General features: G+C 43.5%; 2 protein-coding genes across 10 annotated transcripts; both read left to right on the top strand.

Moving 5' to 3' along the window:
• The first annotated feature begins 20,193 nt into the window (after window positions 1–20,193).
• On the top strand, window positions 20,194–138,584 carry RFX4 (regulatory factor X4). 2 transcript variants are annotated; one of them, XM_036458231.2, is made up of 18 exons: window positions 20,194–20,650; window positions 45,944–46,030; window positions 61,095–61,155; window positions 68,955–69,078; window positions 81,864–81,925; window positions 85,878–86,091; window positions 87,453–87,530; window positions 91,322–91,485; window positions 99,646–99,746; window positions 101,701–101,759; window positions 105,205–105,349; window positions 107,201–107,295; window positions 107,637–107,754; window positions 115,718–115,837; window positions 116,149–116,310; window positions 126,372–126,534; window positions 128,412–128,550; window positions 137,038–138,584. In XM_036458231.2, exons 1-18 carry the CDS (start codon window positions 20,608–20,610, stop codon window positions 137,308–137,310), a joined length of 2,208 nt encoding a protein of 735 aa, XP_036314124.1. In that variant the 5' UTR covers window positions 20,194–20,607; the 3' UTR covers window positions 137,311–138,584. The 2 variants fall into 2 exon arrangements, with proteins under 2 accessions (XP_036314124.1, XP_036314125.1); XM_036458232.2 differs by having other exon boundaries at window positions 20,199–20,650; window positions 116,152–116,310.
• A 10,611-nt stretch (window positions 138,585–149,195) lies between these two features.
• On the top strand, window positions 149,196–247,803 carry RIC8B (RIC8 guanine nucleotide exchange factor B). Of its 8 annotated transcripts, XR_004991346.2 has the most exons (13): window positions 149,254–149,722; window positions 158,698–158,745; window positions 178,286–178,894; window positions 188,943–189,037; window positions 199,070–199,298; window positions 200,291–200,386; window positions 206,366–206,510; window positions 222,399–222,543; window positions 232,050–232,169; window positions 235,185–235,268; window positions 239,445–239,583; window positions 240,221–240,397; window positions 245,996–247,803. XR_004991346.2 is itself a non-coding variant. In XM_045587555.1 (10 exons), exons 3-10 carry the CDS (start codon window positions 178,418–178,420, stop codon window positions 246,105–246,107), a joined length of 1,419 nt encoding a protein of 472 aa, XP_045443511.1. In that variant the 5' UTR covers window positions 149,196–149,247; window positions 158,698–158,745; window positions 178,286–178,417; the 3' UTR covers window positions 246,108–247,803. The 8 variants fall into 8 exon arrangements, 3 of the variants coding, with proteins under 3 accessions (XP_045443511.1, XP_036313624.1, XP_036313626.1); XR_004991348.2 differs by lacking the exon at window positions 235,185–235,268; XR_006742754.1 differs by lacking the exon at window positions 240,221–240,397 and having other exon boundaries at window positions 245,996–246,122.
• The last annotated feature ends 7,335 nt before the right edge of the window (window positions 247,804–255,138 follow it).

Raw genomic sequence — 255,138 nt, 5'->3', positions numbered from 1 at the left:
CAGCAACAGAGCTGGGTCCCAGAGCAGAAATCTCAGCAGCCTCAACTGTCTTTCTGAGTGACGGGAAATTGTCCTTCCTCGTTAGTCTTGGCCCTGCATATCCCAAGTAGGCCTACAATCTGTCAGGAGCTGAAATACATAAAACTCGGTCCAGAAACTGAAACAAGGAGGTTGTTAATGATTTGTTACCTGCTTTGCCAGCAAGGAGTTATCCTAATTACCTTACTCAGTGTCAGATGTTACAAAAATCTAGGAGTAAATAATTGTAGAGATTGAGGCAGTAATAATTCTGATGGTACAGATGTTGTAAGGACCTTTGAAATAAAGTCAGGGATGCAAATGCGCATACATATGCTCCCATTCTGTGTCTGGATCCTCTTGGTAGCCCCCTATCAATCATAGCAGCCTCGCCTGCTAAACCTGAATTTGGCCTCAGACCTTTGAACGCCAAGCTCAGAAGCCACAACCCTTCAGCTGAGAGGCAGGAGCTGCTCTGATTGAGAGCAAGGCTGCCTGCCTTCACATCCCAGCTCCACCGCCAACTGGCTTATGGGACCTTGGGCACATTATTTGCCTCAGTTTCCTCATCTTTAAAAATGAGCCGAAGCCAGTTTGGCTCAGTGGATAGAGCATCAGCCTGTGGACTGAAGGGTCCTGGGTTCGATTCCGGTCGAGGGCATGTAACTTGGTTGCGGGCACATCCCCAGTGGGGTGTGTGCAAGAGGCAGCTGGTTCTCTCTCATTGATGCTTCCAACTCTCTCTCTTCCTCTCTGTAAAAAAATCAATAAAATTTTTTTTAATGAGATAATAATAACACCTACTCATAGAGCTAATTGAATCGATTCATGTGACCCACGGAGGTGCTCAGTAAATATCAGCTATCGCAGTGGTTAACTGAAGGTGGCTTTCATATGGATCCTATCTGCCATCCTGGTAGCATACAGTCGTTTCTCTCAATTAAGTCTATTTCATCTGCGTTACTCATTACCCGAGTGGGTGGCCTGTGGTGCCAATAATGCTCGGGTTTGGTCCTTGTTGGAGTAGTAAGTTTCAATGTGCCCCTCACTTTTATTCATACGCTCCTCCATGCATGCCCTTGGGTACAGTGGCAGCTGGGTCAGAGGGCGTGTTGGAAGTGAAGCCATTTCCACTCTGAGAAAACAAACAGCTTAAAGTACTTACCTAAGAGCGGGTTAGGAGTGCAGTCCTCATGTGGGAAAGAAATTCGAGACATGCATATGGCATTCTGGGCCTTCCCATCTAGGATCCCCCACTCCATCGAGTTACCAGATTTGTATGTAGATATTCATATTCAGCTGTGCGCATTGATGTCCCCCACGTAAGAATCTGATGACCTGCCTGCGAAAAGAATTTGTGTATGAAGGAATCTTTGGCTGATGTGCAAAGGAAAAAGTCTCCCCTGGAAAAATGCAGGCCTTACACATTTAGCAGACCCTTGTGTCCACAGAAACAGTCATCGGCAATTAAGCAACCGGGGGAAGATCAGAGGCAGGAGCCCGCACATGAAACGGAGGCGGCACATGAGGATCACCGCCTTCTATCTCTGAGTTATGGGCGGCCGAGGTTGCTTCCCCCTGGGCCCAATCTGCTCTGAGCTTTTCCTGCTGCGGACAGAGGCCCCCGGGACGTTTATGCACCCCAGTTTTCAAGCCGCTTACTGATCCCTTTTTCACATGAATGAAAAACGCCTTTGATTTGGAATTCTCACGTCTGGTTTGTGTAACACTTAACTGATGTGCCAGAATCATTCTGTACCTTAAAGGGGTCTCGCACTGGGTTATTAAAATCAGTCCTTCTGTGAAGAGTCACTTTGCTCACTTTAAGGATAACGGCCCTGCCTTGCTTAATGACGCTCATCTCGTTAAACCTGGATGAGCCGTTGGAACCCTGCCAGAACCCATTGATGAGTTCGTTGGTCCAGCCACACCAGCGGCTTCAGACAAATAGGATCTGCCTGTCAGCCGAGCTGGAGTCCTCTGAGCCTTTCAGCCCTAAATGCTGCGTCAGAGCATTACTTCCTGTTAGAGTCCTGATAGAGACCTTGATCCGGTGGGCCCGCTTCATTTGATCAGAGGACAGAATGGGCCGTTTTATTCCTGTGAAAGTCACCATCGCCGGAGAGGTCCACACTGAATCCATTCACCCCACGTTGGATTTCTTCCAGGCGGAAGGGCCTTCTACTGCGTCCTGGGAATGTCGTCATGACTTACATGCTCCCAATTAATTGGGAGGGAAGACAGGCTACCATTCACATGTGTAACTTGCACGGATTTAAGACACGCTCGGCATTGGAAAAGAGAAGGAAGAATAGTCTTTAAACAAGGCAGACACCTGCTTTCACCTCACCATTGTCAAGTCGAGGTGAAGTGAAATGGAATCTGCTGCCTCCTCGTGGAGGTAAAAGGGTGTGTGTGTGTGGGGGGGGGGCGGGGGGTTCGTTTTTATTTGTGCATTACGGACCCTACATTGCAGACCCTGTCCCGTTAGGTGCTAAACCAAAGACATAGCCAGCTGTTCCAGTGCTCAGTGGTTAAAGTTGCCTTCAAGGGTGATTCTGACTTTCTGGCGTTTTCCCTTTAAATATTGACTAGACGCTAATGCCCCAATGAGACTGGGTTCTTCTATCACACGGCAGGAGGGAGGAGCTCCTGTGACACCAGGAGTGGGAGCTCCTGAGCAGTCAGGGCAAGTTTCTCAGAGGAGGCAACAGCCACAGCTGACTTTTGAAGAACGAATGGACATGAATCAATGCAAGCATAGTCTGGGGTGCATTGAAGGTCAGGAGGAGAGAGAGAGAGGAGGACGATGATTAGCTAATCTGTCTACTCAGGCCCCTCAAGAAATACACAAAGGATCAGGAGGAGAGGGTGAAGGCAGCGAGGGGCAAAGGGAACAGACAGCGAGGGGTCTTCATGACTTTTTCCCTTCACTTAACAGTTTTCAAAATAATGCCATCCTTCAACAAGGACCAATGAGCTTTGGTGAGGTATCATTATGAACTCGTGGATTAACTGTATTTCATGTGTCCCAGTCCGTAGCAGCTTCATCATTCTGAGGCTCAAATTGTCTTCGGCCAGGAGAGGCTGTTCAAGTTTGCTCGTGAGTCCTTTGGACACACCCTCAGCAGTCCTTGAAACTTGCTAGCTTTCAGGTCTGCCATGATGTCCCAGTCTCCTATTGTACATGTGCTGTCCCAGGACAGGACTCAACCATTTCTCCTAAAAGGCCAGTTTCTTTTTTGTGGGAAACATTTTCAAGACCATAATCCAGGTGTTAGGAATGCTCATAACTACTGAATGGGTAGTTTTTTTTAATTAAAGCTAAGATAGAAGATAGAAGAAAGGAAATGAGGGAGGGAGAGAGGAAGAAAAGAAGAAAGGAGGGAAGGAAGGAATCATGAGTCCATACTAATCATTCCAATTCCAATTCAGGGCTACATGGTTTTCTTAATTGCATCAATCTTACATCTGTTTTCATACCTAAGTTCCAAGTTCTCAACATCAACATAATCACTATCCCAGAATATAAGCACAACATTCTCAGAACAGCACTACCAACATTACCACGAACAGCGCAATTATTGAAGAAAGTTTTTGTGGCTTTAGGGCTCTTTCTGTTTATTCAGAATATCCCACTAGGGATATACACTGAGTGGCCAGATTATTATGGTCTCTGAATGCATAACAATCTGGCCGCTCAGTGTATATCCTGTATAATAAAAGGCTAATATGCAAATTATCTCCTTGACCAGGAGTTTGACCAGCAGATAAGGCCAGCCAACCACCCATGTCCCCTCCCCCTAGCCAGGCTGGCTGGACCCCACCCATGCACAAATTCATGCATCAGGTCTCGGTAATTGTGTGTGTATGATACATATATCATACACACACATACACACACACACACACACACACACACACACACACACACTGAGTGGCCAGATCATTATGCTTTCAGAGATCATAACAATCTGACCACTCAGAATTGTTCTCTGTGTGATTTCCACTGACAATATACAAAGTTAGGTTCATTTATTTCACTTGATTTTGGTTTTTAGGAATTTGTTTCTTATTTAATTTTTTTAAATATATATATTTTATTGATTTTTTTACAGAGAGGAAAAGAGAGGGATAGAGAGTTAGAAACATCGATGAGAGAGAATCATCGATCAGCTGCCTCTTGCACACCCCCTACTGGGGATTTGCCCACAACCAAGGTACATGCCCTTGACCAGAATTGAACCTGGGACCTTTCAGTCCGCAGGCTGACGCTCTATCCACTGAGCCAAACCGGTTTTGGCTTATTTACTTTTTTAAAATATTAAATCTACTATTCCTGTCTTCTTCATTCTATTCGCTTTCTTCTAGAGTTGTCCATTTACCTTTTTTATGTGTTATTGTTTTGTAAATATATGCACATATCCTCTTCTTCTTAGTGGTAGAGTGTTGACCTATAAGCCAGGAGGTCACGGTTCAATTCCCAGGTCAGGGCACATGCCCAGTTGTGGGCTCAATCCCCAGTGTGGTCACAAGCAGGAGGCAACAGATCAATGATTGTCTCATCATTGATGTTCCCATCTCTTTCTCCTTCTCCCTTCCTCTCTGAAATCAATAAATGTATTTTTTAAAGAACAACAACAAAAAACTGACACATCTACATATACTTTACTTTGTGTGTTTTTCACCCAATGTTACATTCATGAGAGCCCAGCAGTGTAGTATGAAAAGGAAATAGATCTCTCTATCAATGGGCTCAGATAGGACATTCTACTCTGGAGCCTGCCTTTTACCACTTCACACCCAGATGCTCCTTTCCCTCCTCCCCTAACACTTAGGAAATGCCATCAAATTCACACCCTTTGTGGCAGGGCCTCAGTGACAGCTCAGGTTTGGGTTCCATCCATCAGTTAAAAACGACACACACAAATAGTCTACCAGTTTGAGGTCAAAGAATATGTAGATTTGAGCACATTTTGTAAACAATAAAACAACATTTTAAAATTACTGCCACTTGTTTAAATCTGTGACAGGAATGATATTCACCATCTTTCACGCAGTATTCCCATGCAGCTTGATGACACATGACTGGAGAACCCTAGGTAGGGTTCCCATCAGTCTTCTCTTGTTTCTTTTCCTCAATTATTAATGTTTACTCATTAGAAATTCCCAACTCACATGTTCTCAGTGGTACTAATAGACAGTTGTGAATGTTCATTGTGGAAAATGTTTCTATGACTGCCTCAGACCACCTCAGTACTTAGCAGCTTCAGACAGCAGTTTACTTCTGATTCTGAGGGTGGGGGTCACGTGCAGGGCTTAGCTCGGCAGCTCTTCAGCTCCTGGAAGAGCGGGGTCAGCAGGGCTGTCTCCGGTGTGTTCAGCTGGTGGCTGCAAGGCCTCACTCTAGTCTGGCGCCTCAGCTGGATTGTCTGGTAAGACTGATGGCCTCGCTCACTCCCTCTTCCTGTGGCTCTCCAGCAGGGGTCCAGATGCTTTACAAAAAGCTGCTCTGCTCCAGGGGTGATTATTTCTAAAGGACAACCTAAGGCACTTATGAAGGACAACCTAATTATCATTTGTGGATGTCCCATTGGTCAAAACAAGTCCAGAGTCAGTGTGGGCGGGGACCACACAGGTGTGTGAACACCAGGGGGCATGACTGGGAGCCACCAATGTCACAGTCCACCCAGGAGACTTTCTCTTTTGGTTAAGCGTCCCTTCAGCTCTGTGTTAGACTCTAAGCTCCCGCGTGGGTCATGCTCAACAGCTCGGGGAGTACATGATTGTTGGGATGCAGTGGTAAATGCACCCCTTGACGCAGTCTTAGGATTTCACGCTGGAAAATATTTCATTCCCATTGCAGCATTTGACCTACTCTTGCCAGGAACAGTCGTGGCATGATAGGTTCTGGCCACACAGAACACTTGCTATTTCACTGAGCTGATTCCTTTGAGCAAGGTGCTTGGCATCATTGAAATGGTCCTAACTGGCATCATCAGCATCATGAAAAATGTTTGATCTCATCCCTTATTTAAAAAAACACACCACATGCCAAAACCGGTTTGGCTCAATGGGTAGAGTGTCGGCCTGTGGACTGAAAGGTCCTGGGTTCGATTCTGGTCAAGGGCATGTACCTTGGTTGCGGGCACATCCTCTAGCACACGCAAGAGGCAACTGGTCGATGTTTCTCTCTCATCGACGTTTCTAGCTCTCTATCTCTCTCCCTTCCTCTCTGTAAAAAATAAATAAAACATATTTAAAAATAAATAAAAAATAAATAAAAATAAATAAAATAAAAAAACACACCACACGTGATAGTTACCTCTTGGGCAGGAAGTAGGATCAGTGATGGTGGTCAAGGCTCTTTAACTTTATCTGTCCTGTTTGGTTTTTTTATAACCAGAGTATTCTTGTGTACTACTTGTATAATTAAGGATAAAATTTACAGAGAAGAGACAGTTTACATGAGTGAGCATTTTCACCTCCCAGCATGCTTTCTTCAGCATGGAAAAGCCTGGTCCCTTGCTTCGTGTAGGTGTCTGAGGTTGGGGGATAGCCATGATTTTCACTATTTCAAAGCTGAGTCCAGATCCAGAGGCTGGTTATTACCGCTGATTGGTGTGTGTGTGTGTGTGTGTGTGTGTGTGTGTGTGTGTGTGTGTGTGTTGGCCTTTAGGGGCAACTTCTTGGTAGGGGATATTTTTCTTGCTTTTTTTGTCACTACTGGTCCCAGCACACCTCATTCTGTCCACATTATCTCAAACAAGAACTAACCACTAATCAAGTGGGGAAAACGTCTTGTCTCCCATGTCAGGGTTTTCACGAATAAACCTGATTTCAATATGCAATACACTTTTGCCTCACGTGTGTGCTACAATACACGGAGAACAAAGTACTCTCTGTATGTCAGAGGTTTTGTCCAACTTGAGCAGATGCGTGTCTTAGAGCATGTTCATCCAAGAGCAGTGGCTGGTCCGTATTGTGCACCCCTGTTAACATGGGCTGTCCAACAGGTCATTCGAGAAAGAGAAGCTGCCAGGTGCTCACTCCACTCTTGTTTTGGAGCATCATCTTAATGAAGCGGTTGGTTTTAGCTTTTTCTCAGGAGTGTGACTCATGCACTGAGGGCAGCTATAGGGGAAGTGAAGAGCTTCAGGAGGCAGATGTTCAAAACCCAGCTCTGCCACTTACTAGCTACGTGCATGGGCTATTGGACAGGTGACCAGGGCCAACCAGCCAGTAGGTCACATTTTTGAGGACTTCCTGCACCATGCCATGGTGGAAATAAATGACAGCAATGCCATAAGGTGATGAGTGAGAGGGTACTCTGTTACAATGAGTTGCTATGCATATGAAGTGGTATAGTGTTATTTGAAGATGGACTTACATTAGTTAAAAATGTATTTTGGAAACTATAAGGCAACCCATACAAATATTTTAAAGTAAATGATCGTTGATATCTTAAAAGAGAAAATAAAGTGGAACCATACACAATGCTCAATTAAATCCAGAGAAGGCAGAAGAGAGACAAAGAAACAAAGAACAAATACAAGGAATGAAACACATTACAAACATGGTAGATATTTTTTAAAAATATATTTTTGTTGATTTCAGAGAGGAAGAAAGAGGGAGAGAAAGATAGAAACATCAATGATGAGGGAGAATCATTGACCGGCTGCCTCCTGCAAGACCCCCACTGGGCATGTGCCCTTGACTGTAATCGAATCCAGGACCCTTCAGTTTACAGGCTGACTGGCTAGGGCAAACATGGTAGATATTAATCCACCTAAACCTGTAATTGATTTTGATGTGAATTGTCTAAATAGATGAAAGAAAAGACAAATTGCCAGAGAAATGCTAGAACTAAAAATCAAAATTAACTAAAGTTGTATGTACAATTGACTGAAAGTTGGTGATAGAGGGGAAGAACTGATAGGAGGTGGCGGGAAGTGGAAGCATAGAAATGTTTTTATTTTGCATAATCAAGAGTCAATAATTGCTACTTGAAGAAAAAGAGTACTAATCACATAAATTTAAACCACTAAAATAACTGAAAACAAACTAAAAACCTTCCAAATTATCAGGAAATGCATGCACAAAATAAAATATAAAAATATAAATCACATAATAAAAAGATTTTTAAAGAATATATTGGAACAGAAAAGACTATTGAAAAACACCAAATGTATTTGTTGTTAATTTACAATAAGGGGAAAACTGCACAATGAAGACCTTACATTTATATTGATTATGCACAAATTATAATTTCATCCAAATTCATAAAGCAAAAATATAAGGAAATAAGAGGTAGATGTAAAAGTCTGAGATTTCATCTCTCTTACCCTATTTCAGGTAAAGTTCACAAAATAATAAATAAGCTGAAAGAAAACCTACAAATATTATGACAAATTTAATGCATTGAACCCTATACAACCAAAGAAGATAGTCAATATCTGCTCAAAATCATGCAGCATATCATTCTCTAGCCACAATTGCAATAAAACTAAAAACCAATGACAACACTTGAAAACAAAGAGAAACAATAACTTTAAAATCAAAGAGGAACTCAAACAAAAATTATAGGATATTAAAAAATAATATAAACTTCATATTCAAATTCAGGTGATATGACTAAAATAGTATAGAGAAAAATTCATAGCCAAAGACATTAATATTTATACATAGCAAACATTAAAATTAATAATATAACAAGACATTAGAAAAATAACAATAGAATAAGCATAAAAAGAGCAGGAGGAAAAACTAATATAAAGATAGAATTTAATATATTAGAAATTAAAAGTGACATTAATAAGTAAAAGGGATTATTTAGAATAAAAACAAGAATGTAATAAAGAAAATAAAAGGACAGAGCACAAAAGGAGAAAGATGAAAATACCTTAGACTTAGTGTGAACTAAAATAATTATATGTCAAAATTTTAAAGGTGTAGTCAGCCGTCTTCCACCATGCCATGGCAGCTGGAGGTTTATCTTCTACTGGGTTAACTGAGCCTAAACATGTTCCTATGCAGCCAGGATCATCACAAGAAACCAGAGATTGTTCCAGGGCTCCTTTAACTGTGAAAAGAGGCTGAAAATTCATTTCAAGCTGCTGCCTACCGCAAGGCTTCCATGAAGCTGCTATCCTAGGGAGGCAAAAAACACAGCACAGTTTATGACCAGGATTTAAATCAAACTGTTCCCTGATGACTTGGCAGCATAGTTGCCATTACTTCGATATCATCATGGTGCAGGAACCCTACATTGCCAAGCAAGACCTGGTTCAGGACCGAGAGAACTGGGAAGAACTGGTAGAAAATGGGGGCAGGGAGTGATGACAAAATAGAAGCTTTCCAGCATACAAAGACTAAGATTTTATTACCCATTAAATGTATTCTTTAACAAGAAGAAAAGAGGAAAGCTGTGAGATTCAAGGCACAATGGTGAACACAAATTAATAAATGTGGGATAAATTTAAATAATTGTAGGTTATGCAAATCATTAACTTTTGTGTATAGAATAGTGAAATAAATTATAGGAATCAATATTAGGTAAGGGTTATGTTCAATGTGCAATTAAAGCCTGTTAAGATTCTTGTTTTGTTTGGGACTTCAGGCTTCTTGTAGGAAGATTAATTAAGTATATATGCTAAAATTCAAGAGCAACCATTAGAAAAACAGAAATACAGCGAGCACAGAGGGAGGTGAATGAATATAGGCGGCCTTATCAATTCAGCAGAAACAAGGAAAGATGATAAAGCAGATGGTAAATAAAAAGAGATGGTAAATAAAACACAAAAATATATGTGTAAGATACATTTAAATGTGCTAATTATCAGGTTAAATAGGTTGTAGTAATTTTCTAAAACTTCCATAACAAATTACCACCAACTTGGTAGCTTAATACAACTAAATTTTTATTCTCTCAGTGTTCCGGGGGCCAGAAGTCCAAAACCCAAGTTGTCAGCAGAGCCATGCCCCTTCCTTGCATCTTCCACCTTCTGGTGGCTCCTGGCATTCCTTGGACTGTGGCTACATAATTCCAATCTCTGCTTCCTTCACAAGGCCTTCTCTTCTCTGTCCCTGCCCTGTGTGTCTCTGAGAAGGACACTTGTTATTGGATAATCCAGGATGATCTCATCTCAAGATCCTCTATATCTGCAATGACCTTTTGTCCAAATGAAGTCACATTCACAGGCTCTGAGGGTCAGGAAATGGACCTTTTTTTATTTTTAATATATTTTATTGATATTTTACAGAGAGGAAGGGAGAGGGATAGAGAGTTAGAAGCATCAATGAGAGAGAAACATTGATCAACTGCCTCCTGCACACCCTCCATTGGGGATATACCTGCAATCAAGGTACATGCCCTTGACCGGAATCGAACCTGGGACCCTTCAGTCCCCAGGCTAATGCTCTATCCACTGAACCAAACTGGTTTCAGTGGATCTGTCTTTTTAGAGGTCACCCTTTAACTCACTACACAGGTTAACATACCTATTACAAAAAAAAAAAAAAAAAAAAAAAAAAAAAAGAAAGAAAAGAAAAAAAGAAAGAAGAGAAACTAGAAATTGGATTTTTAAAGTTCAGCTATATGCCAATTATGAATGATATATCTAAAAGTAAATCATCCTATCAAAAGAGTAATATGCAAATTGACTATCACTCCAACACACAAGATGGCCACCCCCATGTGGTCAAAGATGGCCGCCATAAGTTGGCAGTTGTGGGCGATCAAGCCAGCAGGGGAGATCAGTTGGGAGGGAACATGCCTGCAGGGGAGGGCAGTTGGGAGGGACCAGGCCTGCAAAGTCAGTTGAGGGGGACTAGGCCTGCAGGGGAGGACAGTTGTGGGGGGACAAGGCCTGTAGGGGAGGGTAGTTGGAGGGAATCAGGCCTGCAGAGGAGGGCAGTTGTGGGGGATTAAGCCTGCAGTGGAGGCAGTTGGGGGAGACCAGGCTGGCAGGGGAGGGCAGTTAGGAGTGACCAGGCTGGCAGGGGAGTATTTACGGGATGATCAGGCTGGCAGGCAGAAGCAGTTAGGGGCAATCAGGCAGGCAGGCAGGCAGGCAGGCAGGCAGGCAGGCAGGCGAGGGGTTGGGAGCCAGCAGTCCTGGATTGTGAGCAGGATATCCAACTGCCCGTTTAGGCCCGATCCCAGTGGGCAGTCTGACATCCTTCGAGTGCTCTCAGATTGGAGTGGGTGCAGGCTGAGCTGAGGGACATACACACACACACACACACACACATACACACACACACACACAAATTTCGTGCACTGGGCCCAATATATAATGATTGAAAATCAAGGAAAGGGAAATATATACCAAGGAAATGCTAAAAATAAAAAATAAAATAAAAATGCTATAGTAATATTAAGACAGACACCTTATAATTTTCATTTTCATTTTGTCAGTGTCTTTTGATGAATAGTTTTTAATGTTATAGAGGCAAAACTTTATCAATATTTTCTTTCATAGTTAACACTTTTTGTATCTTGTTAAAAATATTTGTATCTACCCTCAGATTAGAATAATATTCACTTACAGTTTTTGTCAAATCTTATAAAGCTTTGCTTTTGACATGTAAGTTTGGTATCCAAGTTAAAATTATTTGTATGGTGTGAGGTAGGCATCTATTTCATTTTTTCAATATGAACAGTTTTTTAAGGTCCACTTATGGAATAGTACCTCTTCTCACCATTAATCTGTCATATAAGATAAGTAAGTCTGTTTCTGGGATCTCTATTCTATGTTTAAATTGTTTATCTCTGCTACTATATCATGTTATCTTGATGACTATAATTTCATTATAATTCTAATAGTTGGTAAGACAAGTCTCTCCTTACTTTTTTTTTCTGTAGAAGATATTGACTTCTATATATATATATTTTTAAAAAAGACAATAAAGACCTAAATAAAGAAATCTATTATGTTCTTGAATAGGAACATAATAACATAAACATGCCAGTTTTTATATTAATAGATTCAATGAAATTCCAGTCACAAATTCTAACAAGATGTTCATGAAACTCGATAAGCCAATTTTAAAATGCATGATCTCTTTGACCTCTCAATTTTTTATCTGGTTATATAACCCACATATGCTTGCACATGTGAGCAAAATAAATATACAAAAAAATTCACTGTAGCATTGTTTGTACTAGAAAGAAAACATTAGAAACAATCTAATACCAACAAATATGGAACTATTAAACTGCAGAACATCCATATGAAGAAATATTATTTGAAAAATGTTAAAAGACCAAGGCAGCTCCATATACATAAAATGTCTCATGAGCCCCAACATACATGAGATGAAAAAGAAAGAATAATAATAAATAGGCTTTTAAATTATTAATTTTAATTATCATTAGTATTACACATATTCGTTGAACATTTATTATGAGACAGACAGAGTGGGACTGAGATGGTTGTACTCTAGTGGAGTGTTCAGAGGCGGCATCACCAGTCATCTACCATTGCCAAAGAGCAGAGCGGTGCAATGGAGGCGACACACACCGATATGTAACTCGGAGAATTCAACCCTGTATTCAGGGAAAGGGGGGCAAGCAGGAAGACACATGTAAATAGTGTGGGCCCTCCTATTCACCATTCCACTCTATGAGTACAGACAGGATCATGGGAGAGAGACCCATGAGGAAGATCAACATTGAAATTGTACTAATTGGAAGACATTGACCAACTATCCCAAAGGAAAAGAACAGGAAATGATGAAAGTCGACGACATAAGAAATTATTTATGTGGAGCCTTTTGGTTGCAAGTAGCAGAAACTCAAACTGCCTTAATCAAAAAAGTGAATTTTTTTTATTGGCTCTCATAACTGAAAAGTTCGAGAGGATATTGAACTTCAGGCATGGTCACACCTACTCAGAAGGCATCATTTGGACTTTCTCCCTTCGTTTCTTGGCTGTGCTTCATCTGTGCAGGACCCAGGCAGGCAGGCTCTCTTCAATGACCACCACATACCCAGCATTTCACCCTTCCTGTTTAAACTCTCATTCACAAGAATTCTAGCAAAAGCCCAGACTATGTGTGGGCCACATGCCCACCTCCTGGAATGAGAAGGGGGTCAATTCCATAGACTCCATCCACGTAGGCTGAAGTAGATGGTATCAAAGAAAAATGGTGCTGTTTCTAATAGAATGAATGTGATAGATGGATGCTGAACAGGCAAAACCTACAGATGTCTACAATTGGGGCTTGACTTAGTTAAAAAAAAAAAAAAAATCCTGGAATGGCTATTTTTGGAATGTGGAATTTAAGATGTGGATTTAGAAAAACGCTATCAAATATAAAAATATTTGCCACTCTTCTGAATAAAGGTTCTTGTCGTTAGCATAGTTAAGCTGCCTTTTATTGCTTCTAACCTTATGTAACAGTAGGGAAGGGTCCCCTAAAATTAGAAAATGGTAAAGGAGGAGGCATAGCCTTGTGCATTATTTTGCCTTTACTTTGCATATATCAATGTCTTATTCTTGTTATATTTTAGCACTTGGTCTAATTCCTGGTCTATAGTGGGGAATAGATGAGTATCTGACAGCCAATGGACAAACTGATGAATAAAATACAATGTGTAAAAGTATATTTTATCACCAGATCTGCTAAACTACATTATTGAAATAAACTGTTTTGTCTTCACTACCCTTGCCATTCGTTTTCCTGGACTCCCTGGCCTTCTACCCCTTGATCTTGCATTCTGGTTCCTAATAACCACTTCAGGCCATTCATGTTGTGGTGACTCATTTCAGCTCTGATTCCTCATTCTTCCATTGAGATTGGATCCTCAGTTTTTATCCAGGTATATGGATGCTCAGTTTACAAACTTTATTTTCCAGGCTTTCCTGTAGCTGTCATCTGTCTTAGTTTTGGATAATGGGAAGTACACAGAGGTATCCTATGACAATTTCCAGGAAATTTCTGTGGTTGCTAGCCCTCAAAGTCTTCTGCCAACAATAACCCCTCCCCTCGATGTGCATGCATCGAGAAGTGGACTGTGTCCACCTCCACTCTTGTCCTTTGACCAATAGAATGCAGCAGGAAGGACATTCAGGGACTTTCAAGCTCAGGTCTTAAGAGGACCGGAGCTTTTATTTTACTCTTGGGAAACTCAAGCCCGGAATGGGCCTTTTTGAACACAGTTTCCATGCTGTTGCAGGCCCCCAGCCCTGGTGGTGGTGGTGGTGGTGGAGGGCATGCAGGAGGCAACCAATGGTTGTGTCTCTCTTATATTGGAGTTTCTCTCTGTCTCTCCCATCTACTCTCTCTAAAAATCAATGGGGGAAAAATCCTTAAGTGAGCATTAAAAAAAAAAAAAAATCTCTGGTATAACAGGAGGTGTATAGGTCCTGGCGTGAGGGGGACAAGTGGAAGCCCAGAGCAGAACATGGCTGAACCCCATGGATGAAGACGGGGCAGTTGAATGGCAGAGACTTTGAGATATTCCTTTTGCTCTTTAACATTGTCCTGGACAGACTTTGCCACAGTGAAGCAGGAAAAAAATGCAGCCAGCCCTGTACTGTCAGGACTGCTGACGTAACAGAGTGGACACTCTAGCCAAGTCTGGTGGTTAAGAACTATTTACCAATGGGTGCGAGAGGACCAACCAGCCCCTTGGCCTTTCTTGTGTGCCTCATCCTGCTTTGTGGTGACTCCTGTTCAAGACAACTCTTGAAAAAGAGCAGGCCCAGGAGGGAAGTCTAAACTAACATCCCAAGGTGTGTTCTCTCTGCAACCCTATGTCAAACTTATCAGGAAAGACCAGCTAGGGCTACGGCTTTTGTCCCTGTCATCAGCCCCAGCATCTAGTACTTCTAGGATAGGTAGCCCCAATCCTGGTTCTGTTGGCATTTTGAATGATAAATTACTGTTGTGAGAGAATGTCCTGTACAATGTGGGGTTTTTAGGAGCATCTTTGGCCTCTACCCACTAGAAGCCGGTAACAATACTCTGTGTTACCCCACACCCATACCACCCAGATTGTGGCAACCTGAAATGTCTGCAGAACTTTCTAAATGTCTCCTGTTTGGGGCAAAAATCACCTACTTTGTGCCTTTTGCTGTTAATTGATTTAGGAATGCACAGATAAATCAGTTATCCAATAGGACAGGAGGAATTCGTCCAAGACGCTTAGACCCACATATGATGTAAGTCTAAAATAGAAATGTGCACATGTTTTAGATATATTTAAAGAGGATTTATTGACCTTTTGATTTTGTTTTTAGAATCAGTTGAATAGGGCTCTACCTGATTTTTACTTAGGGTAACCAAGAACCCTTCAGTACTATGCTATGTGTAAAAGTCATGTCCACTGACTTCAGTGCACAAGGAAATCCATCTTCCTGTGGGTTTTGTGAGCCTGTCGCCTGCTACCAGTCAGGCCCAGGAAGGGGCCGTTCATAGCAGTCAGTAAATGCAGTGCAGAGACAGCAGTGAGCAGGGAGGACCAGTACCAGCCCTCCTGAGGTTGGAGAGCATACAGTGAACAAGGAAACAAAGAAAGACAATTTTAGATGGCGATAAGTTCCATAGAGAAAAAAAGACATCAGACAAGTAAATAATTACAATGCAGTTGAGTGTTAGGATTGGGAAATACAGGGCACTGTGGAGACTACAGTAGTGGAGGCCGCCCATGCCAGGTGATCTGAGAGGATCCATCCTGCCCCTGCCCCTTCCGTGCTGCTCATTCATCCATCCCAGGCCTCCAGAAGCCAGCTAGGTCTACATATCCCCCTCCATGCTTTAGTGGGCCTATCTGCCATTCATCACTCCTGGGTTCCCGGGAAGCCTTAAGCACTTCCAATCACCTCTTCCTTGCTGCCACATCTTCCCTCCTCCTGCCACCCCACCCCATTTGGATCATCTCTGTGAATGGATCAACAGCCCAAGTCAGAAACCTGGGCATCACCCCTCATTGAGCTCATCCAATCAACACCAAGGCTGGTGGATGCAGCCTCCTCAGCATCTCCTGACACCCCCCCACTGCCATGTCTGTATTCAGACCATCATTCTTTCTTCTTCTCTCTCTCTCTCTCTCTCTCTCTCCTCTCTCTCTCTCTCTCTCTCTCTCTCTCTCTCTCTCTCTCTCTCTCTCTCTCTCTCTCCCTCTCCCTCTCCCTCTCCCTCTCCTCTCTCTTTCTCTCCCTCTCTCCCAATGACCTTCGCCTTTAGTAACCAGCCCCCATCCCGAGATTGCATTATGACCACACTGTTATCTCCAAAACCCCAAATCCAGTCCTATGCGGTCAAAACCCTTCCGGGATAAATGTCCTAGCATGACCCTCCTGATCTGATCCTTTGTGTGTTGGCTGATTGTGCTTCCACTGTGATAGGCATTTCCATGTATTATCTCATTTAGGTAGCCTACCTCCCAAAGAAATCACCCCTCGATTCCCCCCCCCTTCCATATGCAGCCACCCCAAGCTCCAGCACCCAAACACGCCACATATGCTCTCCTCTTTGCCCTGGCCTCTGTCTGTAACACCCTCCACCCCCTCGCCTGGCTTAGTCATCACTTTCTCCAGGAGGCCTATCTTTTTTTTTTTAAAATATATTTTATTGATTTTTTTTTACAAAGAGGAAGAGAGAGGGATAGAGAGTTAGAAACATCGATGAGAGAGAATCATCGATCAGCTGCCTCTTGCACACCCCCTACTGGAGATGTGCCCGCAACCAAGGTACATGCCCTTAACTGGAATCGAACCCAGGACCTTTTAGTCCGCAGACCGAGGCTCTACCACTGAGCCAAACCGGTTTCGGCAGGAGGCCTATCTTGACATCAGCCTCCTGGACTCAGTTTCCTGCCTCCCTCCCCTTGCTTCCCACAACACACACACACACACACACACACACTCATTTTATTTTTTTATTTTATTTTATATTTTTAAAAAATATATATTTTATTGATTTTTTACAGAGAGGAAGGGAGAGAGATAGAGAGCTAGAAATGTCGATGAGAGAGAAACATCGACCAGCTGCCTCTTGCACACCCCCTACCGGGGATGTGCCCGCAACCAACGTACATGCCCTTGACCGGAATCGAACCCGGGACCTTTCAGTCTGCAGACCGACGCTCTACCACTGAGCCAAACCGGTTTTGGCAGACACACACTCATTTTAGACTTCGAGCTTCTGGGGGTAAGAACTGTATTGTTCATTGTTTTGTCCACTCTGAAAACCAGTTACCCTCTTCTCTGAAATTGGGGCTAACAATAATAGGAACATGTTAGCTGTATTGTTTGGACTAAATGAGATAATACATGGAAATGCCTATCACGGTGGAAGCACAATCAGCCAACACACAAAGGGTAAATGGTAGCTATTACTATTGCAAAATCAGCAAGAAATTGAAACATATTATTGAAGTTTAGAATACATTCAGAAAAATGCATAAAATCATAGTGCGCACAGCCAGTGGATTTTCACACCCTGACGCCAGCCCCTACATAGCACTACTATAAAGCTCAAATGTTTCCTTCTTAGAGAAGCCCTCTCTTGTCCCACCCGCTACATAACACTCATCACTGGACAAACTATATAATTTAATTATGTATTTTATATATTGGCTACCTCCCTTCACCCCAATTTAAGCTCCAGAAGGGCCAAAAGTATTTTTTTTTTTTAGTCCATTTTGTTCATGGCTGCATCCCCAGCTCCTAGAATAGAGCGGGGCGTATAGTAGATGTGCAAGAAAAAACTACTAAGGAATGAATGAATGGGTGCTTGTTTTCATCTTTAAGCTCCCAGGGGCTGAGGCTCAGTGGTGGCTGAGAACTGCTGCCCTCCGGGGTCAGATAGCTCTGAGCAGGGGCCGGATGCACCCAGCCCAGCCGTGCAGGGTAGCACCCATCCTGCGCGGCCCACTTTATCCTCATTCCTTCCCCACGGAAGCCCACTCCACCCCACCTCCCTTTAACGCGAATAATAATCAAAATAATAATAACAAACAGCTGTAATCATAGTGTCGCCCGTCCTCTGAGTCTAGCCCCCCCCCCCTTCTCCCCTGCATTCTTCAAGGATTCTTCCCCCGGGACCCATCACTCAGGATGGTCTCAAGGCTGAGGACCTGCTCCCTCTAACTCTGAACTGCACCTGATCAAGATCCGCCCCCGCATCCGGTGAAGGAGACAGGATCATTCGCCCTATTTCTCCGAAAGAGCAATTGAGGCTGCGAGCCACTCAATCCGACTCACAACCCCGCGGTCCTAGCCGGCACGCACACCAACACCAGGACCGCACGCGGCTGTGGGCACCGGCGCCTTCGGCGGCCAAAGGTCTTCATGGACCCCGTTCCCTTCACCAACCATCGCAGCCGGAGACAAGGCGCCGGCCCCGGCAGAAACACGGGCGATACCCCGGCAGCGGCCCGGGCCGGAGCAGGAGACCCGCCCGGAGCGGCGGGCGCAGACCCTCCGAGGAGGAGGCGACGCCGAGCTGGGCCCGGCGGCGGGAAGGCGCCGGCCGCGGGGGCCGTGCCGGGAGGGGCAGGTGGCGGAGAGAGTTGCAAGCAGAGGGAGCAGCCAACACTCCGCTCCTTTTACACCCTCCGCCCCGTCTGATCTCCCCCCACACTTTGGGAGGGGACCTCTTAGCCAGATCTGCCCGTTTACACACCATGACGCTGAGGCCCGGGAAGATGAAGGCATTCGTGGGGTCTGCCCGGATTCGAACCCAGCGCTCTGAAACGCGCCACCCCAGGCTCTGTCCAGCCCGCATCCCGCCCCGCCGCCTCCCTCCCTCCCTCCCTCCCTCCCTCCGGTACCCTGACCTTAACTTGGCACGTGCTGGCCCCTGGCTCCCCCCTCCCGCCTGTCCCACTTAGCCCTGCGGGGGAAGGCAGACTGGGGGGCTTCGCAGGGCCCGCGGGGAGCCGCGCCCAGCGAGGGGCCCGGGTTAGAGACCCGCCTCGTCCGGCCTTCGGGACCCGCCGGCCGCCCGCCCCGCCCCTTCCGCGCCGCCCGCGCTGCCTCTGTCCATGGTCAAAGCACCCGGGTAATCCGCCTTTCTCTTCCGCCCGCCGAGCCCCATTCATATTCTAATCACAGCGCGGCCGGCCCGCGAGCGGCCACTCCATCGGCCCCGGAGGCAGCCGCCCCCCCACTTCCACTTCCAGCCCCGGCCCCCGGCCCCCCTTTCCCGCTTTAACTCCGCCGAGGAGGGGTCCCTGGGAAACGGCGTCCCCACTTGGCCGCCCCGGCTTCCCACAAACTTCGCTGCTGGCGGGAGGTTGGGGGGGGGGGGGGGCCGAGAGGGCGGGAGGCCGGAGGGAGGGGCTGAGACGCAGACAGACGGACGGACAGAGTTACGGGAAGAGGCGGGGAGGGGGTGTCAGAGTGACCAAGGGGGGAGAGAGACAGAGAGGGACAGAGTCCTAGGGAGAGACAAAGAGGCGTGGGGGCAGGGGCTGGACAGAAAGGCAGCCAAAACCGGCGAAATAGAGGGACACAGAGGACGAGGGAAGGAGGAGAGAGAGAGGAGAGAGAAAGAGAGAGAGAGAGAGAGAGAGAGAGAGAGAGAGAGAGAGAGAGAGAGAAGAGAGAAGAGTGAAGACAGACCTAGAGGAGGACAAAGTTCTGCAGGAGAGGCGTCAGCCCCTCGCACCCTCTCTGCTAAGCGGTCTCCTCGCCGCCCAGGTTGGGGGATGGGGCCTTAGGGCTGTGGTTCTCCCCCACGGAGACTCCTCTGTACCCCACGCGTGTCCGCGAACCCGCGTGGAAGAGTCAAGACATACCTCCGCCCGCATCCTCAGGTCCCCCACTGAAATCCAACCCGGGATCAAACTGGGGCGGGGGGGGGCACAAGAGGACACGGAGAGGAGCGGGGCCCACTCGTGGCCACGTAGGCGGCTCCCCGGAGTCCCCTGCCGCCGCCACCCCCACGCCTGCGCCCGGTCGGGCCGGGCCGGGGAGGGTGGGAAGGGGAGAGGGGCCACATCTAAGCCAATTTTGCTTTCGCCCATAATGAGTGCGGGCGGAGGCTGGAGAAGGCCGCTGGAACTTTAAATAAGAAAAACGTTGCTAATGCTATAATAGAAGGGGGAAGTCGGAGCGCTGGGATTGCGTCGCTCCGAGCCCCCCTTTTCGGAGGCGGCTTTTCTTATTCAAAACAGGCCCACAATGGGCTTCACAGTGCGCCTCGCCACGGCCCCATCTGACGAGCGGCCATTCATCAGGCCGGCTGGCCTATCAATGACATTGCTCCCATCGGGGCTCCTATAAAATGATGCTTTTTCCCATGAAACATCCGCAAACATTTTGACGGGTTTGGCTTTGCCCGGCTGGATTTCTGCGTGTCTCCTCGCTCGCTGGCTTTCTCTCTCCCCCTTCTCTGAGCTCTCTTCTCTCTCTCTCTCTCTCTCTCTCTCTCTCTCTCTCTCTCTCTCTCTCTCCTCTTCTTTCTCCTTTCTCTTTCTTTTCCTTCTCCCCTTTATTCCTTTGCCCTTGCACTCTCTGCGTTCCCTCGCTCCTTCTCCTCTTCTCACTCCCTTCCTCCCTGGGCGGCTCTAGCACAGGGGATCCCCAAACACCAGGACTTTTGGGGGGCGCCTGTGCTGTCCATGGGAAGAGCATGCATTGTGGGTTACTGGAGGAACCCGACATGGATTCCACAGGTTAGTCCTACTGGCGGGGGTTGGGGGGAGACATTGGGAGGGAAAGAGAGGGAGAGGGGAAACTTCAGAAAGAGTTGCAAAAAGTTCAGAAAGGTCAACCTGACAGCGGAACCCTGGGAGATAACGGAAAGCGTGTGCAAGTTTTCGACCCGGCACGAGGCGTGCAAGCCAGTGCGTGGACGTGGGTGTGCAAATGTGTGAGTGTGTGTGCACGCGCGCACGCGCCGAGGAGCGCGCTTTCGCTTGCTCGGGACACAAAGTTACGTAAAGATTCGCTGGCTCGTGGCGAGCTCGAGGTGCCACTTGCAGAAACTTTGCGAGCGAGCGGACTGCCCCTTCCGGCGCGGTTCCTCCCCGAGCTGGGGGCTCCGGATAGCGGTGCGCTCTGGGGCCCGCGGCCGGCGAGGGCCGGGAGGCCGAGCGGAACGCCCGGAGGCGGAGGGGGGCTGCGGCCTCGCACAGCGCCCGGGGGTGGGGGGTGGGGGGCCGAGGCTCCGGCTGGTGGAGACCGGCCGCTGGAGGGAGTGGCGACGGCGAACCCGGTGGTCCTGGGAGGTGGGAGCCCCAGGCCGGTCCGAGGCGGCTGCAGCCTCCCTGCGGGGAAGGGGCACCCAGCGATGCGCAGGGGTTGTGACTCTGCGGGAGGGAGGGCAGGTCCCAGCGCAGCCCAGAGGCCTACTGGTGGGGGGTGGGGGTCTGCCTGCTGCCGGGCTCTTCGGCGGCTGTGGGCTGCTGGTTTTGGGGTCGCGGCGGTCTGTAAAAAAAAAACAACAACGGAGGAAGCCAAAGAATCTCTTCCAACGAAAAAGCCGGGCGCTTGCGTTCTTTCTCCAGCAGAGCCATCGCCTCCTCCCATTTCTAGCATCTTTAAAGAGCCCCGAACTTCCAAATCTGAATTATGCTCCCCGAGTCCCTTCCAGGTGGAAGAAGTTCACCTCTTTCCCTGGCCGCAGGCTACTCCTCTCCGGACTCGGGGGGTAGCCGTGGGATGTCCTGGGGAGCTGGGATTGGGAAGGAGCGGGAACCGGGCGGTGAGGGCAGCCTGGGCGGAGGTGGCAGCTTGGGAGGGTGCGCGGCGCAACAAGTGCCTTCCAGCGCCTGCCGCCCCCTAACACGTGCGCGACCCTTCCCCAGCAAATAAACCCCACACGGATGCTTTCCCCCCTCCAGCCCAGTGCATGTGGGGAGGTGTAGGGGTCATCCGGGCATCACCCCAAGATGTCTTTCTTTGGTTGGTCCCTGGAGACTTTTTCCAGCGCCCCACCTCTACCCCCAGGCTCCTGCCGAGGCCCCGCTGGCCAGGACACCCACTCGCCTTGGCCACGCCAGGGCGACCTTCGGTTTCCCAGAGTGGCTGTCTATCTCTGATTCCCAAGAGCCACGTTCCTCTTCCATAGCGCTCCCCCGAGTGGGTGTGGACCCCCTGGGAGTGGGGACAGGCTGAGCTCCGCAGTCCTGCTCACTAGATGCTATGACAAACGAAGGCAAGGAGACAGGGTGCACCGGCTGCAGGCAGAGGTGGCCCTGCCGGGTTCTCTCCGCAGGCGGCAAAGAAGGTGCCCAGAGAGAGAAAGAGGCCCTCCCTCCATTGTCATGCCCAGTACTTTCTCCTCTGCGCGCCTTCTGAGCACCCCCCACCTTTAGAGGTGAAGATCCTTGTATTAAATTAAACTCATGTCTGCACTGTTTTCGGCCCCAAGGACTGTATTTGCAAGGGGCCCACGGAGGGACTTGGCCAAGTCTCCCGGCCCGGACACCCGCCCTGGCCCAGCGGGAGTGTGAGTCGCCCCTTCCACATGCCTGGAGCGGTTCCCTGCGTCCTTGGGGCGATGGAAACGTAATGATTTCTGACTTCCCCGCAGCGGATGGCCATGGGACACCCGGTCACTTTACTCCAACTGCAAACAGCCCAAATGGGGAAACAGCTCTTTCCCCCATCCGCTCTCCTCTCCCTTTCCAACAACGGAGATGTGCAGCCAGCCTTCTTAAACTCGAAGCCAAGAGGCCTGGTACACAGGAGCGGGAAGAAATGGCACGAAGGGCCCCAGGTGACATTGTCGCTCGGGCTTGCACGACGGACGCCCAGGGAAGGGCGGCAGCGTGGCCGGGTGCATCCAGGAGCCTTCCCTTCACCTCCCTTCCAGAGAACTTAATCCAATTAGCTCTCCTTGTGCGTCCCCCCTTGTTATGCAAAGGTCCCCGCTGCCCGGCCCGCCGGTCGAGCGGGGCGCTCCCCGGAGCAGTTCGGTTCTGCTCCTTTCCCAGCAGATCGCGCGCGACCAAAACCACGAGTGTCATCATCATCGTTTCATTCCGAAAGGGCGCCAACCACCGTTTCGCAGAAAGTGCCGGGGCCAAGTCGGGAGCGTCCAGGATTAGAGAGGCCGGCGAGCCGGGCCTCCGACCTCCTTTCTTAAAAGGAAAATCCCCGCCAAGTGCCTCGGGCCGGGCCGGGGAGGACAACTTTGCAGGGGCCGGGCTCTCGTGGTGGCCACGGGGCCACTTCAGCGTGACCTCAGGAAACGCGCCCCTTTGTTCCGCGCACCGAGCCGGTAATATATTCCTCAAGGTTTTTTTTTTTTTTTTCTTTTTCTTTTTCCAAAATACTCCACAAGTGGGGGGTTAAGACAATGGCCCCGTCGTCGGGGGGAGGCCCGACGGCCGGCGCGCGCCTCCGGGGCCTGCAGCGCGCTCGCTCACAGAGCGCGGCGAGCAGAGACCCTCTCCCGGGACGCCGGCCTCGCGGCCCAAACGGACCGACGGCGCAGGCCTCGGGCGCGTGCGTGCGTGCGTGCGTGGTGCGTGGGGCCGTCGGCGCGCCGCGCGGCCCGTGCGCCCTTTGCAGCGGGGGCGGCACAAGCCTCCCCCGGCCGCGCCGCAGCCCCCGCGGCACTGACGCCGGCGCGCGGCCCCGCGTGGCCCCGCGTGGCCCCCCTGCCCACGCGGGCCGTCGTGTTTCTGGCCTGGGTAGGGGTCCAATCCAGGCTGCCCTGCCCAGGCGAGCGTCGCTCAGTTCCTGAAGGTCCCCGAAAGTTCGAGAACGAAGCGGGAAAGTAGGTAGAATGGTAGGTCACGCAGAACTTGTGCGCACAGGGCCCCGGGCCGGGTCGGACGCCTACGCAGCTGAAGGGTTGTTCCTCCTTAAACGGGATGGCGCCGTGGAGAGGGGCCCTGCGGAGCCGGCCCCGGAACCTTGTGCCTCTGCCCACCCCTGACCCCCATCCCCAGAGTCCGGAGCTGAGGCGGCTGTTGGAGCCCCGCGGGCCGCACCGGCGGGAAGGAGCGCTGCTTCCCAGGTGCCTGCTCCGCACCAGGCCCGACCTGGCCCCGCGGGCCCTCAGGTGGCTGTGCGCGAGGCCCACGGGGCAGCCAGAACCCCGTAAGGACGGGTTTCTTGCCTCTGCCATTCTCTCCCAGCTCGGCCCTAGACGGGAAGCCGCCTTCTCCGCCCTGAAGACCAGGCCTGTGGGCCGGTGGAGGCGGGGATGGGGGTGGGGGTTAACGGGCCGGAGTCTCGGCTTTGCTCCCGCGCCCAAATCAGTCCGTCTCTCCCTTCACGTGTGTGTGTGTGGCCGGCGATGGGGGGAATGCGCGCCCCCACCCTCGCCACCTGCCAAGCGCTTGTGCCTGGGTTTTGGCATCAGGGTCCAAAGGGAGCCGCTTGGTCCGGGGTCCCCAGGCCCCGTGGCTGCAGCCTTCACCGGCGCGACACGGCGCGCAGGCCGGGCCCGGGAGCCCCGCACGCGACGCGCCTCTGACTCCACGCGGCCGCGCGCTCCTACCCGCCCGCGGGCCCGGAGACCCGGAAAAGTTTGCCGGGCCGCTCGGCCCGGGATCTCCATAGCCGAGCCCTCCCCCTCCCCAGCGCGTTGCCATGGAGACCATTGGAAGTTGGTGGCAGAAAACAGACCCGGCAGCAAAGCAAAATATTATGAGTGCAGTTGGGGTGACTTCAGCGGGGCGGGGGGGCCGGAGGGCATGAGCGGGAGCCAAAGGCAGAGGCGGACAACAAAGGGCCGAGCGCCGGAGAGAGGAGCTTGCAGGGGCCTCCCCGCCGCTCCGTGAGAGCAGACCGTCCTGCTTCCCAGAGGCGGGGAGGTCTCTTAATTTCTCTCCTGCAGCTACACCTTTTCTCACCCCCCTGCGCGCCCGCCTCCACCCTCCTCTCTGGGTTCCTTTCCAGATGATCGCCCTATCTGAGGTTAGGGGCCAGCCGGCCAGTGGGGCCGCCGCCCCCAGGAGCCACAGGCTCGCCACCGTGAAAAGTCCTGGCTTTTCTTCCCCACGACCTGTAGGATCACCCCGGGTGAATTTCTCACCCCCTGCTCCAACCGGATCTGAAAGCGTGAAGGGATAGGATAAGGCAGGACAATCTTGGAGGGTCTGACTTTTTCTCTCTTTTGTGCAGTGGGAAAAGCTGAGTTATAGTCCCCCTCAACCACTTGTAGTGTTCCTTCCAATCTAGCCTTCCCAAGATCAATTTCCCAAGCTTGTCAGAGGAAGGGGGAGACAGCTCACAGGCTGGGATTCTCCACAAGTGAAACACATCCCCTCTTTACTGCAGAACCCGGGACTTATGTGTGAGCTGGTGGCCACTGTCTGACCTGTGACCCACTACATAATCCGTGAATCTCTCCCCAAACTAATAATAAGATGTTTTTAAACGTTCTTTAGGATTTTACGAATCAAGAACCTTGGATACCCATTGTCAAAGGTGCATTGTTTCCTTTCTCAGGGACACCTGAGGTACATCCCTTAAGTCTTCAGTCACCTCTTTGCATCCCACAGGAGCTTACTCGTAAGACACTAGATTTTATGGGGCTGTATCCAATGTCCATTCAGGAAATACTGAAATGCCTGTGGATGATGGTCAGCATCACAGACACGCACAGATGTTGGAGAGAATAAACACTGGCCAGCGTGACAGAATGTTGCCTTCAAAGGAACACTAGACTCTACCCTCCCTTCCCCTTGCTCAAGCTTTTAGGAAGAGACGAGGCTGTTGTCACACAGAGCCATCCTTCCTGGTGATCATTTGAGCAAGTGACCCCTTCCTTTCTGCCCTCTGCTGTAAATGAATGGATTGGACTTAGTGACCATGGTGGCTGTGGTCTCTTTAAACATCTACCGCTTAGTTACATGCATGCCTGTGTCCGTGCATGGCTTCTAGCACATACATGCATTCTGCCCGGTACTTTGTAAAGTAGTTTTGTGGTCATTGATCCTCACAAGGGCTACACGAGAGAGGCATTACTGCGACCTGGGTCCAGAACAGGGTTTGTCTTCCACTTCCAACATTGTAAGGTGGCGATTCTAAGTCAGGTTCTGTTTTGGTTTGCCCTGGTGTCATTGCCAAAAGGGCTGAGACGGTATAAAACGGTGCATCCCAAGTTGGGATACCAGGCCTCTGCTTTCACCAGAGCCTTGAGAGTCTACCTACCCCACATCCTACAGGTCCCTGGGGACATTGTTCCTCTGTCCCTGCTGAGTGCCAGGGAGCAGTGGATGGAAAACGTGGGGGAAGTCCCTGATGTTGTTCTCACTTATTTCCGTGCAATTTTTTGAAGGTCTGAGGGACCTAGAATGAACCCAAGACAGATTAGCTGGAAGTGCTAGGTAAACGTTAAAAATTCCTTTGGGCGAATTTAACAGGTTTTATTTAGTCTTACTCACTGAGCGCCTGTTGGTGGCAGATGAACAAGGCCCCGGCCCCTGCCTTGTTTGATGAGAGAAGATGAGGACACTCTGAGGGTGAAGAGCACTCCCAGGGACATAAAAACAGTCCCGTTGGAGCCTAGAAGAGAGGTGCTCTCACTTGTCCGGTACCCGCCAGGTATCAGCCAGGGAACAGGCACTTTTTCACACGTGGGCCCTTTAAGCCTTACCTTCCCACAGTACTGTGCCGACCCTCTCTATAGTGAAAGAGTGTCTGGGCCTTGCCTGAGGTCACAGCTTATACGTGGCAGAGTTGGATGGGAGACCAGACTCTGGAGACCACCCAACATACTTCATCTGGGCACTGCTGGAGTGCCAGCCGGGCAGGGCCGCACCATGGCTCTGACCTCGAGGTGGATTTGAGTCCCACTGGGTGAGAAGGGGAACGTGTGGATGAGAGTGGAGGGGCATGGAATGTTGTCATTTTTGGGCTCCTGAGAAAACCGCTCTGAGGGAGTCACGTGATTCTGCATCTGAAGAGGATTTTTAATGATGGCCTTAATCGGAGGCACTGCATCAAAGTGGTTGAATATAGATTTTGGACAAATTTAGCTTGCCTTATCCATTAATTCATTAATTCAAGGGAACTATGTGTCTCCTATGTGCCCAGCACTCTGATAGATGCTGGGCTTAGCAAAAATGCCATCTCTCCCTCTGGAGCATAAATTCTAGACAGACAAACAAGACAGTAAGACAAATAGATTATTTCAGAGCACGTGAAGAACATAAACACTACCTGGAGTGATGGAGAGAGAACCCGGAGATGGGAGGTGGCTGCCTTTCGTAGGGTGCCCTTCTGCCGTGTAAAGCCGTGTGCACTTGGTCTGGAAGCTTAATAACTGCCGAGCCCCAACTTTCTTATGAAACTGACACACCCATCTAGTAGGGCTGGTGAGCATGACGTGTGAAAGTGGTAATAGATACCATATATTCAACACTTACTCTATGTCTATACTTTGCTAATAAGCATTTTAATTTAAATTCCTTATTTATATAATGCTCACCTCAATCCTATAAAGAAGGAACTGTTGTTCATCACAGTTTAAATGGGCTAAAGGCAGGAATGCAAGCCAGTGAGGTGTTCAGTGAGTTTTGGGCTCCTGCATTCAGGCTGGCAAAAACATATCTTTTTTTTTATTATTAAATTATTATCTGTGTACATATCTTACCACTCCCCCCCCCCAAAAAAAAAAAACATATCTTGATGGTATGGGAAAGAAGATCAACCTCAACAGCATGTGCCTAATTTTCTTGAGGTAGCATGCAAGTAATCTAGCTTTTCTTAAAATCAATGTTTATTAAATGCTTTTCATGGATTAGGCAAGTACTCAGTGTTTTCAATGCATTATCAGTTATATTTTTGCTGCGAAGGAACCGCTGAGCTAAAGCCAGCCCATCAGTTATATTTTAATACATATGTATGGTGCTATTATTATCTACTTCTTTTGTGTGTGTTAATCCTCATCTGAGGATATTTTCCCATTGATTTTTAGAGAGCGTGGAAGGGAGGGAGGGTGAGAGAGAGATAAAAAGAGAGAGAGAGAGAGAGAGGTATCAATGTGAGAGAGACACATTGATTGGTTGCCTCCCACACAGGGATCAAGCCCGCAATTCGTGAGGTACTTGCCCTTGACTAGAATAGAACCTGGGACCCTTTTGCTCAGTGGCTGATGCTCTATCCACTGAGCAAAACCAACTGGGCTATCTATTCCATTTTATGCAATGGGAAACAGGAATATAAAAGCTATCCTATCCCTGAAGCGGGTAAGTGGCCTAACCCAGTGGTCAGCAAACCGTGGCTCATGAGACACATGCGGCTCTTTGGCCCCTTGAGTGTGGCTCTTCCACAAAATGCCACGGCCTGGCGAGTCTGTTTTGAAGAAGTGGCGTTAGAAGAAGTTTAAGTTTAAAAAAATTTGGCTCTCCAAAGAAATTTCAATCACTGTACTGTTGATATTTGGCTCTATTGACTAATGAGTTTGCCGACCACTGGCCTAACCCATGGGAAATCTATACTCTTAGACTAAGACTATAGATCTCCTATGGGTTAGGCCAGTGGTCAGCAAACTCATATACTGGTTCAGCCAGTGGTCGGCAAACTCATGTACTGGTTCCCCTTTTCTGGTTTAGTAAGGGAGAAGATGGGAAAAGGGATAGCCAATAAAGCATACAGCATTCTAGCAAAAGCAAAAGACTTGTTGTCTTCTCCCTACATAAAAGTGTTAGGGTAGTTCTTTAAACTGTGGAGATGAAATTTTAAATTATTGTTGGCAAAGATGGGAATACAGAGCATTTGTATCTTTACTATAGACGTGAATGTGCTGTCGTCATCTTTGAAGTTCAGTTAACATTTGATTCATTTGAACTGTAGTTCACATTTGCTTAGTCTCTGAGGATGTCTCACATAGAGATACTTAAGTAAGCACAAACAAGTGAAGCAAAAGCATGATGTGATATGATGTGATAACATATGTAGCTGTTAGGCAATTTAGCAAATAATATGTTGCAGCTAGAAGCCATTCACAGATATGTGTTAACATGACTTCAGATGAATGTGGCGGGACTTAATGAAAATAAATGAGCTTTGACATGAAACAGACCAAAGTTTCAATCCCAAATTGATCACTTTCTAGCTGTGTGGCCCAGAGCAAATGACCTAAATTCTCTAAGAATCAGCTTCCTTCTTTGTGAAAACATCCACTCCTTACTTCCTTAGGTTGGTTTAGAGATTATCATGAGATTGTGTACATTCAGTTAAGCGCAGCTCACTCTGAAATTGCTCAGTAAATGGCAGATTTTATTCTAATAATTATTATCTGGTGTTTCTAGGCCCAACCCTATGTGTCTAGGAGAAAAATAGGGATAAGAATCCTGAAAAAATATTACACTGTTTCCACACATCTAGGTGTTTTCTGTACTGTGAAGCCATAGACCCTGTTCTAATGTCAAGAGAAATTATTCTTTTCTAAAGCGTTTAGACTGAGGGATTGATTTCCTATCTTAGCCTTTCACGTGAAGAAGGCATTTGATGTGCTCCCGTTGGCCGTGGAGCCATCTTTGTGCTCTCCAGTGTGGTTAAGGAAGTGGTAAAGGCGTTCTTGTAGAGGCAGCACCTACTGACTGGAATTTGAATCCTGGAGGGGAGTTCTTAGGTCACTCAGAGGACATACGTTGCACATTTCTGATGGGGGCCTTCCCAGTTCCAGAATGTGGTTGATCCCTTGGCCCCCCCTCACCTCCCTCTCCCCCTTTATTTGTAAGCATCACTGGGTTAAAGATTGAAGCATTCATTTTGCACTTGATGTTCAGAAAATGGAAAACTCAGTTTCGTGTAAACCGTTATCTGAAACTCCTTTTAGTAGGATGCAGAAAAAGTGTCTAGTTCCTTAGTATTTCTTGCATATTTTAATGTAACAAATGTCAGTTTGTTCTGTTTCTGTCTTTCTAATTTGATTTTTACTTACATGTAGTTTTTGAGTTTTTGAAATGTTAACAGCTTCCTTTGAGAGAGAGAGAGTTCATAAAAAGCAGAAAAGAATTAAATTTAGTCATTATGTTTTCCATTGCATTCGGTCCAAATTTAGGCAACGAGGGCTGGATTGACCTGTGTCAGGAGATCATGTGGTTTCTGGGTGTCAGATCCGATCCACGGAGCAAAATTACTTTTAAAAAAAATTTATATATATATATATATACAGTTTCCGTTTTTGTGGTTGCTTAATCTTCAATAAAACTTAAAAGCTTAATCTGTTGCTGAGCAGTCAGTAATTATTGGTTGACAGGTGAACTTGGAACTGTTGTGTTCATGTTGTTGCGGTTGTCTTGTTGGAAGTTAGAGGGATAATAAGAAAGCCTTTGGAAAGCCTGCAGCCCGGTGAAGGTTGGTTAGTGCTGTGTGTCCTGAGTGTTTTCTGACTACCCAACTCTGCTGAAGGTCCGTGTTATCAATATTTAGGCTTAACCTAAGTGAGATTGCTATGTTTAGCAGATTTGTATTTACTCGGAACAGAGAATTAGCACTTCATAAGCACCAATGCCGTGAATCCATCCTGTGGAGAGAATGCACCATCAGTCAACTCAGTGAACTGCTCTGGAACTAGATTTTGAACTGTTATTTGAATAATCTAAAAAGTTACTAGTGCCCTGGGTGGTGTTCCTCAGTGGTTAGCACATCTGGTTCAATTTTTGGTCCCGGTTACCCTGTACGATGTTTTTCTCTCTTCCACTCCCTCTCTCCCTCCCTTCTGCTCTATCTAAAAATCAATGGAAAAAATATCCTTGGGTGAGGATTAACAACACCAAAAATAAAATAAAATTAGTGATTAGCAATTGGTAATTATACCTCCAGCATCTTATTTCTTGAGGCACAAATACATTTCATGTTTGTTTTGACTCTTGTGAGTGCCTTGAAATCATCTCAAGCCAATATTAGACTTTTGAAGAAGGAAGTATGTCTTTGAAGGTTGCAATTCCAGAATTCATAATTTAAAAAAATGAGCATGAGTGGGTTTTTTGGAGTTCCATTTCATATTTTCTGAATGACTAGTCTAAGTTTGGGATGTTGATACCCACACCATATAACGTATTTATACTTTGGGTACCAACTCTAAATACTCATGGGTAGGTCAAGTTCCTGTTGAAACCATTAAGATTTTATAATGTTTCAGAACTGGGACCATGACACAAACGCAGACCTACAGTATTCCTGGTGGAATTGTGATGACTTTCAACATTTGCTATGTTTTCTAGGTGGTGTCGGTTCTACTGCTGATAACACAGCTTGAGTGGGGGAAGGCTATGGGAGCCCCTGTAAGTTCTTTGAGCCACCAAAGCCAAATCAACTAATGTTGTATCACCCTAATTTTAGTATGACTACTAAATAGCTAAAATTTCTGTGTCTAGGAGTTCTATTTCTATTATTTGACGACTTCTTTAAAAAGCAAAACCATTTCCCCCTAAGCATTATTTGACGTCATAGAAAATAAATAACACGGGCTGAGAAAGCCCTGGGAGTTTACAAGGAAGAACGGCTCCAGAGGCTTGAGGCCCTCTGTTAAAACATTACAACTCCGCTTTGGAGAGAAGATTTCTAAAGCGGTTGTTGTGAGAGGGCCTTTGGTCTGCACGCACTTTTATTTTCAATTCAGTGGGCAGAGGTTTCGAGGTCGCTGTGGTTGGGTAGGGGAGCTTTTCAGAAATGCCAAGCTTTTAGAAAAAAACGCTCCGCTTTTCTTCTCATCAAGGCTCTGTTTTAAAGTTTGAAAACTTTGCTGTGATTAGAAGAATGAATTATTTCTCAGCTTCGTTGGGGTTTCCTCTGTCTGCCCAGGCTGCAGGGCATTCTCTGTCTCGGCCACTGCACAGGGCACAGCTGAGGGAGCGTGGGGAGCGGCAGAGCTGCCTGCCCAGGCCTGGACCTCCACACACCAGGCATGGGACCCACACAAGGCTGGGTGAGCCAGAGCAAAGCCCAGAAAGCATGAAGAGCAGAGGGGCCAGAGGGATCCAAGAAATGAGGAACCTATGAGCAGGATTCCCTGTGGATCCTATGTTTTATTCAAAGCTTTTCTTTGTATTGAGAGATATTTTCAAAAAGAAAGAAACTTCAAAACGATATGATAGTAGATAATTTCTGTTTCACTTTTCAATTATAGTTGGCATTCAATATTTTTTATATTAGTTTCAGGTGTACAGCATTGTAGTTAGACAATCATAAACTTTACACATTGAGCCCCCTGATATTTCCACCTGAAATCATACACAGTTTTTACAATATTATTGATTATATTTCCTATACTGTACTTTACATCCTCATGACAATTTTTTAACTACCAATTTGTATTTCTTAATTCCTTCACCTTTTTTACCCAATCCCTCAATCTCCCTTCCATTTGATCACCATCAGTCTGTTCTGGGTAGATAAATAGGTCATTTTTGAGAAGGAAGGAAGGGAAAATAGCAAGGAAGAAAGAGACCCAGGGAGGATGGGACAAAAGGAGAAAACAACATTGAAATAATTTTTGATAATTACCGGCAAGCTGACTTAGTAAGTTATTTTTGAAAGTATTACTTAAAAAAAAAAATAAAGTGACTCCCTTTTTTTAATTGGGTAGTGGAGTCATGAATTTTACAATCTTTTTCAGGCACTGTGCTAAAAGCTAAAGCATGTCTTACCCCATTTCATTCTCATTCTGAGTTTATGGCATCATTGCCCCCATTTTACAGATGAGGTAACTGAGATTCAGAGAGCCTAATTAACATGTCCAGGCCAGATGGCTGGTGTCAAACCAGGGTTTGAACACATGACTCTTATTTCAAAGCCAGGCTTCCTCCTTGCCTCCTTGCCAAGAATGGAACTGGAAGGAAGACCTTGGAGATGTCCTTCCTTGCTCACCTGCTCTGCTGATAAAGGCGTTCAGGAGATCCAGTGATCCCTGATCCTGTGGGAGACAGCAGTTCACCCCGCAGATCTTTGGAGACATTGCCCCGATGTGACCTTGGCAGCAGGCTGCTGACCGAGGACGCCCACGGGTGCTCCTTCCTGCCGGGGAGCCTTCATGCAGTGTGTGCCTTTCATCTCAAACCATTCTCAGAGCTTCCAAGTTCAGCCTGGCACCACTGCTGGGTCGTGCTTCTCCAACCCCCACCAGTTATTGGCAGATTCGACATCTTACATCATCAAGGGCTTCATATCTGTTGACTTACAGATATGATTCTCCTCCTATTAGGCTCAACCTAAAAACCTCAGTGTTAAAATAGCAGTGTCTTCCATTTGCACAGCATGCTAGTTTGCAATCACTAATTCAATGATTAATAACAGGGAGTTTGCCCATCATTGAATCATTAACAGATTCGGCATCCCATAGGTTTGGTGAGAATTGGCTTTGCCATGGGCTAGAGGTATGAATGAACTCAGCAAATTAGGTAACCTCTCCGAGCCTAAGTTTGTCAATAAAATAGAACCACATATAGTGCCCACCTTATAGGGCAGTGGTTCTCAACCTTTCTAATGTTGTAGTGACTCCCAACCATAAAATTATTTTCGTTGCTACATCATAACTGTAATTTTGCTACTGTTAATGAATCATAATGTAAATATCTGTGTTTTCCGATGGTCTTAGGCTCTACAGCAGTGACCCACAGGTTGAGAACTTCTAGCAGGGTAGAGTCTAAGAACAACAACATGAGGAACTGTATTAAAGGGTCGTGGCATTAGAAAGGTTGAGAACCACTGTTTAGGGTATTGTGAGAATTAAGTGAAGTGATTCATGTAAAGGGGTCAGCCCAGGCCATGGCACGTTGTCCAAGCTCAGTAAACAGAAAATGCTGCGAGTGTTGCTAGCTTCTCCTTGTGTTGCCCAAGTCGCTTCCAAGACCTAACGTCTCCCTGCGCCCATGGACGCAGAGAAGAGGAAAACAAAATGCATACAACACTTCTGCTGTGCTCAGTCTTTTTTAAATTTTATTTTTTAGTTAGAGTTTACGTACAATATTCTTTTGTATTAGTTTCAGGTGTGCATCATAGTGTTAAACAATTATATATTTCACACAGAAATGTTTCTTTTTTTTTTCTCTTCCTTTTTTGGTTAATTCTCACCAGAGGATATTTTCCCAATGATCTTTTAGAGAGAGTGGAAGACAGAGACAAACATCGATGTGAGAAAAACACATGGATTGGTTGCCTCCTGCATGCACCTGATCAGGGCCTGGGCTGGGGAGGAGCCTGCCAGCAGCCACAGTACATGGTGGGTAGGCCAATGCTCTATCCACTGAGCCAAACTGGCTAGGGCGCCCCAATATTCATGTGGTTTGCAACCGCATGAATGGTTTATGCTAAGTAAGTCAGAGAAAGACAGTTATATGATTTCACTTATATGTGGAATTAGAGGGCAAAATAAATGAACAAAATAGAAACAGACTCAGAGATACAGTGAATGGTCAGGTGGTTGCCAGAGGGAGGGTGGGAAGGGTGGGTGAAAAGGTAAAGGGATTAAGAAGTACAGTTTGGTGGTTACAAAATAGTCACAAGGATGTCAAGTACAGCACAGGGAACATCGTCGATAATATTGTCCTCAGTGTCTTCAGTACATGACCTCATAAATCTATCTGCTAGGTGGGATCAGTCCCACTTTACACTCAGTGACAATGCCCTGCAGTGGGCTCGAGTCACATGCACTGTTTCATATAACGAGAGAGCATCTAAACTGAGGTTTGTTATGGCCACAACGCTGATCGAGCTTCCTTTTACCCAGGCCATCTCCATGCCAACTGCAAGGGCGGGGCTGGTGGTATGCATCCTTCACAGGGTCTGATTGTTCTGAGCTGCCACCCAGGGCACCTATGCACGTGGACCTGAAGGGCGTGTACTGTCCATCCTCATTTTGCATGTTTACTTAGCGTGTCTTCCTTTGTTTTTCCAGATTCCCACACATGTCTTTACTATCTGGGCTCAGTGCAGAACACCCACTAGAGTGTTTATTTTTTTTTTTAATTAAGGTGTTATATATGAACATATTTTACCATTGCCCCCCCCAACCCAACCCCACTCCCATACATGCCCTCACCCCCCAGAGTTTTGCATCCATTGGTTATGTTTATATGTGTGTAAATAAATCTTTCAGTTGATCTCTTATCTTCCCCACCTCTCCCTAACCTTCCCACTGTAATTTGACATTCTGTTTGATGCTTTACTGTCTCTGTCTCCACTAGAGTGTCCTGCACAAGTCAGTGCTCCATGAATAGTATCTTGATACAAATCACTCTATCCTCATATCACGAAGGATGTTGCAACTGGGCTTGCTTTTGAGGAAGTCTGGCTCAAGATTCCATGAAACAAGTACTTCATAATTAGCTGCAGGTGAACTGACACTCTTTTGAGACTACTGAGTGCTAGGTGTGGCGTTGGTGCTTCATTCATTCTTTCCTTTCCCTCCCTTTTATCCATCCTTTCCTTGTCTCATCAGTCTGCTCTTTTGTGCCCAGCACCATCCACAGGCAGGCAATAGTGGGTGAATAAGGTACAGTCAGCTGTCAAAGAGCTTAAATTATTTCTCCTAATCCTCACACAACCCATGGGGTAGATTTTTTAAAATACTATATAGCAAGGAAATTGAGGCCCATGAGGTTAAGTAATTTTGCCCAGGGTTGCAGAGCCAACTAGTCACTTGTAAGGAGAGAATTAAGAGTGTCCCCTTGGCTTCCAGGGCCACGTTCTTTTCACTCCACCAAGAGACCCAAGAGTCAAACTGAAAGACTGATGACAGGGAAGGGGCTAACGTGGGATGCTTTGGGTGGGCATGATATAAAAATTATAAAAGCTAGAAATGACAGTGCTTATCATGGAAGCACTCTCTCTGCCTTAGTCTGAATTCTCATACAAATCCCATGAGGAGTTGGATTATATTACTCCCCCCATTTTGCAGATGAAAAAAGCCAAGGCTCATGGAGGTGGAGTCACTCGCCCAAGGTCAGACAGTGAGGAGGTCAGACTTGAACCTGGCAGCTGAGCTCCAGAGGGCATGCTGCTGACTGCTGCACTGTGATGGGAACAAAGTGCCTCTGTCATAAGCGGGTCCCTGGGAGTCATCTTGGCACCACGTATCTAGACCTTGCTCAGTGCCGGGCACTGCGCAAAGTGCTTTCCACTCCTCTGTTCTCTGAAGCCTTGCGCCACTAAGATGAGACAGGCAGATTATTAGGATCCACCTTCTACCTGAGGGGCCCCTGAGGTTCAGAGACTTTGCCTGAAGTTATTCAACCAGGAAGTGCTAGGGCAGGAATTCAGACCATTCACGCTCAGCTAGTTACTAGACACGCATGCTTCTGTTCATTCCCTAGATCAGTGGTCGGCAAATTGCGGCTCTTGAGCCACATGCGGCTCACGAGCCGTGGTTTGCCACCCTGTTGACTAATGAGCTTGCCGACCCCTGACCTAGACTCTCGATTCCAATAATTACAGGCTGTTGTTGAACCTTGTGATTAAGCCCCTACCCCAGTGGTCGGCAAACTCATTAGTCAACAGAGAAGCAAACTGCCCTATATCTTCTCAGGAAATGGTTCAAGAGAGAAAAAGTGATATGCACCCAATGTTCATTGGAACATTATAAAAAATAGGAGCATTAGTTTAGTGGGTCATCGGGCAACTTTTAAACAATAGGAAGTGTGAAAGACATGCCACATAAGGACAAATGTGCACCACAGGATGTTAAAAGGAATGGAAATTGCATGTTCGCTGGAGTTACAGTTCACATGTGCATAGGTAGTTCACATTTTCTAAGGGTGGGCTTGTGGGTGAATGTGTTTTCTTTTTAACATTTAAATTTCAATGATAGCTTAGCATAAGAAAGAAAAAAGGAGAAGGCCATTTTGGGATTTATCTAAAAATTTCAGGCTAGTTTGAAGTCTGTTTGGGAAAGAGGTTTTAAAAAAACACACAACCACCACCTAGGAAAGAAGTGATGTCAAGAATCAAATATCAGATGCTGTGCACAGTGGGTAACCTTGGCTCCAGAAGCCATTTCAGACGTTTATGTTTTAATATAATAATGTAATGATAGAGAAACAAAAAGTCCACTGACATTAGAAAGTAGTGGGTATGCTCCCCCCTCAAGCCAAGGGAAATGAAATGTTTACAGCCTGGTTATGCAACTCTGTACATTAATCTGATGCTCCCGGGGAGATTTTCAGAGCAAAGATCTGCTTTTGCTTTGAATTTATCTTCGACAGGAGATGGCACTGAATACCTTAGCATTGACTTCCTCTCGTCTGCAGGGACTGTGGTGAGCTCATGAGCTGTGAACGGATGGCTTTGGTGTACCCTCAAGGTTCACTCCCTAATTCTTGTATATTGCAAATAATGATGCCACAACAAATCTCTCTGCCTATTTTAGAGTTTTATATATTGAGTTTCCCCGAAGTGAGAACGGGCAGTAACATTACTGAGCACCTGTTGTGTGTTTGGGATAATGTTAGACACAGCTTCGTACTCACAGTGAGACTTTCAGGCATATATAATGATGGGTGTTACAGTATATACATAAGGGTTAGGTTAGAGTCAGAGTGAAATCCTGTCTCAGCTGCTTCCCGCTGTGTGATCTTGGGCGGGTCATTGCTGTGCTGATGCTGTTGATGAAGATGACGGTGCTGGCATTGGGAGGCCACATTCTAGGATATAATCATTATTGTCACCCTGGACTCACCTGCATTGTGCGTGATTGCGACTCCAGCTGATGAGGAAGAGACACAGGGCCACTGGCCACTGGCTGGGGCAGTGAGGATAGTTACTAGCCAGAAAGAGGGCAGGGTTTTCATCTTTTCTCAGTCAGGCTTTCCTTTCTCCGTCTGTAATAGGGGTAAGGGAACATGTGGCCAGTGGTCTGGCCCTCCAAGGCATTAGGGGTGAGTTAATGAAATGTTTAACCAAATATAGCAGGCTCATTTTTAGTTGATAATTTTGTATGGCCCGCAAGTGATGTTATAAATATCCAAGTGGCCCTTGGCAGAAGAAAGGTCCCCCACTCCTGCTCCAAGCCTTAATTAGAATTTTGCAGTGGCCTCTTGTTGCATAGGACCAGTATTAAGTCCTGGGTCAGTCCTGGTTTACACACATGGACCTGGCAAAATTACTAATACTGTCAGTCTCGGAAGTGTCCAGTTTGGATGGTGAGTGACATTGTCTCCTGCTTCCCTTTCTCTTCCCTCCAAGGTTGCATTTAGCAGCAGCAGATGGAGCTGCCCACACAGCTCTTGTGCTTATGCCACCCTCTAGTAAAAGACATTGAGAGATTTCCAACCCCCCACTGCATAAACCCCAGACTCCTTGACCCAGTTCCGAACACAGAGGCAGGGCTCTGATGTGCGCGTGCCCCATAGCATCTCACAGAGTGCTTGTCCAACAGAATGGTCTCGATGAACATATGTGACTTACAACCTGAATGAATGTGTGCATTCTCACTCAGGATGCTTGTCAGTTTCTGGACTGCATCATTCTTCCATCTGCTGCAGGGCCTTTGCACCAGTTGGTCCTTCTGCCAGGAACACCCCTCCCTCCCTCTCCTTCCTTCCCTTCCCCTCCCTCTCTTCTTCTCCCTCCCCCTCCCTCTCTGGATGGTAGCATCATGCCTTCTTATTCTTACTGCTACCTCCTTTGAGAAGCTTCCCTGGCTCTCACAGATTAGGACAGACCTCCGTTTTCCCTCACCCGTGGCTCTCTGGGTAATGACACCTCTGTGTGTGTGATTATGTAATAGCTGGCTCCCACCCTTAAGTCTAACCTTCCATGAAGACAGAAACTGTGTCCTCTTATTCACAGCTATGCCCCCTCCGTGTAATTAGCCCAGTGCCTGGCACATGGTACTCAATAGTGGTTGATAAATAAATAGTGGGATGAATGAATGTAAACACCTCAGAGGCAACAACTCTGCCTCCAGGCTCCTCCTCCCACCCCTAGGCCCACACCTACCTCAGGTCTTTGTACTTGTTCTGACATCATCTCACCAGAGAGGCTTTCAGTATCCCCATCACCAACACACGGCCCCATCTCTGTCTGTCCCGTGCCACGGCTTTGTTTGTCTGCACAACATAATCTAAGCTCCCTGAGAGCAGGGCCCTAGCCTGCCATGTTCTTCACTAAGTCCCCAGAGCCCACAGACAGTTGGCGCCCAGTCCACATTTGGTGGGCAAAGGAAGGTATGAAAGCAGGGACAGGGTGGGAGGGGGGCAGGGGCTGCCCCTTGGAGGCAGGGCAGGGGCCCCTTCCTGGAACCCAGTGGCCTCTGGGACAGGGCCTCTGGTGTCGCCATGACAACCCACTGACCTGAGTTCTCCCTAGGAGAGGCCACAGCTGCCCACCTCCTGGGCCCAGACTTTCCATCCGATCCTGCCTGTCCTGAGTGTCACCACCGTGGGGAGAGAGGAAAAGGGGCTGGGAGAGAATGATCAAGAGGAAAGGACACCCTGGTGCCGTGGGAGACGGAAGCAGGCCACGCTGGGGTGGCTCCACTGGTAATGACCAGGGCCCGAGGTGGGTGGGGGAGGAGTCATGGGGCCTGGTCCTCCCTCGGTAGCTGTGAGTGTGGCACGTCAACTCTTTTATGTGGCATTTCTCAAGCTGTGAGTTCCTAAAATAGGCCCAGCACAGCCCCAAAAGACTGTTGATAGAAGGAATCTGAATAATGCCTTCTATTAAAACCGGGTGACACTTTCTAAGTCAGGCAGCGTTTCTGCAGGTATTGCATAAGTCAAGAACTCCCCGTTCTCACTCAGTTGCTCAGAAACAAAGCTAGTCGTGCTACTCCCCCGTGGCTGGAAACTCATGCCTCCTCCCAGCCGCCTGCAGGCTCCAAGCCCGGCCAGTGAGGCCTTGGTGATCCGCTCCCAACCAACAGTCCTACCTGTCGCCCACCACTCCGTGGGTCCCCCGTCAGTGAACTCCTCACCTTTCCCAGAACCCACTTTGTGCCTTTGCCCCTGACAGCAGCCCCCTTGTCCAAAATGCCCTTCTTGCCTCCTTGGTCTGGCAGATGCTGAGTCCTGTGAGGACCCATTGTGAAGCAGCCGGGCCAAGTGGGCGCTCCCTCCTGTGCCCACAGCACCTCATTGTAATAACTGACTGCTCCTGGTCCCTGCCAGCCTCTGGAGCAGTGTGCCAGGGGAGTGTGAACCTGCTTTGGAGGCAGGCAGACCTGACCCAGCTTGACCACCAACTAGCGGGGAGAGAGGGGGCTTCACCAGGCTTCTCAGAGTCTTTTTCCACCTCACAGACGGAGTTGTTGAAGGCACTATTGCTGGGAGGAGTAGAGATGAGGCATGTGAAGTGGGTGAGTGACTGGTGTGGGGAGGATGCCCAATAAACGCTTGGCAGCACCGCTGCTGTTTGTCCCTGTTGCTCAGCTGGGGGCCCCAGTGGACAGAGACCAAGCTTTCCTTGTCTTTCCATGGCCCCCAGAGCCAAGCTAAGTGCTTGCCCTGTGTTATTTTAATCTTTGGAAATCCCGGGAGTAGGCTTTAGGAAGGTTCAAGAACCATCCCAACGTTACATAGCTGGTAGCTGGCAGGGCTGGGATTTGAAATCAAACTGTTCTAACTCCAGTTGTTCTAACTCGAAAGCCCATGTTTTTCCCTGCCTGCTTCTGTCATCTCTGTCATCTGTGCTGTCTCCCACCCCCCCATCACTCCACATCAGCCCCGGGCCTTCTTGCCATTCCTTAAACGGTCACACAGGATCCCTTCTAGGGTCTGTGTGGTCCCCAGTCTCTGAACCTTTGAAAGCCTGGCCCCTCACTGCACTGTCTCCAGAGCTGGGTTTTTTTCCGAGGCATCATGGGGGGAAAGAGTGGGTAGGGAAATCTTCTGTCCACCCTTCTCTGTTCCTTCATTTACTTCATTCAGTCATGACCCCAGCTCTGTGCCTATCACCATTCCTGGCTCTTGGGGAAGAAAGCACTGATCAGGATAACAAGGTTGTTAGTGCTTACATTTTTAAGGTGGGGACAATATATACTAAAAAGGAATACAGAACCATACAAGATAGTTTCAGGTCCTGAGAGCCTGGTCCTCCAGGGGTATCTTGCTATTATATATTGGCTTCCAGTAAAATAGCATTTGTCCATCTCTTCTGTTGGAACTTTACACTGAAGGTACTTGATGATTATTTGCAAGATGGTTGGATGGATGGATCTGAGAGAACAGTTGGTCTGTGCCCAAGGAGAGGCATCAAGAAATAGTGGCATAGGCTGTGGAGATGGAAGGTCTGGATTTGAATTCTGAGCCTAATCCTCCTGCCTGACCTTGGCCAAGCCACTGCCAGTTCTAACCCCCAGCTTCCTTATCTGTAAAGTGAGATGAAGTCCTACCTCATGAGGTGGCTGTGAGGCTCCGATCAGGTTCTGTATGTCACTGGACTCTGTGAACATCAAGGACGACCTGCCTCTGGAGAACCATCTCTGACGACTCCTCTTGCCAGACCAATGCCTGTGGGTGAAGCCCTGCTTCCTGGTGGTGGTCTGTTCAACCTCATTGTGTGAACTTAAGAAAGTCACTTCAAGTTGGGGTTTCCAAATCTTCGATCCATAGTGGGAAATAGGAAGCACTGCCTCCGAGGAGCATAGTGAGACTCTTTGCAAAGTGAATACCCACAAGGCATCATCCGCGTCCTGCTTCCTGCCCGTGATCTCTGAGGAGTCGGGAAGGGAGGGGAGGAGACGGGTGCTTGGCAGCCCGGAGCCTATACTCACAGCCGTCAGTAAATCCTGTTGGCACTCAGAGCAGACTTGGTCCTGGTGTAAAGGTCCAATGATTTTTAGGGATCTAGAATGAGGCAACTGGGAGCAGGGAGCTATCCGCGTGTGAACTGAGCTCTCCTCCTGCATTTCCAAACACAGAGCCTCTGTTCCAGCATCGATCACAGTCCGCCTTGTGTTACAACTTTTGCTTCAAGCCTCAGTTTTCACCTCTATAAACAGAGATATTAAAACCATATAACATTGTTCTGAAATTTACCGTATTTTCCGGTGTATAAGACGACGTTTGAACCAAAAAAAGTCAACGGGGGGGAGGGGGGAGAATTGGGGGTTGTCTTAGAGTTTTAGCAAAAGTTCTGATGCAAGGCAGACTGTGAACAATGCTGCCATGTTGGCACCGTGTTCTGGAGACAGAATGGGACATGGGTGAAGAAGGGCCCGGTTCACACAGGGAGAGAGCTCTGTGATTAGGACCCGAGGGTGAATGCTGATCCTGCCTCTGACTAGCTGGGTGACTGTGGACAAGCCACCTGGTCTTTCTGAGACTTAGTTTCCTCTCCTCTAAAACGTGCATATTACTAACACCTACCCCAAAGGGTTGTTACGAGGATTACATATGATGGTGATGTAATGCATTTGCTTGGCCCACAGGGCCTCAATATATGGTGACCTTTATTATTAAATCATATAATTAAAAAATAAATAAGACAGATGAACACTGTGTTTATTAGAAGTTTAATATGAGTGTCATCCCGGTTGAGTAATTCTTGATCTTTGCAAGACCAAAATCCATTGTTAATAGTTTTAAAGTTTACTTCTGGTGGTGACCTAAATAGGGACCTTCCAGTCATATGGAGCAACCTGACCAATGGGACACGAGTTGCAGATGCCACTGTAGGTCCTATGAGGGAAGAAGACAGAGGTCAAAGAGCAGCTCCAAGGCCGTGGCCTGTTGGGATATTTCGGACTGTCGCCCCATGCACTCTGGAATGCAGGGCCTTTAAATGCTCTGAGAACTCCAGGCAGGTCTCCAGAATAGCAGAGTGATGGTTCTGCCATTCTGGGCACTGCTCAGACCACCGTCTGGACCCTCCAGGAGTCCATCCTGGGTGCTGCTTGTCCAAGAGGACATTGATTAACTAGATGACAGCCAGAAGCAGGTGAATTGGGTGGCAAAGAAGCAAGAACAATTTCTTCCACGAAAGAGCTGAAACAGGCAGGGTACTTTGACCGGAAAAAAGGAGACGGGATGTCTCTTCCTATATCATCCGTATGCAGGGCGACCAGGTGGTTCTGTGTTGCTCTCAGGAGCAGAGCAGGGTAGCAGAGTACCTGCGGGCACAGGTCATGGGGTCAGAGAGACATAGTGCGTGCAATGGGGAGGGGAAAGGCTTCCTTGGTGATAATTCTTTCTTTTTCTTTAATGGCCCTTCAAATCCTCTCCCCCTTCTTGTAACTTGCCTTCACCTCTCCAGTGTTGGGGGTGAGCAGTGTGGAGGACAGGCACAGACATCAGGGAAGTTTATACTTGACTCTGGTGGGCTGCCCTCTCTTGCCCACCTGAGGTTTAGTCCAGCTGCTCTCCAGAATGTCTCCACGAGTTCATCACTGGGAGTCTCCCTGCAGCAAGAGGCCCTTTGAAGGGCTCCAATTGTAACAGGCCTAATCCTGGCACAGGCAAAGTGGGCGAGAGAGAGCCAGCACTTCTCTTAGTTCCCTGTTTCTGTGTGTGGGGGTGGGGGTGGGGTGGGTTTGTTAACATGTGATGATGTGTGCCCATGCATATGAGAGCAAGTAGGTAGGAATACCTAGGTAGCAGGACCGGGGACTGGCCCAGACAACAGAAACGGCTGTTGGTGGGAGGGTTTGGCAGAGGAAGAAGCTGCACATTTCAGTTAGACGCCGTTTAAAATCAGCCGTGGCTGCTGCCAGGGGAAAGTGCGCCAGGATGGAAGAGATTGGAAGGTCTGAGCGGAGACATTCTGGGGAGTCCTGAGAAGAATTGGGAGATTTGTTTTCAGATGCGGTTTTCAGTATGATGTGATGACAGACGCCCACCTCATGCCATCGCCGCTCTGAAAACATGGCAAGCCATGTGTTTCTAGATTGTGCATTTCCTATCTGGAAAGGGTAGCGCTGTAACATTTTGAGTTTCTCTGCTGCTCGTTGCTTCCTCAGAAATAACAGATTTTCATGTCCTCTTAACAAGCTGGCTCCTGCTTGGATATTCCCATTACTTATTTACAGTTGTAGAAGCAGCTTTTAAAAGAGCAGTTTGTCGGGACATAAAATACAAAACAAACACCCAACATGTCTCCTTGCTGTGTGCGTTTGCTCTCCCCCCCCCCCCCCCCCCCCCCCCCCCCCCCCCCCCCAGTTTACTCACTAGCGTGGCTGCTTTTTACAATATGTTACAAAGGTATTAACTAACAATCTTTTCCTTGGCTCTCTGAATCATGAGGAGTCACATTGCTTAATCTCTGTAAGCTTCAGTTGCTTTCTAGGAAACACAGAGATTAAAATCTTCACTTTTGGAGCTGTCAGAATTCAATGAGATAACATATGCAAAGGGTCTGGCCTATTCAAGTAGATGTCCAATAAATGCTAGTTCCCATATTGCAGAGATGGCAACTGGAGACTGCCCCATGCAAAAGCACACAGCTACAGCTCTGGTCAATCCTGTCATAAAACCACATATGCATTCCTAAAAATCATCACCGCACTGCAAAATCTCACAATAAAAGCCACAGAGTTTAGGGGCACAACACTCAGAAACTTTGTCAGTGACACATTGAAAACAAACTGATAAAATGGAAGCGCAGTTTGCACATGTTAACTGGTTAAGAGAGGTAAATACAATAAATAGAACACTTCATGTTGGAAAAAACCTGATGTGGAAGTGGACATGTGAAGTGCCAGCACATGGGTTAGTTATCTGGGCAGGTAACACACATGTGACTTTACAGTGGGTAGTAGAACTTAAAGTGGCTTGAGGTGTGAGTGTGTGAATTTTGCATATTCCTTTGGGCTATATACAGTTTGCTGTATTTACCTCTTTCTTACAGAAGAAATCGAGCGTAAGCAAGCACAAAGTTTGCTATGTGCTTAAATTGTTACCTAATATATTACTTGCATCGGACTCCATTTTTATTTTCAAAACAAGCATTATAGCAGAACTGACTGTACTTTACTAATGTTGTTGAATGAATGAATGAATGAGTGAGTGAGTGAATAATGGGTGGGGAATGTCTGGCCCACAGGCCATATAAAGTCCATGAAATCATTTGGTCTGGCCCTGTCAAGGCATTAGAGGTGAGTTAATTGTTTGACCAAATATAGCAGGCTAATTTTGTAGTTGATAATTTGGAATGGTCCTCAAATGATGTTATAAATATCCAAATGGCCCTTGGACTCCTCACCCCTGGTCTAGAGGATGGAATAGAATTATGCTACATCATAGAAAGTATCAATAGCCTTTGGAATGGATTTTAAAAACTATAGTCTTTGGGATTTTAAAAGTATTACAAAGCTGCCCTGGCCAGGTAGCTCAGTTGGTTAGTGTCATCCCAGTATGCCAAGGTTGAGGGTTTGATCTCCAAACTGGAAACGGACAAAATAAGCAACCAATACATGCATAAATAAGTGGAACAACAAATCTCCCTCCCTCCCTCCCTCCCTCTCTCTCTCTTTCTCTCTCTCCCTCCCTCCCTCCCTCCCTCCCTCCCTCCCTCCCTCCCTCCTCCTCCTCCTCCTCCTCCTCCCCTTTTTTTCTTTCCCAAATCAATAAGTATTTTCTAAAATAAAAATAAAAGTACTACACAGCTGTCAGAGATCTTATTATCTCCTTATGCAGTGACTTTTGGCCTGTGCTTGGAAGAGCCCCTTCAGGGCTCACTGCAGATCCCTGCCCTCCCTCTCCACTCCCACCAGACCCCGGGGTTGATCTGCTCTCCTTTTTGTTTGTGTTTAAAGGAAGGATTCTGCTGCTCATTTACAAATCTGCAAACCTCCATCAAGGAATCATTCGAATTTGGTTTTACATACTACTACTCGAAAAACGTATCTTCCTTTAGAAGAAAGATAATACTCAGTAAATACTATTGGGAAACGAATACTCCAGAATTAGAATTTGACCAAGAATTATTCAAGTGGGGCTTCAAATTACCACTTTGCCTTCACACTACCCGGCAAATGGTGCACGTGAATGGATCTACTTGTGAAACTCAGTTCAAGTCGTGGCACTTCTCAGATGAAAATTGATGGGCATTCACTAAGTCTAAAGCGTCAGTGGTGTTACTGTCAGCAGCAATTCTACAATTTTGTGATTTTCTTTTTTCAGAGAGCTGGATTGAAAGATGTCTCAACGAAAGTGAAAACAAACGTTATTCCAGCCACACATCTCTGGGGAATGTTTCTAATGATGAAAGTAAGTATTTGAAACTCAGCTTTCCAGGTTGTCCTAGACTTGGCTACCGTCCTAACAGGAGGAATAGCACTTCTATAGTGCTGGGCTGGTCAGTCCCCAGAACCAGAGGCTCTGGAGGCAGTGAGGAAGTGCCCCAGGCTCTCCCCATAATGTTCTGAAATAGGGAGTGCCACTTAGGTGGGTGTGGAAATTGAGGCCACTGCAGAAAGTGGCAGTGGGCACATTTGTATTTTCTGAGACCCCAAAGACCCCAGTTGTTTTGGCTATCCAGGGTCCCTTGAGATTCCATATGAATTTTAGGATGTATCAATATTTAACATTGTACAAAAAATGTTTATTGGTATTTTGATAGGAGTTGCATTGAATCTGTAGTTTACTTTGTGTAGCATTGACATCTTTACAGTAGATGTCAAACACTTTCTCTGCATCCATGAACATAGTATGTCTTTCCATTCATTAGTGTCTTCTTAAATTTATTTTAGAAACATTTTATAGTTTTTCAAGTACAAGTCTTTTGTTTTCTTAGTTAAGGTTATTCCTAAGTAGTTTATTCTTTTTGATGCTATTGTAAATAGCATTCTTAATTTCCTTTTTGGATTGTTCATTGTTAGTATAGAGAAATGCAGCTGCTTTTTTGTAGCCTTCAACTTTGTTGAATTTGTTTATCAGGTCTGACAGGGTTTTTGTGTGCATATGAGTAATCTTCTTATCTAATTGCTCTGACTGGGCCTTCTAGTATTATGTAGAATAGAAATGATAAAAAGTGAGCATCCTTGTCTTATTCCTGATCTTAGAGGAAAAGTTTTCAGTCTTTCATCATTGAATATGATGTTTGCTGTGGGTTGTTCATAAAGGTTTTCACTATGTTAAAGTAGTTTTCTTATTTTCCTATTTTGTTGAGTGTTTTTAATCACAAAAGAACTTTGTCAAACACTTTCTCTGCATCAGTTGAAAAGATCATGTGGATACTTTGTTACATGATGTGTTACATTCATTGATCTTTGTATGTTTAACTATTCTTTCACTCCGCAAATAAAAGAAATCCACCTTGTGATGATGCTTAATTCTTTTTACAAACTGTAGAATTTTGTTTTCTGGTATTTGAGAATTTTTTTGCATCAATATTCATAAGGAATATTGATCTAGAATCTTCTTTCTTGTAGTGTCTTTGTCTATCTTTGCTATCAGGGTAGTGCTGGTCTCATAGAATGAGTTTGGAAGTGTCCCTCCTCTTCCATTTTTTGCAAGAGTTTAAAAGGGTTGGTGCTCTGGACGTTCTTGTGCACATCCTCTTTTGTTAACTGCCTGTTCAAGTCTTTTGCCTGTCAGTTTTTAAAAAAATTATTTATTATGTTTATTGAGTTGACATTGGTGAGTAACATTATATCGATTTTAAGTGTACAATTCTATAATACCACATAATCTATATATTGCATTGCAAAACCTAGTCTTCCTTTATTTTTAAGGTTGTGCTGTTTGTCTTTTCATAATTTGTAAGAGTTGTTTTTATGTTCTGAATAGAAGATGTTTCTCAGATAAGAGTATTGCAAACACCTCTCAGTTTGTGGTCTGCCTTTTCATTTTCTTAGTGGTATCTTCAGATGAGCAGAAATTTCTCTTCTCCCCACCCCAGAAATAGTTTTAATATTTGAAGTAGAATATATTATCAAACAGAAATATAATGTAAAATGATTTACAAATATAGGTAAGTATATATATTTTATATATGGTTAGCATATTTGAAAGGATATATTTAAAATATGTATAATTAATTCCAATTTAGTCTGAGGATGATCACTTATTTCAAACCTGCTGCCCAGTTCTTCTGATTTGTCAGGGCTCTTTCTGTTATGTGCCTTTTAGCAGCCCAGAAGAGAGTGCTCTGGTTGGTTAAGGTGAGCACGAGGAAATGGGACATTTTGATGGAATACAGTTGGAAAGGAAATCTTGGACCAGGGAGGTCAAAGTCTAAATGCCTGCCGTAAGTCAGGCTCATCAATTCTCCTTTTCAACCTGAGCAAACTGCATTTTGCCCTGGCAGATGTCAATAGGTTTTTATGTTTCTGATGAAGTACTCTCTACAAAGAGGAAGACTGTGATGAGCTCTAAAGTGTCATCAGGTCCATGACTGGATGGAACATCCTATCCTGAAAGGCAAGCTCTACTTGAGTAGATTGTAGAGCAGATATTCTGGCCAAAGTTGGGCCCAGAAGGTTCCAACTTACTACATACAAGACTATGGAAAGCCCAGTTACCCAAGGAAGGAAAGAGCAGGGAAGCCAAAACTGAAATATTTTCAGCATCAGGCTAGTATGCAAGGCATCATCACAGCCACTGTTTCCATTAATCCTCTGAGAGGGATGTAATTTTTATTCCCATTTTACAGATAAGGAAACAGATTCAGAGGTCCTGGGATTTAGTCACTATCATAGCAGTCAGTGGTAGAGTGAAATGGAAACTTAGAGTTGTCTGATTTTACCACTGGCTCTCTTTCTACTACATAAACACCTCCTCTGTTGGTCGCTGCTCTAAAGGCATTTTCAGTCTAGAAGGGAAGTTAAGGTCCAGACTTTAGTATTAACAATACGAGGTCATATGTGATCAGTTCCACTTGAATGATGCAAGGTGTTCTCCTTGCCCCACTGTGTGCTCCTGGGCTGCAGCACGGCCTCACTGGAAGTGTGTTGGAAATGCTGGTTCTCAGGCCCACTTCAGACCCACTGAAACAAACCCCCCAGGTGGTTAGAATGCATGCTGAAGTTTGGGTGTGGTCACAAGGTCGGAAGGTGACTGGAGAAGGCATTGTGAAGGAGGTGGCATTGACGCTGGACCTAAGGGATCTGTGTAGTTCCTTTCAGGGGGGTGGGGCAGGGTGGTGCTAAAGGGCTGGGAGGCAGAAAGCCACCAGGCAGGCTTTGAGGTTTCAGAGTTTTCCATTGGCTTGAACCAAGGTTGAAGAATCATGGGAGACAGGGCTAGCAAGGGATGTTTGAGCCTAATTGTTGAGAGACTTAAATTCCAAAGAGGGGTTTGGGATTTCATAGTTCAGGTGCCACTGAAGGAGCTGGGTGGAAGGGTGACATATCCAAGAGGCATTTTCAGAAGGTTAGTGTTCAGGTTCTCTGCAGGCAGACCCGAGCCAGGAGGACACATGGGGCCCCACCACGTCTGGTGAGGTGATGGGGCTGCAATCTGTAAGCTGGGAAGGAGACAACTGGAAAGACTGTGCTGATGGGATGGGTCCAAAGAGCAGGAACCCAGTGGGATTCCTTGGGATTCCTATTGTCCTTCTTGGGAAACAGAACAAGTTCATTATAACCCCAATGTGCCCAAGTCCTCTACCCTTCAGGTCACGTTTCCTTGATGTATACATCAAATTCTTCAGTTCATGTGGTATATATCCTGTATTCTGTATCCTAGGCGGGAGCCAGGGTCTTCCCTTTGTCTCTGAGGGTTATCAGCTTCTGTTTGTGGGGCGGATGTGTGGGAGGGGGGTTCTGTTTCTCCTGAAACACTCTTACTCTGACACTTCCCAAGGACTGCCATTGTCCTCTTGTCCTGCCATTGTCCTCTTGTCCTGCCTGCCTCATTCAGAGTGCTGCTGCTTCCTTTGCCCTCCCCAAGTCTCCCCCAGCTCCTCATGGCTGTGACTGACTGTGGTGATGGAAGATATTTATAGCACAAGGAAGGGAAAGGTTGGAATTCAATGGCAAGGTGGCATAGACTTGGGATCACAGTGGGCTGCCATGTAATGTGACTCATTATCATATTAAAATCTCATGCTATGAGCTATGTTAGTGATATTTCAGGGCTGTGTTTGTGAATAGTCACTCCACGCAGTTCTCCCAGCATGTTAGTTTATTATATAATTTGGGATTCCAGAGAAGAGGAGATGTAGATAAACTGTTTCATACTCCCATTACACTCTGGACAACCCTCCTGATCCCCTGCCAATGTGGTAGGGCCTGGTACATAGTAGGTGCTCAGCGCGTGCTTGTTGAGTAAATATTAGGTCTAGTAATAATTAATGTCGTTTTCTAATACTTTTTAAAATCGAATTTATTTAAACAATACAACAAAATTTAATCAACAATATAGTTGCCGTTGTTTTCTACTACTTGTGCCCAATGCTCAGGAAGCATTTTAATCCCTCTGTTGTAAAATTCTTGTGATTTTTATGCAAAAAATTCGGTCAATGCATTTTTGAGGCATTCTTCATTATTAAATTTTTTTCCAAGAAGAAAGTTTTGCAAAGAACGAAACAAATGGTAATCAGAAGGGGCAATATCAGGAGAATATGCAGGTTGAGGGAGAACTTCCCATTCCAACTGGCGCAGTTTTTCAGCAGTGATTCTTGCAGTATGCGGTCGTGCGTTATCGTGGTGAAGAATTACACCCTTCCGATTAATCAGCGCGGGTTCTTTTTCTCTTAAAGCTTGGGCTAACCTTTCCAATTGGGCACTATACACTGCACTTGTAATGGTTTGGTTAGATGGTAAAAGTTCATAATGAAGAATTCCTTTAAAATTCCACCAAACACACAACATCACTTTTTTCGCATGCAAGTCAGGTTTTGGCGTGGGCTGACGAGCCTCATTTTTGTCCAACCATTGAGGCCGCCTTTTCAAATTAACATACAGCACCCATTGTTCATCTCCGGTAACAATTTGCTCTAAAAATGGCAAACAGTTTTGACGAGAGAGGAGCGAACTGCAAATTGTGACTCTTTGATTACGGTGGTTGTCGGTCAACTCATGAGGAACCCATTTTCCAAACTTTTGGACTTTGCCAAGTGCACGCAATTGATTGGAAATTGTTTTCTGTGAACAATTTAAAGTTGTCGCAAGCTCTTGTTGGGTAATTTGAGGATTTTGCACCAAAAGAGCTTGAAGTGCTTCTTGATCAAAATTGGACACACGGCCTCACCACTCTTGTCATCTAACAAAAAATTTCCCTCGCGAAATTTCTCAAACCAACGCTGGCATTTTCTGGCGCTAACTGCATCTTGACCAAGAGCACTACAGATGTTTTTTGCAGCCTCACTTGCTTTTCTTCCTAATTGGAACTCGTAAAGCATGCAGTGCCGAATATTCTCTTCATCTGCCATCTTCTTAGCCCTAGTTTTGCAACAAAAACCAAACCAAGCACAAACTTTTTCAAGCAAAACTTGTTAATTGCACTTCACACGTTCTATAGATACCACGTGTTTGAAGGTTATGTCAATACAAGTCAACGCCAAGCAAGATTTTAAACGAATGTTTAAAAACGACATTAATTATTACTAGACCCGATAGATAACAGGAAAGCAAGCTAGGCAGTGCCATGGCAGGTCATACATATTTGTAACCAGCTTTCGGTTTGGACACTCCAGGACCACTTAACTGTTCAAACACATTCTTCCTTCGGATGTTCCCTCCCCAGGTAGGTCTTTCAATTCGTTCAAATTTAATTAGAGTACTTGTGAGTAACTAATACATTTATAGGCGTCAGAAATCAAAATGCGCTATAGATACCCATTGCAAAGTCTGGGTCCCGCCCCATGTCCCCCCTCTACTGCTAGTGGTGAGCACTTCTATTCATTTATTGTATATTTCTCCAGTATTTCCAGAGTTTATTCTTCTGGTATTTTATCCCTTCACACAAATACAAAATACAAATACACATAGTTTCCTTATACAAAATAGTAGCACCCTATATGCATTGTAACTTGCTCTTTTCTCTTAATAACGAACCCCAGAATGTCCATATGTCGTGAGAACATGGTGAGGATCCTTGCACTTTGCTTGATTTTAGTCATTTTTCCCCAGCCGTGCAGTCTTCCACTGTGAGTGCGAATTATAATTCAGTTAACCGAGTGGACAATGACTGGACCTGATGCTTTATGTAGGTGCTTATGTAGTAGAAAGAGAGCCAGTGGTAAAATCAGACAACTCTTAAGTTTCCAGACGTTTACTGGTACCGACCACTGCCCCCGGGAACCTTGTGTCAAGCCATTTCCTCTGCGTCTAGACGCAGCTGTAGGATGTGGGACTGCTGGGTACGGCTGGTGGGGTCTCAGTAGACTCTGCCAAGTGACCTTCTGTCCCGGGAGGTGTCATTTTGTCCTCTGCCTGCGAGGTAGGAGGGCGGGCTTGTTTCCCACAGCTTTACACAGAGTTGTGTGGCCCTGGTCTGGACTGTTGCCAATCTGATAAGTGAGAAATAATATTTTAGTGTAATTTCTAATCTCCCCAATTGAGAGTAATTGTCTTTCCCCATTTCAGGAAAATTGGTACTTTTTTTCCTCATCAACTGTGTATCCTGTTATTTTTTTCCTCTTGGTTTTGGTCTTTTCCTCTTTGTTTTCTGTGGTGTGGAGATGAGATGGATGAACATGCTGTGACTGGTTTTTCCAAGTGTATCATTACCTTTGTACTTAGGGCTCATTTTCCTTCCATGAGGAAGCCTTGGGTTTTATGCAGGGAAATTTATCAGTATTTTCTTTGCTGCCTTTGGGTTTTATATCAAAGTTAGGAAGGCCCTTTCCTACTCGGGGTCATGAAGGAATTCACCCAGAGGAGGAGAGAGGAAGCAGGTGTGCAGTCGCCAGAGCAAAGCTGCCAACACTGCAGTTTCGTTTGAGACACAGCCCCGTTCCCACGGGGAGCAGTTTGCTGCCAGGGGCTGATGCCCACGCCAGAGGCCTGGGTCCAGGCATCCTGATTGATCTTCAGCTGGTACCTTTTGCAGGGGCTGGGAAGGAGGTGGGTAAGGGGATGAAGTGTTTGGCAATCCTGTGTTCACAACAGGTGAGGTCTGTCCAGGTGCAGCCAGGTTAGTATAATGAAAGGAAATAGAATTAAAACTTCCAAGTGAAACTCGAGACTTGCATAAACTTGAACCTTTTCTGAGATTTGAAAAGAAGTAATTAATTTAGAAACTTTCTTCCCCAATATTAACCTCTGCCACTGAGTCCAGGCAGAAAGTAGTCTAGAATAGATTTCCAAAAATGGTGAGTCCAATTGAGGCAGAAAAGACATAGTTAGGCAGAGAATATGTTTCTTAAAATCTTCAGTCCGGTGCTCCAGGTTGGAAGGCAGAGTGAGGCTTATAAATGTTTTGGGTTAAGGGAGGTTTGGATGCCAACTAGCCTGGGTTCCTCTCCTGATGCCTCCACTACTGGCGTGATCTCTGACACACCACTGCACTTCTCTGAGCCTCAGTTTCTTCCTCTGTAAAAGGGAATAAAGCTGGTTATTAGGGCTGATATTGATTAAGCACTAAGTATGCACCAAGCACGATATTTGATGTTTCATATGCATTTGACCTCTCACAGTCTCAGGTAGCTGTGAAAATTAAATGCAATGATGTGGAGACCTTTGCACAGTGCCTGGCACGTGACCAGTCCTCAATAAACGTTTTCTCTTTTCCATGCTTACTGAAATCAGATGGGTGGGCTCCGCATTTAATTGTGGTATTATCTTGGCCATCCAGTCATTCTACACATGCTTCATGAGCTCCTGCCACGCATGGTTGCTGGAGACACAAGTGTGAGCGTGGGCTGGGCCCTACAGAGCTTACAAACAGGCAGAACACGGTGGTCAGGAAGCAGCCACCACACCCTGTGACAGGGACCTTGTTAGGGACCAGCCAGGGTGCTGAGGGAGCACAGGGGAGGAGTGAGCAACCCTGCCCCAGACCCTGGGCTTGCCACATGCTACCCTGTCTACGATGGGAACCCAGATCCAGTCTCCCAGGGGTGTGACAACTATTCCAGTTGTAGGGAACACTTAGAAAGCACAATTCTTGTGCCAGGAGGGGTTCCATTAATCCTCACAGTGTGTGCTTGCTACTGTTATTACCCCTACTTTACAGATGAGGAAACTAAGGTACCAAAAGGATGTTGGAGGTCACACAGCCAGCAAGGGGTGGAGCCAGGATTTGCGCCTGGTAATTTGATCCCAGAATTTATATTAGGAGGTGGATCCAGAAAGGGGAGCAGAGTGGCCCACTCCTGGGAGTTGGAGCAAGTTTGGAACCTTAACTGCAATGTGGGAGCAGAACGGAGCGGCCAGGGGAAAACCCGGCACCAGGTGGCATCTCGGTGGGAGGTTTTTAACGGACTGCTGCTTCCTGGCTTCGGTAGGATGAGCAGGGTGGGCGCTGATGGTAGCTGGTCCAGAATGTACTAAAGGAATCTGGCCTGAAATTCTGCCTTCAGGGTGACTCTTGTTTGGCTTGAGGCATTTATGTCTGTTAACCTGTTAACCGAGCGGGACCTATAAATACGTCAAACGTAAACACTATCGGGAACCAGTAGGACATATGAATACGTCCTTGAAATATATGTTGCGCCCTGAAAGGGACGGTATATATTTTTTGTAATCTTTATAATTGTTTGTAAAATTTATAATTTTTTAATTCAATGTTTCCATTTTTTTGTTGGTATTCTTTTCTATTTGTAATTTTGTATTTTCCTCTGTGCTTTATATATAAATAAACGAAAAAATATATATTTCATTTATTTTAATTAAGTATAAATAAAAAAATAATATAAAATTACATCCACTGGGCGTGACGTACTGATACGTCCTAGTGAAAGATTATGCGCCCGTTGTACGTTTCGTAATTAAAAACGGAACTCCCCGGTTAACAGGTTTTAAAGTGGAAAGGCGTTTGGCAGGACCAGTTTCTGAAGTCCTTACCAGCCAATGGCTGTTTCCATCTGTCTGAGAGGTGTTCTGTCCTGGTCACCTGGATGCTCCTGCTCTCCAGCTTCCAAGGCAGGGCTCACGTTCCACCTGGACCCGCCCTCCCAGCTCTAGCCCAGAGCTTACATTTTGTTTGCTGACATTTGAGTTAAAGAGAGCAGAGACCATGTCTATGTTATCTCACCCTTTAGCCCCTGGCACATGGCTGGGATGTAGTAGACACTCAATAAGTATTTGATGAAGGAGTGATTGAGTACCCAACACTGCGGGTGAATTAGGATGGAGAGCCATCAGATCGGAGGGCATTCGGACCCTGGCCATGAAGTCACTTGCGGTCTAGAAAGGGGCCTGCTTAAGTAGAAGGCACATGTGTGATGACTGAGTGGAGGGTCCATGTTGGCACTGGGGTGTACTGGTTCTTGTCTAAGTCCTGTCAGTGGCTGCCATGTGCTCAGCACCAGGTGAGCCCTGTCTCCACTCCCAGGCTGTGTGGCCTCCTGCAAGTTATTCAGACTTGCCAGCGCTCTGCTTCCTTATTTGTAAAATAGGGGTAGAAAACATCTTCAGAGAACTGCTGGGAGGAATCGAATGGGATGGCATATGGGAAGAAATGCCCAGTGCCTGCCTTAAGTACTTGGTCAATATAATATTCTTTTTAAAGCCCTGACCGGTTTGGCTCAGTGGATACAGCAGTCAACCTGGGGACTGAAAGGTCTCAGGTTTGATTCCAGTCAAGGGCATGTACCTTGGTTGCAGGCACATCCCCAGTGGGGGGTGTGCAGAAGGCAGCTGATTGATGTTTCTCTCTCATTGATGTTTCTAATTTTCTATCCCTCTCTCTTCCTCTCTGTAAAAAATTAATAAAATATATTTTTTAAAAATGAATAAATAAAGTGTATGTGGCTTTATTTGCGTGGCCATGTGGCTCAGTGGTTGAGCGTTGACATATTCTCAACCAGGAGGTCACGGTTGTATTCCTGATCAGGCCACATGCCCAGGTTACAAGCTTGATCCCAGGTAGGATGCAGGAGGTAGCCAATCAGTGATTCTTTCTCATCATTGATGTTTCTATCTCTTGTTCCCTCTCCCTTCCTCTCTGAAATTGAAATATATTTATAAATAAATAAATAAATAAATAAATAAAATGTATTTTTAACATATATTTAATCCTCAAACCATCCTTGTAATATAAGTTATTCTTTTAGAAAAGGACCCTCAGGCTTGGATGAGTCAGGCTCCCACATGGAGTTAGGGGCAATGCTGGGGTTCAAACCCAGGACTGCCTGCTCCCAAGAGCCAGTTCATTTTCCATTCCTGGAATCAGAAATGGTTCTTAACAAAGTTTAGTTGGGAAGTTGTCTGACACGGTAGAGATAGGTGAGTTGAAGGCACTGCCATGGAATCCTAGAATGAGAGTTCTTTCTGTCCTCCGTGGCCCCAGAGTGCCTCCTCCCCGTTTTCTCCCCTGGAGCCTCTTCTCCCTCAGTGTCCTCCTCCCAGAGTGTCACCTGTGCCTGTAAAGGTGAGACAGGTGACAATCCAGGATGTGCTGCATGGCCCTATGTGTGTGCCTGGGTGTGAGAGAGAACAGTGAAAAAGGATAGGTAAATAGGACAAAAAGTTAGTCGTTCTCTCTGTTGAAATGGGCTTGGATACATAGAGCTTTCTATTTCCTCTATATTTTCCAAATTTTAAAAAATAGGTTTCACTTTTGTGAACAGAAAACAAAGTTGCTTTAAAAACCCTGACCGTCTCTTCAAGGCCAGCTTAAGTGCCACCCCGCTTTGGAGCTGTGGTGTCCCCTGGTGTGTGTGGCTGTCTTTGCTCCTGGGAGTCCTGAGTAGAGAGTACCTGGCCGACCTGCTTCCTCTGGACAGAATTGCTCCAGGGCTCCCCACCTTGAGCAGCCCAGGGCAGCCTTCTAAAAGCAGAGGAGGTTTCTGAGCTCTTAGCTTCTATTAACTTCATTTGACTTAATCTTCCCAACCACCTTTCAAGGTAGCCATCTTTATTACCCTCAGTTTAGAGACGAGAAACTGTCTTGAAGACTCAACAGGATTGCTGAGTTGTCAAACAGCCCCTCCAGCGCTCCTGTGCTCCACTCACCACACCCCAACAAAGATACCTGCGGCAGCCACCCTGCTTCTGGGAAGGTGGCATGATCTTTCGGGCCCCAAGGCTGTGTCTGTCGCTTGCCTCTCCTCCTCACACCCTGACTTGACCCCCACCTTCCTTGCCATCCGGTTCTCCTCTCTGGCCTGCTAGTGACTCAGCCTACTTACTGCTTCTTTCAGGAAGCCCTCTCTCACAGGCCCTGCGTTCTCATGCCGCTTGGGTTGGCGGGCTCCTCTTTGCCCACCTGGACCTCAGCCTTTACCACTTCTTATTGAACTTGGCCTCTCTCCCTCCACTGATGGTCTTTCTCTTCCCCAACCAGAATCAGGGACAAGTATTTAATTTCTTTATTCCTGATGTCTAGCTGGCACAAATTAGGAACTCAATGAATATTTATTGAATTAATTAATATGATCCCTACAATAGCCCTGCAAAATGACCATTTTACAAATGAAGAGAAATGGAGCCAAGAATTAAGTGATTTGCCCAGTCAGGGCCAGTAAGTTTTTTAATTGATTCTAGAACATGGGTCTTTGAAATGTAATCCAGGTTGGCAGAAGAGCTGAAATTTAAAGAAGCAGGGTGAAAAAAGCAAACCAACCCAGCCAGTTCCAGGGGGAACATAAATGTTAATCATGTTCCAGCATAGCGAGGCAGAGGTATATTTAAGTTGTTTATATACTTTTTTAATTGGTCATGTTTTTTAATATAGACTTTGTATCAGTTAATACTACTTTAAGAGAAATATGAGACTGACAATTTTACCATTTACACACCAGCATTGGGGTTATCATTGTTTAATTTTTTTTTACTTCCAGAGATGTAAAGTTGTGCCTCATTATTTTCTTTCTAATTCTTTGTGAACAACTGAGATTGAGTATGGCTCTTTGTGTCTACTTACCTACATTCTTATAAGACTCATGTGTTCATATTCTTTTATTGTACTATTTTTTTTTTTAAAGATTGTTGAAGACATTTCTGGAAGAAAGACTTAGCTATTTAATTAAGTACAAATTGGAAGGCACTGGTAGGAGGGTAAACAAAGGTGACTAAGATACCTTCCCTACCTTTGTTGTTGTTAATCCTCACCCAAGGATATTTTTTTCATTAGTTTTTTCTCAGAATGGGAGGGACAGGGAGGGACAGAGAGAGAGAAACATTGATGTGAGAGAGATACATCGATTGGTTGCCTCCTACACATGTCCTGACCAGGACTAGGGATCAAGCCTGCAACCCTTGACCACAATTGAACCCATGACCATTTAGTCCACAGGTCAACACTCTATCCATTGAGCCAATCCAGCTAGAGCCATTCCTGCCTTCTTAAGTAGGAGCTTGTTAAGTAGGACACAAAAGTCAGCAAGGTGGATGTGTAGAGGAATAATGATCTAGGTCAGTGGTCGCCAAACTCATTAGTCAACAGAGACAAATATCAACAGTACAATGATTGAAATTTCTTTTAAGAGCCAAATTTTTCAAACTTCTTATAATACCACTTCTTCAAAATAGACTCGCCCAGGCCGTGGTATTTTGTGGAAGAGCCACACTCAAGGTGCCAAAGAGTCGCATGTGGTTCGCAAGCCGCAGTTTGCCGGCCACAGATCTAGGTGGATAAACTGTTCAATTAAGAAACAAGTAGCCGAAACCGATTTGGCTCAGTGGTAGAGCGTTGGTCTGCGGACTGAAAGGTCCCGGGTTCGATTCTGGTCAAGGGCATGTATGTTGGTTGCGGGCACATCCCCGGTGAGGGGTGTGCAGGAGGGGGCTGGTCGATGTTTCTCTCTCATCGACGTTTCTGGCTCTCTATCTCTCTCCCTTCCTCTCTGTAAAAAAAAAATCAATAAAATATATTTTTTAAAAAGAAAGAAACAAGTAATAGGTTGTAGGAGAACAGAGTTAGGATCAATTATTCCTGACTTGGATTGTATCAGGGAAGGCTTCAGAGAGGTGGTGTCATTTATTCTAGGCTGGAAAGGAGGAGACGTATTTAGAATGGACTCCAGGCTGACAAAGCAGCATAACGGGTATTGAGGCCATGCTGTATTGGGACATTTTGTCTCTGAGAGCATTTAGTGTGTTTGTATCAGAATGGCTTTGGTGATAGTAGAGAATACCCAATTAACTAAGAACAGGAAATAAAGAGGCAGCTCTTTTTAGGGTTGATAGTTAGACACAACATGGCATTCAGGACCCACAGTTTTCCCCCCTTTTCCTTTCACCTGCCTTGGCGTTGACTTTGTCCTCAGCTGCTCTTTTCTCAGTTGAAAGTTTGCTCCCTCACTCCAGTTATCATTTTCAAAGGCAGGTCAGGCCAGAATCTATCCAGCCCTCCCTCCATCCCTCCTTTCCTTTCTCTCCCTCTTTTCCTCCATCTCTTCATTCCCCTCCTGTCTCCTTCTCTTCTTTCTTTCCTTTGTAAAACACGAGACATTTGTTTTTGTTTTGTTTTTTAAATTTTGGAGCCAGAAGTTTAAAATCATGGCCCCATTTCTATTTATTAGGGGGAAATATCTTTCCCAGAAGCCCCAGAGAGTTTTCCTTAAGTCTGATAGGCCAACACCATGCCATATGCCCCCCTGGTCCATGAGGGGCTAGATAGCAGAAATACCATGATGGATTTCATCAATATTCGCCTGTTAGAGAATTACGAAGGGATTGCTCTCCCTGAACACATGGTCCCCTTTACATCAGCCCTCATTAATGTGGAAACAGGTGAGTGCGTACAGTTATTGAATAAGCAACAACAAAATCTGCCACAGTGTTTAAGAGCAGACATTTTCATCTGAATTACACCAATATTGATAAATTTTCATTGAGAAAAATATCTTCTGAACTCAACTTTGTTAAGCTAATTAATTTTTTATAATTTTGACACAGCTTATATCATTTACTTTCATTTTCATTTTACTTATCTTCTTTTCATGGGTACATATTCTTTTCCATATAATTTTTATACCACAGCTTTATTTCATTAGCCATCTTACAAGTTTTTTTTTTAATTTTGTTGACTATACTTGCAGGACATTGATAATTTTCTTTTGAGAATGTTATGTGTACCAGTCTTCTTGGGTCAAATTTTCTGGATCAAGAAATTTTAATTTATATTGACTTTTTCTATCAGAATCTTCATTAGGAGTTGGATGAGACTATATGTATTTCTCTGTTTCATCCTGATAAAATGGGAGCAATTTCTCTTAGGTATGCAAAAGTTGATTTGTTCAGATTGTTGGATTTGTAGAGGTCAGATCTTGTCTGATGCCTGTTTTCCCAGGACGTTTCTCTCATAGGTGAATATTTGTAATCTGTTTGATGAGAGGGATTATGAACTTTGAACCCTAATTAAGAAAAATGTTACCCACTTCCCCCCAAATAATTTTATTCTTCTCATTAATAGGCCTGTATTACAAAAGTTGTACTCAATTACTATTATTTTGAATTTTGTCAATAAAAGTTTTGTGGAATTTGTTTTCTCTTGTTATATACTACTAAATATCACATAGTATTCTTTTTAAATTTTTATTATTTTCTAAATTTTTATTATTTTTATTGATTTCACTGAGGAAAGGAGAGGGAGAGAGATAGAAACATCAATAATGAGAGAGAGCCATTGATCGGCTGCCTCCTGCACGCCCCACATTGGGGATGGAGCCTGTAACCTGGCCATGTGCCCTGACCAGAAATCAAACCCTGACCTCCTGGTTCATAGGTTGATGCTCAACCACTGAGCCACGCCAGATGGGCATTACATACTACTCTTGATTTTTGCTTCTTGGCCTCAAAATCCTAAAATATTTACTGTCTAGCCTTTTACAGGAAAGATTTGTTGACCCTTGCTCTTCTGTTTGCTAACCTGATTCTTCTGCACACTCCCACTCTCCCTACCTTTTTCCTCATTTTCTGAAGCTAAAAGGAGAAAATGGTGAGTGAGGTCAGTATGTTCTTAGGGTCAAAACTGTTGAGAAAAATGTCCAGCTTTAGTTGGGAAAAAAAGCAATTTGGATGAGCGCAGTCCTTCCTATTCAACTCTTCAAATCGTTACATATTGCGTCAAATAAAAATACAATTCAGTGTGAGAGTTTCCTGTAAAAATCAGTCCCCCCTCCCCTTTTTAAATTAAGGTATAATAAGTCTGAATTGTTGAAAAAGCCAACATATCATTGCTTTCAGAGCATCAACACTTGAGGGAAACAGTGTTTGAGAGCTGAGTGGCCTTTTACTTTTTCCTACTGAAGTTAGCTCCTTTTTCTTTCCTTTGACAGATGAGGAAAAAGAAAATAATAGAGCATCTAAGCCCCACTCCACGCCTGCTACTCTGCAATGGTAAGTTCCTTTTTTAGCAAGTTCTCTCTTGATGGGATGCTCATGTAACTATATCTTCACACTGCTGCTTGGAGAGCACATGGCTTGGCTGTTTTGACATTGTCATGATACTGTGACATCTATTAGCCCATCTGCAAACTTTTGAATTTGCAGGGATGTGTGAAATACTCAAGCTGGATCTAGCCTGGAGATTTGAATTTTGATATTTTATTTTGGGGTATATTCCATTCCTTCTCCCCCCATCATCAAAACACTGGCAAGGACCAAATTCCACATGGATGCTATTCTTTGATTTTAATGGAATCCATACTTCAGTTAGTAATGTTGCAGCAGATTATATAGAAACATAGGTCTAGTCACCCCATCAATCAGTCTCAATGAATTAACAATTACTTGCAACTACAAAGCAATTGTGTTAGCATTAATAAGAATTATCTACTAGAGTGGCTTTCTCTTTAGTATTTGAAATTTCTGGGCTTGATGTAATATTTAGTGATGGTGTTTAAGCAGTTGCACTCATGTTTGGAAGGAAGGCAGAGAAAAATCAGGAAGATGGAGGAGAGAACCAGAAAGCAGATGGGCATTAATGAGCAAATCTTATTAGATTCTCTATCTAATCCAGCCACAGGCGAGGGGCAAACAGCACTGGAAGAGAGCATTCAGGAACATAACTCAATCTCCTCTAACGAGAGTCTCAACCGTCAATTTGCTTTGCTCTAAGGATAGCCAAGGTTGTTTTCCAGCTTTCTGTCTGGTTCCCATCGGTGTATCCCTATATTCTTTTTCTCATTGCGTTTGCTGCTGTTTTTTTTTTTTTGTTTTGTTTTTGTTTTTTGCTTTATTTAAAACTCTTTTCTTCCTTTTTGGTCAAATCATTCCTTTCCCCTTCCCCATGAATGATGGCCACACAGATTCCCATAATGTCAGGACAGAAAATGAGGCATCAACATGAAGGACTTTGGGAGTGAGAGTTTTATAAATGCAACAAGTCAACAGATATTCTTGCTTTAATAACTGGAACATGCTGCACATTTTAGAATAAAATATTTGAAAGGGACTATAAGGAAATCACCTTGTTTGTGTCTGTTGCCTTTGATTCTCTGACATCTGCCTAGTGACAGCGAGGCTCTGGAAAGTGCAGTCTCTTAAGTCAGACTGCTCTGCTTCTTTCCAGCTGTGGAACTTTGGGCAAGTTCCTTAACCCCTCTGTGCCTCAGTCTACTCCCTGAGAAATGGGGACAGCAGTGGCAGAGGGAGGCAAGGGGAGGATCTGTGAGCATCAGGGAAGAAAAAGTAAGCCATTTCTTTAAACTTAAATAGGAGAATCATGCTTAAAAGTGGTGGAGTACATGTGACCTCCTATATAAAATTCCATACGAGTAACTATTTTTAAGAAACAGTTTCAGTATAAAAACTGTCTCAAAGGGAACTGGATGCAGCCTCCACTTTATAAGGAAATGTGACATAATTTATAATTTGTCTCCTTCCTGCTCTGGCTGCCAGGGAGTTCAGAGTGAAATTTGAAGCTTGTGTACTTTTTAATCTCTTTCTTTTGTCTGATTTTCTTCTTCTTTTAAAATATGTTATAGCTTTTTATTAAAAAGGCAAGATACAAATACATTGAGTATGTATTTTTATTTTACGTACACAGTAATACATTTCCCTATTTAAAAACAAAAGCATTACAGATAAGGCTAAATTCTTTTCTTCATGTAATTCCTTGCTTCCTCCTTCAGGGCAACTCCATTACCTGTGAGAAATTCCCACATGTGTACATACAGATGTATATATGTGGTCTTTGCCTGTGCATTTACATGCACGTGTACTGATCAAAGTTTATGAACTGTGATTTTTTTTAATTTAGTATTTTCTCCTTTTTAAGACATGTAACACTAAAACAACAAAAGAAGAAAAACAAAATAAAAAACAAACGAAAAATAAGACACATAACACTAAAAATACTGTCACAGGACTTGGCACACTCTAATGACCCACACTCTTCTCCTCAGGGCAAGGTCCTGGAGCGCTGCCCACATTAGTCCCCAAGGAACCACCTCCCTGTGATCGCTGTGACCCCCTCCCCCCAAAGGCAGCCCAGCATTTATGTCCCCCTTTCCCTCTTTTTTTTTTTTTTTTTTTTAATATATTTTATTGATTTTTACAGAGAGGAAGGGAGAGAGACACATGATTGGTTGCCTTCCACACACACCCAGACCAGGGCAACTCAGATATGTGCCCTTGACCAGTATCAAACCTGGGTCCCTTCAGTCCAAGGACCAATGCTCTACCCACTGAGCAAAACCGGATAGGGCTTTGTTGGTTGATTCTTGTATGTTCCCTGACTCTGTGTATATCAGGATGATGCTCTAACCAGATGTCATTAGGGCCCTGTTTGTAATGTACAGACAGTGATGGAAAGGGATGGTTTATGAGAGTGAATGGTGTCTCTGACAACCTCAATTATAAGCTATGACCTTTAGCAATTTTTTTTTAAATCCTGTTGTCATTTTTTTTGGTTAAATACAGGAAAAAAAAATTCTGTTTTAGACATGTATGCAAGGACGGGAGAAGTGGAGCCTTTGAGCTGAAAGCCCATGTGCACATGTAAGGAAACAGGTTTAAAATGAGAACCGAGGGGACAAGAATGCCAGGTGCTCTTTGCTCTTTATTATCAACTACTAATGCAAAGCTTCCTCCAGTGGCCTCAGACGCCACATGCTGAAACCTTGCGAGGAGGTCTTTTAAAAATGTACACCGCGGTTAATGACTCATGCTGACTAGTAGACGGAGTTCATTATCTCCATAATAGGATCGACTCAATTCAAATATGACCAAGTCGTTGAATAGAAGATCGGAAAATGGAAGATGTGGGAAATTATTTTGTGATCATTAAAAATACCCAGGTATAATGGAGTATTGTTCACCAGGTCAGACTAATGATGTCCTCTAGAAGTGATGGGGAAAGGGGGAAATTTCATCATATAAGAAAAGAAATAATGAACTGCCTTTCTTTCTGCTATGCCTTGGCCGGGAAGCAGGCATTCCAGTTAGCGATGTCAGCATCCTCCCAGGCCCTTTGCACTCTGTGAGGAAGTTTGGGGTAAGGTGTCATGATGCTATTCCTGGTAGCAGCAACTCATCAGATATCAACGTTGCCCTTAATGCCAATTACATCTGTGTCTTCATAGAGCTTATTAAAATGCTTCACCCTGATACCTGGAGGCGGAGAAGCTCTGTGAGAGGAATGAAACAGGTAGAAATGTGGTTATTTAGAAGGTGCTGGCCTTGGGCAGGTAACTGCTTAATTAACTCAGCCTGTGATCTCTGACTTACATCTGACTCAAATAGTTGGTTGCTGCTATGGGTTCATTTAATGAGATGTATTTTAATCTCGATCTTATATTTTACCCCTGATCTCTTGGCCAGATTTAATGAGCAAACAGGCGACAAGAACAACTAGAAACTGAGCACAGGGGCCTTAAGCAATGAATGGGGGACCGGGAATGTACCGGGAGCCTGTGCTCACACCGCATTTGAGAGCATCTTTCCCCCTACCGGAGCACTCCTGCTTTTTTTAATCTTGGGGAGTGAAGCCCCCATTCATCCATTCAGCCCAGTTAGGAGCTTAAGATCCTGCCCTGGTTGCTCCTACCCTTCACACATCTGAAGACGGGAGACGCACACCCTAAATATTCTCTCTGCCCCCGAGGCCACTCATTTACCGTATTTTTTTGGACCATAAGACGCTCCGGACCATAAGACGCACCAGTTTTTAGAGAAGGGAAATGAAGAAAAAAAGATTCTGAAACAAATAGTGTCCTAAAATATTGTATGTGCATTAAAACCCAACGTCACAGTCATAAACACATGTAATCAACCCTGTAAAGTAAACAACAGCATTTAGAACCATTTTAGAGCCGGGCAAGCACACAGAGACCACACAGAGCCGGGCAAGTAAAAAAACTTTTTTTTAAAAGTATATGTGTAGGCTATATTTGGACCATAAGACGCAGGGACTTTCCCCCCCCCCACTTCTGGGGGGGAAAAAGTGCGTCTTATGGTCCGAAAAATACGGTAGTTCATGCCCCATTGTTTCTTACCTGAACTGTCGTAATAGCTCCCAGTTGGTCTCAGTTGTTCATCTGTTCATTCACTCAACAAATACTAAGTAGTCAGCCACTCTGTGGACTAGGCCTCACTAGTCCACCTTGTTTACCCACCAGAGGTGCCAGAGTGAACTTTCCAAAACAAATTTGATTGTGCTACTCCCATGCTTAAAAATCTTAACTGCTCTCCCCCTCCATCATCATTTTAAAGGCTCAGATGCCTTTTATAATACGAATTCTGAATAGTTTGAAATGCATGTTGTTGAATATGCCTATGGATTTTTCTGGCCAAAATTAATTTTAGAAACTCATTAGCACAAACAAGCAAAAAGGGGATACTTCTCCCCTCTCTGCAGCTGCTTGTGAACGAAGTTCCGGATGCCCAGTTGTTCGTGTGTGTGCCTTCAACCTCTGTCTAAAGAGCTGAAGTCAATGCTTCTCAAAGAGAAGAAACCTATGACATGGACTTTGCTAACATTTTTCTATATTCAAGACATTGCTGGCAAAAAGAACATACTGAGCTTTAAATTAATGTTAGTTACTGCTGTTATTGATGACATCATTATTATTCCTACAGTGTCTTGGAAACACTCAGGTCTTCCTGCCTCTGAGTCTTTATTGTTTTGATTCTCTGAGTACCTCTTCATTAACTTCTGAAAATAACACTTTCGTAGCAGCTGTTCAACTCCAGGATTGCTAACTCTTTAATTCAGGCCATATTCTCTTGTGGGCATTGAAAGTTTGTCCACACCCCCCTGCCATGGTTCTCTCCCTTCAGATACTCCTTCACGAGCCGCCTTCTCCACTCGGACCAGTAGCTCCGTCACCCAAAGCACATGCCACGTTTGTCTGGCATCCTTGCTGGTTCTCTTGCCTGCGACCCCCTCCCTCTACTTTGGCAAATACCACAGTGGTTTGGAGTGAGACAAACTCTCCCATTTACTAGCTAGCTGCATGGTCCTGGGCAAATGAGTTCCACTCTTACAACCTCAGTTTCCTCATCTAAAACATGGGTATCATAATACCTACTGGACAGGGTTATTGTGAGGATCAAATGATCCTGATACCCAGAGCCCCCACCTAATAAGATGTACCAGATGCTGGCTGCTGCTGCTGCCGTTACAAAGTTGCAATCCCAATTCATCCATGAAACCTTTATCAGCTGCTCTCATCTAACACTAATCTCTCTGCTTTCCCACCTTCCACTGCACCTGTGGTCAGCAGGTTGTAGCACTTAAAATATTCTTAGTTCTGTGCGTTATTCTCCCCAGTTAAACTGCACCGTGATCTAGGGCATAGGTCGTGTCTTACGTCCACACAGGAGCCAACAGAAGTCGGGCCAGGCACAGAAAGTAGATTGGGTGGAAGAAAACAGGAGTGAGGCCTCTGCCAGTCTGGGGGCACATGTAACTTGGGCCCAGTGTTGCCAGACCTCAGCCTTTTCAAGAGAAGCCAGAAATCCAGATTCCAGTGTGAAACGTCCTGAGTTTTCCAAGTTGGGCCAACACAGTTCAGGCCAAACAAAGCGTGTCTGTGAGACCCCGGCTTGCTCAGATGGCCCCTGCGCGTTGGTGTGTATGCTTGTTATTTAGACATCTGAACTCCCTTTTACAGAGAAGCAGCTCTGTGAGTGGCATTTGGGGTCCAAACTAAGCTAGAGGGCTGACTCCCTTCCCTAGCAGACCTGGAGCTCAGGTAGTCCTACGGAACCTAATCTCTACCTGAAACCACTTTTCCACACACACACACAAAAACACATTAAGGGTTTCGAGTTATGGTGCTGGGGACAAATATATGAGAATGGGACCCTCTCAGGACAGGGCCTTTGTTTTATTCACTGCCATTTCCTTAATGTTTAGGATACTACTCGCATTCAATAAATATTGTTAAAGGTTACCTGTTCCTCTGTCCATCAACCTGTTCTCTGTGTGCAAACAAGGACCATGTTGCTCACCGTGGTGTCCCCAGCTCCTGCCTGGTGATAGGAGACCGACCGGTATTCGTTGATTGACTATATGAATGACACCATCTATTCATCAGATACTTACTAAGCACCTGCATGGTGCCAAGGAATATGCTGGGCTTCAAGGATGCAGAAGTGACTCAGACTCAAGGAACTGGGTTGCCCAGAAAGGATTGCATAAAATATTTCCTGAAACATTCTTAAAAACTGTTAGGAGTCAATGTTGGGCTTCCCAGAAAAGGAGGCTGGATGGATGAGGTGACCAGGGACCCTTCAGCACCGGCTTCCTCATTTATCTGAGCATCCTAGGGCTGTGTGCGTCCATGGGGTTTGACTACGAAAGACTGGTCTTCTTTCAACACGTCAGAGTGAGCCACTGAGGCTGCCTTTCAAGTGGGCACCTCGGGAGGCCGTGCCCTCATTCCACTCCGGTTACGACAGCGCTGGACCACTTCCTGGGCAAGTGCCTCAGGGAAAGTTAGGAGCCAGTTGAGGACGTTTGTGTCATTGCTTTAGAATTATGCCGTATTTTCGACCCCCCGCCCTTCAAAAAGTCTTTCGTTCCTCAAACTTGATTCCAAATGACTTTGGGTTGTTTCCTAAAGTCCAGCTCATGATCAAAGGAGGACTGTTTCTGTTGGTGAGTTTGTTGAGCCTGTGTGCCCGGCTCTGAAGGTGGCAGGGCCTGGGAGAGAAGCACAGGGCCGTGTTCCCCGGCGGCTCTGCTGGGAGAAGTGGGTAACCTGCCCATGTGTCCGTGGAAAAGGAGGTGGGAGTCGTTTTGATGCCTGCATTCTGGTGTGTGGACTAAAGAGGAAAGAGTCTAGTTTGCTTTCGTGTTCCCAATATCTAGCACATGTCCTTGACCTAGAGGAGCCCACAGAGGTTTTACGAAGAGAAAAGTGGATGGTGGTGATGAGGTTCAACATCTAAGTACTTACCGGGTGCCAGACAGCATGCCAGCACATGACACAAACTATACGATCTTCACAACAACCTGGTGAGGTGGTTATCACATCACCTCCCGAAGAAACTGAGGCCTGAGGCTGAGTAACTTGCCCAAGGTCACCAAGCCCACAGGTGACAAGGCTGGGATTTGACCCAAGTTGAAAGTCCCTGCTGTGAACCCCTGACCGGTGCTCATGAGGAAGGTAACGGGACAGAATCATAGACTAGTGATCCTAGTACAGCCCAGAAGGCGATCTTAGCAGAGCAGGCAGTACAGCTCCCTGCCATGGCTGGAAAGCCGCCTGCTGTGGCAGTCAGTGACTGTCCAGCTGCCCGGTCTCTCCTGGGCACTTGTTTCCCAGGCCGTCCTCACCCACTGCTACGTGTCAGCCAAGCACACTCTGTGATTAGAAATGCTGTACAGTGAGTGTACGGTTTGAAGCTGGCTGAATGGGGCACCAGCAAGACCCTATGTCACTTTTGGAATTTTGGGGAACTCAGTCCACCCAGAATGTAGCCATGCCAAAGATAGTACCGAGGAGAAGGACTGGGAATTTGGTTTGAAAATATGACCAGCGGGCATTCCCACAGGGACCAGGAGTCTGCTAACCTCCTCACTCCATCGTGACCTTGGGCAGGTTGCTTTGTCCTCCTGGGCCTCGGTTTCCCCATCTGTAGGAAGTTAGCCATTTCTGAGGTCTGCCCAGCCCTGGAGGAGGACTAGAAAGACCATCCCTGTCTGGCTTGGGGTTTGCTCACGGGGCGTATGTTCCTCTCCCCAGGCTGGAGGAGAACTATGAGATTGCAGAAGGGGTCTGCATTCCTCGCAGCGCCCTCTACATGCACTACCTGGACTTCTGCGAGAAGAATGACACCCAGCCGGTCAATGCTGCCAGCTTTGGAAAGGTGAGTCCTGCTGCTGGGCTCATTCTCCCACCCTTTTCAGTAATTTATACACAGTTCTTCATCCTGTGACTTGGATCTTCGTAAGTTACCAAACTTTGGTAACTTCACTGTAATACCTCACTGCAAAAAGTTTAAACACTTGTTAAAGGAATACAAAACCACATACCAAAACCAAGTAATTCCAAAGTATTAAAAACTTCAAATAATCCAGGCAGGTCATAAAGGAAAAAGCTGACATCTAACTTGAATGTCTTCGGTCTTTAATTGGCAGAAAGTAGCTTCTTTCCTCTGCAAGGCTAATCCTGAACTCCCAAGCATGTTGTACGTAGGTCAGTGAGCCTGGGATGGGCAAACTGCTTGTCTTCGTAATGGGAATGCCCTGGAGACCCTGGGAAATATTGTCTCATTAGCTGGGATGTCTGGGAGGCGTCAGCTGGTGGGGAGGAGGGTGGTGTTTGCAGTGTCACTGCAGGTCTGACTGTTCTCTATCCATCTTATGATAAAAATATATTCCACACTTAGTCTTTGTCTACCAAAAAAAAGTTATCCCTGGTCATTCATAATTACCAAGGAAAGCTGTTAGAGCAATCGATGACTGATTGTGTGATAGATCTACATTTTTACCCTTCCAAAATACCCAATATAGCTTGAGTCAATACATCCAAATTCTTTCTCCTTTTATTATCATCTTTTCTCTAGGTCTAATTTTTACTGCACCCTTACCAGTTTTCTGAGCGCAGGCATAGCCAGGACTGGAATGGAGAAAGAGATCAGTGTGCAAGTGTCAGGAGTTCCCTTCACAGCTCCCAAACAGATAAATCCAACAGGAGAGGAAAAAAAGAGAGATGTCCGACCTCAGCCAGCCTCCCTGGAGAGTCCACACGGAGTGGCTGAGAACTGGCTCCCCTCGGTAAATGGAAAGGTGCTCTGGTGCCTGAAGGAAGGGAAATATTTTGTGATGCTCTGATGCTAGTTCTCCAAAGTGAAAAGAATTTTTTTTGAAAGTCAGTAGAGAAACCACCTTTGCCATTTCATTCATTCATTTCTCCAGTCCCTCAGTATTAGCAGAGATGGGCGGTGTGGCAGGCACTGTTAGGCCGCAGAGGCCCAGCCTCGAACCGGTGTGGGGCCTCACATGGAGGGGTTCACAGACAGAGGAAGACCTCGGCAGGTGGGAGAAGGAAAAGCATGCCAGGAATGAGTGGGACCCTGGAGCTTGGTCACGTGTCTGTGATCTTGAAAACGTTTGCATCTGTATAATTTCATGCAGGGGCCACAATAGAAAGACCAGTTCAGGCCTCTTAGTTGGAGGGGCAGGTTGGGTGAAATGAAAGACCAAGAATCGTGCTTCTCCTGGACTTACCTGAACCTCTCTGAGCCTTAGCCCTCTCACTGTGAGTGGGGATGTTGTTAGATTTGGATGAGAGGGTGTCAGTGGATGATGCAAGGCACTGCCAGCCATCGAGGGGCTCAGATATTTGCTAACACCTACCGTGTACCATTGCAGCTGTTGTTTTTGTGTGTGAATTCTCCAGATGTTTGTGTGGGGGGAAAAAATCTATTCATTAGCTTAGATTCTGGAGAGAGAAAAAACCCCTATTCATTTCTATAAACTCTAATTTGCCTGTGTGAGGACCTTCTATTGCTTTTTCTCAAATAATTTTGTAACTCTGTTGTCAGCTTAGGGTTTCTTTGACCTCATGCATGGTCCAGATAAAATTGATTTAACTTTGTCCCTCCTCCCGGAACCCCAGTCCCTTTTCTATTTTAAGTCTCAAGCCTGCCACCAAGATTTCAGCAAATCCCGGAGCACTTGAGCTGTCTCCTCCTTCCTCCTCTGCCTTCTCCTGCTCTCCTCTCTCCTCCCTCCACCAGCTTCCCTCTGTTCCCTGATCTTGGTTTTTGCTGATATCCATGCCCACAAGTCTCATTTACCAAAAACGGCTACTCAAAACATTTTCCCAAATATTGTTTCCCCCCCAAGAAGAAGTGCAGTGCCAGCCACTTCCAAAATAGTAATTAAAATAAATACCCAACCATCCAGATAAACATCTGCCTTCCTTTCAGTCCAAAAGCAAGGACCTGCTCTAATGGATCAGCAGCGCCAATGCCAAGGCTTTGCAGCTGCCTTGCCATCGATTGCAAAGGCCCTGAGGCTTCCTTGCAGGTGGACACAGCAGGTGCCTGCTGAGGGCTGGCTCCACATGAGCTTCTTGAATTGAAATCCCAGACAATTGCCCTTCCTGTGGCTCCCAGCTCGCCGCAGCTGCCACCTCCTTGTGACCTTGGAGTGTCATTTTGAGCAGGTCCCTCTGAACTTAGGATTCATCTATGAACTTTTAACTCAGAGCAAGTGGGGTTCAAACTTTTAAATTAGTTTAGAGGGAAAGGTTAGATTGGTGGTGGTCTCACCACTCAGCTAGCACTGGGGCTGAAGTGAAACAGACATCAGGGCTGAACCCCCCCCCCCCCCCTACCCGTGTCCTCCTGCTGGGGTGCTGCCTTGACAGAGTGGGCGGCAGCAGTTGTTCTGCTGTAAGTAAGAACTGATGCATAGTTCCCCTTCCCAGCCCTGGCCAAGCCCCGTCAGCACCAGCTTCCAGCAGTGGTTATTGACTTTAGGTCACGGAATTAACATGGGGTCCACAGAGAATGCTGAGGCTCCTTGCCCAACGGGCTTTCCCCACTCCTGCTGCCGGCTCAGGTCAGAGAAGGCCCCCGACTGGACTCACTTACCTTTTCTGAACTCCCGTCTCCTTATCTTTAGACCAGAATAATCCCTCACCAAAATACTCTAGGGAAAAAATGGGATAGAGGTTAGGAGAGCATTTTTAAAAATGCAAAGTGCTCTACCAATGGAAGAAATTACTATTTTCTAGAATTGGCTCCACTCCATCCTAGCTCCTCTATTTCCTCGCCTCCTCTACTTCTCTTTACAGCACTTACCACTGTCTGAAGATATATATATATATATATATATATATATATATATATATATGAATATATACTATGTATTAGTATATATAGAATATATATTAGTGAATATATATACTATATATTAGTATGTGTGTATAGAATATATATACTATATATAATTATATCATATATTGAAGTGATATATATGATAAGATTGATATATAGTATATATAGTTACCTATATTATATAATACTAGAGTCCCGGTGCACAAATTTGTGCATGGGTGGGGTCCCTTGGCCTGGCCAGTGATCGGAACCATCTTGCCCAGTACTGATCAGGGCTGATCATGCTGGCTGGCTGGAGGGAGGGACCATGGGAGGTTGTTGGCCAGCCACAGGAGGTTGGCTGTGGGAGCGCACTGACCACCAGGAGGCAGTTCCTACATTGAGCATCTGTCCCCTGGTGGTTAATATGCATCATAGTGCCCCGGAGCAGACACAGGCAGGGGATCAGGGGGACGCTGCGAGTCAGGCATGGGTACTGGCCCCCTGCGCCACCGGTCTGGCCTCCCGTGGCACCGGTCTGTCCTGACTCCTGCGGCAGCCACTGCTGCGTGAGTCAGGCGAAGGTCCCAGCCCCCCGCAGGGTGACTCCTCACACGGTGAGAGGCAAGATGCCTCCTCGCGAGATTTCAGTCACTCGCTGGGCCTCTAGTATATTATAATGTATTTTACTATATTATATATATATGTATATTATATATTATTATATATTGCATATATTATAATTATCTGTAACTAACATATATATGACTACTATATACTATATACTATACATATATACATATATATATATATATATATATATATATCAGTTAATGTGTTTTATCTGCCTCTTTCTCTAGAACGGGAGCTGCGTGAGGATTGTTTTATTCACAATGAGTACCTCGCTCCCAGAATAGTGCCTGGCACATAACAGACCCTCAGATATTTGTTAAAAGTTGAGTGACTTTTATTAGTAGTATTTGCCAGGGGCCACATGAATCATTTGAACGTGTGAATTTGTTTACCTCATACGGTAACTGTATGAAGTTGGCATTATGCCCATTTTCCATGAGCCCGTTGCTGAGTAGGATTGAACTTATTAATGTACCAGTGGCAACTGGCTGCATTTTTACTTACTTTGAAGAGCCCACCTTGAAAGTCCCGTTCCGACCTTTCTGCCCTGACTTCTGACGACAACGCAGGGAAATCTGACAGCATCCAACCATGCTCAGTCATCACACCAGTCTCAGTTAGGTAATTTAGAGTCACTTTCAGCTATGAAAAAGTCCGGTTTGGTCTAAATTAAAACTTACATCTCACATCAGAGTCAAAGCCCTGTGGCTCAGAATTTGCTTTGTAAAAGGTGGGGCTGACTCTGTCTCTCTTCTCTTCTGGCTCCTCCCTGACCGAGAGTCACATGCACACCATGAAGGCCACAGCAGAGGACAAAGGAGCATCCTTAGGCTCCTTCAGGGATGGTCTTTTTCCAATTTTCAAGGAAAAAAAAAAAGTACATGGAATGTACTTATCGCATTCTTGTATATATTATTTAAACATTTTTAATTGATTTTTAGAGAGAAAGAGAGGGAGTGAAAGAGAGAAACATCAATCAACTGCCTCCTGCATGCTCCCTATCAGGGATTGAGCCCCAAAACCAGGCATGTGCACTGACCAGAAATAGAATTGGCAGCCTTTCGGTGCACGGGACGATGCCCAACCGACTGAGCCACACTGACCAGGCCTTGCGTATGGCTTGCATATGTTATCCTTAACCTTCAGTATCTGCTGTAGAGTGTCCTTGTCAGGATGTCTGATTTCACGGTAGACTCCACATTTTGTTATTTCAGGTACCCTTTGCCATGGAATAATTATAAAAACTAAAACTCTGTTATCAAATTGTCCGGGTTTGACTCGCCTCTTCACTACTTGCCAGCCATGTGAGTTTAGGAGATATAATAGCTCTGGGCCTCAGTTTCCTCATCTGTAAAATGGGAAAATGATAGCAAGCACCTGAAGAATTGTTGAGATACGAACTGTTAAAAGGATGTCCTTAGCACAGTACCTGGTAAATATGAACACTCGGTGTACATTAGCTGTAATTATGCCTTCGGTTTATCATAGCAACATTTCCTGACTTCAAAACCTGATGCTTTTAATATATCATCACTAACATCAATTTTCAACTCTTCTAGCTGCTCTTCCTTCTGAACAATTGTGAGAGCAATTGTTCTAAAAATGTCCTACATCACACACACGTTGCCATCACCACCCTCACCCTCTCTTATTACCGTTTTCAGAATTATTCCATTTTTAACTTAACCTGTATCTTATGTAACTCACCTCATTCTAGTTAAACCGGTGAGTGATAACTGTCTTTTCTCAGACTCGTACATGTGACCATCATCCATCCGTGTCACCTTAAGGACAATCCTGGGCTCACATACAGGCTTTAGGACTTCGTGGAATTGTCATCCTGCAAAGGACAGCAGATTAACTGTTACCTTCCTAGCCAGTGGATTTCCATCCTTCACCAATCCATGTACATGATTTGAAATCCATTTCTGTCTCATTGCACTGGATACGGTTTCTTGTAAATTTTAGAAATTTCTCAGGAAATTTCCTATGGAACCTGTAGCATTTTACCCTATGGACCACGAGTGCCTGGCACGCAGTGGGTGCTATCGAGAAAAGAGATTATCGATTGGCCCTGGCCAGGTGACTCGGTTGGAATATCATCCTGTACACAAAAGATTTGCAGGTTTGATCCCCAGTGAGGGAGTATATGTGAGGCAACCAATTGATGTTTTTCTCTCAAATCAAAAATCAATAAATATATTGAGTGAGGGTACAAAAACATTATCCAATGGATAGAGTTACATCAGCATACTAAGATTATTTTTGCAAATACCTATTTTAGGATGGTACCAGTGAGGTGTTTTTAAAATCCTTATTCATACCACAGGCTTCATTATTTTTTCTTCTCTGAAAAAGGGGCTAAAGGTCTGTTGTCAACAAAGAAAGCGAGAATGCCACATTCAGACTCTAAGTTGTGACTGTTAGAATCCCTTTAACCAACCTCTTTCCCTAATAATTTCTCTCTCTTGTTCAGAAAATTAGATATATGTTTTTTAAGAGCAGGTGCAAGACTTCTGCAATCATTGTTGCAAAACAGTAACTTGCCATTGTACAAATTCCTTGCTGTTTGAAAAGCCCATCTTCTTTCCCACCACCTGAATGGCCTCGGAAATAATAGCCACAGCTCTTCTGTTTAAACTGGGCTAAGCAGAGCTGGCTTCTTATCTATCGCGGAGTTTGTCTCCTTCGTAGTATGGGGAGCTGCACTTATTCTGTTTCTGTGGAATGTCTCTGGGATCAGTTCTTGTTGGTGACAAATCTTTGCCTGCTGAGGTGGGTTGAATTTCTGGAAGTAGCCAAAAGCCTTTGTTCAGAGCCGTTCTGATGACTACGTTTACAGACCAAGCTGGACCAAGATCATACGATTTGGGTCCAAATTAAAACAAGGCCTGTCTTGTAGAGTCATGAGACTGAGTGGCTTTCCTGTGTGGCTCTGAAGGTGTCACTTGAGGTGACACCTGGATAGGACACCCAGGGTTTCATGCACAGGTAGTGGGCACGTCACTGGCTCCCCTGGGTGTGGGCTACGGTGAAGAGCAGGAGAGACAGGGGAACAGAGTCGTTTCTCCCGCCGGCTGGAGGCTGTGACTGTGAGCAGCCTTGAATCAGTCACTGGATCCCATCCTGTTCTCTCTCCTCCCGGCTTGTTAGGATAAAGCACCTGGTTAGTGCCCAGTGGTGCCCAGTAGGCATCCGTTCCTCCTCTCCCTCTTTCCCTTTCTTATCTTAAAAGAAGATGGTGGTTCGAATATGCCGTTTCAGGAATGTTTATCTAAAACCCACTCATGTTTTTTGAAAACTGAATCCCCCAAATTATGTCGGGAAAGCCGGCCTGCTGAGTCTCCTTCAGCCTGGAGCAGTGGACTGGGGAGATGGCTACATGACCACCTCCACCTGGAAGAGAATCCCCGCAGCTCCAGAGAGCAGTTCTCCTGGGATTCCCCACGTCCCACCGGCCTGGAGCCCCCAGCCCCACTGCCCTGCCACTGAAAGGGAGAAGGGTGGAATTCCCAGTAATTAAGGGGAATTTGGAAGGCTGGGTGTTTCGGAATGTTAGATCACTAGCGAGAACAGCATGTGGCGTTCTTTAGGCAGGCTTCATTGAATCCACACAAAAAGAGAAAGAGGGGCTGCCTGCCGTCTGCTCATTTATCAAACAGTGGAGCTCGGCTCTCACCGCTCCACAAAAGTGTCGGGCTGTTTGCTGAGTCTTGCTCCAGAAATTAAAAGCCGAACAGCCTTCTCGGGACTGGACCGACCCTGCATTTTGCGACTGAAACGAAATGGTGCTGGGCTTTCAGATTCGGGACCAGTTGATTATTTGGTGAAAGGAGAGGAGGAGAATTTGTGATGTGCCGCCCATCAGAAACAATTAAAAAGGAGAAGAAAAAAAAAAAAAGCCATCTCCCTTCCCACTGGGTTTTGTTGGGGCGGGAAGGAGGAGGCCTGGTGCAGCGGCCTTTCTTTGCTCGAGTGGGAAAAGTCCTGACCTCCATTTGGGCAGAATGGGATATGGTTCAGCAGAGCCTCCCTTCCCCCACCCCTAGCCCTTCCCACAATTCCTCTCCTCTGAGTGCTTCATGCGAAATCACCTTTTCTCTCTTTGCGGGGAGGAGGGGAGGAGTTGGCCATCCAATATGTTCAGATCAAAAGCATTTTCACAAGCACAACTGAGTATTCCAGCCACACACACATATTGCTCGGGACACCAGACTCAAAGGCCTGAGAACTGGCTACATGAGGATCCTCTGAAAGTCCATCAAAGGACTGAAGTACCGAGCGCTGGGTCTGTCCGTGGGAGGCTGGGCTGGAAAAGGATGGTGACTAATGGAAGGCTTAGGGAGGGAGCAGAGAGGTGTTAACAGGCGTGGACCCCTTGCTCCAGACCAGACCCTCCCTGGCAGCTGGCCGCCCTCCTCACCCCCACATCCAGGGACAAGCCAAGGAAAGCCCCACTGAGGCAGAACTTCTCCCCGCCACCCTTCTAGTTCCAGCTAACAAAGCCCAGGAGACAAACCCTACTCCCTTGATCCTGCTACAAGCCTATAAGCTGAGAGAGTGTTATCCCTGTTTTATACAGCAAGAAACCTGATGTTCAAATGGAAGAGAAAAGGATCTTTTTGGTGTGTGTGTGGGGGGGGGGCACTTTCAGTTTAGCACACTTTCAGAAGTGATAATGCCCGTCTACACGGCATAGGAAGTAATTGGCAGTACGTTTTAGGAACCTTGACAGGTTTCTTTCCTTTAATTAAGCTCCTACCACAGGCCTTTGCACTGCTGTTGCCCCTGCTTGCAGTTTTCTTCCCCAAGATATCCACAAGTTTTATTCCCTCACTGCCTTCAGCTCACCTCTCAAATGCCACCTTTGATCACTAAGTCCTTATCACCCTAAATAAAAACACTCCCACCTCCACATCCCCTATTCCCCCCACCGTGCTCTTCGTTCTTTTCTGCAGCACCTGTCTGATAGAAGACATGTTGACTTTTTGTTTATTTTTGTTTTTTCCCCACTAGAATGTCAGCTTCCTAAACAAAAGCTGTGTCTGTTTTGTTCAGTGTTTGATTCCTCAATGCCTGGCAAAATGTCTGGCATATAGTAGAGTTCAATAAGTATTTGCTGTTGATGAATCCAGGCCGTGTCCCATTAGGCAGCCCATGTGGTTACTTGAAGCTGCTGCTTCTCAAACATGGGGAAGAGCAATAGGAAATGAGGCTGGAGATCCATTTCCTGTAGAGCAAGGGTGCCCACCCCTGGTGTAGAGTCTCATAGACCTATGCAAGGATTTTCTAGGGCTGAGTAGACGACTTTATGGTTATAAGGGTAGCACGGACTACATTACTATCTATGGACATGTGAACAAGTGGCCCAGGAAAGATTTTTGGAAAGAAAATAAGGTACGAGCTAATATTTGAAGGATGAATAGACGTTATGCAGACAAAGGGCATGGAGCAAGGGTTGCAGAAAATGAGAACAGCCTGTGGGAAAGGCCAGAAGGAGTGAGAACACAATTTGTGTTCACAAACTTGAAAGACGTTCCATGTGGCTGTAGCATGGAGACTGGAAAAGGACTGGGAGAAGTGAGCTGGAATGAAGCAGGACCGATCCGGCAGCTCCAGATGGGTTTGAACTTGGTCTAGAGGCTTCTTGGAGAACTGATTGTGTTGGGGCGTGACTGGACCAGAGGTAATGAGGAGACCCTTGTAGCAACCCCGGTGCGAGAGCATGACCCTGGGACTGGCGGAGATGGGAGGGTGGGTAGAGTTAGGATACATCCAACATAGAGGGAGGGTGGAACGTGGTCACAGATGGGATGTAGCAGGTGCCATCGTGGTTTAGAGCAGGAAGAACTCTTACCTGGTCAGGGAATCAGGAAGGCTATTCGCGGAGAAGTGGTACATGCTGGGTGGCTGAGGTGATGTCACAGTCCAGCTTGAAGGAACAAGTGATGAGGAGGTGGAGATGGTAGTAGGAGGCAGAGAGAGTGGTGGGTTCAAGATGCACAGCATGGAGCCCAACTGGGATCGAACCCACCATTGACGTATGTGTCCTTGACTGGGAGTCAAACCTGAGATCCTTCAGTCTGAGGGCTGATGCTCTAACCAGTGAATCAAACCAGCCAGGCTTATGGCATATTTTTGGTGCTGCTTTCAAAATTAGCTTGAACAGCTTTTATCAATTAGGAATATTTGTAGTAAGAAAATTCTTTCTGTTTGCTAAAAAGTTGATTTCTTGCACAAATGTTATACAAAAACCTTTTGTAATATCTTAAACATCTAGTTTTATTTTTCCATATTCCCTTTCCATTCCTATATTTGTACAAACATAAATAGATATAACGACAGCATAAATGTAGTTTGAATTCTGCCCTTTCATTTAACATGATATCATAAACATTTTTTGTGTTGTGACATTTGTTACCATCATTTTTAATGATTTTATATTTTATTGAGTACATATCTAATCATTTATTTAGCCAGTTATCTATCACTGGACATTTTTTTTGTTTGCCGTTTTTCAGCTTTTCACTCACACTGTGCATAGCTTTTTCTTATTTTAGGTTATTTTCTTGGAATTCATAAGTCAAAAGTATGAATTTTTTTATTGTAAAAATGCTTTGGGGTAGGGACGTACTAATAACGTTATTAGCCACATAAGCATTTCAGATCTCCTATGCCTAGACAGCACTCAATATTATCATTTTCACTCTGTCAGCTAGTGTCAGAGCATTGAACATGGTGCCTGTTGTTGTTCACATTTGCATAGAAGAAATTTCCCAGACTGAACTATCGGAAAGTCTCTGCTTTTCCTCAGCAGCTGGTATGTGTCTGTCTTATAGATACATGGGCTCTTGTAACTTCATTGTATTCTCTTCTTTGCTTGGATTAAGATGAGACTCAGAACTCAAATCATAACCACTTTTAACCAACGAGAAGAATGCCCTGGCCCCTGTTTATATGCTTCCAGTATTTACTCTCTGTCTCTGTTGGCATTTCTTTATCTGTCCATCATTGTAGCCTTGTGAACAGCTGCAGATCTCAGCTCTGGAATCAGTCATGTGATGCGAGTCTAGAGGGCATATTTGGCCAGGGGTTCATAGTGGCCCTCGGTGCTATGGCCACGAGATCCTGTGGCAGACTGCCTAACGCAGCATGTCAAACTCAAAGGCTCACATGGGTTTATGTTTATGTTGGCCGCAAAAAAACAAAAGCTTCAATTTTCATAGAATTGTAGGTTTATTTTGATAGAGACATGCTGGATACAAAGGGCTGAAATAAATGAGTCATCGTTAGCAAAAAATAATAGAACATTTTTATAAAAATTAATCTTTTTTCTTGAACATTAACTTACCAGACACCAAATAGCTGCACAAATTAATAAGGTAACGCAAATAAACCTATTTTTCTTGTTCTTTGAAAGTGAAATATTTCCTGATGCGCACACCAAACAAGTCAGTCCAAGACTAATGATGTGGCAATTGGCTGCTAAAATATTCGCTGCTATTATTAGTGGAGAGAAATGGTGTGCCTGCATGTAAGGTGTGTAAGGGAAATGAATGCAACACTATCATAATAATCAGTCACTAGCAAACATTGTAGTTTGTTATTAATTACGTATAACAGGATATTGTAAAAATAAAGTTACAAAATTTTTATTAAAACATTTCTTACATACCATTATATTGGCTGGGCCGCAGTAATATTTATTGTGGGTTGCAGGTGGCCCGAGCGTGAGTTTGACATGGTTGGCCTAATGAGACGTGAGTGCTGGAGAGGCCTGCCACTGGCTCGGGTCAGACCCCATTCTCAGTACACTGCATTTTCCTCGGGTCCTGACAAATGGGAGGGGCATAGACAACGTGAGAAGCCCAGGTCCTTAGCTTACAGAGGTTAGGGTTGAAACCAGGGGTATGTTGCCTACAAAAGTGACACCATTAAAAAATTCAGAGAATCATTGCATAATTTCTTAGTATCCTCACTGTGAGATAACGTTTTTGAACCCCTGTTTACCTTCAAAAATGGTCTCCAATGTGATCTTATTAGACTCACTAACCTTTCCTATGGGGAAAGCAGATATTTTTCATCCATTATTGACACATCCTTAAGTTCCAGGCACTGTTGCAAATTATTTACATACATTTATTTATTTAATTTTCACAAAAATTCTCTGAGGCTGGGGTTATTATTCCCATTTGAGTGTTAAATAACTTGCCCAGGGGCATCCTCCTAACAAAAGGTTGAGCTGGGATCTGATCCAGGTGGCACCATTCCGCCTGCCCACAGACAATGGTGCTGGGAACCCAGGGAAGAAGCTGAGGCTCTTATGGGTGTTTTCACCTTGCCCGACGGCCCCTCCTCCCAGGCTTCCAGCAGATCTATGTGGTTATCCTGGGCAGCAGCACGTCCCTTCCTCCACTCTGCAGATGACTACTGGTGTCCTCCAGCAGCAAATAATGATCGAGTTCTTTGCACGTGCTATGCCCTGCACCAGGTCCCTGCTCTCATGGAGCTTTTGGTCTACTGAGGGTAGGATGGGGTGGGAAGACATAAAGCAGGGCTGCGTGATGGCCAGGGGCTGCTGGGCTACTCTGCATGGCTGATGGGAGAAGGCCACTGGGCCGAGGGCGCTCACCCCTGGTGTAACATAGGAGAAGGAGCCCATCTGGGATGGACAATTGCTCGGATTGCAATGTGGGCATGGGGAACTGTGGTGCCAAGGCCCCCAGTGGGGGGCCTGGTTGTACAATATTTTGGTAATAGGGGGCAAAAAAGCCAGAGTGGCTGGGCCCTGGTGACTGAGGGTGAGAGGGGGCAGAACAAGGGCCAGGAGGTGAGCAGGGACCAGGTTTCAGAGGCTGGGGTGGGCTTTAGTTCAGGTGGATGGAAGCCATTGGGGTGCTTTAAGCAGGGGAGTGACAAGTTCTGGGTCCACGGTTCTCTCCTTACATTGTAACTAGAGGGGTGAAGCACGGAGTGCCAAATGAGACCCTCCAGAGCCAGAGCCCCACCATCATTCAAGGGCTCCCCCTCCCCGACCCTGGTCTCCTTCTCGGGACCCAGGGAGATCCTCGTAAGTCACTGCAGCCAGCGGTACCTGCGATGCCCTTCCTTCCCGAGATTGCTGATCGTGAAACTCAGTCCCTGTGCTCCCAGCTCTTCCCGCGGTAACTGATTCTTGTGTTGACTTACAGATCATAAGGCAGCAGTTTCCCCAGTTAACCACCAGAAGACTCGGGACCCGCGGACAGTCCAAGTAAGCACCGGGCCCCCACCCCAGGCTGAGCGAGCTCTGTCTGCAGGCCTGGCGGGAAGCCTATGTCTAGCCATGGCACAGGGCAGGGGCGGGGACAGGGTGGGAAGGGTGTTTAAGACAGCAGGGCCCCCTCTCCCAGCAGCCCTGAGAGAGGCTGTCCAAAGCCCAGGACCACCTGGGCCTCCTAAGGAATCCAACTTTTTGCCACCCTGCCTGAAAGGCCTTTGTGTAAAATCTTCTTGGGCATTATTTACAGGAGCACCTTGTAGCTTCTTGGTCAACCTCCAGGTTTACCTAGATTGTTTCACTGAGCGAACTCTCTGCTCTCATAGCATCCATCCAGCCAGCCGGCCAAAGGAGCAACCTGTCCTAATAAACCTGAGGGGGAGAAGGGGGACAGGTGCCCCTACACTAGTGCACAGGGCATACATACGGCTTCCCTTTCAGCAGTCTGTCAGCCAACCAACCTGTTCGGTTCTCATTTCCTGTGTCAGATAGAGGGCACTGCACGCTGGGAACACATGAGCAGACAGGCACTGCCTTCATGGAGCACACTTCCCATAGGGGAGACAGACAGGAAAAAGACAATTTGGTTGCAAAAAGGGGTTCTCATAGTGAATAACCACGGGGGAGTGGTCCTGAGGAGTGTGAGGGATGGGTGGACACCTGCTGACTGCTGAGAGCCAATGGGAAGGAAATCTCTACCTCTGCTGTGCAGCAGGCTTCACGAAAATCTGCATTTGTAAAACTTGCCTCAAAGGGTGTTCAAAAATTGCTGCACTTCGGGAACTGGTCCTCAAAAAGGGTGTGATGGCCATGTAAGTTTGGTAAGCGCTGAGTTTTGAACAGATTCCTAGAGGCAGGACTTCTCAGAACCTTGATTATGCTAATACGCATTGGGACTCCACTAGAGGGTGCTTATTATGGAACATTTCTCAACATTTTGACATGTAACAGGTCAGCACATAGTGACTTACAAAACACTGAAAATTTTTTCAATAAAAACCACCACGGAAGACTCACAAGACTTGTGACCAAGGGTGATCCAAAAGCAGCGTGTCCAGTACTGCTCCCTCCCCCACTCCTACCAGTCCCGGCAGCTGGTACCCACCCGCCCTCCCAGTGTGGACTTAGCATGGGGGCCAAGTTAAAGAGAGTGGATGACCAAACTGGGAAAACTCACTTTTTGCTAAAGTCCTGAAAATACTGAGACCGATTTATTTGTGGGGCTAAGCCCTGGCGGTGATGTCCAAGGAGATGAACAGTTTTTAGCCAGGGACATTTTGGAATAAATTGCACATGATCTTCCACGGTGACTACTCTGGAGAACAAAACTTGTTTGTGGTGAGAAATTCCAGGGTCTGTTTTAGAATAAGGCTTCAGCCTTGGTAAGGGTATAGAGTACAAGAGCCACATTCTCCCTTTCTTGTTTGTCGGGCGGCACCCAAAGGGCAGTGCCCAGCGTTGGTTGAACAGATAGACAGTGGATGGATGGAAGGCAGCCGAGTGCGTGGAAATGATTTTTTTTCTTCTGCTCCTGGTCTGTAGAGAGTCACTGGCTCCCATACATTGTTGTCCATTTCTAAGAGGAGAAACAGAGAAGCTAGAACAGAAAGGTTTCCCGTCTATATACACTCGGAGGAAGTGTTCCTCTGTCTTCATGTGAGCGCCTGGGTGGTTTTTATTTGTTTGTTTGTTTTTCTTTAACCTCAAAGTTGGCAAATTGGGCAACACTTCTTTTAAAATTCCACGTGATTTAGTTCATGGCTTCTCCTCCATAAGGATCCTCCGGGAGTGGTCACAACCATTTGAAAAGTAATAAGAAGTTCTAGTCTCCAACCTGCTGCTTGGTCTTATTAAGGCAAGCAACCAAGCAAGCAAGCAAACAAAATCCCTCAGCAAATGTACCTGGGCAGAATAAAGGGGCTAGGGCTGCAGGTGGGGATGGCCAGTGGAGGGTTTTAGACCTGCCCTACAAAACTGAAATATATAGGAAAATTCAGAGGTGATCAGAGCAATGACTTCCGTAGTTGTGGCTTTTAGCAGTACACACTCTGAAAAATCAAGAAATGGCCTGATCCAAATGGTTGCCCCTCTCTCAGTCTTAAGACGTCATGGAGAGGAGCGTTGTAACCGTGGGGAGGCTGGTCCTAACTGCCTTCCTCCTGAAGGGTGTGTGTGGGCACTCGGAATGGAACGCCCCTCCCCCTCCCGCTGGGGGGGTGGGGAGCAGGAAGGGCAGTTATGACAGTTGGAAAGTAGAAGGCACAGGAGGCAGATCGGCTCCACACAGAGAGAGCTTTCTGGGAACTATCCGGACCTAAAATGAACTGGGCTCCCTTAGGAGGGCCTGGGTACCTCATCCCAGGAGGCATTCAGATAGAGACAAGATGCCCGCTAAGCAGAAATATGACAGAATGGTACCTAGAGGAACGGGATTGGGAGGAGGGGGGAGTTTGGGGGTTGCGTTACCTGTGCTTGTCTCCTCCCTGTGATTCCTGGGCCATACCTCAGAATGCTTTCTGGTTTGTGTTGTGTTGTGTTGTGACTGCCACCAACCAGACTTCTGTGGGAGGGAAAGAATCGTTACTGTGTGGCGTGTTTCTGAAAGCTTGATGGACATTGATGTGTGATTGTGAAAATCTCCTCTCAACCTACTCAGAGTCTTTGGGCTGGGGCCCAGGAGTCAGTACTGTAATATGTTGTGTAGGGGATTCTTGCTGTCGGTGAAGTTTGAGGGTGAAGCCCTTTGGAGGTTCAAATCCTGTCTCTCATGCTTTTGGGGTGATCTTGGTGCGTTATTTAAATTCTCTGGGCCTTTCGGTCCCTCGTCTGTGCAGTGGGATGGTCATTAGTTCCAGCCTCACGAGGTTTTGTGGGATGAAACAAGGAATATGTGTGTCAAGCATTTAGCAGCCTGGGAACTGCTGTGATGGAGTAGCAGAGAGCAATAGTCCCTCCAGCAGTTGGGGAGCACAGAGTCGGAGCAGGCTGGCCTGCTCTAACTAACGGCTGTCAGGGTTACCTGTGATGCTTGTGTCAGTGCTGGCCCTGGGCCCCATCCCACGCTTCGAATCCTGGGAAGGGGCCCAGGACGCTGTGCTTTGATTGTGCTCCATGAATGGCTCTGACAAACACCCAGGTTTATAATACCTCGCATAGTGGTCCTAGCGAGGGCTTCGTGGTGGCACAGACCTGTGTGTAAGACCCGGTTCTTTCCCAAAACAGCCCAGTAACCCTGAGCAGATTAAGCTTTCTTGCCTCCATTTTCCCATCTGTAGAAAGACTGTAATAATCCCCACTTTGTAGTATTGTTTTACAAATTAAGTACAGAGAGCACTTACCAAAGTGCCTAGCACAGAGCAAGTGTTCAACAGGTTGTAGCTAAAATCTTAAAAGCCTCCCTCCATTAGGCTTAATGGGAAATATTGCTGTCAGTAAGCCCATTCTTAGTTAATACAAAGTTCTGGTCTTTGCTTTACATTCAGTGTCAACAGAAGCACTGAATTTATCTGCTTAAAGTTCTTTATGATCACCATCTATTAAGGAAAATGGGCCCAATGACTTTTGGTTGGTAGTTTGCAGCCATAAACCTACCTTCTTCATGGGTCTTCATAGCGGGGGAGACCCAAATGCCCTGTCCCTGGGTAACACTTGGCTCGATAGAAGAGGTTAAGTACAAATGGAAATATTTTTCATTCCCTCACTCTGCAAATTATTTGACTTAACATTTTCTGTGGGAGGCAATTTTGGTTATTTTTACCTGCGTGATTGATGGCTGGCAACATGCAACTCTGGTTTAATTCCAGACTTCAGAGATGTCAAGCCTCCACCAGAGAGTTAGTGCTTCTCGCCCAGAGAGGACAGGCCCAGTCACCCATGGCCTTGGGCAGCCCTGCTCAGGAAAAGCCACCCCATAATGTGCCTGGGCTTTCTCTCTCCCTGGGCCCAGGTACCATTACTACGGCATTGCTGTGAAGGAGAGCTCCCAGTATTATGATGTGATGTATTCCAAGAAAGGAGCCGCCTGGGTGAGCGAGACGGGCAAGAAAGAAGCGAGCAAGCAGACGGTGGCATACTCACCCCGATCCAAACTTGGGACGTTGCTGCCGGAGTTTCCTAATGTCAAAGATCTCAATCTGCCAGCCAGTCTGCCCGAGGAGAAGGTGACTGTGTCCGAAGGGTTGGAGGGAGGGTGGTTTATCTCTTTCACACACCTCTCTCTCTCTCTCTCTCTCTCTCTCTCTCTCTCTCTCTCTCACTCTCTCACTCACTCATTCACTGCAAAATGGTGAGTTTAAAAATACAAAGTTAGAAATCTGAATCAAGCATGGACTTTCATTAATAGTAATGTATCAGTTCATTAGTTATGACAAATGCCCCATACTAATGTGAGATATTAACAATACAGATAACTGGGTGTGGGGTTATATGGGACCTCCCTGCACTATCTTCAAAACTTTATTACGGATCTATTATTATTCTAAAATAAAAAGTTTAATTACCTACAACCAACCTACCCACCCATCTATGAGTTTTACTGCCTCCTGTCACAAAGGAAGGGCCCCTCTCCTCTGATGGCTTTGTTATAAAACTTATTTTCCTGTGTGCTGCCCAGGATAAGGTGAAATCATAGTCCTGTAGATAAGATTTTTCTTGGTATAGCAATTCAGTTTGGGCCATAGGGTACCTGGAGGAAATTATTGGAAACACAAATCTGGGGACTTTCCCCTGGGTCGTCACATGTCTCACGCACCTATCCTGGTGCAACCAGTGTGCCAATAGGTACAGAGCTCCTACTGTCCCCACGTGACGCTGGGAGCTGGGGTGGTGGTGGATGAGGCAGGAGGCCTGCTCAGAGTCGAGCAGGGAGCCAGATGGTTGCAAAGCAAACTATCTTTGTATTAAGCACATGTCTGCAACAAAAAGAATGCAAAGAGTACTTTCAACCTAAGAACTAGATAAATCCTTATTGTTTCTCAAATGTGCTTCTTATACCATAGCTTTGAAAATTTTGGATAAGAGGAGATGGGAGAGAAAAATTTTTTGCTAAGCAGATCCAGAGGATTGCCAGTGTCTCTCTGATTGTGGCTAAAACACCTCTTACACCCACTGTGTTTTAACTTTTCACTACATCAACCGAAGAGGAGAGTTTAATTCATAAGCCCTGCTGACTCTACTATGTGCCAGGCGCTGTGCTAAATGCTGGATAAAAAAAGCACAAGTAATGTGCCATTTCATTCTCCCAAAGCCCACAGTTTCATGGGATGGAATGGGGACAGAGAGTGCAACCTGTGTTTCCACACCACAAGTCAGTATTCTGGTAGAGAAACACTCTCAGGGGTTGCATGAAGGTGAGTGAGCATCACCTAAGGAAAGAGGGTCTCAGAGGGGTCTTGCAGGATGAGGAAGAGTTAGGTGAATGTCATCCCCTCAACAGGGAATAAGTGAGTTGAAAATTGATATTCCAAGGGCAGCAGTAACATGTACTAATACATCCCTCCCTGTTGGTCCCTCACCTCCACAGGTTTCTACCTTTATTATGATGTACAGAACACACTGTCAGAGAATACTGGACACTGTAATAAGAGCCAACTTTGATGAGGTAGGTCAACAAGCGTCTGTGTTAAAATATAATAAAGTGACTCCTGTTCCATGAGCTGCTGCTCAGTGCCTAACCTGGAAGCCCCAAGGCATATTGTTAGCTTACTTAATCTTCACAGTGATCCTAGGAGCCGGGCACTTTAAAAAAAATTTTTTTTATTGATTTTTTACAGAGAGGAAGAGAGAGGGATAGAGAGGAGAAACATCAATGAGAGAATCATTGATCAGCTGCCTCTTGCACCCCCCCTCCCCCACTGGGGATGTGCCCACAACCAAGGTATATGCCCTTGACTGGAATCGAACCTGGGACCTTTCAGTCCGCAGACCAAAGCTTTATCCACTGAGCCAAACCGGTTTCGGCAGAACTGGGCACTTTTGCCGTCTTGACTTCATAGACCTCCTGTATAGCCTTTCCCCAGTCTAACCAGTGAGCCGCATCCTGCCTGATTGGCCTGCGAGGAAGACAGTTTTGCCAGGGTAGCATTACATCCAGAATTACAGACTCAGGAAAGCATTTCTGTATTTTGGATTTAATTTCTCCTGAGGCTCATCCACTGTGGTGCATTTGGAGCTGGATATTGGTCCCCTCCATTCTCAATATGGTCCATATATATATCAAAGCCCACTGAAAGAGTTAATTCAAGAAACTAATAGATTTAAAAAAATAATATAGCTTTTATTGATTTCAGAGAGGATGGGAGAGGGAGAAAGAAAGAGAAATATCAATGATGAGAGAGAACCATCGATCAGCTACCTCCTGAATCCCACTGGGGATTGAGCCGGCAACCTGGGCATGTGCCCTTGACTGGAATCAAACCTGGGACCCCTCAGTCTGCAGGCTGATGCTCTATCCACTGAGCCAAACCAGATAGGGCAGGAAACTAAACTCTTTCAATTATTTGCCTCTGATTACTTCACCTCTTATGCTTGCAAAGAGTCAGAACTTCTTTCTTCTGTCTATTAATAAGTTTTCACTTGTTAAATGCCTACGTGATCCAGGCATTTTATAGAAGGGATGTGATTTCATCTTAACAATAGGTAGACACTATTATCTCCATTTTATAAACGCTGGTAACTCATCTCATATACTCAGTCCTGAGGTCCAGATTCAATTGACATCTAAGTTAACGGGCCAAACCAGAGTACTAATTTTCTGCCCCAAATCTGCTTTCCAAGTCTTAGCTTACCACCACCATCCACCCAGTCATTCAGGCCACAGAACTCGATTCTTCTCTTTTCCTCTTCATGTCCAGTCTGTTGAGAAGTCCTGTCAGCTCTACCTCCAGATATAAGCACTGTCTGTCCATTTCACATCCAACTTCCAAGTATCAGCTCCTAAGCTTTGCACTGTTCCCACTCCTTCCTTTTTCCTCTCACTCCGAGGAACAGTACCTTTGGACATTAAATGGTCTAACATGCACGTAGTAGGAAGGGAGGTCTGGGTAAAACACCCCCTCAAAGGCGGCTCCAGAGGAGGAATGCTGCTCAGGGCTCCTATGCCTCTCCCACATATGCTGGTACGAACGTTGGTTTAAACACTCAGCCCCTGGTCTTTCCAGGGTTTCTGCTGGAAATTGACTAAAAGAGTAGGGTTGCATGCAAGGAACTCATGGAAAGGCAAATGAATTCAGAATGTACCAGATCGTAGGAATCAGCTGGGCAGAGCTATCTCCTTGGAGTTGGAAGGGCAGGCAGAGGATTAGGACTCAGCCTGAGGCTAGTCCCCAGGGGGTCAGAGAACAGCAAGGGAGTACTCTGGAGGGCAGGCACCTTGTACATGCAATGTGGCCATCTCTCAGGCCCAGCCAGGCCAACTGCCAGCCACCAGATGTCCCAGTGGCAGGTGAGCAGAGCCACAGGGAGGATTCTGGCTGGCTGACATTCAAATTTAGGTAAGGGTGTGCCAGATGCTTAGGAGGGAATCCTGATTTCTTGGGCCTATTAGTGCCTCCATGATATAATAGTAATAGCTAACGTTTATTAAACATCTACTACATGCCAAGCACTATAATAAGTACTTTTAAGGAATCATTACCAAAACCTATGCAGTAAATACTACTTCTGTTCCCATTTTCCACGAGAGGAAACTGAGGTGTAGAGATATCACACCCCTGGTTGATAGTGGCGCTAGGATTGAAACCCTGACATGCAAATCTTCCCTCATCTGGATTATAGCTTTAATGTTCATACTGGATGAAAACTTGGCCGTATTTTCACTTTCATGGAATTAACAGAACTGTGACTTGAGTTTCACAATTTACAAAGCTGACTGCATCCACCACTTGAATCATGTTTTTGGCAACTACCATTTTCCCTTCAGGAAGTCAGGGACCTGCTTTTCTTCCCATTCCTCGCCTCCGAGGCCTCCCACACAGTGTCAACGCTGGGAAACCCAGGCAGGCCATAGAGTTAGAAGAAGTGAGAGCAGGTCGCCAGGCTGGGGTCAGGGGAGCCTGGTGCAGGGAAAGCAAGACCTACTCCTCGGAGGGGCCTGAAGGACACTGCAGGTGCCGGGGCAGGAAGCGGGGAGGCGGGCAGTTTCAGGAATGGGGTAGAAACCCAGTTACCATGTGAAGAACAAGGCAGCCACAGGGGACAGGCAGACAGGAACTCTATGTCACCATTGCCTGGCTTGCTATCTGGCTTTGGACAAGTAGGTGAATGTCTCTGCAAAATGGGAGTGATGAGTCTCGCTGGAATAGTATTCTGAGTGTTAAATGAGAACCTGTGCAGAGTATCTGGCATGTCATAGGCACTCAGTAAACAAAGCTAATGCCAGTAAGAGTACCACCTCCAAAGTATGGGGCTGAGGCACTGGCTTTCCCCTTGCATTGGCTCGGGATGCATAGGGGAGCCAGGGATGTGGACAATGCCGTGGGTGAGAGAGCGCCACCTGTGGAGGAAGGAAGGATACAATAGTCCAGGAGCCAAGTGGAACCCATGAGATCACAAAAGTTCAGGTATTCTCCAGCTTCAGGATGAGCCATTCCCCAATGTTGGCTAAAAATGTATACATTTTTACATGTTGTTATATGTACAGGTTAACCATCTTCTATCATTTCCCTTCACTTACTTTGTTCCACCCCTCTCCCCCTACTCTGCTCTCTCCCTGACCTTCAAGTCACACACTAAAAGACAGGTGTCAGGGCCTTTGGGGGTTCTCTGCTTTGGAAGTTCATTCGACCATTTGCTATCAGCAATCCAGTTTGTGTTCCTGCTGTCATATTAATAATACCCCACATTTGAGTGCTTACTATATTCCTGATCTATGCCATGCAGCTTACTGCCCAGATATCAGCATCTAGGATCCTATAGTGACACTATCTGTCAGGGCTCTTTGGGAAAAGGGAGGCATTTGGATATGAAGAGAGCCTTGCACTTCACCTAGTTTGGGGCACCCAGGTTTGAATCAGGAGATTTTTGTTTGCACCTTTTCTCTTCCCTTCCAGACTTATACCTCTTACTCGTGGCCCTGGGGTACAAATAAGTCCCTAGAATAGTAAATTCTAATAATCTGAGCTTTTTAAAAGCAATACCCACCCTCCCTTCCTTAAATTCTCCCCAGACCACAGTAAGCATTAGGGGTTAAGGTGCTAATCCTCTCCCTGGGCAGAACAGACCCAGGCTGCCAGGCCACATGGTTCTCCAGCAGTGGGCATGGCACACCCGAGGCAGGGAGGACCTGCCACCGCCTGAGCCACACCAGGCTGGGTTGGCCTTGGCTGAGTCCCAGGCCTCTGATGGGAGGGCCCTGTGTGACCTCATGGTTCTTCTCTCTGTGGGTCGATACAGGTTCAAAGTTTCCTTCTGCACTTTTGGCAAGGAATGCCGCCCCACATGCTGCCTGTGCTGGGCTCCTCCACGGTGGTGAACATCGTCGGCGTGTGTGACTCCATCCTCTACAAAGCGATTTCGGGAGTGCTGATGCCCACCGTGCTGCAGGCATTACCTGACAGGTGAGCACACTTCTCATCTCCCCTCAGGGCTGGTCCCCAGCATTGACTGCTCCTGCTTCTCTCTATGGTTCTAACCGTGCACTGTCTGGGGCCTCCCTTGTTTAGAAGTCTCTAACAAAGCACTAAAAGGAAAAACCCAGTGGTAGTATAAGCACCGTTAACATTGTTTTTTCTTAATTAAAATTTAAAAATGGTTAAAAATTCAAAATGTATAATAATGGCGTACAGTGAAGACCCCCCACCCCCACCCCATTCTTCTTTTTCTCCAGACACCAGGTCCCCTGCCCAGAGCATCATTATTTTAATGTGTTGCAGGATTTTATTTGTTAATGTTTTATTTAGATTTTCTGCATCAAAAGTCATAAATAAGATTGGTCTGCATTTTCTTTTTATGTTTAATCTTTTGTCATTTATTGGTATTATTGCTTGTTAGGTTGTTTTGATTTTTAAAAAATATATTTTATTGATTTTTTTACAGAGAGAAAGGGAGAGGGATAGAGAGCTAGAAACATCGACCAACTGCATGTATTACACATGCCCTTGACCGGAATCGCACCCGGGACCATTCTGTCCACAGACTGACGCTCTATCCACTGAGCCAAACTGGATTCGGCTTGGTTTTTGTTTTTGTTCCATAAAAGGAGTCTGGAAGCTCCCTGCCCTTTTTCCCCTAAGGTCTAAACCAGTTTAAATTGTATTGAAATGACTTGCTCTTAAAGATTGCATAGAATTAGTTCCCTTTTGAAGCCATCCGGGCCTTGTGTTTTATGGGAGTAAATCTTCAAAAACTTTTTTCTTTTTTTTTCATATAATAAGTGCTCAGGTTAGATTTTCTATTTTCTCTGAGGCAAGTTTTGGTAAATTATATTGTCCTGGAAAATGATCCATTTCTTCCAGATTTTTAAATGAATTTGCTTAGGGTTGAGCAAAGTGGGTTTGTGCACTCACTGAATTTCCTCCGAGTCTGGTTATTTCTGCTTTACTATATTTTAGTTTGTGTGGTTGTGCTTTCTGCCATTTCTTTGTAGTTAGCTTGCCCAATTTTATTTTTTCAAGAAAAAAACCTTTTGGACATACTTACTGGTGCTATTATTTTTTCTAATATATTAATATCTGCTTTTATTTTACTAACTTGTTCCTTTTCCTTTCTTAAGCTTACTATTATTCATTTACTCAACAAATACTTATTGAATGCTTCCTATGTGCCTGTTCCAATTCTAGGAGCTTCAGTTATATCAGTCACGCACACCCCCAAAATTAACCAAAAAATAGATGCCTGATTTATTTACACTTTTTACCCTTGTTATATAGCACAAGTATTTCAGGTTTAGGTTTTTCTTTGAGCACTGTTTTGACTATGCCATAGGTTTTACATTTGTTATGTAATATTTTAATAATTGTTATTTTTCTAAATATATTGGTTTGGAGTTCTTCTGTGTCCTAAGAATTTAAAAAGAGATTTAAAATGTCCCAATTGTCAGGAGCTAGCGTTTTCTGGTTATGTTTCCCCCCACCCACCCCCACCCCTTTTATTGCTTTGTGATTGGAGACTTTCTAAACTACAGTATTTCTTTGAGATTTAATTTAGGTTTTCCCTGTCGTCTAACATACGTCTTACACTTGGAAAGAAGGAGCACTGTGTCTTCAAAGTGCCACTTCCACATTTAAGAATTGGGACCAAGTTTGTTGTTGTTTAGTTCTGAGACGTCTTCTCACTTAGAAGCTGAATAAAGTAGCAACAGTAGGCACCCTTGCCTTCTATCTGATCTTAGAGGAAAAGCTTCCAGCTCTTAACCACTGAGTGTGATGTTTGCGATGGATTTGTTATAAATGTCCTTTATTATGGTGAGGTATGTTCCTTCTATATCCACTTTGTTGAGAGTTCTTATCATGGATATTGAGTTTTTCAAATGCTTTTTCTTCATCTACTCAAGTCATCATGTGATTTTTATCCCTCGTTTTGTTGATGTGGCATATCATGTTGATTTATATGGAGGTATTGAGCCCCATCCTTGCATCCCTGGCACTTGCATCCATGGGATATGATTCTTTTAGTGTACTCTTGAATTTAGTGGGCTAATTGGCTGTGAGAAATTTTGCATCATGCTCATCAGGAATATTGGCCTATAATTTTCCTTTTTTGTAGTGTCTTTGTCTATTTTAGGTATCAGAGTAATGTTGGCCTTGTAGAATGAGTTTGGAAGCATTCCTTTGTTTTCAGTTTTTTGGAATAGTTAGAAAGGGATAGGTATTAATTTTGCTTTAAATGTTTGGTAGGATTCGCCTGTGAAGCCATCTGGTTCTGGGGCTTTTGTTTTATTTAGTTCCTTCCTTCTAACTTTGGGCTTTATTTGTTCTTTTTCATATTTCTTTAGGCACAATCATGGTTATTTTAAATTCCCTGTTTGATAGTCTGGTCCCATAGATTGCTTTATCTCATGGAAGTGCATTCTTCTTAATTTCTTGTGTATCTTACAATTTTATATTGACTGCCAAACAGTTTGTGGAGCAGTAAAAACGGAGGTAAGTAGTATTTATGCCTGGAAATGAGCATGCCTTTTCTTCTCCTAGCTCTTAATGTGAGGAAGTGAGCCAGGTTATTCAGGAGTTCATTGGGGTTGGGTTTTACTGTTGCTATGGTTACCTTTCGTATCCCAGCAGATTTAAATTCTTTTGGAGTGCCTGTGTTTGGGTTGGAAGTTTGCTTGTTGAGTTTTTTCAATGTTACTGCTACATCCTCAGCATTAGGTCTCCTACAAGTGTACCACTACTACACTTGTTAGCCTGTTTGGGGATGGGATGAGGGTGGGGCTCTCTGTTATCCTGACTCAGTCGTAAGTAAGCCTGAGGTTTTGGCAGTCAATGTTGGGCATTTTCAGTGATTATATCCCACTCCAGAGATAAATCTCTAGTAGTTTGAGCCCTTGATGGTTTCTGCCAAGGTTAGAAAGCTTTTTCTTTTCATCCTCCCCTCCCCTGGCCACCTGCAGTGAGTCTCTCCCCGTGCCCAGGCCAACAGTATTCCCCACCCTCCCCTAGCCACTCTAGAGGCTTTTGTTATAGAGAGGATAGTCTGAGTGGGACCGCATGCTTCTCTACAGCACTGACTGCTCCCCTCTTCCAAGCTGCTCCTCAGAGGTGGGCTCTCCTCTCCTGCCCCAGTCAGGAGCATATGGCTGGGCCCATGGAGAAGACCTTGTGAATAAATGCGAATGCCTTCTGCCTCTGTGGCTCCCAGAGTTCCATGTACTCATACTACTTCACACACTCGGCCTTTGCCAATTTAAGCTGAGTTCTCCCTTGGCTGTGGATGTCCTGCTTGCCTCCCTCTAACATAGATGAGCCAGCTCCCAAGTCCTGTCTTTCCACAAATTCCAGGCTAGGTGGTTGTAGCCTCAGCTCTCTCTATCCGTTTTACTAAGAAGGGACCTCCTGCGGGATTACTACAAGTATTCACATCTTTATAAGAGAGCTTTATATGCTGCTAATACTGCTTACTAGGTGCTACACACAAGGCATTATAGTTTATTGTAAAGCAGTGCATGGGGTACAAACAAAATACCCCTGCTGCCGCCACTTCTAATTGTCTTATTTTTAAAAAATATATTTTATTGATTTTTTTTTACAGAGAGGAATAGAGAATTAGAAACATCGATGAGAGAGAATCATCGATCAGCTGCCTCTTGCACACCCCCTACTGAGGATGTGCCTGCAACCAAGGTACATGCCCTTGACCGGAATTGAACCTGGGACTTTTCAGTCTGCAGGCCAATGCTCTATCCACTGAGCCAAACTGGTTTCGGCTAATTGTCTTATTTTTATAGATGTGAAAGTTAAAGCTTAAGAGCTGAAATCACTTGTCCATCTTCATCTGCAAATAAATGAAACAGCCAGAACTCAATGTTCACTCATTCATTAAACAAATGTGTATGATTACTCTACTGTGCTAGGTCCTGGATGCAGCATTAAAGAAGATAAATGTGCACCCTGCCCTCACAGAGCTTACAGTCTGCCAGAGGAGACACTTCTTTAAAATTACATAGTTAATTACCAAAGTGACCTTTGGCTTATAAATCCAGTGCCTTTCCATTAAATCAAGAAGACAAAGTTTTTGAAAAGACCAGTGACTTTTCAGTTGTTTATATTCATTTGTCCCTCACTTCTCTGCATGCCTTCTGTGTGCCCGGCCCTGTGCCAGGCCAGGGGTGGACTGAGAATCTGGTCTAGCAGTTCTCACAGCCCTCCTGGCTCAGGCTGGGGCGCGGCTGCCAGACCACCCGCCCCTTCTTTAACTGCTCTGCAAAGCATATTGAAATATGCTTTCTGGTGAAGTAAGTGACAACATAATAGAGAGAACCATGAATCATGCACTCTTACGTGCAAGATAAATCATTCTCAAACTTGGGCCGTTCACCTCTGTGACCGCTCAAGGAGTGCTGGCACAGTGGCTGTTAAATAACCATTGGTCTAGCATAGGGGTGTCGAACTCAATCAGAGAAGGGGCCAAAATCTAAAATCCAGCCTAAATCGTGGGCCGAATGGTTTACTGAACAGTCATAAACTGTCATTGTGATGGAAACACAGCGGAGTGCAGTGATGACAGCGCGGTGCGGGCCACATTGCAAGGCCTGGCGGGACGGATTTGGCCCTCGGGCCTTGTGTTTGACACATGTGGTCTAGCAGATATAAGGAAACTTATTTGGGTGTAGGGGGTTGGGGATGGATGGTCAAGAGGGATAAGGTATCAGTGAAGCAAAGAAAAGACAATTTCTAAGCAATAGTCAGCCCTGTGGCCAAAAAGCAGCAGGAGGCCCTGGTCTGTGTGTGGGGGCGGGGGAGAGAACACGTGCGCACAAAGTGGGGATCCAGCATCTCAGGTGCGTGCACAATGTGGGTATTTCCATCACCTAGCCTGCAGCCAGGCCACACTGGGCTTAAATCTTGGCTCTTGCACTTATTGCTGCATCTCCTTGGCAAATAATGTAACTTCTCTGAGCCTCAAGTTTCTCACCTCCCTGCTGAGAATAACAATAGCACCTACTTGTTGGTGAAGGGTAAGTAAGAAAATACGTGTGAAGTGTTTAGTGCTTGTCACCTTGCACTCATTAAAAAGTGGCTGCTATTATCACCACTTTGCTGTTGTACCAGCATCACTGCTGGAGATCATTCTGGCAGTTTCAAGTGGGAGCTCAGATGCAGGGGAAGGGCAGAAGGTGTGGGAGCATCTGCAGGAAAGGGAGGGGAAGGAAAGGGATTATGCACCCCTGTGCTTGTGCCTGTGCCTAGCAGAGTGCCTGGCACACAGGACGTACTGAAAAAATGTTGAAGACTCAGTGAACCCACAGACCCGGGAAAACCAGCCTGGGGAGGGAGAGCCCAGGAGGGAGGCAGGATAAGTCAGCAGAGGAAAAAGTCAGGCTGCAGCCAGTGTACTGTGGGAGGAGATATGTTGAGAAGGGGTGTGGTCCCCATCCCCTGATGCTACCTACGGGAAGGAGGAGTGGGCAGGGAGGCATCTCTCAGACCAAGTGATGAGGGGAGGCTAGCTCCTTCTCTGGACCCCTGAGCAGGGCAGCCTGAAGACTGAAGTTACTCAAAGTCCCGCAGCCCCATGTCTGAGTCCCAAAGTAGAATCTTTTCCAGGCAGAACCCCCCTTGCCTTTCTTCAGCTTAAGCCAACCAATTGCACCAAGTGAAAGGCCCATCAGCAATCCTGCTGCTTACTTGCTCCTCCCAGACAAAGGCCACTCCCCACCCCAGCCGTGAGCAATCCTCCTGGGTAAGTGTCATGGACAGAGAATGGCAAGGCCCCGTCCCTGTCGGTCCAGTAGCTGCAGGAGGGTCACACTGGACACGTCTCTAGATTCTGACCTCTGTTAAGAGCAGCAAGTGTTTTTGAGATTTAACCTCAGAAGTCAGACCCAATGTGCTACCAACTGATACTGGTTTAGAAGCTTTGCTTTGTTGCAGGTGCAGGGCTTCGGGTCCACTCAGTCTTCAACATTGAGTCAGCACTTCCTCTGAGCCAGGCACGCTGCTAGGCACAGGCACAGGGGCGCATGGTCCCTTTCCTTTCAGGAAGACACACTTGACTTCCTTTTTTCCCTCACACACCCAGACCCACTCACCGGAAATCCTGTTGGCTCTGCCTTCAAAATGTTTTAATCTGATCATAGCGCATTATTTCCAGTGGTACCACCCTCGTCCTCCCTCTTGCCCGGACTCTTGCAGTAACTCCGCACAGATCTCCCTGTTCTGTCCTCACCCTCCTACACTTGATTTTCATCACAGAAGCCAAAAGGGTCTTTAAAACATATGGCAGAATTGAGAGTGTTGAGATAGTGGGAGATCTGGGAATCTGGGAAGGAAGGGAGCCAGACTGCTCTCTGGGGCAGCGGCTTTCCAGGCAGAGGGAGAGCGAGCAGCAAGTACAAAGGGCCTGGCAGGGGCCTGGAGACACAGAAAGGGGGCTAGTGCCCGTGGGAATCAGGTGAGCTGCGGGGAGGGGCTGAAATCAGAGGGAGAAAGGGGAGCATTTGGGTAGGGCCTCATGGGGAATACATCTGAACTCGGTGCACCGGGGGTTGGGAGCCATTAATCCATTTGTTTCACTGAACAAACATTTCTTACGTGTCTACTAAGTGCCTGGCACTCTGCCAGGTGCTGAGGCTACCATGGTGCACAGTCTAGTGGGAAAAAGTGGACGTTAATCAGACAGTCGCACAAGTTCGTGCATGATGACTAACTGTCACAGCAGCAGGACCGGTCCAGAGGAATCCTTGGCGGCTCTGGCCCAGAGAAGGGGCTTTCCTGTGGAAGTAACGCCTGGTCTGAGTTCGGATGGAGGAGAGGGATGAAAGGTTGCCAAGGGCACAGGCCCTGAGGTGGCAAAGACTGGGCAGAGGCCCGTGGGGCTGAAATGTGGATGAGGGGAGGAACCGCACAGTGAGGCTCTTTGGTCCCTTGAGTGTGGCTTTTCCACAAAATACCACACATGGGCTTGCACGTACAGTGCGATTGAAACTTCGAGGCCCATGCGCAGAAGTTGGTTTTCGGCCCGGGCGAGTCTATTTTGAAAAAGTTGTTCTAACACTGAGCCACACTCAAGGGGCCAAAGAGCAGCATGTGGTTCGCGAGCCATGGCTTGCTGACCACTGAGATAGGAGATTGGCTCTTTGATCCTGTCCAGAAATAGGAGGGGATGAGACCTGCTGGTAGAGAGAGGGAAGTGGGTAGGTGCATTGGAGGTGTGAGAGTCTTGAGAGAAGGTAGGACTTGATCATTGAAAAGGAAAGAACATATGAGCAGAAAGACACATTAGGACTGCCCGGTGAAGAGGAGGTTGGTGATCATGGTAGGATAGGAGAGTCTGTGGGAGACTGAACAGGGTAGTATTGATGGAAGGCAGGGATGGTTGGATGTCAGTGTGGGAAGAGGTCCCTGTGGCCCGAATGACTAAGGAGCACTACATGGAGGACACTGGAGTTGGGGCTATGAGTAGGTGGGATCCCGAAAATGGTGCTCCATGTCTTTTTCAACTCCAAATTCCCATCTTACATTATAATCGACTGCTGCCCCCTCCCCACTGACCTTTCACTCCTCCAGCCCCCTCACACCTCCTGCTCCAAAACAATCCTTGACTTTACAATTCTGATATGAGTTCAAGGTCCATGTCAGAATTGTTTGCAAGTTAAAAATACGCTGTTGCTTCCCAGTCCTTTTCAAGCAGCAAGCAGTTCGGTAAGCCTGGGCCCATATGGGTGGGTAGGCGTGGCCATTTGCTTCCAGGGTTCCTGTCCAACTGGGGGTGCTGGGACAAGTTGGGCAGCATGAGGAGGAGGGGCCAATTGCAAATCGGTGCTTAGAGGCCCACTGTCTTCACCCCTTACACCAGGCTCTACAGAAACACGGAGGATGTTTTGCTCACAGAAAGTTCTATGGGCTGCCCAGCCTTGCACTGTGCCTGCCAGGTCTCCCCACCCACCAGCACTGGCACAGAGCACATTCTGCTCATGCCCTTCTCAGACTCACCAGTTTGCAGAGCTGGGGCTGACAGCCTCGCCTCTCGGGTTACTGCTATGAGTGGCACCTATTGGTTGCACTCTTGTGGAAGGTCTGGGCACACATGAGGCACTTAAAGTGTATCCTTTCTCTTCCTAGCTTAACTCAGGTGATCCGGAAGTTTGCCAAGCAGCTGGATGAGTGGCTAAAAGTGGCTCTTCATGACCTTCCAGAGAACCTGCGAAACATCAAGTTTGAATGTAAGTGCCAAGTTTGGGAGTGGAGGGGTAGGGGGAAACAGTTTTGTGCCAAACATCTTACATAAAGTAATAACAACAATAGCTACCATTTACTGTGTGTTACTACAAAGCACCAAGTAGTATGCTTAGCACTTTCTCCATTAACTTGTTTAATCCTCACAAAATGTGAATTACTGGAGGTACACCTGCTTTCATGGAAAAGGGAACAGGCTTAGGGAGGTAGTAAGTAGCAGAGGCAGGATTGAAACGCCAGAGTTTCTGCTCATCATCTCCATGCTCCTTCTCTCACCTATCCTTATGCCACCACTATGGTGTAGGACACAGTGTTGCTGTTCACAGATGGGGCTTCAAGACGCAGTGAAAGGTCTCCAAAGCCACATAGCCATTCACTAGGGGCCCTGAGTCCAACTCTCGTCTGTCCAACTCTCGTCTGTCCAACCCCCAGGCCCAGAGATTCCACTGAGCTCCTGCCCACAAATGGAACTGGTCGCAGGAGACAGAAAACAGCGTGAGTCTCACATATTTAATGTCCTGCCTAATGAGCAAGCCAAATTAATATTTCTCATAAGGGGCTAGGACTGCGAATCTTCTCTCTGCTGAGCGGCACCCTCACTCTCCAGAGTTGTTTTTGCCTGAGGAAACTGGTCCAATTTCTGTCTCGATGTGTGTGTACTAGTGGAAAGACTCACTATTAAACAAAGACGAACCGATTTCAAGCAAATCAAAGTTCTAAGATATATGTTTCTTAAAACCCCATTTGAATACAGCCGCCTTTCTTGCCCTAAATCGGTGCCCCCAGTAAAATGAAGGAGATCAAATTACCTCTCTCCGCAGGCGGAGGGGCCCTTTCAGCGGCTCTGAGGCCGCCTGCGGTGCCCATCACCTACTGATAAAGCCCACTTTATTTCACGGCTCTCAGTTCTTTTCTTTCCTCCAGCACTAAATTCCACATCACAAAGTTAAAGAAAAAGTAATTAAGGAGAAGGATTAACGATTGATCAGCCTGGAAAATTAGAAGTTCTTCTGTCCCCCTTCTCCCCGCCCCCATGCCTTATTTTTCAAACCAAGCTGGCTCCAAGTCCAAATTACAATAATCCCAGACCTCTTCTGATTGCTTCTTGACCAGTTCAGAAATTAATGAGAAGAATGCCCGTGCCGTTTTAATTTTGCTGACAAAACAAACCTGTTGAACGTTGGGACCTTCTACCTGTGGGTGCCTGAGGACACCCACTCTTCTCAGGGAGACTTGGGGTGCACCTTGAAAATGGGCAAGGAGTGGAAACACACACCACTCCAAATGATTGTAAGAATGAAGACCCGGGGCAGGCACAAGGCTTGTCTGCTTCAGAATTCACAGAACAGGACCAGACTACTTCACATCGTCAGCCCACTGTGTCACCATAGGAAACAGAGCCATCAGAACACGCAATGCATCATGGAGCTCATTCTCTAAAAGGGACAGATGACGAATGCAAAGCCATGTTCAAGGAGCAGCTTGGGGTTCCATCACCAGAGCCCCCCTAGCAGCTCACACCCCGAGGCTCATTCAGGGCTTCCTATTAGACAGACTGCATTGTAAAGGACCTTCTTCAAAGCTCCCACTTGATTCTTGCAATTATTTATGGGGAGTAGGGATTGAGCCTGCAATTAGCTAAATGAAAGACAAGTAAATAATTGCTTTTACTCACGGTTGATTGACACCACGATTTCTCACACCTGCTAGTGTGACTTTGAAACATATGTCCCAAATATCGCCATTTTAGGAAATAGTTGTCCAAATGGGAAAACAAAATCTCAAACCCTGGGTTTTGCCAATGGGCTTCTAAAATGAGTTGGACAGTGAGACAACTTTAGGTAAATAATGAAATTACTTTTTGAAATCTGCCCCTGGAAAGTTTGAAGCAGGACCATAAAGCCTGCAAATATTTCAAACTACCTGTTATTCTTCTTTCAGTGTCCAGAAGGTTTTCCCAAATTCTGAGACGGCAGACATCACTAAATCATCTCTGCCAGGTATGTGTCCTGTGCTGTGTTCTAACTTCTGCTAAGTCATTACAAATAAGGGCAAATCCATAGACCAGCCGCCAATGGGATGTCGGGTGTAGCTGTTACCTTTAATTTCTACAGAAAAGGAATAAAAACATTAGCCAATCACTAAATAGCTTCAACTAACAAAATAATTTCTGACAGTAGTTGTCCCTTAACCTGTTCTAGGCTCTCAGGTTTGTTTCCCTTCTGTAAATTGGGGTTTCTCTGACACTGTTGACATTTTCAGCTGGATAATTCTTTGCTGTGAGAAGTTGTTTTGTGCATTGTAGGTATTTAGTAGCACTCCTGCCTTCTACCCACCTGATGCCAGCCAGTAGCACCCCCTCCCCAGCCCCAAGTCCTGGATGTGACAATCAGGAATGTCCCACGACCCTGGTGGTGAGCCACTGAAATGAGTGATTCAAACAGATATGGAGGATGACTTATTTGTTTTTGTGTCACCCAAAAGAGTTCAAAGCCATGAGGCGTGTTAAATATTTAGCCAATTTTATTTATTCTTCTGGATTTCTGTTCTTTGGAGCATAAAAGTGACATATGCTTACCATTTACAAAGTTTAAAACTAGCAAAAGTGTAGCACAGTAAAAAATGGAAGATTCTACTGTAACTCCATCCTTATAACTGAATGGCAAATAGCTTTTGCATTTCTATTAATCCTGCACCTTAAGGAAGGGACTGTAAGTTGGCCTGTTATCATTCATTAACACATCAATTATTAATTATTAGTTATTAGTTAATTATTGATTAACACGTAAAATAATTAACATAAAAGCAGAGGGAACAAGCTGGTAGCTGCAGGTCAAATCAGCTCTCAGATGTGTGGGGTTATTTTTGTTCGATTTGCATGTATTCAAAGGCATTTTATTACTCAGCCACCAATTATTGAAACTTGTAGATGACAGCTGAACATCCAAATTTTCTGTAGAAAAAAATGTTAAAACCCTCACACTACACCTCCCCAGGGCAGTGGTCAGCTGGGTGGGCTGAGGGCCTCTCCAGCGGCACTGTCCTCATCTCCCCACTTCTCATGACACTCATGTGTCGCCTGCCTACCTGCTTTCTGTGTTTGGGTTTGCAGTCCCTCCCTTATAGGGCTGGTTCTGGGTTGAAGGTCAAGGTGGGAGGGAGACTTTCTAGTTAGAGTGCCTGAGGCAGGCTCCAGGCTGGGAACCAGAATGTGTAAAACTGCACCCACACACCTCACTTTTCCTGCTCCGCCCCTGGCATAAACAGCACAGGGAGGGATTTGGAGACCAGAAGGAAACCCTTCCATGTTCCTGTAGGCAGGTACAGAGGCCATACTGGGCATTGTTCTGGGACATGGCAGAGCCTGACAGATGAATGAAAATAATATTGGCAAATGAAAGAGACACTGCCATGTTTCCCAGGAATCATGCCTCGGGTAATGTCAGGGAACTAGACATGGTCTTGGTGCATACCTCGGGGTTCAAAAAGTTTAGGAAAGCCTTTGGCCCTTTCTACAGCACAGGTAGGTAAAAGCATGTACACATATATGTAAGGGTGCGTGTGCACATGCACACACACACACATACACACTTCCTCTCTACTTTCCACACTGACATATGTAATTTAATCAGCAAATGTTACCTTTCCACCTCACTGGACAGCTATCAAGGACTGGGGTTGCTGCTAAGAACATTTCATGGAACGTCTTAGATCCCAACGGGCTTTCCTAAACACACACAGCAAGTCAGACTACACAGCACCCAACCAAAATCATCACCCTCCTCGAGTTCTTACACCTGAAGTTCTAAATATCTAGACCCTTTTGGATACACTAAGCAAGCAAATTGGCATTCATATCTCAACTGTTCACTCCACAGAATCTTTCTGAGTGCCTGTTATGTGCCAGGCATTATGTATGCTCAGAGATATTTGCCCTCAGCAGAAAAAAAAAAGTAAATGAAAGAATAATGAAAGTGGTTAAGTGTATGAAGGAAACATCATAGAAAGAGAGAATGATGGGGCATTGAGGTTCTCCTTAGATATAGTGATGAGAGAAAGCCTCTCCATGAGTGACATCTAAGTTGGAGTGTACGCAATGGAAGGGTTGCTGGGACGGGCAGGGTGAGAGAAGAAAGTTCCAGAAATAACAGACCCTGTGCAAAGGCCCTGAGGTGTCATGGCAATCGAGAACCTGAATAACAGTCGCCTCTTCCATTGAGCTCTTACTCCTTAAGCTATGTCCTCTTCAAACATAACCTTAATAAATCCTGACAGCACTCCTCCATGAGAGGCAGGCCCTGTGACACATCCATTTTATAGACCAGGAAACTGAGGTTGTTCCACGTGCCTGCCCCAAGTCCCTCAGCTGGTCAGCAGAGTGGCCAGGATTTGAACTAAGTATACTGTATTTGAATTCGGAATTCCAGACCTTCACATTTGGTTGTTTTCATTACCGTTAGAGCCTGACCCAGGTCACATACTCATATATTCAGGCCTCTGTGACCTTCAGAGTTCTACAATGATCTAAGCGAGGTTATACTTGAGTTCAGACAGTCTGGGTGTAAAGATTATTGTCGGTCTTTACCCCTGTCTGGAAATTCACAAGCATTAGGAAACATAATGTCCATGTGTATTTGAAAATTTCCCGCCCCCCCCATTTTACCAAAGACTCCTTTGAAAACACGCAAGTAAAGGAAATGATTCTGGAAATGTTTTTCTTTGCTTTTATCAATATTGTTCCCACTTGGTGGTTCCAAGTATTAGAGATCCAAGTGTTGTTTCAACTTGCAGATTTAAGTTCTACCAATGAGGGTTTGCTGAGATAGCTACACACACACACACACACACACACACACACACACACACACAAATTACCGAGTCTTAAGGTCTAATTTCCCTTTTACTCCATCTTAATTATATTTGTTTTAATCATTACAGTTACATGAAAAACAGAAAGCTAGACTGCAAACTGTGTCAGAATGCACTCACATGTAAACTACACACTGAAAGGTTCCTGGGTCAAGGCTGTGGTGGGCCCAGGCAGCAGGACCATTCCTGGTCCGGGACTGGCACTTCTTGGGCTCAGGAGACATAGAGGTCATTCAGCACAGAACTCCTGTCCCGCAGGCTTGCATCAGAGAGCTGGCAGGTCTTTGGACCCCGTCAGGGGTCAGGACCAAGGGGCTGGGAACAGCATGGTTGGGTCTGGCCTAGGCCACCATAAAGTTGTCATTTAGAGAAAGGGAGATCGAGAGCCTCAGAGAAAAAGGATATGGATCTTGAGTTATGGACTCACCTACGTATTTGTTAAAACTATTTTCCTGAATTTCAAAGTAGTTTGCAAAATACCCGTGGCAGATTCATTTAAAAGGCTTAAAGGCAATAAAGTGAAGGGGTTCTCCCGTGACAACCCTGAGCTAAGGAGCTGGCTGGATTGGATTACAGGCCTCTCGAACGGTGATCCACAGCACGGACATCACATTCCAGATGCTGGAAGACTGGAGGAACGTGGACCTCAACAGCATCACCAAGCAAACCCTGTACACCATGGAGGACTCCCATGAGGAGCACCGCAAACTCATCATCCAGCGTAAGATGGGCTACAGGCTTATGTCATTTTGTGCGTTTCTTTTTAAAAAGAGAAAGTATCTTGGGAGATAGTCGTGCCTGGGAATGCTGTGTTTATTTTAAATTAAAAAGTGCACACTGGGACTTGAGTGTGCTAGTGGGAATTAGTAAGTGCTGCTCTGGTAAGAGCATGGGTTTGGGGTACCCAACAGACTTTGATTCAACCCCGGCTCTTGTGCACGATGACTTGGCTTCTGAATCTGTAAATTGGGGTAATGCAAAGGGATTAAAGGGGACAATGTGTGTCCTGTGCCTGGTGCACAGTGTAGTGCTGATAGATGAGGTGGTTAGAGGGCAAAAACTAGAGCCAGGCCGTGTTTTAAACTTGCCTCTGCCATTCACTATCTCTGAAACCTTGGGAAAGTTACGTATTCTATAGTGCCCTCATCTCCTCATTGTAATCAGTACCTAACTCCTTGGGTTGCTCATTCATTCATATTCAGCAAACACTTGAGCGCAAAAGGCACTTGAGCAATTGCTACATACCACTTACTGTTCTAGGCTCTGATATTCACTTTCTAGGGATGGTCTAATGTTAAACGTGTCCACATACAGCACTTAGAGGAGTGCCTGGCACGTGGCAAGCACTGGATAATCGTTAGCAGTTAGCACTCACTTCCACCACCAGTCGCTCAGATGCACAGAGAGGGATGAAGGGAAAAAAAACAACCAACAAGGAGCTCAAAGACCTGGTTCCAGTCCCTGCTCTGTCCCTAACTTGCCCTCTAACTTCAAGTAAATCATGTCACCTCATTAAGACCTAGCTTCCTCGTCTGTAAAAAGAGATGGGTCAACCAATCGGACTTTTAAAGCCCCTTCTCATTCTGTAATGCTAGGACCTTCTGGTAGTCCTGGAAGCTGACCTCATTGGTGGCTATCAACTAAGTAAAGTGGGACAACCAGCCATTCCAGAGAAATGGGGAACTAAAGCCACTCAGACAAGTGAAAACTACAGATGTCTGTGGATCTTGAATTGTGGTTTGATTTACACACACACACACACACACACAAGTCATAAAAAGATGTTTCAGCTCAGAGACCACCGCAGAGATGGTTCTATTTTCTCAGTGCTCCACTGCTTGCAAAGTACTTCCCAATCCATGATCTGACTTGTAGCTGAAGCCAAGGGGAAATGGTACGATTATCCACCTTTTCCTAATGCAGAATTGAGGGGACAGCAATTGCTTCCTTCAATCCAAAAATATTTATCAAGCATCTACTATTTAGGTAGCAGAAGCTGGTCAGGCTACTGCCCATTATAGTTGTGGTTTAAAAACATTTGAATGATCAAATGTGCCCTATCACGGGGCAGAGAGCAAGAAAGCAACAGCGCTGCTGTCCACTTGGGCCAGCCAGCACCCAGGGGTAACAGCTGCATCACAGGTCATGCACCAGCTAACAAAAACAGTGGACAAAAATGCACACATGCACACACACACCACATCACAGGATTATGAGTGATATACTGAAGGCAAAATACAGAAAAATGCTGTGGATGTATAGAGGGACATGGTCAGTGCTGGTAAAGGGCACAGAGTGGGTAGAAAGGATTTCAAGGAGGGGCATGTCCAAGTATAGGGAAGTGCCTGAGAAAAGTAGGACTGGGGGAATGGCAAGGATGATGGGGTGGCCGGGTAAATCGCTCACAGGCCTGGGGATGAGCCGGGAAGGATAAGTTGGGGCATATTTTCCAAAGCCTTGAATGCCCTGTTAAGACTGGGATTTTCATTTCTTCAGTTTTATGCCTTTGTTGTTCTTAAGATGCATCTCTGCTTAAACCCAGTGTGGTGATGTGGGGCTCTCTGTTTGATAGTGTACCAAGAGTTCGACCACCTGCTGGAGGAGCAGTCCCCCATTGAGTCCTACATCGAATGGCTGGACACCATGGTGGACCGATGTGTTGTGAAGGTTGGTAGACAGGAGAGTGAGGTGCAGCCCATCACTCGCCTTTGTGACACGTGGGTAGTTCAGAGCCCTGCAGCGAGCCACCTGGAGGTTCCTCAGCAGCCACAGGGCCCCCGGTCTCCCTCCTCTGCTTCAGCCAGGCCAGCACCTGTTATGCACATTGGGCCTTGGTGAGAGAGCTCATTCTTTTACAAGTATCTTTGCTGATAGAAACAAAAAGTTGAAAACCATTGCTCCATACTTTGAACTTGGAGACCTTACATGAGCCTTCCCTGTCAGTTTCTAAAGACAGTGCTAAATAGAGGGTCAAGTCCATCATGTAAAAGTCACTCACTCTCTCGTAGGTGGCCGCCAAGAGACAAGGGTCCCTGAGGAAAGTGGCCCAGCAGTTCCTCCTGATGTGGTCCTGCTTCGGCACCAGGGTGATCCGGGACATGACCTTGCACAGTGCCCCCAGCTTTGGTAAGGCCCCAGCACTCTCCGCCGCCAAACACTGGTTTCTCTGGGCTCTGGTCACCTCTTGGAGTCAGCCACAGTGTGACTGGCTGTCTCTGAGGCCACAAGGACATTGCCCTGGAATGTACCTGTTCTGGGGGACACCTTTTTCTTAGAGCTTTTAGGGAGAAAGGCGAATTGTGAGTAGTCAAGGTGAAGAGAGCAAATCTGAAAGTGGGAGGCTGGCACAGACAGTATCTGAGTTTAGAGAGGAATGGAGGGCAGTGGCTGGGCTCCCTGTTTGCCAGATGTGCCTACATTGTGCTTCCACAGGGCGACATTGCAGGGTTCCACCGTGTGCGCTTCCCAAGCCAGCCCGTGAGGAAACCCGGAGTTTAAGCATTTTCAGGGGCTTGATTGGCACTCCAGCGATGGGTAGACTGTCTAATTCCTAGACGAGGACTTCCCATTCATTTCCTTTTATCTTACCCTTCGGGTACTCCTCACTTCAGGAAACATCCCTACTCCCAGTCCTCAGCTACTTTTTTCTGGGGGGGGTGTGTGTGTGTGTGTGTTTGAAATCTGCCCTGGAGTGTTTATAACAGCCTCTTCAGGCAGAAGCCCAACCACCACTGGGGGGTGGGTGCTGTGCTTCTTTGTGGGACCCCATTTTCTCTTTTCCCTCGGAAAGAGTGGAATATACATTGAGTCCAGGTCATCATTAGCAAAGTGAGGTGGGGCGTTAGGGCATTATCAGACATTGGAAATCTCAAAACTTTGGCCTCAATTTTCTAGGCATTTCAGCAAAGGGCTGTTGGTAAATTTTTTGGGTAATTGCTTCAGCTCTCTATTTTACTTTGCAAGTAGCAATGTGGTTTCATTTCTCATAATCTCCAATTAAGCCAATCAGCTCTGGGGTTTGCTCAGGGTTTAATTTGACAAGTTTGCATCCAGCTTTTTATGGTCTTGTCACTGTTTTCCAGTTGCGCTATACAACCAAGTGGCTATGTGGTGAAACAAAGAAGGCGCTCTTTTTTCTAAACAGCTCCGTCCATGAAAGACTGTGTTTACCCAATTGGAGAGGCGTTTGTGGTGGGTTTCTTTCATCTCCTCCTCGGGAGGGTCTCCGGCCCTCCTGCACCCATTCGCTCTGGGCTGTGTGTGCAGGGGCGCCGGTGGCTGTGACCTGGGCAGGGCCATCAGGCATGGCGTTTGATGGCTTCCAGTTCAGCGCAGTTAGTGTTAGCACATGTTACCTCTGGCTCTGGGAAAATCACCCGTGCAGAACTGCTTTCAGTTAAGCAGGTGGTTGGAAAATACTTGAGATTTTTTTCATTGTTTCAGAATCAAAGAATCAACAATATCACACACATATACACATCCACATAGCATGCCTCTTTTCCTTGCTTTATCTTTTATTCTTCAATTTGCTGCTGCTTAAACTGACTATGTATGTTATCAAGTACCCTTCTTTATTATTTATTTATTTATTAAATATATTTTATTGATTTTTTACAGAGAGGAAGGGAGAGAGATAGAGAGCCAGAAACGTCGATGAGAGAGAAACATCGACCAGCCGCCTCCTGCACACCCCCCACGGGGGATGTGCCCGCAACCAACATACATGCCCTTGACCGGAATTGAACTCGGCCGGGACCTTTGAGTCTGCAGACCGACGCTCTACCACTGAGCCAAACCGGTTTCAGCTCAAGTACCCTTCTTTAGACAGGGAAAGTAATTCACTTTACACTATCCGTTGAAATTCATTTGTTTTTACTAAGTTCACAGTCAATGTGATAAAGGCAGTTTGGACAGTAGAACAATTAGGTTTTTATGAATGAGTTGAATTCATGGCTAAAAAATATTGTTCCTTAAAATGTGTTTATTTCTTTTTGAAGAACACACAATTTTAGGATATATTGGCAACTCAGGCAAATGGCAAAAACGGTCACAAATCTTTTAGAAAATGAAAGAAAGAGATAGTAACTCAATATCACTTTTGCAATATCTTTTGACCCTAAACAAGATTGAAATACCTGCTTCCAAGGCCATTTCGCAAACTATCTGAAACGGTCCCGCTCCTCGGACTCATTGTGGAGTTTTGCGCTTGGGGTGACATGCAAGTTGAAAGAATTTGTGGCCAACAAAAGCCCAGCTCCCCCTTTCTCCCGTGTATGTCAAAGACACAGTTGGTGGTTGTATTTGGGTCATGTGTCCCCTGTATAAAAATAGCTAATTAGGAAAAAGAGCCCTCTGTTCCCTGGCCCCACCCCCAGCCCCGGGGCCAGCTCCATCTATCTGATAGCCCCACGCGCTCCTGTTGCGGTGAGTGTGCGAGGTTGTGTGCCAGGTAGCAGGCTGCCCAGCACAGGGATCATGTGGAATCTGACAGTCAATCCACGGGCCCCTCACCTCTTCCCAGAACAGTCTCTTTCAAAGGTGGTTGACTCCTTTCTTCTCCTTAATTCCTTCTCACTCTTTTCTCCCCAATTCCTTTTCATTGAGAAAGCCTATGAACTAAAGTAGCTGTGAACTAAAGTGGCCAGACTTTCTTTCTTGCAGCCAGCAGCAGTTTCTAGCCAAGTTAGTTGCACAGGTAGGCTAGCAGGCAATGAGCTCTGAGTCGTTGCAGAGCTGAGGAAGTGAGATTTAAAAAAACAAAACAGCCAACCATATCTTCAGGTGCCTGCTCTGACTTCAGTTTTTAGGATACATGGGTCTCAGTCGGCACAGGTTCACTCTGGGCTTTCACCAGCTGTCCCTGATCTCACGGAGACATTGGGAAGGCCACTTGAGTTCCAGAAGTACTCGGCACAACACGGCTTGAAATCAGCCTGGGTTTGATGGCTAAGAAGCAGCATCACACATCATCCCCCAGGTTTTCTGCTCGCTTCAAAGTTCACTCACTTGGCGGGCAGGGCCGGGAGGCCACATGAGAATGGTTCTGTAAGGGATGGGCTGCCAGACCAGTGGTCACGCCGAGCCTTCCAATGGCTGCGCTGTGTGTGGAAGTCCTGGCCTACCTCTTTTCCCCAGAACCTGCTAAATTACAGAATCTTGATGTTGGGGGTGTCACTCAGGCCTCCACTGAGCACTAGGAGGCAGGAATCCCTTCCCCCATATGCAGGAGAAGGAAACGGGATCCAGAGACGAGGGAACTTGCCCACGGGCACACAGCAAGTTGAGTGGCGCTCCCCTGGCATCTCTTGCTATGATGGATCTTGTGTTCTCTCTGCTAAGCAACACTGCCACTTGCCTCTTTTAACTTTCTCTAGTGATATGCTACTATAGGGGTGTCGAACTCAATCAGAGAAGGGGCCAAAATCTAAAATCCAGCCTAAATCGCGTGCCGAATGGTTTACTGAACAGTCATAAACTGTCATTGTGATGGAAACGCAGCGGAGTGCAGTGATGACAGTGGGGTGCGGGCCACATTGCAAGGCCTGGCGGGACGGATTTGGCCTGCGGGCCTTGTGTTTGACACGTGTTAAAAACAAAGTAACATTTGTTGAGGGCCTCATATACATGACCCCTGATATTGGGCGTTTTCTGACTTAATTCTCATAACACCTGTGAGGTCCCTTATTCCTGCCCTCGATGTGACAGATGAGGAACCTGAACTAGAACATGCAGCAAAGGCAGGACAATGATGATCATGGTAACAAGTGCTTTAGGAAGCACATACTACCCTTGATGCTCATGTTAACTGTACCTTTTTACAGAGGGGAAAGAGAGCTTGCAGACTTTCTTGCCCAAGATGAATGTGGTGGGGCTCTGTTACACAATCAAATCTGCCCGACCACAAAACCTACACTTTTCAAATGACCACAGTTAAGACAAATACCCTAGGCTCAGATGCATGTATAAAAAGACTAAACAAATGTATTTAATCCTCAGTGTTTTTTTTAAAGCTATGTGAGAGAGAGGTAGGGAGAGAGAGAAACATTGATAAAAGAGAAACATCATTGATTGGCTGCCTTATGCACGTCCCCCACCAGGGACCTAGCCCACCACCTGGGTATGTGCCCTGACTGGGAATTGAACTGGTGACCTCTTGTTTCCTGGGTCAATGCTCAATCATGGAGCCACTTCAGCCAGGCTACGAGTATTCATTTTTATTTTTTATAGTATTTATTCCTTTTGAGAGAGAGGAAGGGAGAGGGGGAGAAAGATAAAAACATGGATGTGAGAGAGAAACATTGGTCTGCTGCCTCCAGACTTATTGTCTAGACTTATTTCATTTTGGATCGAGCCCACAACCTGAGCATGTGCCCTGACAGAGATTCAAACTGGCAACCTTTCAAGTGCACAAAACCACACTCAAGCAACCATGCCACACTGGCCATGGCCTAGTAATCTTAATGAATGATTTCTGCTTACTGAGGACACTGGCTTTTGTGGAGTCAGGGACTATTGAGCTTTAAGCTTCTGTTCCACTTGGAGCACTTAGCACAATAGTAGGCAGGTAGCAGTAGCTCCACAAACTCGTATTGTTTGAAAGATGATAGAAAATTATCAAACTGTCTGGGTAACAAATGAGAGCCATTAAGGAAGAGAGCTTGAAGCCCCAAATGAACACTTCCCTGGAGAGCTGATGACCAAGTCTAGCTCTGATGTTTTCTAGCGGAGTGGTCCTAGGCAAATTTCTTCTCCTCAGATCTTTGTCTCCTTGTCTTATAAAAGTAGGAGGGCTGTTTCTTTCCATCCTATTGACTTAGAGCAACATCTTAGCAAATATTTCTTCATTTTGGAAATGGTTTCATTTTAAGCATTTGATGCTACCTTTTGACTTCTTTGACTCTGTGAACAGGAGAGTAATAGAATCTTAGAACATTAGAAACAAAAGGGACCTTAGTGATGATAACAATAGTTAGCATTTATTAAGCATCTAGTGCAGTGGTTCTCAACTCTTCTAATGCCACTACCCTTTAATACAGTTCCTCCTATTGTGGTGACCCCCCCCCCAACCATAAAATTATTTTCATTGCTACTTCATAACTGTAATTTTGCTACTGTTATGAATCGTAATGTAAATATCTGTGTTTTCAATGGTCTTAGGCAACCCTGCTAGCAGTTCTCAACCTGTCACAACCCAAAGGTTGGGAACCGCTGCTGTAGAGCCTGACACCATCAGAGATTTTCCTCTATAGCTTTCTTAAGCCAAAATAATTTATCTGAGATGAATGAGGTGGGGTTGGGGGTGTGGATATGTAGAAGCCAGGTATCACTAAGGAGAAAATTGATAAATTCCACCAAAGAGGAGTTATCCCAAAGTCCCCAACTGGCCCCATCACTTTCTTCTGAGAGTTGAAAGGGCGTATAGCTCACAACTCAAATGGCCCTTCCAGAGACCGAGTCCTTTATGCCATCTGGGTCTTACTGCTATGAGGAGATGGACTAGGTGATCTGTAGGGGAATTGGAGCAGATTTCAGAGCTAGTCCAAACAGGCAAATCCCTCCTGGATTACTGATGGGAGACTCATTTCCTCACCTGTAACAGATGATAATATAATACCACCCATCTCACAGTTTGTTGTAAAGCTGAGACCTGTGTTAATTACTTAGCATAGTCTCGGCAGAGTAAGCACTCAGTATAAGGTAAGTGTGAAGATGATGACAGCAGTGATGATAATGATAATGGTGGTTGTGTCGACAACAGAATCATAAGAGAAATAAAGCCAGGAGGCCTCTAAATAAGTAAGCTAGATCTTCTGGATAGTCTAATAATCAAATTGACATGAGTCAGATTAAGAGGAGAAAAATAACAAAATGCAATTATGTATGTACAAACAGGGTTCCATACGAATATGAGACACAAGGACAAATCAGGAGAAGGGAGGCTGTGGTTTGGAACTTCACAGGGCTGGAAGGCAATTCATATGGAATTGAAATAGCAAATGTTTGGGAAAGAAGTTTGCTGAGCCATCTTTAACAAGAAGTGCCAGACTTATTTCATTTTGCATAATACCCTCCAGGTTCATCCATGTGTTGTACATAGTAAGATTTCATTTTAAAAAATATATATTTTATTGATTTTTACAGAGAGGAAAGGAGAGAGATAGAGAGCTAGAAATGTCGATGAGAGAGAAACATCGACCAGCTGCCTCTTGCACACCCCCTACTGGGGATGTGCCCGCAACCAATGTACATGCCCTTGACCGGAATCGAGCCTGGGACCTTTCAGTCCACAGGCTGACGCTCCACCACTGAGCCAAACCGATTTTGGCAGATTTCATTTTTTTTATGGCTGAGTATACATAACACAACTTTTTAATCTACTGATCTATTGGTGTGGAATCTAAATAACAAAATACATGAACAGACAAAACAGAAACAAACTCATAGATACAGAGAACAGACTGATAGTTGCCAGAGGGAAGGGGTGTTGGGGAGAGTGGGTAAAAAGGTGAAGGGATTAAGGAATACAAATTGGTAGTTAAAAATTAGTCATGGGGATGTAAAGTTCAGCCTAGGGAATATAGTCAATAATATTGTAATTATGTATGGTGCCAGGTGGTACTTGAGTTATCAGAGAAATCACTTTGTAAATTATATGTGACTAGAGGCACACTGCACAAAATTAGTGCACTTGTGAGGGGGAGGGTCACTCAGCCCAGATTGTGAGAAGGCGCAGGCCAGACCAAGGGACCTCACTGGTTTGGGGCTAGGGAGGGATTTGGGAGATTGGCCAGCCAGGGAAAGGACCGCAGGAGGGCTCCAGGGTGTGTCCAGCCTATCTCCTTAATGCTGATTCACCAGACTCCAGCAGCAAGCTAACCTACCAGTCAGAGCATCTGTCCCCTGGTAGTCAGTGCATATCATAGCAACTGGTCAAAAGGTCAACTTTCTGCCCCCTGGTGATCAGTGCATGCCATAGGGAGCGGTTGAGTGACTTTAGCATATCATTAGCATATTATGCTTTGATTGGTTGAATGGCTGACCAGACACTTAGCATATTAGGCATTTATTATATAGGATTGTCTAGCCAATATGCTGTACACCTGAAACTAATATAAAATAATATTGAAAGTCAACTGTAATTGAAAAATAAAATTTTAGCCCTAGCTGGTTTGGCTCAGTGGTTAGAGTGTTGGCCTGTGGACCAAAAGGTCCTGGGTCTGATTCTGGTCAAGGACACATACTTTGGTTGCAGCCTCCTAGGCCCTGACCCTGGTCGGAGGCAACCAATCAATGTGTTTCCCTTTGTCTTTCCCTCTCTCTTCCACTTTCCCTAAAAATCAATGGAAAAATATCCTTGGATGAGGATTAGTAATAATAATAATAATAATATAAATACATTTGTTTTAAATTGCTGGGAAGTGGGGGGGGGGGTGTTGGAGAACCACCACCAACAATTGGACACAGAAAGGACTTGGATCAAATGGGCCTTGCCAAGTTCTTTTTTGTCTATTAAAAACTAGTTCATTTTAAACTACAGTTATCTATGATGATATCTCCCTTCCTGGAGGTCCTCTAAGTTCTTTTAGGCAGTTGGAGGAGCGTCAAAGATTCTTAGATTGAGCAAGGAAAAGATTGCATTGCCACAAAGTGTAAACGCCACTCACCTATGCTGAGGAAGAGATTAGGTTGAGGATTCAGCAAAAAGAACAACCTCTGAGCCCTGGATGATTTGGCTCAGGGGATAGAGCATCAGCCTGTGGACTGAAGGGTCCTGGTTTGATTATGGTCAAGGGCACAAGCCCAGGTTGCAGGCTTGATCCTCAATAGGGGATATGCAGGAGGCAGCTGATAAATAATTCTCATCATTGATGTTTCTATCTCTCCCTCTCCCTTCCTCTCTGAAATCAATAAATATGTATATATATACATTTAAAAAAAAAAGCAACCTCTGACATGAGATCATCGCTGAGTGGGGACTGAGAGTCAGAACAGATCTTCTGAGCACAGTGTAACTTGTGCTGCTGACCAGGCCGAGGGGCAGCTGTGTGCTGACCCAACTCACCCTTCTGTCTGGGTCTTCTCTCACCAGGGTCTTTTCACCTAATTCACTTGATGTTTGATGACTACGTGCTCTACCTGTTAGAATCCCTGCACTGTCAGGAGCGGGCCAATGAGCTCATGCGGGCCATGAAGGGAGAAGGAAGCACTGGTAAGCCAGCACTGCCCTGGACATTGCCCTACTTCGCAGTTTGATTTATGGCCTTACTTATGTGCTCTGTGGTTCTTTATTTAGCTCTGTACCCATGAGGATGTAGCTATGGCGAACAGGTCATGTGGCATGAACCTGGTCATGTCTTTTTTCTTTAGAATGGGCATATTGTATATGGACATTGCCTTGGGTGCCATGATGGTGATGGTAAAGCAGTGAAGGGCTTTAAGCAAAGGAGTGATAATGCAGAGTAGAAAGACAACTCGCCTTGACCTTTGGCTATAAGAACCCACCCTTTTCTCTACTCGTAGCAGAAGTCCAAGAAGAGATTATCTTGACAGATGCTGCCCCACCCACCCCTTCACCAGTGCCATCGTTTTCTCCAGCAAAATCGGCCACGTCCGTGGAAGTGCCACCTCCATCCTCCCCTGTCAGCAACCCATCCCCTGAGTACACTGGCCTCAGCACCACAGGTAATAAAAGGTCCCCATGGTTCTGAGTGGGGAGTTGACGTCTAAAGCAAAAACTTTCTGGATAAACATTCATCCCTCTAGCCCCACTCCCCAACACGGCCAAAAACCTGAGTATTTTCCTGGATTTATAGATGACTTGCAGTTATCCATTTGTACATATTCTTTAGGCTTCTGTTTTCAAGTTGGCAGATTAAGTACATGATAAAATTTCCACCCTTCCAAAATCTAAGCCACTAAAATGATTAAAATTATATAAAATATAAATTATATGCATGTATACAAGTCCTTCGGTTGTACAACCAATGGACACAAAACTCTGGGGAGGGAGGGTATTACGGGGGGGGGGCATTGGTATATGTACAAAAATAATTTAATAAAATTAATTAATTAATTAATTAATTAATACACAGACATTCTTGAAAACAAGACCCACAAATAGAGGCAGCTCTGGAAAGGGGTCAGACAGAAAGCCATCTATTAAGCATGACAACCATATTCAAGACATGGGAACGACAAGGTGCAAACTGGTGCTGGGGGGGTCCTTAGGGAAGGGGGAGGTTCTGGTCAGAGGTATCAAGGAAGACCTCACAAAGGAGGAGGATTTGAGCTGGAACTTGACTTTGACAAAGGTATGCAAAAGGACTTTCTGAGCAGAGACCAGCCGTCTTTTGATCAATTCCTTCCCCAAAGTTTCCTGTCTCCAGAACTGGAGCTCCTCAGAGAGGAAGCGGGCAGATGCTGAGGAGCCATAAAGTGCTGCCTCCTCTGCTCTCTGCCAGGGCAGGAACTTGCCAACAAGCTCAGTGGCCCTTTGTCAGGACCTGCTGAGGAGCCTGGATTCCTCAGAGAATCGAACAGTAGGGCTGTCAGTCACTGGCTTAAGATGGAGCTCTGATTTCACTTTGGGTACACAGCCAGAGAGGCTCTCCTCTTCTGTGGAAAGCTGGATTTTCTTTACACAGATGCACCTCAAATCATGTTTTGTTTCCTACTTTGAAGAGAAAGAACATGAGCCCCCCCTCCCTCCCTTCTCTCCTAGTGAGTTGTTGCGGTTCCTGCTTGGAGGGCTCAGGAAGAGGAATTAATTACAGCGAACAACTTTGTTCACTGGAAAAAAACAAGGGACGGAAACTGAAGCACTGATCACAGCTCTTCAGCTGCTGGGGGCGGGGGGAGGAGGGCACATCTTCCCAGACCAGAGTTATGGGGCAGCCACCCAAGTCCCTGCCTCACTAGGAGAGGAACCAGGGCAGTAAGAACCTGCCTCAGACCCTGCCCCCACCCGGGAGACACACATGCAAGTGAGTCAGTGATAACATCCTTACTAAGAAAATAAACAGGGAAATTATGCAAATAAAACAGTTCTGCATTGTGAAGCAGAAACAATTTGAGTGCTACCTGTCTTGCGTGTAGCAACATAACAAACAGAGCGTCTATGGAAACGGGCGCAGGCGTGTGGAGGGAGGCTTCTGGGGTCTCTTCCAAACCCTTATCCAGCCAGAGCCAGTCTGGCTTTCTTCCCAGCAATTTGGAGGTCGCGAGTAGGCAGGTGTGATAGTCAGAGCCACAGCAACACCATAAACATGTTCAGAGGTTTCTGGGCAATGTGTTCAAGAGTCATAAAAGTAGCTTCTTAGAAATACAAATGTGAACCAGGTTCTCTTCAGATGACTGTAACCTTTGAAGATTTTGGCACATTCCAGCTTTGTTCTCAGATACCTCCAGGGGGCATTAAAAATGTCATCCTACATAAAACCAGGTATAATATTTTTGCCGAGTACCACTTTTGAAATACTCCATCCATAAATTAGACTGGATGTTCGCATGTATTTGTGGTTCATGGTTTTGGAGGAAACATAAATATAATTTCCTAACAACATGTATGGTTTTATAGATATTACATTATAAAGCACAAATTATGTAGTGATGATATATACCAAAATAGTAGAAATGTATTATGGTAAGCTTCCTAAATTGGGGGATTTGTGTAATTTTTCATTAGGCAACACTGTAAATTGGGAAGCAATTATGCATCTTATAAAATGCATTTTCCATGTTCCTTTTTAAAAAGGTTAACTCAGCATATAGTTTCCGCGCCCAGTTAATTTTTATTTCCATCTTAAAATTATTGCTTGTTTATATATCATTGCTTTCCAAAAAGGATCTGAAGTGTTAACAGAAAAAAATAAAACAAAACCAATTTTTTAAAAAGGGCCCAAACCAGAAAGCAAGAAATAAAGAAGTGGGTAAAACAAAATAAAACCCTTGGCTAAAACAGTTTTTAATGCCTTAGGTGAGATTTTTATGTGATCTCGTGATTTAGTTGGGTGTCTAGCCCATTCTGAATGACAGTGCTCGGATGATGGACATATGAAGTCTGACTTATTGAGAGTCAAGGCCAGTCAGGTGTCTGTAATTCTTCCACAAATCAGTCTCACTTTTGACGGACACTTCATTTCTCAGCTATGAGAAAGAGAACTGAATTATGTCTGCTTGGTTTAGCATAAAGAGAAAATCAATTCATTGCACAAACCTTCTTGGAATCTTTTTTAAATCCTCACCTGAGGATATGTTTTTATTTATTTTAGAGAGTAGAGGGAGGGAGGGAATTGGGAGGGAGGGACGGAGGGAAGAATGGAGAGAAAGGAGTGTGAGAAATATCCATCAATTGACAGATCGAACCCACAATCTAGGTATGTGCCCTGACTGGGAATCAAATCCAAAGCCTTTTGGTGCATGGGATGACTCTCCAACCAAAGGAGCCACCGTTCCAGGGCTCCTTTGTATCTTTTTCATACAAGGATTAGTGAATACAAAGTAGTAGAGATTAGGAGTTAGGACTCACTAGGAGTACAGCCATTTTGCTTCCCTATATCTAGATCTGTGTCCACACCTGTATACATATATTATTTCTAAGTCTGTTTTCTTAAGACTATATTTAGTAATTGCTTTTAAAAGGGAGAAAAATGAAAGGGGAAGGAAGGGAATATCAGGCACCAAAAACTGAACCCGAGGCATGGCTAATTTCAATTGGGCATGTTCAAGTCTATGGTAACGCCATGGTAAAGATGGTCAATGTTCCACTTCAGCAAATTTCCACAAGCAGATAGCTATGATTCTCATATTACATCCTTTCCCCCCCTCCTAACCTTGTGAGCTTACCACTGCCCTCATGGCTCAGCAAAGTTCAGAAATTATAACTTTCTTTAAGCAAAATTGGCTCTTTTCCTCCTCGGGAGTGTGGCAGGTGATACCAAATTGCCCTGCCCACTTAACATGGCATGGGGCTGCAATTCTTTAAAGTCACTTAAAGCAAAATGTGAAGATCCCACTCTGTCCGGGTCAGGCCACCAAAGGGTTCTAAGACCTTGTTTATGATGTCATTTTAAGTATTCCCTCCTTCAACAATGACAATAAAAGTTAACTATTAAACTCATGTTTTCTCCTTCCCAACATGGGTTCCCTACAACACAAAACCAGCAAATTAAACCACTGAGATGCTAGGATGCATAAAGAAATAAAGCAAGTTCCTCATAAATGGCCCTAACTGTAGAACATCTGGCCTGCCCAGCTGCGTTTTCTCTACTTCAGTGGAGGGTTAACAAAGATAACTGGCCCCTAGTCTTTCCAAATAACAAAAGCTCAGTTATTCTGAGGGCAGCTACACTGAGTGGGGTATGCCGGACACTGTGGCCCCACCTCTCAGCCCTCGATGACTCATCGCAGAACTTCCTCCTCCTCTGTCCCTGCTGCCTCCTTTTCTTTAAAGGAATGAAATAAGGAAATGTAAGCTGGGATTAAAAATAGGTAGTTAATCTGCTCTTGACTTCATACCATCAGGGTCTTGGCTTGGTGTTGGCACCTTGGGGTTTGCTCATCCATTCATTTGTTCATTCCCTGTACTTTGTGTCTAATCTGTGCCATGACCTGGGGGTCCGGAAGTGAGGAAAACAGGCATGGCCCCTGTTCTCATGATACTTATACTCTAGTGCAGGGGTGGGGAACATCTGGCTGCAGGTTGTAGAAGGCCTGTAGAATCATATGGGCTGGCCCTGCCAAGGCAACTGTAGGCAGGACTCGAAATTCAATAAATCTAGGAGTGTTTTTTTATAGCAACATAAATTTATATTAAGTGAATTATATTAAAGTGAACAATGTTATAAATATCTAAATGGCCCTTACCCCACTCCTATTCTAGTGGGTAAGATAATCAGTGCAGAAATAAACTACCAAGTAAATACAATATATAACTTCAAATGTCATAATGAAAATAATAGTATGCTATGAAATGGTATAAAATGGGGACCCACCTTAGCTGTTTGTCAGATAATGCCTCCCTGAAGAGGTAACAAGGAGCCAGGCAGGTTGGGGGAGGAAAAGAACGTTTGGGGTAGTAGGAACAGCATATGCCCAGGCCCAAGGCAAACAAGCCTGGCAGGTGAGGACTGACTAGTGTCTGGGAAGAGGGGAGAGTGGCAGGAGAGGAGCTGCAGAGGCAGGCGAGGCCAGACCATGAATCAGCATCTCTCTGGGAATAGATTGGTTTGCTGCCCCGGCTCAATTCTGTTCATTAGAGTTTGGCCATGGAACTATTGATTAAGTTTAATTCAGATGAGTTTTTCCACTTCAGCAAGAATTCTCCTTAAGTACAATTATATTGAGGAGAGCTGATAGCCAATGGGATGGAGATGTGTGTGTGTGTGTGTGTGTGTGTGTGTGTATGCCTAAGTGACTATTACGACTGTGTTGCTATGAGGTGCACTGACCATAAAGGGGCAGAAACTCAACACAGGAGCTGCCCCCTGGTGGTCAGTGCACTCCCACAGTCAACCTCCCATCCTGGCCAACCTCCTGTGGTCCCTCCCCCCAGCCAGCCATGATGGGCCTGATCACCAGGCCAAGGGACGCCACCTGTGCACGAATTCGTGCACTAGGCCTTTAGTGAATACTTTCTTTCCCTGTCTCCATCTTGAATATTACATGAAATGCTTATTTAATATCAAATATTGTCAAGCACACTGTTCAAATGGAACTTCTTGTGATGATAGAAACATTTTTAATCTGAGCTGTCTAAAACAGTAGACACTAACAGCATGTGGCTACTGAGCACTTGAAATGTGGCTTGCACAACTAAAAAAACCTGGATATTTAATTGCATTTAAATTTAAATACCCACCGATGGCTAGTGGCTACTGTTTTAGGGCAGAGCAGCTCTAGAGTCTGGACATACTTAAAGGGGCTTATTTCCCAGGAAGGTACTAACAAAAGGCTAGGTTAGCTCAAAACCTGAGCACCATCTGGGATGGTTCACAGAATCCTAGTGGGAAAAGGGTTTTCAAACAATTTAGCCCAAGATCTGAAGGAAGTGCTTGGCCAGAGAGCCTGGGAAATAGTCTAAATTTTCACCAGTATGCATCAGCCTCTCAACTTCTGACTTTTAATGGCCCTCAACATGCAGGGTGCGTGGCAGGGGGCAGTGTGTTGCGGAGCCTTGCCACTCAGTGTGGTCCATGAACCAGCAGCATTGTCATAATTGGGAAGCTTGTTAAAAATGCAGACTCTCAACCTCCCGAATCAGAATCTGCATTATAACAAGAATGCCAGGGATTCAAATGCACATTCAACTGTTAGAATAGGTGGTTGTGGAAAGGCATTGGAGCTGGGCAGGTCTGGGTTCAAATCCCACTTCTGCCACTTAACTGAGAAAGTCTTAGGTCTCAATGTTCTCACTTCAAAAGGAAGGTAATACTTACTGAAAAGATTATTGTGAAGGTTCAATGAGTTGATGTATAAAAAGAAACTAGCATGAGGTCTGGTTTATGTTGGATGACCAATCAATCATTCATTTATTCAACAATCATTACTGACTGCCTATTATATTCCAAGCACCCTTTCTGTCCTGTGTTTAAAACCCCTTCCAGAAAAATAATATTGGGGGAATAAAATGTTTTATTGAGAATGGAAAGGAAAGAAAATATTCCTCTCTAGCAATTTCAATACTGTAACACGGACAACTTTTCTTTATAGGATTCTCAAAAATCAAGGGCTCCCAGCGCTGTCCTTAGACTTTCAAACGGGGGTAGAGGAATGGGGAGGGGGAAAGAAGAGACAGCAAGGGAGTTAGACAACTAGAAAAGGTCTGTTATGGTTTTACCAGCAAATGAAAAGCAATTAGAGCTGTCTTAAAAATGAAGCCCAGACTGTTTACGGCACAGGTTTTCTTTCATTAGCTTCCTAAAGAAAGAAGCAGCGGCAGTTCTCACTGGAGGTCCCACGGGTAGGAAGGGGAGAGCGAGGGGTGTTCTTTTCTGCTCCCCTGGCAGAAAGGGTTTCTCACCCAAGCCAGTAGGTGTTAATCTGCTTAAGCCTGCCTGAGTGGGTCTGTTAGGTTGCTGGCACATGGCCATTTAGGGGTTTTGTTTCCCAGGCCACAGGAGCCCATTTTTCCAAGCGTTCCACTAGCTTTGTGTTTGATAATGTCTGTTTCTAGAAGCTTTTCCTCCTTCAACAACAAATTCAATAGAACAGAAGTTTACTGAACATCTACTCTTCGGCAGACCCCTCTGTTGGGGATACAGAGATGAATATGGAACATTTGCTGTGCTCCAGGAGCTCACGAAAAAGTAACTTCTGCTGCTTTCTCTAGGTGACGGCTGTTATCACGCCACTTCCTACTGCTGGGGGTGGGGAGGGGAAGGGAGAGGAGAGAAAATCCTCTGGTCCCTTCGCTGCCCCCTGTCAAGCCCCACTGACCTCACTGTGCTCTCCTGAGGTCCCAGGGGCTTCAAGGGTTAATTACTTGCTGGATGTGGCTGGTTCATTGTTCTCGCAAACTTCTACCCCCCTCCAGTTCCATTCCCAGTTGTATATAAAATTTGCTTAACATAGTTTAATATTTTTCTTTTCACAGAGGCAATACACATTCATTATAGGGGGAAAAAAGACAAGCAAAATGAAGAAAAAATTTAAAGCCACCCTCAATCCTACCACTTGAAGATAACATGTTTTAATAAAAATTATAACAGTAATTTTGTAGGTAGTTCAAAACATAGAGGAGAGTTGCCACGCAAAATTCAATCACCGAGGACATGATCATGTTGGGGTTTCCCTCCCGGTCTTCTCGCAGGTATTATAAATAATGCCTCACGCACAGTCCGCTGCAGTCATCTTCTGGAGGAAAAATACCGTGTAGAGGTGGAAAGGAGTACTTTTAGCCATATTGGCAGATAAGGCTCCAGACATTTTACAGAAAACCCTGGTAGAAGTTTGCTGTCATTAGCTGAATTATTGCTGCTGATCAAATATTTCATCCCTGGTGACAGAATCTGACCCAAGAAACTTGTCTTTCTTCCTTGCAACCTGAAATGGGAAATATAGAGATTTCTACATTAAGCAAGTCTGACATAAGAATACTTGAATTCATGAAGAGTGCTTGCTCATCATTAAAAGCCTACCCTGTGCCAAGCTCTGACATGCTATCTCAGTTAATCCTCACAATAGTCCTTCAAGATAGATGTTGTTATCCCCATTTTGCAGATAATGTAAGGAAGGCTCATAAAATGTAAGAGGCTTACCAGGAGCTTACACACAGTCCCTGGCAGAACTAGGACCCAGAGTACAGAGACATTATGGTAGAGTTAGTGGGAAGTGTGAGGCGACCAGGTTCAGAGGCCCAGTGGGCCGCCCACTCACTGTGGGGCCTCGGGCACGTTTAACATACTGCATTCCCCTGAACGGGTCTTTTGTGTGACATCAGTAGCCTGCAAGTAGTGTCGGCATAAGGAATCATCCTAACAGTCCAAGACATGGAGTCCATTGTAAGGGCGTGTGAAAGAAACTCCTGTGTGCGCTAAGTTCCAAGGACAGTATTCTCCTGAGTGATTTGTTTCTGATCCTGGGCTCCTAGCCTTTATAGCAAGCACTTCCCCTGGAAAACTCCGAGCCAAGTTTAAGGCCCACCTAGAAAGAATCTGGACCTTCAGGGTGTGCATGTTTCATCTCATTCCTGATTGCACTTTTTGCTCCAGTTTTGTTTTAACTTCTTCTTTCACTTCCTGGGGAGGTATTATTTCTTTTGAGGGAGTCTGTAAGTAACGTAGCACAGTACCTGGCCTATATTAGATGCTCAATAAATGGTGTCTCCTTTCACGCTCTTGGATTGTATCTGTGTCACTTCATAAAAAAAGAAAGGCATTATTTGCATTCCAAAAGATTCTCTAATTTACAGGAGGGTTCAATAGAAACTTCTTTTAATAATAAACATGTGTATTTAGAATAGGGTGCTATTTTCACAGACCTTTCAGGGGGACTCCTTACTGGGTCTCTGTCATGTAACTAGTGCAGTGCTGACCTTCTGGCTCTTCCCTTCCCCCTGCCTTGTCAGGGCAGCTGCTCTCATGTGCTATTTGCATAGTGTTTAGAATGGAATGGATGGCATTTTTTAAATGAAAACCTTTTATCTTTCCAGAGGAATTTTAAGATAGAAGTGATCTGTTGCAGAACATACAGAATTAGTGAAGCAAATTTTCTATTTTACTTCTTTAAAAAAAAATACTTTGTCACTTTATTTACTTATTTATTTATTTTGAGAGAGAGAGAGAGAGAGAGAGAGAGAGAGAGAGAGAGAGAGAGAGAGAGGAAGGCAGAAGGAGAGAGAGAGAAAAAAACATTGATATGGGAACAAAACTGCCTCCTGCATGCCCCCTAGCAGAAACAGCCCACAATCCAGGCCGGGAATCAAATTGTGGCCTTTCAGTTACAGGATGAAACCCACCCAACTGAGCTACAACCAGCCAGGGCTTCTCTTCTACTTCTTAAAACTGGCCTCCGAATTATTTAGTTTTTCATGTGTCTACACAGAGGAGTTGAATCCTATTCCCTCAACCTTCTAAAATAGGCTTGATTCTTTTCACTATGTCAGCATTCTACACTTTATCAGAAATTAATTTGATGAGTTTATTGTCCAGTTATTATAAGTTTATTAAATAGCATAAGCTTATTTATTATCAGTTATTTCTTAAATTACCATTTTTAAATTCTAAACATCTCATAAAATTCTTAAGCATCTTGAGTGTTTTTAATTTTGTCAATTTCTTTTCTCAGTCCCTAGCACTTTCCAGGTATCCAATTAAAAAATAAATTAGTGGAATTAACAATATGTATGGAATAGGTCATGGTAAGGGTCACTGTCTAATAATCTTCAAAAAGACCTGGGCAAGCAGAGCTCAATAATCTACTTATGTTTGCTTAAAGCAATTTGTTGGATCCTTAACACCTGTTGAGTTGAACGTTGAGAATTTATTTTGCTAGGCCTGTCTGAGCTACATTGCCCCAAGATTTCTTTTGTTCTCTCTCCTTCCCTCCCTCCCTTTCTTCCTATCTTTCCTTTCCCATTTCTTCCTTTTAAAAACTTTAGTGAAAGCCTTTTGGCCTCCAGGCTCTATGCTAAACACTGGGGGAGCCAATGGTGGAAAAAATAGAGAAGGTCCCTACCCTCATGGAGTTTATAGTCTGGGGTTGAGGAGTGGGAAGGATAGGCATTAATCAAATCACATTCACTAATGGATATAGGATTACAAATTGTGGTAGGCGCCATCAAGGACTGTTAGTGCAGTGTGGGATCTGACCCGGTCTGGGGTTAGGAAATGGCTTCTCTCTATTGAGATATGAAGGAAGGAAGCATGAGGGTTCTGGGTTGCAGAAAAGAGCATGTGTAAAGGTCCTGTGGTGCTGGGAATTGTGGTACTCTGGGGGGAAAAGGAAAGAAAGGTATTATGCCTAGATCAGATAGAACAAAAGTGGCAGAGGAGGTAGGGGAAGCTTCTGGTGAGGTCAGGGGACCAGAAAGACATATGCTTTGTAAATATTTTGGCTTTCAGGTCAAGAAAGCCAAATGAAGAAAAAATTTAAAGCCATCCTCAATCCTCAATCCGACCACTTGAAGATAATCTGTTTTAATAAAAATTTAAAAAAAAAAAAAATTAAGCCCTGAAGTGCTCTAAGGAAGAGCTGGCAGTGCGAGAGCTGTACTAGGACTGATGCGTCTTGATTTGTCTCTGCAGGACCGATGCAGTCATACACGTGGTCTCTAACCTACACGGTGACGACAGCGGCGGGGTCCCCCGCTGAAAACTCCCAGCAGCTCCCCTGTATGAGGAGCACTCATGTGCCTTCTTCCTCGGTCACACACAGGATACCAGTTTACCCTCACCGAGAAGAGCACGGGTAGGCGGCTTTCCTGGGTTATTGCCTCACTTTTAAATTTGACTTTAAAGGGCAGGGCTTACGTGGCAGCTGTTTTCTCAAAGGGCAGGAGGAGCGCCACCCTGTGTTTAGTTCTTCCTGTGCCCAGCCGTCCCCACCACGACCAGATGAGGCGACCCCACTTTATAGATGAGGGCGTTCAGACGTGGTTGGTGAAGTTCAGTTCCTCTGAGTCACACAGCTGGTAACCATGGAGTCCAGACTGAGCAGCTGTGTTCTTCCCTCTTGACTCCATTAAAGTCTCGGCTGCACACACCATTCAGCCATCCCTCGGTGGTTCCTTGTGCGCTCTGCAGCCTTAGAAAGCTTTCTGGCAGGTCCCAGTCTTTCATGACTACTCAGAGGAGGGCTCCCCACCTGAGAGCTGCAGGTCCCTGGAGGGTGGGGATTGTGAATGGGAATCCCTGTGGGTTCCAATGATGCTTTGGACCCTGAATAATTCAGTCATCCATTTTGCCTATATTGTACAATGAGGAATAAACTACAGATCCATTTAAAAGTGTGACCTGAGTCACAGTAGCTTTTTGCCACTATGCACTGTCTTTATCAAAAGACACTAATCTTACAGGGTCTGATGTGCAGTGATCTGAAAAACACTTACGGTGTTAAAAGGGCCCTTATCCTCAAGAGTGAGGCTCTGCTGTGTGGGTGCAGTGAGCCTCCCGAGCCAGGTTCCAACAGACCAGCTGTGGGGATACGGGAGGGGAGGAGGAGGAGGACCTCTCAGGTCCCTTCCTCAGAGTGGCGACCTGAGTATAGGCGCAGGCCTTGCTATTGGTGTACTTGAGCTAATTCCATTGGTTCAGGTGCCCCAGACCGATCTGTAGTGTAGTCATTGTTTTTCAAGTACTTCCTCACACATTTAGAATAGATATTAAAATTTATTTCAGAGAGCTTTTTTAAAAAGTTGATTTCAGAGATAAAGGGAGAAGGGAGAAAGAGAAACATCAATGATGAGAGAGAATCATTGATTGGCTGCCTCCTGCACACCCACTACTGGGGATGAAGCCTGCAACACAGGCATGTGTCCTTAATCAGAATTGAACCCAGGACCCTTCAGTCCTCAGGCCTACACTTTATCCACTAAGCCAAACCAGCAAGGCTCAGAGAGCCTTTTTATTCTGCAGGAAAGGTCGAAGACATCCACGTCATGTCAGCATCTTTGCTGTAAAATTATTCTTAAGAACAGTGATTAGAATATCCTCTGTGCACACAGGATTGTCTTTTTTATGGAGTGTCTTCACATGTGTGACCCTCCGAATAAGCGTGTGCAACATGTTCACAGGTGAGAGAAACGAGGCTGCGAGGAGCCCACGAGCCCAATATTCCGGAGCTGGAAGGTGGTGGGGCCGGGCTGAGAGCCGGGCTCCCTGAGGCCTGGTTGACCAGGCCATGGTGTTTTCTCCCAGGAGAGAGCGCCTGGAAGGTACCACGCCCTTCCGCATCATGGGGAAGCAGAGGCCTGAACAACACAAAAACATAAATCCCAAAGTAAACCCTTATTTTCCTATTTAACTTCAGAATATCATATGGGACTTTTTAAGACAACAGGAGTAGAGGTTTCCATCACTAATTATGTTTTGCTCAGGGCGAGCTTTTGTTCCCTGAGCACTTGCTGGGTGGTGAGGGAGATGTACCCAAGGGAGAAGGAAAATTAACCTGGGAGTTTACACCTACCACAACAGATCTACAGAGTGGAATGGTAAGAGGGCGGGGGGGGGGGGGGGGGGGAAATGGAAGAAAAAAAGGAAAAAGATAAGGTTGGTTTTTGAATACATCAAACTGATCTGTTCTTCCTGCTATTACTCATAATAGTCAATGTGTTTCATGCATTTTAGATACACAGGAAGCTATAACTATGGGAGCTATGGCAACCAGCATCCTCCGCCAATGCAGAGCCAGTACCCGGCCCTCCCTCCCGAGGCAGCCATCTCTGGACCACTCCACTACGCCCCTTACCCCAGGAGCTCTGCACAGGTGAGTCGGTGGCCCTGCTTGCTTGTTCAGGCCAGGTCTACTCATGTAACACAGTGAATAAGCATCTTCTGTCTACTGTGTGTGCAGCTGTGTGCCCCAGGAAAGGATAGTCTTTTCCTCAATGTCACCTCAGCCCTCCAGTGGCTGCCCATAGTGGGAGGCAACCACGTTCACGCTCCACTTTCTCTCACCCATGTACATGTGTGCGAACAGTTGTCTTTAGTTCCGCCCGCTCTCACCTCTCTGATCCCAGAATCCAGTTGGTTGCCATGCCTGTTGCCCCTTTTCGGGCAGCCCCATTCCGATTGGACCTCTCCTTTCATCAGCATCCTCCTGGGGCAGACCCTCAGCGAGTCATCAGGACTGTCATCTCAGCCTCCTTCTCACTGGCGCCTCGGTCTCCCACGCGTGCTCCTTTCAGTCCCACCACACAGTCTCACCCAGAGAGTCCTCCTGAGGTGGGCCCTTATCACATATCTCAGGCCACACCTTTCTCTTGGCTCTTACTGTCTAACCAGCCAAATTGACCCGCTGTGACCTGTGGGGATGGAAAAATGGTTGCACCTGTAACATCAGTGTTGGGCACTCGACTTGTCTTAGACACTTTCCGGTGCACTGGCCCCAGACACAGCTCGTTGCCAAGTCCACTCAATCCCACATTCTGTGTGTCTGCACCCCCACGGCCATTGCCTCACCTCAGGTCTTCATCTACGTGAGATGATGGCACAAGCCTACCCATTGGTCTCCATGTCGCTAAACTTGTCTTATCTCTGGTCTGTCCCCTACATTGCAGCTAAAGGAATCTTTGGGGGGAAACCCAGTTGGTCACAATAGTCTCTTTTGCCTGTCATCGCTTCAGAGTCTAGTTCAGTGCCTTAGCCTGTCTCTCAGATTCATTGCCATCAGCCTCTGCCTGCCTTTCTGGCCTATGAACGGCACCATCCCCATCCTTGCTTCAGGCAGGCCAGCCGTAGGCAGTCCCCAGGCCTGCGCTGAGGTGGCTTCCTCTGGCTGAGTCTGCCCCAGTCTCTTCACTGTTGTTCCGACAAGCATCTCATGGTCTGTGTGGCACTTACTGACACTCCCCACTCCCTTCCTCCGGGACTTCATTAGGCCCACTCCTCGGTACGTGCATGGCACCCTGGCTCTCCTCTGGAGGTAGCACTTCCCACACTGTGATCACTGACAACTTTCCGGACTCCCGCAGGAGACCCCGAAGCTCCTTGAAGGCAAACATTAAGTCTAGCCTCCCCCGGTCACAGGGCATGCGTCTGTCAGAAGGAACAGCTTGCTTTTACATGTGCCGAGCCCTTTGCACACCCTCACGGTAACCGCTGCAGGAAAGGGAGAGTCACTTGCCCGAGGATCTGAACCCAGGCAGTGTGGTCCAGCTGTTCAAGCTCTTAGGCATCACCCTCTGTTGCCTCTCAAATGTTGGCATTCTCTGGGCATTTCTGGAACAGATGAGCAGCAGGAGGAGGGGTCGGCATAAACCACCGTGTGGTGTGCCACGGGCACCCACTGGTTCTGCAGGTGTGGGGGCCATGGTAGGTTTGGGGGCCTGGGAGTGGCAAGGTGAGAGATGTGCTTAAGAAAGAGCTCTCACAGCAAGGACCAGAATGGGAGGGGCGCGCGCTGGTGGAGGCTGGGAGCTTTGCTCCCAAGCGCTTGCAGGGGTGGAGAAGCGAGATGGCAGGACGTGAGCCAGGGTGGAGGCTTTTGCTGTCATGGGGGGAGGGCCCGAGGAGAATGTATCCACAAACTGGGCACTCGGGGCACACAGGCATCTGTTTTGATTTCCATCTGAGGTACCAAGGGGAGCACTGGTATAATCCCCAGACAAACCAACAAGTGGATTCAGCTAAATCACCACCTGGGCACTCATCACAGGTTTCCAGCTGCGTCACACAGAGACGCCAGCTCCTCAGGGGCTGCTTCTCTCGGGAGCAGGAGCTGTGCTCCTCTCTGTAACGGAGCTGCTGTTACAGGCTGGGTCACCCTGGACACAGCATCAGAGGCTCATACACTCGTTTGTTCATTTGTTTATTCATTTCTCAAATGACTGTCAGGTGTCTACTATGTACCAAGCACTGCTCTAGCCTTGAGAATACACTGGAGAATGGACGGAAACGTGCCTGCTTTGGGAGAACTGACGCTCCTGCAGGAGACACTGGTCTAAGCCACAGTGGCAAGATCGATCTTACATTGTAAGCCACAGCTCCCGGCATTATCTTCCCTTTTACTTCACCCCCTCATCCCTCGAGCCTCCTTATGAAATTTATGCAGCTGGTTTTCTGGGTTGATATTTTTACAACCATTGCTATAAAAAACAAAAGAACAACAACAAAACAACACCAGGGTCTCTTAAAGGCCCACGTGGTCCCTGACGATCAAAGACAGGCCTGCAGCATCCGCTCCAGAAGCCACACCTTCCCCTCCTGGAGCACTGCCATTACCGGTGGCCCAAGTGAAGGGCCAGGACTTCATGAAAGCCCAGGGTGGAGCCCTCTGGGCCCAGTCTAGATATCCTGTGAGAGGTGGCAGGTCCTCGGCCAGCCTCTTCACCACCGTTCCCTGTGACCTTTAGACAAAGTCTGTGACAACCTCTGACCCCACCTCACAGCACACTGTGCGTTCTATGGGTTAGGCCTCAGTCTCCATTTAGAACACATGTGTCAAACACACGGCCCGCGGGCCAAATCCGTCCCGCCAGGCCTTGCAATGTGGCCCGCACCGCGCTGTCATCACTGCGCTCCACTGCGATTCCATCACAATGACAGTTTATGACTGTTCAGTAAACCATTCGGCCCGCGATTTAGGCTGGATTTTAGATTTTGGCCCCTTCTCTGATTGAGTTCGACACTCCTAATTTAGAAAGTGGGGTGGGGAGAAGTCCATGTATCATATCTGTGGCAGGCTGCTTCTATGGAAGGCACTCTCTAACGACAAAGAACTCTTTGTTTTGTTTTTCATTAACACTTATGCATCAAGCACTGTTTTAGGCACTTTCAAATGCACTTAATTATCATAGCAGCCTTTTCTCCAGTTCTTAAAGATGAGGAAACAGCTTCAGAAGGTAGTTTGCCTCAGGCCAGGCACCAGGAAATGACAAAGCATACCCCAATGCAAGTTCTCCAGCTCTCAAGCCCCCAGAGCCGAGCACTGTGTGTCTTGGAGGGTGGGAGGTAAATTCGAGGCTACTGCAACTATTCTCAGAAAGTTTCAAGTTTCCAAAGAGAAAAAGCATACACCCAATACCTTATGTCTTTCCTTTCCTGATTCTTTGGGTTAAGGTTGAGCATATGGGAGAAACCCAGTGCAAGGCTAATCAGTTTTAGGTTTTTTTAAAAATACGCTTTTCTTATTTTAGAAATGAAAACAGAGAGAGAGAGAGAGAGAGAGAGAGAAAAGAGAAACATTGATTGGCTATCTCTCACATGCACCCTGACCAGAGATAGAACTCACAACCTGACTGGTAATCGAACCTACGATCTTTTGGTTCATGGGACAGTATCAGCCAAGAAGGACTCACCCAGCCAGGGCCAGGGCTAATTAGTTTTAGCTTCCCAGAGCAGAAGTCCAACTGTTCCAATCTTGAGTACTGAAAATCACACTTCAGTATATCAGACTCACTGGAGAAAAGATCCGAGTTGAAGAATGATGGAATATGGTTACAGAATGCCATTGGTCGTCAGCTCAAGAGTAACTGGAAATGACTCCTGCCAGGTTTGCCTTAAAGAGCCATTTCAGTACACCTGTGACGTGCAATAATCATATACATCCCAGCAGTTATATGCTCAAAGCAACCTGTAGTCATTTGTTTTTTGAAATAAGAGTATGTGTGTCCCCTTGCTCATACTGCTGTTTTGCACAACACATGCTTGCTTTCTGGGTAATAGGAAGGGAAACCTCCAGCCCTTCTTGAATTCTCATAATTTCTGAAGGAGGGAGTCCAGATGAACTAGGCCTCACAGTGTAAGGTTTAAATTATTTCAGAAAAACACCCTGTTGCAAGGATGCTGTCCTTGTTCACATCAGAATAAGTGAACAAGGGATCTTATCAGCTGTACCTTCCTAGGTCCCCGTTCTCATGCCCAGCCCAAAAGAGAGAACAAACCAGACTCAGTACACAGCTATCAAATATTTCTGAGCCTCACTCCATTCACCTTCATGGAACCTCTACCCTCACCGCTGCCATGAATGTAGACTGGGAATGTAAACTTGAGCTCAAAAGCCATGTCATCAACCAGAAGCGGTGTGACAGAAATACACTTAGAGTGGCCTGGAGGGCCTCCTGTTACTTCCCATCCTGATGACAAGGGCCAGCCCTGCCCACCAGTCACAGCGCTCACAGAACCTTCAGGTCAGCCCGGGGCCTGTGGGTGCTCAATCTCAGAGCCCACTGACTGCCGCAGGGTGCTCTGCTTTGGGATAACATCCTGGGCCACAGGGAGTACAGATCAGCCAGCCAGTGGGGCATAAGATCCTGACTGCAGAGCCAGGCTTCCTGGGCTCACACCCCCGTTCTGCCTCCGATGAGCTCTGTGCACAAGAGCCTCATGTGAAAACTAGAGGTCATTCATAGGGTGGTTGTGAGCATTGAGTTAATAAAGGTAGAACGGGGCCTGGGTCAGTTAGCACTATTTGTGTGTATTACCACGATCCTTTGCTACTTTTTTGTAATTGTAGAATTAACATCTGCCTCTCTCACTACACCAGCTCTGTGAAGGCAGCAGGGCCAGTCCATCTTTTCCGACCATTGTATTCCCAGACCCCAGCACGGCTTGCCCCTTAGTGGGAACTCAATAATGAACGAACGAATAACTGGATCCTTACTTGGGTACTAAGTTGCTGCATGACCTCAAGCCAGTCATTTCCCCCCTCTTTGACCTCACTTCCCTGATCTGAAAGTGACGGCAGTAGGACCAGATGGTCGGTGCCTGCGGCTCTCCCTGTCATTAATAGACCATAATGTTATGATTTGAGGAAGAATATTAATAATAGTTCACATGTTCTGAACACTCACTACATGGGGGTACTAAGTGCTTCACATGTACATGTATTAACTCAATCCTGACCCTAAAAGCTCAGCAGATACGACTGTCTGGCAGAGATGTGGGGGGAGCTGTGCCCTCTTCCAGAGGAGACCAAGAGGAAGTCAGGGCGGGCCCTGGCAGCGCCTGGTGCGGTGAGAGCCGCCTTTCATAGGAAAACAGTTTGTGCTCCTGACTGGGCCACCTTTCACCCCTGGCTCAAGCAACTGCCCACTTGGTAAGGGTCAGGGATAAAGGGCTCATTCTTCCCTCTCCATGTGCAGGAAAGGCAGCCCTTGGTGTGGGGAGTCGTTTCTCAAAATAGAACGTCCTAATATGGTTCCAGAGGCCTGGAGGCAGGCACAGCTGAGGCAAACGTAGGCCTTGGCCATGTGACTGAACCTTTGACTGCTTATGTACACACTCACGCACGCACGCACGCACGCCCACAGCCACACCTCACACACCTCTCACGGGAGGAACTGGGCCTTAGCTCCATTTTAACATCAAGGACAGTAGCCTGTGATCTGGCCCAGAAAATAGTAACTTCCTGTTATGGGCCCTCAACAAAAAGCGCCTTTATTCCGGGCCGCGCTCTCAGGACCCAGGGTTTGTGCCCAGCCCGCTGGAGGACCCGGCACGAAACCGGATGTGAAGTGTGAGAGGTGAGGCGGTGCCACGGGCCCGCTGCACAAGAAGCCTCATTGGTGGCACTGGTGGCCAGGCGGCGGCGGGCTGCAGCCGCTTCTGTCAATGGGCTCTTCACCACGGGAAAGCGAGGCACTGACTCATTTGCAATTAGCTGACCTAACGGGACAGAATTTTCCAAGCCGGATTCTGTGGTAACAGGATTTTATTGTCACATTGGAGATATTTTGAGCCAGCCTCATTTCCAGGCAATTACTCTTTTGAGTCTGTGACACAACCCCTGGGCACAGCTGCATCGAGGGTCCTTGATCAGGCACAAAAGCCACACTCTCTCGGGTTCTGTGGGAAGGAGACTCCACGTCCGCACACAAGCCAAGGCAGCAGAGACGGTTGGAACCAGCGAGCAGAGGCTTGGTCAGAACTGCAGGACCCTGTGATCTGCAGGGGAGAGGTCAAGGTCAATGGGCTGCTTGTCCACGAAGGAGTGCTCTTCCTCTCTGTCATTCAGCTGTGGGCCAGGCGGACAGACGGAGGGGGGGTGGGCAGCGGGGCCCCAGGCCTCATTCATACACCAGCTCTGCCACTGGGTGGTGTGACTGTGGGCAGGATGCTTCGCCTCGGGCATTGCTTTTCTCATCTGTATGACACCGAGATGGATTATGGGATCCCTAAGGTTCTGTCTAGTGGTGACAACCCACCAAATAATGCATTACTCAGCAGAGACTTAGCACCTGCTAGATGCCGGGCATGATTCTAGATGTGGGAATATGGTGGCAGTCATGAGAAGGCCCTACGGGGGCTGAGAATGACAACATTCCGACCAGAACAGTGGAGGGTGGAGTGTTGAGCTTCTTGAGATAGGATGTCCAGAAAAGTCGCTCTGGGGAGGTGACATTTGAGCTAAAATCTGAAGCATGATCACAAGGCAGACGCACGGGAGCCTGGGGGTAGGGAAGGGTGGTGCAGCACATCCTGGGCAGAGGAGAGGCTGAGAGAAAATTCTCTGGAATGGGCACGAGCCGGGCGTGCCACAGGGATGAGCCAAGGAGGGCATCGTGAAAACAGACTGTCACGAGGAACAAGCAACCTTTCTGGAAAAAAACAAGACTATTTTGTAACATTTCTTAGTAGGAGCTGTTTAACACCTGGGGTCCTGTTTTACTGAGCAGGGCCCAGTCTGGCTGTGGCCTCTCTGGGCTGTAGTGTGGGTGCTGGGCAGGAATTCCCCTGCCGCACAGACAGCACCATGAGGCTCCTGCTCGGGGACCAGGTGCACTTCAGCATTATGAAAGCCTTGGTATGCTGTCAGTAGTCACCTTGGCAACAGCCCTGGTGCTGTCTCCTGTGAGTCCCCAGACACCACTATACCCCTCTCCCTCTTTTCTACCTGCTCCTTTTACTGTGAGGGGCTGCACTTTGCTCTGTAGGCGTGCTGTCCTTGGTACAGCAGACGCTCTCTACTAGATGTGGGACCCTCTCCTCCTCGACAGATGAATGGCTGGTCCTCTTTGCATTCCTGGGGCCTATCAGCCTCCCCCTGCTCCCGTTGGGCTCCCACTCAAAGAGGCAGAGCGGTCCCTTTGGCCCCAAGACTACCAGCAGCAGCCATTGTTGTCATGCCCCTTCTCCCGGCTGTCTAGGCTTCAGCCTGTCTGTCTCCCTCACAGGAGGCAGCCTCCCACCTAATCCCTCAGGGCTCCACTCTCCAACTGTCAGGGAAGACAGATGGGGAGCAGAAGAATTCACACACTCTCTCCCCTACTTGCAGTCCTTGCCATCCTTGTTGATGGCTCCTGTCCCTCTTGGGGTGGTCCTTAGCACAGCAAGGAAGTCTTTGGTGACTGGCCCACAAAGCGGTACCACCCTCTGATTGTACTGAAGGGCTTATTTGCATAGCTGTCTTGGGAACTGGAAAAAGGGTGAAGAAGAAGCACTTCAGAGACATTGCTCTTATTTCTAATTCTTTCTAGAACTGCTTCCCCACTTCTTACAGCTAGGAGCACCTGTTTTTCTGACCTACACAACCTCCCCTCCCTCTCAGTTGGCTCATCTTGGCTCCTTCCACATTCACACACACTGAGCCCAATTATTGCCACTTCCTGCTTGAGTCTCTTCCAGGATTCCAGTGACTGGAGACCAAAAAGATGTTCTTCAGATGATAGGCACTAATAATAACCTTTGAAGCTGTTAGCTTGCTTGCTTCCTCTTCAAAAGCCTGCTTTTAGGCTGCAGCTCATAATTGAATTCAATTGTAAAGTGCTATTTTTAATAATGTCTTTGTATTTCACTTGGCAGTACTGTTCTCTTGGGTTGATTGAGTGGGACCTATCACATCTCCATAACTAGTGATAAAACTCACAGCCATCCATCCACACATCCACATCAACTTGGACATGCTATTACTCGTGTTTGCGCGCACGCGCATGCGCTCGCGCGCGCGCTCGCTCTCTCTCTCTCTCTCTCTCTCTCTCTCTCCCCCCCCCCCTTCTCTCTCCCCCACTTTATATCATTTCTATATTCCAGTAGGGCTATTACTTCTTTGGGGTTTGACTTCCCAAGTCATTTTATATTGAGCACAAAGTCTGTATGACTGGTTGAGTGAACACCAGCCCAACACTGGCTATGAAATCCTCCCTGTTGGAGACCTAGGCCACAGTTCGATCTTTCAGAAGTTCACTGATTCCATCCTATTGACTTTCACTAATAGCTTCTTAAGAAATTTAACAAACTGTAAACATGATTGATACTGTGTCTATATAACTTCAAGCTAATTTTAACTTTGTGGACTTTCTTTCCCCTCAACAAGTACCCTTTTAATAGCCCCACTTCCCGGATGGAGCCTTGTTTGATGAGCACTACTCCCAGACTGCATCCTACTGCAGTCACCCCCCGATGGCCAGAGGTGCCCACAGCCAACACGTGCTACACAAGCCCGCCTGTGCACTCCACGAGGTATGGAAACTCTAGTGACATGTACACTCCCCTGACCACCCGCAGGAATTCTGAGTATGAGCACATGCAACACTTTCCTGGCTTTGCTTACATCAATGGAGAGGCCTCCACAGGATGGGCTAAATGACTGCTCTCATAGGAATCCATATTTAATATTAATAAGTATTAATAATAATAATAAACCCACCCACCCACCCCCAGAAGACTTTATCTCTATACATTATAACTTGTAAACCATTCCTTGGCATCCATTTTCCTAATGAACGTGAGGCTGGGATTCAGTATGGGATGAATAAACTTTAGTTCAGAAACAGGACCCACTAAAAGTCAGTGAGATTGGGTTCCTGTAGCCAAGCCAGACTTGACTTTGTGTAGAGCACTATCTCAGACAGGCCAATCTGTGCCTTTTCCCCTTGTTCCATGACTTTGCTTTGCGTTGCCAACCACTCCCTATAAGTTACTTATTTTTCTGTTGACAAAAGCTCTTTAGTCTTGAAGGATGGATACTGGAGGCAGAACCTGGTTTGTGCTTTTGGATGGGCACATAATTTACCGAGAGCACTCACCTTGCTATCTGTCTGGCATCTTACTGTACAGCGAACAGCCCTCAGACACGTTCAGCGCATTCCTTCAACCTGCTGGTGCTCCCGGAGCATCAGGGTAAATGCAGGTATCTGGCAACTCGTGCCTTTCACAGTACCTGCATCAGAACGTAAGCACTGTCTAGAGGAAAGGAAGAGGTCTGCTCTGTGTGCCTTAAGTTGACTGACATTCGTAGGGGACCAGTTCTTCTATGTACAAATATTTGTCCGAAGTTTGCACAATGGCTAGTGTCAGCGAAAGGCAGGGAGGGGCTTCTATAGTTCTGTGTGATGCGGACGTCGAGTGTTGAGTGTCACATTCTGCTGTATTAATGTTGTAAAACTGGATAGACCAACATTAGCTTACTGGGCACCAAGTGTGCAAGTGACTTTCACGGTTCCTTCATAAGACGAAATAATTTCCGACACTTTGATAGAAAAAAAATTTCAAAGCTGTGCCTTTGAGCCTATACTATACTGTGTATGTGTGGAAATAAAAATGTATTGTACTTTTGGAAAAATTTTTCGTAGGCATTCTTCTGTCAGATTTGTAGCAATTTGTGCAGTTTGTTAGAGCTTAACATAGGTTTTCTTTCTGTATTATAAAAAGCACCAAGCAATTATGGTGGACCTATTACCCTATGGGTAAGAAATAAATAGAAATATGACATCGGATGTTTTAGCAATTGTTCTGTAAATAAAATCTTTGATCACAGCCACTCTGTGTGATAATCATGTCTACAGCTAAAATGGAAATAGTTTTATCTGTACAGTTGTGCAAGATATGAATGGTTTCACACTCAAATAAAAAGTATTGAAATGACCTTTCATTTTGCATTTGCTATGACCTATGTGTGTGTGGGTGTGCTCGCACGCACGTGCGTGTGTGTAAATAAATACCATTCTGAATACTAGGGTGAAAACAGGCAAAACAAAACTAAGTGGTCCCGAATGGTAGTGGTTATCCAGTCCATCATCATCTCCTCATAAAACAATCATTAAAATTTGGATAGGCCTGGCATGCAGTCCTTGAACAATTTAGTGCCTGCAGCCTAATTGAGGTTTGTAGGGGACCAATTCCACATACAAGGACTTAAGTTTGCATGATGACTGACGTCAGCAAAGGGCAGGGGCCTTTCAGCCCTTAAAGGGAATATTGTTCTTCAACATCAGCATCATTAAGACTTGGTCCCCTGGCACTTAATTCATTGTGCATTAATGATCTCTGGGAGTAAAGAGATGTCAAGTGCAGTGCTTTAGATGCAATAAACTTCTGGGACAGATATGACATTACTGAGTACTCAGTAAGCACCAACAAATTCTCCCCAGTGCTGAATTTAGATTCTAGGGCTGAGGATTGAGGATAGGCAGGCAAAATGATGAAATGTTTTGCCCAAACTTGAAGAGTCTAGGTCTATGAGAAAGTCAGAGCCAAGGATTTCCAGAAATGGCAGCAGTGATGTGTTAACTAAGAGGCATGAGAATTTGACAACTCGATTTGCATTTTGAAAGATTTATTTTTAAAGCCAGGCTTTTACTTGCTATTATATAACATATTTGTACCTGAAAATGATTTTATGATTAAAATTATATATTTTACATAGCATCCCCGTTAGAAAATTAGCTTTGTTGATCTGCCAAAAAAAAAGAGGCGGCGCTAGATTTCACTCCTGAAGGTAATTTGATCTTTGGCTGCAATCCATTAGTTGGCTTTATATGAGGAAAGGAAGGAGGAAGAACGAAATTTCAGATTCAGTCACTGTGTGAAACAAACCTGAAGATACCCAGACTTTCGCGCTCTTACAGCCCAAAGCAGGTGCTCCAGAATCAAAGGGTGGAGTAGGTTTGACTTTTGACTTGCTAATCATAAAAATAAATAAAGCAATTGCCAAATTCTCTAGCCAGGTAGCAGCAGCACATAGTAAACGACACCCATATACAAGTCACAGCCACAAGCTCGTTAAATGCACAGAACTTCAGGCAAAAAATAGTCCCAATCCCAGAGAACAAAGTGGTCACTCCAAGAACTTGGCAAGATGTGTGCCTCCTCCTCACAGCACAGCCAAATGCCGAGAGCCCTGGGCGTTCTCTCCAGACCACAGGGTACCCGTCTCTTGGGAGGTGAGCATACTGCCTGTGTCCCCAATTGTTCTCAACCTTCAATTTCAGAACTGACAGGGATCTGATGAAAAGACAACAGCTGCTGTGAGCTCGACTCACATGCACCTTCTCTCCCTCTCGGATGGTTCTTTCCCCGTCACCAGAATGGGAATGGGCAAGGTTGGTAGCTGGGAGTGGGGCCAGTCACTTGTCAGAGGAAGAACAGAGGAGTCTTGGCAATAAAGGGACACTCCCCGCTTTAGGACTCTTTCTGAAAAGGACTCTGCCAGCTTGAAACTGGCTGGAGTCGTGAACAGCAGCCAGGATGGCTCACCCACGTTGCAGGCCTGTGGCGTCCGAGGCATCCAGCCTGCTGTGTCCTTTGTCAGACCTCTGATATACCCCAGGTCTGGAAAGAAAGGGAATCTGGCCCCTCTGAGCCTGCAGCCCAGTCCCAGGCCAATCAGAACCATGCCAGTGAGTGAGCCCAACCTCAGTGGGGAGAGGAACTGACATCGTGGAAGGAACTGAAAGGAAGCCTTGGCTTCACCACCATGTGACCTTGGAGGGGTCACCTCCCCACTCTGGACCTCAAGCAAGCATGTTGTATGACTATGACATCCCAATTACAGTCTGTGCGCTGATGGACCTGGGCAGGCATGTCTGGGTGAGGAGGGTGGCAGCTTAAAGAAAACAAAGGAAGGACTGGCAGCTGGGCAGTGGCTCAGGAAGCCAGCCACAGGAGCGGAGGCAATGGCAGCTGGTGCCCAAAAACAGCCTGGGGCTCATGCCCAATCAGCTCAGCCCCTTTACCTGCACCACCATCACCGAGCAACTCTCCACCCCTTCCTCAGGCCCAGCCCCACCCTCCCCTGCACAGATCTGGGTAGTAGTCTTCTGCACTTTTACTTTCCTCCCAGATTCGTCCTTAATATTTGCTTTACAGTGACATCAATCAAAATGACCCAAGTGAAAGTGGACAAGAGCACAAACAGACTATTTTCCCCAACTTCTTGCATCTCTTTTTAAAAAAAATAAATCCTAGAAGAAAACAGTATAAATACTCATGTTATTATGTGGGGAAGGGTTATTTAGGTCTCCTAAAGCATATAGTTCAGACGTATTCAAGAGCCTACAGAATGCAAATCACCACTGGGGGCTTAAAGGAAAAGGGGATATACTTAGTGCCTGTACAGTGAGGTAGAACAATTAATTCCCAGTTCTACCAAAGATGTTGTAGGAAGCACACTCCAGCTCCAAGTAGGATTGGACTTAAGTGGTTCTCAACCCTGGCTGCCTGTTAGATCTATATCCCGTCAAATTCAAGGTGTAAGGTCCCACCGACAGTAAATAACTGACCTGGAAGTGACTCCAGGGCATCAGTAGCTTTCTAAAGCTCCCAGTGCGATTCTTACATGCAGCCAACGTTGAGAAACACGACTTAACACCTTGAAGTATTAAGATCCAGAGATGGCTATTCCCTGACTGTGCACCCAGTCTTCTCTCTCACAGGGTTCCAGTCTGCAGAGCAGAGAAGAGGGGAAATCCCCAGTAACCTATCCCAGCAATTCCCAATTGGTATTCTGCAAGTTTTTAAGACATGCAATACCTGTTTAGCCAGGGGCACTGACCGCTTTTTCCTTTGATTGGCAATAAATAAATAAATAAATAAATAAATAAATAAATAAATAAATAAATAAATTTTTTTGGTGGGCCCCAGGATTTTAGTAATTTGTGCGCCATGAGATGAAAAAGGTTGAAAATCTCTGGCCTGCACAATTGACAGTTCCCTGCAGCTGACAACTTTTTCCCCGGCTATTGTTTTGTGGGCCCTTCAGGCCAGTCCCCCTCCCTGCCACTTGCTAACCTGGCCCTTCTCTGCTGCAACTCCCTGGCAGCCTCCCAAAATAAGCCAGCCTGGACACGGCCCTAGTGGTTCCCCTCTTCTTCCGAGGTCAGAATCTTTTGTGTTTTATCAGCCTCCTCCCTGAAGCACTCTCCCCACTCCTCCTCCTGCACCTCAGCCTGCTCCAGCCTTCTCACCCCCATACTTGGCTGCTGTTGGTGTAGGTGGGACGGAAGACGTGGGCCCCAAGAGTTGAGCAGAGAGCGGTTGCTAGGAAAGGGGTGTGGGTGAAGAGAGGTGGTGGGCGGGCGGGAGAAATAGGGCTCCCCGGTTTGATTCCTCCCCTTGTCACCGTAAATGCCTCAAGAGCTAAACCCAGCTGTTTGAGAACTATTATGAAAAATAATGAGGTCTGACCGCGACAGCAGGGGTGAGAGAAGCAACCGCAGAATCAGCTGCAGTGTTGATCCTTGGCATTTATAATAGTCTCCCCATAGGCTGGAAAGCCACTGGGTTTAGAAGAGTGAATTCTCCAGAAACCGCCAAACTGCGCCCCCACCAGGAATGGTATCCAAAATGTCCTGGCCAGTGCTACACCTCTCAGAAGGGATAAAATGCAAAACAGCCGAATTTGAAGACAGTCTTTAAATGAAGAGAACGTGCCGAAACTGGTTTGGCTCAGTGGGTAGATCGTCAGCCTGCAGACTGAAAGGTCCTAGGTTCGATTCCAGTCAAGGGCATGTACCTTGGTTGCGGGCACATCCCCAGAAGGAGGTGTGCAGGAGGCAGCTGATCAATGTTTCCCTCTCATCAATGTTTCTAGCTCTCTATCCCTCTCTTTTCCTCTCTGTAAAAAATCAATAAAATATATTAAAAATAAATAAAAACAAACGAGAACGTGACACGCTCTCTTCGCCTCACTCACAGTGACTTGAGGCACCTTTCTGAAATAGATCTGCCTGAATCCAGAGGCTCCTCTTCTTGGGGTCTGCTGTGTGGCAGGCACCTCTTCTCCACTTCTGACCCCCCCCCCCCCCCCATCCGTGGCATAACCGCATCTGTTTGCAGGTGAAGAAACGTAGGCTCTGAGCAGTTGAGTGCTTTGCCCAGAGTCACACAGAAAGTGGGAGAGCTGGGGTTTGAAAACAAAACTACCTTATTCCGGAGTCTGCGCTCCTTCCTCCAGCACGCTGCCTTCTTCCTCCTTCCTCCATCTGTTCCCACCCCACCCCACCCCACCCCCAGTCCTCTCTCCTCAGCAGCTTTGCAGTTTTTAAATCAACCTTGACCATGGTCAGAGAGCCTACTGGGGCTGGAGAGTTTCACGGGTCCTGGGAGATGTTTGTGTGCTGAATGAAGGCGGTTCCCCAGCTTTCCCTCTATCATTTCCCAGGGAACACGCAAACCAGTACATGATCAAGGACCAAGATTTGGCCATTCTATAGAGAAACAGGAACAAAAGAAAATCAATAATAATGTTTAAAAAAAAAGAGGTCACAGGAGGATTTTTATTACCAGGTCTGAAAAAAAAGCTCTGCAGGGGAGGTGCAATGAGCCAAGTATTCATCAGAATGAAGTCATTTGAGGAAGTCGGGGAACAGTGGCTACCTCTTGCTGTTCAGGTCACTACCCTTTGACAGCGGTGGCCTCTGACCTCCACAGCCCTACAATTCTGTTCCGACTGACCCCGAAACCCATGAAATTCAGATGTAGACGCTGCCCAAAAGTTGAGAGAAAGCTGAGTAATATGGGAAAAGCCCTCGGTATGTGCCCCCAGCTGAAAGGAGCTGGCAGTTCTTTGGCCGTAGATGCAATTTATTCTGTCCTCCTCCTTTCAGGGAAATGCTAATCCTTCATAGACGACTCAAGGGGAAGACTAATGCGTTGATGATGAATGGCAATAATCTTTTGTCCACTGCCACCTCCTCCTAGGGTTGAACCTTAAAAGTTTAATCAAATGTCAGTAAGTAAATCAATGAGGAGTTAAAAAGGAAGTGGTGGGAAGAAGGTGTGTGAGAATCCAATTCCTCTGACGTGCATCTCAAAAGCTTAATTGCAAAGACATTGGTGTGTGTGTGTGCGCGTGTTGTTAGACTATTTACACACACATACACACACACAGTCACTATACCAAAATTATCCTATGTCAAAGCATGTCAGTGTTAAAGACATTAACTCCAAGGTTCTAAAACCAAAGCAGTGTGTTGGAATTACTCTTTCGTTAAAAACACCACCACCTACCATGAATCTTACACGTATTTACAGCAACAGGAATAACATGACTTTTTATCCCCAAATCTTCACAACATCACTGTGAGGAAGACTGCAAATTTTTCATTCCAGTTCACCTAACATTTGAGTGGCCACTCCATGCCAGGTCTGCTGTGCTGGCCACCGTGACAGCCATCTCTTTTCCCCATTACAGCATCCTGCAAAGAAGGTATGATTATGCTCATTCCAGTTGAAAAACATCAGTGCTCAAAGAGGGCAAGTGACTTATTCCTGAACACCCAGGGGCAGAGTTAAAAAGTAAACTAGAATCTTTTGGCTTGCAAGTATTCCAGTTAGATTTTTTTTTTTTTTTTTTTACAAAACTGGTTGCCAGAGGGTTTTTAAGAAATTTGACAAATGACTGGCTTCTGAGATACACAGTGAGTCATGACTAAAGAACAGGTTTTCCAATTCCCAGTCCAGGTTCTTTCACCACATTACAGCACGGCCACCCAAAGCGCTGGGTTTTCCCAAGAGGTGTTTGGATGGGATTCCAAGCCAGCACGATGCAAATAGGTCTGACCCACATTCCAGCTCTTGGATAAATAAAATCTCCTAAAGAGCAGTGCCCATTCTGTGTGCTTAGTTAGAGAGCCCCACTGTGGATAGTCAATCAATATTGAACAACTGTAGGTACATTTGCCAAGGACTAATAGCATGGGCTCAATCTTAGCTATTAGAATACTGGAAATGTTACTGCAGAACTTCATAAAGATGCTGAAAGTCTAAATAGATTAGTCATAAATTTTTAATTAAAAAAAAACACTCTGAAGTGATTTGATCCAATTCTAATTTTATAAATAAGATCCCGAGAAATTAAAATAGTGTACACAAGGATCTGACACCCTCCGGCAACAGACACCTCGGCTGTTTCCTGGTTCCATTTAACTTTGTCATATAGCATTGTGAGATAGTGTTTTCAGGAATGTAATATGTTGAAGTGGGATTGGCTGGTCTTAGAGTCATCACTGATTATGAAATGTCTCTCAGATTTAACTTTTCCTTATCCCACTGACCAATTGACCTCTTAGGAAATCTCCATTGCTTATTTTCAAGTTCAACCATGTTGGGATCATTTCTCAATAAGCGTCTGGTTAATTTTGGCCTCCTGAATTTTTCTCCTGGCATTTCCCCCTATTTGCTAAGCCCTCTGAAGTTCTCTCCACTATTCTGTCTTTATAGTTCACCTTCTCCAAGAAGGCTTCTCTGATCACTCTTCTTCTCATCAATGTTTTTCTTGCTTTGATTTGCATAAGACATGTTCAATTAGGAAATACTTGCTGATTGCCTGAATGTTTCTTATAGCCCCCAAAGAACAGGGTCAGTTGTTCCTACTTCTTTTTTTAATGGTGCTTAAGATAATTCTGTGCTCCAGTGATCACCATATGTACGATGGGGCAAAAGTAGGTTTACAGTTGTTTGTATAAAAAATGATACAATAATATCATAACAGAGTCTGTGTTTCCTGTACTCACAACTGTAAACGAACTTTTGCCCAACCCTGTATTTCTTAAAGGATCAAACCATGATAATTAACTTTGTTATAAAAAGGAGACTTCATTCTTGGTAGAAAATGAAATTAAAATAATTTTCATCTTGCTGGGTCGGTCTCATTTCTCAAAGACTAATTAATGAGTCACATGCACTTGACTTTGGTAGTCTATCAAAAAACTAGTTCAGTGGTTGATATTCTATCAAAATATTGGTCCACTGTTTCTCAATCCTGGCTGCTCACTCAGATCAACAGAGAGGCTTTTAAAACTACCAGTTCCCAGGCCTCACCACAGGTCAACTGAATCAGAATCTTTGGAGATATGCCCAGGAAAGGATTTGCATATATCATATTGATATTTCATTTGCACATATTGATTTGTACAACCTCACTCTCAATAGATTTTTCTAAAGAACTAGCATGTTCAAATATACTTTTGTGGTTCTTAGGATCACAAAATATTAGAACTGAGAACTAAAATAATATTTGACTCAATTCGTTTATTTTTACAGCTGAGGACACTGTGGCTTAAGAAAGACTGAGTGACAGGTCCTATCTTGAATTAGTGGAATTCTCTGAATTCCATTTCTGGAGCTGTAGTGACTAGACCAAGCCGTTTAGTTTTTAAATGTCAAAGAAAAGGTGTAAACATAACTGCATGTGGAAGATTGGGATTTTAAAAGCTGTTGGCAGCAAGTACTCCTTAAAAACCTTCAATTTGGCACATTCCAACTTACCCATTGTCATGGCAGAGAAAGTGCCACAGCAGGATATATCAAAGTCCAGAATAAATGACTCGTATCTATTTGCTTGTTCATTGGCCCTGACCTATAAGTCTATAACATTTTATTCTATCAGAACCTAGAGCACTTCTAGCCCTTAACTATACCACTTATTAGCCAACTTATTGCTTATGAGCAAGCTAATCAACGCCACGAACTTCCCTTTTCTCTGTAAAAAGAAAGATAGTGCCTGTCCTATTGACCTTGTTATTTTTTCAGCTCTTATAATGATTAAATCAGATGATCTACATGGAGATATTCTGAGACTACTAAAGCACTGTTGATATACATGTACAGAATTATATTACCATCTTTCAGAACCATGACTTGTGACTATTTGCTGCTTTAATTACCCAGTCTCTAACTCCGTACCAGACCATCCAAGAATCAACAGGAACTAGAGTTGGTGTTGGACTAGAGACTGTAGTCACTAAAAGTATCACATAACTAAATATTCAGGGAGGCAAAGTGACGTGGTGACCCAGGATTCAGCTAGTCTAGGCTCTAGTCCCAGAGTCTGCTTTTAACTATTGACTTTGGACAAGTCACTTAATTTTTCTGGGACCAGAGTCTCGTCAGTGGTCAAAGGATGACTTGATTGGAGTCAAAGATCCTTTTAATTTATAAAATCAGAATATTAGTGCTTAATTAAAAATTACTAAAGTGCAATTTCCCAAACCGTTAATTTCTGTGGTTTCACATTTTTAAAATCTCTTTTTAGAAATACAGGTGTGCCTAAAAACATAAGCCTAATTCTGTTAGACATTTCAAACACATGTGTAAGACTCTCTTTGAAAGACACAGCTCTACTCAGATACTTTATGCTTGTCAGTATCCTGTCCAGCTCCAAAAATAAATATATGGTTACCCAAAAAGCATGAAATACAGTACTGGACATAGAGGAGGCACCCAAATACTGTTATGTTACAGCTCTCAGTCTGAGTCCCAGTTTGTGTTATTTAACCCATCTGAGACTGTTTTCTTATCTATAAATGGGAAAAATACCTTCCTCAAGGATTCACTGAGATAGTGTATATTCAAATGGTTTGTTAATTGTTCAAAACAATTGCAAGATGTTACTATTACCTAAGGAATGTAGCTTATTATAGCATGACCTTTCTATACAGTGTGCTCTTTCAAGAGATAGATTAAAATCTTTGTCATTTAGTTTACTACGGACATAGCACCTACCCCAATGCCTGGCTCAACAAATATGCTCAATACATTTTTGCTGCATGAAAAGTATAAACCACAGAAAGACCTAAACCTCCATGAGCTCAGATTCCCTATTTGGTTTTTTTCTCCAAATTCCCAAAGCTTAGCACAATGTCTGACCCATAGAAGAAACTCAATAATTATTAGATAAATACATTTTTGTTTCTAGTTCCTCTCTTCAGCACAGCTCAAGAGGTAGAGGTGGGCAGGGGAGGCATTAAAGACTATTTCTGGTAAAGGCTGCTTGGAACGGAAAACTGGAAATTACTTGGAAACGTCACCCACTCTCTAACAAATAGCTTGGGAGAACAAAAAGAACAGCTTCAGTTTCCAAATTCTGCAATCTTGGTAGATGACTCTATTAGCTCCTCCGAGACTCAGTTTCCTCATCTGAACATGAGAACAGGACACTCCACCCCTCCCCCTCATAGGGTAAGCACCAGAACTGAAGCTCCGTCAGGGCAGGCACTCACTTGGGGCTCACCGTCGCCACACCACACAGCGCTGGACCGTATGGAACAGTGCCCCGCACAGCATCGGTTCGCAAATATTTGCCGACTGGATCTGTGGCAAATTGACTGTGGCACCACAGCTGAAGTGACAGGTGCCTGCACGCAGTAAATGCTTAGCAAAGGTGGGCCTACATATAGCTTCCCAGACAAGACAAAGCTAAAGGAGTTCACCACCACCAAACCAGGATTACATTAAATGTTCCAGGGTCCTCCCTAAGAAGAAGAAAAAATATGACCAACAACATGGCAATCAATACGTATCTATCAACAATTGACTCCAGCAATGGTAAGATATGTACACATGTAATATCTTAATAAAAAAATGAAAAACAAAACAAAACAATTGACTCCAAACAAACAAACAGAGCAGAAACAGACTCATAGGTTCTGAGAATATGTTGGCGGCTGCCAGATGGGAGGGGGCTGGGAGGATGGATAACAGGTGACGGGATGAAGCAGTACAAATTGGTTGTTACAGAATAACCATGGGGACCCAAAGTCCCGCACACGGAATATAGTCAGTAACATCCTAATAACTATGTATGGTGTCAGATGGGTAAGAGATATATGGGGATGATCACTTAGTAAGTTATGTAATGTCTAACCACTGGGGTGTACACCTGAAACTAATATAATATTGTATATCAACTGTAATTGAAAGATTAAAGAATGACATTTCAAAAACGGCACTAAAAAAAAAAAATCGCTGGCCCCCTTTTATCTAGATAACTACCTGCAATTTCCCACATCACTGTAGCTGAAGACATTAACAAGACCGCAAACAAGGGAGGAAGGAAAGAATCTGACAGAGACCGAAACCGCTAAGCGAGAAAAGTGGGAATTAAACCGGCGCTTCACAGTTCCAACCAAAGGGTGCCGGCTTCCGCGAATGGCAACCAGTTCAACCAGCCAGGGCTCTGGCAGCACGGCCAGCTCCGTAAGGAACAAAAAGGAGGCCGGGCCCACGCTCAGACCCACCCCCTAACGGTTTCTTGGCCGCTGGCCTCCGGGGCCCGGGGGACTCTCGTTTCCGGCCTTGGCAGGACCACAGTTCCCAGCATGCCTTAGGAGGGAAGTCTTTCCCGCTTGGATAACTACTCATCCCGGCATGCCATTCGGCACTCCAGTCTATTAGACGGGATCGTGGGACGACCCCATTGCACGCAGGGAGTTGTAGTCCACTTAGCGGCTGCCTCTTAGAAGGGGCGGGGAAGAGCCGGGTCGTTCTCGTCAGCTGAGAAGAATGATTCATAGAGGAGGGTCAGGTGGGAACAGTACTGTCCGAGAAAGCCCACTTAAAAGGCTGGCTTCTTCGAGGGAGGGAGAGGCGGAGGAGCCGGCAGGACCGCGGGCCTGACCCCTCTCAGGCCGCTCGGCAGGCCTCGGTCGAGCCCGGGGCCTGGTCAGGGGCGGCCGCGGGGACGCTGGTTGCTGGGGGACCGGTGACGTCGCGGGGTGAAAGTTGAGGGGCGGTGACGTCGGGCCTGCCCGGGCGGAGGCTGGCGGGTTGGAGGCAGGAGGGAGGGAGGGAAGGAGGGAAGGAAGGAAGCTGGGAAGGAGCGAGCGAGCGAGCGAGCGAGCGGGGGCGCGAGGCGTTTACCTGGAGGCAGCGGCTCGGGCGCGCTGAGCGGCCGCGGCTCCCCCGCACCTGCGGCCATGGATGAGGAGCGCGCCCTGTACATCGTCCGGGCCGGCGAGGCGGGGGCTATCGAGCGGGTCCTGAGGGATTACAGCGAGAAGGTAAAGAGCCCTGGCCCCAGGCTCGCGGCGAGGCACTCCGGCCGCCCTCCCTCCGGGCTTGCACGCGCATCCCTCCCCACCCCCTCATTCCGGGGATGCGCATTGCTCTCCCCCCAACAATGTTTCCGGCTTGGACATGCGTATTTTGTGCTCCCCCAGCCTTTCCCATCCGTGCATCCTGCACCCCCCCGCCCCCACTCTGGCGCCCACTCCTCTGATTCCGGCCCAGCAGCCAGCCCTCCCGAGCGCGCAAGTCACACCCTCGGAATCCGTGGATGTGCGTCCTTGCCCTGCGCCCCACTCCTGGATGCATACATGCACGCGAGGCTTCTTCACATGTGTAGCATAAAAATATTTGCTTAAACATGGACCTTGACATGCATAGGACGTTATCAGCCACGATGGTTAGTTCTTTATGTACCTGTGTAGCACGGTACCGTTTTCAAGGTGTGATGTCTCTCGTATGTGGTCTAACTTGATTCTCAGAGTGTTTATAGGGAAGATGGTATTATCCTCCCCATTTTATAGATGGGAAAACCGAGACGCAAAGCACTGAAATCATGCCAAGGTCATGGGCGTACTATGTTGTAAGTGAAGGTAGAAATCTTAACTCCTAATAATACCTGTTATTGGTATCGCATTAACAGTTTTCCCATCCCTTATCTCATTTAATCTTGAAATCAGTCCTGTGAGGTTTTTATCTGCGTTTTGCAACTGAGATTCTTGATTGGTTAAGTAACTTGTCCAAGGTCATGGTGGTGAGCTGGGGTTCCAGCCTTGGTCTTCAAACCATTCATTGTTCTTTCCACTGTACAACTCTGGGGTAAAAAAGAGGTATCTTGTTATAAATCCCAGCCATGTCTCTGAATCTCTCTCGTAAAACCGTTAGCTTTCCGTTGCATATCCTTCCAGGAATTTTACGTGCTCACTTCAAAAGGTAGCATACCACACCGTTATTCTTCCATTAAGAAGACTACTGTGTAAGAAATGACTGACTACTCCCTCTGTGAAAACACACCCAACGCCAAGTCACACCCTAGATAGAACATGTTTCTTCCTTTTATTTGCGTCCATTCATAATTTCCTCTTCTGTGTTTGCTGTGGTGCCCACCACTGCACTTTCATACACTTTGTATTATTATTGGGCTGCCAGTATGCCATTTCTGCCTTGGGCGGAGATCCAAAAATAATACACCTTCATTCCCGAGTGATCTTCCCAGCAGCACTTTGAGGAGAATGGTGGTATTCCCATTCCACAAATGATAACATTTAGGATAAAGTTGCCCCAGCCATTGAGAGGTGGGGCAGAGATTTGAATTTAGATAGTCTGACTACTGTTTTCTACAGGACTATCCTGATTCCTTGAAGATGATGCATGGATTCATTTCTCTTCTTAGCTCCTTCACTCTTGGATACACTTCACTGTTGCCTATTTACCTAATGTAGGAGGAATTAATTTAATGCATAGATGGACATATTGTGGAGATTATATTGATTTTACCTGATTTGTAACTGCTCTCCAAAAAAATATTTGAAGCACTGCAAAGTGATTTTCAAAAGAAATAACAACAGAAGCCTTGCCATTGTGTTGAGTCAGTTTGTATTTCCTTAGCACTTACTGTATGTATGACACATATCTAGCAATAAAGAAAAACTCTCCCGTAGGAAGGGAGAAGGAAAACCTTCAAACTGGATCTTCCCACACTTTTAATATTCTTTCTCCCCTTCATGTCCAAACTAAGGAGAACTCCAGATTTGCTCCCTCCAACTTATCTCTCCCTCTCCTTGATCTCATCCAAGTTGGTTCCCACTCCTGATCAGTGCTATCAACTTAAGTTCTGGACATCTCCAGCTCCTTTTCACACTGGGGATGTCTTTAAAGTAGTAATGTTAAATATGTGTTTTTTTATTTTTATTTTTGTTTTTGAGAGAGCGAGAAACATTGGTTGCCTCAAGTACACACCCTGACCCAGGGATCGAATCCACAACTTAGGTATGTGCCCTGGCCTGGAATCGAACATCAACCTTTTTTGGTTTATGGAACGACGCTCCAGTCAACTGAGCCACCTGGCCAAGGCCAATTATGTATTTTTTAAAAAATATTTTATTGATTTTTTTACAGAGAGGAAGGGAGAAAGATAGAGAGCTAGACACATCGATGAGAGAGAAACATCCACCAGCTGCCTCCTGCACACCCTCTACCGGGGATGTGCCTGCAACCAAGGTGCATGCCTTTGACCGGGATCGAACCTGGGACCTTTCAGCCCACAGGCTGATCCACTGAGTCAAACCGGTGTCTGCCAAATATGTATTTTTTTTTAAGGGGATATTACTGAAGTGTTTGGGAGGCTTGAACTTTTTGGGTCACCCCTGAAAATGCTCTGACTTGATTCATACTGAGTCAATTAGCTTCAGAAAAGAGTTCTCAGGTTTAATGCTGATTATAGTAGGGCCAGAGTGCAGAGAAAATAGCTGAATTTCACGTTGGCAGTGGGACTTTGCCCCTCAAGGAGAAAGACATTGAGGCAAATGAATAGGAAGGGGAAGTATGATTGCTGTGATCCGGCAATAAGAATGGGGAGATGAAATTAAATTGACCAGCTGGATAGAATATGGAATCTGAAACTGAAAAGGTAGCTGGATACCGTGTGCTTCATTTTCCCTACCTGAAATTTTTGATTTAAAAAATGGTTAGAATAAGAGGTGGTTTTGAGGGTTGAGGAGTCTAACCAAGAAGGGAAATGAATGATATATAGAGAATGTAGTTCATTGTTTGGGCAATGTTCTTTTTAAAAATATATATATATTATTTATTAATTTTTACAGAGAGGAAAGGAAAGGGATAGAGAGTTAGAAACATCGATGGGAGAGAAACATCAATCAGCTGCCTTCTGCACACCTCCTACTGGGGATGTGCCCTTAACCGGAATTGAACCTGGGACCCTTCAGTCCACAGGCCGACACTATCCACTGAGCCAATCCGTGTAGGGCTGGGCAATGTTCTTTATGTTACCTTCTTTCTCTAATAAAGCCAGTCCTCAAAAGGAGGCAATCAAATACAGTTGACAGAAGGTGGAATTTGGAGTCAGATAAAGCTTGTTTCACATCTGCCATTATTAGCTTCACGACTATGAGTAAGGATCTGAGTCTTTGTCCTTATCTGTAAAACAGGAAAAAAACCACCTGAGTTATTCCGAGGCTTAACTTAAAGGAAGTATAATGCCAAACACTGAGCACGATGCCCTGGAGGCATTCACTGAGGGTGATAAGTTCCAGTAATCTAGGTACTCAAGAAGTCCTGTGACCCAACCACAGGGTCTTGAGCCATACTGTCTGCCTGAACTCTTGATTCTCAATTGTCCATCCTTATGCCCTCGGGCAAGTTACTTAACTTTCCTTGCCTCAGTTTATTCTTCTGCCAAACAGGGATAATAACAGTGCCTACATGTTGTCAGGCTTAAATGAGTTATTTGTGTAAAGCACATAAAATAGTGCCTGTCTCTTAAGAACCCATAACTGTTAGTTGTGGGGTTTTTTTGTTTGTTTTTTACCAAAAAAAAGATAGAAATTAAATATGTGCCACTGAGTTGACCTAGTTGACAAGAAAAATTGGGGAGTATACTCCAATCTTTTTCTTTTTCCTTGACCCTTGCATTTTCTGATGGGTAGCAAAATACTGTGCACCATATTTAGAGCAACAGTTACCTGGCTGGCTCGAAATCTACTGTGTTACAGTGACTCTAATTTCCACGCCTTCTTGCTTTTTTCACTGATCCTGGTTATCATGGGGAGAGGGAAGATCTATTTATCCCAGAAAACAAAACAAAACATGGTACTTGTCTGTTTCTCAAGGACATAATGCAGATTGACTCAGTATAGGAAAGTATTAAAAAAAGTATTAAAAATATAGGAAGGGTGGTGGTTCTTTTTCCATTCTTCTCAATTCATCTGTTAACATTTATTGAGTGCCTGTTATCCTAAGCACTTTCACATGTCATCACATATAATCTTCTTACATTAAAACTTAGGAGGGAGCCGGAACCGGTTTGGCTCAGTGGATAGAGCGTCGGCCTGTGAACTGAAAGGTCCCAGGTTCAATTCCGGCCAAGGGCATGTACCTTGGTTGCGGACACATTCCTGGTGGGGAGTGTGCAGGAGGCAGCTGATTGATGTTTCTCTCTCATCGATGTTTCTTGCTCTCTATCCCTCTCCCTTCCTCTTTGTAAAATATCAAAATATATATAAAACTTAGGAGGGAGATGGAAGTATTCCCTTTTGGGAGAATAGGAAATTGAGGTTCAGAATGACAAAGTGACTATCTATAGTAGGGGTGGGTTATCCAGCTCGCAGGCCATATAAGGTCCTCAAAATCAATTGGTCTGGCCGTGCCAAGACAGTAGGGGTGAGTTAATTAAGTGTTGGACCAAATTAGCAGGCTAATTTTTAAGTTAATAATTTTGTATGGCCCCCAAGTGATGTTATAAATTTGTAAGGCATTCATTTAATGTTATAAATACTCAAATGGCCCTTGAGGCACATGGCTAGAAGTGGCAGACTAGTCTTCATATTCCATTTCCACTGCTCTTTTTGCAAGGCCATGTTGGCTTTTCCATGTCTATTTTGTGTTTTTGAGCATAGAAAGGAAGGGTTTTCCAGTGCCAGTGCGACTGTTGCACCCTCATCACCTCCACTCCAGTTACAGAATGAGTTATTATGGGAAATACGTATTGTGCTAGTCGAAGCTGTTCAATCTTGTTCTCCTCTTTCAGGGCCTATTCTGATAACGACTTAATAGAGAAATTGGTTGCCATCGTTATGATTATCAACAAAAATAGTGGCCCAGGACCCCAAAGTACACAGTAGGATCATAGTTCTGGAATCACAGGATATTTAGACTAGAAGGAGTCTCAAAGATAATTGCACCCAACCCAACCCACTCAGGAGGTGAAGGAACTGAAGCGTAGAGCCATCAACAGTAATGACAACCAGAGAGATGGTCTGCTGGCCATAGAAGATACTTGGCAAATGTTACCCCATAGAGAGCTCCAACATGATTGATTCTACCTTCGAAGTATGGCATAGTTATAGACAAATGAAAGGTAAAAGTTATGTAAGATTCAGGCAGGTAGGTCTCCAAGAGTAGTCCTCAAGAGAGGAAAACCACGCTGACAGCAGTGAGGTCTTAGTTTATGTGCTAGAAGACCTGATTAATGGGGACCTAATATTGGGACAGTTCTAGAAATACAGCCTCCACATTTGAATAGGGCATATAAATATCCTGTACCATGTAAGAGGAGTTGCTTTCCACCTTGAGGTTAAGTTCTGACTCAGTTCATTCCACAGATTTTTACAGAGGAGCATTTTAGTGGGCTGTTCCTTTGTTATACCTTATTCTTATTTCCAGATGGGTTGTATAATTGAAGTTACTGGCATTTAGTTCTAGAAGTAAGCTCTATTTATGAAACACAGCACCACACACACCCTACCCCAGTTAGAGTAATTCCCTTTTATTGGTACCGTTGAAGTGTGTCTTTAGAAATCTATGAAATAGCTGTAGTTCCCTTACCATCAATAGTTCAGTATTTGGGCACATCATAGGCCATGCAGTGATGACAATAGTGGCCACTTATTGAAGACCTGCTATGTGCAAGGTGCTATGCATAAAAGAAGGAAATCCTGACTGGTAGAGTTAGTAACTTGGTAATGAGTCCGGCATGTCACTGAGCTGTTGTGCCTTACTAGATCTCTAAATTGAACAATAGTTTTACTCTTTAGTTTATGTTTGACTTGTTGCTCCTGCTTGTCTGGAAATTATGTGTATAAAGGTGAGGTGGCTAGCAGTTCTAGAAAGGCATTTATAGCCAGAAATGTAGTTCCCCTTCTTCCTTTCAGCTGTACAAAGGGGGGAGAATAAAGGGTAGAGGTACTGAGTAGGGTAGGGATGATCTAAGTTGGATAAAAGAACTCAGCCTTAAATATCTTTGGATCCAAAAAAGCTTAGAAGGCTGCGTTTCTGAATAGATTGGCACATTCAAAATTCAATTTTATTGCCTCACATACCACAATATACCTTCTAATTAAATTAAACCCTCTTGTTATTTAGACAGGGTTCTTGAAAGCTTTTCTTCTTTAATACAGGTTCGGCCGTGTATTTAAAAAGCAACAGAAAAATTAGTCCTTGGTACCATTCTAAATTACTACCTTAAAAATAAATCTACGTAGAAACTGTTAAAAATATATTTTTATAACTTAATGGGTTTTTTTTTCCCCAAAAGATTTCTTTTTTTAAAAATTTCCTTTCCATAAATGCTGAAAAATATTTACAAGAACCATTATATTGGCAACTAGGTACATTTATTTCAGATAATTTATGGAATTCACATATAATGGCAAAGAATAAGCTTTCTTGGTTTGTAAGTAGAACTTATTTTCATTTGTATTGGATATTTACTAAGCTTCAGTTTACAAGCTTAGCCTGATGTCTGGTGCCTTTTTATCTTTTATCTAATGTTGGTTTTTACTAAAACTCGTGTCTATAAATTCCTAAGTTATTGCCTCCAGATTTTCAAGTTCTTTCTTTCTTCCTTTTCTTCTTGTTCATTCCTTGATATTTTATTTTTAATTCTCACCTTATTGATTTTATCCTATACTTACTGATTTCCCCCCTCTTTTTGTTTTTTTAAGAGAGAGGCGAAGGGGGAGACAGGGGGGGAGGGGGAAGAGGAGAGGTAGAGGGGTAGAGATAGAGAGGCCTCCTGTACATGTCCCCGACTGGGGATTGAACCCTTAACCTAGGTGTGTGCCCTGACTGGGGATCAAAACCTGCAATCTAGGTATGTGCCCCAACCGGGAATCAAATCTACATTTTTTTGGTGTATGGGAGGATGCTCCTACCAACTGAGCAACACCAGCCAGGGCTCATCTTTTATTTTTAAAATGTCCCTTTTAATTATAAAAATAATAGACCAAAAAAAAAATTACCAGAAATTCCACCACCCCTGTACAGTCGCTTCTATATTTGCATTGTTCAAATGCATCCATATATTTATCATAGACACAGAACTATAATTTGATAGTTTTTTACTTAATAACATATTACATTATTTGCCATATTGTTTCAGAGCTCTTTAGCTATCTTTTTTAAATTGCAATATAATATTCCATCAGGTGGATGCATAACAGTTTAGTTAATCTCATGTTATTAGATATTCAAGGTTGTCTCTTTTCTTCTATAATAATAACACTGCAGTGAATATGTTTACATATATAATTTTTCTCTCATTCTGGGTGATTTCATTAGGGTAGGTTCTTGGGAGTAGAAGTTCTGGGTCAAAGGGAATGAATATTTTTAGGGTTTCCAATATGTGTTGCCAAATCAGTTTCTCTTTTAAAGTTTGTGTCAGTTTACACTGCTGCCAGCAATATCATGCTTGGATTATTGATGACCATTTCCCAGAGAGCTTTGTGTCTTCAGTCTTGCTCTCCTTTGATCTGGTCTGTTAGCTACTGCCCAAACTATTCCAGCATGCTCTACTGTTCACATTTTTTTTCTTTTTTAAGAGTCTTCTGCTAGATGCCTGCTACCTTTCTTACAGTTTAGGTGTAAATTTTAAAATCCAGCCTCTGCCACCTGACATAATTCATTTTAATTTATGGTGTGGTTTGCATACCATATAAGAAGCAATCTCCTTTACTTCTCTAAGTCCTTCCTCTGACCATTTCTTATATTCAGAACTTCTGCTCTGTCGACATTTCTTCTCCATCTCATAAATTTAATATCAAAAATTTATTCTTCTACAAAGCTGTCAATTTAGAACCCCTCTGTAATGATGATACCTTCAGTACTCAGTGTACTTAACTCCTGGTGGGTTGCCAGTAAATGTTTGTTTGTATGGCCAGTGAGGGAATACAAAGGAAAGGCAGAGAAATGTTCACTGGAGACTTTTTTAAAGCAAAGCTTAGGATTCATAAAAGCACTTGGTTCTTCTGACTAAAACTTGAGCGGAGAATGAGGAATTTTGTGCTCTAGTTTTTGGGTACCATCACTCTTTCTGTGACAGTAGATAAGTCAGCTTACTCCATCATCTATGTTAGCTACAGAGTGGAAAAGACAGTGTTCCCGCCAGTCATTTTAGGAGTCATGACACACTATTCTCTTTCGGTTATTTCCCCCTCAATATCATTGGCATCACCATCATTATAACCCTGTTTACTGTTTAGTATGTGTCAGTCATTGAGATGGTGAGTTATATGCCATAGCTGTTTTAACCCTCACAGCAGCTCTGTGAACTAGGTACCCCCTCTTTTCACATGAGAAATTCAGTTATGGAGAATTTGTTTCTTACTGAACTAACTAGTAAGTGATGGAGCCATAATATTAAACCCTCATTCTTACAGAATATTTGTCTGACTAGTCTCTTCCCTATATATAATTATCCGATGATTACTTATTACATATGATAAAGATAGTACAAACTGCTCAACAACATTGGAAGGACCTTTCAAATCTCTATCCAATCTACTTTTCCGTTCTCATCTTTCTTTACTTCTCCCAACCCCTAACATTTGTGCTTTCACCCTGATAGAGCTGCTATTTCACAAATATATCATCCTGTTTCACACATCTGAGCCTTTGTTTCTATTCCTGCAATGCTTTCCATTTCCTCCTGGCAAACTTCTATTCATACCCCAAGGTCCAGTTCCAATCCTCTATCCTGCAGGCAGAGCATTCCAGATTTCCCTGGGCAGCGTTAGCGGCTTGGCACTCTGTGCTCCTTGGTATATATTTCTGCTGTCGTCTTTTTATACTTCTGAAGATTATTTGCTTACATGCCTAGCTCTCTTACTTTAATAAGAAAAGTGAAATATATGGGGAAGGCAAAATTTTTCAGAGACAATATATATTTTTAAACATAGCAAAAATTAAAACTCTTTCTATTTAAATGACATTATTTTCCTTTTTTTCCCTCCCTCAGCATAGGGCTACTTTCAAATTTGAACCAACAGATGAAGATAAAAGAAAGGTAAGCCTTAGTGTTACTGTGCATGTGCGTGTGTGTATGTTTCATTCATGGACTTTCTAAACAGAGGACTTGTTTTCATCTGATCGTTATTTAGTTTCCAGTTTCCCTCCAATCTTTTTTTTTTAGGAACTCTGAGAAGAAAGCAAGTGCCAGGTTTAGTATATGCAACGTTATCTTGCTCCATCCCCACAGGACCATTATACTTGGATAAATAAGAGCAATAGGAAGGGTTCGTTTAATGGCAGGACAGCAGGCTGCCCAAAATGTTTTGCTAATATTGTAAAGTTTGGTTTTGAGTTTAGCTTTGGGAAAACAGCTATTCATACTGCTGCCCCTTAGCCACATATTGTTTCCTGATTGACATTTATGTTGCAGCAATTGTTTAAATCACTTCAGGGGCATAGATGAAAGTGGAATCAAGAGACTCACCAATAGAGGAATTATAAGAGAAGGTGCATCAGAGATATGACCACGTAATGTGTTTCCCTGTTGGGTTGCTTATACTTACTTTACTTAGTTGATGAGAGCATGATGCATCATTCTGTGTGTTTTGCTGGTCTGCGTACATCTATCCTTGGTCTCATACATGCGAAGACCAGATAAGAGAGCATGACTGAATCAGTGCAACCCTATCACTGCTACTGGAAAAATAGCTTAAATCTCTTGCTTTCTTGGTCATGGTTTGATAAAACCTTGAAATCAAACTTCTATTCACTTCCACTTCCAAAATATAATGTCTATGTCCCGCTCATTTTACCTCTTATGATTTCTTTAGTCCATTCTCTCCTTTAACCCCTGCCCTAATTCCAGCTTTCATCTGGATTACTGCACCAGTTTCCTGCTTTTTCTTTTTCCAGTTATGTGCCCTTCCAGCCCATTGTCCATAAATCTAGAACAACAATCTGATCGTGTTACTCCCAGCCTTTAAAACTCTTGAGTGACTTTTTTTTGCCTGTAAAAGTTCAAGCTTCTAAACATGACATCCCAGATGCTTAGTGACCTGACCTCTGCCTACTTTTGCAGCTTCCTTCTCTCCCTTATATTTTGTGCTCTGACAATATGAAATATTTCCAGTTACATTTTCTACCTTTGCTTATGTTATTTTCTATCTGGTTAATCCCTTGGAACTCCAGGGCACATCCCTCAGAAAGCCTCCTCTGGCATTCCTGTTAAGGTGAAGTATCCCTTTTCAGTATTTCAGTAAAATACTATGTAAATCTCTAACACTATGCTTATACATTATCTCAAATATGTATCATTATTAGACCCTGATGACAGCTATTATTTATCTTTATGTTTTTGACACCTAGATTGTCCAGCATATCATAGGCATTCAAAAACTAGTATTGAACTAGTGATATGGAATATAAACTTTGGAAGTTAAAGATTGAACTTGATTTTCTTATGGATCTGAAGAGTGTAAATAAGATGAGAATACCTTTTAGAACTGGGGTTCTCAACCAGGTATGTGTTATTTGGGGAGCTTTTTGATGATAGGCCTGTTCAGGTCTGACCCTCTATCTACTGAGTCAGAATTTGAGGGGTGGAATCCAGGCGTGTGTATTTTTACAGATAGTCTTCAGGAAACAAGTACTTGCACATTTGGTGGGAATATAAAATGGCATAATTCCTGTGGAACAGAAACTGGCAGTATCTACCAAAATTACAGATGCAGTTTGCCCTTTGACCAGACAGTGCCACTTTTAGAAATCTGTTTTGTAGATAGGTTGAACTCAAGTAAACTAAGTTATTCAATGAAGCATTATACCTAGTAGTAAAAGATTGGAAACAATCAAGTGTCCAGCAATTAGGGAATATTTGAAGAAATGAGGGTATACATCTATATAATGGAATGTTATGAAATGATGGGGGGTGGGAAGGGTTAGAGACAGACCATTATGTAGTAATCAGAGAGAGGGTGAAGTGAAAGAAAAGAAGCATGTTGTTAACAAGACAAACTCATAATAGGTATTCAGATTAGGAAGACAAGTGCTATTCAATTAACTTAGTTGGGAGAATCCATAATACATCTAGATTTATGGTTCCTTGGGAATCTGGTGCTAGAATTTTGGGTAGTGCTTTTACTGGCCAAAGTAAATAAGCCCTAGCTGGTTTTGCTCAGTGGTTGGAGTGTTGTCCCATGGACTTAAGGGTATTGGGTTCGATTCCCGATCAAGGGCATGTACCTTGATTGCAGGCTCAATCCCAGCCCGAGTCAGGGCAAATACAGGAGGCAACCAGTTGATGTGTCTCTCACACATTGATCTCTCTCTCTCTCTCTCTCTCTCTCTCTCTCTCTCTCTCTCTTTCTCTTTCTTTCTCTCTCTCTCTCTCTTTCTCTTTCTTTCTCTCCCTCCCTCTCTCTCTCTCTCTCTCTCTCTCTCTCTCTCTCTCTCTCTCTCTCTCTCTCTCTTTCTCTCTCTCCACCCTCCTCACACCCTTCCAGTCTCTCTAAAAATCAATGGAAAAACATCCTCGATGAGGATTAAAAATAAAAATAAAAGTAAATACATTAAGATAGAGATCCCCTTACTTCATAAAAATTTCAGTTGAAGGGAAAAATTCCCACACAGTTATTAATAAAGCATGTTTATTTCCTATATTATAGTAGCAAAACATAACATTTTTAAAGTATTGTGTTTACTGCCTTTTAGATCATTGGAGATGGTAACTACTGTACTGGTGTTATTTTAATTTTAGAGTGCAGAGTTCTGCTTCCTGGGAGTTCTGATACAAACAGCTGTCATTAGGGACCTGGCTAGGTAATCTTTATTAATGGAAAAACATTGACAAACAAAAACACTTCAGTCTCCAGTGGTTAAAACCATTAGTGACTGTTTCATGCCTAAGGCTCTAGGATGAGTTTGAAATCATAACTGTTGACTGCCTCTAAAGGATCTACATCCTACCAGTTTTTTAGGTTCTCTATGCCAAAAGACAGAGAATAGTAGACAAATCTCCACATTAAACCCAGACTGAAAATAAGAGGAATTCAAATTACCATTCAATTTGCTTTGCTCGCCAGTTCTCTTTTTCTCTTTCTTAAAAATGTCTCTGGAGTCTTCATACAGTAGCTCCTTGGTAACTGCAGCATCCCTTTTGGTAAATTACAAAAACACAACACTTTTCTTATGTAAAACCTTTGTGACAACTTAGAAGTAAATGTAAGGAAACAGAGCCTTTCAAAAAATAAAAAATATACCGAGATTTTTAGGAAATCGCTATAGACCCAATTTCTAACACTCATGTAGTGTTTTGCGTGTTTACAAAGATTTGCTTTGTAATAGTAATGCATTACTGCTGTAAGTATGGAAGTATGTCAACATCCCTATTTTATTGATATGAAAACTGAGGATCACATTAATAAGCTTGCTAAAACTCACGTAACTACCGTGTTTCCCTGAAAATAAGACATCCTCCGAAAATAAGACCTAGCGCATGGAAAGATAAGACATCCCCTGAAAATAAGACCTAGCGCAACTTTGGGAGAAAAAATTAATATAAGACACTGTCTTATTTTCGGGGAAACAAGGTAGGAAGTGTTGGAGCCTCAGAGAGAGAACAGATTTTCTGATCACTGCTCAGTGCTCCCACTCATTATCACTTGAGGTGTATTTCATGAGGTTTGAAATTATGGCTCAAAACCTTGTTTTATCTCTTATTTCATATCTTGAGACACCATTTAAGCAACTAGACTTAAATTAGAATATAACCAAGGAAATTACCAACTAGGAGTACTTAAATTTTTCCAAATAAAGTCAGTTACCACTGCTAATGCTTGTGCATATATGCAAATAGTTTCAGGTGCATGTGGATCATTATACAGTTGGATGTAAGCACCTGTGCTTTCTGGAGCATTTGCTTTACATTTGCTATCTAAATTGGTAGACTATGATTTTCTGCTAGCACATAAACAAATATATCATGCAAATATGAAGGATGGGGATGCATGAATAATCAGAAAATTTACATCTTGACAAAATGAAAGCTCTTCTATTGGTTTCTGAAACACACTGATCTCAAGACCAATAGAGTACTGCATAATTTCAATAAATGTTGAAAAATACGTGTCACAAAATGAGCAAGAGAATTCTAGCTCTTTCACCTGTAAGATGAGAATATAACTAGACAAAATGTGGAAAGCTTCAGTTGTTTTTACGATAAATCTTTGTGTATATTAATTTTCCTCAAAAGAATAAAGTTAAAAATACCCAAATTGTAAGCATTTCTTTTATTACCTTCAAATTCACATAGGTAAGCCAAATTTCTGAGAAGGCAGAGAGTAATTGCTGAGCTGAGAATTCTTTGAGGACAAGCATGCGTTTGCTTACTTGGTATGTTCATCCCCCAGCACTGTATGTGGCACAGAATAGACACCTACAGTATAAATACCTGTTAAATGAATGAAGGGAACTTGGAAATTGAGTGGAGACCAGAATTCTTATGACATGCACATATTGTTTTTGGTGTTGAGTTTGATATTCTCTTAACTATACAGCAGGATCTCAAGCATATCTCATAATGTTGTTTACTGAAAAAGCAGAATACAAGAGTATTCATACAGTGTGATCAACATGTAAGACTAATAAAAACTATACAAAGATAAATGATTACAAGAAAATTCACTAAATGGTGACTATTTGAATATTATTACTATGGATGATTTTTTTCTTTCCTGATCTGTAATTTAAACTTTTCTATTATAGGAGATTATAATGTTATAAAAATATGATAATATTATATGTAACGTGTTATATATTATGTTACATATTCTTTTATATAGTGTGATTAGAGGCAGAAGCAAAGACCAATGCTTTTTTAAAAACAATATTTTTATTGATTTCAGAGAGGAAGGGAGAAGGAGAGAGAAAGAAACATCATGATGAGAGAGAATCATTGACCGGCTGTCTCCTGCAAGTCCCTCACTGGCGATTGAGCCATAACCTGGGCATGTGCCCTGACTGTAATCGAACCTGGGAACTTTCAGTTCTCAGGACGACGCCCTGTCCACTGAGCCAAACTGGCTAGGGTAAGACCAATACATTTTCTTTCTTTTTTTTAAATATATTTTTTATTGATTTTTTTACAGAGAGGAAGGGAGAGAGATAGAGAGCTAGAAACGTCGATGAGAGAGAAACACCAAGCAGCTGCCTCTTGCACACCCCCTACTGGGGATGTGCCTGCAACCAATGTACATGCCCTTGACCGGAATCGAACCCGGGACCTTTCAGTCCGCAGACCGACGCTATACCACTGAGCCAAACCAGCTTCGGCCCAATACATTTTCTTAAAAATATTTATTTTCTCTAAAATTGAGCCTTCTTCATTATCTTACACATTCCTTTTAGAGCACATGTGTCAAACACAAGGCCCGCGGGCCAAATCCGTCCCGCCAGGCCTTGCAATGTGGCCCGCACCGCGCTGTCATCACTGCACTCCGCTGCGTTTCCATCACAATGACAGTTTATGACTGTTCAGTAAACCATTTGGCCCGCGATTTAGGCTGGATTTTAGATTTTGGCCCTTTCTCTGATTGAGTTCGACACCCCTATTTTAGAGGAACATAAACATGCCACATTTAGAGATAGTATAACCTATAGAATCAGTTTATGGAGTTTTATATGAACACAGAGTTCCATGCTACCATTTGAAATATTTCTTTTAACTTTCCTGCCAGACATGCCATATTAGCAGAGATATATGTAGTCCACAAGTCTTTTTTCAGTAATTTCTATATTCCAGATCTTGTGTTAGGCTTTGATTCGTAAGTTGCTTATGGTGTTGGTTTGGCACTTTCTTAGCTACAGGTGCATATGGAGGATTACCACTGTGAATTACAGAAAATGAGTTGATAAATTTTCATATTAGATCACCCCATGAAAAATGTGCCAACATAGAAACATTAATCCTATAGTGTGGGTCCATGCTTAGAAATAAATTGGATGTTGGATATGAAAGCCTTTTACACTTATTTTAATCATTTGAAGTTCTTGTTCAACTCTTAATTTTTGCTAAAACAAATGAGCTTTCTAAGCCTTGCAAATTTGACTCAAATTTTATTTGGCATCTTTAACTTAGGGAATATTTTGGTACATGATGCAATTACAGTTCTCATTTAGACACTAGTACTTTAAAGATAGTCATTAAAAAACAAAAACCTGGCCAGAGTGGCTTAGTTGGTTGAGCATCGTCCTGTACACCAAGAGATTGCCAATTCGGTTCCCAGTCAGAACAATACCTGGATTGCAGGTTTGGTCCCAATTTGGGCATATGTGGAAGGCAACTGATCGATATTTCTCACATTGATGTCTCTCTCTCTCTCTCTCTCTCTCTGTCTCTCTAATTTTGACATTGAAAAGTGCAATAAAGTACAATAACTGAGATAGAATTCACTTAAAGGGCTGAGCATTAGATTCATACTGGTAGAAGAAAGAATAAGCAAACTTGATGATAGGTCAATAGTGAGTATACAAGGTAAAGAACAGAGAAAAGACATATTTGAAGAAATAATGGCTAAAAACTTGCCAAAATGAAATGTTTTCCCTCTGTGGAATTCAGCAGTGCCTTTTCTCTCCCTCCTCCCCCCTTTTCCCATCAGACTGTTACCTTTGCCTTTCTCCTAAGCTCCAAGGGCCCTTTCACTTGTGTAATTGTTCCCTGAGCCTACACAGTGCAGCTGGCTCACTTTACTACCTCTATAACTTTGTAAGTAAACTTTCTCTATAATTTGGAAAAAAACTTGACCAATTTATTGGAAAACAGCATCCAAGAAGCTCAATAATGTCTGAGTAGGATATACTCAAATAAATCTAAAAACAGATGCATCATAATAAAAATGCTGAAACCCAAAGACAAGGAGAAAATCCTAAAAGCAGCAAAAGAAAAATGACTTGCCACTTATAATAGTACCTCAGTAAGATACACAGCTGATTTCTCATAAAAAATGTGGGATAACATATTTAAGGAGTTCAAAAGAAAAAAACCTCAACCAAGAAACCTATATCCAGCAGAGTGCTCTTTTGACAATAAAAGCACCAGATAAATGAAAAAAACTGAATTTGTTAAAGACCCACCTTATATGAAGTACTAAAAGTTTTTCAGACTGAAAGTGACTATAATACAAACAGCAATTTGAACCCACACAAAGAGCACTGGTAGAGGTCATTGTAAAATGTAATTATAAAAGACCACTTAAGTGCATATTTCTTTTCCGTTCTTAACTGATTTTAAAAGCATTTATATAAAACAATATGTATATAATTTATTGAGCCAGTAACATATAGAAATGTCTTATATTTGCTAAAAATAGCACAAAGGCAACTGAGACCAAACCTATTAGATGAAGGATGTGACTCCAGATAAGAACTCGAATGAATCCTCAAGAATACAAGAGAACCAGAAATGATAAATAATATAACAAAAGCTATCAGTATATATAGTTGCTCTCCTTTCTCCAAAGTCTTTCAAAGATAAAATTATATAAAGTAATAATTATAATGTATTGTTGGACTCTAACCAGTTTATAGATATATATAACAATAATACCACAGAAAGGAAAGGAATAGCATCCTATAGCAGTAACAACATTTATATATCTCACTGGAATTAAGGTAATGTAAACCTGGAGCTGATTCTGATAAGATGTATATGCTAAGCAAGCCCCAGAGCAACACTAAGGAAATAACGTAGAGAACTATAAAACATTTGTTGAAAGAAATTAAAGAACTAAATAAGGGAATTGGGGAGTTACTGCTAATGGCCATTGGATTTCTTTTTGGGATGATGATAATGTTCTAAAATCAGGTGGTTGCAAAATGTGAATATATGTACTAAAAACCAATGATTTGTATACTTTAACTGAACTTTATGGTATGTGAATTATATCAAAACAGTCGTTGTTAAATATTAGCAGTTGACATATACTACATGCCCATCATCACTCCAATCACTATGAATATTAACACATTTAATCCTCATAACAAGGCTATAAAGTAGGTACTATTATTTTTATAGATGAGGAAACTATGGCCCACAGAAATTACAGTAAGTCCTACTTAACATCACCTACACAGTCTGTGACTTTAAGTAAAAAGTTTGATATTCTTTTTTAGTTTTACTATAGGTTAATTATTAAAAATAATATTTAAGTTTCTATGGCATCTCATCAACATTCTAATAAAAATAACATAATCCAAGGAGCTGCTGTACTTGCCTAAACTAGTGTGGTGGGAGGCCATGATTCAAGCCTACACAGTCTGGCTCTACATCCAATGTGCTACACCATACTGCCATTCATCAATAATTGAATTAACTTGTATAACATGTGAATCAATTCTATTCATTTTCTGATTTTAGGCATACAAAATTTGATGCTTGATGTGTGGCATAAAGAGAGCTTTGACGTTGAACTAATTATCAGCATTAACAGGAAACTGAAGAGCATACTTGCAGTGTCAGTGACTGGATAGGATAGCTAGTGAAGATATCTAGTGTCAGCTCTCCCCCTAAGCGGGATAGTACTTGACATACAGGAGTCAGACATGCTGAAGACTTCTATTTGTTTGTTTTTTTACGTTCCTCGGATTATATTTTGACCAAAACGTGAAGTTTCTTTTTCTCAGCAGTTTGCTCTTTTCTTCCTTACAATGTTTGATCACATACTAAGGAAAGTGGAGAACTTGTACGTCTTTACTGAAAAACTCTTAGGGATCTGAGAGAGTTCTTGGCTGACCAGACATTCCCATTGTTCCAAACATCCCCATTTATAAATGAAGAACAGAGAGGCTGGCCTACCCAAGGTCACATTAGTGAGTAGAAGAGGTGGGATTCAAATCAGGTCCTCTGCCTTCAGTCATCATCTTTGCAGGGTTCTTCCTCAGGGATCTCAGGACCCAGAATATCTTAGAGCATAATGGTTCTTTCTAAGGTATCTCATGCTCTGACAAGAATTCAATATGGGAAGCTCACAACTTATCAGAATGCTTGTACTTTATATGAGCTCTAAATCTGTTGTGGTTGATCATCCCACTTTGCCCATATCCCCCTCTGCCTCTGCCTTTTTCCACTGTTTGACTTGTCTTCCTGCTTCCTTTCTGCCACGCTATCTCTGTCATTTATTCCCCCCCACCCCCACTTATTGCCCAACACTCAACATTTATCAAGAAGCTTTTTCTGGCTAAATTCCCTATAATTAATTTCTTCAGTATTTCAATACACAGTTTAAATTGCTATACATATAAATTACTTATTCATTAAATGTATGTTCAGTCTCTAATATTATAAATAAATTGAGTCATGTGCTCTTAACCCAGTAGACTTCTTGTCACATGGTTAGAAATTATTTCTCTTGAATAATTTGCATGTACTTGAATTTTAAACTGGGAGTTTTGTACATATCTTCTGTATTGGCCATGTGCATAGGGGTATGGCCAGGCCTTGTCCTCATCCCAGAGAAAGACAGGTCCTGCAAACCTCCAAGTATCATGCCATCTCTTCTACAGTCCCCATAATAATGATAATTGTGTTTGTTGAACACTAATGAGTCAGATGCTGAGCCAGATTTTATATAAGTATATCGTTTAATCCTCATAGAGTCTTATAAGATAGGTGCTGTGTACACAAGTGCCCAATAATGGACATTCTAGCTAAATGGACACTGAGTATTCCATAAAATTAATATAAAATTACAGTGTTATATTCATAACATCAGTGTTTTCTCTTCTCAAGTGGCTTTGCTTGAGAAGGCAAATACAAATAAAAAACTTCCTAACCATACTAACTCTGTAGAGTATGTCTGTTAATATTTCTTGATTTGTTTGTCCATCTGGCCATCTTTATAATATAACTAGAGGCCTAATACATGAAATTTGTGCATGGGTAGGGTCCCTAGGCCTGCCAGGCAATCAGGGTCAATCTTTGGGGCGACTGGCGGGGCGATTGAGGGGCTCTGCTGGCACCTGCCTTGGCCAGCCTGGTTCCACTCACCACTGACCCCATCCCCTGATCTTGCCTCTGGACCAGCAAGATGATCGGGTTGGGGGGGCACTGGCACCTGCCTTGGGTGGCCTGGGGCCAGTGGGCTGGGGGCAGCTCCTGCATTGAGTGTCTTCCCCCTGATGGTCAGTGCATGTCATAGCAACTGGCCATTCAGTCGATTTGTATATTAGGCTTTTGTTATATAGGATGTGCATTGGCCTCTCTTCTATGCCAAAGCACTATGCTAGAGAGTTTTTAATATATCATCTGATTTAATATTTATAAGCTTTAGATCTTACCCCTGTTTTTAGAGGCAAGGAACTGAGGCACGAGTGTTTTAAAGAAATGCCCAAGATCATATAGCCATAATGGGCAAAGCTAGTGTTTAAATCCACCTGCTTTCTTTACTTCAATTGTACTGTTTCCCAATAACTAACATATAAGATGTCTAATGCCATACAATATATGTTCTCTCAGATGCTGTCTGTAATAAGTAATTATAGTAACACTGTGAAATGATATATTTCTGTCTTACACATGGATTGGCTTTTTAGTCTTTACCAAGATCACCATGATATAGAACAGGGGTGGGGAATGTCCAGCCCACGGGCCACATAAGGCCCACAAAATCATTTGGTCTGGCTCTGCCAAGACATTAGGGGTGAGTTAATTAAATATTTGACCAAATACAGTAGGCTAATTTTAAGTTGATAATTTAGTATGGCCCTTGAATGATGTTATAAATATCTAAATGGCCCTTGGCATAGAAAAGGTCCCCACCCCTGATATAGAACATAGCTTAGAGGACTGTATTACTGAAATATGTATGTGTGCAAGAAAGGAAGCCAGAGATGACATTTAGGAAGTGACCTAAAACTTTTCACAAGGACAGTATCCATTAAATAAAAAGTGAGAGTTACTTGAAGTGTAAGGAATAATATTAAGCCATATATAACTGGACCCAGCTGCATGAGTATTCATTTAGAAAATCTCATCTTTAGCTTTTTATAAAGGAGTTCCAATTTTGGCCTGTAGAATTCTCTAACTTTTCTTTAGAGTACATTTTAGAATTCTGGCAGTAAGTCATTAACTAATATTTTTGTAAAATACAATTTTTAAAATAGGTCTGTCTTGTGGGACTGACAACATTGTTCCAACTGTTAATTATAGTAAGCTTATTTTAGAACTTAATACCTCTCTTTGTTGTGTGTGCGCACACACACTCTCACACACTCACATATGCAGTACACAGAGGGCAAAAGTTTAGACTATCAGATTTAGGTGGCTGACCTTCAGCTTCAGTTAAGAACTAAAATTAGATTCCTGTGGAATATATATCCAATGACATCCATCAGAGGACAGTGTAGGCATAACCTTGAGAATCCAGGGGGGCATCATCCAAGAGATCCTGCTTTTACTACAAAATTCCTTAAATGCCTGATTTTTTATCTTAAAATTTTGTGTGACTTTTTGTATTGTGATTTGTAATACATTTGTTTATTTTCATGTAGAAATTCTTCCCCACTCCTACCCTTAAAAAAATCTTTTAATAAAATAGAGGTTAAAGAGGATGCACCCGGATTGTCTTGTGACTTTAAGTATTCCTGGATCTCTGCCACATCTCCCAGTTGAATATGCACTATTTTAAGATCGGGGTCCTATCCCATCACTATATGAATACTGTTAGTGGAGTAAGAGCATAAATCAAGATGTGCCTAACATTGTAGACATATTGGGCCAAAAAAAGAAAGTCAAAGTCCATTCTTAATAAAGAAAAAGTGGCAACTGTAAGGGTAGGTATTTCATACCACTAGAATAGAAGAACAGAAACATTAAGAACAAACTAACAAACAAAAACCTCAATTAGTAGAACCATGTTTAAGACTTAGTCTATTTAAAGAGAAAAAAATCAGTTTTAAATAATGTCTTTCACAGGCCTATCTTAACCCAAATTCCTAGATTTTATATTATATTGCTTTTAATGTTGGAACATCCATTTTGCTTTACTTCTTATAAATCATTAGACACCAGAAGAATGAAGAGAGTCAAATAAGAATTTGAATCCCCTTTCCCATTGTAGCTTTCTGTGCTACCTTAAGCAAATCACTTAATTACTCTGGGAGTCAGTTTTCATAGCTGTAAAATAAAAGAAATATCCCATAGTCCTGAGTATGTTTTAGGTATCTTTTTTTCCCCCAAGGTACATCTAAGAATCTTTAATGTTTTAATAAACCTTATTCTTCCATAAAACCCATGTTTTTATAGAGTCTTTTGCCCTGCTAGTGTTCATTAATATTAAGTAGTCACTGTAGTCCCATCTAACTCTTAACATTCTGATTCTGGAACTTATACTCATTTTGTTTGGCTCCTAAGTTCTTTTTTGGCATGTAGTTTTTGTAGGATTACTGCCTGAATTGAATTCAGTGCCTGTGCTGTGTGTATACCCTGTCCCTCTCTCCAGCTTGAATTGGAAAGTTCTTGCATTTTCCTGTTTCTTAAAATTAAAACAGACATTAGTCCTTATCTTTTGCAATATTCTCTTTTGCTATTCACTGTTGTTTCACTTAATTACTCAGTTAATGGCCCATTTTTATTCTAAATTAATCTGTGAACCTTCACCTGAATTTTACCAACTAATAGTAAATACTTGAAAACCTCAGCTTATTAAATTGTTTTCATAAACACTGATGTTGGAAAGAAAACTAGAAGTCAAATCTACCTGTAGGCTTATTATTTCAATCAGAAAAACAGCATCCTTCAAAATAATGTTATTGGCTGATATCTTTAATTATAGGTCTTGTTCTTGAAAATGTATTTTAGCTATTAATGTGTACCATTATCTCATTTAATACCCCCACACATGCCCTCACCCCCCTGGTGTCTGTCATTGGTTAGGCTTATATGCCTGCATACAAGTCCTTTGGTTGATCTCTTTCCCTTACCCCCACTCTCCCCTACTTTCCTTTGGAGGTTTAACGGTCTGATCGATGTCTCTCTGGCTCTGGATCTGTTTTTGTTCACTAGTTTATGTTGTTCATTATATTCCACAAATAAGTGAGATCATGTGATATTTATCTTTCTCTGACTGGCTTATTCCGCTTAGCTTAATGCTCTCCGGTTCCATCCATGCTGTTGCAAATGGTAAGAATTCCTTTTTTGCTGCAGCATAATATTCCATTGTGTAGATATACCACAGGTGTCTTTTTTTTTTTATTCACTCATCTGCTGATGGGCACTTAGGCTATTTCCAAATCTTAGCTATGGTAAATTGTGCTGATATGAACATAGGGGTGCATATATCCTTTCAATTGGTGTTTAGAAGTGGGATCATTGGGTCAAATGGGAGTTTCATTTTTAGTTTCTTGATGAAACTCCATACTGTTCTGCACAGTGGCTGCACCAGTCTGCATTCCCACCAGCAGTGTATAAGGGTTCTTTTTTTTCCACATTCTCACCAGTACTTGTCATTTGTTGATCTGTTGATGACATCCATTCTGACAGGTGTGAGATGGTACCTCATTGTCGTTTTGATTTGCATCTCTCGGATGATTAATGACTTTGAGCATGTTTTCATATGTCGCTTAGCTTTCCTTATGTCATCTTTAGAAAACTATCTATTTAGGTCTGTTGCCCATTTTTTGATTGGGTTGTTTATCTTCCTTTTGTTAAGTTGTATGAGTTCCCTGTACATGCTAGAGATTAAACCCTTTTCAGAGATAACATTGGCAAAAATGTTCTCCCATGCAATGGCTTTCTTGTTGTTTTGCTGATGGTTTCTTTTGCTGTGCACAAGCTTTTTATTTTGATGTAGTCCCATTTATTTATTTTCTCTTTAGTTTCCATTGCCCTAGGAGCAGTATCAGTGAAGATATTGCTTTGCCATATGTCTGAGATTTTGCTGCCTGTGGATTCCTCTAAAATTTTTATGGTTTCCTATCTTACGTTTAAGTCCTTTTATTCATTTTGAGTTTATTTTTATGTATGGTGATCTAGTTTCTTTTTTTTTTTTGTATGTGTCCAATTTTCCCAACACCATTTATTGAAAAAAACTGTCTTGACTTCATTGTATACTCTTGCTTCCTTTGTCAAATATTAATTGAGCATGGTGGTTTGGATTGATTTCTGGGTTCTCTATTCTATTCCATTGGTCTGTTTATCTGTTCTTGTGCAAGTACTTTTCATTTTTCCACAAAACTATGTATGAAATACACCCACCTCCTCCTCTCTCCACCTCCATAATTTTTTTTTATTCAGTGGCCCAGTTTCTTCCCAAATTGTCAAGTAATACTTTACCATCTGAGCATTGTTCTAACCTATATTGGGCTGCCATTTCCAAGTTCTGGGCTATAAAAGGGGACAAGAAAGTGGAGATGTATACACTGTCCTGAAAACCCAAACCTGAAAATGGCATACAATGTGTCCACACACACATTATTGGCAAGAACTCAGTCATTGCCATGGAGAACAGCTGAGGAATGTGGTGTAGCTAGGCAGTCAAGGGCCTTGCCATAGTTCTCTTACTATGTCAGAAGAGAATGGATTTGGGTGGTCAAATACCAGTTTTCATCACCATGCCTAACAAATAAATTAAGTCTTAGATAAGTATATTTATGTGACTTTGCATTATTTTCTCATTCTGAGATCTGAGATAGTTTTACTACTTTGGCTATATAGTTGAAGAAAATTTATACAGAATAAAATACATTCTCTAGTGCTTCTCAAACTATTTGTGACAAAGGACCACATTTTTGTTTCTTTTTTTGTTGTTTATATACTTATTTTCTCCTAATGGTTTCTAAATGCACATTCTAAATTTGTTATACTGCTCTCAACTCATGAACCTGTTTCTATGTGGTCTAGTAGCAAACCTTATAGTAACTTAATGTTGCTGTGGTAGCCAAGGATGTGATTATTTATCTTAATGATTCACTTTTATTGTATTTTACGAAAGTACTGTTCTACTGCAAATTATGGGAAAGTAAACAAAAAAAAGGAACAAAAATGTGTTCCTTTGTCACAAATAGTTTGAGAAGCACTATTCTAGAGAATGCATTTTATCCCATATAAGTTTTTTTCAACTAGATAACCAAAGTAGTAAGACTAACTCAGATTTCAGAGTAATGAGAAAATAATATAAAACCTCATAAGTATATTTATCTAAGACTTAGTTTAATTATTATAGTAGGCCTTGTGATGAAAACTGATAGTTGTCCACCAACAATTTGGTACCTTATTCTTAGTGTAGGCTGCTGGGTCTTACACTCTAACTTTATAGAAATAGCCATTACTAAGTTAATGAGCATATTTAAAGGGCCTTTCCTCAGACTCTTTGACTTTCATTAATTATAATTTATAAGTATACCTAACCTTTGATTTATGACTTTAGTTCATTCCTGAAAAAACTGACCTCTAAGTGAAAAGTTATTAATATCAGAAAATATTTTTATTGACTTTAATGGGAAAAAGTATGTGTTTCATGATTATCTGCAATACCAAAGTAACTTTTAGATTAAAAAATATATCATCTGAACAATGAAAATAAATTTAGAAATGAATACTTTGAAAGTAAATAAAAATATTTTTACCTAAAATATGATGGTCTGCTGTACTTGCAAACAAAGGAAGATTTGATAGTGAGTGGTGGCTGGTGAAGGAGGAATACAAAGGAGTCATTCTTTGGAAAGTGCTGGAGAGTCAGGTGGTAGACTTCAAGGCAGGTAACTTTGGGAGTTTGTGGTTTTCTTGCACTTAAAAATAGTTTAGCACACCTGGACCAGTCACTGGAATACGGCGAAACAGAGCCTCTGTTCTCCAGGGATCTGGAGAAGGAATAAGATGCCCCAACAGCTCATTCTAAAAAAAAAAAAAAAGGCAAAAACTAAGTGCTGTTGTAGGCACAAACAGAAAGAAAGCAGAGGAGGAAGTGGCTGGGGAGGCTTATAACCTACCAAAACTTGACCTAAGCCTTAGAAAAAGAGTGGAGTTCAGAATGGCAGACATGGTGGCACGGCATACCAAGCTGAAGGAATGGCAGGGGAAATGGCTCAAGACATAGGTTTAGGGTCTTGGAAGTCAGTTTGGAGCACTTGGAAAAGAAAAGGAAGGGGTTTGTGACAGACATCATTAGGAAAGAGGATGCTGGGCTCATTACAGCTAAATTCTGTGGGCACAATGAGCTATAGAAAATTTTTGAAGAGAACAAGGCATGTTTTAAGGAGAGTAAAATCAATGGGGAAAATCATAGCACAGAACAATTCTTAGGGCAAAATATAAGAACACCTTTTTTTAAAAAGCAATGTGCACACTCAAATTTGGAGAAATTATGAAAAACTAGTAGCCCTGTGCACTAATCTGTGTGCCAGTAGCTTACTGCCATCCTCCTGTAGCTCTCTGCCCTCTGCCCTGCCCTCCTGTAACCCCCCTCATAGCTTGCTGCCCTGACCCTTCCTGTGGCTCTCTGCTGCCTGTTTGTAGCTTGCTGCCCCACCCTCCTGCTGATCCCTGATCCAGTTGTTATACAGTTGGTATCACACCTCATGGCATAAAGGATAATTAGCATATTCCTTTCTTATTATATAGGATTATATAGGATACTATCTCTTTACCCTAGTCGGTTTGGCTCAGTGGATAGAGCATTAGCCTGTGGTCTGAAGAGTCCTGGATTTGATTCTGGTCAAGGGCACATGCCTGGTTGTGTGCTGGATCCCCAGTAGGGGACATCCAGGAGGCAGCTAATCAATGATTCTTTCTCATCATTGATGTTTCTCTCTCTCCTTTTCTCTTCCTCTCTGAAATCAATAAAAATATCTTGCATGGTGTACATATACAAAGAAAACTTTTCTGATTCATCCAAATGTGGTAGATGATTTATTACTTTGTTCTTTATAATGTTCTCTGAATATAAATGGTTGTATTGAATAAAGCAATGACTGTATTAAATATCACCTTTTTTATATTTTGAGTATGTCTTTGATTTATTTTAAGTTACAATACAAAAGAAGGGGAAACATGCCATTGTCCAAGAAGTAATATTACTTTTGAAGAGACATTATAGCAAAAAGCTACCTATTCGTCATTGTGTGAGGCAAGTCTGTAATGAGAAGTGGCATGTTTAAGAAAACTGTGCTTTAAAACTAGATTAATTGAAAACTGCTTTAAAACTAGAATTCTTAAAAAAAAAAAAACAACAACAAAAACTAGAATTCTTATCTTTGGTTGTTAGTTGATCTATCAGCCCTCAGATGAGGCAATTTTTAATTATAAATTTTGTAGGGACCTCTAATCTTTTTCATGTAAGTGTCTTATGTCCCAGAGTGTCACAGTTCATTTGTTTTATAGCCTTAACTATTCTCATTTATATTCATGCTTTTCTCTTTTTCTTTCTCGAGTCTGACAGTAGAGGAAGAAAGGAGCTATATTGCCCCTAAATTTTTCATTGTTGTTTTGGTTTAGAAAGGAAGGTATGCAGAACTCCAAATTCATATATATAGTATTTTATGATACTTTATTATATATTTCTTAAATATGTATGTAGATGGTTTCTCTCTTAAGTAAAATTATGTGGGAATAAAGGTTATTTGAATACAGCACCAGGAATATAACATATAAGAAGTCATATGTAGAGTGATGTTTTTTTTAGGAGGGGTGATCTTGGATGTGAAAGATCTGAAATTGGAGAAGAATTTTCTTGATTTAAATATCCTCCTGTATAATAAAGAGGTAATATGCAAATTGACCATCACTCCAACACACAGGATGGCCACCGCATGTGGTCAAAGATGGATGCCCCCATATGGACACAAGATGGCCGCCACAAGATGGCAACAGGGGAGGGCAGTTAGGCCTGCAGGGGAGGGCAGTTAGGAGTGACCAGGCTGGCAGGGGAGGCCTACTGGGATCAGGCCTAAATGTGCAGTCAGAAATCCCTCAAGGAGTCTCGGGTTAGAGAGGGTGCAGGCTGGGCTAAGGGACACACACACACACACACACACACACACAAACAAAACTGCACGGATTTCATGCACTGGGCCTCTAGTTTTTAATAATGGGCACATTATTCTTTACCCTATCCCGAAACTGCATTCATTTTAAAAAATGATTTAATAATGATATTAAAACATTAAATGAAAGACCCTGCTAATTATCCAGTATGGCAGGGATAGAGTTGATATTGCTACAAACATTTTTTTTTTAGCTTGTCAGGTCAATTTCCTTCCTCTTCTAGTTACAGAGCTAGTATGTTTTGAATTAGCTTAATTTCCATAGCTGAGCTGTATGACTAGGATCTACTGAGAAGGTGCACATAGTCTGGGATTCCTGCCAAAATCACAATGCTTGACTGGTAGAGAGCCCTTTTTATTTAAAGAGTTAAAGTCTGATAATAGGTTAATAAAAACTTTGTAAAATTTTATATTGGTTATAGTTGTTATTGCTATTGTTTTTATAAAATGTAATGGGTACTGCCCTAGCTGATTTGGCTCAGTGGGTAGAGCGGCAGCCTGCAGTGAAGAGTTGTGGGTTTGATTCCAGTCAAGGGCATGTACCTGAATTGCAGGCCCTTTCTGCACACTATTCGGAGTGTGCAGAAAGCAACCAATCAGTGTGTCTCTCTCACATTAATATTTATCTCTGCGTGTCTCCCTCCCTCCCTTCTGTGCTCTGCACTGAGAGAACAAAGGAGAACTAAGATCTTCCCACACTCTGAACTTCCCAAGCCATGTGTGCTGGCACAGGGCTACCAGAGGAAGAGGGCTTTTTAAAATTTTATTCATCCAGTAGGGACACTTTTACAGTTATCTGGCCCAGAGAGTGGTGCCTTTTTGTGTTTGGCTCAAAGGCATCATATATATTAACTAAGACTTCTTTGGAACCAACCAAACTTACAATAATTTTAGCAGTTTTGCCTGCAAAAGATCTTTGTGGTGTCACTCAGTGATTAAATGTTATTACATGTTAGCTAAAGAGAGTTCTAAGGTTTACAAAACATGGGACTACTGACATAGAATTCTAAATTTAGGAGAAATATCACAGCTAACATTCGGCAGAAAAAAGATTTTTTTAAAGTCTTTTACGAGAACCTGTACTTGTGAGCAATTGTGAACCAAATCTCGAGGCATTAATCTTTACTTTTGGGAAGGGAACAGCTATGATTCAGACTGATTACCTTATATCCTGATATTACCTATATGTAGTCTGAAATTAAAATTCCATTGAGAACAAAGCTATTTGAGAAATTTAAAACTAGTCAACTTAAAAGAGAATAGTGATTTTATAGAAAGAATATTGGCTGGAAGTTAGGAAATCCATATTCTAGCTCTTACTTCCCCACTAATTCACTCTGGCTCAGTACAAGCAAGATAACCTCTCTAGTTCTCAATTTCCATATCTATAAAATGAAAGAAGTATACCAAATATATGGTCTCTTTCAGTTCTAACATTTTTTTTTTATTTAAAAATAATAAAAGCCTTTCTAGTTAGATCTTGAGCTGCTATTAAATACATTGGTAGAGAAACAGTCTGTTTTAAGCCAAATAATGATTTTTGCATTCTCAATCTTGTTTTCCAGAAACTCTGCGAAGGGATATTTAAAGTCCTTGTGAAGGACGTCCCAACAACATGTCAAGTGACCTGCCTGGAAGTTCTCCGCATTCTCTCCAGAGACAAAAAGATTTTAGTTCCTGTAACAACCAAGGAAAATATGCAGATACTGCTGCGACTAGCGAAGCTGAATGAGTTGGATGAGTCTTTGGAGAAGGTGTCCGAGTTCCCAGTCATTGTGGAGTCATTAAAATGTCTGTGTAACATAGTGTTCAACAGTCAGATGGCACAGCAGCTCAGCCTGGAACTTAATCTTGCGGCAAAGCTCTGTAACCTCCTGAGAAAGTGCAAGGACCGGAAGTTTATCAATGACATAAAGTGCTTTGACTTGCGCTTGCTCTTCGTCCTGTCACTTTTGCACACTGACATCAGGTCACAATTGCGCTATGAGCTCCAGGGACTACCGCTGCTAACCCAGATCTTGGAAAGTGCCTTTAGCATCAAGTGGACCGATGAGTATGAATCGGCCATAGACCATAATGGACCTCCTCTCTCACCTCAGGAGACAGACTGTGCCATTGAGGCCCTCAAAGCTCTCTTCAATGTGACGGTAGACAGTTGGAAGGTGCATAAAGAGGTAAGGTTAAGAAGGGTTTTATTTACTGTGGGATTTAATTTGTCTGGGGCATCCTTAGAGCTGCCTGCAGGGGAGGAATACGAAGTCGGGAAATGGAAAAAATTTTGAGTTCCCCAGTTGTATGAATCAGAATTAATTTCTTAGCCATTTTAAGTCTTACTCTTTCCATTTGTGTAACTAATCAGAAGAATAAGGGTGAAGTTGGACCACTATTTTTAAGAAGCCAAATATAGTTCCTTTTTGAGTTGTACTATGTGTCTTTTTTTTTCTTTTTCTTTTTTTTTTAAGAATGCCTCTTTGAGGAATAAGGTTTAAATTATAAAATTTTAAGGAAAGCAAAACAATGTTGTTTAAAAAGGTTTAGGTATTTTCAGTGGCTGCTGTTTTAAAAATTAAGACAAATCAAGCCAGTTGAAATTGATCAATCAGAATTAATGTCTGCTCAAAAGAGTAAGAGGCTGTATCACATATCATCCCAGTCTCCTAGAGTGTTACTTTAGAGTGTTAGATAACAATCAGAAGTGGAGGACTACAACTAGATATCCATGCTTGTACAGTCCTAGGAAACAAGCATAACTACATGGGAGTATGGGAACAGTTATTTTAAACCACTTGACTTATTTCTAGACTAAGATCCTTTTCTGTGGATTGGACTGTCCAGCAGCCCAAAGTAAGGCATATTTGATAGTTTATATTTCAGTATCCACAAGAACAATATGTTAAATAAGAAATTTAGTTTAAGGAAGTCAACAATTTTAAGTGAAGCGGATATAAACTTTTCTTTTTCTTGCTTCTAGAATCTTAACATATCACATTTACCCTCTCACCTTAATCTTGAATAACTGGTGAGATTAACCCTGTCTTTAAAAAAGAAGAAAGAAAAGAAAAGCATTTCGGTGCCAGAACAAATTTTTTTTTTTTTGGACAATTGACTTTAGGACTTAGGTTAACATTTTCTGTGTCCATTTGAAGCAGTTCTTACGGTGAATAAAGACCTCATTTGCCAGCAACTTTTTTTGAAAGTATATCTTAGTGCAGTGCTGTAGTGGTAGTGTGCAGGCATCTGAGTTTTAAAGTGCAAATAGATCTATATTTTGAAACCAAATATTTGAAGATCAGTTCTAACAGCTATTTTAGATGATCATAGTATGGTCAGTTTTTCTTGGGACTTGGCAGAAAAAAATGTGGAAAGCCCACATGTTTCATTTATGCTTTGAAACCAAATAGTTGCAAGTATTTAAAATGCTATGTCTTCTATGCTTATTTGGTACCTTCTATAGTTATTTTTCTTACACTGTTTGTTTTGGTGTTTTTAAGTTTTCCATTTAGTTGCAAGAGCTTTTCTGAGGCTGTTGGTTTGCCATTGTTGGATTCCCTGTTATTTAAATTGTGCCCAAAATAGTAGCTCACACTGTTCAGATTCCTGATAAAAAGGGTTTATAATTCAGTAGCTACATGTCAGTATACTAGTATTTATGGGATGGCATGTAATAAATATCAGTAAATTGAGATTAGCACTAATGGGTGAGACTGGAAGAAGCTTTAGAAAATGTTGAAGTGGCAAATACACATTTTGTGTTATAGAATGTTTATTCTCCAAAAGGTATGTGAGCGAGGATCAGTAGTCCTGCAGCAGACATCTCTGCAGACCTACTGCCTCTTTTGAGTTGAAGATCAGATGAAACAGCCATTATAAAATGTACCCCATTAGTGTGACTTTGGCTTATTGTATAGTATCAGAAATTTGGACTGTATTGAAAACAGCAGCTTGCCAATCCATCTAGGCAAGAGTGTGGGAAAAGCGATTCTAAACCACTTGAGTCCCCAGATTCAAATGTTAGCAAACATTTAGTCAATCATTCAGTCCATCAACAAATATTTATGGACAATTGCTAGGTGTTATGCTAGGTGTTGTGTAATATATTGACAATAATAGGTCTCTCTGCCTTTATGAAATTCCAGTTTTGGTGAAACAGGTAATAAATAAATGAACAAATATATAATTTAAATTGTGTGAAATGCTAGGAGAGAAACAGTAAAATGATTGAGAGTACTCAGTACAGTCACAGACCTCTGAAAATCTTTCCTGAGATCTGAAGACAGAATGATTCAGCCATTTGAAGAATAAAGGATGAACATTTCACAGAAATTGAACAGCATGTGAAATGATGCAGAAATCAGCATAAAGTATTTTTAGTGAGATACCTACAGCCTACCATAAAGAAAATTGATAAAATAAAAAGGAAGAAAATCTATACTAAGAGTGCAGAGAAACTTGCCAGTAAAAGTCCATTTACCTGGGTTTTAATATCTCCTTGACTGTAAAATGAAAACATCTTTCTCCAGTTGAGCATATACTGAAAGAATTGTTAATGCTTTAAAATGCCATTTGAAATAAAGGGATATGGAAAATGTATTATACAGAAAAAAATCCAACTTTAAAATTTAACTTTAAAAATAATATTTTTCTTTTTACAAAAATAATACATGCTAATTATAGAAAATCCATGGGGAAAAGAGCATACAAGCAATAAACAAATACAAATTATCTATCACTCAAAGATAAGCACTAGTTGCATTTTTAAGTATATCTTTCTAACCATTCTCCATTGTATAATATCCTATATAATAAAGCTGTAATATGCAAATTGATTGTCACACCCTCACAAGATGGCTGCCTATGATCAGGCCGGTAGGGGAATTAGTGAGGGACTACCAAATGACTGAACAAACAGGCTGTGTGGGGTGACCAGGTTGGTGGGGGCCCATGAGAGACGACTAGGCTGGCGTGGGTAGGGGAGAAGCAGTTAGGGGCGACCAGGCAGGCAGGCAGACAGGCAAGCAGTCATGAGCCAGCAATCCAGATTATGAGAGGAGTGACCTGGATTGGAGAGGGTGCAGGCTGGGCTGAGGGCACCCCCTCCCCCCTCAGCCGCCCGTGCACTAATTTTGTGCACCAGGCCTCTAGTATAAATAGAAACATGTATACATTTTTTACAAAAATTGAGTCATTTAAAATCTTGATTTCTTTTCACAACAAATGTTCTTATAGAGTAGTGGTTTCCAATATGTGTTCCTTGAAGCCTTAAAGTTCCTAGGAGTAGCCCCTATGGATGAGTGGGCAATGCTTCCATGTTCCCCAGCCTCACTTAAAAAAAACACATTTGATTGTTGCTATTGCTGTTTCTTTTTTTAATTTAGGTTGTAACTAGATTTTATATCATGGATTAAAAAGTTCTGTAACATAAGAGTTTAGTTCCATGATTATTTTAGAGGCTTTGAAGGAAATGTAAGAAAAAAGACATGATATTAAGTAAAAATAAACCTTCAAACTGTGTGATATTTTTTGCAGAATCATTTTTCAACAAACATTTATTGCCCCATATGTGTCAATTTTGTGTTAGGCACACAAGATGCAAGACAAAGCATCAGTGACCTCAAAGAACCAACGGTCTAATAGGAAAATCAGACATATAAACATAGGTGGATATACAACTGTTTGTTACATTATTTACTGTTCTCTGTATTTTCTTACTTGAAAGGAAAAATGAATCACCTCAGAAATGTACAGTTGCTTCAAATGCTATATGTTTTAGATCTTTGGGAGTATTATGTCTGACCTCATTAACATAGCCTTTCCACTAAGCAACATACCTAGCACAAAGTAGGTGTTCAGTAAATATTTTCTTAATGAAAAATAAAATGTGATATAGTTTGGTATCTGTATAGGAGAAATCACTTGAGGTTGACAGGAAGAAAGGAAAGTTTATGGTATTTTTGAAAGTATGAATTTTCAAAGCTAGTAAAACATTTTCTAGAAGCCTAAAAAATTTAATGACAGTGTTTAGATGAGCAGATTTCTAGCTTTTTTGGGGGGATTACAGCACTCTTATTTTGTAAACATTTCCTTTTGTCAGTTAATTCAAAAAAGTGTTTATAACTTTATGCCCAGCACCATGGTAGATGTAAAATAAGGAGAGAGATTTTTGAACATATACAATTTAGAGGTAAGCAAAAGGGCCAGAGTAAAGCATAGGATAAAAAGCTACCTGAAATATTTCCAAGTAAGAATGTTTAATGCATTTGTGAACACCTGTCTGTGTTTGTCTGTTTTACTTTTTCTAGAATTGAAAGTGAATTTATATAGGACAAGTTTCCTAAATTTTATCGAAGTAAATTAGAACTACACTGAGATAACAAAACCAGATTAGGACTCATTAGTGTGACATATTCTCCCTTTAGACTTTCTCTCAGGCATTGATTAGATTGGTTAAAGCTCTGAATGAAAAGGTATGAAGAAATTGGTACCTTTACCAAACAAAAGTGAAATCTTCTACAGTTTGCACTTGAGAAAAAAAGCAATAGTACACCAGAATCTATATTAAGAAATACAGGCTGTATAAAGAAATCCCAAAGAATTTCCTAAGTTTTGTCATCTCATTTTCATTTTCACAACAAACCTACTTGGCTTTCTCTCTCTTTTTCCTCCCTTTGTCCTTAGAGACTTCTTTTCCTTGACAATATTTGGAGATAGTATGATATCAGAGGAAAGACTATTGATTCCCTAAAGATATCAAAACTAAGATCATGAAGCAAGCAAATGACAGTTGTATATACTGGGTTTGTATAACGTTTTATAAAGAGTAACTAGAGGCCCAGTGCACAAAATTCGTGTACAGGGTGGTGTCCCTCAGCCTGGCCTGCACCCTCTCCAATCTGGGACCGCTTGGGGGATGTCTGACTAAACCAGCAGTCGGACATACCTCTCACAATCCAGGTTTGGTGGCTTATTAACCTGCCTGCCTGCCTGATTGCCCCTAGCCACTTCTGCGGGGCCAGCCTAATCGCCTAACTGCTCCCCTGCTGGCCTGATCACCCCCAACTGCCCTCCCTGCTGGTCCAATCGCCCCCAACTACCTTCCCCTGCCAGCCTGTTGCCCACAACTGTCCTCCCCTGCTGTGACCTGTCTCCTCCACTGGGACCCGCCTTCATTGTGTCTAGCTTGTGGTGGCCATCTTGTGATGACATCGTGCATGAGGGCTCAAGAACCACCTAGGCTTTTATTAATATAGATTATTTTCAAACCTTCTATCATCCTTCTAAGATAGTAACATTAACTCCATTTGAGAAATGAGGACACTAAATAAAAATCAGAGAGTTTAAATTGTCTATGGAAAAATCACACAGCAAAATAAGCAACAATACCGGTAGGGCTCTAGCTGGTTTGGCTCACTGAATAGAGCTTCTGTCTGCAGAATGAAGGGTCCTGGGTTTGATTCTAGTCAAGGGCACATGCCTGGGTTGCTGGCTCTTCCCTGACCCAAACTCTGGTCCAAGTACATACAGGAGGCAACCAATTGATGTGTTTCTCTAGCAACGAAGTTTCTATCTTTCCCTCTCTTTTTCCACTCTTAAAAATCACTGGAAAAATATCCTTGGGTGAGGATTAAAAAAAAAACAAAACAAAACAAAAAAAAAAACCTAACAGATCACTGTAACCTTTGTTATATAATACTTCTTAAATGATAGCACTCATTCAACAAATATTGTTGAGACCTAGACTGTTGAGTCAAATAAAAAGTCTAGAAACAAACCTCATATATGTAGTCAACTGATTTATGATATTGGTAACATTGAAGTACAGTGGAAGGAAGGTGAGCTTTTAATAAATTGCAATTGTGTGGCTGTATGGAAAAAACAAATGTGAATCTCTACCTTGTACCAGACACAATTGTTTTAATGTGGATAAGGGAATTAAATATAAAAGGCAAAATAATGAAGTTCTTAGAAGAAAACAAAAGATTATCTTCATGACTTTATCTTAAACAAGTCAAACATTTCTTAAATAGGCAAAGATTTCTAAAACAGGACAAAATAAAGATTAAACCATAGAGGGGAAGTTGACAATTGAGTCCATCAAGAAAAGAAAGTAAAAAGGTAAGCCACCAAGTGGAAGAAGATATTTGCAACACATATATGCAATAAGGGACTTTATCCAGAATACATTAAAAACTCCTACAAATACGTATAAGTAAAGTCAGTCAACCCAACAGAAAAATAGGCAAAAGGCTTGAACAGTCCCTTTACTAAAGAGCTGTTCAGATGACATATGAAAAAGTGTTCATCAGGAAAATGCATAATAAAACCATGAGACACTGCACACAAGAATGACTAAAATTAAATAGGCTAACAATACCAATTGTTGGCATAGCTGTAGAAAACTGGTGAGAGTATAAATTGATTTAAACACTTTGAAATATTGTTTGGCAGACAGTATCTTCTAAAGCTTCATATATGTATATGCCCTGTGACCCAGCATACCAAATGGCATGTAAAGAAGTATGTTCATAACAGCACTCTTCAATATAACCCAAGCCTGGAAATAATCCAAATGTTCACCAAGAGTAGTATGGATAAGTAAATTGTAATGTATTCATTGTATGCAGCAGTGTTTTCTTAACCTAACTGTGGTAAAGGACCAGATTTCCCCCTAGCTGTCAGAATGAAACTCTTATATAATATATTACACACAATGTCAAACTGCTCAGAAATTTTTTAAATGCTCACGTGCACCTTCTGTACTCATGGCATTGCAGATCAGTGGCAAATAGGGTGTAGACCAGCAGTGGCTCACAAACTGCACTGCAAATAGCACTGCTCTCAAGCAATGAACTGAACAAACTATACCTACACGCAACAGCATGGCTGAATTTCACAACCAGATACAAAGGAGTCTATATTTTATGATTCCATTCATGTAAGGTTTAATGACAACAAACTACAAGCCTATAATGTGATACATTAGGATTACCATTGAGTAGTGGAGGAATATCATTGGGAGGAGCCAAGAGGGAATTCTGGGTTTCTTACTCTTAGCATTGCATCATTTTTGTGTTGATTATATGAATGTGCTCATTTTGTGAAAATTGATCTAGATGTACACTTAATAATTTGGGCACATTTTGTTTTGTTTTGTTTTTTACCATTTATATTACAAATAATCGAGCCCTGGTCGAATAGCTTAGTTGGTTAGAACATCAACCCAATACTCCAAGGTTGTGAGTTTGATCCCTATTCAGGGCACATATAAGATGCATAAATGAGTGCATAAATAAGTGGAACAACAGATTGATGTTTCTCTCTCTCTCTCTCTCTCTCTCTCTCTCTCTCTCTCTCTCTCTCTCTCTCTTTCTCCCTCTTTCTCAAAATCACTAAATTTTAAAAATTGATTGAACATCTATTATATACATACCCTTTAAACTTGTGAAGGTAATAGGTTATGGAGAAAACCGTGTATATGCAAGTATATAATCATGTGGAATTACAAATTTTGATTTCTTGAAAAAAAATTCTAACAAGATGTAGTGATAGAAAATAATGAAGGAAAGAATCTACTTTAGATAAGGTGGTCAAAGAAGGGGCTTCTCTAAGATTTCAGTTGAGACCTAGAGTCTCAAAAGGAATCTGATTCCAAGAGTGGAAGCAACAATCAGGGACTTCAGTAGTTGTTTTGAGTGGAGAAATAGGATTTAGTGGATTTATTATAAAAGGAGGATATGGCAAATCTAGGTTACAACTTGGGAATTGGTGTTATGAAAATTGGGACAGGAGGAAATGGGATAGAAGGAAGTAGAGTCTGGGGTTTACAGTTGCAAATATGGAAAAACCAAAAAGGATAGTTTTGCAAAAGGCCTGTGATACCTAGAATAAAGGAAAATTAGTTTAAAAGGAAGTAAATTCCCAGTTAATTTTCAAACCAAGAAAATGTGATTAAGTAATAGATGAGTTTTGTGCTTGGTATAATTTGGGGTAAATAAAAGTATCTATATTAATAAAAGGTAATACATTAATTAGACCAGGTGACCAGATATCTTTCTTTCAGACAAAGCCACAGTGGTGGGGGCTCAGGCAGAAGCAGTTAGGGAGATCAGGCTGGCAGGGGAAGGCAGTTGGGGGCCATCAGGCTGGCAAGGGGCGGCACTTGGGAGCTATCAGGCAGGCAGGCAAGTGGTTAGGAGCCAGCAGTTCCAGATTGTGAGAGGGATGTCCAACTGCCAGTTTAGACCTGATTCCCAGGATCAGTCCTAAATCAGCAGTCAGACATACCCCATTCGATCCTGGATTGGAGAGGGTGCAGGCCAGACTGAGGGACCCCCTCCTCATGCACGAATTTTGTTCACTGGGCCTCTAGTATTTACATATTAGAGAATTTTGACTCAAGCATTTGAAGATGGATGGCAAAAGGGACAGCATTCATTCCAACCCTGCCAGCCTTCATGTCTCTGGCATTGCACTGGTCCCTTTTCTCCTTTATTCTTTCCTGTTCCACCACCACACAGTTATTTCAATATCACTCATTTCAGCTCTATCAATCTCACTTTTTGTTGTTTCCTTTCTCCCTCATTCTTGCTCCTCACCTTCAAATGTTTCATTGAATGTATTGAGCACCTTCAGTTGGTTGAGCATTATCCCATACACCAAGAGGTCACCGTTTTGATTCCCATTCAGGGTACATGCCTGGGTTGCAGGCTGGATTCCCTGTAGGAGCATGCAGGAGGTAGATGATCAATGTTTCTGTCTCATTGATGTTTCCCTCCCTCTCCCTTCCTATATCTAAAATCAAAAAGCATATTTTGAAAATACTGAGCACTTTTATGTGTTTCATCTTCTTTAATTCTTTCATAACCTTAACAAGCTCATGCTTTTGTAGATGCATGATCAAAGAAGCTATATGGTTTGTCCTAAGGTCACAACCTAAACGCCTGACACTAAGTGCAGTGCTTTTTCTATTATGCCACTGCATCCACCCACAATGGCGTTCTGTTTAAAATATTGCATTCTGCATTATGAGTAATGAAAGTGTGCCCTACTGCTTGTTAGATTTTATAAGAGACATTCTTTCTAGAAGGGCTGAATTATATATATGAATATAGGGTATATGTGTATAATATGTGAGCATATTCCACTTCATATGGACTTTAAATTATATATATAAATTTTTTCAGTACTTTTGAAGTAGCCTTTCTAAAGTATAGTATATCTGGAATTGCTATCATAATTATTAATTTTATGTCTTCTTAATTACTAAAATTCTGGAAGAAGATAGATAGGATCTTGATGTGGGTAATTATAGAAATTGTAGTGACCCGAGATTGCACTAAAAATAAGGTAGTAAACCAAGTGATTATTCTGAACTTAGCTTATTTCCTACTGTTTTTAACACCACTACCAATGAGTAAACATTGGAAAAATAGATTAAACTCAGGTCACCTGTTTTTCATCACTTGCTGGTAATTCTGGGGAGACTTAGCAAGATTTGGAGAAACTAGGAGATTAAGATGGTTCATTAAAATAAAGTCGATAGATTATAGATTTTAATCCATTACTTTAGAAAATTAAGAGATGAGATATTTTTATTAAGGATATACAACCCGTTCCTAAAATATCTGATAGCATTACATCTGTATGAACTTTTCTAATGACTAGTAATCTGGAACAATATACTATCTAACAAAATAATCTAGGCTTTTCTAGAAATGTAAAAGATCCCTAGTTGAATTGGTCTTAAGGTGAAAGAGTGAGTGGGTACTATCCTATCTCTCTTTGCCTGACATGCTCTAAGCAGGAGTGGGGAACATCCAGCCCTTAGGCAGTATAATGCCCTCAAAATCATTTGGTCTGGCCCTGTCAAGGCATAGAGGTCAGTTAATTAAATATTTGATCAAATATAGCAGCCTAGTTTTTAATTCAGTAATTTTGTATGGCCCTTGAATGATATTATAAATATCCAAATAGCTGTTGGCAGAAAAAAGGATCCCCACCCCTGCAAGGGAGTGGCTAGATCAACAACTACTGGTTTCAGCTATTTCTGGAGTGGCTGTAGCTACTGATGTGAGAATGACTATGCCCTCTTTATGTATGGGATAAGAATGACTGTTTTGAAGGGCAGATAGGCCATAATAAATTCCCAGCGATGTAGTGATGTACCAAACTCCTTCATTAAGGCATTCAATCTCTAATTTTTCATCTCTTTTTTATGTGCCATAGAGTGAATCTCATCAGTTCCGTGTCATGGCAGCTGTCCTTCGCCATTGTTTACTAATTGCAGGTCCAACTGAAGACAAAACAGAAGAGTTGCACAGGTAGGTGATCTCCAGTTCTTATTGTTTTTATGCATCTAATTTTAATTGCTATAAGCACAAGAAAGTGAAAATATCATAATAAATCGGGTAACTGGTAAGTTAGAAATCATTACTATGCTCTAATGAGCTATTTTCATTGTCCCCTTTGACTTATAAACTTAGCCCCAACAAGAGAAGAGAATTTGGCATTTGTTGCATTCAACAAGAAAACCCAGAACAGCTATCATAATAGCACACAGTTATTGAATAATGTGTATGGCATTATTTTAAGTTCTTTATAAAGATTAACTGCTTTTAATCATCACACTAGCTTTATGAAATAGGTACTATTATTTTTTCTTCTCAATAGATGATGAAACTAAGGCATAGAAAGATAAGCAGTTTATCCAAGTTCATATATAATCTTAACTATGGTCTGATGCACGATATTCATGCAAAAGTAGGTCTTCCTCCCCCCAGCTGCCAGCACCATCTTCATTCTGGCACTTGGGACCTGGGCTTCCGTCACAGCCCCGGTTCCATCCAGAAGCACTGGTGTAATTAGCACTTTTATTATTATAGACTAGTGGCCCAGTGCACGGAATTCGTGCATGGGGGAGGGTGGTTATCCCTCAGCAAGCCTGCACTCTCTCCAATTGGGGATCCCTTGTGGGATTTCTGGTAGTCAGACATCCCTCTCACAGTCTGGGACCACTGGCTCTTAACCGCTCACCTGCCTGCCTGATTGCCCCTAACTGCCTCTGCCTGCCTGCCTGATCACCCTTAACTACCCTTCCTTGCTGGCCTGATTTCACCCGCAACTCTTCTCCCCTGCCAGCCTGATCTCGCCCCCAACTGCCCACCTCTGCTGGCCTGGTTACCCCCAACGGCCCTCTCCAACAGCCTGATCTTACCCTAACTGCTCTCCCCTGCAAGCCTGATCTTGCCCCCAACTTCCCTCCCCTGCCAGGCTGATCTTGCCCCCAAAGGCCCTCCCCTGCCAGCCTGATCTCCCCTCCAACTGCCCTCTCTGCCTCAGCCCCCACCACCACGGCTTTGTCCGAAAGGAAGTCGGGAGTCCAGATGATGGCCGGTTGACCCAGTCTAGTTAGCATGTTACTCTTTTATTAATATAGATTATATAATATAGGATTGCTTAAATAGGGGGAGCCTTTTTCAGCAGGAGGAGATGCTCTTGGCAGACAAAGATACATAATCCCTATATCTGGACTGATAGCCAGCCATGTGCACTATACTGCCAAACTTGTCATTAAAAAATTGAACCACTTTCTTACACCTTACACCAAATAACTATTGCCCTTAAAACCCCTCCTCAGCCCCCACCTTAGGTTCTGCCTTCGCAGTTCACCCAGATTAGGTTCTGACTAGTCGGTTTCTATGCCAATCAGTGTCAAAAGCTCCACCTCCTAGGCAGCCATTGGCTCCTTAGAGATTTTATTCTGGTCGATTTCTATGCCAGTAGCGTCTCTGGGCCTGATCAGAGAGGTGGGGCTGATCAGCAGCCTCTCAGAGGCCTTTAATATATATTAAACAATATAAATTATATTTTATAAACTATAAGAATTTAATCTTGCCTGGCCAGCATGGCTCACTGGTTGAGTATGGACCTATGAACCAGGAGATCACAGTTCGATTCCCAGTCAGGGCACATGCATGCCCAGATTGCAGGCTCAATTCTTAGTGTGGGGCATGCAGGAGTCAACTGATCAGTGACACTCATCATTGATGTTTCTATCTCTCTCTCTCCCTTTCCCTTCCTCTCTGAAATCAATAAAATATATCCTATCTAATAAAATGGTAATATGCAAATTAACTCATTCCATCACAAATATGGCAGCACCCAGTCCTTTCAGCCCCACCAGAGTCCCCCAGTCCCAGGGGGGTGGCTGCTGAGAGCAGGCAGCATGAGTGGCCTGGTGGAATGCTTGCCTCATTGCATTGTCCACAGAGGACCTCTGGACAGTGGTGAGGAATGCTTGCATCTTCACTCCAGCAATGAGGCAAGCATTCCACGCGTGGCTGCAAATGGGCTTCTGGCCTGGCTGGGGTGCGAATGGGCCTCTGGGCCACAAAGAGCCTCTGGGCGGCGGGTGTGGAGCGGCCAGGTCCACGGAGAGCTACTGGCACATGGAGATAGAATTGAATCTGTCTCAAGTAATAATATATAAAAAATAGTTAATATCAAGTTTTATGACTTGCCTGTTAGAGTATTAATGGACTACTATTGAAATTTATCATTCTCCGAGAACAACTGAATAAGTATATATGCATTTTTCTAGTGCTCTTTCTGTTCAAGATCAGATTTGCAGTAACAAGACATCTGACTTTTAACATGAAACTGCTCATGATGCTTAATAATAATGCAAGTAGCATTTTAAACAATTCAAATAAATTTAAATCTGCAAAAAAGTAACTTTGGCATTACCTCTGCTTTATAAATAAATTTAAAAGTTGGGTTCTTTATAATAGAAATTGCCTTTGAACATTTATAATATTGTTTTCCAAAATATGGCTTAAGTAAAATGAAACATATTCTTGTTATTTTTTTAAGCAAATCCACTTTTATTTGTTACAATTGGCAATTTATCATTTGATATTGTAATGAGTTTGTTGGTAGGTTATCTTTATGTACTTTTTCCTGCAAGTATGCAAAAGATTGTGTTTTTGTTACAATTGAAAAGTGTAATTTTTATGCAGCTACAGGTCAAAAGTTCCTTCAGTTTTCTTGAGACTGTGCCTTTAAAAAATAATCAGATAACTCCAATAAATCATAGTCTCTAAAAAGATTTCATTGAACATTTTTCTTACCATAATTTTTTTTTTTTTTTTTTTTTTTTTATAATCAAGAGGCATTAGAAATGTAGAAACTAAAAGAAAATGGGGTTTATAAGCCCAGGAGTAAATTGATTTTTTTTTTAAATCAGATACCATGAGTTAAAGAACATTCATACAAAGATGTGAAACCATTCAATACAAAGTGTATTAAAAGTCATTGTTACACTAGTCACAAAATATTGCTAAGGATTTCTCTGAAGAATGAATTTAATATTTTAACATAGTACCTGGTATCCATCAAAATAGATAAAAACTATAGAGGTTTTTTTTAATCAGATTTTTTTATAAAAAGTAATCGGATTTCTTTACTTTCCTTCCTAAGAGTTGCTTTAAATATTATTTTTCTTAAATTGATTTAAAATATATTTTTTAAATCAAATTTGCTTTTATCTTAAAAGTTGCTTTGATAAACTATTTATTAGCTACACTGTAAATAAAAATGCTTTCCCTAGAGCAGAGAAGAGGGAATTTTTTTTCTGCCAAGAGCCATTTGGATATTTATAACATCATCAGAGGGCCATACAACATTATCAACTTAAAAATTAGCCTGCTATATTTGGTCAAACATTTAACTGAACCCTAATCCTTAGCAGGGCCAGACGAGATGATTTTGAAGGCCTTAAACTGCCTAAGAGCCTGATGGTCCCCATCCCTACCCTAGAGCCAGTATAGAATTTACCCGTATAGAATTCTCAGAGGCTTTCCTGGAAGATTGAGGTTGCTACTGACTTGGCAGTTTGTCTGGAGTGGCCCTGCATATCCCTTAATCAGAATTTAAAGTGATTATTCTAGCAGTAATAAACCTAAGCTAATTCACTTAATAGAGGAAAACTGCATCAACCTCAAAGGGCAATTTTAGGAGGCTTACTAGAATTGTAATGTCTACTAAATTCTGCTCATTTGCAGTGATCCTGAAAACATTGTGTGTGTGCATATAAGACATAAGTTTAAAGGGGGGGAAAGACTGTTTCAAAGTAACATCTCACTCCATTTTCAAAGTTATTTTCTAAGGGTGTGTTGTTTTCAAGCCATGTATGTTTTATGAAACATGCATGTCAGATGCCTATTAAGGTGCTCTAAGAGATGTGTAAGTTAAGAGATGGCTTGGCAGCAACTTTTTCTGATATCTGTAAGACAGTACTTCCTCCCTCCCCCAAGAAATCAAGGGGACATGAACATAGAGATAAAATGAGTTACCTTATAATAACAGCTGACTTGACCTTTATTTCCAGTAATTAGCATCTTAGTTATTAAAATCTGTATTATATTTCATTTCCTTTTGTTTATACTTACTGTAACAAGTTGGTATGATCCACCTTCTTTGCTACATTAAAGAACAACCTAATTCTGTTATCTCTGCCTGAAAGTATTTTTAGCCCTCTTGTTCATAATCAATAAGCTTATGCAAAAAAAAAGTTGCATATGGATGTGGCTGTGGTTGTGATTGTGGATTTATTTTAGAGAGAAGGGGTAAGATAAGATGCTCATGCACTGTAGAGGAGAAAAAAAGAAGGGAAAAGGGCCAGATCTGATTTAATGTCATTTAGCCTCTCAATCTTATTTCTTTCACTCAGCACATTAGCACCTATAATGCTTTTTCTGATGTTTCTTTTAGACCAATTCATTTTATTTCATATACTAGAGACTTGGTACACAGATTTGTACACCAGGCAGGTTCCCTCAGCCCGGCCTGCAGGGATGGAGTGGAAACTGGCTCTCTGACATCCCCCTAGGGGACCCAGATTGTGAGAGGGCTCCCCTCTACCTCTTTCCCTTCCTCTCTGTAAAAAATCAATAAAATATATTTAAAAAAAAAAAAAAAAAAAAAGATTGCTGACCTGGCCCCGATCCTAGTATCTCAATTGGTTGAATGTCATTAAAAAAAAAAAATCGTGCCAAAGTTTGGCTCAGTGGATATAGCATCAGCCTTCAGACAGAAGGGTCCCAGGTTCGATTCCCGTCAAGGGCATGTGCCTTTGTTGCAGGCGCATCCCCCAGGGTGCAGGAGGCAGCTGATCATGTTTCTAACTCTCTGTCCCTCTCCCTTCCTCTCTGTGAAAAATCAATAAAAAACTTTTTTTTTTTAATCGTACATCTATGGATGAGGATAGTGGGGAGAGGGAGGGTAAGGGCAGAGGGTGGGATGGGAACCAGAAGGGGAGCTATGGAGGGGGAAAAAGAACAACTGTAACAATCTGAACAATAAAGATTTATTTAGAAGATGAAAAAAAGTTTTTTAATAAAATAAAAAAAAAGAGAACAATGACCAGGTCACTGTGGGTTTAAAAGGTACGCTTTGCTGAGAGCAGTATTTAGGGGTCTTTCTAGCCATAATTATCCAGGTTTTCTTGAACCTTCTCTATCTGCTCCTGCTCTAGTCTTCTCTTGCCCTTTGCAAAAAATTCCTCCAGGTACAGATTGAATCTTGTTATCATCTCTTGAATCCAATCTCCTCAGGCTTTAGTTCCACTATTGCACCAGAATGGCTATTACTGAGGTCACTGGTGACTTCTGTATTGCTAAATCCAGAAGACATTTCTTAGTTATCTTCTTACTGTCCACATCATTTGTCACAGGTGAATCCAGTCTTACATACTTTTCTTCCAGGATGCCATACTATCTTGGTTTTCCTCCTACCTCACTAATTGTAACTTCTTCCTCTACCAGTCAGCCTCTGGAGGATAGACTGCCCCAGGCTCAGTCCTCATAGGGTTTTGTTGGTTTTTGTGTGTGTGTTTTTCTTTCAATCTACACTTCCTTGCTGATCCAATCCAATCTTTTATTTGTAAGTACCATCTACATCAAGCATGTCAAACTCAAAGGCTAACACGGGCCAAATAAACAAGGTTTAAGTTTATGTGGGCCGCAAAAAAAAACAAAAGCTTAAATTTTCATAGAAACAAAGGTTTATTTCGATAGAGACATGCTGAATACAAAGGGCTAAAATCAATGAGTTATTGTTAAGATAAAATAATAGAACACTTCAATAAAAATATTTTTTCTTGCACATTAATTTACCAGATACTGAATAATTGCACAAATTAATAAGCGTAATGCAAAGAAATTTATTTTTCTTGTTCTCCAAAAGCGAATTGTTTCCTATTGCACACACCAAACAAGTCAGGATAAGACTAATGACATGGCAATCGGCTGCTAAAATATTCGCTGCTAGTATTAGTGGAGAGAAATGGTATGCCTGCACATAAGGTGTGTAAGGGAATTGAATGCAACATGATTATAGTAATCAGTCATTAACAAACATTGTAGTTCATTATTAAAAATTATGTATAACAGGATATTGTAAAAATTAAGTCATTAAATTTTTTTAAATATATATTTTATTAATTTTTTACAGAGAAGAAGGGAGAGAGATAGAGAGCTAGAAACATCGATGAGAGAGAAACATCGACCAGCTGCCTTTTGCACACCCCCTACTGGCGATGCACCTGCAACTAACATACATGCCCCTGACCGGAATCGAACCTGGGACCTTTCAGTCCACAGACCGATGCTCTACCACTGAGCCAAACCAGTTTCAGCGACATTAAATTTTTATTAAAACATTTCTTACATACCATTATATTGTCTGGGCTGCAAAAATACTTGTGGGCTGCGAGTTTGACATGCTTGATCTACATGCTAATGATTCTTATTTTATATCTATAATCCAGATCTCTCTCCCTGACCTTGACTCTTATAGCTAACTTCCTACTAATATCTCCACTAGGAAGTCTGGTAGGCACTCCAAACTTAATATATTCAAAATTAAACTCTTAATCTTCCCCTAAAAAGCTGTTTCTCCTTTGGTGTTTCCCATTTCAATTTATGGTAACTCCAGCTTTCTACCTCCTAACACTAGAACCTTGGATTCTTATACTCTGCATTAGCTTATCAGGAATTTATTAAAAATGTGTCCCAATCTGACCACTTCACTGTTATCCCCCTGTGCACTCACCTGACTTATTATGTAACACCCTAACTGGTCCTCCTCAGCATTGATGTCCTTCCTCCTGTACCCAGTGCAGGAGCCAGAGTGGCTCTTTGAACATAAGTTAGAGTCTATCACGGCGCAAACCCTGCAGTGGCTCCCCACTACACTCAGAATAAAAAGTAAAGTTATAAAAGCCTGCAAGACCAATCGGACCCGTTATCTGTATGATCTTCTGTCCTCCTCCTCCCCCTCCTCCTCCTCATCTGTGCCGGGTGATGCAGCCACACCAACTTCTTTGCAATTCAGACCTGCCACTGCTCCTGTCCTGGGGCCTTTGCCCTTGCTCTTTCTCCTTCCTGGAAAGCTCTTTCCCAGAGGGCTCATGGCTGACTCCCTAACTTCCTTTAAATCTTTGCTTAAATGACGCCATCTCCGTGAAATCTATCCTAACCATCATAACCCTTTATCCCAGGCTATCTTACCCTCCTGGGTTTTCCTCCTAGACCACTTAATCGCCTTCTGTTCAGGTAACTTAACCTGTTTTATCTACTTGACTGTTCTCTCCACGCTGGAAAATAAGCTCCATAGGGAACTTTATGTTTTCATCATAATGCCTGCCTGAAGCAATGCCTAGCACAAGTAATTAATAAATAATTACTGAGTTGAGTTAGATTAAAGTAAACTTAGATATCTACACCTGAAAATCTTTGGGAGATCTTAAGGTTCACTTGAGTAGATTTTCCAGCTGTGATAAAGATATGTGAGCCCCAAACATAAAGAACACACATTCGACCAGGAAGATTTAACAGCTGTAGGTCTACCTGTACTGTTATCATACTCCTTAATATCATTTGGTATTAAATTTATGTTTAGTCCAGGACTGGATTTTAGATTGCCTTCCTTCTCATTCAACTAACAAGGCTTTAATCAGGGCTTTAAGGATCTCTGAATAGTCCTTTTAAATCTGCATATCAGGAGGGGGCTGGGAGCATGAGTGGGAGGATGTCATGTCCCAGTGATTAATGATCTCTAGGAAGCTGAAAGGGGGAGAGTAATATACACAGTATTTCTACCCCCTGGAGTAGGAATGCAAACACCATTGTGTGGATCTGTGCATAGTCACTGACTTCCTGGTAGCTGGAGAATTTCATACACTCTTTTACCACAAATAAAACCGTCAGAGAAGTGACAGAGCTCAAAAAGCTGGCCTTCCTTACTTAAAAAGAATAGCTCAAACACAGTGAGCCAGAAAATTAATTTTGTAGTTGTTTGGGAACCCAGTTGTTTAATAAGAAATGAGAAAATGGGAACTTTTCTTGAAAAGCCTAAAACCTCCAAATATTTGTTGAATCAAATTCTACATTTGGTTTCTTAAACTTACCGAATTCCTGGAACCTGCTTATTTTAAATGAATTTAAAGGGAAACATTCCTTTGAAAGGAAATGCATTGTCTTAAACTTCAGTGTGGTCTCTATGGAAGATTCAGAGAATTATACCATAGGACTCTTAAGAAGTTGCCCTAATGTGTTTTTAAAAAAACAAACCTAACATTTCAAATGGTTTGTACAGTTTTAGAAAGTAATTCTAAAGTAAAGTTCTTTTTATTTTAATCCTAATGAATGTATGATGTTTAATAACAGTTCCCAAATGTTTAAGTCAGAAGCAAAAACATTTTTAACTATAGATAAGGAACTCCAGAAATTTGCAAAAAAATTTTAAAGGAAGCTTGTGAGGAAAGCATTTTATTTAAACCATTTGTGGTTATTTACAAATAACCAAAATTAGGTGATTTGTTTAATAGTAATGGTAACAGCAGAGCAGCAGCAGCTAAAGTTGATTTTTAATGGGGACAGTGAAATAACTTGTATTTTTACCAGGAACCATTCATTCATAGGACTTGTTAAATTATTTTTGTTCTTGACTCAGAAATTTTTGCTATCTTTACATTACCACTCATTGTTCCGCATTGTCTAATTTTTAAACTTTGATTTCTTATGAAATGGTTCATATTATAAAAAGAAAGAAAAGAAATACTCATTTTGTGGGAAATGGAGCCACACTTCAGGGTAAAGGAGAGGGGGAAAAATCCTTGTATTTTATTTCTGTTTTGATGTTGTTTATTTTGTTTTATTCTTGAGAGTGTCAATATAGTCTAAATTAAAAGGAACTACTGTGGTCTAAATTAAGACAGCATCAGATACATTAAGCTCTGAATTTGGTTTCCAAGTGGTTAGACTTTTAAATTGCATTTGCAAGAGTTTATTTTTAGTCAGGATGTGGCTATTTTTAGATCTGCTTCTCTGTCACTAGGAAATGTAATGCCTGTCTTTCCATTGTTGTTTATCAGGAAGTTCTGAGACACAGGCTTATAAGATCCAGTTAGCACAGAACACCGCTTCTCCTTTTAGATGAAAGAATATGAAATTGTGCACGAAGGAAAAAATATGTTAATTGAGAACATGTATAATTTTTTTTAATTTTTAGTGTCATTTTAATCTCTTGTACACTGAGCAACAGTGCCAGATTTTTAGGGAATACCAAAAAAATACAAGGTTTGAGTTCCCCCTGCTGGTGTGCATTCCAGGCTTGTGCATTCATTAACATATAACAGAAAGGCCTAGGCGATATAGAAAATTGCTGTGTTGGCCTTTTTAAAAAACAAACAAACCTTTGATGAGAGTTCAAGAAAAAGCACCATTACCCATTTTCTGCAAATGTTTTACCAAAAAAAAAAAAAAAGGGGGGGGAGTGTGATCTAAAAATTGTATTTTCTACATCTAGAAAGAACAAAACTTAATCTTATAATATTTGACTTTTAATGTTGTTGCCTCCATGATAAACTGCTTATATGCAGTACTTTTCAAATGCCTTATGTTGTAATCTAAGGAATAATAAAATACCGGTGTATCCACAAAAGGATTTAAAACCCCAAGGAAATAATGCAAAGCCAGCATTTGTCATAATAAAATGGAAGACTGGCGTTAAAGCTCACTAATTCCTATTTTAGCATTTCAGAAAGTGGCATGACATCATGTGATTGTGTGTGTCCATTTAACATCTGTTCTTTCTAATTTGTCTTATGTGTATTTGAAATAGTTCTCTTTATTTTCTATCTATCAATAAATGCAGGTAATATTAAAGGTTCATTTTGAAAAAGAAACATTTTAATTGACTACTAAAAGTCACTTCTGAACTTCTTATTGTGTTTGCATTTTAAAGGACTATTCAATCAAATTAAAATATTGTATTTTTAAATTGCTTTTCAGCAATGCAGTCAACCTTTTAAGCAATGTTCCGGTCTCTTGTTTGGATGTTCTCATTTGTCCATTAACACATGAAGAAGAAACGCACGAGGGAACGACTCTAGATGAACTGCCCAGTGATAAAACAGCTGAGAAAGAAACAGTTTTGAAAAACAATACCATGGTGTACAATGGTATGAATATGGAGGCCATTCACGTTTTACTCAATTTTATGGAGAAGAGAATAGATAAGGTAAGGCTGATAAAATGGAGGCCTTGGGAAAATGCTTATAAAGAATGTAAATGTGCCATATATACAAACATCGCAGGACATGATTTTTAAATCTAAGCTTTTTAAAATAGCTGACGCCTTGCATAATTATCTGTACTCTGGAAAACACTTTGTTCCAGTATATCATGATAAATCACTGAAACTGAGTGAATTTATTTCTTTAAAGCTGAAAATTGTGTTGCTGCAACACCAAAATTATGACTAGTACCTGAAAACAAAGGAAAAATTGCTTTTCTATATAGGTGTTTTGTAAATCCTAGAGACAGTAAAGCAACAAGCAGGCTGTCACATTACAGCGGGGAGGGGAGGGAGATCTGGGGGAGATAAGAGATCAACCGAAGGACTTGTATACATGCATATAAGTACAACCAATGGACACAAAACTCTGGGGAGGAAGGGTATGTATGGGAGGGAGGGCAATGGTAAGATATGTACACAGATAATAATTTAATAAAAAAAATAAGGGAAAAAAATTTTTTTAAATTAAATACTAAATGATAAAAAAAGAAAGAAAAATTATCACTCCCCAAAAAAACTTAATGATAAGCGCTTTCTATACTATCTAAAAGACACCCTTAAAAGAAAAATCACCACCTTTCCATTTGTTGTGAGTTGCTTATTTCTCTCATCTATCACTTGCTTTTAAAGGCAGCAAGGTAGTTTGCATGGGTCATCAAAGCCTTTGCCTCATTTAAGCTCATTGATTAAGCCAGTGAGGATCCTACAAAAAGTAGCAAAATTCAGGAAGGATAGAAGTAATCCTTGGTAAACATGAAGCTAACTGATGAAATGGAAGTATCGTTAAGAAAATAATTTTTAAATGGTTTTTAAAGATTGGATAGCATAAAATGTCTCCCCCTCAAAAAGGAGTATTATAACATGTTCATTATGTGGAGGAAAGTAACACTATTAGTAACTACACTAATGTAGCATGTATGACTTTTTTTTTCTAGGGAAGCAGCTATAGAGAGGGCCTAACTCCAGTTCTCAGCTTATTAACAGAATGCTCCCGAACCCATCGAAACATCAGAAAGTATCTCAAAGATCAGGTAACTGTTTATGCACATAACAACTTAAAGTTAATTTTCTGTGTGTGTGTTTTTTTTAAACATAGAATTAATGAGTTGAATTCTATCAGAATTTTTTTTCACAAGGTCAGAAACTCAGAAAAGTTTGTATTAATCTTTGAAATCTTTCTAATCCCGAAATAAGTGATCCTGTGTATTTTTTATCATTTATTCAACAAATATTCATTGAAATCTATTATATGCTGTGCTCTAAGCATTGTTCTAAGAAATACAAATAAAGTCTTTGACGTGTGGGGTCAACCTTATAGTGGGGGGACAAAAAGTAAACAAATAAATATATATATATATAATGGCAAGTAGTGATAAGTGTTCTGAAAATAGGTACAGCAGGGGAAGGGGAGACTTAGGGGAATGAGGGAAGGCCTCCCCGAGGAAATAAAATTTGAGCAGAAACTTGATAAGTAAGAAAAGAATCTCTGAAAATATTCTGGAAGAAGAATGTACCAGAGAGAACAAATTCAAAGTCCCTAAGAAGAGAGGATGCTTTGGAAAAGCAAGAAAACTAGATAAGTGTGCAAGGGGGAGGGGGAAGAGTTATGGACAAAGTAAAAGAGATAAACAAGAACTAAATAACATAAGAGTGTATAGGACCTTTCATTCTCTTCAAGTGAAATGGGAAAGCATTGGACCATTTGGAGTAAGGGAATGAAGTGACCTCATTCATATTTAAAGATAACCCTGGCAACTGTATGTAGAATAGACTAGAAGAGAATGAGTAGAAGTGAGGATACTAGCCCAAAGAGAACTGATGATGAAGGTTTGAAGTAGGATGTTAGGAGTTAGAGATCATAGTAAGAAATCGTCTTTTTGCCTGGCAGGTGTGGCTCAGAGGTTGAGGGTTGATCTCTGAACTAGAAAGTCACGGTTCAATTCCCAATCAGGGCACATGTCCTGGTTGCGGGCTTGATCCCCAGTAAAGGGCATGCAAGAGGCGGCTGATCAATGATTCTCCCTCATTATTGCTGTTTCAATCTCTCTCCCCCTCTCCATTCTTCTCTAAAACCAATAAAAATAATAGTTTTTAAAAAGAAAAAAATCTTTCCATCACTTCATCTGTACCACCGTATCTTTTATCTTCCCCTCTGTGGCCAGCCTCTGCACTTTTATCCTGGATCTCTTTTCCTCTCACCTTCTCACCTTCTTTGATCCTGCATGTAGTTCCTCTCTTTCTTCTTACATTAGTATTTTTTTAACATACTCGATAATTTCTGTCTGCATACAAATACATCTTCTATTATAACAGCAAAAGAAACCCTCCCTTAATCCCACTTCTCCAAATGGTCCAATGCTTTCCCATTTCTCTGCTCTTCTTTATGCAGTGTTCCTCAGGAGAGTTTTCTATACTCTGTCTTTTCCTTTTACTCATCTTTGATCTCATTCAGCAGTCTTGATTTTGAAAATCATCTAAATACTGATGACTCCCAAATTGCTGTCTCCAGCCCTGACCTATCCCCTAAGCTCTAGACTTAAATAACAAACTGCCTACTCATCTCCTCCCATTGGATGTGTAGTAAATTATCTTAAGTTTAACATATCCCAAACTAATCTCCTGATTTTCCATCCTGTTTCTTCTCTTTCTTTACACATTGCGGTACATGGTACCACCAGTCACTTACTTGTTCATTTATTGCCATATAGGATTTCTCCTAATAAATATACCATGTTGATTTTCCCCCTCTATGTTTATGGTAAAGATTTAGTAAGCACTTTTACTATGTATAAAGTACATTAATAGTTATTGCTGATGAGGAGAAATCAGAAAATAGAGAGTCTATCTTTGAGGGATTTGCAGTCTATTGGAGTAAGGGAGAGGTATCATGAAAGCATGAATAATCACTTAAAATAAACTAATTAACTAATGAATTAAGGTCATTTCCAACTTGGACTATGGTAAGACATTCTACCATGATTAAGAGGACTTGATGAAGAAGAATAAATGAAAATTATTTCAGTCCTATACATTTCAGCTTTTTCACATAAAAGATCCAGTTATGACTAAGCTATTTAGATTTTGCTATCTATAACCAAGACAGCCAAAAAAATCTATTTGTTAAACAACTTCTTTATATGAAGGTTTTGGGCCACACATGTATATTCAAAAGATTATGAGGCCCATCCCTTGTTCTCAAAGAAACAGTACAGTATAGATAAAGAGATGAGACATGACAAGTAAAAGATAACTAAAGGTACAAGGCACAATACAAAAATCCACATTTCCTTCTAAGGAGGATGTACTATAGTCTATGATGTTCAAGAAAGGTAGAACTTAAAGGAACAGATGATTAACTTTGACAATATTGTAAATGGAACCATGCCTAATTAATTATTATGCCCTGCACTTAGTACCTGATTAAATTTCCTCATGCATACCCAAAGGAAATTGGTCTTGAGTATTCTGTATTTGGGCAGGTAGAAAGAGAATAGTTACAGATGGCAGAAAATTACTGATCCAGGTTGGGTTTGTCTGGAGAGGCATATAGAAGAGATGAGGCTGCTGTAGGTTTGAAAGAGAAGCTGGACAATATTTGTAAAAAAAAAAAGAAAAAGTATTGGAGGGTAGTATTGGGGAGATAATAGAAAGAGTCCATACCGATGGAGTTTGTCTGTGAGTCGTATATAAACAATAAAAACAAAATTTCACTTAAACTTGTTTTAAGAAGCCCAAAATATAGCTAACAAAATTTGTGTGTGATAATCTTTAGTAATAGACTAGAGGCCTGGTACACAAAATTCATGCACAAAAGGGGGGTCCCCTCAGCCCAACCTGTACCCTCTCTAATCTAGGACCCCTTGGGGGATGTCTGACTGCCATTTTAGGCCTGATCCCAGGGATTGAGTCTAAATCTCAGGGATCGGGCCTAAACTGGCAGTCACATATCCCTTTCACAATCCTGGACCACTGACTCCTAATCACTAACCTGCTTGCCAGCCAGGTTGCCCCCAACTTCCCCCTCCCTGCCGGCCTGGTCACTCCTAACTGCTTTCTCCCCACCCCCCCACCCCCCGCTGCCAGCCTAATCACCCCTTACTGCTTCCCCTCTCCCAGCTAGCCTGGTCGCCCCCAGATGACTCTCTGCCAGCCTGGTCATCCCTAACTGCCCCCCTACCCCACCCCGACACTGGCCTGGTTGCCCCACACAGTCTGATGTTCAGTCCTTTGGTCATCCCTCACTAACCCCCCTGCTGGCCTAGTCATAGGCAGCCATCTTTTGAGGGCATGAGGGTTAATTTGCATATTACCTCTTTTTTCTATAAGATTCTGTACTCTAACTATAGGCACATATTACAAGAAATCACTTTTTACATTTCTCAGTCTTCTACAAAGAGGAGGTAAACAGTATGGTTGGCTGAATCAAATAAGAATTTATTGTGCAATTACTTTGTGGCTATGGTGCACAAAGAGCCTTGTTATCTGCCCTTTCAGAGACATTAAAATATGCATTCTGTAAACCTTTTGGGTAGAGTACTTAATTTTCTGAAACTTAATTTCTATTTTTATTTACTGTTGTATTTCCAATGCCTCTGGTACCTCTTAATACATGGTAGCATTTAATATAGAGAGTGAGAGAAGGAAAGAAATAAGTTGAATGGACTAAATAAAATAATATACACATAAAGGGTCTGGCACAGTAAATTAGTATTTGACTTTGTATCTATCCTCATTTGTTAGCATAGTGCCTAATTTATAAAAGGCAAACAGTAAAAACATAGAGATATACAGCGTCAGGTGGTGATAAATGCTATGTGGAAAATGAAGTGGGGGGTGATAAAGAAAGAGAAGTCTAAAGGCTAATTATGTAGATGGTCAAGAAATGTCTTCAGCCGAAACCGGTTTGGCTCAGTGGTAGAGCGTCGGTCTGAGGACTGAAAGGTCCCAGGTTCAATTCCGGTCAAGGGCATGTACATTGCTTGCGGGCACATCCCCAGTAGGGGGTGTGCAAGAGGCAGCTGGTCGATGTTTCTCTCTCATCGACGTTTCTAGCTCTATCTCTCTCTTCCTCCTCTCTGTGAAATATCAATAAAATATATTTTTTTAAAAAGAAAAAAAGAAAAAAGAAATGTCTTCATATAACTGACAATTTAACAGAGACCTGACGAACTGAGGGGATAAGCCATGTAGGTTTCTGGAAAAAGAGTTTCTGGGCAGAGGGAGCAGCAAATGCAAAGACTATGAAGCAGGAAAGTGCTTGGTGTGTTTAAGGAACTCCATGGAGGTTTGTGTGCCTGTAGCAGTGTAAGAAAGTAATAGCAAACAAGTCAGGAAAGTAACAGGAAGCTGGAATATGTGAAGCCTAAAGGAGTTGTAAGAACTCTGTCTTATACTAAGAGTAAGATGAGAAGCCATGAGAACTGGAGGACTTTGAGAAGAGCAGTGACATGATCTGACTTTCAAAGAATCATCCTAGCTTCTATGTAGAGAATAAATCATAGAAGGACCAGGGTAGAAGCCAGGACCACTTAGAAAGCTGTGGCAGTAGTTCAAATGAGAAGTAATGATAGCTTGGATTTGGTAATGCTAGACAAGGGAGTGAGAAGTGGTTGAATTGTAGATATATTTGAAGGTAGGGTCGAAATTATTTGCTGATGGATTTGATGTTGGTGTAAAAGAGGAATCAGGATATTTCCAAAGTTTTTGTACCAAACAGAAGAATGGCTTGCCATGCACTAGAATAGAGACCTTTAGAAGAAACAGCTCTGCTGGGAGCATTAAAGAGTTCTGGTGAGGATTGATTATACAGAATATCCTATCAAATCCTGTCTAATAAAGAAGGAATATGCAAATTGACCATCATGCCATCATAAAGATGACAGCACCCACAGCCAATAAGGAGGGAATATGCTAATTGACTGCCATACCTTCAAAGATGGAGGTGCCCACAGCCTATAAAAAGGGAATATGCTAATTGATTGCCACACCCTCAAAAATTATGGTACCCACAGCCACAAGATGGCAGTGCCCATCCCCTCAGCCTCCCAGGGCCAGCCCAAGGAGCAGGCAAGCCTCATATGGCAGCTGCCCAAGGCTCAGGTAAGCAGGGCCAGCCGAGGCTTGCACTACCAGCAGTGGCAGCAGCAGAGGTGTGATGTGGGCATTGCCTTTCCCTGATCACTGGTTTGCCTCTCATCCCTGAGGGCTCCCAGACTGTGAGAGGGGGAAGGCCCCTCTCCAGTGCATGAATTTTTATGGACCAGGTCTCTAGATAAAGTGTCATCAGTTTCAGCAACTAGCATATAAGAAGTAATAATTACCGTATTTTCTGACTTGAAACGAAAAAAAGTCAACCGAAAATTGGGGGCAAAAGACCAAAATTGCACAAAAATTATCTGCAGATCTTGACGGCAAAGTAAGTCTTTTCTTTGAAGTGGGAGGTAGTCTTATACAGCGAATATAGGCCTAAACCTATGTTTTAACTGTAAAATTAGGGAGTCATCTTATACGCCAGAAAATACTGTAGTAGCCTTTTTACTATAAAATAAAACAATTAAAAGCATAAGTACAGATGTTTTCTCTAGTGAACAGAAAATGCTGCAGGAATTAAAAGAAAGGAAAATCTATATGAGTCAGGGTAATAAGGAAGCCTCATGGAAGAAAGAGAAACTTGACCCACACTTTAAAATGAATTTTGATATAGGCAAGCAGAAGTGTCCCAGGTGCTGTGATGAATAAAGCTCAGAAACGGACTTGGGTATATCATGCAGGTATAGTGAAGAGATGTTTCTCTTCAAACTAAATTTCAGTACAGGCATGAACTTATTTGAGGCTTGTTATTGCTGTTTAGTTTTATTTTATTTGGAAACAAACTTATTTATTTTTTAAATGCTTTTTTCATGCTTACAAAACTGAGTTCAGTAGACAGTACAAGACTGATCAGTTTCATGGTGTCATCCTTTCTTGTTCTAGTACCCACAATTGATGATGGTTTTTTTTTATGCCATTAGGTTTTACCACCGCTGAGGGATGTAACAAATCGACCTGAAGTTGGCTCAACTGTGAGAAATAAGCTGGTGCGCCTCATGACACATGTTGACCTTGGAGTCAAACAAATTGCTGCTGAATTCCTTTTCGTCCTTTGCAAGGAGAGAGGTAGGTTAAATTCTCTTTGTCCTCTACTTGGTTATTTTTCTGAGGGAATTTGCAAAATTCTTCTGGCTATACCCTTCCACTCTTTTCAGAGATTACCTCTCCATCTGTTCTATTAGAGGCCTAAGAAGATATTAAATGTAATAATTTTAAAACATTTTATGTATGCTTCTGAATTCATTGAGACATGCAGATACACTTCCAAACACACTCACATTTACACTATCCTTAATCCAGACTTCTTAATCTTGATGAGCCAGGCATGACCTGGATCCATTATGAAAAAATCTGCTTAACTAATTCAGGTACTGCAATTTTGATACCAGACAAAGGCCTGAGTTAGTTCCTCTTTTTAATTTCCTTTGGAACTGAAATTACAGACTTCTTCACTAGCTTTTTGGTCAATAAATTGTTATAGAATGTAAGCTACATAATAGATTAGATCAGTGATTTTCAACCAATGTGCCAGGGCACACAAGAATTTTTAAAACATGCAATACCTAACTATTTAGTCAGGGGCATTGACTTCTTTTCCCTTAGATTGTCCAATAAAATAATTACAACAGCCAGCACAACAATAGCCATCTGCTGTGAATGAATCTGTCATATCGGCAAAAAATACATTTTTTTGGTGTGCCATAGAATTTTAGTAATTATGTGTGCTTTGAGCTGAAAAAAGGTTGAAAATTGCTGTGGTAATAGAAGTACAAAAAAAGCATAAGGTACAACCTTTACCCTTGAAACAGGGTAAGATAGAAGTAGAGAGAAATCCTGTATAATAAAAGCCTAATATGCTAAGTGTCATACTGCTTGACTGTTCAACCAGTCACTATGACACGCACTGACCTCCAGGGGGCAGAAGTTCCAACCGGTAGGTTACCTTGCTGCTGGAGTCCGGTCAATCAGGACAGGGCAAGATGGGCCAGACAGGACAAACCCTGGAGCCCTCCTACAGTCCCTCCCTGGCTACCAACCTCCCGTGGTACCTCACCAGCCAGCCACCAACTGGGACTGGGTGAGATGGGCTGGACATGCCCTCTAATGAATCTGTACACCAGACCTCTAGTTTTAAAATAACTACATAAAATAACTACACTATAATGTAATAATTACTATTTTATAAGTGTATATATAAAGTGATTATCTTTTGAGATACATCCGAAAGGTGTTTCCTAAAATTGTATGGTTTGTTTGCTCTGCAAAAGGCAAGTTCTCCAAATAAGGTACTTTCACTATTATTCTGATATTCTTACTTGTTTCTTCATCTCCTGGTTTATAAATGTACTAATGAAAAAGTCCCAACTAAGCAGATCTCATTTTCCACTCTTTTATAATACCCCAGTTTTTTTAGATAGATAATTTGAAGGTAGCAAACTTCACTCCTTTCAAAATCTTAAGTCAGTTGAATTCTTTTTTTTTCTTTATTCTAGCTTTATCAAGGTATAATTAACAGCTAAAATTGTATATATTTGAAGTACATAGCACAATGATTTGATATACATGTTCATTGTGAAATGACTACTACAGTCAGTTTATACCTACTACTCAAATAGTTTACTGTGTGTGTGTGTGTGTGTGTGTGTGTGTGTGTGGTGAGAACCTTAAGATTTACTCTCTTAGTACATTTCAAGTGTACAGTAACTATTAATTATGGTCACTGTACATTAGATCCCCAGAACTTACCATGCTATAACTGGAGGCTTATGCTCTTTGACCAGCATTTCCCTATTTCCCATAACCTCTACCCAACCCCCTGGTAACTACCATTGTATTCTGGCTCTGTGTTGTTTATATGCATATTTTGTTTTTGTTTTTTTAAATATTGTATATTTGCTCTTTGTTTATTTTTTATTGATTTTAGGGAGGGAGGGAGGTGGAGAGACAGACAGACATAGATCAGTTGCCTCCCGCATGTTCCCCTGCCTGGACTGAACCCAAAACCTAGGTATGTGCCATGGCTGGGAAGTAAACACAAGACCTTGTAGTGCATGGGACGATGCTCCAACCAACTGAGCCGCACTGGCCAGGGCTGTTGGTTTGTTTTTTAAGAGTTCACATATAAATGAGATCATATATTATGTGGTTTATTCATTTCACATCAAGTTCTCAAGGTTTACCCATGTTATCACAAATAGCAGGATTTCCTTTTTTGTCAAGGCTAAATAATATTACATTTTATATACATACTAGGAGCCCAGCACGTGAAATTGTGTGGCCCTGGTCACCCACCCACAACCCTGCCTTAACACTCGAACCTCCCCATGCAGAGCTCCAGTAAGCCTGGTCCAGCCCCCGACCCATATGGCCTTATTTGGCCACTTTAAGCCCCACCCTTAGCGCCTTCTCCGGGCACCTCCCCACTTCCATCCTGTCTCCTGAGCAACACAGCGGCTCTTTCCCATCATGGCACCAGAGGAGAACATGGAAGCTCGGCTTGCTGTGCTGTGTTCCTTCCCCTGGCAGGTGGGCAGTGGGGTGCTCTGAGTGCAAGTGATGGGTGGTGAAAGACTGGTGAGGGGGGCGCTACAGGCTCTCATCCCAGCCCTCCTTGGCACGGGATGGTCCTACCTCCTCCTGGTGCTTCCCCACTTCCGCCCCATCTCTGGATTAACACCACACGGTGCATGCAGGCAGCTTCATGCTGATAGGAGCTAATAAAGAGCTAATATGCTAATGGTCCAGTTATTACTCATTACAGTGTCCCAACCATTAGCATATTAGCTCTTTATTAGTAAAGATAGATATTTACCATATCTCCTTTATCCATTCATCTATCAGTGGCACTTAACTCATTTCCATATATTGGTTATCTATATATATAAAACCCTAATATGCAAATAGACTAAATGCAGAACAACTGGTCATTATGCTGTACACTGACTGCCAGGGGGTGTGCATGGAACTTGGCAGGCATCAGCCATGGTAGAATGGTGGAGTAGGTTATTAGGGGTGCCAGACCAAAGCAGGGCACCGGTCGTTATCATCAGAGCAAGCCTGTAATTGTTATTGAAAATTTTTTGATTCCACGTGCCATGGTCCTGCCTAGCCTTAACACATGCTATCAGCACCAGGGCCCTGATCACTCAGTGCCATCAGCAGGTGTGAGCAGTGGCTGCCAGCCCCCATCGCCCCTCAGGGCTTTTCCATCTCCCCTTGCTCCTAAGGAGTGATCAGGGCAGCAGCTCCTGCTTGCACCAGCTGATGGTGCTGGCCCCAGTCACTTAACACCATCAGCAGGTGTGAATGGGGCTTGCGCTGTTAGACTGTTAGCGCATGGGAGCAGCTGTGGCAGGAGCAGCAGCAGCAGCAGCAGGAGGCACCAGGTGCGGGTGCAGAGGATGTGCTGAGACTTGTCCCTATGCCTACTGCAGCCTCAAATTGCACAAATTCACGTACTGGGCCCCTACTTGTATATAATGCCGCAACAAACATGGAAATGCACATATCTCTCAGAGATACTGATTTCATTCCTTTGGAAATATACCCAGTAGTTGTACTGTTAGATCCTATAGTAGTTCTATTTTTAATTTTTTGAGAAATCTTCATACTGTCTTCCCTAGTGGCTGCACCAGCTTACATTTACAGCAACAGTGTACAAGAAATCCCTTTTCGCCACATCCTTTCAACACTTATTTCTTGTCCTATCTAATAAAAGCATAATATGCAAATTGACTGTACCTCCACTACACCCATCAGCCAATCAGGAGCATATGCAAATTAACCCAGTCAAGATGGCTGCAGCCACAGAGCGAACAGGAGGCTTGGGTCTCCCCAGCAATGGAGGAAGCCAAGCTTCCTGCACACCCTGGCTGGCCATAGATTCCACTCAAGGCTGCAAAGTTTCAATTATAGAAGATAAATAAATCCCAACAAAAATGGCTGTGGCCATGGAGCGAGCAGGAGGCTTGGATTTCCTGGCAATGGAGGAAGCCAAACTTCCAAATCCTGGCAATGGAGGAAGCCAAACTTCCTGGCCTGCCTGGCCTCCGCTCAAGGCTACAAAGTTTCAAATGTGGAAGATAAATAAATCCCAGATACCAAGGCCTCTGCTTGGGTCATCAGGGGAGGGGGGGCACATAACCAGCCTGCAAACGACCACAGGCCCCTCACCCAGGCCACCCCATGCCCCAAGGGGACCCCCATCCCGATCCAGGACACCCTTCAGGGCAAACCAGCCAGCCCCACCCATGCACCAGGCCTCTGTCCTATCTAATAAAAAGAGTAATATGCAAATTGACCATCACTGCAACACAAAAGATGGCTGCCCCTATGTGGTCAAAGATTCTGCCCCCATGTGGACACAAGATGGCCACCACAAGATGGCAAGCAGGGGAGGGACCAGGTCTGCAAGGGAGGGCAGTTGGGAGGCAATCAATCCTGCAGGGGAGAGCAGTTAAGGGTGACCAGGCCGGCAGGGGAGAGCAGTTGGGGGGGACCAGGCCTGCAGGGGAGGGCAGGTAGGGGTGACCAGGCCTGTAGGAGAGCAGTTAGGCATCAGGATGGTAGGGGAGTGATTAGGGGGTGATCAGGCTGACAGGCAGAAGGGGTTAGGGGCAATCAGGAAGATGGGCAGGTGAGCAGTTGGGAGCCAGTGGTCCTGGATTGTGGGAGGGATGTCCCAGATTGGAGAGGGTGCAGTTTGGGCTGAGGAACACCACCCCCCACTCCCTGTGCACGAATTTTGTGCACTGGGCCTCTCTTTTTTATAAAAGCCATCCTTACAGGTGTGAGGTGATCTGTCATTGTGGTTTTGATATGTATTTCCCTGATAATTAGGGATGTTGTGCACCTTTTCATGTGTTGCTGTCTTCCTTGAGACAATGCTTATTCATGTCTTTTGCCCACTTATAATTGAACTACAGTTAACCCTTGAACAACATGGAGGTTTAGGGGTGCTGACCCCATACACAGTTGAAAACTTTGACTCCCCAAAAACTTAACTACTAATAACTTACATGTAACTTTGACTCCCCAAAAACTTAACTACTAATAATTTACTGTTGAAAGAAACATAAACAGTCAATTAACATATACTTTGTAAAGTAAGCTAAAGGAAAAAAAGTTAAAGTAATAAGGAAGAGAAAATATATTTATAGTATTGTGTATAATTATTGAAAAATCTACATACAAATGGACACACACACACACAGTTCAAGCCTATATTATTCAATGGTCAACTTTATTCATTTATTTTCTATTGAGTTGTACCCATTGAATTCTTAAACTTCATTTCTGACTGATTGATCCAACCACTTCAGTTCCTATTAAGATGGTATATTAGCAACATAATCTGATCAATATCATAACAATGACAATAGCAGCTATGTTGAAGTATCTTGTGCCGAATGTCCTATGCCATAATTCTCATAAGGCCCCTCTAAGATAAATATTATTATTATTTCAGTGTTATAAAGGAGGTATCCTTGCATTTGAGAGCCTTTCAGTATCTTATTGATTACCTAGTTGCCTTCAACTGAAGCCCAAATTTGAGTATTATCATTCCATATTTCCTCGCATAATAATTATATTCCAACTACCGTGTTTCCCCAAAAATAAGACATCCTCCAAAAATAAGACCTACTTACAGGTTTCCTTCTGAGTGAAATATAAGGCATCCCCTGAAAATAAGGCCCCCCAGGCTCTGTCTCAGAATGAAAATAAATTTACCTTACTGTATACAGGTAATAAATTTCCTTTATTTTCATTTAACAATAAATGTGTACCGTATTCTTCTTCATGGAAAAATAAGACATCCCCTGAAAATAAGACCTAGCACATCTTTGGGAGCAAAAATTAATATAAGACACTATCTTATTTTCAGGGAAACAGGGTTTTATCATCAGCTCTTTTAAACAATTCATTTCTGTCAGACTTTGAAAAAATTAATATAGCATTTGGAATTAAATGCAGGTATAGTGTCTTATACATAAATTTCAAATATTGGCTGAATTGAATAAATTTTTCTGAAATCAGAAATTTCTTGTTTTTTAAAGTATAATTAAACACACACACTCTTATCTATTCATTAAAAAAGGTGTATCAAAATATACACCAAAATATTATCCATTGTTATCTGAGTAGTAGGATGACTGTTAACTTGCTTTTCAGTTCTCTGCTTTGTAATTTTTTTCCTACAATGAGCAAGCATTTCTTTTGTTACTTCTAAAAAAGTTATTAAATGAGGGAAAATAAAGTTTATTTCTTCTATAATTACATATCTAAGAACTTAAATTACATCTCTAAATATAATCGCCTTACTACTGACTTAGTGAATGTCATAGTGAATAATAGTATATGCATTTATAGAGGAGTTTGTTAATGGTTTTTCATTTGAAATGGTTCGCTTCATTCCCCCTTGGACCCAACATTTGTGTTTCATAGTCCTAATTTTGGGACCCAAACCAACACATATTAGGAAAATTGTATATTTTTCATTTGACCTCTAACAATCCATATATTTTCCTCTGCTTTTCCTTCTAGTTTGATTTTAAGTTTAGTAGATTTATTCTTCTGGAATAAAAACTTATTTAACAAATATTTTTTGAGCTAGACCTTGAGAATACAGAGGTATGTATACAAGATAAATAAGGTCTCTGCCCTCATTCATATTATTTACTTTGTTATCAAGGGTTATAACACAAATGCCTATAGTGCCAGGCTGGTAATAAAAGTAAGTCAAATGGAGTGGACTCAAGATAATAAACGAAAACTGACACTTAGCTCATTGCTGGGGAGATAGTGCGTTGGGACTGAGGGCAAGGGGGTGAGTAGGAGGCAGCTAGAAAGAGGACATTGCTGCTGTTTAGTTCCCACTGGTTATTACCATGGAGGAGCATGTAGTCAGTATTGCCAAATCTTATAGCTTTTCCAAGAGAGGCCAGGACTCTGAATTTTAAAATCTCCCAATATTTTAAATTCTGTCAACTAATTCCAATTTTAAAATCTGGTGCAAAAAAAAAGTTTGTAATCTACATTCAACTTATAAAAGTCATCAGATTTTGGAATTTGGGTTGTATTTAGAGACAGGAAATTAATGTTAAATAATTTATCACAGTGGCTGACCTCCCTCTTAAGGAATGAAATAAATGTTAAATAAGTTATCACAGTGGCTGACCTCCCTCTTAAGGATATTCAAAGCTGCTTGAAATTAAAGGTACTGTGATCCAGACTCAAAAGTCAGACCACTAAGTAGAGACAACAGGCAGCTGTCAAACTGGGTTAGGAACACAGAGACTGGATTAAGAAAGAAAACTGAAATAGCATGAAATACAAAGGGCAACATTTTATGGAAGACTGGGCACGGAAAGAACTATCCAAGTCTCTTCAGTACCCATCTGTGCCAGCTAACCTGAATCTCCCGCTGAGAGGGGCCCACCAATTAACCCGTGCTCATGACAAAACTAAACTTTCATCACCTGCTCTGCAAATTATATACTTTCTGAAGGGGCCTAAAGTTAGACGTAACATGGTTTAAGAAGAGAAAATATTTTTTTAAAACTCCCTGCCTTGGTGAGGTTTTCCCCCTTTTAACATATTTATTACTTCCCAGTATGTGCTAGGCATTGTGATAAGGGCTGAAATGCAGAGATAAATAAGGCTTGAAATCCCTCACCTTTACTAGTATGAACTTACTTTTGTCTCCTTCCTCTCAGAGGAATAGTGTCTCTCAGAGCCAAGCAGTCCTCCTTTCCTATTGGTCTTTTATTTTCCTGTCTTCTCAGAAGGCTTGCTCCGTCCGTTCTTACCCTCTATTCTTTTGTTTGTTTGTAACTCTCCCTGTATTTTCTTCAACCTAGATGCATCGTCACGTCTCAGCATCTTGAAAAATTCACCTGCTTTTCTTCTCAGTACCTAATACCCACTCAGGCTTCGCCTTGCTGCTAGTCAGGCTTCCCCTGCCATTCCTCCCCAGAGTCCATTGAAAATGCTCAGTCAGGTCACAAGTTAACTAACAAATTACACCACAGGTATTTTTTGTTCTTTATCTTTGCTGCATCTCTTTTAACAGTTGACACTGTTGACCACTCTGTTTCTGTGCTATCACACACTCCTGGATTTCTGTCTCTTCTTCTCAATCTCATTTGCTAACTCCTATCTTTGTCTACATTTTATTGCCACTGTTCTTTAGAGTTCTCTTCTGGCCCCTGAAGTGGTCACTCCCTTGACTTCTGCTTCAACCTATTTGCTGGGCATTCCCAAATCCAAGTATCACTTTATAAACTATTAAAGTAGTCATCTCTATCTGGTCATGTTTTCTTCTATTTATCTTCCACATGGCTAACAGAGGGGTTGTTCTAAAAATAGAAGTATGATCTTATCATTACTCCTTGTAAAAGTTTTAATGACTCCTTGTCGTCATCTGCATGGTAAAATCCAAAATTTCCCTCCATCCCTACATTCGTAATATATTCTTAATTGTATGAAGTTCTTCATTCTTTCCTGATTATACTGCACCATTTCTTGGCATATTTGCATGACTTGGCAGATGCTGTTTTGCATAGAATACCTTTCCCTGTCTTTGTTAGCTTAGTGAGCTTTCTTTATCCTTGAAGTGTATTAAGCATTATCTCTGAAAAGACATTTCTGATCATTCAAGAAAGATTTAATCATTCTCTGCCTTGTATAATTTTTACTTTTGTCTGTTTTTAATACTTCCTACATTTGCTATGTTGTAACTTTTTTATGTGTTGAACTTTCATTCTGGACAATATTTTCTTTACGTCAAAGATCATGTCTTCTTCGTCTTTGGATCCCTAGTATTAACAGGGTACTTTACAGATAGTAGGTACCCCAGGTTTTAACGAAAGAACAAACATTTGTGCTGTCTATGAATTTACTATGGTGGGCACAAGTAGGTTTATAGTTGTGAATACACAAAACAGTTTATTCTTGTATTAAACTGTTATTTTCCATATGAACAACTATAAACCTACTGTTACACCCCCCTGTACCTTGTCCTATGGATTTCTACATTAAAAGGAATGATTTCAATGCACTATTGTAAGCACCAGAAGAGAGGAATGTGTCAGGTTCTGTGACTGGGAAGAGAATGGTTGGTGGTGTGGAGAAAGTCAAAGGAAGTCTTCACAGAAGAGGACAGAGAAAGGGGCACTGCCTTGGTACACACAGAAAAGAAACTAGGTGCACTGATTGACAGTGTGTGTACAGTTAGAAGAGATGAGTTTGAAAAAGAAAGCAAAGACCTTAAAACGAACCTGCCGAAGCCGGTTTTGCTCAGTGGATAGAGCATCGACCTGTGGACTGAAGGGTCCCAGGTTTGATTCCGGTCAAGGGCATGTATTTTGGTTACAGGCACGTCCCCAGTGGGGGTGTGCAGGAGGCTGCCAGTCAATATTTCTCATCGATGTTTCTAGCTCTCTATCCCCCTCCCTTCCTCTCTGTAAAAAATCAATAAAATGTATTTTTTTTTAAATGAAGAACTGTTTGGCCCTGTTGTAAAACTTGAGCTTCAGCCTTTAGGGGAGAAATGAGAAGTTTCATCCAAGAAGGCAGTACTGTCACAGTTTTGCTTTACGAAAGTATAGCAGGTATTGTATGGAGGGATTGAGACTAGTAATAGGGAGAATAGTTAGAGGAAGCTAATAAAGGATTTCTAAAAGTATTTGGAAGGAAAGGATTATAAATTCTTTTCTGTGTAATAGAGAAGGAAGAAGGGCCTCTGGGTAGAATACGGCTCTGCCATTCTTTCTCCTTGATAAAAGGGCTAAACCTCATTTTCATGAGGAGTGTGATAAAACCCATGTTTGTGGAAGCAGCGATACCATGACTGCCAGGGCCGCTCTGATTTTGCAGTGTGCTGCTGTTTGCTTTCCTCTGTTCACAGTGCCCTCTAGCATCTTGATAACATAATGGTAAAATATTTCTTGCAACTTTCTGACTGAGTGCTATTTATTTCATTTTTGCAGCAGTTTCACCTAACTGTATGGGTGGTTACCATAACAAAGAATACATACTTGTGTGTTTCTTTTTCTTTTAAAGACTACCAGAATGTCTTTGCCTTTATCAGCTCACCTCACCACCCAAGTTCAGTCCATTTTCCTTTTTACTGCTTTCCCAATATAATATTAAATAGAATGTTATACAGTGTATTTCAAAGTAGACTAAAAAGTAGCTAGAAACACTCCATCAAATATAGTGGGGTAGGGCTTAGGAGCACCAACCATTGGTGCAGTTGAAAATCAGTGTATTACTTAAGCCCTTTAAATATGCAAATTCCCAACCAAGGACTGACATCACAAGGACAATGCTTCTTACTATAAGAATTATGTAGTCCATTTGTCTTCCCACCCCAGGCCCCATTTTAAGTATTTTATGCTATTAACAAAAGTTCATTTTATTTTAAAACTATTGGCTATAGCTTCATCTGCTTTGAAGACAAGGTGGGTCTTAAATTGTCTCTGTAACTGAAGCTGTCAGAGAGTTGGCATATGCTTGTTCCAGTGAATGAGCAGTAAACATTATTTTCATGAAAGTGCTAGGAAATTTTTCTATTGCCTGGCTTCCAGGAAGATAATCTGCATAAGAAAGCAGTTTTTTTTTTAGTGTTTTGTTTACTTCTTTTTAATCTATTTTGGACTTTGATAAACTCTGAAACTGTTTTCATCTTCAGCTATTGCAGGTGGTTACATTTTGTGTCTTTTTATTGTTATTTTGTTTTGGGGTATATTCATTTAAACCATTTATTCATATCTCAATTTAGACTTTCACAATTTCAGTGAATATTTCTTTTCTAGACCACTAAACATTGTTATTTGTTAAAAACAAGAATAACCATAAACCCTATCAAAAATGCATATAGTGAGAGTATGCCATGTGGGTTCAGATCTATGATCCTTTGACCTCAGTGATGTGTCAGTAAGGTCATGTCTGACTCTATGAATATTAAGAATACCTGTATATACTGTACATTCATTTTTCCTAATAACACATTAAGAATTCTTTAATTTCTCTAAACCACTTCATCTTGCAGAGGTACTAAATGCAAGAGAGAGCAGATCAGATGTATTCCAAGGGCTTTCAAGTTACATCACCATGATCTCTCATTAAATTGTAATATGATTTTATCGAGCACCCACTGAGAATTATTGCCAAAGAAACCATAGTTATCAGTAGGTTTTAAGGTAGCAAATCGTTGAAACTTAGAGTGTAAACTGCATTTAATCTACTTATATTATTAATACATGTTTCGTTTTGCATAAATTTCACCAGTTTGCGATATTCTTTGAAAGCAAGACTTCCTTTTATTTTTACTGTCAAGGGAGGTACCCTCTAGTTCAAGTATTTGAAAATTTATTGACCAACTCTCTCCTGGTTGGTCTATTCATTCTATTCACACCCTTCATAATTTCATACTCTTACACAGTTATCCTCTGTTCTTACCCACCTATTTCTCTATCCATTGCCCCTTTCTAGTTCCCAGAGTCATTTTCTTTTATTTTTTTAATATATTTTTATTGATTTTTCACAGAGAGGAAGGGAGAGGGATAGACAGTTAGAAACATCAATGAGAGATAGACATCGATCAGCTGCCTCCTTCTCACCCCCCACTAGAGATGTGCCTGCAACCAAGATACATGCCCTTGACCGGAATTGGACCCTTCAGTCCGCAGACCGACGCACTATCCACTGAGCCAAACCAGCTTTGGCCCCAGAGTCATTTTAATAGCTCTCCTCTGAAATCTTTTTTTTTTTTTTAATGTATTTTTATTGATTTTGGAAAGGGACAAAGAGACAGAAACATCAATGACCGGAGAATCACTGATTGGTTGCCTCTTCCACATCCCCCTACTTGGGATCAAAACCCGCAACCCGGGCATGTGCCCTTGACTAGAATCGAACCTAGGACCCTTCAGTCCACAGGCCAACGCTCTGTCCACTGAGTCAAACCAGCCAGGGCTCTCCTCTGAATTTTCTCCAGATTTATTTTATCTTTTTGAGTAAATGATCTGAATTACAGTGTATGATTTTACTGAGATCTTACACATGGATAGGATAGTGTTGTTTTGCTTCCTACAGTTGTCTTTAGTTGCTATTTTATTGAAAGCCTTAAGTTTTGCCAATTTTTATCATTTGATTGAATATTTTAGTGTTCACTTTCAAATTGAAGAAAAGAAAGTGCTTCTATATAAAGCTGCTAGTGATTGCTCAGTATCTCCATTAAAGGTGCTTAGAAATCATGCACACAAAATAAAACTACAATTCAAGGATTCCCTGAAAAAGTGTTACATGTCTGCTTCTCTTAGAGCAGTGATTCTTAACCTGTGGGTAGCTGCTGTAGAGCCTAAGACCATCGGAAAACACAGATATTTACATTACGATTCATAACAGTAGCGAAATTACAGTTATGAAGTAGCAACAAAAATAATTTTATGGTTGGGGGTCACCACAACATGAGGAACTGTTTTAAAGGGTCGTGGCATTAGAAAGGTTGAGAACCACTGTCTTAGAGATAATCACCTTACACTGGTGACAAGCAATGTACTACTTAGAGGGACCTGTGCCAAATGCTTTGTACAAATAAGCTTTGTTGGAGCTTATTTGTTTGGGTTGACTAAGATGATCAGTGATCATTTTACCTATATGACTAGGAAAATACTTTGTGCCCGACACTTTGCATGTGTTGACCTGTGAGGTAGATATTATTCCAGTTCTCCAGATGAGAAAACGGGTACAGAGCTGCAAAATAACGTACCCAGGGTGAACCAGCTAGTATGTGTTAATTATTGAAATCAGGCCAGTGTAATTCCCAAGCCTCCCTTCTCACTGGATTCTGTATGTTTTTATAGAATTGAACCTGGGACTTTTCAATGTGCACAAATTCGTGCACCAGGCCACTAGTCATATATAAAAAAACATACAGAATCCACTGAGAAGGGAGGCTCGGGAATTACACTGGCTCGATTTCAATAATGAACACATACTAGCTGGTTGATCCTTGGTATGTTATTTTGCAGCTCTGTACCCATTTTCTAATCTGGAGAATTGGAATAATATCTACCTCACAGGTCAACACATGCAAAGTGTCGGGCACAAAGTATTTTCCTAGTCATATAGGTAAAATGATCACTGATCATCTTAATCAACCCAAACAAATAAGCTCCAACAAAGCATTTGGCACAGGTCCCTCTAAGTTAGGGGTGTCGAACTCAATCAGAGAAGGGGCCAAAATCTAAAATCCAACCTAAATCGCAGGCCGAATGGTTTACTGAACAGTCATAAACTGTCATTGTGATGGAAACGCAGCGGAGTGCAGTGATGACAGTGCGGTGCGGGCCACATTGCAAGGCCTGGCGGGACGGATTTGGCCCGCGGGCCTTGTGTTTGACACATGTGCTCTAAGTAATACATTTCTTGTTACCAGTATATGCTAAGGCCGCTCAACCACTGGCTATGATGTGCACTGACCACCAGGGGCCAGATGCTCCAACTGGTAGGTTAGCTTGCTGCTGGAATCCGTCCAATCAGAACTGAGAAAGACGGGCTAGACATGCCCTGGAGCCCTCCCTGCGGTCCTTCCATGGCTGGCCAACCTCCCATGTCCCTCCCTGGCCCTGATCGTGCATGTGGGGTCCCTCGGCCTGGGCTGCACCCTCTCACAATCCGGGACCCCTTGGGGAATGTTGGAGAGCTGGATTCGGTCTGACGGCAGAACGACTGGTCACTATGACACGCACTGACCACCAGAGGGCAGACGCTCAATGCCGGAGCTTCCCCCTGGTGGTCAGTGCCCTCCCACAGGGGGAGCTCCACTCAGCCAGAAGCCACTCACCCTTTCTCTATAATAGAAGTATCAATCAAATTCACAATCGACAGTGACAGATCAAAACACACAGCTGCGATTGGTGCCAGTGAGAGCTGTATATGTATTGCACATGCGTGAATTAACTTAGCCTTTTATGTATATACTTGAGGCTTGGTGCCCAAAATTCGTGCACTCGGGGGAGGTCCCTCAGTCTGGCCTGTGCCCTCATGCAGTCCAGAAGCCCTTGGGGGATGTCCAACAGCTTAGGAGTGACATCCTTAGTGATGCCGCAGAGGTGGGAGAAGCTCCTGCCACTGCCACTGCACTCACCAGCTGTGAGCCTGGCTTCTGGCTGAATGGAGCTCCCTCTGTGGGAGGGCACTGACCACCAGGGGGAAGCTCCGGCATTGAGCGTCTGCCCTCTGGTGGTCAGTGCGTGTCATAGTGACCAGTCGTTCTGCCGTCAGACCGAATCCAGCTCTCCAACATTCCCCAAGGGGTCCCGGATTGTGAAAGGGTGCAGCCCATGCCGAGGGACCCCACATGTACGATCAGGGCCAGGGAAGGACATGGGAGGTTGGCCAGCCATGGAAGGACCGCAGGGAGGGCTCCAGGGCATGTCTAGCCCGTCTTTCTCAGTTCTGATTGGACGGATTCCAGCAGCAAGCTAACCTACCAGTTGGAGCGTCTGGCCCCTGGTGGTCAGTGCACATCATAGCCAGTGGTTGAGCGGCCTTAGCATATTACACTTTGATTGACTGAATGGATGACCAGACACTTAGCATATTAGGCTTTTGTTATATAGAATAGGATAAGATAAACTTGCTTAATTAGACCTGCTTTCTGATTTAGCTAAACTTTTTCCAGCCAAGTGAAGCACCCCATCTTCTCTTTCAGGTAATTGTCAGCCACACAGCAGTAAATATCAACACAAAGCAGATTATTATTGTAAATCACGCAGGAAGAACAAAGGGTAAAATATTTACCCGCAGCAGTGTTTGACTATTCTGCGCAGTGAGAAAACCTAAAGTTATTTTCAAGGTCCATCATTTCTTATTTCTTTTAGTCGGGTTGTTTCTAAGCTTTCTAAATCTCCATTTTATGGCTAATGAAAAAAGAATAGGATTCCACTGAGTCTCCTATCTGCCTGCTCCAGGACTTCTGTGAGGCTCAAATGAGATGAGACATGGGAAAATGCTTCACAGACATTTGGTTAAAGTGTGAAATGTTTCCACCTGGCTATAAAGCAAGTCGTGTTCCTGGGCTGAAGAAACTACAGGTAAACTAGTCACTAGGGAGAGGAAGCCAGGCGTTGCTATGTGACGTCACTTCCGAGTACCCACAGTGACTGTTTTCAGGCTGGATTGGCTTGTGGCCACATTTTGTGCCATGGGGGTCTTGCCAGCATTGGCTACAATTTGGTGAGGTATCATTCCTGTGTGTTGGTGGGGCCTGTGTCCCACTTGGGGGAAGCTGAGAGTTGGTTTATAGGTGCAGGTCCGTGGTGCCAGCCAGTGCACATCATGGCAGCTCCAAGTGTTGAGCATCTGCTCCCTGGTGGTCAGTGTGCGTCATACCAACCGGTTTGACAGTCAGATACTTAGTATATTAACCTTTTATGTATATAGATTGCTGACTTTTTTTAAAAAGCAGTAACTTAGCCCATTCTATTTGCTAATATCCTTAAGTTTTCTTATTTTCTTTCCCTCCAGTTCCTACAAAGGGTGTAAGAAAAATTTTACATGATGTGCAATATTGGTAAAATGCCAGTAACTCATTTCTAATCATCATTTCTCTAAAACTGGATAAAGAAATAAGATTTGAGAACAAAAACTTAAAACTGCACCCTTACCAATGCCCTGGTGGTCAGAGAGGCCCACTTCTGCAACAAAGTATATTCAAATCAGCTGTTTGAATTTCAGAAACCTGAAAAAAGATTGGTCCTCAGAGCACATAGGAGAGTTTGTAGGTAGCTCAGTGTAACCACTACCCACCACACTTTGAAAAATTCTCCGTTTTAAGCTTTACCATCGTAGCCTTTATCTCCAGCGTCCCTGTGTTGGTGAGTAGTCAGTGATGCTAGTGCACCCCCGAGGATTCCTGTCTAAAAACCTGTTCTGTTTTTGCAGTGGATAGCCTGCTGAAATACACTGGCTATGGGAACGCTGCGGGACTGTTGGCGGCCAGGGGCCTCTTGACTGGAGGAAGAGGAGATAATTGGTACTCAGAGGACGAGGACACAGACACTGAAGAATACAAAAATGCAAAACCAAAGTATAGTATCAAGTTTCTTTTCACCTACTTCTGTGCCTTTGAGTTATTTGGCTTTCACTTCCTTTGTCTCTCATTTTCCAAGTGTGTTTTTTTTTTCTTTTGTGGATTTGGGAACTTTCCATTTAATAGTGTTTTCAGAGGCAGTTTCATTGCTCATGCCTTAGAGCAGTGGTCGCCAACCTTTCAGACCTCACAGACCACCAGTGGTCCATGGACCACCGATTGGTGACCGCTGCCTTACAGGGTATCTTCAAGTGATTGAGGAAGGATAATAATTGCAAGGAATATTGTGCTGCATGATTATTTTCGACATGCTCTCATAAGAGAGATGGTGCTTTTATGTATCTACCATCATATATTTTTAAAGTATTGTTGCTTCCTTTCCATAGGTTGAGATTTTAGAAGGTATAACCAAGACTGAGTATTTAGGTTAGTTATTTGATACTTCATTCTTTCTCAGAAAGCTAAATGTAGGTTCCATACATTCTGATCTTTCCTCTTGCATAAAAGCCTTTATGAGCCAATAAAGCAACAAGGCACATTACTAGCAAAAGTAAAGAACTTCGGCTCCACGGTAAATTTTACTCAAACATTGAGGGAATTACCTCTGAGCAGATGCATTAGTGCTCTGTATAGAGATTCAAGTCCTCCCTGAGTCAGTGCTTAAAAATGAGACACTAATTCCTCTGTCGCAGACAAACCTCCTCTACTTCCTTGCCTTCCCTCGCCATCCTTTTCATCTTCTCATCTCCCATTCCAGGTAGGTTCCTAAGTTCCTAAGTTGTTTGAGCTCAGTTTCTTGGTTTTTATTACTGAATATTAAAAGGGTAACTGCCTTTTGGCATCATTGATGTTGACATGCTATGTTTTCTACTGATAGTCTTCTAGAGTGTGATGTGGGTCACGTTGTATTTGGTCAAAGATGAAAATCATTATCTGCAAAATTAGCCGCTCCCCCCCACCCCCCCCCCCGCCCCTATGTACATTTTATATCCTATTGACATTAAGGTAATGGAGTATGAGAAGGTATAAGATTATGCCTTAATTGGGAATTTTATTGCCCATATTCTCAGCAAATTGGTCTGAGCAGGTAACATTACTTTTATTTATTTATTTTTTAAATATATTTTATTGATTTTTTACAGAGAGGGATAGAGAGTTAGAAACATCGTTGAGAGAGAAACATCCATCGGCTGCCTCTTGCACACCCCCTACTGGGGATGTGCCTGCTACCAAGGTACATGCCCTTGACCAGAATCGAACCCGGGACCTTTCAGTCTGCAGGCTGACGCTCTATCCACTGAGCCAAACCGGTTTCAGCTGAGCAGGTAACATTACTTTTAGCAACTCAGTGTTATCAGCCTCAGCAGGATCTTATAGAGTATATCCCCTCACCCCCAACAAAAGCTTTTGGAGGAAATGCTAGCAGTAAGTTCTTAAGATTGCTACCATTTAGATGTTATGAATTGGTTATCTCTATCAAGTATTTGAAGACAAGATAGAGAAATCATACTTTAATATTTTTCTTATTATATATAACTTAATTATAATGTAGTCTTGCTCATCCTTGTTTTTTTCCATTCCATAAATTATATTTCCATAACAGTTTAATGTTTTATATTTCTCCATTTGAAACATTAAAATATACCAGTGGAGAAGTCTCATATTAAAGGAAGAGAGAAATTACATTAGGCATTCTTTGTGCCCCAGGGATGTGGACTCAGTCAACTTAGACAACTCTTGAGTACTTGTGGACGGTCAGTATTGTTGCAACTCAATGTGTATTGTTGCTTTTGTTTGGTAGATAACTTCTGGAATGGTAATGGCCTTGTATCTAGCAAGCACCAGAATGCTACTGTAACAAGAAAGAGTTCAGAGAAAATACAAGAACACTGGGTCTCTTCCAGTGGTGTGGGAAATAGACATGCTAGATTTCAGAAGAACATTGTTCGTTTAAATCAAAGACCATGAGGTTTGCTATTGTTGTTGTCTTCCGCCATAGGAGATTCTGTACTAGTTCTTGGAACTTACATCCCTAATCTTTAGCCTTTGGACCTGGCCTACGTTGTTAATAGGAATGGTGTCTTACGGTCAGAGTAGTCACGATTGTGAAATTTTGTGTTTCTTAAAGATTACTCATCACAAGTATGGGTTTCCTGTCTGTTTTTGTTTTTTCTTGTATCTTTCCTAATTTTAGGTGAAACAGCGTAGGGGGCTGTTTAGTTTATTAAAATACTTTAACTAGATGGTCTTTGTGGAAGTAGTAGTGAATAAGTACTTTCCAAGTGAGATAGTCCTTTGTGCTCTATGCCGTGATCCACAGAGCCTGAACTTTTTCCCTGAAAACTTTTATCAATTTAGTGGAACTTATAAAATTTGACAGGATTGCTTGGATCAGAGTCTAGGTTTCTTATGATACATTTATTCACAAGAGTTGCTAGTATTGGCAAAAGCAGAGAAATTACCCCTCATCCAGTTGGCCCTTATCCCATTGTAAAAAAATGTAAGTGGATTCTGATTAATGCACCAAGGTAACCTGTAATCCTTCAGTGGAATCTCAAACCAAGAATTGTATGAAGCTTACATTCAGGCTGTGGGAGACAGTTATTATCACAACAGTCCTTTTTGTGTCAAAATAAATGTATTTAATGGACTGGAAATGGCTTTCTGTAATTAGCACACTTAGACAGGATACACTCATTCAATCAAGTTACATGCCACACAGATTTTTGATGTATGTTTAGCCATGTTTGTTAAAAGGTTTCATATAAACTTTGGTATTGTATCGAAGAGAAACCAAATCTCTAAATTCTAATTTTACACCTGTTTCTTTTATGCCTCTGAGCTGAGCATGGAGGCTCCTAAACTGTCTTATGTAATATAACTGACTGACATGGTGTATACATAACTGCAAACATCAGTCACAAGATGTGTATCTAATGACATTTTGCTTATTGTAGGCCAGTGACTTTCAGGGTGGTTAGGGGCCTCGAGGTCCAAAGAGGTGTCTTTAAAGAACTTCTGTACATAAGAGGAGAAGGATGGGAAGGCCAGAGTGGGCAGAACTTTAAAATACCTCCTTACGCTTTTAATACCCCCACTAATTCAGATCACATTCAGAAGCTTAAAATCATTATACCAACCTACTTGGGTATTGCCTTCTTGACTATATTTCTCTCAGCCATAGCTCTGTCAGCATCTGTTGACAGTTTTTTAGCAAAAAAGAATTTTTTTCTTTTATTTGTCAAGGTTTATTATGTTACGTGAAGTCAGATCCCATATAAATGTCTCCTTATATTGGGGCTATCCATGAAAGATCTTTGTTTTTAATATTTATTCAAGTAAATGAGCCAGAAATCAGGACTTGAAGATTTTCCCTTTGGCCTAGTTTGGGCTGTGATGGTATAGTTAGATAAGATAGGATTTATCTACCATTTCTAGGAAGTAGAATTTGCTTACTGTGTAAGTGGTCATGAAATACAATCTAAGTTCAGATCTAGAACAGTGGTCACCAGCCAGTAGTTCTCAGACCATTGGTGCTCCGAGACTGCTGCTCTGGAAGGTCAGAATTGAGAATAACTCACTGCCGCTTCTGCATTACACTGGGCTCTGTAACTTTACCAGCTTTTGAGATATTTGCAACCCTACCAGTTTTGTACTTTCTATTTATTTTATTTTATTTTTGTGTTATAATTTGGGTAAATGGCCAGCAAGAGGTCAGTTGTGTTAGATGACTAGTGCTGTTCCACATTTCATTTCCTATAGATTTACAACCATAGTTTCTCTATCCTTTATAATAAAGGTTATCAGTCTTAATCCAAAACACTCAACATAGGAAACACTAAGAAGCACTATAATTTAAATAGACATTTTGGAGGTTTTTTTTTAACAATATGATATCTCTATATATACATATATGTATTCAGTGTATTTATTTGTATGGTTGCTACACGATAGACACTTAGTAAATATTTGGTAAATAGTGAAAGAGTGACAACACACACCCTAGTTCTTTGCACTGCTAATTGACTGCAAAAACTTGGATTAAGATGTTTCATAATTTACCATCTTGTTTATTGTAGAATCACTGTTAATATTTTTATGGTAATTCTCAAGCCACTTGAGACATTTTCAGCCATTAACTAATGTCTCTATCTGAATATATGTATAGGAAATTGCTCCAAATACATAATTGTTGCATGGCTTCTTTAGTTAATGAAGATTGCACAGGCCCCTCTTGGGTGATGATTTAATTGAACAGAGTAAGCTTACTACATCATCCAAGGCCTTCTGGCTTGCTTATTTCTTAGCAAGTGGCTCACTTATGCTAATAATAATAGCTGTTATGTATTGAGTGTCTAATATGTGCAGGTACTGTTCTAAGAACTTTCTGATATTATCTCATTTAACTGTCATAGTAACCCTTTGGGATAGAGTTCTCCCCAGTTTACAGAAGAGGACACTAAAGCTCAGTGATGTCAAGTACTTGTGTAGAGCACATAATTCATGAGTTATCGAAGCTTATGGTGTGTGTTTTTTTTGGGGGGGGGCGAGTGTGGTTGAGGTAGGCAAAGCAAGTTTTATTGTGCTCTTCACTTTGCCTTCTTATTTGAGGGGTAAAATATACATGCTATAAAATTCACCATTTTAGGAACCATATATAGGTGAAATCATATACAATATTTATCCTTTTTTGACTAATTTCACTTAGAATAATCTCTTTAAGATTCATCTGTATTACTGCCTGGGTCAAAGTTTCCATCCTTCTTAAGGCTGAATGACATTCCATTTGTATGTACCACATTTTATTTAACCATTCTTCTGTCAGTGAAGACTTAAATTGTGTCCATCTTTTGGCTATCGTCCTATCTAACAAAGGGGGAATATGCTAATTGACCATTACACCCTCAAAGATGGCAGCGCCCACAGCCAATAAGGAGGGAATATGCTAATTGACTGTCACGCCCTCAAAGATGGTGGCCTCCACAGCCACAAGATAGTGATGTCCAGTCCCCTCAGCCCCACTGGGGATGCAGGCATGTGGCACATCCAGGCCTGCCTGCCACTAGGTGGGTCTGGCTGCTCCATGCACCTGCCCCAGTCCCCTCAGCCCCCCAGCCACCCAGGGCCAGCCCGAGGCACAGGCAAGCCTCAGTTGTCAGTTGCCCAGCCGCCCAGGGCCATCCGAGGCTCAGGTAACGAGGGCCGGCCGAGACTTGCGATGCCAGTAGTGGCAGCAGCAGAGGTGTAATGGGGGCGTTGTCTCCCACCCCTGAGGGCTCCTGGACTGTGAGGTGCCTTTTCCTAAAACCCTGATTCTTTCCCAGAGATTGCAAATTGTAAGCTCATAGGTTAGATTTAGATTATAGGTAGGTTATGCTTGACTTCCCCATGTTGCATTGGTAGTTTGGGTTGTGTGTGTGTGTGTGTGTGTGTGTGTGTGTGTGTGTGTGTGGTTGTTGTTGTTGTTGTTGTTGTTTTTAACTTTATATAGTACTGCTTAAAATTATTACTTGCCATAATGTAGAATTGAGATATTTCATGTGAAAATTTGGATTTTCAGCTCCTTTTTAAAAAGTGGAAGTTTCTGATAACATTCTTGCATGGCAATGGAGTTGGTACAGTTCCCTTCATACCAGGCCTAAGTTTCCTTGGTTTGACAGCATATCCTTTCTGCTCATCTTACCTGCCTGGCTCTGTAGGGGTTGAGCTTTATAGCTCATTCTTCAGCAACAATGCTTTGAGTAAAATTTAACCCACACTTTTTAGAGACTGAAGTTAACTTTCATGTAGCTCAGGGAATTTTTAATGGGTCTTTTTTGCTAAGTGACCTAGTGCTATTGATGACCAAATGTAACAATTTTAAGAACAAGCAAAAGACTTGAAATATATTTCAACTTTTATGCATATGTTTATTATTTGTTCATACTTTTTAGTATGCCTTAATAATTTCATCTCCCGGCCCATATAACTGTGGTCAGTTCATATAAAGGCCTAATATAATACAAAATTCTCAATGAAATACCACAGAAAATACCCACCACAATTAGTGTACTTAAAGTATCTTAAGACTCAGCATCTTGGAACAAAATAAAACGAACCCCAGTATTTCATAGGGTTAAGATCCTGAAATTGAAAGCTAAGTCGCATACTCTACTGTTTGAGGTTATAAGGTGGCAAGTGTTTATTCAACTGAAAATAACCTATTTTATGGAAACTGACATCATTGTTGTGGTGATTGTTTTCTAGTCTTCTCTGGGTAAGGAAACTGCATGCCACTAGTGTGAAGTGGGGAGCAAGGGAGGAGACAGGGTCCCAGTCTGCCTCCTGCCCCCAGCACGCTACCATCTTTCCCTTAAGAGGGTGGCATAGCTCCTGTTGTTTGCTGTGGTGTTGTTTACATTGTTCTGAGTACGGGGGCAGGTGGGGTGATTTTGTAAAGGAGAAATGAAACCTGAATCCCTGGAGTGACTTTGGGGGGACTGGAATGTTCTACTCCATGGGTAAAGGATGGTAAGTTCCTACTCCATAAAAATTAACTTCTAGCTACTACTTTTATGTTTAGTGAGCAAAGGATTTTGTGATTTTACAATAGTACCTAATTTCAGAGCAAGCCATTCAATCATTTTAGCAGCAGAGAACTTGAGGTCAGCTTACGGAAAACAGACATCATTCCCATTAAGCCCTTAAAAGAACTAAGAAAAGAATCAAATGTGCTCTGACCCAGGAATGCATGTCCTGACCTTTGTGTGCTGTGGTGTCCACCGTACCACAGAGCTCACCCGTGTGTCCTCCTGACAAACCTCTCCCTGAGGCACACAATGGCTTATATAATGTCATCATATTCTAAAGCAGTCTGTGGGCCTGGTTTTTAAAATCACCCTTCCATAGACCTTTATGAGAGAAGCCTTCACTCAGGAGACAAGATGAGCATATATGTTAATATGTCTACTACCTTCCCTTATACTTTGTTCTAAGAACTGATTTCCTTTGTTTGCTTGGGAAGTGGTATGTGCCTACAATAAGTACTTTTTACTTATCATGTATAAGACTAGTTGTTTTCTGAGTTAGCAAGCGGTAGTAGAGAAACCAGTAAAAACATGTCTCATTATATGTCTAAGTAAATAATAGATGGGTGATGGAATTTTTCATTGTGGCATCTGGATACCTCTTAAGAACTCTGTAGTTCTCAGAATCCTTGTCTGGGTCCTTTTTGTTCTTGATTTTTTTTTGGAAAATGATGACCCCATTCGGTATTTTTGTTAATGGCCACTTAACTAGAGGACTTTTTCTCTTCTTTTATGAGCACCTAAGTAAAAAAATTTAAAAAATAAAATAAAAAAGGAGAGGCAGTAATAATGCATTACAAGTGTCTGAAGTAGGCACTCTAGCCCAGTGTTTCCAAGCTCATTGTGTATCAGAATTATCTGGAAAACTTAAAAACATCCTATATAATAAAGAGATGATATGCAAATTAACCATCACTCCAACACACAAGATGGCCTCCCCCAGTGGACACAAGATGGCCACCACAAGATGGCCAGCAGGGGAGGACAGTTAGGAGTGACTAGGCCTGCAGGGGAGGACAATTAGGGGTAACCAGAGCCAGCAGGGGAGGGCAGTTAGGGAAAATTGGCTGGCAGGGGAACAACTAGGCATCTATCAAGCTGGCAGGGGAATGGTTAGGGGTTGATCAGGCTGGCAGGCAGGTGAGCAGTTGGGAGCCAGCAGTCCTGGATTGTAAGAGGGATGTCTGGATGCCCGTCAAGGCCCAATCCCTCGAGGGGTCCCAGATTGGAGAAGGTGCAGGCTGGGCTGAGGGACACCCCCTCACCCCACCCTCACCCCCATGCACAAATTTCTTTAGTATATACATGTACACACACACACACACACACACACAGATTAAGTTCTCTTTAAAGTTTCCCAAGTGATTCTAATGTACAGCCAAGGCTAAAAATCACTGGCAAGCCTGTGGGTTTCAGACTGTTTACCCTGAGCATCACAGTTCCTGGCATAGTCTTAGGGAATACCTTACGAGTGCAGACAAATAGAGGGGGCTCTTGGCCATCCCTATCTCTTCTGCCTGAGCAGTTCCAACTTTTGTCTACTTTACACAGTGGCCCTCTACCGAGGGTTTCATTTGTTAAATAAGCAGCAGGGGATGGTTTCCACTGCTTTGAAGGAAAAAAGATTTTTTAACCACAGCTCTAGACATAGGTCTTATGTAAGAATGGCAAAACAGATGTTTTAGATCCAGTTTTTGAGGATGGTGAGCACTGAATTCTTTCACAAGAATCTGCATGTCATGTAACCTCTGAGGAATTCAGCAAAAGAAAAAGAAATGTGGTAATGCATAATAGTACCTGTGGCTTAACCCTTACTCCACATGAGAAAGCCCAGGCCAGTGAAGTTAACTTGCCTAATAGAAGCTCGCCACAGAGAACCGAATTGATCACAATGTCCTTGTCTTGGCCCACATGACTTTTTCTATTGATTCTTGCATCCTAACCTCTAGTTTATTCCAGTCCCAGCATTCCGCATTCCAGTTCACTCACTTGCTTCTCCTGAAGGCCTGGTCCCTGAACGCATTTGTGTTTGTAGACCCTACAAAGCAACTTATTAGCAATTTGCTGTTTGCAGGGATATTTCATTTGATCATTAAAAGCAAACCATCTGTACTTGGCTAGTACAAAATGCTACAATTGCTTGTCCTTTTCTCCAGAAATATATTTAACTTACAGATATTTAGCAGCCATTGGAAAAACTACCTTTTACTTCACTTTCTTAAAAAAATAATGTGTCTTTTATCTAAGAGGATAGCTTGTTTGTATTAGAACTTCGTGCATAGTTTATGGAACCTACTCATTCTAAGTACTTTATTAAATCTATTTCCAGAAAGCCAGATGGGGTGTACCTGTGTTTTGGTAGGCTACATTTCATTCCTTTTTTATCTAGGTCAGATCAAATCTAATTAAAATTGTTCTTCTGCTTTATCTTTTATTATTTAAACACTCATTGTCTTCTGTGGTATCACTAATGGACTAATTTATTGAGATTATAAATTGGCATGCTTTCATTTTCAGATTCCAGCCTATCATCATTTTTCCAAATTTTTTTATATGTTTTATGCTGTATCACAAAATGAATTTCTTACTCTCTTAAATCATTTTCCCCCTCATAATTAATGAAGAAGGTGTGCATCCAAGGATAGTTACCCTAAATAGCCAATCAAATTTCTTATTTTTAAAAAGCAGCCGGGCCTTATTTTTTTTTAAGCTGGCAAGTAAGTTAGTTTTACTTTTTGAAAAACAATAGTTAATACTAGGAAAGTAATTTAAAAAAAAAAATCCTAGAGCAGTTCTATACCCTAAAATTCTATCATTGCCAATTTTTTTTTTGTGGCAATTATACTCTTTCTTATTATAACTTACAACTTGGACCAGCAAAATATAGAAAGAGCATAATTTTAAAACATACAGCATAACTTTTTTTTCTTTTTATAGCATTAATCTTATCACTGGTCATTTAGAGGAACCAATGCCAAACCTTATAGATGAAATGACAGAAGAACAAAAAGAATATGAAGCCATGAAACTTGTCAACATGCTTGATAAACTTTCCAGGTATTGTATTCCCATCCATTTTTTGCTTGGTTTCTACAAATGTTCTATTTCTTTGTCTCTCTCGCTGAGAGTTACCAGAGAGCAGCAGCTCTGGAAACCCATGCTGATTGGCACAGGGTGGCCCTGGCAGCAGCAGTTAGTGCTCTCGGCTCCCGTGTCCCCTCCCTGTGCCTCTGGATATGCACTCTGCAACAGTCACAGTCCCCAAGGTGGCACAGTAACTGCTAGGTCACTGTGACATTTAACCAACTAACCTCCCTGTCTTCAAAAAGATGCTGAGTTAGGTTCAGTGATTTTGCCGCTTCTTGTATTTTTTGTTTTGGTCTGTTTTGGTTCTTTGTTTCAAATCATGATGCTTTTTTTTTTTTTTTTTTTTTTGCTTTTTTGATGGAACCAAGAATTCTAAATTGTCATGCACCCATCAGGAAAAAGTGAAAAGGAATAGCTCAAATGAAGGCTTTTCTGAAAGCAGGCGCTTGCATTAATTAGGGGCTCTAAAAACAGTCTCCCCTTCCCTTTTGGCTCCACATCTCCTTCTCCTCCAAAAATAGTCAGTTTGGAAAATAATTAGATCAAATATATACTAATCAGCAACTAGGTATCTTGGAGGAATTATTAGAAAATATTAATTCCTTTCACACTTGCCTGAATTGCTTATTTTCCGTCCATGCATTGAGTCACTTTCTCGTTTAAGCCATCTTGAGTGAGTGCTTCTGTGTCACTGAAAGGTGAATTTCTTCTGTTCATCTCCTTTTTCACACTCTGAAGAACAGTATCCCACAGCCAAGAGAAGCAGCAACTGGAATAGGAAAGCCAGTCATTGAAGGAAAAGGTGTAACAAAGAGGGCAGAAGCTTAGAGCACAGCAGGAGGCTGAGTAGAAATGTTTGAAAGCATGAGTGTGTGACAAGAGTGGGTGGGTAGTTAGACCCTTTGCGGAGTCTGAGCTTCTTTCAGATGATGCTGTCAGTGTGGATGGTATTTAGAAGTAAGTAGTTTCAGCACCTGCAAACCTAGTAGAACTTCTAGCGAGTCTTTTTAAACTCTCATCTTTTCCCAGGGTTACAATTTAATCAACTGACAATGCTCACAGTCTTCAAAAGACATTGTCATCTGTTTGCAGATGACATTCTCCATACTTTTGATAGAATAGTCAAATATAAGATACAATATAGCAAACCTATGGGAGGCAGAATAACAAGTTAGGAATGAATATGTAACAGTAGGATTTGTCCTTAGCTGTTTCCAAAAGGACCGATGAAACACAGAGGTCTGAGTCCCTCTGCTCGGAGAGCAGGAAGTGTTAACAGGACTGAGTGGAGCACATTAGTATGTTAGGACATACTAGCAAACCGGTCAGTTACATAAATATCCTGTTCATAAATTGTTTTAATAATATGAGTTCTTAAAAGATAACAAAATTGCTAGTCAACTGGCCCATATATCCACAATGAGTAAGCTCCAAGCTAGGAAAGTGGGAGATGAGGGACAGAACTACATAAGACAATACAGTGTCATTCAGGTACTTACTGAAAGAGACAAGAGGCATCCCTAATATAAATTCACCTTTATGGGTGTTCCTTTAACAGCAACAAAAACAGTGCCAGGGCCTTCTTGTGATTTCAGGGAAATTCACAGAGGCTGCCAATAAATAAATGCACAAACGTCAAGTCTGAAATAACCAAGCTTCCACCTGATTTAAACTATGCCTCAAAGAAAGTATGTACTCACCCAGCAATACCCAGCAGATAGTGCCCAACTCAACCTGAAGGTGACACTGATTTTTGCACTTATAAAGCACAGCAAATAGGTCTTGTTGGTACCGATTTTGCTGTTGAAAAATTGGAGCTAAAGGCAACTTGGAGAGTAGTCCTACATGACAGACTTTGCATGACGTGTGTGGGTCTTTCACATTGTTTGCCTTTCTGTGCTTTCTAACATTTGCTCTCACTAATAAAAGTCAATGACAAAGCTGTGTGGAGATCAGCTCGTGGGCATTCCAAAGCAGAAATGCAAAGAATGAAGCCATTCTTTATGCATCTTATATGTTTGTCTTAAGTTTCTTCTCTCTTTTCACTGTTATTGGTTTTGGTTTTGGTTCTTTTGAGGTAAACAAGAAGCCATAAGCCAAAGTAGACTAAATGCAGTACAAGCCAAGGAACATTTATTGTTAGCAAGGCGCTGTGTTAGGAAGATGAAGGAGGTTGGTGAACATGACAAGCTCTGCCTCTGGAAAGCTCACGTTCTAGTGAAGGAAATCTGTTCTAGAAGAAAAGAAAATAAGGTCTGTGTGGAACTGTAAGCACCCAGGAAAAGGAGCATTTCGTTCTGTTTGGATTGTTTTAGGAAAGGTAGCATTTGTGCTGATCCTTAAAGTGTAAAAGATATTTAATAGACAGGTAGAGAAATGACCATTCATTCTGGGCGGAGGGAAACTTATTTTTGTTAAGATAAATCTTTGGTATCCACATACTACATCCACATACTACATCTTTCTTCTAAAGAGCTCAAGTTGTTTTATCATTACTTGATTAATATACTATCAAATTTATCATTGGGGGAAGCAAGTCCCAAAGAATTTCCCAAACATTTCCAAACTAATGTCTGGTGATAATCCATTTCCGTTAACAGTTTACAAAACATTTCACATACATTCTCTTGCTAGCTTCATAATAAAGTGAGACTAGGAACTTTATTTTCCAGAACTCAAGACTTTTGCTTTGTCTGCTGTGCTACTGTGTCTGTCTGTGAGAGTCAGTGTTGGCCACAAAACTTCCTGGTCATTTTCTTCAGCATTGTGCTGCTGGTCAGCTCCCTCAACCTCCAAGGATGTCCTGCACCCACCAAGTCTTTATTGCACTAAAAGTGTACTGTAGCGTCATCTGGTTAAATTCCTTCTCAGAAATGGAATCACTCTCTCCTGGGCCTGAACTGAATGGCACGTGAGTCAAGGATAGGGTTGGAGGTGATGTGGCCAATGAATGGACACTAGACACTTCCTTTTTTCCATCCATAGGAGAGCAGATGTGAAGGACCTGTACCAGGATGGTGGTTAGCAACAGTGGCCCGTGCCAAAGCATTTACCAAAGTGCTGACTAAGGTTGGTCATGCCACATACTGTTACTGAGCCTGGTGTAGGGTGTAGATGATATACACTACCAAAACTGTAAAACCACCAATGCAAAAATTAAAATTACATTTCCATGTTGCCTCCACGCTGGCCATAGCTACTGCCTCCAGGAGCTCACCATCCTAGCAGCCTTATCTTACCTGGATCTCCAAGGGCACTGGAGAGACCAGTGCTCACACCTTTTCTTCCCATTGAACACCACCTGGCTCAGAAGTATTCCAAGTGCTTGGTCTGTTTTTAAGTAAAAGGACTGTATTTGGAACAGATGTAGATAAGGGGGTGGCAGCGGACCTGGGGGTCTTAAGAGTTTGAGAATAATCTGAGCCCTATAATCCCATCATGTCTAGCTAGTACAGTGCCTTGTACCCTGTGGTTTCCCCAGTGTGAGAGAAAATAACACAGCTGATCCCCAAATCGAAGGTCATTTCCTGTTCTATAAAATAGCCTATATGGTTTACGACTTTACAGCATACTATTGGCAGTTCAATTTCTTGGCCAAATGTCATAAAATTCAGGACTAGAAAAGAATTCTATAAAGGTTCTTTGGCCCATGACTAGCTAATTTAAATATCAGGCTTCACAATTTATTTTATATAGAAATAAAATTTAATACTTATCAAAGATAAACTTTCAGGCTTGAGGCATGAGATTATTATAGAAAGCTTCATTTGACGATTTTAATGTGAGAGCAGAGGTGGAAAGGGGGATGAAACGTGCCTGCCTCTACACCTCCTCTTTCTTTCTCTGAATTGGAAAAAGAATAAGCCCTGCAATTTAAGCAGGAGATTAGAATGGGGATTGTGTGTAGTTAAGCAAGTCCAGTGTAGCTAATACAATTGCATTCACCTTAGCTACAGCACACAACTCGTATATAATAATGCAGCCTCCACCAAAAAGGAGGGAGAGGATTGATTGGCTTAAGCTTAAACTAACCAAGGGAAATAATATTTCAAGTTTGTTTTGACCTTTCTAATCCCCTCTAGTTCCTTAGTTGGAACCAGGACTGATTAATCTTATACCCCACCCTTACCCCATTACTTTTTAACAAGGTCCATTGCCTTTTCACTTATTCTATCAACATCCTCTAAAGTTTACATGTATATAAATAAATAATAATTATTTTCCCATTTCTTATCTAATAATTTTTATTTATTCATTCTTTTTTTTTTTATTGCCAGTCATTGTGCAATATTTGGGACATGGCTTTCTTAAGTGCAGGTACCAAATGTGGAATAGTTCCTTTCAATCCAGAGATTATTTTTAAACTTACTAAAGTTGGGACAAGTGCTTTATGACTGAAAAATAATAAATATGTAATTTTTTCTTGTAAATAAGTTACTTTGCTCTGTTTACAAAAGTAATAACTATGATTACACCCAACTTTTTGATGAGTTAGTCAAGGAAATGCTTTTCAGGTATGTTTCAGAAATGTGGTCCAATCTTTAAAGCATTGTGAAATCTATTGTAGGAACTAAAGTATAAAGATTTAATTGTTTACATCAGAAAATCCTTTAGCTCTCCTCTGTCCAATGTGGTAACCACCAGAAATAAATGACTGTTAAGCACTTGTAATGTGGTTAGTCTGAATTGGGATGTCCAATAAGTTTTAAATACTCAGACTTTCAAAGACTCAGTACAAAAAGAATTAAAATATCTCATTTGTTTAATATAGATTTTACATTGAAATTTTATGATATACTAAAAGTAATTTATCTATCTTTCTTTACTTTTTCAATGTATCTACCAGAGCATTTAAGATTGCGTATTTGGCTTACATTTTGTATCTGACATTATAGTTTCATTAGACAGCACCATTTCACATCATTAACATACACCCTGAGGTTGCTTGGAAGTCCAGTTAACAGAACTGGGACCCAGTTAAATTAATGTACCTTTGAAGTGGCAGATGAGCATTAATTTAAAAAACTGGATATTGTATGTTGCTAGGGTATGGAGGGCCCTTCCTTGCTGGACAATACCGAAGGAGGATGTCATGCTGCCTTTGTCCTGCCTGTTGGCAGTCACTGTCCTTTAACTCTAGTAGCAATGACTGCTTTGAGCTCTTGGTTTAAGCACTAGCTGAAATGACTTTTGACTTTCTGCTCTCTTTGTTACTCTCCTTGTTTAACTTTTACGTCTTTATATTTGGCAAGAGCATATAACTTCTATTTCTACTCCTTTATTCAATAGTGTCAGTCGGCCTACTGACCTCTTATTATTTAATTTGCTCATTTGGACAACAGGATAAAAAAATTCTATAAAGAAATTACCCAGACATAATAAAGAATACCTTTTTTTAAGGGGGAATAACTGAGTTTTATTCTTCTAGCATATCCCTAACCTCATCCTCTGTATTTTATCCATGCTGTTTAATGTGAGGTGGGCAGCACATTTTTAGAAGCTTTGCATGCTGTTTTCTAACAGAATTGAGAACAATAATAATAGACTAATATTTATATAGTGCTTTAAAGTTTTTAAAAAGTGCTTCAATACATATCTCCTTTGAACACTGAAACAGCCCTGTGACTTAGGTAGGGAAAGGTGTTTTACTGAAGAGTAAGTGGGACCAGTGTTTATATGACTGACCCAGGGCCTGGCATCTGGATAATGACATAGCCGGACTCAATTCCTAGTCTTCAGACTCCAGATCATGTTATCTTGAAAATTACCAACACCTCTCAAAAATTTGTCTGTCTGGTTATTTTTAATAAAACATTCTAAATGTTAAACAAGCACAAAGCATAAAGATAGATAGTAAGCATATTTTCCTGAGAAGATCTTTTAGGTTTGGATGGCATATATTCCTATTCTTTCATCCCATAATTGATTTGAGCTCTTTTCCAATAGCAGATTAGGAGCTAAATAAGTAGCCTATGCTTTAAAAAAAACAAACAAAATAAAAAAAACTAAGTTTTATATAGAGGAAACCTGTAAAATTGCTGTGATTCCATAGTAATATAAGGTGTCTTTTTTTTTTTTTATGGTCTCAGTTTTGAAAAGAAAATGATTTTAGGTATTCTAACATTCTTATACTTAGTATGATCACATTAAACAAACTTAACTTTTAAAAGGCTTCCCTTTGAGACTGTTTAGACAACTCCCAATTGCCTTCACAAAATGGAAGGATGTGGTATGAACAATATGCCATATCTATTTGTCTTGGGAGTGATATTTTTATGCTATATGTTTAACCTTCCCAATTGTACCCATTCCCAAAGTATGAGAGTGAGGGCTGAAGGGCCTCAGAATCGTTTTTTGAAAGATGCAACCTAGAATTTGCTGTGGAAAAGCCTCCACACACCTCCTACCTCCTGGGTTAGTGGCTTAGTGAAAAACCAGTATAACCAGGCAGCCCTGGGAGGCGTTAGATGAAAAATGGAAGGAGAGATGAAGGATCAGCGTCCAAAGGACACTTCTACAGTATGGAACCGAACATGTGAACCAGGGCCAGAGGCTGTAATGTTATTTCTGTGAGGGAAAAAGGTTAAAGTCACTTATAAGAATATTCCAAGTTACTGGGAAATCCATTGTATTTCAGTGAATTAGTGGCTATTGCAGTGATGCTGAAATCTTGAAACAAGATGCACTCAGACATGGAAATGTCACAAAGATTACAGAGCTGCTTTCTCCAGGCCATCACTGGCTCCATTCTTGCAGGGCATTTTGGGAAAAGCTCTGTGTTAATTAAAGGGTTTTATTTATATACTAGTTTCTCAACCTATCTCTCAAATGTGAAAAGGAATTAAATATGAAATGGCTAATTTAAAATGTCAGGGTTCTTTTTACCAAGCCAACCTTGCATTAAGAGCAGGAATCCCTGGGCCAAAGAAATGGTTCCCAATTATCCCATCCTGGGTTTTGTTAGACATTGTACATAAGTCAACAAAGCAAGTATGTAACAGAACCTGCCTAAACAACAGCCACCTCATTAAAAACAGAGAATTAATCAGAGAATGATTGAAGGAAGCTATGCCTCATAGGTTCCCGAACCCCTTTTCTTCCTTTCTAATCATAGAACAAAATATGTTACATAAAAGGAGAGAAACTATTATGCAGTACTCAATTAGAGGGAGGTGAATAGGTCTCTAACATGCTGTTTTATCAAAAGAGCAGACCGGTGTTTGCATGACTGTTATTTCATTACAGACCCTGTCATTAATTCCATGTGTCAATACTGCCCTGTAGTACCCAGAGCAGACAAGAAAGAAGAGCCCTTGAAAACAAGGGAATGATTTTTGAGTCGTTATCAAGCTAAGTGGCAAGCGGGAAGCTGAAACTCGTATAGGTAAATTCGAAGGGACTCGGGAGATCTGCAAGTGGGAAACAAGAATGCATTTTACCAACTGCTTAATTATGTCCTGTTTTTCAACAAGTACACTTGAATTGAATGCTTTGTTTGTATTGCACAAAAACATGTGCTGTGGGCAAGAGTATTCTCTTGCTTCCAGGTCAAGTAAGGTGTTTTATACACATCTGGCCTCTTCTATAATGTGCGGTTGGGTATATTAGCATCTGATCCCCAATATTGCACTGTCGTTTCTGGGGGAAAGAGTTACATAGGACCCAGAAGCCCTAAAAAGTGGAATCTTCTCTCATGTTCTGAGAAGTTTATATAAGCCCAGGCATCCCAGAGGACCACTCTTACAGGGAAATAGAGCGGATATATGTTAAAGTATATCTGAAGAAAGAGAAAGATACCAGACAGTTTTAAATATGGTGTAAGTTCCATAATCTCCCACCCCTCGCTCTTTAAGAAAGCATTTTTTTGTTTCCATGAGCATCCCAAGGGTTAGGCTGGGGCAAAGTAGGGTTTCCTTTCGTGGACGTGCTTTATCTGTGTCCTCGTGCCTGGCCAAACCCTTATAGATTATGGTTCCTTATCGTTTAGTAAGATCAAATTTCTAAATGATGTTTCGTTCCAGTTGAACATTCTTGGAGGCTTATCTCTTCCCTGGCCAGATGCCTGATCAGATGAGAAGCCCGCCATGATTCTGTCACAGTGCCTAGACTGGGCTCTTTATCCAGTAGACATCACTGTACTTTTTGATGATAACGAGGGCAGTCTTAACTTGTGTTAAGGCCTGTGTATAGCATTGAAGGTAAGTATGAAGGAGTTGTTGCTATGTGACTATCTTAATCCTGATGCACATTTCAATATACAGTATTCTGTTTAACCACGATGTTCATGTATCTGACACCCTTAGGTGGGGCCTTCATCATTTAGGACCAATGATTCTTCATGAAGTAGCCTGTTTATTGAGGGCCATGATTGAGTTTAGGTCTTTCCCTGTAACTGTTGCCACTGCTTTGACTTACTTTGTAATCATTCTAATCATCCGCTGATAGTTTTGCAGAAAGGATTTCTGGTGTCGGTGTATGTCAGTGACAACTAGGTAGGATGCTGTGTTTAACTCTTAGGCTTAGACTATATAGCAGTATTGTGTTTTAGTGTCTTAAAAACTTAGCAGTTTTTTTAAAATAGATCAAAATTTTATTTAGTAGCCTAATATTTAGACACTTAGCATAGAATCTGGAGGATCATCTTGTCCAACCCTTCATTTTATAGATGAGGAGACTCAAGCCCAGAGGAGGAGATGACTTGCCCAAGGTCACCCAGCAAGGTAGTGGGAGATCTGCGATTCGAATCTAGACCTGGTGCTCCATGTGGTAGAAGCTGAGCCTACACCATTTAGTGGTTGGGAGCTCCAGGCTGTACAGTGCAAAGGGCCTGACTTCTGCCTCATCAGGGAAATTAATTAATTACACCTGAAATAATGAGAATGATTCCTGACAGATGGTTCTCTGTCATTCTCCACTGATGCTATGACCCATGTATTCTTTCAGTAAGCATTGAGCACCTGCTGTGTGCTCCGTCCTATGCTAGGTATGCAGACCACAGCCAGGGAAGACATGGACTCTGCCCTAGGATTGCTCACAGTCTACTAGAGAGAGCCCTGGGAGGAATTTCCTATAGAATACCCATAATGCCTCTCCTGGCTCTGTGGATCTGATGATGAAAGTGACTTTACCCAGAGATGCAGCTTTCCTCTTGGTTGTGGTTTACTCGGGAGGCCCAGAGAACCTTTCCTTTCTGTGCCAGTGCAAGGTGATAGCAGCTGCAGCTAAGGTTAGCTCAGACATGCTTACTGAGGGTCTGGATCTGCCGGCGCTGTGCTAGACACGGGTATGAAAATGAAAGCATGCAATTTTTCTTATATGTCAGTGATACTGTACCACAGCTTTCAAGCTTTGTAAGGAGAATGTTTTAAATGTAAGGCCCTTGAAATAGAAGACAAAAATACCTCTGTACTGTAATCCAGACTTGTCAGCCTAGGATTTCATAGTCTCCTTTGAGATTCTCTTTCATACCCTGTATCTGTTTTGAGCTTTTTTAAAAATTTACCTCAGCCAACCCAGCCTGTTTGCCAATCCCTGCACACAACTAACTCTTGTTTCTGTGCCTTTGCTTGACTAACTCTTCTGCTTCTGGGATGCCTTCCTCCCCATGATCCATATTCATCACCGCCATTACCGTCCGGCCCTGCATCTGTCGCCTGCAAGGAGTCTGTGACCAGCCTCCCTGTCTCCTGTGTCCCTCCCACGTGAACATATGATTGGTGGAGCAACATGTCTGTGGTATTCATTAATGCCTCCCATTCTCTGTTCATATCTGGCTGATCTAGATACAACGGAGCTGATAAAATGAAACAGTCTATTATAACCAGGTCAGGTATCAGACCTTTTAGGAGTGAGTCCCTAGATCAAAAGACTTCATTTTGCTATTTGTGGGCTGTTAGTTGTATGACAGAGAGGAAGACTGTTAGAAACGTTAAGATGGAGCTTTGCAACGTGGAGCTATAAGGAAAAGCAGTCACATACCTATCTGTAAGGGACCCTCTCTCTTTGTCCTTTGAGCAGATTTGAGTTGCAATAGGGTGAGTCGTGAGTCAAGCACCAGGCGAGGGAAAGGGCTCTGCCTGTTAATCTCTCAGGTTGTGGACCTGCTGTTCTGTAATTCTCTTACTACTGTTTAATGTGCGTGTGTGTTCTCTTCTGAGCTGGCTGAAAGCTTCTTGAGGACAGGGACCATGTCTTTTATTTGCTTCTGCATATTCTTCTCCCACTTAATTCCCCGACTGCCCTAATGACTTTCCGTAAGCAAGTGACAGGAAATGCCATTGTGGGTTCCATGACAGTCCAGCCATTGCACCTTGCACTTTAGGTGTATAATGACCTTTTGCCCTCATGACAATTAAGTGAGGTGGGTATTCCTATCCCAATTCTACAGGCAAGGAAGTGGAATTTCAGAGAGTTCAAGGTCATACTGCTAGTGAGCAGTGGATTCAGGATTAGAACCTTGGGCTGTCTTACTTTAAGCCTATATGTGCCTTTCATTATACCACAGTAACACGAATATTTAGGACTCCTTTACCGTTCATGGAAGTCTTTCATTTGAACTGTAGTTACTACTCTACTCCTACCACTATTAATGTTAATGCTACTACCGTGTTTCCCCGAAAATAAGACATCCTCCGAAAATAAGACCTAGCGCATAAAAGATAAGACATCCCCTGAAAATAAGACCTAGCGCAACTTTGGGGAGAAAAAATTAATATAAGACACTGTCTTATTTTCGGGGAAACAGGGTACTCACATCTTCTCTAGGAAGTAGTTAGAGCTAGCATCATCATTGTTCCCATCCCACAGACAGGGAAACAGGCTCAGAGACTTGCCCATCATCACTCAACTGGTAAGTGGAAGAGTTGGGACTTTACACAGACCTCCTGGCTCCAGATAGTTTTTGCTCCTCTATCACGTTGCTGCCTTAATTCATTTGCATGAATACATGATTACGTGGCCAGTGACCACGGACACTTCTCCCAAAGAAGTGTAAATTCCAAGCATCACATGGAGCCATGTGGGAAAGAAAATACTCATACCCTCGGAGCTCCCACGGTAGTGGAGGTGGAGACAGAGGGCCCAGAAAATAAGTGCTTGGGAAGAATGGACCACCAGTGGGTATTAACATATGGGCTTTTTATTCTGTAGATGAATTACTGGCCATAAAACTACTGAGTTGTTCTTAATTATTTCCATTGTAAAGTTGGGTTAAGGAGTAAGGATGAAACTAAGGGCCTTGATCTGAACATACTCCTCCCAGGTTTGACCAAGAAAGCTGCTCCCTGTACAGGTAGTAGCCAGCCCAGCACCATCAAGGGCACGCAGAAGCGTGAGGGGTGATGTCTGTCCACCAGCAATTCCTATCTTGGTAGAATTTTTCCCATCTCATCTACTTCCACCTACCCACTCCTCTACCCTCCCTCCTTACTATACCCTCAAGTCCACCAACTCCTCAGACCTCTGAGCTTTCTTATACCTTAATGTTTCATTCCCAGCAGTGCCCCCCTTTTCCTTCTGTATCAGTTATTAGTTTATAAGATGTGCACAGTGTGCCTCAGTGCTGGAGGGAAGTTTTAGTGGAAGCAGATCATTTCGAGCTCTCCACTAAACACTTCCACCCGGTTGTCGTGCAAGGACCGCACGCTCTTCACGTCCTGAAGATGCCAGCATCTCCCCAGCAGACCCGCTCCCTCTGCTGTGTCCTTGCTGTGGGCATGATGGGGCTGTCACGTGGTCAGTGAATGGGAAGCACGGGGACTCTGTTCACCAGCCAGCCTGCCCTCCCAGGGGATCCCAGGTCTACCTCAGAGACGTAGCCTTGACTTCCCACATCACAGCCATAGTCCAGCTTCCTGTGTCCTCTCTCACATGGTGGTAGGGCCATCCTAATGACTGGTCTCTGCCAGTGCCCCTACCAGTGTGCCCGCTGTACACACACAGCCACCAGAGACAGCTCCCCCGAGGCGGCCTGCCTGGGCATTTAGGGCACCTGAGGACTAGGTCCCAAGCTCCCCTCGCAGCCTTGCCTCCTTACACTCATTCAGACCCTCGCCACTCCCCAAACACAGCCTTCCACAGCTTCAGAGACAGCAAAGCTCTGCAAAGTCACACAAGTAAATGGGACCATACTGAGCCCTTTGCACGCCTCCTGTCCCTGCTGCCGGCACACGCCGCCCTGGCGTGCCGTCCCCGCTCCCCTGGCAGTGTGGGCAGTGTAGGCAGTGCTCCTCAGGAGCTGCCACAGTCCTTGGTCCGTGGTTCTCTTACAGCGCTTACCCCGTTACGTACGAGTCACTTTTCATGTATATGTTTCACCTGCTCGAGGGGGCAGCTGAGCTGTCTCCCTGTCTCCCGCATGTGACGTAGTTCCTGGCACACAGTGGTGAGCAGACACTGAGCAGCCGGAGGAGGGTGCTCCCAGGGCAGGCAGAGCAGGTCGCCCCGTTGTGTGTGCCGCAGCGCGCACGGCCGGATCGGGGCCCCTATGTCCCAGGTCTAACGTGGCCACTAGATGTGGGGCCTTGGGTAAGTCACTCCGTCTCTTCTGAAAGGAGGGGTTGGACTAAATGATCTCTAAGGCCCCTTCAGTGTCAGGTTCTGTGATTCTGACCCCATTGCTTGGATCAGGAAAACATGTTTCCTGTTTTATAATAAATATTCAGGCGCCTCAGCTTAACCTGTCAGCTGTCCACATTACTGATTCTTCAAACTGACCAGGCTGCTGTTGGCTTACCAGTAGCCACTGAGCTGCTCTCACGCCCAGGAGGTCTCACTGGGCTTAGCACGTCCCTGGCGTGTGGCTGGGCGCTCCCCAGTGGGGACGACAGCGAGGAGGCGGCCAGGGAGGTTTATTATTTGCCTTCACTCCAAGTCCCACCAGCATTACCGCCGCTGCCACGTGGGTTCTTGGTTGCAGATAAGTTTTCAGGGGGCGATACCAGCTTCCATAACAAGCAGGTTTCAGCAGCTCATGTGCCCATTCTGGCCTCCCCTACAGCACTGCTGACCTCCGGCCAGTCAGAACGCAACAGGTCCATTTGCCGTGATCTCCATGTAATAAAATAGGAACCCCTGGAAAGATTAAATAAATCTTTCCTAATGCTTTTTGATTGGCTTAATCAATAATTAATCATCTCTAGATGAGGCTGTACCTTGTGGAGTAGATGTAATTGGATTAGCTGGAAAGGGGCAGTTGGGGAGCTTTGAGGAGATTAAAATGGCTGTCAGAACCGTAATTAAACTGCTACAAACAAAAGCAGTGGTGTTTCACAAAAGGAGAAAGAGGAGGAAAGAAAAGGGAGGGAGAAAGTTAGGGAAGGCCAACTGATTCTAAATGAATCGAGTACCCATGTATCACTAGAGATCGGAGAGGCAAAATCAGACCTGACGCCTTATTCCGTGGCGAAGTCCACACGTCAAATCAGCCCTGTAACCGGGTGCCTGACCCTCTGCGACAGCTTCAGCTTCGCTAAAACAAAACAAATCCACAAAAGAAAAAAAAAGTGAATTACTGAAGACAGAAGGACCCGCTCCTTGGCCTGAGCCATTTAGACCTTGACTTTTCATACCTCTAATTGGCTTAGTGGGTTTGGCCTGTGTGAATGAAGCCTTTTATCTCCTGCTTTTTCTCTCCGTGCCCCTTTCATCTTTCCTGGTACAAACGACAGAGAACTGGAGGAAAAATACTTTGTTTTTTAAAGACTTTCCTTTTTAAAAGGCGGTGGCCTGGGCGGGAGGGAGGGGAGTGTGAGTGATGCTGGTGAATACTTTTTTTTCTCTCTTTTCTCTTTCTCCAGAGAGGAGCTGCTTAAGCCAATGGGACTAAAGCCTGATGGGACAATAACGCCTTTGGAGGAAGCCCTCAGCCAGTACTCCATCATCGAGGAGACCAGCTCAGACACGGACTAAAGCCATCACCTGCTCAATCCAGTCTTGCTTTTATCAGCGTCTTTTCTCTGTAGCTCCAGGGGAATCTTTTCTCTCAAACATTTATGCCCTTGCTTTGGCTAGAAACACATTAACTGGTTTACTCCTTGAGAATCCAGCATCCGTAAGAGGCGATCCTGTGTTTTTGCGCTCCTGAGGCATTCATGCAGAGCTGCAGTTAGATGGAGTGGCAGGGGCTGGCAGCAGCAGAACGCCATTTCGTCAGGACGGAACCGAAGGACTTCGCTGTCACCCAGCCCTGGCGGAATCTGGCAGGTCATTTGCCAAGATTCTTAGCAGAAGATTTAGCTGCATCCTTCCTCTCATCGTGTGAGCTGCCCTCCTGGATCTCTCCGGCAGACAGAGGCGCGGGAATCCGAAAGAACTGCTAAGTAAGGGCTGAGGCAAGTGGCTTGTTAGATCAGGACTGACTACATGGAAGCCAAGCAGCTGCTCCATAAACCTAGCTCCATTCTTCATTTCAGTTTTGTATAAAATATAGAAACGCGCGCGCACACACACACAGCCCCGGACTTGCAAACTGACTGCACTGAAAGTTTGTATGTCACTTACCTAGAACTTCAGAATGCATTTCTCCCTGTAAAATGACGGTTAAGTTCGGAGGCAGCTCCAATGCCTATTTATTCCCTCACGTACCTGAACACTATCCCAGAGAACTGAGCCCCATCTGCATCGTTGCATGGGGAGCATGCATTCTGAGGTTACCTCGGGGTGCCGGGAACACGTGTCCCAGCAGAGGGAATGGGGACCCCTGAGCCCTGGGACTCTCTGTGGCCTCTGCTGGGGCGGGGGGTCAGAGCACCCTTTTGTACATATAGGTCATTCATACGTCACATGTTTTAAGTGGGGGCTGTGTGTGTGTGTTCTACCTTTCTATCATATGATCAGTTTATCAGTAACCTTATTTATTAAAAAAAAGAAAAAGAAAAAAGAAACACAAATAGTTACTGTTAAACTGATCAAGGCTATTTTTACTTTAAAAATTGGTCATATAAAGAAGTAGAAAATGAATCGGTGAGCCTGGTTAATCAGTGGCTAAAGTTGAAAAGGGGTTGGTTTCCTTTTATATATGTATGTATGTTTGTATACATACATATATACACACATAGAAAATGTGCTTAACCACTGCCTTTTAAAACTTTAAATAAAACATTGGGGTTGATTCAATTTAGCCATCTGTGTGTGTTTCTTTACAGATACACGGGGTAAACTATTTCCCAGCTCATGCTTTTTTAAAGTACTTGTACATCTCACTTAAAATAGCCTCCTTACGGACAGGCACCTGGGTGTGAGTGAAAATGTCAGATCCAGAAACCACTTCTCTGGCAAAACAAAACAGGAATTGAGTTTTTCAATGCCTATGAGCCACCAAGAGAGAGGTCAAAAACTTCCTGCAGTTTGCTCATCAGAGAGAGCCTCAAGAATCTCTACTAAAATGTGCATACATTTCTAAAACGTTTAGTTATCTGGCTTTTAGGCCACAGAGAAGTTGCACAGGAGTGCTAGACGGAAGGCAGGGAAGGCCGGCAGCCGGGCAGGAAGCGGGTAGAGTGAGAAAGCTCCTCAAGGTTTCACAAATCTGGGAGAGTCTGTTTCCCGAATGACACGTATCACAATCTGGCCCATAGACTGATTCTCAAGAATGAGCCCGTTTCTTTAAAAAAAAAAAAAAAAAAATCCAGAACACTCGATAAAAAATCTAGGGGGAATACATTGCATTTTAGGATTGTCATCCAAAGCAGTCGGGTGTAGATGATCTTGGTGACTAGTTTTAACAACAGTTAAATGAAATGTGGCAATTCATACTTTTAGATTAAGTGAAAAAAGCTTAGAAGAATTTAAGTATTTTTGTTATTTCATGTACAAATGCATTTTGAAATATTTTTATAATTTCCACAACCTGATCGCTGTGGCATGCGTGTGGGTCTCCCTAACAAAGACCTTGTGCGGTGGGTCTGAGCAGCCTCACCTGAGCTGCGCTGCCGCTCAGCCCCCCGCACTGGGCACTGAGTCCTGCCTCTCAGCCCCCCGCACTGGGCACCGAGTCCTGCCTCTCAGCCCCCTGCACTGGGCACTGAGTCTTAGTTGTGAGGAAAGAACTTGCGGGGGGCGAGGTTGACAGTGACCACATCCTGCACGTGGACAGAGAACCGACACCTGTTGTGTGCTCACCACAAGGGTTTTCTATGTTGCGTCATGTAACCTCATCACATCCATCTCATACTAGAGATCATCTCCAAAGAGCCTGTCACCCAGCTCCCCGGGCCCGACCCCTAACCCTGCTCCTTCCCCTGTAACACACTGCCCACCTGGGTCCACGTTGTGCCTCCTATGACTCTGGAATGCTGGGAGAGGGGTAATTCTCAGGCCATTTTAAGCAATAACTATTTCAGCAGAACCAGAGTCAAGAACTTTCTATGTGAAGAGGTGATTGAAGTGAGGGGGCAGCTGGCTCGATGCTTCGCCAGCAAGGACCTGGAGTCCTGAGGCCGGAGTAGGGCTGCAGGCTTTCAGACCCCTGCCTGCACGCTGGCCTGCGGTGGGGGTGGCAGAACACACAACACACGGCCCCCGGCCGCATCCCTCCTGACCTTTGACACCACATGGAGGAATGTGTCCTAAAATAAGGCACTTGAGCTACTGCTTTGGAATAACAATCAACAGACACTTGAGACCCTTTTACGTGCCCAGGGGTCCCGGGGGGTGGGCAGGACAGACGTTATCCCTTAATAAGTAATGATGCTGGCTGACAAGTACAAGTACCAAGTATCTCCCGAGTTCCAGTCAGTCTTGCCACCTCCCAGCACTGGTTGTCACCTGTATCGACTTCCTCCCTGCCCCCGTTGTAAAAAGTAATATATGTTCATTGTGCAAAGTTTGAAAAATGCCGGAAATAATTTAAAAAAAAAATTCACCCCGAGTCCCACCACCCTGAGATAAATCACTGTTAATGTTTTAGTGTATTTCTGTCCTGTGTTTTTTCTATGCATATATAATTTATTTTACTACAAGATTGGGATCATGCTGTATTTACAGATTTGTATCCTGCTTCTTTAACATTGTGAGCATTTTCCCATGTCAATAAATATTCTTCAAAAATGAATGGCTATATGATATTCCGTTATATGAACTGTGGTAAGAACTGCTAATTGCCTACCCGTGTTATTTTTCCTTACTGACCGAAGACATCGACATAACCCCTCCCCCAGAAAAGAGAGGTCCTGCTCTCTCCCTGGGGCCGGAGACGGGAATAGCAGTAGCACCAGGAAGAGCGGGCGGCTTTGCAATAGGGCCCTGGCCTGCAGGAGCCTCGGGAGCCCAGATCACGACAGTTAGGGGGTTTTGGTCAAGGAGAGGCACTTAGAAATACCACAGCGGGAGGTGCAGGTGTCTTTACAAAGTCTGCACGTGAAAAAGCAGACGAGGTGTCCGTCATGTTGGTGCTCGGTGGTCGTGGGCAGTAACTTGCTTCACTGTAATTCCCAAGTGGAGGGGGTGCATGAGGATGGCGAGAGGCAGGCTACCCTTCCAAGAACAGCAAAGGGACACAGATCAGAACAGGCGGGTACGTGGCGAGCACCATCCGAGGTGGGACCCGTGAGTGCTGCTCTAGGAGCAGACATGGGGCGCAGGAGGGAGAGGATTTAAGATTCAGGGAAAGGGAGAGGCCTCCGGGGAGGACTTAGGGGGTGTGGCTTGGATGTACTAAGCTGAGCCGGCACAGAGTTTTCAAGCAGCAGCAGAGCAGCCTTCTCAGAGGGAGGGGGCTCAGCCTCAGAGTCCCAGGCCCTGCACTGTAGGCAGTGGGTCCCTTCCCTGAGCTCCAGAATGGTGTTGGTCACGGAGCACCAGGGAGGGAAAGAGTGGCCCAGCCCGCTGCGCTCTGCTTCAGAGGAACCTGGTGGGGAAGGCTGCCCCGGAGGGAGAAGCAGACTCTCCTCCGGCTCCTGCAGTCGGATGGGTGTTCCCTTTTCGCTACAGCTCAGCGCAGACCCTGGGCCAAGGCTCCAGCTGCATCCAGGCCGCAGGGCCGGCTGCCTCTTCTGCACGGCTGTGCCACTGAGTCCCGGGTCAGGCACAGTACTGAGCACTCTCCGTGCACTTTCTAATTTTATCTTTGTAATGACTCACACTTTTCAGATGAGAAAACAAAGGCATAACAAGGTTAAGTATTATGTGCAAGGCACATAGCCGGTAAGTAGCAAAATTTGAACTCAAACCTGTTTAAAATACTATGTTATGTGTTGCAATCAGAGAAAGGTGTAATGAAGTCTTCATTTACTCGGGAGAAAAGTGTTCAGACAAGATGGAAATGGGAAAAACAGGATTGGGGAAATAATTACAACCCATGTCCCACCCCTATCCCCCATTTCCATCACTCAGCAATACCGAGAATCCCACCTCAGAGAGGCCCACACGCATAAGCACACTGAACCCCAGGAACTCTATGCACCAGGCACTGCTCGAGATGTTTGGAGACACAAACATGACTGGAAGTCCCCGTCCCCAGAGTGCCCATGGGGGGAGTCCATACCGAACCCTTTCACAGCACAACCTGCAGCGGACGCCAGGGCGGGGGCTTCAAGAACAAGGTTTCGCCAAAACCGGTTTGGCTCAGTGGATAGAGCGTCGGTCTGCGGACTGAAAGGTCCCAGGTTCGATTCCGGTCAAGGGCATGTACATTGGTTGCAGGCACATCCCCGGTAGGGGGTGTGCAGGAGGCAGCTGGCCTATGTTTCTAGCTCTCTATCCAACTCCCTTCCTCTATGTAAAAAACAAACAAACAAAAAAAAAAAACACACACAAAAAAAACAAGGTTTCATAAGTGACACCTGCGCTGAGTATGGGCTTGCCACGTGGGAGAGAGCCCGCTGCCAGAGCTGGCTCAAACAAAAGCTGAGGGCCAGGGTTCTTTCTTTATTTTTTTTAATCTTCACCTGAGACTATAGGGTTTAAGGTTGTTTGTTTTTATTGATTTGAGAAACTTCAATGTAGGAGAGAAACGTTGATCATTGCCGCTAATATGTGCCCTGACTTCGAATCAAACCTGCAGCCTTTTTGATGCATGGACAACACCGCAACCAACCAAGCTCCTCCTCACCCCCACCCCCTCCAAGCTGGGACAGGGCACAGGGTCCTGACGTGTTTACAGAACCCAAGCGGTTGAGCGTGACTGAAACAAGGGCTCCTGTGTCTTATGATGACGCAGTGACAGCACGTCAGGCCAGGCAAGGACACGACCAGAAAGACCCCTCTGGCCGCAGCGCGGAGAGCGAACGGAAGAGACAGAGGAGCCCAGGTAGGAGGCTGCTGCGTTAGTACAGCTGGGGCCGTGGTTGGCAGACTGCGGCTCCCGAGCCACGTGTGGCTCTTTGGCCCCTTGAGTGTGGCTCTTCCACAAAATACCACGGCCTGGGCGAGTCTGTTTTGAAGTGGCGTTAGAAGAAGTTTAAAAAATTTGGCTCTCAAAAGCAATTTCAACCGTTGTACTGTTGATATTTGGCTCTGTTGGCTAATGAGTTTGCCAACCACTGCCCTGGGGGAAGCAGGCGGACTGGACCAGTGGCAGGAGGTGGAAAGCAGAACTAAGAAAACACTGCATTTACTCACTTGTTAGGAAAGGGCACAGTCAGGAACAGCCAGGTGCAGGCACAGGGCAGGGTGTGGGCTGGCCAGAGCTCAGGCGCCGACCCCAGCGCCTCCACAGGAAGTGCTCCCCGCCGGAAGCTCTCTGAACTGTCCTTTGGGGTTCTGCATCCACTTCACAGCACAAGCAGAGCTGGCGATTGATTCAACCTGGCCCTCCACCCTGGCGGTCAGGGGTGGGACTCGAAGTTCCCACCCTCTGATCACCTGGTGGTCTCCCAGCAGCCAGCCCCCTTCCCTGAGTGCTTTCCAAAGTCACCTCAGGAACAAAACAAAAGACCTCCAGCACTTGGGCCACTCAGGAAATCCCAAGGGTTTGGGGAGCAAACCCTGTGCAAAAAATGGGACGAGGGCGGAATATGCACATCTATTCTAATCAGAGCGAAATATGCTAATTACACTGGCAGGAATTTCATGCATCGGGCCTCTGGTTTATTAGAAAGAGCAATTTCACAGCTTTTTTCCATCCTCATCAAGCAAAGTGGTAACAGCAGGAATCGCCTGAAGGGGAAACTCAGGACAGAGTGGCAAGTGCCTGTCTTACCCCTCTCCCCTGGACCACTTTCCGCATGGGTCCCAGAGGCCCTCCTGTATGTTTGCTCAGAAGGCTGGCTCCCTTCTCCTCAGCCTCGCTGTGCCTATGCCACTGCCCACTGTGGGTCTCCGGGACCACACACAGCTCAGCACAGGAGCGGGGTGTGAGTTCCACGCTGGCTGTCTCAGTTGGCACTCACATGGAAACGTGAGGATTCTGACACCTGTTCCCTGCCGGGAGCACAGACTCAGGAAGATGAGGTAACCCAGGCAGAACTGGGACTGGCAGACCAGGAACGTCCCAAAGCCACCCCTGCGTCCCCACACTGTCCACCGAGCTGAGTTACAGCCGATTCTGAAGAAGCCTGTGCTGAGCCCTTGCTCTCTCCCAGGTGCCTGGCGAGCAGGCAGGCAGGAAGGCGGAAGGAAGGGGGAGGGAAGGAAAGCCCCTGTCAACCAGCCTCCCTTCTCACCTCCAAGTCCTCGGAGTCCGCAGACTAATTAAATGTAATAACTGTGACACTAAGGGCTTCACTCCAGTCCTCACAGCCACTGTTGTTCTTCCTGGTTGGCAAGTGGGCAAAGGAGGCCTAAGGGTTAGGCCACCGTGTTGGCAGCCCAGCTGGGCTCCGGCACAGAGGGCAGGTCCTCCGCCCTGCCCCCCGCCCTCAGAGGGAGCAGCCTGACCCCGATGCCTCTGCTTTTTGCCTCTTGTCTCCGGGGCCTTTCGGAGCACCCCTTCATACCATTTCCGTTTTAATATCTCCGCAAACGGTCTGGCCACCCGTGTGGCCCGGATACCCTGTCCTGGCTCCACTTCCTGCTTCCGATTCCTCAGACACTTCCACGGGCCATGGGGGGCTGCCCATCTGCAGCTCCCAGCAGCGCCGCGGTGGGGATTTTCCCAGCATCCCCCTCAGGTCACAGGCAGGCCCCGGCCCTCCAAGGGGGTGTTTCCAAGCTAGAACTTGGCAGAACCAGGACGCGAGAGCTCAGTCCTCCCCTGCTCCCTCCCAGAGCACAGCCAGGTTCTGATGACCAGAGGAGGCGGGCAGGAGGGGGCGCTGTATCTTTGGGCCAACTTCACCCTGAACACGTGTTTCATTCTCTGCTCTCCTCAGCACCCTCACCATCAGCACGTCTACCTCCCACCTTTAGGATGGCAGAGAGGGCACCACTCCCCACTGCACTCACCCCTGCCGCCCTCGGCACCCCCCCCCCCCCAGCTGGTCAGCCCAGCCCTGGGCACACAGGGAGCCTGCGGGCAGCCCTCGCCGCAGGCAGCCAGGGCCCGTTTCCTCTCCACCGGCCTGAGAACATCCCCCAGACTCCCGTCTCAGTGCTTCTGAGGCAGAAGCAGAAGGAAGACCTGCCGGCCCCCAGGCCACCATCCTGCCTGGCCCTCTGGAGAGGAGGGAGGGGGCCTGGAGGGGGGGGAGCAGGGTAGGAGATGCCCCTCCCTGTTTTCCTGGGTGTCAATTATTATAATTTAACAGACGGGGGGGGGGGGGGGGGGGCGGATATCTGTGTGACTGCAGCTTTGAACTTCTCGGTCCTTTGGGGCTGATGATGGCCAAGTGACCCATATTTAAAAAGCACTCACAATAAAATGACGCGCTTTCTTTGGTGCCGTCAGCTTCTCCCGTGAAAGGAAGACACGTTTTAAAACTGTCCCTTTTTGTCGGCGCTAATGGCTGTGCGGCGTTTCAGCTCGTCCCGTGCGGCACAGAAAGGGGAGGGCACGGAGGGCACAGCTGCGGACACTTTACGGCCTGGCGGCGGGGAGGCAAGCAGCAGACTGCCTGCCTGTCAACACACGCAGCTGGGAGAGAGAAAGCTCTGAAAGACCCCCGCAACGCCCAGTCCAAGATAAATGATGTTCCTATTTGGAAAGGGGGAGGAACGGAGGTGGAATTCAATAAGGGCTGAAAAGAGGCGGGTTCCAAAGGCCTTTCTTTCTCTGCAGCTAGGCAGCTCCCGAGAGGAAGAGCCAAAGCGGCCCTGGGAGAGCGGTGTGCGGCCCGAGCCACCACAAAGCCACAGCCCGGCCAACGTGCCCTCAGGCCAGGCCCGGCGGAGCCGAAGCCCCGCGGAGGGAGCCCAGCAGGTGGGGGGTGGGCGGTCTGGGGAGAGAACACCCCGGAAACCCAGACACACTGCCGCCTGGGGCCACAGCCCCGTTTGGGGAAAAGACAGAAAGGCCTCCGCTGACCCCTCAGGGTGAGGCGGTGCCCTTTAAGGCAGAGAGAACACGTGGTGCCGCCCGGGGCCCTGATGGAGCCCGGCCCGGCCCTGACCAGCTCTCACGGCGGCCACACTGCACCCCTCCGCTCTCCTTCCCTCATCTCATTTGAATCTCACCAACACCCTGGGGGGCAAGCTGGGTGCTGGGCCCCCACATTGCACGGGTGAAACCAGAGGTTCTGGAGGTGAACGAGGAGGCGGGATTCACCTCCAGGAGCGGCCGGCTCCTCCTTACAAGCCACCAACGCGGCTCCGAGGCCACTGGCCGGGTGAGCGGACAGACCGCTCTCCTTCTCGGAGACCACGGAGCCTCCGCAGGGAGAGCTGGGTTTTCTGTGCCCGCACTCCCTGGGCAGCAGCTTTTTAAAAATTATACATATTTCAGAGAGGAAGGGAGAGGGAGAGAAATAGAAACATCAATGATGAGAGAGGGTCATGGATCGTCTGCCTCCTGCATGCCCCACACTGGCGATCGAGCCTGCAACCTGGGCATGTGCCCTGACCTGGAATCCAACCAGGACGTCCTGGCGCTTAGGTTGACACTCAACCACTGAGCCACATCGGCCGG

Source organism: Pipistrellus kuhlii, unplaced genomic scaffold, assembly GCF_014108245.1.
Source record: "Pipistrellus kuhlii isolate mPipKuh1 unplaced genomic scaffold, mPipKuh1.p scaffold_m20_p_3, whole genome shotgun sequence".
In the NCBI taxonomy this organism is placed as follows: Eukaryota; Metazoa; Chordata; class Mammalia; order Chiroptera; family Vespertilionidae; genus Pipistrellus; species Pipistrellus kuhlii.
The sequence above is the reverse complement of the archived record's forward strand: the minus strand, read 5'-3'. Positions and strand labels throughout refer to the sequence as shown.

Excerpts from the sequence above, each read along its gene's own strand:
- RFX4 (XM_036458231.2), top strand. The coding sequence starts at position 20,608 with ATGCATTGTGGGTTACTGGAGGAACCCGACATGGATTCCACAG. Across the intron at positions 61,156-68,954 it reads ACGCCTGCTACTCTGCAATG|GCTGGAGGAGAACTATGAGA; the intron begins GTAAGTTCCTTT and ends TCCTCTCCCCAG. Across the intron at positions 101,760-105,204 it reads CACTAAATCATCTCTGCCAG|GCCTCTCGAACGGTGATCCA; the intron begins GTATGTGTCCTG and ends ATTGGATTACAG.
- RIC8B (XM_036457731.2), top strand. The coding sequence starts at position 149,639 with ATGGATGAGGAGCGCGCCCTGTACATCGTCCGGGCCGGCGAGGCGGGG. Across the intron at positions 189,038-199,069 it reads AAAACAGAAGAGTTGCACAG|CAATGCAGTCAACCTTTTAA; the intron begins GTAGGTGATCTC and ends ATTGCTTTTCAG. Across the intron at positions 206,511-222,398 it reads CGTCCTTTGCAAGGAGAGAG|TGGATAGCCTGCTGAAATAC; the intron begins GTAGGTTAAATT and ends CTGTTTTTGCAG.